The 288358-nt window shown below is 41.8% G+C and overlaps 6 protein-coding genes and 2 long non-coding RNA genes across 13 annotated transcripts; 2 read left to right on the top strand and 6 right to left on the bottom strand.

The window, feature by feature from the left end:
- Nucleotides 1–64790: 64790 nt before the first annotated feature.
- On the bottom strand, nt 64791–88518 carry LOC104359164 (transmembrane protein 182-like). Its single transcript, XM_033001421.1, has 6 exons — nt 88416–88518; nt 80360–80579; nt 77617–77755; nt 75413–75511; nt 72640–72777; nt 64791–65091 (listed from the first exon to the last, which is right to left on the bottom strand). Exons 1-6 carry the CDS (start codon nt 88508–88510, stop codon nt 64862–64864), a joined length of 921 nt encoding a protein of 306 aa, XP_032857312.1. The 5' UTR covers nt 88511–88518; the 3' UTR covers nt 64791–64861.
- Nucleotides 88519–88595: 77 nt separating this feature from the next.
- LOC104359167 (sodium/hydrogen exchanger 2) lies at nt 88596–119181 on the bottom strand. 2 transcript variants are annotated; one of them, XM_033001403.2, is made up of 12 exons: nt 118724–119181; nt 116925–117388; nt 116250–116500; nt 111607–111824; nt 107516–107712; nt 102745–102834; nt 100616–100686; nt 99261–99425; nt 98460–98574; nt 97006–97140; nt 92476–92542; nt 88596–90447 (listed from the first exon to the last, which is right to left on the bottom strand). In XM_033001403.2, exons 1-12 carry the CDS (start codon nt 118998–119000, stop codon nt 90311–90313), a joined length of 2187 nt encoding a protein of 728 aa, XP_032857294.1. In that variant the 5' UTR covers nt 119001–119181; the 3' UTR covers nt 88596–90310. The 2 variants fall into 2 exon arrangements, 1 of the variants encoding a protein (XP_032857294.1); XR_004408379.2 differs by lacking the exons at nt 88596–90447; nt 92476–92542 and adding exons at nt 97973–98063; nt 98156–98271 and having other exon boundaries at nt 97031–97140.
- A 13016-nt stretch (nt 119182–132197) lies between these two features.
- Nucleotides 132198–138376, bottom strand: LOC104359165 (TLR adapter interacting with SLC15A4 on the lysosome). Of its 2 annotated transcripts, none has more exons than XM_033001690.2 (3): nt 137900–138376; nt 135864–135925; nt 132198–133912 (listed from the first exon to the last, which is right to left on the bottom strand). In XM_033001690.2, the coding sequence occupies exons 1-3, from the start codon at nt 138091–138093 to the stop codon at nt 132942–132944; spliced, it is 1227 nt and encodes a 408-aa protein (XP_032857581.1). In that variant the 5' UTR covers nt 138094–138376; the 3' UTR covers nt 132198–132941. The 2 variants fall into 2 exon arrangements, with proteins under 2 accessions (XP_032857581.1, XP_032857620.1); XM_033001729.2 differs by having other exon boundaries at nt 135864–136041; nt 137873–137918.
- A 3188-nt stretch (nt 138377–141564) lies between these two features.
- SH3BGRL (SH3 domain binding glutamate rich protein like) lies at nt 141565–177874 on the bottom strand. The gene is made up of 4 exons (XM_042807285.1): nt 177735–177874; nt 151902–152087; nt 148548–148628; nt 141565–144404 (listed from the first exon to the last, which is right to left on the bottom strand). The coding sequence occupies exons 1-4, from the start codon at nt 177777–177779 to the stop codon at nt 144372–144374; spliced, it is 345 nt and encodes a 114-aa protein (XP_042663219.1). The 5' UTR covers nt 177780–177874; the 3' UTR covers nt 141565–144371.
- Nucleotides 177875–180201: 2327 nt separating this feature from the next.
- Nucleotides 180202–181410, bottom strand: LOC116963737. The gene is made up of 2 exons (XR_004408370.2): nt 181330–181410; nt 180202–180718 (listed from the first exon to the last, which is right to left on the bottom strand). It is a non-coding gene; the product is annotated as an uncharacterized LOC116963737 (long non-coding RNA).
- Nucleotides 181411–190560: 9150 nt separating this feature from the next.
- Nucleotides 190561–199656, top strand: HMGN5 (high mobility group nucleosome binding domain 5). Its single transcript, XM_033001553.2, has 6 exons — nt 190561–190851; nt 192006–192035; nt 192507–192536; nt 193475–193525; nt 197531–197674; nt 198973–199656. Exons 1-6 carry the CDS (start codon nt 190837–190839, stop codon nt 199018–199020), a joined length of 318 nt encoding a protein of 105 aa, XP_032857444.1. The 5' UTR covers nt 190561–190836; the 3' UTR covers nt 199021–199656.
- Nucleotides 199657–222895: 23239 nt separating this feature from the next.
- On the bottom strand, nt 222896–228291 carry LOC116963709. Its single transcript, XR_004408361.2, has 2 exons — nt 223629–228291; nt 222896–223230 (listed from the first exon to the last, which is right to left on the bottom strand). It is a non-coding gene; the product is annotated as an uncharacterized LOC116963709 (long non-coding RNA).
- A 115-nt stretch (nt 228292–228406) lies between these two features.
- BRWD3 (bromodomain and WD repeat domain containing 3) lies at nt 228407–287090 on the top strand. 4 transcript variants are annotated; one of them, XM_042807089.1, is made up of 40 exons: nt 228407–228697; nt 228822–228880; nt 229034–229063; nt 229370–229429; nt 237956–238106; nt 240543–240641; nt 247692–247852; nt 249663–249884; nt 251532–251632; nt 252340–252410; nt 253564–253664; nt 255492–255532; nt 259697–259801; nt 260739–260892; nt 261368–261502; nt 262316–262444; nt 262851–263076; nt 263756–263926; nt 265754–265937; nt 266455–266548; nt 267175–267324; nt 268158–268234; nt 269224–269401; nt 270008–270124; nt 270586–270693; nt 272224–272348; nt 272602–272684; nt 273107–273218; nt 273584–273645; nt 273734–273889; nt 274616–274736; nt 275500–275625; nt 275714–275795; nt 277362–277418; nt 277955–278095; nt 278358–278510; nt 281216–281379; nt 281937–282034; nt 282525–282683; nt 283901–287090. In XM_042807089.1, the coding sequence occupies exons 1-40, from the start codon at nt 228661–228663 to the stop codon at nt 284683–284685; spliced, it is 5385 nt and encodes a 1794-aa protein (XP_042663023.1). In that variant the 5' UTR covers nt 228407–228660; the 3' UTR covers nt 284686–287090. The 4 variants fall into 4 exon arrangements, with proteins under 4 accessions (XP_042663023.1, XP_042663021.1, XP_042663022.1 ...); XM_042807087.1 differs by having other exon boundaries at nt 229034–229429; XM_042807088.1 differs by having other exon boundaries at nt 228822–229063.
- The last annotated feature ends 1268 nt before the right edge of the window (nt 287091–288358 follow it).

Genomic DNA, 288358 nt, shown 5'->3' with positions numbered 1-288358 from the left:
TTGGTGTGGTTTTCAAAAGAGATTTGTACGTCCTCATTGTAAAATCTTGTTAACATATTAAAGTAACAAAAGGATAAAACTTAAATTAGTTCATTATTAAGAGATCTCATCTGTCACCAGAAGCAGTACTAAGATGACCAGTTCATAGTTTAGGAGTTTATGCTTCTCCAGTTACATAGTTCCTCTGGTTTGTGAGATTGCTTAAAGATTGTGTCATTTGTGAATGATTTAGATTTATTTACAACAAACTTGCTTTCAAACAAACAGAAACAAAGTAAATAAGTACTTTAAATGAGAGAAAAAATAATGTCTGCTTTAAATGATGGCAGGATGCTAAGACAGAGTTGGAAAAGTTGCACACTCACATTGAAATCAAAGGCTCCAGGGATATATCCAGATCCTTGTATCATTGTTACTTTTGCTCCCACAGCTGTCTAAACCATACAGCAATGCTAGTAATCATGGCAGAAATCACCCAAGAACCATGAATGTTCTTTACTTCAAACAACAAACTCTCTTCTAAGTCACCTGGTGGCTTAGAAAAATTAGATTAGAAGCAGAATTTCCAGGAAGCCCAAAGAAATTGCAGACCTGATCTGAGCTACTCCAAAAATTGCTGACCTCTTGGTGGAGGAAGGCTGAGGGAAGGTCAGTGCTGCAGTCTGAGAACACGACCAACGAGCGGGAGGAAATGACCTGGTCTGCTGTGTCAGAGCAGCTTTCAGACCTTACTTTGTAGCTTTGGTGACCCAAAATTATAGCACAACAATGGAGCCTTTTTGGTGGTTGTAGCATTTCTTGATTTTAATATAATAAATCTGGATCTAGCACACCCTATTTAAAAAGCTTTGAGACACTAGAGTATACTGTGGTTGTTCATAGGTTAGAAAATAAGACTATTAGGGCTGTTTCCAGATTTGATGATCAACTTTCAGTACTCACAGAACAGTATTTTCATGTTTCTTAAAGGATAGGTTACATCTTCAGTCTCATAGCAGTAATGTGAATTCACATTTCTTGATGTTTGAAGCATTTCTAGCTCTTTAAGTGATGTTCTGTGGAAAACAAATTATTGGCAAGGTTTGCAGTTATGCTGCTTCTACTGTCAATGAATAATGTTACAATGCTGTGAGCTTTCTGACCTGAGTCTGTCTTCTCTTAATCTGGAGCCTGTTTCATAAGTTTGCAAATATGAGTGGAGACACCACTTTTGTGTTATTATTGATCTCCTGTTTGATATTGGCTAGGTTTAACTGAGTTGTATAAAACTGACCTATTCAGAGCAAAATCCAATGCACACATAAAAAACTTGACTGCTTCCCCATGTGCTGCTGAGGCATCTTACCCCTTTATTTCTGTAGTTTGATTTTGGGGTTTTTTTGGTCTTAGCAATGCGACTGAATCTTAGGATGGGCTTGACACTGTCCCGAGCAATGCTTCTCCTGGCCTATAGGGTAACAAAAAATAGAAATTTAAGAACCTGATAGAAAAGCCACAGAAGAAAATTTGGGTCATTTCATTGATTTTATGGGGCCTTGGAATAGGTCTGATATATTCCTGCAGCAGAATTCTTTAAGATGTCTCATCAGACCTTTGGAAAGGTCATTATACTCTATCAAATAATCTGCAGCAGATCCTCCGTGACAGGGACTTCGGTATGCTGAAATGAACTCAAATCACCAAATAGTTCCATAAAGAACAGCCTTCAGAAAATAATAGCTTTTTATTCCTTTTGTAACAGGCCTTGAGCCAAAGCAGCAGCCCTGGTCTGGGGTTTTGGCTGATACAATTTTATTGACTTCAGTAAAAGGGCAAGCTTGTGTGACCTCTGCTGTGTCATCTTCTTCTCTAAGTCTTCAGCCTTTAAGACAGCAAACAATACATTTTTTTAACCCACTTATGCCATTTTATAAACATTATTTATCTTTTTTCCTCTTCCCACTATATCAATTATGCAGTGTTAGATCTCTTGAAACATAAATACCCCAACTGCCAAAATTAGAGCACAGTAGTGAGAATGCTGTAAGAGTGTTTTTTTGGAAGGGAAATAATAGAGTTTCACAAATGCTTATTGACCTTCTAGAAACTCCATTCTGGTACTTTTCAGCATGCTTTGATGTGCAGCAAACACTTTGCTATTTGACCACCTCCTGGTAGGGTTTCCATCTTCAGCACTTGGTGGAGCAGGAGACCCTATACACAGAGCTGCGTACTCCAGTACATCACTTTAAACCAAGCCTTTACCATCTGTTTCAACCTCTAATTACAAATGCAAAATAACACAATTCACAATTGCATCATAAAAAAGTAAAATATAAGTGATTTAAATGCATGTGTGTGTTCCTTATGCAAGGCAACATTCATCTGTTATGTTTTACCGTCTTTTAGAAACAACTCCAGGGTGAAATCCCTCTTTGTGGAGGGAAGAAAAATAATTTCATTGTAAGAAAGCATTTTTTTAAGGTATTTTTCCAAGTTATTATTGCACTTTATATATTTATCTCCTTATGGATTCTCTTTCTTCTGCCAAAATAGCAGTATTTATGTCATAGTGGGATGGATGGTTTGTCCAGAGCAGTCTGCTGTCCTCAAATGCACAGGCTGGTGGCTCTTCCAGCCAACCATGCTCTCTTCTGGCTTCCCACATCAGCCATGTGCCACTGCTGCTTTTCTTCCTCTTATAGATCTATATTTGTTTGTACCATTGTGTTTATATAGGTTTTTTTAACTCATAGATGGAAATATCTATTAGCTCCAGCCAGTTCATGGCAAAGGCATTAGTTGTTTTAAAAGCAGCCTTTAGTCATCCCCTATCTTGGAATTTTTCTTGGGTTTGCCATCCTGGGAGATGGTGCTCTGAAGCTGTGGTAACGTACCCAGCTAATACTCGGCTCTTTAAAAAATTGCATTAATTGTGGGGTTTTTTTGTTTACTATATTTGTGATATTCCATTATCATTGTAACACATGTGTGCTTAACTTCTAATTTCCATCAGAATTCCAATTTCAGTTACCAGGCCCATTTCTTGGTGTTGAATAAGCATCTTATGATTTCCCAAAACCTTTTGTCGGAACTGAGATACCCCAAACCAAAGCTTGCATGCTCTCTAGACCTCCCACTTTTCTCCAGCCACATCTCTGCTTTGAATAGAGATGACACCTTTATCTGGGAGAATAGTAAACTGAAAAATTAGTTTCCTGGGGAGAAACAAATTAATCACAGTAAGCAGCTATTGAGGAGCATGAGTGGCTTTCTGAGCTCAGGTCTGCTGGTAAGCAATGAGTATTTTAAATGTGGCATACTGTGAACTTCTGAACCCTGCAACATTTGGAGCTTTTCTGGATAATAAAATCCAAGCCATGCGGCATATCAAGCCTTACCGCATGGTCTGTATAGCATGCATACTTGCAGCCTACGCACAGCCCTCTGTCCTGGGTTTTGTCCTCTCCTTCCCCTCATCTCCTCATCAGCATACTTAAAATAAGGGTCCAATATATCAAGGGATTGAACTTCATGGATTTAAAATGAAAGCCGAAGAATTTGTTTTCAATCTAATGTGAAAGGAACAATTAGCAAGGGCACACACCCCTTCCCATCAATGGGAGACTTTTCAATTACTTCGAAAGGCTTTGGATCATGATCTAAAAGAGCAAAGACTTACTCCTAACAAAGATACTTGAATAGGGATGGAAAGCTGTTAATCAGACACTCCTGGCACATTAGATGCTAAAAAAAATGATCAGTGCACTTGGTGCCTTCACTTAAACTGTGCTATAGGCAAAGTGAGGCTTTTGTAACTAAGGAATCCTGGAGGATAACTAGTGGTTATTATAATTCTCACTACTTATTTCTAATGCATGTTAAAGGATTACAAATGCAACTTGTTTATGAAATCTTATGGCAAACACCTGGGGCAATCCTTATTTCAGCTGCAGTCAGCTGGGGGAATGGGGAGAGGAAAATATATGTAGCTGGGGAGCAAGAGGAGATGGGTTCAGAGCGCTATACTGAGCACAGTCTAGGTGAGTGTGGGGCCACTGGGCTGTGCTGGCCCCTATCTAGGGGTTAGGGAGGGCAGTGAGGTTGTGGATGCTCGATGTCATCTGACAATATGCTATCTAACAGGGATGCTCTCACCGTCCCTGTTCCTCATCTTGGAATTTTGTTTAGCATGAATGGGATCGAAAATAATTATTGTGCTATTCAATTGCAACTATGATTTGAATTCTGGTGAGGCTATGAGATAGCAAGAAGGGGATAAGGAGTTGCATTCTGGGAAATGTTTTACAGATTTTCATGTTGCCTGCCATAACAGTTAACAGCATTTGGCCACCTGGCTATTCAGAAATGTTTTAGAGTTGTCTATTTTTGTTTCCCTTTTTTCTAGTCAGATGTAGTTTTATTTTACTTAACAAGCCATTCTGTACTATTATGGCTTTGTGGATTTTTAAAAAGCTTTATAACTGAACTATTTTTCCTCTATGTAATTTGGTTTTGAAGTTGTTAGGGATCATTTTTGTTAGGAAAAACAACAAACCCACCTATATTATGAATTAGTTTTATTTGAAGTAAATATAGGTCAAGGTGTACCAAGATTAAGTTATTTGATAATAGGAGGTTTTGGGTCCATTCCCTCCAGAATGACATAGTCCTGATGAAGCAATTACTAAAAGGAATTTATTTTAAAATAACATCACGTGTGCTTAGCAGAAATTGGCATTAGATAGTTCAATAAGTTGCTTTTTCCCAGGCTAGCTTATCATTTTATTTAAAAGCTCATTCAGGATCGACCTATTAACTAGTCATATTCGCTAATTGTGAGCTTGTCTTTTCTTTGACTTATAAGGGCTTTGGATAGAGGTCAAAAAGAAATGGGATGTAGTAGGCAATTTTAAATTGCCAAATTTTCTCATTTTAATATCATTTTTGTTTGGCTGGTTTACATTATGCAGATGAAGCTGTGTTACCAGAGCCTAAAACCCTGATGGTGTCCACACATCACTTTGAGCTGCTGAGATCCCAGTATCCAGCCCAGAAATTTCTCTTGTGGGTTGGGGGAAAGACTTTGAAGTTTGTTCTTTGTTTCATTCCTTATCTGTTACTCTAGTTTTCCTGTGAGACCATGACCTCCTGTATGCTAGTGATGCTGCTTTATTTTGTGCAATAGACAAATGTCATCAGTGTTTTCTTACTTTTTCACACCACATTAATGCAAATACCAACAGGAGTTGTTTTCCGTGAGTCCCCTTCCAGATGGGTATTTTTAAAATGTTTTTTTCATTGGACCTAAATGGAACTTAAAAAAATAGTTATTTTTTTCCTAAAGGAACACTTCTGGAAACTGTGAGGATCTTTATTGCTATTTATTTTTCAGGGTTATAGATTTTCTTGTGAGGAAAAAAACCCAACAAAATAATTGACAGTGTCTTTCAGTTACAAACATTAGTCTTGAACCTCTAAAAGTGTTGTGTATTATAAATTAAGCTGTAATTTGAACTCTCCTTGGTTATGTATCTCTACACAGGTTTATGATAGCACATTTAGACGTTACAAGTTTCATTTTAATATACAAGATTTAAGAATAGCACTTTACCAGGCAAGTTTCTATCCAAATATGCTGCACAACTTTGGCTTGGGTAAACCAGCTGAGGTAGGTGAGATAATGTATTGATAAGGAAACAGTTAATGATTGTAGCATAATTTGAGGCAGATTTTAAAACAAACTTTGGTGTAGCTTCATGGTTTTTCTGAAGCAAGGCAGGCAAAACCATAGGCAGCTGTACAGAAGAAATTACCTTTATGAAAGCTTATAAATATTTTTTTTAATAGCTGGGTAATCTGGTCTTAATTAATATAACTAAAATATATTTGTCATATCACTTCTAAATGTTCACATGTGTTACATCTGTAATGCAGAACTAGACTTGTGGCTTACCCTCATGCTGGAGAGAAGCCATTTTTATTATGAATTTTTAAAATATTCTGTGTTTATTAAGGAGGCTTAACGGTCAGGGTATTTTCTTGGAATTTGATCTAAGTGTATTGAGATGCTCTCTCTGGTATGACTTTGTGGGACAGAAATATATTCTTCTAAAAGAAAGAGCATTGTGGTAAAAGCTTTAAGACGATCAAAAAATATATCAGTACTCCATCAACGAAAAGAGGACTATATATACTATCTCTACTCTCAGCAGTTCACAGATGTCTTGTGTCAGATTCAGTGGTTCTGACATTTTGGGGAAATCTGTATCCGTGACGTGAGGCAAGATGGTCCCTGCCTTGTGTGGGTATGGGCTCTGCCTCAAGCCACAGCCCGCTCCTTGGGCCCATGAGATCAACGCAATAACATTTACTCAAGACAGTTTGCTCTCTTTTTAAAAGGTTAAACTGTAATGTTGTAGTTGCTAATCTGATAAAACAATTTTTATATTGGCTGCAGACTTCAGCTACCATTTTTTTATTTTTGAGGTGTACTGAAAATATTTTTTTTTCTGAACCCCATATATTTTTGGACCAATCATTATGTTAAATATCTTTTAGCATTACATCCTTGTTATTTTTACTTCTTAAAAGCACCATTTAGGTTAGTTGGAGAATACAACTGCCTACCAGAATGTGAAAATAGGTTTCATTCAATTAATGAACTGGAAACAGGAAGACATTACATAGTAAATGAGGTTTACATATGATAATGTTGGATTTGTCATGTAAAAGATTGCTTCCTTTCAGCTCTAAGAAAGAACTAAATTTTGCTTTGGTACAGATTCTACAATGCTGATAGAAAGAGAAGGTTCTATGGAAAGTATAACAATAAACTAAATCTATAATTCTAATGAGCAGGAAAAAAGACAGTGATATTTTAATACAAATACACATGAGATCAGAGTTAGTTAGTAGCGTCAAAAGCTAAAGGCTTAATAGCAGCTTTGCAACAGACCCCATACGTAGAGCAGCATATCTCTCGGATGCCATGGATGATGCACGTTGGCTGGGATGAGTGTGGAGGAGGAGCTGAGGCTTTACCCACTCCTTGTCCTTTTGCCCTCATTTCAGAGGAAATAAATAATATCCAGCAACCAGAAACCAATGAGCCCCTACCCAAAACTACCTGAAAGCTGTTTTCTCTCACAGGTTGCACCAGGTTGGGCAAGAATGTTGCCTTGTCCAAGGCAAGAAGAGGTGGAGTAGTGGGGGCTTTATTTATTATGACTCTCTTCATTAATATATTGCATCTTTTTTAATCAAGCCAATTAAAGTAACAAAAAATAAATGTTCTCAAATTAGTACAATGTTAACACCTGACATGTTCTAAATGTAAGCCTTGTGTAATTTGATTATTTTTCTTAAAGTAGATATAATAAAAAAGGGGATTACAGAATCTTGGTACTTTTTAATATGGAAGCAGAAGAAATATTGAAAATGTGATTTGAAGATGAAAATATTAGTGAAATAAAAATCTGAGAAGAAAATCTTAAAAGGTGTCATGAGTTGCAGATAAATCTCATTGTTCTGTACACTTTGACCTACCCTTTCTAAATGGGTATTGACAATATTTCTAGGGTTTTCCTGATGTGTGTTTTAGCCAGCACGGTAGCTAGATGAGTTTAGTTTAACATTCACCTCTTGCTCCACAGGGGCTATGGGGATTTTTTGTCTTTATCATTAGTAATTCTCCTTTGGTAGCTCCCATCTCTGAATTTATTGCTCCTCCCACCGACCAGGAGCAAGGGAAGCTCCATAGCCCCCAGCACTGGGGCTGTGCTGAATTCTGCCCTCCTTTCTCTAGAGGGAAAGAAGCTTGTGCAAGTCATCTCCTGTATGTGTCATGGAAATTGTCTTCAGGTCTCAAAACAACTGTGCTAAATTTCTTTGCCAATAAAAAAGTCCTCTTCTGGAGAACATCAAATGCAGTTAATGAGCATGATTGTAACAGTAGCCTTTCACCAACTGGAAAACTCTTAATTATATCTCTCCCTAATTTTCTCTTTATTAAACTAAAGAGCATCATCCTAATTCCCATGAGTCATACTACTTCATCCCTGACCATTCTTGCTGTTCTCAGTTGGACTTGGTTTAATTCTTTCTGGTTTCTTTGTACCTGGCTTAAAAATATGAGCTCAAGACGGGACACAGCATTCTAGCTGAGGCTTCATCTTAATGAGGGTAGGATAATTACCACAATGGTCTCATGTAAGATGCTCTTGTTAACAAATCCCTGAAATTACCTTTTCTGGAGAAGTTTCATTCCTTTGTTTGATACTGAGCTCATAGGCCACTATAGCTTTGAAATTCTTCTCTGTAATACAGCTCCCTTACTGGCAGTTTCCCATTTGCATTTGATTTCTCCTCTGTAAGTGTAATACTTTACACTTGGCTTTATTGAATTTCATCTTAATTTCAGACCATCACTCCAAACTGTTAATATCTTCTTGGATTTTGATCCAGACCTCCCAAGGGTTCCCACCATCCCAGCTCCTCAACATTGCAAATTTTATAAATGTAATCTCTTTTCCCTTTAACTGAGTCATTATGAAAATATTGAATACAGCTGGAGCAAGGACAGATCCCTAAGGAATCTTACCTGAAATTTCTTCCTGGTTTGACAGTGAGCCATTGATAACTACTTCTTGAGAGCAGCTTTTCAGCCAATTGTTCCCTCCACCTTATGGTAATTTTATCTAGTTCTAGACCATATTTTCTTAGTTTTATTATAAGAACGTCATGTGAAACAGTATCAGAAAGCTTACTAATAACAAGATGTATCACATCAACTGCATCTCCCTTATCCACAAGGCCAGTTATTCTGTCAAAGAGGGAAATTAAATTGGAGAGCTCTGTCTCTGAGACCTCTTTAATCAAGCTGTTTGAGTTATGACTCCTGCAATATTAGATAAATTTTTCAGAACTAACAAACATGTTTTTTTCTGGGCTACTGCTGTAAGACAGTTTGCTTGTTTGTTAGTTTTTTGGGGGGGTGTTGTTGTTTTTTGGTTTATGTGGTTCTGGTTTTTTTTTGTTTTGTTTTTTTTTGTTTGTTTGTTTTGTGTTTTTTTTGTTTTTTTTTTTTTTTTTTTTTTTTTTAAATAATCTGATGATTTGAGATTAAGAATAATGCTTTGAAAGCCAAAAGCCATTATCTGACTGTTACCAAAGACAAAAATTAGGGTGGGAGCCACAAGCCTTCCTCCATAATAGTGTTTTCTCCATTTCAAGCTGATCAGTAAGAAGTGGATTTAGAAGTGCTTTAAATTATTTCACATCATTTACTGGTAATCTAACCAGTATGTACTGCATGTACCCTAAGTGCTGATTTTTTTTTTTTTTTTTCAAGCGTAAGAGGAAGAGCAAAAGAACTTTTTATTCTAAGTCATTCTGCAATTTACACATTTTTGTATCAACCCACTTACTAGTGCCATACATAAGTGTTTCCTCTGAACAGATTTAATTTTTAATTTTCCTGAATCAGTGTTAACCAGGAAAAAGGTAATTGTTGTCAAGAGTATTCAAACTGTCAGAATATCATTCAATCTAAAAGCTGTTAGAATCTGTGCAAAAGTAATTACTGAAACTCTATTCAACTGTAATAATAACCTGCCACTGATGACAGCAATTACTGGGGAAAGTGTAATAGAAATCAAAGGCGCATTTTTCTCTGACAAGTACGTTTCTAACTAAGGTTTACATTGGTTGAATAGTGTTGACAATGATGATGTGCTGTATCACTCTTAATCACGGTTGGCATGATGTTACAGTTTGAACTGCTCACTGTTAGAGGAGGACTAATTGCGTGTTTCATTTGACACTGTCCATGCTTTCTGTACATAGGAATATATATTATAGATGAGCAGAGTTTAAGTGTTGTGCCTCATTGCCTGACTTGCATCCTTTTTAAGTGTAGGTTATAAGTACCTTTGCATTTAACATAAAGGCTCCGATTAGAACTGGGATGAACCAGTTAGGTCAACTTCTAGTATGTACAAAACACAGAGGGATGGGAAGGAGCATGATGGCAAAAGTCAGCCCACCTTTTGCTTCCTGGCTAACGAAGGTCATGCAGAGTCCTGCTCCTGGATTAACCTCTCTAGGAGGTATAGCTACCTGATCAAATAGCCTAGAGGAGATGGTACTTTGGTGCTTCGAGTTAGTAAGAAGTCACTGAAGCAAGGAGTCTGCCGTTGTTATTGCCAGATCTATGTGTCCATGCTTCCCTTCAGCTCAAAAAAAACCTAAGACATATGTTAGCACACACAAGGTGCCAGTAGGAATAATTGCCTTGGCTTTGGTGGACTTGTGTTAGCAGATCTACTTGTATGCACTAATTGGAGAGGAAGGAAGACAGACATCCTTCTTGACAACATTTATTCCCCTGTTGATGAATTTTGCCCACTTTTTCAGCAAGAGAGGAGAAGTTTTTTCCAGAATTTTCCCCTGTACCAGGAACTCCCTAGGTATAGCTCACTTTCAGAATAATCAGTTCACAAATTTCTGTTTCATCATCCATCATGTGTGCCCCCCACAACAACTCCTGTTTCTGGGAACAAGCTTAGGAGAACTGTCCTTTGGGAGTAATACTGGGGCAGGTGTCCAGAGTGCCACGTGTGCTGGCCCTCCCCAGTTGTTCTCAAAATAGTTCCCAAAACATGTAAAAGCATCTCAGAGGGAGCTAATTTTAGCAGGCATATTTGCTGCTTTTGGGTTCATCAAAGTAACTTTAAAGACTGAACATTTGTAGGAGATGATGTAAAGGATGATGCAAAGATAATGAGAGCAGTTCCAGAACACACCGATGGTCACGTTTTCATGCAAGAAATTAGCTCTGATTTTTATACAGTGGAAGAAATGAAGATAACTGGGTGACATTGTATAGTTAATCATATTTCTCTTTTGAGGGCTGTTTTGTCCTTCATATATTTCCACAGACCATAAGCCCACATTCACTAAAAAGGCTGAAACTCATTATTATTTCATGACAGAGCCAGATATCTCCACCAGAAAGACTCAGTACGAAAATGCAGTGTGGAATTCAAGTGGAGAGTAGGGAGAGACAGAGGTAAATAGCCTTTCTGAGGGCACCAAATAGGCTATATCCATTAAAGTTAATCTAAACTGCACACAGGACTTTTTTATGTCTCCAGAAGGCTTTCTGAAATGGCTTTTAGGTGATTCCACATCACAATGAAATCATTGACCATCCCTGCAATCCTGTTTCTCCAAGATATTTCTGAGTTTTTACAAACCACTTTCACACACTTTAATGTGTGAGTACTCCGAGCAGCCTCCTAGGATGATCTTGTGGACTTAGACATGCCTAGCTGTTCATTGAATTGGGGCGTTGCTTGGCTCCAGATAGGAGACTGCCAGGAGGAGTTCATTGTATCGTTCTACTTATTGCACTAATTGCCTGTTTATGTTTTCTGACAGCCAACACTACCCACTAATTTTTATAAACAGAGGCTCTTTCACAAATCTACTAAATAAAACTCACAGCTCTTGAAAACCAAAATAATTTTAAAGGAAACTTGATATTTCCCCTCTGATTTTCCTATTGATGTTTAACAGTTGCATCAGATTGGGTCCCTGGTGTTCTGTTAACATGTGGCTCTCTTTTATTATAACATAACAATAATGCAATTCAACTGAAAACATGTGTTAAAACACTCTTAGATTTTGTGCACACCTTATTAATTATACTAACTGCAAAATGATGGGGTCTTTGACAATCGTTTCTATAAACTCTTTGGGTTTCTAAAATGATGGACTACCTGAATGAAGGTAGTGTTTTTCTAGTTTATTGAATGGCTGCAGGCACACATTTGCGTAACTAAGTGATATATATATTTATGTACACTGTTCTGATGAGAGGTTGCACTTCGTTCCTTAGTTGAAATAAGACATGAGAGTGACTAAAACTAGAAACATGCCAGGACCTCCTCCCTGATCAGAGTTTTCTACCTAAGAATAACATGAGCTATATCTAAATGACACAGGGAAACAGCCTGTGCAAATTCTGTGCTCAGCGTTGCTCTTGGCTAATTACAATGCTGGAATTTTTTCTTAGATGGGTTGTAACCACAGCAAGGTGACACAGGCACTCTGCCATGTGCAGGATTTCCATATGGTTCTTTCCATAAAATGAAAGCAGCCAGGGCAGAGCTCTGCTTCCATGACAGTTACTCCACTGGTGACAGTGTTGGTTTGGCTGTCATGCATTTTACAAGGTAATAGAAGACAACAGAGTTTGATAACCTTATTCCTTACAGAGCTCATGCAAACTCTGTTGAGTTTGTGTGCTTGTGCAGTTTGCAATTCCATGCTCAGGTGGAGAGATTAGACAGGTACCTGTGTAACTTGCAGGCACAAATGTGTGAACTATATGTATAATAAATCATACAAAAGGGTTGCGACCACTCTCACTATACCCATGCAAATTTGTTTGGGAATTTAGAGACATTATTACTACTGATGGTTTTCCCTTTACCCATTTGTCTTTTCAATGCTACACTTACTGATAGGATGTAAGAAATCCCCATCATCAAGTTCTTAGAAATGGTTAGTCAAGTCTCCCCCAGATTAGGAATATGACGTAAAAAGAAAAAGCTGGTTACTTGCTTTCTCTTTTTCCATGACTTTAAAGGTTCAAAATTTAAAGCTTTTCTTTGAAAGCCTGAGGGCCATATTTTATTTTATTTTTTTAAAAGCAAGAGAGCTGAGATTAATGGAGATCATATAGATAACATAAATCCATTGTCTCAAGGGAGCTGAGGCTTTAAGAAAAATACTAACGATCAAAACTTTCTGATAAAATTACCATGTCTGACAATCCAGTGTGCTTGCTAGAAAATTGTGAAGTGTAAATTATAACTCTCTTTTGAAAATGCCAGATGCAAGAGACCACATTTTAACCCCAAATCTCTTTCACTCCTTCCATCCATTTCCCCTCTGTCTCCCTTTGTTCTGTGGTCTTTTTGTTGTGTTTCATCATTACCTTCTCTACCTGCTTTAGCAGCAAACAAAGGAACTCGTAATTGCGAAAAAAAAGGATGGGAACAAAATTTGAGATAAGTCAGAGGAAGGTGGGCAGTGACAGCACAACAGCAGTTGTTCCTCCAGCTCAGCTACAGCCACCATGGACCAACAATGCTGCTGGGGTGGGCTGCAGACATGAGCTCTTGGCCAGGTGGTCTTCTCCAGTCATGCCACCTGGGCACCAGTTCACCATGACTGGATCACAGCTGTACCCTGCCTGGAGTTGGCACCACTCCTGGTTTTGTACAGCAGGGAAAAAAACAGGAAAACAGAGGAGCTACTTTGGGGGCCACCTCTTTCAGTGTGATTAGTGTATGTACACTTGTGGACTTAAATGTCTCTTCAGTTTCCATCACTTACGTCTCCAACCTTTTTCAGTGTCTTAAATTCCTTTCTCAAGGTATTTGTTGCTTGGTTTTGTGAGGGTTTTTTTAAATATTTATTTCATCTCATGACTAATATGAGATTTCACTCTTATGGCCAAGGGCTGCTTCTTGTTGAATTCATTAACATTGGACGAAGGTGCACAACTGACTCTTGTTCCAGGTGTGTCAAATGGAACCATATTTACTATCTGTTACTGAAATTTCTTATCTGAGCTGAGGCCCAAAGCTGTTATCAACTGGGGTTTTTTTGTCCACTGGTGTCTAATCATGCTATTGTTAGTTTGCTCAAGCTGAAAATTTGCTCAGAATAAGAAAACAGGGGTGGGGATTTGTTATTGGAAGTTGTCTTCTCCAGAGGCTTCTCTCCCTACAGGAAGAAACAGGAATGAAAAAATCCCCCCAAAAATCGAAACAGTGAAATGGCGTGACAGTGCCTATTATATGATTAGGCTTCTGGAGAACTAGACCTGACTATATCCAATGGAAATGAGATAAAATAGCCTTTGATTGTAGATCAGAATAATAGCAACCACCCATTCTCTCCTCTTAAACATTTCCATCACTCTGCAGAGCTGAGATGGCCCTAGAGCTTTAGTTTTTCTTTCTGCAGGGATATTCCATCACTGGTATTTTTGCTTTTATATCAATCTTACATTTAGTCAAACTGGACATCTAATAAACAGGAGTACCTGACTTAAAAATGCATCATTACCATCTTACCCTGACATGACCACCTCAAAGGGACAATCAAAGAAAAGAGTGTGTCCAGGCCAGTGATGAGACTTCAGTGTGTGGCATTAAGAACAACACCTGCCTTGCATATTTCTACTTGCCTAGATAATCATGCATAGCTTTCTATTGTTCCAGGAGTTACTCAAGCATATAATAGAGTTTCAATGAGTTCAAACCTCCTGTTTTAGATGGTGTTTTAGTGAGTTGTTTTTCTGCCTCAGCATGGATTAGATTTATTTTTTTACCAGCCCTGTCAGATCTAGGGAAGCACATGGAGAGAGTGTGAAGGAAATCATGGATTGTAAATGCTGACTACACAGCTGTATCACAAATCTTAAAACGTAGGAAGCAAAAAGATTACTTGAAATATACTCATGACACCTGCTCAGTAACCCTCTGTCTGTTAGTGAGCAATAACCTTCTTGCCCCAGATGCCTCTTTTGCTGTGCACAGATTCTACATCTGTAGGTGGAATTTCAGCCTGGTACCAATGAACTCACATGGCAGAGCCAGGTCTTCACCCAGGGAATGACAAGCCCAGACAGGATTTGTACTCAGGAGTTTTACCTAGTAATTTGATTTGCAGTTTCATAATGATGGTTCAAGGAATCTTCAGTTTTGCTGGAGTCGCATAATGAGTCATGGGTAGTGATGCTGGATCTAAAGGATCCTGTCTCCTGAGCCCTGGGCAGTCTCTCCTGGATCTTGTGTAATTTTTGTCATAATAATGAGGAGAAAATATAAAAAATATTATATTAAGTGTTTCTGGGCCTATGTTGGAGTACATACTTTACATGTGAAATAGAAGTGGGAACATGGTGCATGTGCCAGCTGAGGCAATAGCCGCTTGATCTAGTCAATGCTGTCCTCCTTGCCAGCCTCTGTTATCCTGCTAATCAAGTAGTGTGTGCTCATGCTCCTCATTTCTCTCAGCCAGGTTGATTTAAACTGTTTGAATTACTAGTCCCAGCTATCCCAGATGATTTTTTTTTTTTTTTTTGCCTGAAGAGAATTAAAATGCTCATTTGAACTGCTTTGCCAACAGATCAGTTCAAAACCTCCAGCAAGCGGGTTTTAATGAGCAGCTGGGGGAGTAAGTTCTTCCTGACACAGGCTGCTCCTAAAGAGGCTATCTGTGCATATCCTTAAGACATTTTAAGAGACTGAACATTTTTATATCTTTAAAACATATTAAAAGTGTCTTCAGGTGTTGCATTGCTTTAAGTCATTTGATTCCTTAAGACTGCATGGTGCCCACATCTGCCATTAGTGCATCCCTTTAATGATCAAGGCTGGACTGTTCAAACGAGTTTAAGCAAGTTAGCACTCAAATCCCTTGGGTAGCCAGAAGGACAGATTTGAACACATCATCCCTGCTTCTTAATTAGATCCCAAAATCTCAAAGTAAAAAAATCAAGTGATGTTTTAAACAATTCCTGTATAATTGCTATTTTAGTTAATTTTTCCTGAGGATTTGTCAACTTTGATTTAGAAGATTGCATCAATTGTGCACTTAACATTAAGCACGTCCACAGCAATAATTTAAACAGCTGTTAAGTCATATGAACACCTTTGGAAGTTAGGTGAATGCTTACATGTTTTGCTCAATAGATGTCTAATGTTAAACAGGTATTTATGTGCTTTGCTCCACCAGAGACTTAAAGATGTAATTTAAATAGATGGGTGTCTTCTCCTAATGACTATAATAAAAGATCAGTGAGGGAAGGTGGTGGGAATGTGTGTCAGATGCAGTGGTGGATCTACAGAGTGCAGGAATGGATTATAAAATTTTCTATCTCTCTTACTTTCATTTTTCAAGCACATAAAAAAGGAATCTCATCCATTTCTTCAGGTGAGTAAATGAAAGGACTACTTTCAAAACAGCTGCATGTAAATTTTCAATTTCTTTCTGTGCGTTTGGTTGCTTGAAGAAAAAAAGATCTGTCTGGCAGGCAGATGTGCTTTGAGAGACTTCTCTGTGCTTCTCAGGGAAAAGGTTTAAAAATAAACTCACTAAGGGCCGTACAGTGCATGGTGGTTTATTAGCCATTGTTCTATTATATGACCCATCATTCTGCCGTAATACATGTATAGCAGCAAGTACCTGTGTTTTAGAAATCGCAAACCTGTGCTGTTTGTCTTGTATTTTCTCCAGTGGACAGCATGCCATTGTTGTCACACTCTCTGGTTATATTTAATGCAAGGAGGATACAAGTCCTTTAAAAAAATGTCACTTCAGTGGTACTCTATGCATTTTTATTCCTGAATATTAAGTCCCAATTTTTATAGCCTTAGCTCAATCTGTGGCTTCATAAAACATCATAAATTGGAGCTTAGCTTTACAGGCAAGCAAGATGATTTGATAAGCATGGGATCGCCCCTACTACATCAAATAACGTTACCTCTCTTAGTACCCAGAAGCACTGAGTTATGGCACTGGTTCAGTAGCCAGCCAAGAGATATAAGAAACCCTATGCAATTAACTTCTTGCATCTTGCCTTTTTTTCTTTTTTCTTTTTTTTTTTTTTTTTTTTTTTCCAAGGGGAAAAAAATGAGAAAACTTCTTTTAACCAGGTATTTTTCTTCCAATTTTACCTCATAGCAGAGTCAGCTAAGTGCAACCTCTTCTCAGCACAATCATTATCTATAATTTACATGCAAGAAGCAACAGAAACTTTTAGGGTGAAATGAATGTAAAACCAGGAACCTCTGCCTGTTCCATCATCCAGTCTTGCAAGTACAGTAGCTATGTCAGTGACTGTATTAAGAGCTATTAAAATGGCTTTGATGTATTGCTGGGTTTTGGTATGATTTTCTAGGTTTTATTATTCCTCTGACTATCATTTGCTATTTTTAAATGGAATCTACTATTATGGGATACGAGCGGTCTGTCCTTCAGAGGAGACTCTGTACCAATAGCCCTTCTGCTCATCATCAGTGGTGTGTACAGGGGGACGCTAACGATCCCCTGGTAGTTCAGTGTCCTAGCCACCATTTATACTATTTATCATCAAAGAAGATTCTGATATTCAAGGTTGTGTGCAGGCACAGGAGCTGCATACATAATAGCTCTGCAGTTTGGTGCTGCCGCCTGAGATCTGCGTGGGTTTAACTCGGTGCAGATCTCCATCGGGGCTTACAAACCACCGCCAGTCCCTTTGGCTCTGCCCCCACCAACAAGCGGTATGGCCCAATGGCAGCTGATGGGAGGAATCGGTGTTGGTCTCCCCAAATTCTTTTCCTTGGACCAATTTTATTCTCTTTAGATAAACCACCTTTCTCCATCCATGGTCAGGTAGAGCTTGCTCAGCCACAGCTGCTTCATGGGTCTGCTGCGTGGGGGTTTGGCAATGTTTTTCCACAAAGACCTGCACAGTGTTTTAAGGCTAATTCAATACCTGGGTGGCAAGTAGTGGTGAGAAAAACAATGCAATTGTTGAGAAAAGAATACCATTTAATGAACACTAAAATGTGTTATTCCCTTTTTAACAGGACTGCCTAAAAACTATTGATTTTGCTGCCCACAGATTTCTAATAATAAAAAATTTAAACCCTTGCTATCATTCTCCCAAATCAGGTTTATTTCCAGCATGACTGAACTCATAAATTCACCAATTGGAATCTGAGTCACTGTGGGACTCAGATCCTTCAAATTAACAAATTCCTCTTCAAGTCTAACAAAACGCGTCGTTCATCTGCACCCGCATCTTGGGAGTCAGCATTGCTTAGTGAGAAAATCAAACCAAAACTGGTTTGTCTTGTTTGCCTTTAGCTGCTCTTCTTTTTCTATCCGGATCAGCCATCTTTATGAACCCCTCCCCATGCATACTTATTTTCATAATTCTATTTACAAATATTCTTATGTCACAGCTTTGACCAAAATTAATGATAATAGGTTGTTTTGCTTTTGCCTATCACTCTAGTTAACCTCCCATTAAACTTCTTATGTCAAATCTGGAATGACAAGGCTCTAGTAGCAATATCAAGGTACCTCACCTGGCTCTTGAGCCACTCTGTTGCAGCTACATCTACATTAATTTTTACTATTAATGTGTCTTTTTTTTTTTTTTTCCTTCTTTTCACCACTGATAAGATGCCACAAAGACTTTCAGCCAAGCTGTTGGCTTTCCTTGCCGAGCGGTTATCCAGTGTATTGCTGGAAGTGCCTTTAGGGGGAAATACATAAGTTGGAAATCAAGCTTCCAAAAAAACAAACAGCACTTCTGATTAGTATCTCATATTGTTATCCTTCCTGCTTCATTTGTTTTCCAGATGGGCGAAATAAAGGTCAACAACCCTAGGGCAATGATCTGATTTGAAAGAAATGTGATTTCTGAAAGGGAAATTTGCAAAAATAGCCATAACCAAGAAATGAGAAACATTTTAAGAAATTGGCAGTTCAGATTAATCTTCCATGTAGTTTATCTTCATGAATTGGTGATATTTTATTGTCCATGCAAATACACTGATAATCTAGTCATGTCCTTTTTCTGATTTTCAAAATACTTCTTCTCTATTCAAATTTAGATATTCCTATCATCGTGAACAAGGAGATAAAGGGGACCATCATGCACTTAGTTTAAAAAGAGACATGTTGTAGTTTATTATAGCCATAGTTTCCCTGGAGGGAGAAGTTGGAGCTGCCACGTCTCCAGGTTGGCTGGGAAATACTCTTCCCACTCTCCATCCCCTCCCACAGCCATGTGTGCCTCCCTGTATGCTTTATCCAATACGTTGTGGGATGTGCTGCATCGCGGGCTCCTCCTGCATGCTTCGCAGCTACTCATAGATCAGGCCAGTAACACTCATCACTTCTTCGGGAGGTCTTTGGGTACCATGCATCCATTGCACGGTGAGGAGGGCACGCGGCAGGGCTGGGACAGGGAGCATCCCTCGGCTGTGGATCACCCACTCGGTCATGCATGGGAGCCTGGACCCTGGGAGCTGCTGCCTGGCTCCTGTGTGTGCCTCCTCCTAAAATCTGGGTCATGTCTCCCTCTAGGGGCTCACAAGGAGGATGAAACACCCCCCCACCCACCCCCCCTTCCCCTGGCACAGGAGGGGTTGAACCTGCTGCGAGTCTCCCCCCAGCAGCCAGCCTGTGTCAGAGAAAAAAGGTGCTTAAGCTGGTAGAGGCTGTTATGTAATACAGAGCATGTACCCGTGGAAAATACAGGTTAAAAGTTTTATATTAATAAAGTTTTCTGGTAGAAATTAAATTCCTGCCACCTATCTAGGCTATGAGGAGGCTAAACTGTAGGCCAAAGCATTCTGCTATATGGATGAAGGTCCAAGCAGTCTTGTCCTTGTTCTGGGCCGTGTCCCTATCCTGGGCAGTGGTGACACTGTTTCTGCACCCCAGACCTACGCCGGGTGCCCCTCACCCTCCTCTGCAGCATCCTTAGGCATTTTGGAGGTGAATGTTGCTGTCTGATGAGGGCAGATGTTCTTCTGGAGGGTGCTGCTGGGTGCTTTGCTGATCACCTATGCAGTCTTAGCATAGGGACAGGGGAGAGGGTGGGAACACAGACACGGCCCCCCAGAGCAGAGAGTGAAGAAGAAAATAGGGTGGAAAATCAGGATTTTATTTCAATGTTTTTTTGAAATGGAAAACCAGAAGCATCTAATTGATGTGATACAGTATTTGAACATAATTCATCAAATGAATTTTGAGTTTGCAGTTTAATTTGACACTTTTGTGGACTTTCTGGATAGTCTGTGTTTTCTGTTTTCACAGTAACAAGAGCAGTGGGAATTTTCCCCTGTTTAGTGGCCAGGCAGCCGTGATAATCGTTCTGTGCCACCATTGACCTCATATTGATCTGAAACTCTGGGAAGAAAAGAGGTCTAATAAATAAATATAAATCAATAAATTCAATCAAAATATAAAGGGCAGTCTTCCTAGAGGCACAAGTGGGAATTGCAGAAATTGAAAGGCAGCCCATGCAATTTGAATGACTCTGCCGATCTTGTATGAGAAATCAAGTACAGCTCTTGAAGACCTCATTTTAATTAGGACACACAGATTCATTTCACTAACTTTAATAATCTAAAATTTAGACTAAGGTTTCCTCAACAGTCAACTGAGAGATGGGATGAGTCATCTTCTGGGGTTCATTAGCTGTGGTACATGATCATCTGGGCAGTAGGTGCCTAATTTTTAGATGGCCAAAGTTAAATGCAGTTCATCTCATCCCTCTTGACAATTGCTTTGTTGGCCTTTACAGCCATCAGCCATTCCCGGAGGAGTAGCAAAGAATCCTGTTTACCACAGCAATTATTTACATTGAGATGATTTTCCATTGCCTGAAAGTAATTCATCTTTTTTAAATTATGGTTGTTCAGTCAGCAAAACTAAAGATTTCTATAAAGATGTAGTGGCAGTGTTGCTGATAAATAATCTAACAAATTTTTGAAAAAGCCAAAAACAATTTGGGTACAATTATTTTTTCATCGACTGCAGTGTAAATCAGGAATAGCTCCTGAACACCCAGCTTGCATACCAAAGACTTTGCAAACAGCTCATATAATACTTACAAGCCTTTGGATCTTGTAGGATAACTTCATTGATGCTATGAAACCAGGACACATCAGATAGATACAACCCCTATATAATAATTACTACTTGCTCGTTTATCCTAACTCTAATTGAAGAATATAGTTATACTCAAAATGAAGCTGAAGGATTTTGCTGATTTGGGAGCCTGAGCATATTATGTACATGTCTGTGTTACAAAATGAAAGACTTTGCTTCAATACAAGCTCTTGTAGCCTAATGGGAAAGACAGGCAACTGTCTGTAAAAGCCTTGTATTGGGGCTAGAATAATGAAAAAATACTCCACGATTACCAGGAAGTCAATCCTTATTTGGTGTTTTTGCTGAATATGCATTATTGCTATAAAAAATAGCAATCTCCCCTTCTCACAAGCCCTGCAAGATGCTCTGGCTTTTCCTTGAAATGCTATGTTTAGGTAATCACTCCCAGGAAAACAGGGACCTGGATGGTGGGGCAGGGTTTGTGATGCAGGTGCTGCAGGAATCATCCTCATCCCATCCCAGGTGCCACCTTCACTAGATCCACACCAGGGGAAGCAAAGTGTAGATGTAGGAGATGTTTTACCTGGTCACATGTTTCTCTTCTGCCTGTCCCAAAGAGAAGAGCTGAGGGTGAGTTTAGCCATCAAATTTTCCTTTCTTTCATTTTGATTCTTCTGCCTGTGGTTGTTTTGGCTGAGGGTCCCCTCTCTGGGTGGTGGGACCAGTCCTGACTGTGTGGTCTCAACCTGGAGGTCCCCCATGGCTCCTGGCTGTGTCCTGACAGTTGAAAGAGAAGTATTAGAATTAATCATGTTCTCCTTGTATATCAGCTGAGGAACATATTCGAAGGACATGGAAACGGCTAATGACACAGAATGGTGGGCAGGTGGTCCGTACAGAGGGAATGCTCGTCAGGGTAGTGACAGTGTGCTGCAGGTGAGGCATGGGCAGACAAAGCTGCCTTGAACCCAACCCTGCCGAGCAGCACGGTTCTGCCAGCGCGTTAAGAAAAACCTAAGCGCGCCTCTAGCACTGAGCAGAAAGGAGCCAGGCACTCACATGGTCAGGCTTGGGGATGTATAAATAAGAGGTGATAAATATAAGCCAGGGAGAAAGATGCTGTCGTTGTGTTAGGAATGGAAAGTGACTTTTTAAAATTTTTTACTTACAGAAATTCAGAGCCAGATCTAATAAAAGGCTTAGTGTCTAAACTGGGTTTAGTATCTAAACTGGGCTGTCATGCTCAGCAGTGATGTTAGCATTCAGACCAGGCAAGGACAATGCTGGGGCTCAGCAGGGTGAGGGGACGACCCTCGTGGTCCCTCTGACCTGTTGGGGTGACAATAAGCCTCTAATTTCAGTGGAAGCATAGTCCGTGTGACTTCAAGAAGGTGGCCTGAGTCCAAGTGTCTGTGACGGTGTTTTGTGGCTGCAGTGGGTGCTTTCTCAGATTTTCTGCTGATTATGCTAGAGCAATATTGCAAGGAATTTATGCATAATGGACATAAATCTTGCTATATGAGCCACCTGAGAGGCAAGAAAAATGGTCTCTGTCAAGGATCTACATACAGAAATACATTAAACAACAGCTCTCTGTAGAGCAGGAGATTCAGTTTCAAATGTAGGTTTGGGGGAATAATGAAGAATAAAATTAGTGCTTTGGTAATGCATTAAGCCTTTTGGGGGGTTTCCACTGGTAGATTTTTATAGCCTTAAAGGATAAATGGTGATGATAATAAATTTTTCTAACTTTTAAACCGATCTTCCAAAGGAAAATGCAGAAAGCTTTTCCTGCATGGTTGTAGAGCTGGAAGAGCTGTTCAGCTGGGACTTCAGACCACCGCTGTAACTTCCAATTAGCAAAACATACATTAAAAGCAGCTGCCTACTAGGATGGGAGGGCTTCTGATGGCTGTGATGGATGGCTGCGCACCCTGCACTATCGCTCACATTTCTGCACAGGGTCTTAACAGGGTTGTTTGTGAATCATCCACACAAACTTCGTCAAGCTCCGGTTATCCATCAGAGGGGTGATGCCTTTTAGCGTGGGACTGTGCCTGTTAATTATGCTGCATCTTCTCTTCAACCAGGACGGACGCAATATTTTTTCAGTGACTGAGAGCTGCCAAATGGCATGGATAAAAGGAGTTTAAAAACAAAATCATAAAATGAAAGCACGCTCATTTCTTTCAATGTGTTAGTTATTACAAAGGGAAGCGTGATGTTATTAAAGTGTGTACAAGCCTTTTCCCATCACGTTTCTGTGGCTCTGGCTTTGTTATACATATTCTCATAAATTATTTTGTTGCTATAGCAATACTTTTCTGTGGGCCTAATCCTTTCTCATTTACAGTGAAACCTTTTACTTTGCTCTCTCAGTGCAACAAGGCCTTTACTTTGGCAAATTACCTTTCAAATTACATCTTGAGGTTATGTTTGCTTTTGCTTTTCAGTGTTAATCTGGATTAGGCAATTCTTAATTTGGGTTAAAACGGATTTGGAAATGCTTAGTAAAATAAATGCCAAGAGATCATATCTGTAGAACTGTAATATATTGTGTATGTGTGTGTCTGTATCTTTGCAGTCAGAATGGATCTTCTCATCCTATAATGTTTCCTGAGAGGAAAGTGGTGGGGAAAACAGAAACATGTGACAAGAAACTCTGAATGCTCGACATTTACAGATTTCTGAATTGAATTGTCTCTAAGTCAAAAAATTTTTCCTGGCCATGCAGCAGGGAGGATCGCAGGATGGCACAAGGTAGACACAGTGAGCTCTGATAGGTCCCAGCATTGGTGGCTTTATTCTAATCCATAATTTTTCTTCTTTTTTTTTTTTTTTTTTTTTTTTTTGTGTGTGTGTGTATATATATATGTATATCTCTTTGCGTATGTTTTATACAGTGCTTATGGACCAAGTATCTGCTGTCCCACATCATGGTGGGTCATTGCAACTCTCAGCAATCCTTTGCTGTGTGGTTCATGGATCAGCAACAGGGGTGAAAAGATTTAAATGACAAAATAGATATTTATGATTGTCTATGTGTATGAAAGGTTCAAGGCAAAAGAGGATTGTTTGCTTTGTATTAAGTAATATTTATTATATAATGCTCTATTATATTAATTTTTAAATGGACAAATTTAGGAATAAGACCAGACTCTGTGTGATCTTTCCTTAATACCCTAAAAGAGTAATTATAATACTAGCTATGTTGCCACAAACTTACAAAATTAGTAATCATGAAAAGTGAATAAATATCTCTTAAGTTGTTGAGCAGCAGAAAGCTGCTGTTGAAGGGCAACAACAGGCTGGATTTTGACACTATTACTTTAAATAAAAGCATTTAAAGTCCAGCACTGAATTCATTGCAAAGGTCTGAAATTCAGCCAGAGGGTCTTGGGTTAGTGGTGAGTGGTGACTATCAGCCACAACTGCCTTGTTGTGTCCTCAAAGATTGGCACACATTTGAATTCAGATGCATCAACTCTTTCAACTATTCCCATTTAGGTAAAAGCTTCCAGCTCCTCCAGCCCTTCCTAGCTGACAGATGCAGGTGTCTCTGTTTCTGCTGTACTGCTTTAATGCCCTCATGTTCTCCTTCCTTTATGAATAAGGTCCTTCCTACAGTGAAATCAAACCCTGATGTCTCCCTGTTTGCATGCTCATGGTGACAGTGGGGTAAAATGGAAGAGGTGAGCATATCACAGATGAGTGAGAGCCATAGACATAACGAAGAATAATGAATTTCTAGGTTTAAGAAAGAGAAAATACAAAGTGGGGTCCATGAGTTTTACAGAGTTTTTTCCCTTAAGTCTGTTGTTTGTAATATCCTTGACTTTAAAGAAAAATACCAGTATTTATGGATAGAGAAACAGACTCCCATAGTGGCTGCTGAGTCCACACCAGCCTGACTCAGTAGAGCTGGGTCTGAGATTCAGTGCAATTGATGAGTTTTCTGCCTTTAAATGCTATTATTAATATGCCTGGATATTTCACAGACTTTTAAATTTTTTTTTTTTCAGGATCTAACATTTCTTTTTCCTGCCCTTTAGAGTGACCCAGATGGCATTATCCTGTCCTTATTTTCTGTGCCTTTGTTTTTGTTCACATTCCATAACAATGCTAGATTATAAAATGTACTTCAGGTTAATATATGGTTGTCCATCATTTTTCACTGAGATGGCTTTCAGTAAGTCACTTCTCTGTTACTCATAGTGGAGAGTTCTGTTCTTCCAAAACTGAGCTATTCACATGGTAGTCCCACATATAGTGTCCTTGGGTCCTTCAGTAAGGCATGAACTCCTCTGGAGTCACCATGGCTTTCTCTGGAGATCTTAAATTTCCTTGGCTTCAAAACTCTATTTGTTATTTAAGGACATAGGATGTTCCCACTATGTATACAGATACAGTTTTGACATACTGTCTTAAGTATAGATGGAGGGAGCTGCCTTTGACATTTGTTGTAATGGTTTCCTCTAAGGGTTGCATGACTGGCATAGACTTTGACCAAGTTCTGGATATTCATCTTTTTTTCTCCTCAAATGATGTCTGGTTTTATTTCTTAAAATCTTAAACTGTGAACATTTTATGTAAGATTTAAGAAGGGAAAAAAAAAAATGTCTAAGCAGGTATATTAATATTCCAGAGGAATTATTTTATTTGAATTAATTTCTCTCATTTTACCATGATGGTTTATCTGGCTTTATCTTCTTGGTGTTATATATACACACTGAGTGGAAGAGCTGCGGAGACCAAATTGCTTATGAGGGTTGGAGAACAGAATGGAAGACGAGTCTGTACCATGTGTGTCAGATCCTGGATCTGAAATATCATAATGACCCAAAGCCCTTTCTGAAACCATACAAACACATTAAGCAAAAGCAGTAGTGTGCTGAGTTCATACCTAAAGTTGTTTTGTTAAATTTCTACCCAACGTTTGCTCAGACTTCAGTGCTACATGATCTCATATTCATCTCCATCGAGTACCTTAGTAACACCTTAGTGAACGTAGTGCTGTGAATTGTCTTTCTAGAAGATTTCCAAATGTACATTTTTGGAAGATGTTTTATCAGTCTTTTTTTTCATACTGAGTGTTACATGTTTTGAATACTAATTTTTGGTGACCAATAAATTTTTATCATGGCCATATAACCAAACTAAGATTAGCATCATTTTTTGTTGTTTATTTCCCAATGCAACAAATCAATTTTACATTTTGAGTGGGAGGAAAACTGAAACTAGGAGGAATATAGATAACTATGTAAGTTTGTCAGACCACAAAAATAAAGATATCTCACAGCTTTTTAATCATGGATTCTCAAGGTCTATCTGGGATTTAACATAAATAGTTTCAGAGCAGAGTTTATCATCAAATTTAATAATTTTCATCAGAATTCAGGAGATCAATTGTTCTGGATAAATAATCATCTGTCTATGTCATTGTTGAGAGAACAGACCTAAGTTGGGCTTTGGGGCATTGGGAGTCTTCCTTCATCCAGACTTTTTAGATGGAGGTACTGGTACCCAGCACCCATCCCTGCTGCCACCTTACACATCTCTGGTTGCTCCAGGTGCAGGTAATCTCACACCTCACGGACAGTGGGATGACTTCCAACAAACAGGAGAAAGCCACCCAAAATAGTTGAAGTCCTTGCAGAATGGCGTTTCTGATCTTGTTACCTCTGAGCAAGAATACGTATGTACGTTGCATTATTTACTCTACCATCAAATATAGCCCTGCTTTGAAATGCAAATAAGTTTCCTCATCTATCAGGCAAAGCATGCAGTGAGCTGACTCTACCGAAATGTGCCAGTTTGTTGTTCAGACAGTTTCATTATCATTGACAAGCCAAGCTCGCTGAGACATGGCTCTTTTCTTTGGGACTTCCAATGGAAAACAATCTCTGCTTTTCATTTGTTCTCCTCCTTCTGAAGTTTCAGGTTTCCTCCAGGTACCCTTTGCTGGTCTCCCTTTATCATGAAATGGATATATGTTTTCACAGGGAATCCCAGTCATGTGCTGCATCTGCTCCCTCAAGCCTCATACCACAACGTGCTCTCAAACACTAACAATTTTCAGGTGGTGTGGCAATGTGTTCTGCACATGGTCTAAACTGGGGCTCTTCACACAGCCATCACATTTGCTTAGGAAGAAAGTTCCTTTCCAAAGCAGAAACACAACATCGTCCTTTCTAGTGACATCTGGTAAGAATTAATATTGCAGCAGAGTAAATCTGTTGTCCTTATATGTCCAGGTAGAAGTTCCCACCTTAATGCACCTGAAAACTTGTCTCCTGTAATGGCCATCAGATAGATTTCCAACATGTGCAGACAAGCCAGTAGGTGTTATTTTGATTCCGTGGTAACTTGAGCAGTGTAAGGGCATCTGACAATGAGGGAAGATGGTCTTGCTAACAACATGAGTATTGGAAAAGAGGGAAAATATATCCAGTAGAGCACATGAACATAAATATGAAAACTCTAGACTTGAATTGCATGCACAGCTTTCCAGCATTATGGTTAAGCTAAAAAATTAGCTCTTCCTACAAATTTCTTACTTCCAAAATAAAATTGTTTCTCAGTATTATTGCATCAAAAATAGTTGTGTCATACTCCTATCCTCACATTCTTAACATTGGAGTCCCAAATTTTTGGTTATATGTTTTTGAATAAAGTATAGACATCTTTCTCAAGAAAATCAATTTTTAAAGCCCCGTTCCCTTACCATCCTTCATCCTCAGTTGTATTCTTGGCTGAAATTCCTAAGGAATGTCAGAATTTAGTTGTATTTACATTTGACAGTCCTAATTTTCAATCTGCAAGAGCCCAGCTCTGATGCTAGATCTCCCACAGGTGAGTGCTGCTGGTGGCAGCAGAGTTGTCCCTCCAGCCAGGTCTGCAGGGCAGGGTACCTGCAAAACACTGACAAGAAATACATCCTTTCCTTGCTGGTGACATGCAGCCAAAGTGGGGTGCAGAGAAGCAAACTGGGTAATGTTGCACCACTATACTGCACGGCAGTTTAGTTCTAGAAATGAAAAATGCTTGGCAGTTAAAGCTAGAGAGGAATTAAAGAATGCAAATTTATTAATCCCAGTTGTTCAAACTAAATTCCAGCTCAGATAACATCTCTTTTCCCATGAGCTAAGATTTTTATGCTAAAACTCCTCTTTTGGAACTGTCTGGAATATTTTTCTATTACTTAGTTTTTCATGCTGAGCTATTGATTTTTTTTCCTGGCTCTAATCAGATGTTATTGCTTTCTCTTAATTTGGTTTTATAGATGTTTAATGAATGCTGTTCCTAAATGGAAGAAAAAAATCCAGAGGATTTAAGGAGCTAGAAAAACCCTTGGAATCTGATTTGTGCTGTATTTCAGGTAGGAGGGGTAACTACTGCTAGCTCTCTGTCATCACTAAGCTTACACAGCACCACAGATGAGATCATTTAGTCAGTTAAAAATCATTCTGAAGCAAAAATAACTTCCAGATGTTTCTCTAATTTTGCAGGACATTGAACTGTGAACAGTCGTTAAACTTTATCCCTTTTGCTTCCTGAGTTTTCAGAGAGGAAAACAGATAAAAGAGGGGAGGGTGGAGAACCAAACCATACCACTGCTGAGTGATAATTGTGTAAGGGAGAACTCTGGACTAAATATGTTTATTGTGGGTATAGCCAAAGAGAAAAGGAGGCAAGGTGCAAGAGGAAGGCCTGGGAGTACAGTCATCACACTGGAGAATGAGATTAATCACATCTTGCAGAAGCTCAGTGTTGGTAAAGTCAAGCATTGGAAACCTCCCTGCAGAGAGAGGTTTGTTTAATAGTTATCACTTTCCCTATTAGCTGGCTCTGACTGGGACTGTGAGATTGAGATCTGTTGGAAAAAAGGTTTTTGCTTTTAAAATTAATTTTTACTTGCTGAAGAACAAGCTCCTGATTTGCAGTCCTTCCTAATCCTAGGAATCAAGTATATTTTCTCAAAAAAAAAATGCTGTTTTCAGGATTATGAATCAAATCCTCCATAAAATTTTGTTGAAGATCTTGAAGCTTCACCTTTAGAAAGCATGTAGTTATTGAAACTCCTCTTAATAGATGTTTAATACAATATTGACATCCAGTAATTAGTTTATCCATGATAGCCTTCTATTCTTTTCTGCCAATTAGTGCTGCAGTATTCATATTTGCCTGTCATTGAAATAAACAGAGAAGATACCATGAGATTTTTTTTTTTTTTTATATGTGGTTTCCCCATTTCTTTTTCATCCATTTAATGCTGGAAGCTGTACTGAGATGTGGAAATTTGCCAATCGTCCTGACATACACCCTGCAACACCTTTTTTGGGGGGAGAAACAGTTTAGCTCTAATCTACCCAGAGGGTTCTGGCGTAAATTAACGCATGCTCAATTTGAGTGAGTTGCTGTTGCTGCTGCTTTAATTTCTCACATGACTTGAATGGAAAACCAAGTGGATTTTTAGCATCTCTAATTTGTATTTACAAGTTAAGAACCAATAAGATCCATTCATGTGGTTGCAACACTGTTTGGAAAAGACCCAATACAGCCTTCTCTCTATTTTCCCTGTAAATGGTGTCATTTTACATTAATATCATGTCTGGTTTTGTTGAAGTAGCTCCTGTGGTTTTTTGTTGGTTCTTTGGATTAGACTGGCTGTTATGAATTTGACAACAGTTATCAAATCTCCCCTGCAGCGGGCTGACTGTCAAGGATATGATGGTCAAATGTTTCACATATTGCAATCAAACCATTTGTGTTTGGTTTGAAGAATTCCAAAAGAAAGCTGTCAGCTAAGAAATGAAGTTGAAGTAGCCTGAAGCTTTTGGAGCATGTTGATCCAATTATGATGATCCACTCATATCCTTCAGCTTTTTTTCAAAATCAATTTTCATTTTAGCTTAGGGGACGGGTTTTTTGGTAATGCAGAGAAACATCTGTAAGGGTATTTCAGATGTGTTGTTTCAGGAAATTTCTTTTTTGTGCAAGAGAGCATTGAACTTTACATGTATTTTGCAAGTGTCTTTTGTCTCCAGTACACACATACACATACATTTATATCTTGCCTGCCTGTACATATATGCATACACATGCAAGCAATATATACTAATGTGAATATGAATTTTAAATTAGTTTACATGTATTCAATCCAGCTGCTTGAACCTGAGGGAAAAAAACTACTGCAAAACCGCAAGGAGTTAAATGGCCAGCATGTAGAGGTGGATGTAAAGAAACCTAAATCACGAATGTTTTGCACCAGATTCTTAGCTGGCATTTAACAGCAAAGCTGCTTGTTACCAGCAAGGCTGTTTCCTGGAGAGACAATGCTGAGTGTGACATGTTGACATAACAGGTCAGTGGTCAGCTATCTCCTTTCATTCCTTTAGCTGGAAAAATATAAACAACAACAACAAAAACAAAACAGACAAAAAAAAACCCCACCCACAAAAAAACCCACCTCACTTGAAACTGTTTAGTTTATTATTCTGCTGCCAGGGTGTATTTGCTGGTGTGCCTACTGCTGACTGAGAGTGGTGTTGCAGTGTGACTGATGTGATGATGAGTACCAAAGCCAGGCTCACCCACATTACCTGCCTGCCATGACATCAAGCCATAGGTACACAACATTCCCGAGGTAGGACAACAGAACTGGTCCACTATTGCTGTGCTATTCAAATCCTAGATAACTTGCTGTCATCATATTATTTTCACACTATAAGCAACTAGTTAATAAATGTAATTAAATAAGGAGATATTCCAAGCTTTTGGCCACGGTAATGAGAACTAGGTCTGGGCACTGTCTGTGGGATGTTGGACATTGCCTTTGGGATGACAGACTCTCCAGTGTCCAGCAGAGAAGCACGAAATCCCTGCTGCTGGGAGGGGAGCAAGGTGCAAAGCAGGAGCTCTATCCCTTTGGTCAGCTTTCCAGTTGTGCTGATGGTTCCTTACAGCCATATCTAACCATCATCACCCACAACCTCATTCTCTGCTTGTGCAAGAGCTCTATAAATTCTTCAAACTGGCAACTATTTTGTAAACAATCTATATGCGCAGCAAGCTGTGAGTCTCATGACCTTTCAGAGATCCATAAATGCTGTTCAGAAACCACCTGTATAAAATCTCGATCATTTAACCCAACAGTAAGAAATATATAAGTCCTCCAAATCTCCAAGAAGTGAAATTTGACCTTTTCTTTGTGATTCATCTTTGAGCTTCATTTAATGATGATTCTGCTATGAGAACACGCTACTGTGAGATAAGGAAAGGGAACCTGTCTATAATAGCAAGAAATGTTTCCAAGTCTAGCATTCATGTTCCCAGAGAGAAAACCTCTCAGATTTAGTAAAGACCTGCTAGGACCAAAGGCTGTTTAATGGGAACAGGTGCCCAACCACCATGAAAGTGCTGTGGTCAGCAAAAGCTGAAAAAAAAAAAAAAAAACCTGATACAACTGCATCAGATGAAGATAGTAGATGTTGCAGTTCTTATCTGGCACCTGATTCCTTGAGCCATCTCACTGTGGTGGCAGAAAGTCTTTTATACTGTTTATCATCAATGCCATGGGGCATCCTTCTCATTCACTCAGCATAATATGTTCAGGACCCATTATATTGGCTCTTTTGGCTCATGATTTACTGAAGATCACAGGAAGCTCTTCAGTATTATTAGATTTATGAAGAATTTTAAGATATTAATTGAGATGTTTATAGAGAATTTAATCTTCTTGATTTTTATGCAAACATACCTAGAGCTGAAGGGCAAATTTAACCACTCTTTCAACAGTATGTTTGGTTAAATCAAGATATTAATATCAGTTGGATTGCTTATATTTTCTGTGGTATACTGTGAGTCAGGGCATAGCTGATGGTACTTAAATATCTTTGCACCTTGCATTACTGGGTTTTAAGAATGATTTTGACAAATGCTGGCTTTCAGCAGAAACTAGATTTATTTTCTTTTAGTTCTGAAGTCCTGGAATTTCTCAAGGAAATTAAGAGTTTATTTGATAAACCCAAATACCCAGGAACAGACTCCAAATGCTGACTTTAACAGAATGATGCTGATTTATACCAGTTGAAACTTTCAGGCCTTTTTCTCCCCCTTCATAAACAATATTTGCAGTAAGGCAGCGTCAGATTCCCTTATGATTTTACTAGGAACTGGGTCAGGCCTACAAAAGCAGTTATCTGGAAAGAAACAGACCAACAGATACTGAATACCTTGCCAAGTATTTTTATTAATTGATGATGGATAACTATGTTAAGATCAGAGATCACCTTTCAAACCTTTTGGCCTAAATGTATTTTATCTTGGATTTAGAGTATATCCATCAAACTTTGAAGTTAAAAAATAAACCAGTTTTTTGGAGTCCTTTCACACTGTACAGTAGCACTGCTGTTCAAAATAATTATTCAGAATCATTTACGGTTTTATTTAACTGTAAATATTTATTTTTCGTCAAAGGAAGGAAGTCTCAGGGGTGGGCTAGGCATCCAGCTGGCGGGTTTTCAACAACATATTAATTTTTGTACACTTTTTTCCAAGCTGTCCAGTCAGCAAGAGTTGGTAGCTGTGGAAGACAGGGTCTCCTGCAAAGGCCAGGAATAAGGGCAGGTTTCTCACAAATAAACATGATAGGCCACATTCAGCTCCAGAAAGGATTTATCCTGATTTTCTTTTCCCCCAAACAAAAGGTTTGATTTCATTATAAGGCAAAGCAAAACATTTTGTAGGATCCTGAATATTTCATTATAAGATCTTTCCCTAATTTAGGTAATTTTAAAAATATTTTATTTTTACTGTAGGATAGGAATGGAAGCTAGAGTTTGATGCTCCTCCAGGAGACACTAAACCTCTGTGTTTGCAAACATGATAGCAGTGCACGGCAAGGATGTTTCAGACAAGCATGGACATAAACACAGAAAAAGAACCTCTCCAATCTCTCTAGATACTAAATTGTACAAGGAGTAAAGCATGCAAATTAATACAGCTCATGATACTGAAATAAGGAAAATGCCCATCAAAGTCTCTGATACAAAGTGTCCCAGAAACACAGGATTTGGAGCAGAACCTATGTCAGCAGTTAATGACCCACTTACAAAATTGTGTGAATAGGTACTTTTCACTATTATTGCACATGGATGCTCTAGCTATGGCCTGGGACAGATCTGTGTTAGTGCTGCATGCAAGCAAACTTCAAGGCGGGATGAAACACAGGGATGCAATTAGAGTTGTACAAGAAAATATCAAGGAAAATATTAATTGTGGGCACATCATAAATCTGACCTGTATCACTTTTTCTGTAGCCATTCCAAGAAAGGAAAATTTTGCAGAATTAAAGAAGAATCCAGTCACTCTTTCTACATGTGTGGGGTTGTTTGGATGAATGTATAAAATTGCTTTTTTGAAACTACTAGCCTCCCAACATTGAACTGGGTGAGATGAAAAAATTCAGAGCTTGACTGGACCAATTCCTCAGCAACCTGCTCTGGCTGGACCTGCTGTGAGCAGGAGGCTGGCATGGATGGTTTCTGGAGGTCCATAGAGGTCCTATGAATACACAAAATGCTAACAGTTTGCTGTATGGATGAACAGAGAAGGCCACTTATTATCAGTATCATGCAGGAAAAAAAAAATAATCTGAGACTTAAGTGTAGCCTGATGGCTTACATACAGGAAGATTTGCAAGTGAATATGAAGTCAGTATTACATAAATACAAGCTAAAGGATCAAAAGGTAGATAATGTGGTGGTGGTTTCCACAATAGTTAGGTACTCGTATGTCTGGTCAGGCTTGGGAAGAAAGATTAATAATTCCATTTAAATCATACCAGAATAAGTGGCTCAAGATCTACATGAGGACTAGAAAGTCAAGGAGAGAACCAAGACAAGCAGAAGGATGGTGTGAGGTTCAGGCAAACCCACCCTAATCCACATTGGCTGAAGCTCAGCCCTGAGACACGTGCTTTGCACCACAGCACAAAGTGTCTGAGCAAAAATTTTGGGGCTACTATATTGCTGTTATCTTCTTAAAGGGAGGGAAGATCCTTTCTCCCATCTGTATCCTTGACCCTTTGTGCTTTCTGTTTTAAGCATAAACCCCTTCTCAAATTCATACATAAATATTGTACAATTTTTAGACTTGTGTTTAGCTTCTTAAATTTAAAACCCGAGTAAATGGAATAATTCTTTTTTTTTTTTTTTTTTTTTTTACTCTGAGCTGGTGCTCAGGGGCAAATACATAAAGATGATGCATTTCAAAATCGAAGCTTTTGACTCAAAGTTTAGCAGAGTCTATTAGTCATGTCACACATGTCAAGTCTGGTGGAATTTGGCATAGCTGTTTAAACTTTAACAAGGAGTAAATTAAATGAACCTTTATCTAAGATATACTGCTGAGGACAGAATGCCTATGGTTACAATATGGATGGAATTTATCAAGAACTGTTGAGTACTGAGCTTCATATTAAAATACCAGCGTCAGCCAGGATCAATCCCTACAAGTCTGCCAAGAAAGATACAACTTGGATCAAACAATAACATTTTTACTCAGGCTGCACAAACAGAGTTTGGCTCTGATGTGTTTTCCTGGGTGAGTTACAAAAGCAGGATTTGGATATTCTTCTGTCTCGGGAATTAAATGCTCAGAACTATTGGCTGTCAACTTGAAAAATGTTCGATCTGCATCTCTCCACAATTGTCTTAAGTTTCCTGGAATTGAGCCCAGCTATTAGCAGGGGGTAAATAAGACAAAAATTGACAACAATATGCATTATAGGGTGAAGTGTTGAAGGATGTTTTAGATGTGAATAGTTAATGGATTTCTTAGAAGTGCAGTATTTGATTTGAAGCTTACCATGTTTTTGAAGCAGGTTCATCTCAGCTGCTCTCTAAAATTAAAAAAATTATATATTTTATTCCTTTTGAAGGACTGCAAAAATGTGGGGTATTATTTACTAAAAATGTGTTTTAAATGTGCATCATTATGAGGTTAGCCAGATTCAGTTTGGCTGTTGGTTTAGCCCAACACAGTAAAATGGGAATTGCTTAGTGAAATAAGAGTTAAATATCTTTTATTCCCAAGTGTATTCACATTATTTCCAAACCCCTCCCTTTCTTTTCATAATATACCCTGCCCATATGAGTACAAGGTTGTATGGTCAGACTGGGATTGATTCTGTCTTTTCGGTTAAATTTTTTTTGGTTTATTATTTCTGCTGACTTGTGTGCTTGGACAGTAAGAATCCTTCTCCTTTTCCATGTGATGAGCCAGGCTTTCTCTCCTACATCATCTTTACTAGGGTAGAAAATTTCCAATAAATAAATGATAATTTTACCACAGATCCAATGAGTGAATAGTACAGTTTAAATAGGGTAAACTTGTAAAACATCCCATTTCAGCAGGCTCATTCAGTTGCATGCGATGAGCACAAATATGAATTCCTTGTCACAAGCCCCGAGCAGCATGAAGAAACCTAAATACATATTAAAGCTCAGTTCAGCAGGGTACTTCAGCCTGAGGTTATTTAAACATGTAGGTAGTCCTATTAAAGTCAATAGGTATATTTACATCCATGCACAGTTACGTGTCTACCAAAACACTTTGCCAAGCTGAGGGCTGGCAAGAAAAGCAAAGCCTTTATTCCCTTCTCTTTATTTTACTGCTGAAGCAAATGAGAGGTTTTTCTGCTTCTCTCAACTTCCTTTCTTAGGAAAATATTTTCTGTGGTATTTTTCCTTAGGTTCTGGATGTGTTTCTGGAACAGCAGCGAGTTCCCCCACCCTTTCCCATGGTAGTGCTTCCTGAGCACCTGACAGCACCTCTAAGCACCTGACAGAGGCTTTGGGTAGAGCCTGGCTGCGTTTACATCAACTTCAATTCTTTCTCATTTGTCAACAGCGAGTTTCACTTTGGAGCTTGAGATAGGCTTCTACCCACAACTCAGATAAACCTGTAGACAATAATGATGAATTTGGGCACACAGATTCTAAAACCAGTGTGCACATAATGCCTTTAAAAATTTACTTTACTCAGTTGAGAAGCATCACCCACTGCCCTGTTCTGCCTTTAGTAAACAGTTGTTATATCCCAGTAGTCACATTTTATATCTGGAAGTTTGCTGGGTATTTTCCATATATACAAATGTCCTGGATTCAGCTGGGATAAAGCTAATTGGTTGGATTGTTTGTTTTTTTCCCTTCCTTCTTAGTAGCTAGAATAGCGCTGTGTTTTGGATTCAGTATGGGATTTGATATGAGAAGAATTTTGATAATATATTGCTGGTTTTAGCTCTTGCTAAGAAATCAAGGATTTTTCAACTTCTTATGTCCTGCTATGTGCAGGTGCACAAGAAGCTGCAGGGGGAGCACAGCCAGAGCAATGGACCCAAATTGGCCAATGGAGTATTCCATATCATCTAATATCATGCTCAGTACATAGATGAGGGTTGATCGAGAAGCTCCACTTGGGTTTTTGAGATGGTAGTTTCAGGATTCTCTCTTCTCTGGAATCACTAGCTGGAAACAGGCTGGGTATTGGTCAGTGGGTTGTGAGCAATCAGATTGTACATTACCTGTTTGTATTTTCTGTAATTACTGTTATTGTTATTATTTTTATTTTATTTTATTACAATTATTAAATAGTTTTTATTTCAATGTACAAGACTCTCTACCCTTACCCCTCCAACTCTCTCCCCCATTCCTTAGGGTTAGGGGAGGGTGAGCAAGTGGTTGAGTTGTGTTTGGCTGCTGGCTGGGTTTAAACCACGACCACAAACAACTCTTGACTTTCTCAAGAATGAAAGGAGAATTTTTTTAAGCATTGTATTTCCATGATTACATGTATGCATTATGGCATTTGAAAGGAAACAACTTGCACATATATTTGGTTCATGGAGACCATTCAGGGGTGATGATGTGCAACAGAGAAACTTCCAAACTTTTTGTCAAGGTACAACTTTAGGAAGAAACATAGTCCTGAGCCTGAACATAAGTATCTGGGTTGTTCCATTTGATGAGACCATATAGCCAACAGGAGATGGGCTGGACCAGAGTGACTTTGTGTCTTCTGTTTTTACCAAAATATCACTCACTTGGGACCAAGATCCTGTAGCAGTATAAACTAATACCTTAGATTAAGTAGCTGCACTATCATTGGGTCACTGGATTAGCAAAAATGTTAAATGAAAACTATTCAGAGTACACCAGCAAGTCTCAGCAAAGTACAGGAGCAGACAGGTTAGGTGAAGCTTCACCAGGGTTCTCGTAAACAAGGAGTTTACAAGCTCCCATTGATCATTCCTCTTTGCAACATGTGTATAAAATAGCAATTTGAAGTCTCAGGAGTGTCATGTCTGGATGATGAGTCCATCAATTTTCTTTGGCTGCAGGTTTCCCTTCAGTGGCTGGAACGTAAATTATGAGAAGCTGAAGGAGAAAGCTGTAAATTATTGGGCTCTGCCAACTTTAATATCCTCAGCCTGATGGATCCTCGATTTGACAACAATCTGCTTGTCAGTCACTCTTGCAAAATATTAACACGCTCAATTATCAAATGTGTTAGCCAACTGTTAAATCTAACAGATAAAGCAGTCAGAAAGTCCAGAGATGCAAAAGCTCGGTCAGACTCGGCTTCCGTTCCTGCTGCAAAGCATCTGTTGAAGTTCAGGGACTGCTCATTGTTGCCTTGTGACAGCAGAGTTTCTTTAGAGTTTACAGTATTTTTTAGGAAATTCTTGCTCTTTCTATGAGAAAACTGGAAAGAAGAGCACAAACATTGTTGTTCAATTTCCCTGGGTGAGGTCTGAGTTTCTGTTCATGGTTAATGGCAACATGGTGTGCCCAGTGCTCCCAAAACCCAGCCTTTTTGAAGATGCAGAAAACAGATTATGTGCCTAAATTAAGTCCCCAAGTTTGGGAGGAAAAGCCACCTTACCTTCACTGAACAGTATTTTATAACTAGTCAATCAGGTGTTACGGTGTCTCCTAATAGCCAGTACAAAAAGCTCATCTTCATCTGAAAGACCTTTGGGAAAATCGTGCCTCTTCACCATGATTTTATCTGTCCTTCTGTATTTTTCCTGTCTGGTTTGTGAGCAGCCATGGCAGCAATGTCTCTTACTGCCCACTTTTACAGCACCTGGTGCTGCGATTTGGACCTAAACCAGTCTGGGAGATGGCAGAGAGCGTGGGGAGCTGAGCATCAGGTTTTCTCAAAGATTAAATGAGCAGAACAGAAAACTTTTCTCTCTTCAGAAAAGCAGCAGCCAAAGCTGCATGTGTGAGAGCTGTGGGAGTGTGGGCTAGCAGGAGGGGAAGGAGATGGGACCACAGGGAAAGAGCCACTGGTCACTAGATACATCCCTTACCCCTTGGAGATAGGGAACAGGCACTAGGGGTTGGAGAGAAATCCGCAATGCAGTAGAAGTAGGTTGCCCATTCCCCCTCCCAAAAAAAAAAAAAAAAAAAAAAGAATTTTAAGAATATTTTACTTACAATAACAGAAGGAATCCCCCCTAGCATTACAGCACAAAATGAAAAAGGTACGTGTTGACAGCCTCCAGCACATCTGCACGTGGAGCTGCAGTAGCAATGTGGCTTGGAAGTACCTACTAACAGGAGTGCCCATCCTTAATAAGCACTGTTAGTTTAATTGCCCCCATTACAGATGTTATCAGCAGCAGGAAGAAGAAAGGAATTGCCTGTCAAGTGGATCAGGAATGCCAGGACAGTCGGCAATGCGGACTGCTGCGCTCTGCTGAATGCATAATGAAACTGCCAACCAGCACAAGTGAGGAATTGTGCATTTAAGATGTAAGGCCTCTCCTCAAAAATTCCTGCAGCTTATATTTTTTGGCATGACCATATATAAGTCCTCCTAAAATAGTGTGCCTGGAGAGCTGGTTAAATAAGGGCTGACCATTGGCTTAGAAACCGCTGAGACACCACCCACCAATTCATGTTGGCAAGCTTTTTATAGATGACGCATTGATCAGTTATTACATTTAATTGCTTGTGTGGAAATTAAAAAAAAAGTCATACCTTTAAGCATACTAGTCTGCCTCAGGAAATGATGATGAGCATTATTCTGTCTCCTCATGCTGTAAATTATGATGGGCCATTGTAGATGTGGGTGTTGTGCTAAACATTAAAAACAGTCACCTGGAAACAAATAAAAGTATGAGTAATAACCAAATGCAAATTTATCCCTCATTTACAATGTGTTAGTAAATGCTGACATTCAGAGAGAGGGAATGTGGTGCAGGAGGAGGATGTTCAGTTTTGCAATTACAGTCCCAATCCATTCTCAAAAGATTAAAGTTTTACACAGTGGTTGTTCTCAGGAAATTTGCTGAATCCTAATATTTAAGATGAAAGCATAATAAAGGATAATTTTTTTAAAATAATTGCCTGATAGGTTTGATTTGCCAGTTCTCACTGAAGCAAAACTTTCCGCTGACTTCAATTATCAGTAAATTGGGTTGACCTCAATAAGGGTTTTTGTAGAACTGGACACGTAGTATGAATAGGCTGTTCTGCACAGAAAAGTGACTGCATGAAAATGGCATCTTCTTACTCATCAGTTCTGCTTCCCGAGGGCACACCAAGCTGCTGCATCTGACTGTAATGACAAAAACGAGGTTTTGCTGCTCTTTCATCCTGCAAGACCTTCAGAGCTGGTGGAACCAGGCTGTGAGTTTGCTCGACAGCAGCAGGGTTTGGGTGAGCACCACCTTGCAGAGTGGTCACATTCCCCTGGTCCTACATACCCCGAGGGGTGTGAGCCCCAAGGTTGTCCCCAGACCCCACTCTCCATGTGACAATGAATCAGCCCTAGCATTTTCCCAGTGGGCTACTCCAGTCCAGGAGCTTTAAATGCTCTCTGTTTGACATCCTCCTGATTTATTGCATTTGTAAAGGTGACCTTAAATATTTTAATGGTAATAATTCTTTCAAGGGCTTGAATCAGTAAATGTGCTATGTTCATATTTTGGCATTATATACTGTAGGTAATTTAATCCATATAAGCAGTTTCAGTGATATTAACACTGTAGGCAAACTGATACTAAAGTTTAAATGTCAGAGAGAGTTTTCATATTAGATCTAGTGCAAACAAAGCATTTTTTCTCCAAGTACTGAGGCATAAAATACCAGGAGATAGTAAAGACAGAGAGTGCCAATGAATCTGAAATAAACGGGAGGTGAAATTTATGGTATTTTCAAATATGTGCCCTATCCAAGGACTGCTGCAGCTACACAGATCTATAAAATTAGAGATAAGAGAAAAACCTTGTAGCACTCCACAATAAATGCACATCCACCGGGGTATCTATCTGGATTTCTGTAACTCCTTGAAGATTTACTATTTCACCTTGGATTTATTACCCCACTGTGCATACTGTGGATGGCATTTTATATTTCCTCCATCACCCTTCTTATTATATAATGGCAGGTCCCAGTTGTAATCACTGTGCAGGGATGTGCTGCCAAACCATCACCCATCCCTTGCAGATGGGTGCAAACAAAGAAATGTTGAGATGATCCCACCAGCATTTAACCAGTGATGTTTTGGAAGCTGTGGGATCGGGCAGATTTCCATCTTGTGGCCCTGAAGATCTGGATGCCGCCTTGCACTCAGTGGGCAGACAAGATTCTGACTTATTGGGGAAAAAAACATGGACTCGATAAAAAGAGGTGTCTTTCATAGTTTCCAGCTTGCAGTGAGGTGTGAGGTGCTGCCCATGTTGGGGCAGTTGGTGCCCATGGGTCTGCAGAACCACTGGCTCTGGTTAGGTGCACCCTGTGTGGACGACTGAGCACTTGGCGGCACCGGCTCATAAAACCTCTGACAAATGGTCAAAAAGTTTATTGCCCATGTACTGCTGCTTATGATCCCATAAACCACCAAGGATAACATGTGTGGAAACACATGTTGTTTGTTAGGACGTTTTCTTATTAAATAACCTGAACTCTGAAGTCTCCTGCTGGTGTCCCCAGGCAAAAAAGGGGTGGCTGTAGGGAGCAGCCTACTAAAAAAATAAGTAAAGCAGCCCACATGCATGCTCAATGGGATATATAAATAATACATCCTCAGTCCCATAGAAACACTTAACTTGACTTCAACTCCCGTTTTTCATACAGGTAAATAATAGAGGTTGAAATCAAGATAACTGCCTGTTCTATATTTCAGACATCTTCCTGCTAACATCCTCCTTGAATCATGGACATCTCACTTTCTCTGTTTCCATGGCTATGCCTGATGGCTGTTTCTGCTGTGTCTGCCTCCTCTGCCCAGCCAGCCCTGGGTCGTTCACCATTGTTGCTTCAGCCTTGGAGGGGAACTAAACTTTAAGCTTTCCCCTTCCTTTTCCCACAGAATTGTGCATATAAGCACAAGGTAAATGATGATGGACACGAGAAGAAACCTATTCCTACAAGACTGCTAATGTCAGTATAGCCACCATTTGTTTCACTCCACTAATGCAAAGGATATGGACCCCTCCAAACCAGATTTCCACTCAAGGAAGAGAACATGAACACGGAAACAACCTCTACATCTTTACAAAGATTTATCATATTTCAATACAATGTCATAGTTTCCCAAACTGTAGTAAAATAGGAGTCCTTGAACTTGGATGGGCATGAGCAGTGAGATTGTGGCTGGATAATGAAGTTTGGTGGTGTTGATGTTTCTTTATAATCAGCCTGCATTGTGCAGCACGTATTTTTCTCCTTTCTTCGAGACTTTGCCAATTACCATTATGACACTCAACACAATTGTTAATCTGATTTTTTAGGATTGGGATGAAGCTGGCAAGCTGTCTCAAGTGCACAAAATAGTGTGGAGTAAACGTCAGCTTTATGGCAGAACAACTCGAGGACTTGGAAGTGACAATTTTTGAACGATTTCTCTGAGCTATCCCAGTGAATGATGGGTACGAAATGACAGGAGGAGAAAACACAAGTGCTGTCTTGTGGGAGATGAGAGCACGAGAGGAATGACTACTGAGAATCAAAATGATCTAATGATGTTCCTTTCTGTAAGGATTTCGTCCTTTCTGTCAAACACAGAAGGTTTAAACCCTTTGAATGTTTGGCACAGCTGTGGTGACCATGGCTCCTGGGTATGTTCATCACTATCACTTAGATACATGGGACCATGGTACTGGACTTGGCAGTACCCCTTTACCCAAAGGTATTTTGAAGGTGCCTCAGGCAACTTTAAGCATCTGTATTTAAGGGGACAAATTTGATCCACGCTGAGCTGGTGAAAAAGGTCCTCAGCCTCCACCCTTCCCTGGATCCCGGGCTTCCCAAGACAAGCCCTGCTAGACCCTGCTATGATGTCCCAGACCAAAAAAGAAAAGAGTTTAAGACCCTCGAGACCCCACAAGTGGGAAGGAAGAGACAGCCTCTGCAAGGAGCAGTTTCTTTCACTTTTCAGAAAACTCAAACATAAATAAAATATTTCCAGCAGTCTAATTGCATCAAGGTGAATTTTTTTTGTTCCAGGCTGAAGGACTCATCTGAAACAACACTTTCTTCAGGAGCCCCTGACAGCAGATGCAACCATCACCTTTTCTGGTCACAACACTTGGTTGAGCAAGCGACCCATGCACAGTGTGCAAACTGTAAGCCCCCTAAAATTGATGAGAAAATGAATGTGCTCAAATGCTAGTTACAAACCTCAGTCTTCTGCTGAAACAGAGCCAAGGTCTTTAATTAATATTCAGATCTCTAATCAATATTTCAAGAAAATCAAAGTGTAAAGATCAACTTGTATATTCGTGTTTCTCTCTTCATCCTTATTGCACTTCATTTCATCAGGATCGCACTGAGAAGCTCAAGCTTGTTTAATTTTAAGCTCCAATGACAATCAGAGGAACCCAATTTTAGTTGCCTCTCTGCAAGATTTTTTTTAGTCAAAAGAAATTCTTTAGCTTTATTTAGCCTCCTTAAATTGACAAAATGTAAATAAGGTGTTATCATGGCTTGTTTCTCCATAGAAGATGCTATCATCATACTTAAAAACATATATAGAATGACTTGTGATAACTGCTACTACATAATAGATGATAAACCAATAAATTAAAGTAACGGTGCATAAAATGCTGAATTCTGATAACTTAAGGCAATATAAAATAATTGGAGACTTTATTGCTATTTCCATTTTTAATGGGGTACTATCACACTACATTCTTGCAACAGGGCTGGAAAGGTAAATTAATCTTTATGAATCATCATCAAGCAGTGTAAACATGGCCAAACTTAATTATGATATAATAGATTGTTAAGAGCCTGCCCCACAGAGGTGTGATTGCTCTCAGGCAAGTGATTACAGCAGAGAGGACTAGCAGACAAGGTCTTCTTTAAAAGGCTGGTGGTAGCTTTTTCATGCCTCTAACAATAAATGCGATGCAAAAGCTGTGCCAGAGAGGCAGCTTTCCACAGTCTCAGCTCCAACAGAACTGTATTCGAGGGATGAACACAAACTTAAGGTGGAGCGTTAATGAAATGTGGCCTGAAATTGCAGTAAAAACTCTTGTTTCTCTGCAAAAACATAATGGGAGTCATTGAAACTGCAGCCTGGGAGCAGGATGGAGGTGCTGGGCCCTCCAGCTCATCTTCCTGCATTCATTGGTACCCTGTCCTGCTGGGCTGGGGTCCCGCAGGGAGAAAAACCCATGGAGGGGGTGACAGGGCTGAAGTAATTGTACAAAAAAAGCCGAAATCTTACTTGATATACTGACTTTTAGAAAGTATGGCACATTAAGGAGAGAAATGCAATACAACATGTATTTTCCACTTCTGTCTCCAATGTTGTTTTCTGTCAATAGAAGCTCTGTTCCTGGCACAGATATGTGATTTTATGAACCCCTTGTACTATTATCTCTCTTTCTATGGTAGCAATTTAATTTCTACTTACATATAGAAGTATATATTTATATTTACTAGACATACTCTGCAGTGATCTTGTTTCTTTAATGGACTAAGTTCACTAAAGAAACACAAGGCAATAATTTATATTTCAAATGTAGCTGCAAAACATGGTTCAGAACTGTCACATTACAGGTTTTTTGTGACAAATTTAGAGCAACTAATTCTGAGAAGAGAATATGTTTTATTGAGTAGTTTCAATCAGTCTAGATTTGATGTCTGTACAGTGTGGGCAGCAGAAAATTCAGGCCAAAGAATATATTTGGTCTCAAGGAAAGTTTAGTTATGTCTGTTTTAAAACTCATATTATAGTATATTTTTTATGTTTCAATGTCATAATGCTGGCAATGGTATGAACTGGTCACATATGGAGTGGTAGATCTTTTTCACACTGTCAAATAATGAAAGATATCTTAATAACTGTAAATGAAACAACAGCACAATCTTGAATTCCTTGATTACTCTGAGCCACTTTTTGGAGTTCAACATACTTGTGTTTATTTCCTGATAATTGTGCTAAGAGTTTTCTGCTGCTAAATCGCCTAAGGAATTAGGATATACTTTTGAGAGCAGTGGAAGGACTCCCCTGCTAGCACACCTTGCCAGAGCAGAAAACATCTCTCATTATGGAAATATCATAGATGGTGTGTGAAAAGGGCAAAACCAAAATAATTTTAGAGCTATGGCAATGATCCACCCCAGATCACTGAAGATGCCACTTGGGCCCATCTCGATAATCAGAATTAAACAGCAGAGAAGACACAAAATTTTAAGATCCCAACTTTATGACATCACTAAGGTGCCTTCCAGAGGGGTTCTCTTTTAAATTCCAACTTTGTTCATTTATGACACCACTTTGCTCATTGTTTATACCACCTAAAACTAAACTGGTTTAATCCATGTACATCTCAAAGTCAGACTGCATCTCTGCATCGTGCTTTTACATTTCCACTCTTTGATAATAGCTCTTACTGGCAGCCCAGTGTAAATTCTTAATTTTATCTAATTCCTCTAAATGCACAATGATTCTTCAACTGGAAAGGAAAGAGAGTAGCTCTGAATGATCCATATGTTGAAGTACTGTATTTTCATCATTTAAATGATAAACTTCCCATCAAATATCCACAAATGTACATTCATGAGTCCCATCCAATGATCTATTGGCCAGAGGCACATACATTGTTTTAATTTATTTTGGAGTAAAGGTGCTTTCCTGCCGAGTTTGAATAAGCTTGCTATGTACCAAACAGATGTTCAATAAAAGAGAGACTTTACTGAATATGACATATAAACACAGGGAAAGAGGATGAAGGAAGGAAAATTACAGGATGTATGGATTCCTGGTTCATCAAACAACAGGCCACAGTTTTAATCAGGGCCCTTTTATGGATGGAGCAGTAATGAAACAGAAGGACTGGGGATGTCTAGGGAGAAGGTAACATCTATGTGTTGCTTGTGGTGGAATTAACTTCAGTGAACCCACTGTGACAGCACACAGTTTCCCTGCCCGCTGCAGTAGTATGATAGCTTCTGTGATTGCTGAACTGTTCTTCCCATCATGGGGAAAAAAAAAAAAAAAAAAATTGAATTTCATAGTCTGGGAGAATTAAAGGATCTGGAGGTGAGCACATGAGGGTTTCTTCGTACCACGTAAAATACCCAGTTTTTCTCTTGCCAGGGAAAAGTGTTTCTTAAAAAAAACAAGTCTTGCGTCTATTCAGGATTTTCCTATTTGGAGAGAGTTGCTAGTTAAGGAGGCACTGAGGAGAGCAAAGCTGGCCTGATTCATCGGGAGATCAAAGAGGGAATGCTGCCTTTGAGATAAAGGTGTCTTTGCTTTGAAAGGTTTCTCCTTTGTGCAGGAGTGTTGCAGCAGGATGTCCACACACCAGGAATGTCTCTCTGAGTGGGACACCTCCTCCTAAGAGAGACACAAGAGGAGAAAAGTGCCTACTCTGCCTGCTCCCGGTCAGCTTAACCTTGGGGGTGAAGTTAAATTTTTGGATGTTTCCAACAAAGTGCCTGACCTTCCCCAGACCCACCCCAGCTTTGCAGCCAGATGCAAGCAGGTCAGCATGACTGTGTCTATGATATGTCTCGACCTTCTTGACAGATAATTAGACTCAAATCTGTATCATTTAAAATTGAAAAATTTCAGAACCCCACTGGAAACTTTCTTATGTGAATCCCAATGCTGATTTGTTAAGAAAGAGTTATTGACATTTTTAGCCTAGCAATTTGCCATGCTTGGCCAGGACACTGCACTGTGCCTCAATCTACCTTCCAGAATTGACATGTCAAAGTGGTGAAAACTTAAAGTATTTAGATACTTTTGTGAGCATTTTGGTAAATTTTGATGATACAGAAGGCAGACTGGCTCATGCAGATGCTTCCATCAGCGTTCTCCATCCGCATTACTTGGTACTTTCAAAAATACCCTGGCATGCAGTGTGAGACAACCTACATAAACATCGTTAAGCTGCTGAGGTTTCCCAGAGAAGCAACAGAATCAGTTTATGCTGAAGACTAATAAGACTGCACGTTCTGCCTTCATTTGTGTTTGCATGCAAATTTACTTCAGTTTTACAGTTGGTAAAGCCTGGCATAATAATCTGGAAACTGCAGTATTCTCAGCCCCATGGCATTGGTGAGAACCTGGAAGGGGTCCTGCTCTGAGGGACTCCCAACTTGCAGATGCTCGTTGTTGGGGTGTCAGGAGAGCTTGGGATTTTTCACTGAAAAATGGGGTGGAGACAAAAAATAATCAGCAGCTACTGGCAAAGAGATTTTTTATCTTTGAATTGTATATTCAAAATGGGGTCAGCATTCTCCAAGACCAATGTTTTGGTCATTCTGGAAATATCTGACTGCTTCAAGCTCAGGTGATTTTTCCTGGGGTTGTGTTCTGCAGTGGGAGCTGAGTGTCACAGGATGAGATCCAAAAATTTACAAACAGGAGCAACAGCTTATTAGGAAACTGGGATCCATCACACTATGGTCTGTCTGGCTTGAATCATCAGGTATGGAGACTCTGGCATCTTGATTTCTATCTATCCATTCGTTTATTTTAAATCACCACGTCCATCTGCAGGTGTTCAAAACTCTTGGAGTTACCCTAACCCTATGTTTACAGCATCCCTAAGCCAAAAGGAAGTCTGTGATGAGGTGGGTTTTTTCAGTATAGTCTTTTTGAGTCTCATTAGTATGCTTAAGCTAGAGAATATATTCAGTTTTATCTTAAATGCACAAATGAACTTAACTGCTCACTCAGTGGGAGCGACATCTAAATGGTGGAGGCTGTTTTGGTGGGCAAAGGGAATTGCATTTGGGAGCAGAAGATTCAAACAGAAAATTGTAATGATGAAGCCAATCAACTTCATTAAAGCTGTTATTTTAATTCCATTTTACATGACTGAGTATAGTTAAAACTTCTATTCTGTATGTGAATGAAGACTCTTCTGAGAAGCCTTTTAATTCTGAAGGGGAAAAAGTAACTCAGCACTTTCTGAGCTTGTCAGTGATACTGTTGAAGGCTTGCTGCTGCTTCTTCTTCCCAAAGGTCAGGCTCCTATCCTGACTCAGAGTGAAAACATTATCAATAGTTATTGAAGGTAAATCCTAGCATGTGGTATTTGGATAGGAACATGCAGGCACTTGCAATGACAAATTTTCTTTCAGCAATTTCTCATCTTTTCTTATCTCTCCTACATTCAGGTTTTTTAGGAGGAACTTCCTTTCTACAATCTACAAAATGTGTGATTTCATTTAGACACGTGAAAAACAGTGATCATATAGTGATACCTGCACTTCTGAGTTTTTCATGTACAGGTGCAAAAATCCATATGCATAGTTTGCATAGATTAATTCAGCTTTAAAAACTTCCTTTTAGAAGTCCTAAATACATTTGGGTTTTTTCCCTCTAAATCACATGCCACTGTAGGGCCAGGAAGAAAAAGAAAGATCTTGGGCAAGTTGGTGCTGCATGTGCAGAAATCGGCCCCAGCCAGCATCACGTAGGACTCTGGGCCAGGCACTACACTGCATGAATGCCTGCTGTCATAATATAGCTGGGTAAAATAGTGGGAAATGGGGATAGCAGCTTTTGTCATCAGCATCCAACAGAAACTTCAAGTTCAGCCATTGTAAAATGTGGTTTCTTTTCCCTCCCACTCTTTTCTTTTCACTTCCAAAACCTCCTGAGTAATTTATCATGATGCTTAAATAATAGTTTAGGTGTGAATTTAGGACGCAAAATAGCTCAAGTTGAAAAATACTTAATGCTTTGTTTGCTGGGGAGCTGAGCCAAGCCACTGCACTCAGCAAGCTGCCCTTCCATCTCAGGCCTGATGCTTGCTGTCCCCGAGCCACAGGTGATGAGCAGGTAAGGGACAGCACCAATCCTGACCAGATCTGTGGGCAGGCTGTGGTGCTCAGGGTGGTGAACAGGCAATGTCACAGCAAGGAAAATGCATGAGAGCTCTCTGAGGTCAGAGGCAACACTTACTGTCAGGCCTGCTTTATGCTACAGATAAAATGTGCCACAAAACTATATAGAAACTGAAAATGGAAGGGTCAACTCTTTCATTCTTCATTGAGCATGTTGGATGAAAAATAGGAACTCTGATAAAAAAAAAAATAATTTTAAAAGTCTTTGAGTGATGACAAGAGGTTAAGAAACAAGGGCTTGGGTTACTGTGATGATCAGAGGTTCAAGAAAGGCATTAATCAGTCAAAATCTCAATAAACACCATCTCTGAAAAAAAGTCATGCCATTGTGAGCAGTAGCTGAGAATATTTACATATGACCAAGATAATAAACATGCTGCTGAGAAAAATTAGTAGGATATATGGGGAAAGAAGACAACAAAAATTAATGGCAAAAGAAGAGCTGAAGAAAATAAAAGTTCTAAGTGATAACTGGCATCAGACATGCCTACCTTTTTGTAAAGAAGCTGCTGAGATGCTAATCTGGAGATTTATAAAGCTCTTCCTTAGAGCAACATGCAAGTTACCTTTCAGTTGAGATGAGAAAGTAACTCAGCTGTGGAACTGTGATTGGTTTCTCCAAAATACACAGCAAGATTTGTTAATTTGCAACAGAGAAGCACTATTGTTCCTTTAATAATAGATTATTTTATATCCCAGTCCTCAGTGTGAGCCACCAGCCATTCAGACCCAAGCAGTAAATAAATAGGAGTTTGCAATGTGAAGTATGATATCATGGAAATAAAAGCCCATGTAGACTTATTGCATCGTTACTATGTGTAAGTACCTACAACCAGGAGCACCAAGTTTCCTATGCCAGCTGATGAATTCAAGCATGATGCTGAAATTTCAACACACTGAAGCCTGGGTACTATTTTTAACAAGATGGATTGGCAGTTTTAATAATTCCCAGATCCCAAACACATATGAAATGAGCCCTTGATGAGAAAGGTCTGATTACAAATAACCTGCAGAGAGATGAAAGTTCGTTTTTAATATCTGTTTTTTTAAGTCTGCTTTAGACTTTCAAGAGGCTTCAAAAGAAGGCAAAGACTAGAAAACAGTTTGATTTAATCCTGTTAGATGTGTGAAATAAAATGCTGGACAATAAGAGATGTAAAACAAGCAACAAGTGCAAATGACTTAAATGAAATTAAAGAGCTAATTGAAAATAATGGAATTAAAACCTTTTTTGGTTGTTTTTATTCATCTGGTTTTCATCACTGTTTGCAACAGCATTTTTTTTATCTTCTTTACTTTGAAGAACAAACTTTCTCTGCCATAAAAGACAATGATTTTAATCAGTGTCTGAAATGTCATTCTATGGGGATGTAGATGCTAAATGCCAGTTAGAAAGAGAAGCACCATCAACATAAACCAGCAGGACAGGCAGAGAGCTATATGTCCTTTGTCTATAGAGCTTTCTGATACAAAATCATGATACTGAGTCACTTTATGTCTCATTATAGTGATCCTCACTGACATGTCTTTGCTTTCATTCTCCATACTCTCTAAAGGAAATAGTTTTTTCTTCATTGTAGCGTACATGCTCTTATACCTTCAGCTGTGCAAACCTCTGCCTCCAGTGAGTAACTACAGGGTAAGGGCAAACTGAAATCTGAAATCTGTTTGTTTTGAGAACAGTTTTTGCTCAGATCACCCTATATGAAATTACATTTTTTTTTTTTTTAAAAAAAGTGACTTTGGTGTCTGTTTAAACAACTGAAGAGAAATCAGGTTCACATTAGACTATTTATTTGTTTTTCTTTCCATAATGGCAAAGGAGTGATTCCTCTGCAGTGAGGCGGGTGTGAATGCAAACCTGCCTGTGCTATAGGGTCATGCTCTTCTGTGTTCCCTGTGCAATGCCACCGTTGTGTGGGAGACCAAGTGCCCCAGCAGGAACACAACTATCCTTATGCCTCTTCATCATCCCACTTCTCCTACCCCCTACAGTGCCATTGTCCTTCCAGGTTGACACTTCCCTGCTCTCCTCTCCCCCCTCCCAAGCCCAGCACACCTCCTTCTTGTTCCCCCAGGCGGTTTTGAGCTCCAGGGCAGGAATGGCTAAGAAAACAAACATTTGTCCAAAGGGTCTAAAAAGGCCAGAAGTTTGTAATGCTTGGAAAAACATAGTTGAGTAGCACATGATTGCAGAGTCCATCTGCATGGGGATATTATCTACAGCCTCTGAATGAGGCTTTGCTTTGCAGAGCAAAACACAACCTCAGCCCACCAACCTCTTAGGTGCACTTTGTTACAGAAAACTCTGCCACAAACCCCTGTCACCAGTGTTCAGAAAGTTGCCTCTGTCTTTTTGAATGGAAGCTCAGAGAAATAGCTTCCCCGTGGGCATCAGGGCCAGGCCGAGCAGCATCCCAGTGCTAGAAAGAACTGCTCCATCGGGGCTGCCCCAGTGGGTTCAGGTGTCCCATGGCTTCAGGAGTTACTTGTGCTTTACTCCATCCTGCACATGAGTGAGCAAACTCTGCTGTCTTTCTCATGGGCAGCTTCGTTTTAAACCTTCAAGAAGAACGAGGCAAAAACCAACTGAGAAAACAGGAGGACAATTCCCCAGCTTGTGGGAACAGTAATTTTTAAATTAAATTATTTCCCCTGTGTACTGCTACACTGCCTCTTCATTAGAGGGAGAGGAGAAGCCTGTGCGCTTGCCCAGTGCTGAGTGCTGATGGTATGCAGAGACCACATAAAGAAATAATTTCTGATGCTAAAAACCAAACCGTCACTGCTCCTTAAGTTTGGTGAAATATCCAATCAGTCTCAGTGGGGTTTTGCAGGAAAAGGAATTAACAAAAAAAAAAAAAAAAAAAAAGGAAGAGAGAAAACCTACCAACCCCAGTACGTTCCCATAATGAAGGGTCTAAAACTGCTCCACTCATTGATGCAAAATTACAGTTATTGTTTATCCTCCTTCTACTTCACACAGCTTTATACAATATGCACCACGAAAAATACAAGCAAACAACCGACACATTAGTTAAGAGACCTTCCATTTTACTTTGGCAGTTCACGATAATGGAATTTAATTGTGGAAAAAGCTGAATAATTTTAGCTGAATGTCATTTGGTTCATTCAAACTGGGAATCAGGGACATTTTTAACAAAGGTTTTCAAACTTCTTTTGAAATCAGGAAGCTGCTGTGCACAGATAAGGGGAGAGGTTTGAGGATTCTCTATCAGAAATTTCAAGGTTTTTTCCATCTGCTTTTTCACATTAACTGGTAATTATCCAGAAAGGCACATAATAGTGCAGAAATGACAGAAGCTGACAAAGGTTTTCCTAAGATATGTAAATTGTCAGCGATAGGCAAGGTGCAACAGAAAGGCTTTCTACAGCACAATTATTTATGCCAGTTTCATTTGCTTTTAGGTAGCACTGATGGCATACCACACTACTGCGTTTATCACAGGCACTGCACATTCCCTTCACCACCAGCATGCAAGGAAGATGGCAAAAACCAAGCTTGAAGGTTGGTGGTCTCCTCCGACTCTGCTATTTTATGTTAAATACCTGTGTGTGTGTGTGTGTGTATAGATATTTCTGAGGACTCTCTTGTTTATTGCAACATTCCCCTTCGTTTCTCACGCTGTATAAATAAATAAGTGGGACCCTTCCCATAGAAACAGCTTCCACATATGGTTACAGTTGGTCTATGAGTCCATCTTCCTGGCAGCAGCGTTATGTGAGGGAGGATGCGTTAAAAGAGCCACCCAGCTGGTTGCATCTGACGTTCTTTAGCCCTTTCCACTGACTGCATATTTTCAGCAAATAGGTGAGCCCATTAAAGATGCTCAGATAAACTCCCTGCTCCAGCTGAAGAGCCCAGCTATTGCTGTGCAGTGCTTCTCTGGCTGGGGTTGAAAAGGCAGGTGGTGGGACAGTGACTCCATCTACTTTTAAAAATTCAGTGCTGGGATGGCCAGATTTGGATACTCTTAGTATCTCCTTAAGGGAGAGAAGACCTCCTCTCCCTAAATTGGCCAGTTAGTCTCAGGAATTATTACACGTAGGATTGCAAAAGTGCCACCCTCCATGACATGTTCCTGCAGGTCACCAGGGCGGGCTCCAGTTCTGGAACAGGGTTTTACACAGGTATTTTAGGACTCTGTCAAACAAGCACAGGGCTGGAGGGTGGAGACTTAATAAACACCCCTTTTCAAAAGGAGAGGTAGGGCTTCTGAGTCCTTCTGGGAAGTTAAGTTTTATTTTAGTAAAGTTTAAGGGTCTGAGCACAGCAGAAATTCCTGCTTGACGCCTGCCACATTTGGCTCATACTGGAATTATGGGCTTTAATTAAACTTTTCTGGGAATAGAACTTCATACGTAACTACATATGTAATGAAAGGTTATAAGATCTTTAATGGATGAAAGGACTTTACCTATCAGTCCCTGATGTAGTGATACCAGAGGTATTATGGTGGTTTAATTACTTTACATTAGCACATGAGTGATGTTAAGTTACTCTGATGGGAGGTGTTTCCATGTATGTGGGAGTGGAATTAATTTCCTTTATGGTAATAATAACTTAAGTTAATGGGGGTTGTGAGAAAGTAAACAAGGATGCAACACAATAGGTTTATATAGAAAAAAAAACCCTAAGATTGCATTTGAAAGTCAATGGGCTTAGCTATTAGCTATAAGGACCCTTTCTCCTATCAAGTTTTGTTTTCCCAAATCAGGAGGCTGGAGATCAAACCCATGTAAAAGGCTTCAGGATAGAGGGGAAGGATTTGACCCACCAGAGCTGGTGGGGCTGCAGGCTGCTGCCCAAGGGTGTCTATCTCTGCAGGAACCAGACTGGGTGATTACTTGTTTTCTTTATTTTTTTATTTTCTTTTTTTTTTTTTTTTTTAAGACAGATTTTCTTTCAGATCTTTTCCTGACATAAAGAATAAACAAAAACTTTCAAGAGCTGCTTTCCTTGGTCAGTGCCTAACTTCATCAGGAGGTGCAGGCTCGGAGGCTTTGGCTGTAACTTCCCAGCTGCTGAGGAAATCACAGCTGATTTATGGGGGGGCTGCAGCCCAAAGATGGCTCCTGTTCTTGTGCCCCCTTTAGTCCCCCCTCCTGTTAATTCTCAGGACTCCTTCCTCTCCCACCTGCAGCTGCCTTTCTCTGTGCAGCTCCCGGTAGTGTTGGAGGGACAAAACCACCAGCTCCAGCTGCTGACACTGGGCTGTAGCTTCGCTGCATGCAGGTGAAGACCCTAACCCTCTCCTTTGCCTCTGGGCTTCTCCCCTTTGTTGCATGTTTGGGCTAAGTAGTCACACCAATATGAATCAAACATAACTCTGTTTTTTTTTTTAAGTAGAAACTGATATATCATTAATTGTAAGGGGAAGAAATCCCCACAGAAGATCCCAGCTCAGCTGCAGGGGAGACCACTGGACAATACAAGGTGGGGGACCAGACCCCAAGCCCAGCTGGGAAATGGATTTTGGGAACATGGAGGTTAGTTAAACTTGGTGTCTGAATAAGCAGTGTAGTTCTGGTATTTTTACAGAGTACCGAGGATATTAAAAAAATGCCGGAGTGTTAATTATTTCCTTAAACAATCTGGATTTGCTTTGGTTTTACTTTTTTTTTTTTTTTAATAAAGTTTAAATTAGATCAAAAACTGTCAGGCCTGTGAAGAGGGTCTGTGCATGGCAGAGCTGAGGACTTTTCCTATTGTTATGCACAGATATCAGGTTAGAGCTGGCAAAAAGACTTTGAAAAAGCATGAAGGCACTTAAGGACAGAAATCTCTTTTACTGGGTAACAGATAGAGCTGGGCAAAACCCTAAGGATGATCAATATACAGTCACGGGAACAGTGGAATGAAGGCAGCTTTGCTACTGTTAGACAGTTCTGCATTTGCTTGCAGTGACACTGTGGCCACCATGTCACCGGCAGGCACGCTCCTGAACAGAGGGAGACTGCTGCCAGCACCCAGCCCTGGGTCCTGTCCTGAAAGCAAGTCCTGAGTGAAGTTTATAAGCCTCAGACTACTAGAAATAAACCTGGGAAAAAAAAAAAAAAAAAAACAGAGGACCATCTGCCTGAGTCTGCTGACAGCCAATGCTACACATCTGCTTAGAGAGCAGAATAGGGAAAAAGCATCAAGCCTACTCATGTGAACAGTTTACCCAGCACAGTCTAAATTTTGACAATTAAATAATTACGGCAAAATAGTCACCATCCATCTGTAGCCAGGGAATTATTTACTAAAGTTATTCAGCAAATAATTGGAAATAATGAATCCATCAAAGGAAATTGTGGACATGAAAAAGAGGTGAAGTTCACTGGAGGAATTGTTCGCTTCAACTTACTCACTCAGCCCTGCTAGTAAAGTTGAAATACAGGCTTCAAGGAAACTGCACAGGCATGGGGGACAGTATGCAATGGAAAGAGAGAAGGGTAAGAAAAAAACACTGAGGCTGAAAAAAAGCACCGCACCAAAACATACTTATTCCCATGGATCTTGCTGTCCCCTAAAGACCCTCATGATGCTCAACAGCTGCTCTGGCAGTGCCAGTCTTCTGGCAAAGCAAGGCATGGCATTAAGCCCCCAGATATATCTTCTGGTGTTTGACTTCAAGGTCGACTATAATACAGTAGAGAGGAGAGCATATGTCAGGGTCCAAGCTCACAGCAGCATCTCGCTGTAGCCATGTTACATACCCCGGCTGAGATCTGTAATGATATAGGAGAGTTTAACTCGCCTGCACCAACTTTCTCTGTAATAAGATGTGCGTGGCGGGTCAGTTTGCCTGTTATGGGATTTCACTCTTGCAGACCTTTAGTTTCATATAGCCAATGAGCTTCATGTCAAAAGAGTAGGAGTTTAAACTGCACTTAAAGTTTTGATTAAGTAATATGCTAGAAAAACAGCTCCTCTTTTTAAAAACAATGTCTCTGTGCCCAAGAACTGTCTCATGTAAAATATCCCGCTCAGTTTTCCTTGTTCTGTTTTAATCAGAGACTCTGAATTTCAGAAGTGTTTCTGATTTACCCAGCATGGCAGTGAAAGGTTCAGCATCAGAAGGGATTTCTGGAGTTGATGTGTTTTGCCTACATCCCTTGCTGTAAAATTTCGGACATGCTTTGAGCAAGCAGTGCCCCTCCTGAGATGTTTTTCCCAGGGATGCTGAAAATTATAAAGTAAATGGTCATTGGGGATGACAGGAGCTCTACATCTTTCTAGGTCATAAAAGGATGGTAAACAAAGGAGTGTAGAAAAAAAAAAAAAAAAAAAAAAAAGATTTAAAATATTCTGTTTCATTGACCAGCTTCTGTGTTGCCAGAGTTCCCAAACATCATGTCCAGTGTTCTGGAGGAAAAAGGGTGGAAATCAGAGTGGACAAACATGGGGGTCTAAATACACAGAAATTACCAGAATGCATCTTTTGGATTATCTGTATTTTTATTTTACTGCTGCCTCTTGCTAGAATTTGAAAGAAAATAAAAAAAAAAAAAATTAAACATATTTCAGAGTAATTGAACTGTGCTCATATTAACTTACACTAAAATTATTTTTAATTAAATGAACTTCCCCTGTTTGTAGCTGGAAGGTACTTATGTGAGATAAAAACTCCATTCTAATAACGCTGAGACTCAACACCACTTAATTAGCATCACAACTCAAGGCAGACTGAGCAGGAAGGCAAGTGGGGAGGTGGGCTTGTGCTGCTTCGTGGGGTTCTGGGGAGACACGCTCCCTCTTACAGCAGCCCCCATCCCAGAGCCCACCCAGTGCCATGAGGCATGCCGGGAGTGGAAATCACACCTAGTATTTGACACAGTTTGTGGCAAAAGCAATTATAATTAACATTATATTAAATATTAAGTCAAGATCATAAAATGTTGATTGGTACTGATTAGCTGTATAATCCATAATTAGAAATCACTGCACCCTTCACCAGGTACTGTAGTGCTTCGCTTATGATTTCACCACTAAATTATGCGAGTGATTCATCTTTTGCCCTGAGTTTTACTTTTGCATTTAATTTAGGACAGAACCACATTCAGACAAAGAAAGGCACAAGACCTGTTCCCACTGAGACTGTTCCCAAACTCTCCATCCTGAAGGCAACTCCCCATCACCTCTGCGCCTGTGGGAAGACGATGGTCAAACTGCCCTTGACCGGCCCCATCACTGCTTCAGTTGTGTGTGCAAGACATAGGAAGATGAAAGCTCCTTGTGTCTTTACTCTCCCTCAAAACAGCAAATGCAAAAGGTTGAGCCAAAGCCATACATGCCTCAAGCCAAGGCAGATAAGCCAACTTTAGGCAGCTCCAAGATAATTATTTATTGCTAGCATAAACTAGGACTACGGTGATACCTCAGCAAGGAAGGAGCAAGAGAAGACTCTTCTGTCTGATTTATTTTAGAAGACCAAACCCATCTGTGCATCACTCAATGGGATGGGAGCACCGACCCATTGGTAAAACAGTTTGGAGAGGACGGTGGCTCTGGGCTGGAGAGCTGCTGCAGGAGGGTGTTATTTGAGGTGTTTAGGAAGGCTTGTTGCAACAGCCCTGTCTCCCTGAACAAGGCCTTCCCCAGAATTTATGGGTCCATTTGTAATAGACAGTGTCATCACTGCACACTAGGAAGTGCTTAAGTTTTGTTTAAGTGAAAAACAAAGTCCACTAACCATATTTTATGTCTGCTACTGTTTTTCAGTGACTGCCTTGGCCGGAGAACCATCTGTGATTTTCCATAGCATTTATGGATAAAAATAATAAAATTCGGCAGATAGAATCCCAGACCTATGGTAACCTGGCCATCAGGAGGAAACCAATTGTACCTGCTTGAACTCTGGCAGCCTCCTCACAGCGCTGCAGGTGAGCTGGTCCAGAGGGACCTTCACAGGCTGAGCTTGGCACCCGCTGGCAAACCCAGGACTAGAAAGACAAAATACACTGTCATAGTTTTTCTTTTCCAAGGGCACTCTTCAGAGTCCTAGGGAAGAAATCTTTTTCTTCCTTCTGCTACTAGAACATGTGCTGTTATCTTTTGCACCGATTAATATTGCCTGGGAGTGGAGATGAGATGCTGGGCAGAGCCTGACGCTCTCAATCAATTAAATCAATGCAGTCGTGACGCTCCAGCGATTTTCCCTAACCAAGGGTTTGGCCTAAAAAGCAGCGTACAGAGTGTTATGGAGGACACATGGAATCACAGATAACATGGCTGCTGGACAGGCTGAGAGAAACAGGAAAGCCGTGCTCCGGGTCTGCATTTCCCTGCGGTGGGCACCACAGGGTGCAGCCCTGGACCAGGTCAGGGAGGCACTACACCCCGTGATGCTCACACACTTGTTCTCACAATTTTTTCATTATTCTTCTTATTATAGTGATGGCTATATTTTTATTTAAATGATAGCTTTAAGATTGCATAGCTTAACTCCTTTTAAGAGCTGCTTTTGGCCAGTCAAGGGAAACTGATGTGGCCTCTCCTTCTCAGGAACGGCTCTGGTTGAGCTCCCTGAGAAACCATGTGTCCTAGGGAGATCTTTATCTGTCCCACTACAACTCATCCAAAACCCAAGGTCATTCACATCCTTCCCCTGGGCATCTGGCAACCTGAAAAAAGAACAAAAGAGAACACCAGAAAACACTCCAAACCTTGTGTATTATTTGCTGAACAGTTTATAGTGTAGAGGTTAACCTCTGAGTCAGCAGCTATATAGGCAGACATTTAAGAAGACTTCTATGCTATGACCATCAAAACCAAGGTATTTCTACTCTTTCAGAAAAAAATAAAAAAGACGTTTAAAAAAAAAAAAAAAAAGTGCAGAATTTCCTCCCTGCATATCACCCTTACGTGGGCAGCATCAAGTGCAGGAGGCTGCTGCACTGCTGGGCACAGGGTGCTGTGTCCTAGTATAAATCTGCATTTGCATCAGCCCTCATCTCCTATCTGTGATGTACAACAAAGCCATCCATCCAGCAGACAGCTTTTTTGGCTTGTGTAATACTAAAAATGTCTATTCTTTACCTGCAGAACCAATGCATTAACTCAGAGAAGGGGCACAAGAATGAAAGCCTGGAGCCGTTGCCCACCCTGGAGCTGAAATGCCACTCAAGTAACAGTGGTGATATTGCTGCAAAAGAAAGAAAAAATGCTTCTTCAAAATGGCTGCAAAGAGTAGGTCTCTGCAGTCCCTTCTTAAACACTGAACACATTTTCATTTAAAAATATCTACTTAAAGGCAAGTTTAATCTCAAGATGGAATATTCTAGTTTAAAAAAACAAACAAACAAAAAAAAACCAACCAACCAAACAAACAAAAAAACAACCCACCTTAAAAATGTCTTATTTTTCCTTCATTTTTTCTTCCAATTAAATTAATTGAAAATGAGTGGAAAATGTTTCATGCCCTAAGATCCTGAAACCTCCAGTGTCAGCTGAAACCGGCACTTCTGCTCTCAGCTTCAACCCTTGCTGCAGGCACCTCTGCTTTGAAGCCTTTGAAGTGTTTGTGGCACAGGCAGAGCCTCTCTGCAGAGAAAGCCAGTCATTTTATAGATATTTCATGTGTAAAGTGCGCGTGCGTGTGTTTGTGTTAGTATAACATGGATTTTTCACAGCGCATATGTAAAGATGTATAAGAGTTCTTGTCTTGCAGAACAAAATTGCAGGAAAAAATCACCGTCCTCCTTGCTGAGAGCATCCATAAGGTGCTTTCTGCCCAAGCCTAGGTCACTTCAGCATCATCCTGAAGGTACAACTGAAATGATCTCTTGACCTTCAGAGATACCAAAACAGTTCATTTAGTTGTGCCTATAGGACTTACTCGCTCTCAACTTTTCCCTCATCAGGATTCATTCTTTTAAAGCTTAGAGGAAATAATGCCACCAAGAAAGCACAAAAACACCAGGAGCAAAATGGCTGTGGATGCCCATCCCGGCTGGGAGCTACAAAACAGCCGATATAACTGCTCTGTATTTATTTTGGGGATGTGATGCAATAGCAATACAATAAATCTGATAAGGTTGGGGTTTGGAGCTAATTATTTGACTCATGATCCAACGACCTTGAGTCTGGAAGCGAGGTGTGTGGTTTGAGAGGCAGCATCTCTACCTGTGTATGAAATGATCTGCTGTGAGGACCCCACCTCGGCAACCAGTAGGACTAATTCCGTGGCTGATTTGTCTAAATTGTTAAATTTCCCTACTTTTTTGGCAGGGACAGATTCTAAATTGATGCCTCTATTTCAGTATGAGTCACATTTATTTACCATATACTGCAATTATTCCAGCCTGTAACCAATGAGGTTTCATCAGTAATAAAAACTTCAGCCAGTTCAGCCTATGTTATTTGAGCAGCATTTCTGAATGATTTGGTGAACAACTTCTCCCACGTACTGGTTTTTAAATAGAAGAAAACTGGGAAAGATTTCTTACATCTGAAATGGAAAAATATTCTGTGACTCTACAAAAATATTTCTGAGGATACGTAATACATTTTGCCAGAGTAATATCACTATTTTAGGAGTGGTTCTTTCTGATCAGTGTTTGTTCCTATTTTTAGTGTAAGCCACACAGGAAAATATTGGAAAATGGATAGGGGAAATAGAATCAAGCCTGTATTTTACACACAATTGCCCTTTGTGCCGCTTTATTTTTATTTTTTCTAGCTTTTATGAAGCCATCATTAATCTAGTCAGTCAAGGTCAGGTGACACTGTGTTCTTCTTCTTTGAAGGCCCTGAAGCTTATAAAGCCTCAATCTACTCTTCCATAACCAAATGTTTAGTACCTACTAGTTGGGTTAATTAGAGTGCAGTCTTTACAGCTCTGATAATAATCACTACTACACCATCATAGCAGTGGCTGCAGACTATTTTTTCATTTGTTATTTCTTTTTAACAGTAAGCATTCACATAGTCACACTGTTTAAACCACTTGTTCTTTTGGGTTCAGCCAAGGGTTCATGCAATCATACCTACAAATATCACGTTCCAGAAGATCATCACCTGCACTCCTGACAATTCCCAAACTAAATACAGCACAGCATCTTGGATATACCTCAAAAATAGGTCACTTTTTTTTTTTTTTTTTTTTTTTTTTTTTTTTTTTAAGAGGAGGAGAGAATATTCATAGCAGAAAAAAAGAAAAGTGAGAGGAGAGATTGCTGAATGTCCAGCACTGATTTAGAAACAGGCTTTTCCAAGCAGGGTAAAAAGGAGCTCTCCCCCAATCCATTCAGTGTATGGTTATTAGTATTGATAACAGGGATTTGGCTCCCAAGAGAAAGAGTGGGAGATGAATTAGGAAACAAATACACTTCTGTAAATAAATTTTTTCCAATTCAGATGTTTTTTAGGAAGGGGGGGCGGGGAGGGAAATCTGTTTCTCAAATGTCAAGAACTTGAAAGACTAAAAATAGATCACCGGAATAAATAAATTAACCCAGAAGACAGGACTGATGCTCTGCAGGCATCAAGGATTAAATAAATTCACTAAATTCAAAGTGGTATTCCAGATAAGAGCTCTTTGTGCTGCAGCATGTACAGCTTATTGATTATAGGATTGAGGTGCTGTGCACTCTTGTAAAATGTACTCTGGCTGATATGACTTAATCCTGCAGTAATGTACAGCCCGGTGCACAAAGCATGGAGCTAGCTTATATTTTCTTATTTATTTTAATTTTGTTTGTCTTCATTTCCTGGACTGCATCTGTGCCCTCTCCCACCAGCGTTTCCCCAGGCACTGTCTGTTCAGGGTGAGTGACAAGAGGCACTTCAGAAGGTGCTGACTCAGCAGGATGAGTGTTGGGCTGCCCAGTGGGGCCATGGGAATCTTCCTTGATTATCTTCCATAGGGATGTAAAGCCTGAGCAGTTCACTTTTCCTTTGCATTGCATGGGCTGACTGGAAGGACAAGTGTCCCCTGAGTGCTGGTGATGCCTGGTTGATGTAGAGAGCCATGGGAAGCAGCTCAGGTAGAGATACTTGTTCTGCAGACATATAACATTCTGCCCTATGAGCCCACTAAGGAGGCAGAAGTGTGTCTAACCAAGGTGAAAACACTACCTGTCCAGACAAGGTGAATTTCTCTGGATGAAAGTAGAAAGTTTTGTAAGTCCTGCTGGGTCAAAGCAAGCAATCCCAGAGGGGCTGTTATACACCTAGACAGAATGAATTTAGGTTGTTCCAATTAACCTGATTTCCATCGTAGAGGGTGCTTTCACCTTTCTGGTCAGATGCTGAACTGCCGAGGTCACTTCACACTAATACAGAATGACATTTCTTTCCTCCTTTGGAAGCCCTCTTGCCTCTGGTGCTCAGCCCAGCTCTCTGCAGGTTGATCTCAAGAGCCAGCAGACCTCTCCAAACATGGAATTTTACCATATAATTTATCAAGCAAGAGAAAAACCTCCAGGCAGCCAGGCAAAACAGTGATGCTCTCACTGTGTGCCTGTCTCCTGGTCCATCTCTCCTTGGGGTTGCTGCCCATCACCCAGAATCTTCCCAGGCTCAATGAATCCTTGGGTGCTAGTTTTCTGAATCAAAGGTAAGAAAGTTGATCTGAGCAAGGGGAAAAACTTTTATCATTAATTGTTGTCTCCCTGAGACAACAACGAAGGAGCTGTAGGGGCTTGGCTTTGGGGTAACGTCCTCAAATCCCCGTATCTCCTACAGGTTTAGCAAATCTCCCAACATCTTACTTCACCAAAATCAAGCCTTTTAATCTGAAGACATATAACCTCTACTAGGTAACACTGCTTCCTGAGCATGATCCACAGGACCTGTATTTTAACACCCAAGATTCATTAATATTTCCTGCAGAGTGTTCAGTAAGTAGCAAATAAAGCAGGAAGTGTCCCAGATGTTGGAAAGAAAAAATGGAATTATTCATTGCTTACTAACGTCAAATGCTAATGTGAGAAAAGCATCCTTGAAGAAATCCTTGACTAAAATTCATCAGTGATGTGAAATCACTGTTTTAATTATGCATTTTTGAATGTATTTATTAGTCCCGGTTCTGATCTGACTTACAGATGTTTAACAGTGATAAGGGTCTACTGCAGTCTTTGGAATTACTCATGATTTATGATGACAAAACTTGGATCAGAATTAGGTCCTTGTCACTACTCTATAATATCCTTTCATCAAACTTCTGCACATTCAACAGATGAAAGAGACCGTGGTTTCTGCAATTTCAAACCCTGTCACTGAGTCCATTAGCTTGTTTTTTGAAATTTTTCCTCCAAGAAATGATGATTCTCACAGAAAATTTTGTCTGCTTGAATTATATTTGCCACAAGAAACTTGAGAGCAAAGAAATTAGACTCTTTAGTCCACCAAAATGGTGTGTTTGGTTAACACTTGTGCTGGCTACAAACAATGCATTTTACTAGAGGAGCTAGTTACTTTAGTTATGCTAGTCTATAATCTTTTTCTCTGCATTGTTATTGTTGTGACTATTTGAATATGATCAATACTAAATGACTATTAGAGAGAGTGTGATCAATACCATAGATTTTTTTTTTTGTTAAAAAACCCCCTCTCTTTGAGAATGATTCAAAGTCATGTGTTTTTCAAAAGAATGATGGAGTTTTAAACTATTGCTTGTTCTAGAGCTAATCCAGAATGAAGAAGTCTCCAGGGATGGTTTACTCCCTAAGGCATGAATGCATGATTAAGCTAAATGTATTCCATAAATGCCTTGATGACATTAAACTAAATTTTTTAAAGAACAGATGGAGAAAGTTAATAAATATTTCATTCTATAATATAAAACTCACTTCTATATTCAAAACTTCAGGGATCCTCAGCTTCACAGATATCAATGTCTGATGGATTTCTTGCTGCATTCTCATTCTTCTGCCCTGGTGTCTCTTATGGGATCATCATTTCTACATGCTTGGATTGTTTTATGGGATCAGTGAAAGGCAAGTGACTGTAAATCTTGACCTCTTCTGCCCCTGGATTATATACTTTTATTCTTTGTGACCATAAGTGTTCATCTCTACACTGAATAGATAATTAAATGACAAAAAATATTCAAAGGGAATTTATAGTGAGAAATTATCACTTGAAGAACTGATGGGGCACAGGCATAACCCAAGGAGATATGAAAAAAACAGTTTAGAATGGCCAAATAAAACACTGAAATATCGGTGTATTTGTAAATGTCATGAAACATCTCTTCACTGGGAAAGAATATGATTTTTACCTATATATACCAATTCTATTCAAACAAAATTTCTATTACTGGAAAACAGTGTGGATTTTACTTAAGAACTGTAGACCAAGCCTGTTATTCATATGAAAGAACTAATCTTTACATGTGGAAATTACAATTTCTCACTACATGTATGCCATGAATCTTGTAAAAGAATAATTAGAACTTGCTCCAAAAGAAAAGAAATGCCAGATGAATAATATTTTACGAAGAGCATTAACAAACATTTTTATACTGCCAAGAATCTTCACTGCTTTCTAGAGGAGATTTACATTACATTATTAACTACACGGTCAATAGTATGACATAAAGCTTGGGAGATACATGTTTAGCACAAAGTATAACATCCATGAGAACAGCGTGAATTTTTAGGAAGTTTGATTTCAAATTTATGTAAATGAGTTCAGCAAGCAAAGGCCCAACAAACTACTTCAAAGCATCAAGATGCAGCCTTAAAAACATGATGAGATCAAGTCTTTGTCATTTCTCAAGTGTCTTTACAAACCTCCACATCTACAGTATAAATTATTTCACCTTCAGCACCTTGTTTGGTGTAGAATTAGCATGCATTACTCTTCGTAGGACCACTGCAATCTGTCAGACAACATACACCTAAGCAAGTGCAAGAATTTAAGACTATCTAAATGGTATATAATTTGTCTTTTTGGAGCTGACTCTTGTGCTGTGCCTGTAGAATACAGCAAGGTCCCATGCTGAGCTGGCTGACAGGGTCTATCATAACAAACAAAATAAAAAATAACAATGTGATTGCTCCCACTCCATTTCCCCCAACTCTGACCATCTTTCACTTTTTGGGTTATGAATCCCCACAACACTGCAACCAGGGAAAATATTATACTCACAGTAATGTGGTGCTGTAAAGAAATTCTAATGAATTCATGTTAGGTTTCATGACACAGAAATTGGTTTATTCACTTATTGAAAGTTAGGTTAGGTCCAGGTACATTTGTATCTTCAAAATCAGGGCTTTTAAGGAAAAAAAAAAAGGGTTTCTCATGTTTCCCGACATCCCATTAAAATGGCTGTCCTTTGACATCAATTAGAGCCAGCTAAAAAAAGAAATCATCCTTAATTGCTTTTTAGAAATAGACATTATAGTGTACACTGCCACAGCCAGATTTGATTACCTTTTACAAGAAACAAGGATGCTGGGAATGCTATAAAACTCCAGCTCTGCTGAATATGGATGTGGGGCTCTGCTGACAGCAAGGGGAGCTGGGGGAGCTGCTTTTCACAGCGGCAGCACTTCCTTGAGCTGCAGAGAAAACAGATGCCAAAACCATAGACATGTCTAAATTTCTCCAAAGTGTAAAAATGCTGAAGCTGGACATTCAGCTGGGGCTGGTTTTGGATGGACAGTGCTCAGTGCTCCATCCCTGCCTCCATGTAAGCGTGAGTGTAATCATGCACCTATACTGACAATTACAGCTACAAAAATGATCTAGTCCTCGAGACTTGTGAACGTTTCATTACAAGGAGCATCACGAACTTTCTCAAAGGCTTTCTCAGTGTGGCAAGTTTGTCTTACTCCAGGGACTTCATAATGTCTCTGCCGATCAGGTAAAAGAGGAGTCCAGAAAGTAAAACCAGGGGCACACCAGCTGCAGCGAACATAAATGACCACCCGTAGTACACATGCACAGGTACAATGTCCATGCACTTCTCACTTCTCTCCAGAAGGATGTACTTCTGAAAATCAGCAGCAAACTCCTTCCAGATCACAAAGAGAAATATGAGCAGGAGAAATAAGCCTCCTGGGAAGAGAGACAAAGATGAGTTATTCTCTGCATATGAAACACAGAAATGAAATCAAGAAAAGATCTCAACAGATTTCCATTTATTCTTGCAGGTCGTTTGCATCAAAGCCTAGTGTTGCATCATTATTATTCATGACGCAGCTCTGCAGGTTCCTGTGAGTGCCAAGCCCACTTGCCGTGGGACACCCCACCCCAGCGCTCCCAGCTCCTGCCCAGTCGCAGGCACACCGACACCTCACGCTTTAACCGCTGCTGGGGGCTCCGTTACAGCTGGATACAGCCATGGACAAACCATCATGAACACGGCTGATGTTCACAGCAGGGATCATGAACAGGGCTGATGTTCACAGCTAGGATGAGACTAGCTCTGCATTCCTGTCCTAAAGGTGGGTCATTTTGCCTTTTTTATTTTTACTTTGTCAGAGATGAGTGAGAAGGTGAGGCTAAGACTTACTTTTTCTTTTTTTTTACCTACCCTTCTAAGCAGTGTCAGATCCAAACTCCACCGGAAATGCAAGGATATGGAAATCAGTCCTGCTTATGGCAAGGGTTATCCAACACTGAACCTGATACCCCTGGCACCGGCACAAGCAGAGCCCATGCAGATGCTGAGCGGCTGCTGCAGCTCATGGCAGCTCCCTTTCACGTCTGGTGTTACCCTTCCTTAAACTGAGCTTTGCAACAAGTATTAAAACACATGGCCACGAGTACAGCTGATCCTATTTTGCAGAAAAATATCACATAATAGAGTGCAAAAGGCACGTAGCCATGAGATATTAGACTCAGATTGACTACTAAATAACAGAATAATAAAAAGAATGATAAATAGTTTATACCATGAGTCTAGAAATTCTTTTTATTGGCAAGTGAGACCTTCTTTGACCTCCCCTGGAGCCAGACGGGAGGAGGGCTGAGGCCACACTCCAGCCTGAACAGTGAGTGCAAGGTCAGCATCTTGCTTAGTGAGGGTCCGCTCTCCTCGAAGCCTCCCAAGCCTTGCAGGATGCCTGTGACCCAAATAGCAGATCTCCCCTGAGACCTCGCCATCTCTTATTTCCAGATGCATACCCATCAAAGGTCAGCATCTGCAGGAAGAGCTCGGTCACATCTGAAAAGCACGTGGCAAACAGGCACCTCACGGACCTGGCACAGCTCCCAGTGGGTTTGGGGGCTTCGGTGTCTTAATAGGAACCTCCCTTCCCCATAATTCAAAGTGATGGAGGTCGGAGGCTGCAGGTCTAGTTCCCCCATATGAAGCAGATGACAAAAAAACTAGTGTGGCCCCAATATTATTTACTGTGTTGCATTAAAGAATATATACAGTGTACTTTAAAGTCAACATATAATAAAACTAAATAGTGATGGTGGGATGACAGATCTGAAAGCACTTCAGTAATATCTGATCTTGCTACTTCACAGCTAGAAGCTTCCTTTTTTTAAATGCTGCCATATAACATATAGATATACGCACATACACACACATATATGAAAGAAATACATCACAGATTACAATATTTTTATAGTAGAAGTAAACAGTTTGAAATTAATTTAGTTGACAAGTTACCACACAGTTCTGTGGATGTGTTGTGGCTTTAATTTCTCCCCTTGCAATTTTTAAATCAAAGCTAGCTTGTACTATATTTAATTATTCTTCTTGGCAGCTTATACACTACAAAATTCAACTCCCATACTAAGTAAAGGAAGCGGGTAAAGCTTGACATTGATATATCTGCTTAGCAATGGTGGTTACTGAAACCTCAGTCAGAGAAAACACATCAGTGTTTAACTGTGTTTCTGCTTATAGTGGGTATAAGCACATCTGCTGCTACAAACCTCTGCTTCACATCCTGTAGTCAAAAATAAGCCTTATGCGAAGGTATAGAAGCTTCAAAGTCCTCATTACATGTTATATAGAAGTTGAAGCTACCCAGACTAAGCTGTCGTGTCTCCTATACCCTAAGAGTGCAAACTGAATCTTAATAATCAAAACTTGGTGCAACCACATGAATATAGTTTACATCACCACACACTGTTATTTCAAGCCATCCTCCCTTACATGGAAAAGTCCTTATGCTTGCTGGAGAGGCAGGCTAGGAGTTAAACAGCAGCTGTTGTAACATTTGCATGTTCATTGAGATTTTGATACCACTTGAAATTAAGTGCACAAATAAATATTTTACACTTAATATGAGAGTTGTATGGTTAAAATACCAATTATTCTACTATAAGAAAACAATTGCATGTTTAAATAGTCACATGTCCTTTACAAAATACAATATATTGATAAGAAGGCAATTAAGTCTTTATTACTGATGTAATTTAAAATTAAATTAATTAGATAGCAAGTGAACCTTGAAAAGTGCTCTTATAAAGATCAATTTCTATTTCATTAACTTATAATACCTACCGTAAGAGATGCAAATGAAAACGTATCCCCGGTGGGACAGAGGACATGGGTATAGTAGTATACTTCTGAATTCTACTTTTCTTTAAATAATCAGGGGGTTTGTGTTGAATTGTCCCAGCCTCATTTGTTGAAGAAATCAGATTAAAACCTACCAGTTCTTACTGAGGAGGGTGTAGGGAAGCCCCGTGAGCGGGCGGCACCATCCCCGAGCTCACCAGGAGCTAAGGATGGGGAAACAGTCCCTCCCCGTGTCCCAGGAGAAGCGCCAGGTCTCGGTATGGAAGGATTTATTATTAAACAGGTACTGGAGGTGATGGCATGGCCACAGCATCTAAATTAAGAACATTTTCACACTCTGGGAAAATGACAAGAAAATGTAAAGTAAGCAGCCTTCTTCCCTGGAATAATTACAGCTGAGTGGTGAGGAGTCCCTGGGATTTACACCATCTCCTTGGCGAGAAAAGAAAATCAAAAGGGCAGGTGCAGATGAAGAAGGACGGTGGAAGCGCAGAAAGGGCAGCTTACTGGAAACTGTTCAGCCAAAATATGCTTACTTGGAACAATCACAAGTATTCATGAAACTGCCCAAAATTTGTCATGTTTTTAAACATTAGTAGACTCTTCACAATGATAAAATTAGGATGTTTCACTCCCACATGACCAAAGGAATTGTTTGTCATTTTTGTTTTAAAATGCTATTTTATTTTGGATTTTTCATCTTATGAACAGGTCTTACTTTACCACCTCCTTTTTGGGGCTTTTAGTCTCAGCCACAGCAGAAAGTCATCTTTGTTTTCTGCCAGCCCCAAACAGCTTCTTATTTACAGAGACTCACTTCTTCCTGCCCTGGCCGGCAAAATGAAAAAAAACCCTAGTTAGCCCATGAAGTTAGCCTGGCATTGGCATATGCACCTGAAACACAGGATGTGTGTTGTGTCTGGGTAAGTGAGGACCTCATCAAACAAGACCATCCCCACACTCCTCTCAGCATCCCTGTGGTTTCTATCACTGGAAAATTAGCTAAGTGATCTCTTTCTTTCTCTTCCTTTCCCTCCTTGCCTCTGTTCATTAGGATGGTATGGAAAAAAATTAACTGCGAAACTCCATCTCAATGCTGATGAGGTCAATGGCATCTTCTGGGGAGGGACTAATTGCAAGAAAATTGAAGTGAGGTATTAAATCTTTCTCCTTCATACACTGCTAACTGCAGGACAACAAACCCCAGCACTCCACCTCCCCCTCCCAGGGGGGCTGCACCTTCATTGTGAGTAAATTAGAGTCGGGATTTTTCTTTCTCTCACTTTATATCCCTGTGACACCTTTATAGCTGTTAATTGTAGGGACAGGTGAGTGAACTCAATCTTTAACTCTTACTCTGTGGAAGCTACTGAACTTTCATGTAATCTGCTAATTACGAGAATAGTGAACTTTGACTCATTTGCCTTTCTCACTGGTTGCCTCTTAAGGATGTTAATAACGAGGAAATGGAGGGGTGACCTTCAGCTGCCCTTCCATAACTGTCAGCCTTTACTGCACGTGGGGAACCTGAGATTGCCAAAATGGAGATGCTTGATTTGGGAAGAGGAATCTGAGCACAAAACTCAGCACTAACTCACAAGACTGGCAAAGCTGTCTTATTTAATGCAGTTGGCTCTCGCTGAAGAACAGACTGGTCGGGGCACATGCGGTGCACCTCTCGCAGAACTACGACACGGCTCTGAAAGCGCAGGAGAGGCTTCGTGCTGCCTTTGCCCACTGGAAACGGCCCATGGCTGCAGCGATCCTGCTGGGGCTGCAGGACGGTGTGAGCATCCCATACGTGCCACGCAAGTGGGGATGCCGGAGAAACAGCACTGGGACCACAGCAGCTGAAGAAGTGTAGAGTGTACATGGTTCCTCATATATCTGTGCTTTCCAGTGTAAGGCAAGCTGATAACAAGCTCCTCTTTAGGTTGCTTAACATTACCTGGGACATTCATCCTCATTGCTTGCTTTGAAAACTCACCGTTTCGCCTGTCCGCTCCCTCATCCCTGATCAAGACACCAGGTAGAGCTCAGGTCATTTTTTCACTTAAGCCTACAGCTGGTCCAAATGTATTAGGACAGTGCTGGAAGCTCAGTAATTGCCCCAGGTCTGGATGAAGCGTGTGCTCACTTCTAAGCTTGGTCTCTAAAATGCCCAAAGGAAATGAAAACCAAGGAGCACAGGCACAGAAAACTGAAGAGCACGAGCAAAGTTGTCTTGGCAATTCAGTTTCCAGAAGCTATGGTGCAGCATTCACCCGGCCCTCTCAGTGACATTGTAGTGATAATTAATCATATTGTCATCTGACTATTGAAACAAGGGGACGATTAGTCACCAGGCAGTATCTGCCTCCCCCTTGAAAGCACTGAAGCTAAGTCTGAGATGGCAAACATTAGCAGGAAAGCAGCACGGTGGCTATTTGCTCATGCAATTGGGGTGCTTTTGGGAGCAGGCTGGCAAGGATTACTGCTCAGCTGGGGTGGTAGATGTGCAAATGCAAGCAGCAGCAAATGTCAGATGGGCACTGGCTGTATTTCCCGAGTTGCCTTGCAGAGGAAATCAAGGGGGGTGGCTCCCGTCCTTTGAAAGGGCTGTCAGAAACACCACCCACAGAGCACTACATTTGTTACGGTAGCTGGCAGACAGTCAGATTTGTCCTCTTGAAAGTACAGTAAATAAAAGGCATCTCAGAGTGGAAACCCAAAGAGATCTAATTGAGCGATAACAATCTTCACCCCTAGGCGTTGAATTTCCTTCTCCACACTGCAACAGAGGAACACACATAACTCCTCCAGATCATGCCAGGCTGGTTATCCACACAAATGCACTCAGGAGTGCACTTGCACCGGTAATACCTTCAGATCCTTTCAGTAGCAAATGTTGCATCATTTTGCAATGATTAACCAGGGCTGTGATTTCATGACCTCAGCATTGGCTGCTACCAAAAAGGGCAGAGAGAGTTTATGGACAGACTAAAGTTGCACATAAAGGATGCCCTGGGAGGCCAGGGCATCTTACAGCTGTGGTGCCCCATCTCATCATCTGACTGCCAGACCACATTCCCACTCTACAAATTGCCAGCATTTTCACACTTCCTCAAGGAGAGATCATTTCTGCAAGGAAGGTTAATTAACACTGACCCGCAGGCCATGATTAGAAGACAAGATGCGCTTTCTCCTGCGTTGTCTTTCCACATCCAGCTATCTGAAGGAAAGGGATGGCTAGGGAGTTGAAGCTGTGTTAAATCTATTGTTCCTACCGCTTAGTACAATTATGCTAAATATTTTTAGAAGGGATAGTGAGAAAATAACCACGGAGGCATGCATCTCAAATCCATCAGGAAGCCAGTGTCAAGCAGGATCCAGAGGTCTGAGTTCAGGACACCCCCATCCCTCAGAAAAAATGATCAGATGAAACTCTAAGCAAACTTTGCTGAAAATGCTGAAATGCTATTGCCATCTCCTAGCTATCATTTAGATTGAAAATATAGCAGGAAGTCTCTTTTAGCTGAACTCATTCCTCCTAATGACAGTTAATAACAATGATTGCTGTTCAGATTGAAACTGCTTTAATACAAACTTCAATTTAAACAGGAGCATCTTTGTCTAATGCCAAGAGGTTTATGTGATGCATAATCAGCTCTTCTAAAAAGTGTCACATTCTATGCCCCAGATTTTTAATCAAGAAGTAGTCAAATAAAGTGCAAAAACAATGAAAAAAAAAATGGAATACAGTGATCCAATATTACTCAACACCCTTTTCTGGGTGATATTTTGTTTATCTGGCCAGTGTCAAAAGGTGATTGATTTCAGTTTTTCCATTTGGGCTGAAAGTTGAGTGTTTTGAAGAAATAGGGCTTTAACTGAGGTAGCCAGTGTCACATCTGAGAGGATTCAAACATTCATTCCTAGTCTCACAAGAGGAGATGACTTCAATGCACACACATGTCATGTGGCCAACACTATTCAGTAGCAGGCATTGATTTAGTGCCTTCCAGATTTTTTAGACAAATAGATAGATGTCATCTTCCTTAATTCTGGAGGAGATAGAAATTAGGAAAGGAGCTATAAAATGGATAGGGAGCTAAATAATGGGGGAAAAGAGTAAAAGGTTATAATAACAGGGCATGGTGAGATTGGAAGGAGCTTAGGTTGAGTTCCTCCAAGGTCGATGTTGGGACTTTTGTTGTTAAATATTTTCATGAATATTTTCATCCCCAAAAAACTTGGGCACACTCAAAGCCCAAACTGAGAGGAAGGACACCGGCTCATGTTTGATTCATGCCCTGTATGAGGAAGCAGGACCTGGTGCATGGTCTGTAATTACGCAGTGGTTTTTCAGGGAAAGACCTGAGTTCATTATGAAGTTCTTCACTTGTCATGGCTCAGCTTAGCTCCAATCTTTAGCTTTTTGAGTCACAAAAAAATCTTTTTTTTTCTGAGTTTGAGTCACTGCTATAAGTCAACTATTTCTACTAAAGCCAGTTATTCCTTCTCAAATACAGAAAAGGAAAAAGCCCATGTGATAATTCAGTGGAATCATTTGTAATGGCAATGGGAATAATGAATAAATGCCTATTTTTAATGCATTTTCCTGCTGTGTCACTGCTTTATCTTTTCAGGTTTTATTAAGCCAGCCCTCCCATTTTGAATCGCTGGGTATGCCTTTCATCACTCAGTGGGTTTCCAGCTCTACCAGATGTTAGCAGCAGAGACAGGAGAGGCCCAAATGCAAAGACTGACTTAGGGGAGCAGAGTGTGGCTGATTGCTGTTCAGGGTTACCGCAGCTACAGACTTGACTAAAATAAAAGACTCTGCTCCTCTAGGTTGCATGAAAGAGTGGGAGGGGGACAGGGGGAGAAAAGCATTTTTCCCAAATCCCAGGCTCCCTATGACTAAGGACTACCTTGCTAAATCTTGACTGAGCATAGAGTTTTAATTTCAGTGGGAGGAAAGGGAAATTATTTAGTCCAAGTCAGTGCAGCTCCCACCAGAGCCCCCCTCTCCCCGCAGCAGTGCCTCATCCCCAGCTGCCTCCCCGTCCCCCGCATGCACCAAGCGGAGCGTGGCCGCTGCATTCCCACCCCGGCCACGTCCCGGTGCTGCCACTTACCCGAGGCGAGGAGGAATCCGCCTCCCACTTTGTAGGACCGGGGGCTGACGAAGGGCACGCCGCACACCAGCAGCAGCCCTCCCACCAGCCCAGAAGCGACAGCCAGCATGATGAACGCCGTCCAGAAGCCTCTGTACACTGCACGGTCAAAAAGAGTAAAGTCAGGGGAAAAGAAAGAAAAGCAGTTTTCTTCAGTCCATGCTTAACTCCACCTTCAGCAACAGTAAAAGTAATAACCTGTAAAGCTGCTGATGTTAGGCAGAGCTGGAGGTCCTGCTTTGCTAACTCCCTGCCGCGGCATGGGTGCAATGTGGCTGGAACCGGTGCAAGTTCAGGTTGAATGTCATGCCCTACATAATGGGATTGAAATGAGTACAAGGGGTTGGAAGGATTTGTCAGGGAAGCACTCCACAAAAGGGGGTGAGAGCAAAGGACTCTGTGCTTAGCTGTGCCTGTGGGGGATGGAAGAGCTTGGCAAGAAAGGAAAGAAAATAGCAACATCTGGAGAGATAGAATCACACCACATCTTTGTTCCATTTTAATTAACGCTTACGGAAGGTGCCAGGTTCCTCATTTAAAACAAAGGTGGTTTTTGTTAGCAGGACTGCAGGGAAAACAGGAGCTCATGGTTTCCCCCATTAACAGCCTTGCTTTACTCCAAGTAAGAGAACAGGGCAAGAGAACAGCTGCTTCTTTATCCACTGAATTTGGGGGTTTTGCTGTGACTTCATGCAACCACACCAGCCAGAGCTGAGCAAGTTTGCATCCATCACATCCCACAGGATGAGATATAGCCCACTAATTTCAGTTCTCCCAGTAGCCAAGTCTCTTCCAGTCACTGCCATAAACCTCGGCCAAAGGTGGCGGTGTCCAGGCAGAAACCCTCCAATACCCTGCTCCCTGTTCCTCTGATTTATCTGATCCCCTTGGATCACTACATCTCGTTCTGCCTATTGTTTTTCAGAAGTGCTAGTTAGAGAGATTTAAATCGAGCACAAGCAAGTGGGCAATGCTGAAATGATTCACACTTGAAAGAAAAATGATACAGAAAAGATGCGTTTTACTCATTTTAAACCATTTTGTCAGGAGAGCCACTTAGGAAGAGATAAGTATCTTGAACTCTCCAAAACCACAGAATTCATTTTCATGTTTAACCTCCCATCACCCGTTTCTCTCAGGGAGCCTAAGAGGATGCAGATAAGGCAGAATTATCTCTGGAGCAGGTAATAGCTGGAGGAACCCTCTTCTTGGACAGCCTCCTGTTTTGTCATCATTTGCATATGAGGATGGACTGGTTTGAAATAAAATGAATGTTAACGACAGAAGCGTCTGCTCTCTGCAGATGTCCAAGTGCTTTGCAATGGGGTTGGTGCAGCAGAGGAGCCCAACGCTCCTGCTGGCCTGAACATGGGTGCTGAGATGTCCTCATCTCCCCGGGGATCATCCCACCAAGGTGATTTGGCAGAGCCCCGCAGCACCCCTTGGGTGCAGCCCCTGCACAAAGCCCAGCCCCAGCACCTTCCCAGGACCCAGCCCAGTGGGCATTTCTGGGAGGCCGCTGAATTGGGTTTCATAGCAAGGGCTGACAGGCAGGGACAGATGCCTCCAGGGCCCTTTATTTAGTACAGTATATATAGTGTGTTTATCAGCGGGATCATTCAGAAACTAGACATCATGCCTGCCTCTCCTAAGCTGAAAAAATCCCATCGCTTAACCCACGTTTGCCACACACAGCCTGCAACGGGCTCCTCCTCCTACTGTCGACAGGTCCCTTGCATCCATTTGACACTATGGCGTGTTCCCTGAGGCAGGAATCCTGCACAGCACAGAAAAAGAAGCTAGCTGCTCTCCCTCACATGCTCCTACTGACAAATCTTGAGGGTTTTTTAATTAATTCCTCATAAAAAAAAAAATAAAAAATAAAAATAAAAATAAAAAAAAAGGTACTGCTAAAGGCTAAGGAAAAGGTCAAGATGTTTGTTTGTGCAGTATGCCTGCCCTGGATCCCCAGAGGCAATGCAGAGTGATGCACACTATTTAAAGAAATCAATTCATTTCAAAAAAGATCATGGAATTAATTCTAGCTGCTGCCATCAATTTAGTAAATTAAAATTCCTAACAGCAGCTGATTCATTAAAGAACTCTGAAAATATAGAGAAACATAAATAAAAAGGGAACCAGTTGAAAGGAGAGCTCTCCAACTGTGTTATATTCAGTGTGTTAAAAATAAGACAGTCACCTACATGGATCTTCTAACAATTTGGTCTTTAACTCATTTTCCAGTGTTTGTTTATTTTATCTTGCAAGAAATCAACACCAGAGCTCTCCCAGGAAGCCAGACTCTGGAAACAAGTCAGCACTGGCCTGCCACAAACCTGCAGCCCAGGAGAAATTACTGTTCTTGCTTTCCCATGGGGTCTGGATTTGACCATGGGGCTGAAGCCCTTTGCCTCCAGCTCCTCCCAGCAAGAAAGGAGATGGGAAAGTGTGTATTTAGCATCCCCCCCTTGCTCACAGAAGTAGGTGCTGAGCACCCAGCAGGAGGGTGCACAGCTCATGGCCAAGCATGGCTGGCTCTGGAGGAGAGAAGAAGTGGGAGAACACCTAGATGTGCTCACAGCTTGGGGCAGTCAACTAAGCAAGAACGTTTTGTAAAGGAGCTTTCCAAAAGTCTTGGTCATGCTTGGCCACATGCATTTACAATGGGAGAACAGCAAATCTCTGCCCAATTGCTTGGGAAAGGAGCTGCTGGGGGAGGAGGCAAGAAACCCACCTGCAGTTGTGTCGTAGGAAGGATGGGGGAAAGGTCCAAGAGCAATGGGCATGGGAAAGAGGTGGCCATGCATGCAGAACTTGGGGTGTGCTTGACTGGCTGAAAAAGAACAACAAAAAAATCCCTGTTTGCTTTTATTTTCTGCAAAATCATAGTTATAGTTTTCAAATGACAGTGTACTATTCTGGAAAACCTATAAAACCCTCACTGAAATCAGAAAGCTGGGGAGTAAAGAAGCACAGTAAATCCTGGTTAGAAAAAAAAAAAAAAAAATAAAAAGAAGACTGATGAGAGAGGGGAGATATTAGAGGATCTGAGACTGCTACCCGTACGTGTTTTCATCTTCATAACCTGAGTCTGAGGTGGACATAAATTGTGAAAGATGGAGCAACTGAAGTCAGTGTAAATATTCTCGTTGCTGTTTTCCTCCAGAAAATATGTCAGATGGCCGGGAAGGGGCAAAGGTATTTGGGTACCAGACCAAACTCCCCCACAAGACCTTCAGTTTGTGAGAAGGGAAAGCACAATTAGAATGGAAGTGCCCCATCAATATTAATACCACTGAGGCTTATCATGATTAACGGTAATAGAATGAATGTTAAATGAATTAATTAATGGTTGGCCACTTATTTAAATATGTTCCCCAGCTCAAAGGAACACTCTATAATAGGTGGACATTAGTTCATGCTAAATTGACTATGGAATACCTATTGAATTAATTATTACATTCATGAGAGCAGCAAATTAATTTTCTATGATCAATCCTATTATAATAAATACCTTAAAGAAGTAGTACAAATTTGCCAGTAATCAGAACGAGTCATTTTACTTCAGGTAACGTTATATTGTATCATGTATTTCCATATAATGTAATTAGATAGCAAACTCCCTTTCTCAAGCCTGTCCTTTATTATCAAAAATTTTCTGTGTGAAAAATCTCACTTTGTTCAGTTGAATGGTGGCAGTAACTGTTCCTGCAAGATTTTACAAGAAATACAGGCCAGGGACTGGGGAGACAGAAAAGTCTTCTGAAGTTTTAATCACTACAGAACAAATTTATTGTGGGAACCTGCATTATTTGCAGACAAATGTCCTATGAGGTGATTACACTGCTCTACAGGCATCTAAGCATCTTTGAGCAGACCAAAGCCCCAGCAAGCACAGGGTCAAGGCTTTTGCAGTGCTTAAAACCTTTGTAGAACCTATTTAAAAGCTATTTTTTTTTTTTTTTTTTTTTTTTTTTTTTTAATCCCAGATACTTCTCTAGGGTTGATGCATCCCAGGGAAAGGCTGTCCTTTAATTACCCACTGCACACTAACACAGGGGAGCTGGTTGCTGGTTCAGCCACTGGTGGGGCTGGTGCCGGGCATGTTGTGGGATGGGGTCACTCCTTTGCTCTTTCTGGTGGGAGCACTTGGATTCACTGGGCCAAGACCCCACACTTCACTGCACGTGGGCCACCAGTCAGCACCAACTGGTGTCTCAGAGCAGGCTTCACCTTCTCCTTCAATTGTTTTTGAAGAGTGAATGCGCTTTCAGAAAAAAAAAAAAATATTATTTTGCATCCATCTTTGTTTATTCACATGTGTAATTTCAATGACGTTAAAAAGCAAAATAGGCAAGATCTTAAAATAAAGGTCTTGTATGCTTAAGAGCACAAACATATGTGGTTACATCTTTCCATGGTCCACCACTGCCCACTGCTAGAGGTCCTGACCACCCAGAGAGAGCACATATATGCGCACCCAGCCTATCTCATGCTGAAATCAGTGGGAGGTGGGAGTGCGCAGCACCTCAGTGGCTGAAAACTCTGACAGAAGAGTGATGCTGACAGCCAGGAAAGTCATGGGCTCAAATTTAGCAGACCTTATATGAACACAAACATCAAGAGGTAATAGGGGGGAGAGTTGTCCTTGCTGGTGGAAGCCACCACTTCATAAGACTTTTCAGGTGATATATTAAATGGCATAAAGAGATTCCTACATTTCTGTGAACAACCCTCTGAGAGCAAAATCCAAGTCAAAAAAAGAGCACAGAAAGGGTAAGCCACGTTTGCTTTTGACAGAGAGACAATGAGAATGAAAAAAAAAAAAGAGTGGAAAAAAGGGCAACTGTCTCCTTATCCCTGGGAGCCTTTCTTGTGCTTTTTTGCAATTCAAACTGAGTGAATGTTGTGGATGTGGTGCGGTGGCATAGTACTCACTGTACCAGAAGGTCCAGATGGTCTCTGGGTGGCCCTCGCCAAAGAACCAGCACCGCCAGAAGAAGCCCTCATGATGGAAAGTGAGGATCTCCTTCCTGATCTCTGTCGGCTCCTTCCTGATCTCTGTCAGCATTTCACCCTGCAGAGGAATGAAAGCTCAAGCTGAAACAGGGATGATAATGGTGGAAAAGTGGAAAGTGTGTAATTTTTGCTTAGACAGTTGTTCCTTTCATTTTTTGTTGTGGTTTTCATTTGGTTTTGTTTGAGTTGGTTTTGGAGGGGTTGAGGAACACAGAGGAAGCTGAAGTCCTTGACTTTCTGCCATATCACAGCTACAAAATGTTCTGATAACATCATCCTGCAGACCTTCACAAAACAGTTTCTTCCTTCTCCAATATCTTTTAACCACCTATTGTCAGAGCTAGATGGGCATGTCAGGGAGCAGAGCATCCTGGGTGTATTCTACTTCTTAAATATTTTCCTTAAGTAAGTATTACTGCTGTTGTGACCAGTAGGAAATAGGTCGATTACCAGGTAAACAATTCTAGGTGTGACCCAATGTAACAGTTCAGATGTCCTTGCTACTCTGCAGGATCCATGTAAGGTCTGGAATAACCCCAAAAGACAGTTCAGCTCTAACACTCCCAGTGAGCCTCTTCCAGTCACCACCCTAAAGGTTTCCTTCTTTTTCTCCCTCTGCGGAGCCCAGTAGAAGTTATGCTAAACTTAGGTGAAAGACAAATTATTCTGCCCACACCAGTCTACTCATAGATTACAATAGGGAAGTTGACAATTTTTCCTTTTTTATGAGTATACTTCAACCCCCAGACCAAACCTATGAGCACAAGGTTTAGGTCTTTTCAGAAGGGAGGATATTACAAAGTTGAGTCATGGACTATTTACCAAAAAACTTATTAAAACTATAGCCAAAATCAATTTTATCTTTACTGCATACAGTTTGGGAAAGGAGACATGACTGCTACAAAATTACACTTTTGGGGGGATGGAGAAACGCCATACAGTATTGGACCCTGTGAACTAGTGAAAGGAGACAAGGCTCAACAGGGAGGTGCTGGAAGATACAACCCTCACCTTGAGGGTTTTATGCATCATTATGACCACTTCCAGAGCTCTGACCTGATTCTCCTTTTACTTGCAGGAGAAAATACCAACTATGACAATGGTAACATGCAGCCCTCAAACTTCATCAGCTGGATGGCTGCTGACTTAGTGCATCTACAGCACATTTAATTGCTCTCTGGCAGATACTCAAGACCATTCTTATCTGTAAGGGACAGGATTTGCTAGTTTAAGAAAGGGCAGAGAAGGTAAAAACACAGCCTGCTGTACACAACTGGTAACTGAAATAGAAATAATAGAAACAGTGTCTGAAATAGAAATAAAATAGCTCAGAGGAAGAGTAAGAACAGTTCCTATTTCTGCCTGGTGCTTTTGAAGTTACTCTGCCTTAGTGACAGGCACACTAACACTTGGCCAAGAGTGTATCTTAAATGTTTGAGATGCTTATTCATGTCGTGCAGTGCAATGTCTCTAGTTTCTCCACTTTAAAAGACAACAGCACAAACAAAAATCTGAAACAATTAACATTGTCATTTCCCAAGTGCACAAAAACTGAGTGGCACTCCTCTGTTCATGACTCTCTGCCATCTCCAAGGCTTTACTGCGCTGCTTTAAACAGTAAAGATAGTGTCTTCTGATAGGCAGTTTTTCTCTCTCTCTCTCTCTCTTTTTTTTTTTTTTTTTTTTTTTTTCAGAGTAGAGAAAGTCATTTGGAAACATGACTCAAGCAAACAGTGTCCTACATTTCATTATGGGACTCTGAAATGAAACAAAGTATTTCTTGCTGGCATCATGAGGCTTACCCAATGTGACTCACCACACCAGAAAAAAATCAAGCCTAATTGGATTGAACTTTGAAGTAACAAAAAGTCTGCACACAACAAGGATCTTCCTGTCATTTTGTAATTGAAACCACACATTGATCGGCACAAAAATGTTTCTGAAGAGTGGGTGGCTCAAGGAACCGATCAGGTTGTTATTTCATTGAAAAGTTAGACAATAGCAAGTTCAGCTGAAAATCAAACTTTCAAAATGATCTATTAATGCATGATACCAGCAGTTAGCACTAAAATACCAAATTGTCCTTCGACAATTACACTTCCTCCTAACTAAAATCCTATATAAATCTTAATTTTAAAATATATAGGCCTCTTCTTGTTAGACGGGCAGGAACTCTTGTCTAGTCTGTTCTGCATCTGATACTTGCTTTTGTTTTCTGCCTGTGCTGTAGTCATATCACTTCAAATGTAAATGATTGCCAAGTCCTACACTTTAAAATATGAACTATTTTTAAATGAAGAAACTACAGAGGGAGAAATCTTTTAATGGCAAATATCAGGAGATATCTTTTGTCTTTAGAGGCAAATGCTGTCAACAAGTAAAGCTTTTACATTTTTACCTTTCATTCCCTAATGTTCATATCTGCCAGATTACGGAGGTGCTGTCTTAATGTTTCCTAGACACACTTTACTTCAGTCAAAATGCTAGATACTGTGCAAAAGCTGGTTTGGACTTTAAAGGTAGCTCAATCTGACATTTTATGTTAGCAGGTCACTTTCAATGAGCATAAATATTATCACAAGTTTAAAACTTTAAAATATAAGATTTAGAATTATTTAAATAATTCAATTTTTCAGAAGTAAGACAAGATTTCAGAGTTTACCTCCCTGGTCCAGAGAGTGCTATTCTCATGCTCGAAGACACCGCAGGTCTCTGTAGCTAGAAGCCAGTAATCCGTCCCAAAAGCAATGAGAAAAAGCAACACGCCGGTGCCGCCGAGGATCCCGGCTGTGAGGGCAGCTACTCCAGCCTTCATGGGGCAGCAGGTAGGCAGCAGAGTTGAAAATCGGAAAAGAAGAAAAACACTGAAGTTTCCAGGGTCACTGGAAGAGGGGGACAAGACAAGTGCTATTTTTGGACACAGATAATAATATTCTCCTGGCTGGTGTGAGTTTCAGTGGGAGGTGGGAACAGGACTAATAAAAGCAGATGACCTGGTGTAACCAAACAGCTGTGGCATTAAGGAACATGACAAATAGCTATTGATACAGAGCAGGAAGATTTCCAAATAAACACATGGCTGTTCGTTTCAGAAGAGCAGTGCAGAGAGGCCCCCGCCTTGGCCAGTCGGGCATCGTCTGTAGTTCACAAGTGGTTACCATGCAGAACTGCCCAGGACAGCGGAGAGTTTTTAAAATCCCATTTGTGCATGAGATTAGCAGAAAGGCTGTGCACAGCTCGGGCAGATCTGAACTCGAAGATCTTTGCCATGTCATGGGGTCTGCAGCTTCCGCAGCTGTTGCTGTGAGATACCTTCAGCCACGTCCTCGCAAGTGCAGTATAGAGGTGGCACTTCTGGAATACGTGTCTCCTTCAGCTCCTGCTTCCTCTGAACAAAATGCTAATGCAGCTTTCACACAAAGTAACTCCAGAGATCCAAGCAACAGCATTAAAACATGGTGATATCTTAAATACCTTGATGCTCTCAGAAATGATGCAATCAACCCATACAAACACATTTAAATCTGGCAGGTCCACATCTAGTTAGACAAGGAGAATTAAAATCAGTCGTACATACCAATAAACCTAAAGTGCCTTGCTCTGCAGCTGTAGAAAAATGTTCTCTCTCCTGCCATAGAAGAGTGGACTATATAGCATCCATACCCCTCCCACTGCCCAAGCCTTCCGTGGAAGAAGTGTCTTGGGGGGATGAGGACATTCCTGCATGGAATTTCATTGCCATTTGGTTCCTAATGTTTTTGTCTTCTGCTGAAGCATCTGCTGTAGATCACTGCCAGGAATGGGATGCCAGACTAGGAAAATTATAATTTCTGTAGGGCAATAACTATATTCCTGTAACATGCCAGGAAACTGGAGGAGGAAATTTAAATTACAGTGAAAAATTCAAGTTCTGATTTTCTGACCTTAGACTAAGTCATGACCTTTTCTAGAAAGGAAGATAGATGAAGACGTTGACTTCCTTGTCCTATGGGATTTTGTGTTGCCAAATTAATTTCCAAATCAATTTAATAGTTAAAGTTAACTGTGAACATATGGGTATCTCAGAGAAACTGCACACTGGTTAGGGAAACTGGAGAGAGTTGGGTAAAATTTTGACTACACTTCTAGCCAACTGTTGAGGCATATGGACTGATGAATATGCTCGTTCTTCTTCTATGAGCACAATAGACTTTAAATTATAATAATTTATTCTATCCTCTGCATTGTTCTTTCTTAAATATTGCAGGGATAGCTTTTAAATAATACATTAGACCTCTCTTCCTCACTGTCACAGTAGCAAAGCTGCTGACTGCTTAACTTAACTGTGAGCACATGAGGCATCCCATAGGATCCAGGAAAGAGGTCCCTGCCCGGAGGAGTCCCTGCACTGATGCATGGAGAAAGGAAAGGCGGGACAGGTTGCAGACTTACCATCATGCAAGGTCTAAACTCAGCCACGGTCCCCACAGCCCTGTTAGAGCTACAGCAGGACTGCAAGAGGCAAGAGTGTAAGGAGGGCAGAAGATGTCATTGCATCTGGCACGGTGGGGCAGACAGTGGGTGGGCAAGGCAACAGGGAGCTGCAGGACAAGGCCAGCAGGTTATCTCAAAGGTTAGGTTTGCATCTTGGTTGGTCGCTGAAATGGAAAAATGCCTTCTGATGTTAGTATGATGAGAAGAAAGTCCCCACGGCGGGGCTGAACACTGCTCTCAACAGGTAGAGACATCGTTGTGCAGCCTTCAAACAGGGAGCAGTGGACATGCATCTGGCGGGAGAGCTGTGGTACAAAGGCCATTTTCAAGTAAGTGAAAATATACATCATGTCTCTGGCCTGCTTAACCATCCCTTTTCTTCCAAGCAAATTATTTAGTCAGCTAAAGGAGAGGAGAAATCATTCTGACATAATACAGCCTCCCACCAAAAACCCTTGGCATGCCTGTGGGGGAGCCACGGGTGGCTCCCCTCCTCCCGCGCTCTCTCAGCAGTGCCACCTGGGAAACGAGCCCTCCCCAGCCCTGTAATTCTGCGTCAGTAAACACACAGAGACCCTCCTCAGCCACTGACTCGTCTTCCCACATTTAGCTGCTGTCTCTGCTGGAAGCAATCCCTGCCACTGCGATGGGTTTGCACCTAGGTGTTTGGGGCCAACCCTCCCTACACCATCACTCATCCTGTTCCTACGTGTATTAACCCACTCCCAGCCCATCCCTGGGCAGCCCAGCATATCTACTCTTTTTCCATAGTTTTGAACTACAATAACATACCTATCTCACAGCCATCCTGTTACTTCACAAGCAACAATTACTGCCATGAGATGACCTCTTTGTACTGAACATTAAATGGTTAATTAAATACAAAGTGCAATATATCTATCACCTAAATAATCTTCAATAAGTGAAATTTCAATCAGTTGCCATTTAGCTAACATGTAATACTGGTTAAACCTGTCTGAAGTGACAAGGAAAATCGGTTGTCATCTATTCTTGTGATCTGTATCTCAAAGCTGAACACGACTGACGGCGGAGCTTTGGCAATGCCTGAAGGAGCTCAGTAAAGACAAGGGTTTGCACACCAGAAGTGAGGACTTTTTTTGCAGATTGCACTGCAACTGCATAAAATTAAAATGCAAAGTGGGCACTTGTGTATTTTTTAAAAAGGGATTAATGCACACTTCCACATCTACGTGTGTGCTTTTTAGTCAGCTGTATTTGGCATTGCTGTATTTATGCTAATGTGTATTCACAAGTGAGCGCTGTTTGCCATTTGGAAGGTGTCCTCAGCAATTCTCAGTCCCATTGGCAGAAAAAAACCCTGCGTGGCTGAGGTAGAGCATTGCTGGTGCCCAGCCTTGGCTCCTCACAGGCTGTTATGTGCCCAACCAAACATTTTCCAAATTCTTAGGCTGTAGAATAGGAATTGAGTTTGCAAGGTCAAAACGTCTCTCCACGAAACAAGCTTTCCCTTTTCCTTGGCACACCCCAATGCACACGCTCATCACTGTTAGTATCTGAAAAATTCCTGGACACGATGGACAATGAGACCGTGCCTGGGGCACCGGCAGCTGCAGGGACGGGGCAGCTGCTCCAGCAGCACGTGGTGGGAGCACCCAGGCTTGCTGGGGACAGCTAATGCCTGTGATGGAGCTACAGCACACTTATGCTTCCTTCCATTCAGCTTGATTATTTGTTTTTAATTAGATGTCAACCCCACTGCATCCAGCCAGTCCAGAAGGTGCTGGCTCCTCACACCGGCAGGCTCTGAGGGCTACCAGAGGAGCAAATTCCTTCAGCCCTGCTCAGCCGGGGTTCACCTAACCTCTGCAACCCCCCTTGCTTCTCTATTTCCCCAGTGCTTGGGGGGAAAAAATAGATAAAACTAAAATTCTTATACTAGGAATGTTTTTTTCATAAGACTAATAAAAAAAATAGTTCCTTTACTCATCAGAAAAAAACATCTTTATAAATTATAAGATTCAGACCCATTCTGTTTTTGAATTGTAAATTAGTTTTTTGTTTTTCTTTTGTGCAAGCATTTTATTCGTATAGATTTTATACAATGCAATAGACAGCCTTGTTAATAGACAGGACACACATATACTAGAAGAAAAGAAAAGGAAAAAAGAAAGAAGAAACAGCAAGGAAGCCACCAATAAATCATTCCAGCCCCCCTCTCTTCCTCTGCAGTTAGAAAGGGCTGGGGATTTTCTGATGAACTAATCAGAAAATGTGAGGTTTAAAAAACTAATCATTTTTGAGGAAGGGCTGGGGTAAGTGAGTACCTCTGGAAAAATTTTAAGAAAGACATTTCTTAATTTTGAACGTTTTATTTCAACATTTTCAAATAAAAAAATCCATTCGAAGGGGAAAAACACCTTTTGATAGCTATCAAAGAATGAAAACAATTATTGAAAATGTAAATTGATGCAAAATTTTTAATAAAATATTTTTTTACATTATGGTCGACTCATCCATATTTTTTCCTAGGCTGCTTCATGATGTTGCCTTTGCACCTGAACTCTGTGTGGAAATGCTGCCCCTGTGAAAAACATGTAGAGTATTGGGGTTCAGGCTGCAGACCTGGGGCCACATGATTAACATCCAACAGCCAGCACTTGTTATTGGGAAGCCACAAAAAAAATCACAGTGGGGCCATAAGGATGGCTCAGTATCTGCCCATCCTGAGCTCCACATCCCTTTTATTATACAAAAATACTGTAAAACAAATCCTGAAATTGATAAATTTTCAATTTCCCTAACATAATGGGATTTCACTCTTCATCTCTCAGCATCACCAAGGGCTTGAGAACCCCTGATTTTACTCTTCCAGCAGAGATGATCTTTAATTTAGAGAAGGAAAGAAAATTTCCCAGCCGGGACCAGCAAGCCCTGGTACCGTTGGCCCCAGGTCCCGCAGATGTTCTGCCTGGTCCATCCCACCACGCAGCACGCTGTTCGCTGTTCGAGAGGCACTTCCAGAAGGTGATGCAGCTCTTGGTTGGCCTGAATGACCATGAGAACCACACTTGTTTCCTCCTACAAAGTAAGCATCTGCATGTCAAACAGGCTACCTTGTGCACAGGCGCCGGGCAGGCCCAAAGGCAGGTGTTTGTGTGGGGGAGCAGGGGAGGGGAAGCAATGATCCCAAACTAGTCTACAGCCTCCTCTCATCACTAGCTGGTGCCTGAGTTAATATAACACCCCTGAAGCACTGTAGCTACAGGCTTAGGACCCCCATGCTAAAAAAAAAAAAAAAAAAAAAAATCCAAACAACTAAACAAAAAAGTAACATCCTGCCACCCTTTCTCAGCTTGTAGAAATTTATAATGATGTTGATTGTCCCTTGTAGCTTACATTGGATCTCTGGAGTGCTACACCAAAGCTAGGTAGATGTATTAACTGATCATCACCATGATCCGTACAAAAATCAGACACAAATACCATTTATTTACCAAGGAAAATGACCCTCCCTTTCCTCTTCTGGTGCCAGCAGGGAGCTGCACTCTTATCCAGAGGAGTTGAACAAAGGTGCCACCACAGACAGCACTAGGACCTAGGTGTAAGGAAATGGAAGTCGTCTCCTGGGCATTTCAGTGCCCCTTATTTCCTAATTCACCCTGATGCTTTTTTTTTTAACCTTAAGCTTTTAAACTGAAACTGTGACTCTCCAAAACACATGTACTCTAGCAAAGAGCTGAGGCTAGTCAATTCAGATTTTTCACAGAATCAGTGTTTTACCTTTCAATTGATCAAAGACTCCGTCAGCACAGTCAAAGTTACCATTATTTTTTGTTTTGATCCATGCTTGCAGAAAAATTATATATTATGTAGATAGATCAACATATTTTCACTCTCTCATGATGAAAGCAGAGGATTTCTTGAAATTTTATAAACAGATGTGATTTCAGAGCTACCTTCAGAGACTTCCTCGAGTCCCCTTGGAGAGCTGCGTACCTTTCTGCATTGGAGCTTACCCTGACAATCTGTCATGCCCTGAAAGACATTCCATGTAGTGCTTCCTTAGGTAGGTGGGGTGAAGCTCTCTTGTGGGTTTCTGCCTTTACTGTTGGCTCCACAAACCTCAGAAAAAATAAACCACCAAAGAGAGAAAAGCCATCCAGACCACAACAAGTACTACCCAAGTGCTACCAACTTTGCCTTAGAAATGCCACCAACATCCCTGGATGGTTTTGCAAAGAGCAACCCCCCCAGTATAAACTGCACAGTAAGGGAGAGGAATAGATATCCACACATTGGTATTTGCCCCTTTAATTCTGCATTAAAATTATAATCACTGGTTCATCTCTGCCACATGATCCTTCTTCATCTCTCCCGTCTACATGTCTCTTGGAAGAAGCACATAAGCCTGGATGTTGAAAGATCCTTAATGTTTCTTATGAGTTTGAATATCTCCCAGTACTTGATGTCAGAAAAGAAAAAAGCTCAAATTTGCCTCACCTGCTTCTTAAGTGTTGCCAGTACTTTCCAGGATCAAACCATTATGATCTCCTTAAGCAGTCATGAAATAAAATAAACACAAGTGTGATTTTCTGGTCAAAATGAAAATTTTAAAAGTCCACGTGCTGAATGCACATGCTTTTTGGAGTTGCAAGTGCAAGGGAGATTTACAGCCTGGTTTCTAAATGCGGCTGCTTGATCTATGCACCCAGACTTTTCTGATGTAGCTTTTGGGCTCTCACTTTGCCATTGAGCTACTTCCCATCATTAGCAACTTTTGCCTATTTTAACCTTAACTTTCAAAAGACTCCTGTAAACTTCCAGAGTAAGCACAGAGCAATAACTCTCTGAACTACTAAAGGAATCAAACTGATGCAATTTATTTCCACAGAACCATGCAATATTCAATGATACACTGAATCCATGTTTTTAACACTTTTTAAAGGACTAAAACCCTGGAAAGAATTAATTAGGCATGCTCTCAAGCCTGAGCATTTAACAGTTTTCCACTCGGTTGTAGAATTTTAAGACCATCAACACTGGATACTGGCAAAGATTATCAAAGGTATTCTGGGCTGAAATACATACTAGTCAGAGAGCTTGGCCACTAAGCAACTGGAAAATACTTCAGGAAAGCTTTAGCTGTGCTATTATATTTTGTAAAGAAACTTTAAGAAAAAATCCATAGTATCTAGAAGGTTAAATTGGGGGCAGAGTGACTCATTGGGAAAGTATGTACTGCACAGAATATTGTCTTCCCTGCAGATCAAGCAAATTGTTAATACATCAGAGAGGTATTTATGGTCCCAGCACTGCAAAGCAGGGTTGAAAGGGATTAAAGGGCTGAGATCTGCACAGAATCCGGCCAGTGCATGTGCACAGGGATGCAGGGCTGGCTGGAGCAGCCTCTGCAGCCACAAGCCACCCAGCTGCACACCTGGAGCTGAGCAACATCTGGAATTGCTAGCAACTGGGAGATCCTAGCATCAAAATGTCTCTTGTTGTGCTAAAACAAGTTGAAAATATACAATTTTGAAAAAATGCAAGCAAAAATCTTTTTTTGGTTTTTCTACATCAGATAACGTTTCAGTTCCATTTTCTGGAAGTGTCTGGATTTTTCCAACCATTTCCATTTCCTACTACAGTATTACAAAGAAATCTACACATGCCAGAACAGCTACCATTAGATAAGGCCCTTGGTAGCCCATAACAATATTGCAGAGAACTCATTTTACATGATGAGAAACTTAAATGGCAAAAGATCATTATTTAACTACCCAACCCCCAGAATCATGATGGATGCAGTACAAGACAAGGATGCTACAGGCATCCAGATATTTCAGACAAAATCAAGACAGATCAGAAGCCAAAAGAAAAACAAAATAAAACACAAAAAAACCCCCCCACCACCAAACAAACCACCAAGCAAAAATTGGCCAAAGTATTTCCAAAGTTGATTAATTGTTGATTTAAAAAAAAATTGATTACAAATTCCTTGGCAAGTAACTTGATTTATTTTCCTTTTTGCTCTCCAGCTATAGAATAAAAAGGACCCATCTTAGTAAATCTTTCTACAGCTATTTACTATGCAGAACTTAAGGAGAAATTTTAAACACTGTGGACATTAAACTGCAGGTAAACGGCAGACATTCCAACCCCAGATAGCCAAAGACCTTCAGACTCGGTATTTTTTCCCTCTTGCTTGTATGCAATTGCTTCTGCCAACAGACAGACCGTTTTTCTCTCTCATTACAATCGCTTACCCGGCTCGTGGTCCTGTGATCACTGACCCAGGGCTGCTGAATGCGCCGCTGTTCGAAGCGGATCTGCTGGGCTTGCTGTGCCGGACCGATGACATCCAGCGAGACACCCCCACGTGTCACCAGCTACCGCTGACGTCATCGTGAGCGAGTTGTGGGTGCAAGGAGGTAATGACTCTTAGATGATCTCATAACACAGCGTATTTAATTGAAATAGAAATGTAGTACATTACAACGTATCCGTGTGTTGCATATTACAACGTATTCAAAGATGGGCAGGTTTCTAAACAAAGTGTAGGCGAATCCACAACTCTCATGCAAGATGGGTTAAACTAGGAAACAAACCAAAACCTTAATACAGTAACTGAAGACAATGGACTTATACTAAAATCACTGAGTATGTATATATATGTATAAATGCACACAAAATACACATATAAGGCTAAAAGGTCCAGTCTTGATTTGCAATGAGTGATGGGGCAGTGAAGAATGGCCTTCAAGTCAAAATGAACTATATCAACTTACGTCAGGACACTGTAAAGGTGTTTGTTCGAATGACAATGAGACCCTCATGTTACTGCAAAGCAAATACACCTGATTTTGTGACTTTAATGTAAAATTAAAGCCCCAGTGTACCAGACAGTGGTATCCTACTGGAGTATTTCTGCGCACAGGCAATTAGCTCTGGTAGTACAAAAATATCATGGAAGGGAGTATGCAAATTCCTATGGTTTCTTTTATTTTTATTTCAGAAAGAGACACTCGTTCTGATTAAATACTCTCAGATCCTTCAATGAAAAGGAAGGGGAAGATAAAGAAAAGTGTCGATATTTGTGATGATAAAACTTACCCTAACGGGTTCAGCTAAGGACATGAATTCAAATCCTTGAACACTTACCTGAAGCTTCAAAGAAAATTACTCAAATGTGGAGATACCCGCCTTCCTCAATGATCACACCTTTCCTGGCAGAAGCACTCCACAGCAGTGACGTTTCGGGTCCCTCTCTCTGCCACGTTTTCTAAGGAGATGCGTTCAAACCTCCTCCGACCCCGCAGTGCTCGGCCACGGCAGCAGAGAGCATCGGGGAGGCTCTGCAGGCCCGCTGCACCCAACTGACCCCACACGAGGCTCGCCCATCTGTTTAAGGGCTGGCACGCTCACCTCCTGCTATCGCCACTGGATTTGGAGCTTCCCTGTTTTATTTTTTTGAGGTGAACCACTCCCTAAATAAATTTTTAAAAAATCAGTAGGAATACATTTTCCCCCTTTACACAGTTGTAATAGGTTTTCATTAAAAGAACTGTGTCTAGGTGTAGGACAGTCCATCTGGTAAGACACAATGCCTTATTTGACTATATGATTTAACTTTGGACTTCACGTAATTAATATTCATAGTCAAGACCCATCAGTTCCTAAGGAGCAGAAGGGATTTCTCACTGTTTCTGCTGTCTTTCCTGGTGGCATGCTCCATCGCCTAATAAAACCCTCCTTGAGATTATAAAGTTTTTCCTAACATATACTCTAAATGCTTCCTGCTGTTTAGTCTATCCCTGCTGACTAATGAGAAGATTTGATATCTCACCTTGTTAAAACATCCTTTCTTGCAGTTGTATAAAGTTTCAGCAATTTTCCCAGATTGAACAGACCAATTTTTCCTAGACATTTCTTAGAAATTCTCTCTCAGCCATTACCTTGCATTGCTAGTGCTCAGCTGTGCATCTTTCCCCTTGGTTCCCGTTAAGAACCCAGCATTGTGCAGTAACTGCTCAGGATATTTTGCCCTGTCCACGCTGTTCTTTTCCATATGCATCTTATTTACATTATCTACATGTATAGTAGCCATCCATGAAACAGAGCCAGATTCCCCCATGGGAATCCAACAGCATCACTTGTGCTTTTACATCTCCAAAGTCAGCTCTTTTTCCATTTCTTTCTTCTCACCCCAGGCTGTACTGCTGGGCTGCTGCTGTGGGATGACACACACCGACTTTGACCGGTTCTGTCTCACTTCCCGAACCTTTTCTGCATTTCCCACTGTGGGAAGAAAAAAACACCAACTTGTATGAGAAATGTTCTCCTTTGTGGGTCAACAGGAATGAAGAAATACCAAGAACTACTGAGGTTGCCATTTGCTCATTGGGGATGAGTTATTACACTGCAAGGATCACTTCAATTATAAAACAGAAGACAAAGATCAGTGTTTCAATGGAAGAAAAAATAAAAGACAATTTAAACCCTATTTTTTATTTTGAAATATGTTATGTATCTGGATCAATATCATCATTCTTTTGTCAGTCCCCACCAGCAACTGTGCAGAACAAAAATTCTATCAGTGACTACCTTAAAGTAGCTTCTCAAGATGCAGGTGTCTTATTGGAGCACCTATAATTTCACATTGCCACGTTAAGTGACTGGAGAGGGGGGGATGTACCTGCGATCATGATGGAAGGGTTACAGTCTCCTTCATCCCTGTTGCCAGCGTATGTCAGAAGCCATTGTGCTCACACTTCCCATGGGGCAAAAAAAACCCACCCAGAAACACTGCTTTTTATCACTTTGTTCTGCTTACACTCATGTTTTTCTTCAGGAAGAACACAGTTTAAACATTTACATTAACCTGTGGATTAAAATAGCTACATCCTCAGCAGGTGTCCATGTTATGAACACATGAATGCCACACAATTGTGTTCCTTCCATCTACTCTTGCAAACCTGTAGCAAGATACCTCTGTGTAGACAAAGTGCCAGCTATTCTACAGCTCTTCATTTTGCAAGTTTTTTAGTTATTTGTTTAAAGAAAATCCCAAAGGAAGAAAACATTAGAAAGAGGACACAAAAAGATTGAAAGGACAAACTTTCTTGCTGAAGTATTTCTCCAGTATATATGTAATAAAAAAATATTCTATATGTTTATGTTAAACCCAGCCCCTTAACCTATCTCAGCCCATATTGGGAGGCAACATTATTTTTTTTGTTATTTTCAACACTGAATCTTTTCCGTCATCACTTTTACAGATACGATTGTGCTAAAAGGTGTTGTGCCAAGTATTGTAAAAATCCAATGCTCAGTTTCCCACTGAACATCTCATTGTGGTTCAGAGGCTAAAATGACTCTGTCTACAGTTTTGACTGGCTATACTTTATGTGAGGCTTCACTGATAGTAAGCCTTTTATTTTTTTTTTTTTTTATGTGTAAAAACTAAGCTTTCAGTTATCTGAAAACTGAGCTTGGCCTTATGAAAACATGAGGTCTTGAGCCACTGATCTTTCTGTAACAGATATTCAAAACAGACAGTGCTGCTAATGGAACACTTGAAATGGATTTTAATAATACTTAGAAAACGAAAAAAGTAGATCTTAATCTTTGGAAAGCATTTGGGCACAAACTGCATGTTTTGAAGTATCAATCAATTTTATAAAGTTTTAGTTTATGCATTAGCATCACCATAGGCAGAATGATCTGTAATTACTGCCAAACATCCAGCGCTTGGGGGAATATGAAGAATGGCACCAGTTTCAAATGTTTGCCTGGCTGAACATAGGAGACAAGAAAAACTGTAAATTCAGACAACCCCTGCAGCAGACAGGGAGTAAGGAGGTCAGACACCTGGGCCGGGACGCACTACTCACTGCTGTGGTTCCCAGCACCCCTGCCTGCCCCCGTGTAGTTGCCTGAGCACCTTCCCTGCCAGCTGTGCCCCCCAGCACACACCAAATCTCGTCTCAGGTCAGGCTAAGATGGGGCATTGGGGCTGGGAAGGCTCTTGGTTCTGCTTGCTTGCTCACAGTGCTCATTTAAGGAGCCCCACTCTGTCCCCTGGGCTGGAACAATGCCCCCACCAGCACCACACAGCCCAGGGCTCCCGCTGCTGCCGGCAGCAAGGCAGGCAGGGAGGGCAGGAGGCTTTGCCTTGGCTGTCTCCCAAATCCCAGCACTGCAACAAACATGCCATGGACCTCAGCACATCCTCCCCGTCACCTGCTGGGCCATCCCTGGGGACAGGGCAGGGCAAGCAGGGGAGGTGGGAAACCACCACCGGCACCCACCAGCTCCCCAGCTTACCAGTGAGTGAGCGGCACAATTTGGGCTGCGTGCTGGAGTCACCCTGCACAGAGTAGGAGTCGTCTTTCTGTGATTAAGAAAGAAAAGTACTTTAATGCATTTATGAAGATTGCTAGCAAGTCTGTTAATGACACTCCTGCTTCATAAACAAGCCATTTGCAATCCCCAAGGACTCCGTTTCCATTTGTTTTACTTTTGCCAAGAAAAACAAAAAGAGCTATTGCTAAAAATAGACCGAATAGATGGCAGAAAATATTTACAGACACTGATTTGTTTCGGGTTGGTGGAAGAGGTCTGAGCTCTCCAGGAGTGATTCGGCAGATAGGATGGGAAGGAGCAGCCCTGGAGCGGGGAAGACAGGGCAAGCGAGTGTGGGAGGCAAAGCCCATCCCAGAGACATGGATGTTTCTCACCTTGGCTGTTCCCCACCTTGGCTGCAGACCAAGGAGGCAGGTAACGAGCTTGCACTAACGAGCTCCCTGTCCTTTCACTCCAGTGCTAATCTCCACCCTTCAGCAAAAAAAAAAAAAAAAAAAAAAAAAAAAAAAAATCAGGTAGCATAATGCTGTCTGAATTGTTTAGTGCTTCTGTAAACTGGGAATAAGTCTCTTATGCAGCTGTGATTTGGCACCTCAGTCCACAGAAACCCAGGCTGCCAAAATAACTCTGGACACCTCCCAGCCTGGTTTTGTTTTGTTTCGGTTCATTCTCCTCCCTCCCCTAACGAGGACCGATGCCCTCCATCCCTTGTTCACACTTTTATTGACCATTTTAATAACAATGCCTGCCCGGCTCCAGCAGCAGCGCCGGGCTCCCTGGAAAGCCATTCCCAGGGGCGTTTAACGATTCTCAGAGCATGCTCCATGAAAGGGCTCCAACATAATTACCAAAGGCAGTATGTCATTTACGCACATGGCTTACAGGCAGCTCCAAATAAGCTCCTTCTGGGGGAGTGTACTCGTGTTTTGGCAGAAGAAAAGAGGACAAAGTTGCCTGGCTACAGGTGCAAGGATTTTCTGGGTGCTCGGTGGTAAATAAAAGCTATCCTGGGTCTCAGAAACCGCCCTACAAGCATTCTCTGTGTTGGATCCTTGCCTAAAATAAGGCAAGCCCAAAATCCGGACAGCGTTCAGAGCCAGCGTGATGCACAGCTCCAGGAAGCAGCAGCCTTCATCAGGAATTTTGTCCTTAGGCAGAGGAAGGCGAACTTTCTGCTGGAAATAGTCTTGGAGTTAATCCTCTGGGCTACGATTCAGATCTGAAGTCACCTCATAGTCTTGCCAAGGGTTTTCTGCCTGTTGTAAATCATTTGACCTGCTCCGTTGGCTTGGGAAGGATGAGGATTGTTCTTTTCTTACTGCTCGCTGCCTTCCCTATTCTCTCTCCAACCTCTCCTTGGCAGGGGCTTCTAACGCAGCCTAAGAGTCATCTCTCACTCCTGTAAAAGCAAGGGTAGACACCTAAACTGCAGCAGACCCCTAAGGCACCTAAACTACCCAGGTCAGAGAGAAGAGGTGATTCCTCCTGGCTGAAGCCTGGCATTGGCCATGGACCGGTGGCTGTCCTGGCAAGGGCACCCATTTCTCCACACTGACTGCTGAAGGAGATGGGTTGTCCATCAGGCAAGATGAACTTCACTTTTGGCTCTTCTCCAGTCTGTCAGAGCCACAGACCTGTAGAAAGATGCTCTTCCATACCTACCTTATTTTTGTGGTGACTGATACAGCGGGAAAAGACCAACCAGCAGCTAATAAATTATGAGATTAATTTAACTGAGATACAACAGCTTCATATTTTAATAGCAAAGGACTAACCAACTTCACTGGAAAAGAATACATGGAGACAGCCAGCAAGCAGAAAAAGCAGTGTTTCTACTGAACCAAAGGGATTTTTAAATTATTCAATCAGCTCATAACACCTAACTGATTGAATGCATCACCAAAGGTTTTTTCAAATAGACTGGCAGTGGAAGACATGCAGGCATTTCACCAGCACTACAGGGTTTTCTGTGGCCCTTTGCTTGAAGTTTGTTTCACAGTTCCTTGATTTCCAGTTGGATTTGCAAACACAGTTGTAACACTTCCATCTCGTGGTGAAATGCAGAATAGAAAAATGTGTGGCATGAGAGCAACTAGTTTTTTATTGCTGACTCAAAACCTGTAAGGCCAAACCCTTTTCCCTTTGGGACTACAAAAGATGGAGTATCTGACAATTAGAAAAACACTAACTAGCTATATTTTTCATTCATCTATTTTTTAAACAGGAAAATGCCATTTGCTTGTCAACTTGGCATGAAACTAAATCTGAGTGGCTTAATTTTTTTCCCAAAAATTTTAAATATTGAGCTGCTTTTCATGGGCTGAAATCTACTTTTTAGCAGGGTGTTCCTTTTTTCTGCTGACAAATTCTGAAATCTGTCCTCCTACAGTGTGAAATAACAGCATTCACCCACCCTCCCACCTCGTGTTAATATTCCAGGGCTCTTTTAGAACATTATCCCATCCCTTTTGGGTATTGCCTCATTTCTATCTGCAATAAAATGAGGCAGCTATTCTAAAACATTAGCAGATAAGCTGATGATCACAGAAAACACGCCTGACTCTTCCTTTTGGGTGCAGAGGGATGCTTCTTGGGCTTAGAGTCACCCTTACAGATGTCACTGGAATCAGCTCTCTGTATTTACATCTGCTACACTTAGGCTGGCTCAAAGCAAAGGTAGCTGCTGTAAAGAGGTGTGATTAGCACCAACAAATGCTCCTATGAGACAGCAGTATTAGGCATCAAATTGGCATTTTGCATAATCCATAGGAGCATTTGCCACCCAGACAGGTTATTAGCCACCATTCTTGAGTCGGTATAGAGACAGAGTGAATTCTACTGCTTTTGCAATTCCCCCCAAAATACTCTGTTCTCTGAAAGGCCAGCTTGTAATCATTCAAAGTAACAGAAGAAACAGTCGTCCCTAAGGTGCTAAATTTCCTACCAAATGTGCCGCAGTACCAAATTGGAGCAGCAGTGGAGGGGAAAGCAGGAGCACAAGGGTTAACAATCAAATGTCCTGAAAGTATGTAACATCGTGCTCAAAATCAGCCCGAGTTTGATGTTGTTCTTTTGAAGTTTATTTATACCAAATGTTCTACAGGAACATGCCATGTTCTTGCCTATCTATTTTGAATTGTAAGTACCAATCAGCATGTAAATGATCAAATTAAATCTTTTAAGTTGTCTGCAAGAGCCGGAACACCTTTCTGTGAATGAAGGGCTGAGAAGCAGCGGCATTTGGTGTGTTACTGCCGTTCTCAGTGGGCTCTTCAATGACTGGCATTTGAACAAAGAAATCAGAGTGGAAGAAAGCCTGAGGCAGTCCCGAGTTCTTATGCTGTCGTGGAAAATTACTATCTAAATAGAGAAAGATAAATTATTTCTTTTTAAAAGGTCATTCTGTTCTCCTCAGTGATGGAGTCTTGCTGCCCTGATTACAGACCGCAGTTTGCAACTGGACAGTGCTCTAGCTCAAGCCACTGAAACCTAAGATTCGAAGTGGGTGAAATTTAGGGATGGCTCAGAAATCACTGCTGCTGACCTGCGGGAGTTGGGAGAAAAATATGGGGGTGAAGGGAGTGGGGGTAATTGCTTTTTCTCTAGAGCAAGAGTTACGGAGGATAGGAGGAATTGAGAAGACCAAGCCCATTCCTCATACACCATTCCTGGACTATTTTGTCTTTTCATGGGGAAATGTTGACCCACCTTCTCTCACTGATTTCCAAAGAGGTCAGCAAAAGTCTTCACCAGCCACAGACGCTGTAGTTACCTTGTTTCCCCTCTTATTCAGAACATGAAATGACATGGGGCTGTGCCAGCATTAAATCTGGACTCAAAGTAGTTCTCCCAGGAATCCAGTATGCAACACTTCCCTCTATTTTACTTCCTTCAAGTCTGCCCAGAACCATAGTTGCTTTCAAAAACAAAAAACTCACCTCCAGAATAAATAAGAAAGTTCACAATAATGCTTCTGTCCTTTCAAAAGGGGGGGGGGTGGGGGGGGGGGGGGTGGGGCGGGGAAACACTGAACAGTTTCAAATATTTACAGTCCATCTGGACCGCTGACAATGGGTGAACCAAATTCCTGCCTTTGACAAAATCTCCCAGAAAAGAAAACATGGGAGAAACAGACCTCTGAATCTACCAACTGAAGCCCTATTAATAACATTTGCTTAGTAAATAACTTTCCTAACATGGATGGAAGCCTGTGTTCACAAAGCACTGAACAGCGTTGCACGCAAGATGGCTCATTTGTTTGTCAGGAGTTGGGTTGTGCTGTTCCTTTTCCTCAGTATTTCCTACTCACTGGAATAAGATTTAGGGTTGAGACACACTTTCTGGTTTTTAACTTAAGGCAACAGTATTTGTCTTTAAAAGGAAATACCACCAGCAGTAAAGAGCACTATTCCTAGTGCTTGGTATATCTGCTCAGGGAAAGCAGCCCATGCATGGTCTCTTCCAGTCTAAGCCTTCCCCAAGCCCTCCTACCTCCTTCCTGGAGCTGGCCGTGTCACCTCCACTCAGTTCCACCCGCAGGCTCTTGTGCCGGAGGATCAGGATCTCCTTGGCATGCTCCATGGGCTCGGTCTCTCCGGGAAGGGTGTGCCTGTTGTACGCTGGCCCCTGCACGTTGCGCCAGAGAGAACAGTATTGGGGGTGGGACCACCTCACCCCTCCACTAGTGCCTGCATCTTCCTTCACCCCCCTATGACCCTCCTGCCTAGTTATGGGGATAAACTGATCCACCCAAGTGTGAGAGGTGGGGATGGAAGGAAAGAGCCAAAGGAGGAGGGTGGGACTCCCAAACTCTGCTTCTTTATGCAAAATTGCCCAAGCAAACACCGAATGACAAGATTGAGACTCATCTCTATTAGTCCAGGTGACACACCAACCTAGCACAACTACACTGTTCAAAGTGTCTTCAGCCCCAGTGCCTCTGCCCAGCCCTCCAATATTTCATATCAGCCCACCTTCATATATAAATCATGCAGTCAACAGAAACCATAAATCCTGTTTCCAAAGCCATAAACCAACCAAAGTTAAATCCCCCACTAACATCAGTGGGAGTTGGGATAACTTTGTCGCTACAAGGGTTGAGGCTAGATTTAGGCAGGAGTAAGCATAAACAGGAGGTATGCCTTCATCCTCATCCCATTCATCATTTCTGTAAGTTTCCTCCCAGCCTTATCTAGTTGCTTATCTCAGCTCAGCAAGGGGACAGGAGGGGGTGGTTGATCCCTCTGTGCTGAGCTGCCCACACCAGCTGCATCCCCAAGGACTCAGTATTTCGTGCGTAATCCATAAAACAAAGGTTTAGGTGGATTTTAAGGATAAGTCTCTGTGTATCACCATGTGAACAGCAATTACAATGCAGAGTCCTAGGTGCTGTGTAAAACCTCAGACAGATTATTCATGAGTTATTCTGTAAACAGCAAGTGGTTTCTATGCTATTTACCAGTTGTACCAGTTTCATGGCAAAACTGCCAAGCAGCTTTAAAACCTCTGCAGATTAATTCTCACTCACAGCTCACTCACTGTGCTCTCTTCTGTGGGAAAAAAAAAGCAACGTGAAGATAACCCCATCCCTGCTCTGCCCTGTAGGTAACCAGGAGCTGTTGCAACTGCTGGATCTGCTAACCTGATGCCTGAAGATCCATGTGCTCCTCCTTTCTCCTTTCTGGTTCTGGGTACTGATGCCTAAAATACTTCATGAAATTATAGGCTGACTGGGTGAACCTTTCAAAAGCTGTCATGCTGCAAACAGAAATGTGCCACTGACTTGGAAACTGGATCTGGCTTCACACAGCCAACTATTCTCTGCTCACAAAGAGACATCATTAGTAATTATGTAAATATTCATAACATCTGCTCAGGCTGTTAGGATAACTGAGATAACTTTTGTTATTGGACATCTAAAATATAGATTGAGGGAAGAGATATACCGTTCTCCTTATTCGGTACAGGTTCCTTGCCAATATTTCCTGTATATTTTCCAGGACATCCGGATTCAGAGTAACCTCCAATTTTTTGTCTGTTATGACAGTCCTGTCGCTGTTGCTGCAATGAAAACCAGAATGCCTTATTTTGGAAGATACACAGCAGCACCACCAGTGCATCCCCAAAGCCCAGTGCTCCCAGCAGACCTTTCGGATCCCACCACCAGCAGGCATGGCCAACAGCTAATCCTTGCAGAGGGAGCTCACTGCAGAAGGGGCATTTGGAATTTGCATCAGAGCTGTGCCACCCATGTGTTCCTGGGAGATACAAGAGCTGTGGAGAGCTGTGGCAGAGCAGAACCGTCTGTGACAGATGAGATGGCCATTCCGACATGCAAATATTTGACCCTGCTGTCTCAGCTGATGCTCATTCTTGTGTTGGGTGCTTCAGTGCATGTAACGGTGCAAACCCAATAAAAAATGGTGCAAGAACCTCTTCCTCAGAGCACCATTTCTGTGAAACTCAGGGGGGATACAGGTGAGCCTCTATGTACAAAATCAGAAACTGTGTCCATCAATGACAGCAGATTGCTCATCCACCTGATGATTTTCAAATACCCACCTACTAAATCTTTAACTAGTGCTTACTTTGCATTTGTCCAAGCTATGTTGCTCCTTCCCATGGGATAGCCCAGCAGGGAAGAACAGAGGAGGCAGAATAGTTTGCAAAAGCTTTTTATAACTGTTCCCTCCGGTGGGAGGGTTGGGAGGAGTGACAGAAAGGGGACGACAGAGGGGAGCACTTACAGCAAGGATGGGTGAGACGGGGCATGACCCAGCTGCCCGGCTTCTGCCAGCTCGATGGCATGTTTCCGCTCCAGCTTTTCATAGAGAAGCACGATACTTGATTTTGGCTGGTCGTATTCTCGAAGCAGGATCTTCTGCAGGTATTTGCTGTTGAAATATTCTAATCTGTTTGAGAACAAAACAAGATGTGCTTAGCTTCCTCCCATGACTCTCCCTCTAAATGGACTTGAGCAAGCCAGAAGGTTCATAGTCCACAATTGCTTCACATTCCTTTATATTCCATTACCTTCTTTCCAGAAACCAATGGTACCACAGGTCAGTCCCTAATTATTTCTGCAATACAGTATACATGCGCTAAGATATTAAAACTTTGCCAAATACAATAAAAACTAAAAATGCCAGATTTATCAAGAACTCCACTATAAGTGCTACAAGTACATGCAGTAGCCCCAAGGGATGCAACAGATTTAAATGCTTCCAGATTCCCTCTTGAGCCATTTCCTCTCGCTTTCCGCTCAAATGCAGCGCAACCCTTGGGAAAGATATAGCCAGTGTCAAATACTGACACTCAAGTTTGGCTGTTGTTTGTTGTACAGAAGCCTGCTTGCAAAGAGCCTGGACACTGCAGCAGCAGCAATTCCCATACCCTCTAGTGGCACTTCAAGCACTGGCATCCCTCAGAAAATCCCTGCCAGCTGCAGTAATCAGAGTCCTTACCACCAAGTTAGCTGCATCTGTGTCTGAACAGCCAAGGAATTAAACCTGGTAGACTGCTATTAGTATATTTTATATTATTTCTATTTCTTAAATAAAAAAAATCTCCTATGTGTACAATCTACTGGAACTTAATGAAACTTGAGCAGTTTGCTACAAGAATCTGTAGAGATTCTCTACAATTTGTCAGTCCTCAACAAGCAGTCACCCGTCCAAGTGCTTCAAGTTCCTATTTGTACTGTTAATTATGCACACATCGGGTTGGAATCCTCAGCTCCCGCACGGCCAGACGGGCTGGATGGCACAGGCAGTGACAGGCTGAAGCCACACAAGCTGTGTGTTATGCTGGCATCGCCCTTTGATTTCCAGCAGATTTCTTTGGACAAAAAGGGACAAACACAATAGGAGAGGAGAAAGGAGTCTTCTTAGGTTGAAGTACAATATGTGACCTGCTAGCAGGAGCAGGGAAGCACCCTGAGAACCTGGTCTCACCTTGGACAAGGAAAAGCTGCCCCTCTGTCACCTGCTTTGTGCCACAAGGATCAACAAGGCTCAGCTGCCCACAGTGGAAACTTAGGGAATAGAAACCAGTCTAATTTTTTTCTACACATGTACATAGTTGCACTTTGGCAAATCCTTACTTGTCTTTCCAGTAATACTGTCCCCAGTGTCCAGATATATCTTCTATGCCAGCCAGCAAATGATCCAAGAACTAAACAGAAGAGAGGATTTTGCTATACACTGGTTGCATGTATTGCATACGTGATGAACTCAGTCAGCAAACATCAAACGCCAGCAGACAAAATGGGAGATACTTTCAGCTCAGTACACAGTGCCGGCAAACAAGAAGAGGGGCTGTTGGGCTGATTCCCCATCCAGGCATCCACACATATCCCTCAGTTTTGGAGTACAATAAGTGATTTGGCTGCTTGCTTTCTGGTCTGTGCAAGCAAAGAATAATCACTGAGGGACACGGATCCGCCCTTTATGATACATACTGGATGGCTGATGGCTTGCATGTCCTGCACTTTGGGCCCTGATAAGCAGGAAATGCTCATATTGAGGTTTCTGAGGACAATTTGTCTCCAGAAATCAGTATCTTCAGGATATAGATGTAGATAAGGTACAAACGGTGCTTTGACTTGAATAATGAATACCGCCGTCCCCCAGACACTTCCCACTAAATTAAATCACTGGCCATATCATGCCTTATACAAAAACATTATTATTGTTTAAAATGATATTAAAAATCCCAGGCAGGTTGATTTTTCCACCTAGAAGTAAAATATCTGTAATTTCCAAAATTCTTTTCCCTCTTACTGGCATCCCTAAACTGGGAGAGGGCTCTGCTCTACTGTGGGTCAATGCCCCTCCACACTCAGGTACCGATACCCCTGGAGCTTCTTCCAGCTCTAACTTTTTTAAAAAATATTTTTTTTGTGGGGTCAGAGACAGAAAGATTTCAGAGCAATTCCCTCAGTGCTGCTGTTTGGTACAGGTTTAGAGTCCTCACTTTGCTACTAGCAGCTGTATGGTCCAAAGACCAGCAAATGAACCCCACACACACTGATTACCACTCTTGCAATCAAGAATGTCCCAACTATCCAGACAGGTAAATACATTTGAGAAACAAAGCTGCTTCTGGCTTCTGCATCTCTGATTTCCAACCATCCGCATTGTTACCTTCTCAACTTAATTGGTACATAGCCATTTTCAGCTCCCATTTCCTAATAAACACGTTTCCAGAGATGATTTACTATTCACATACTAACAAAAGAAAGTATTCTCGGTTCATGATAGGAAAAGCCTCTTCAGCCTATTGAACTCTTCTGTTAACCTCAGACAAAGCCATGTAATACAACCTAATTGTGAGGATGCCAAACAGTTTTTATAAATGTCCTCAGACTTAATGTCTTTATTTCTAGCTGCCCAACAAGAAGACAAAAATATTCCTGAAGGAGCCATACCCACAGAAATGTGACTGGGCATAAAGAATTAGATTCAGAAATCTAATTTTACATTGGATGCAGACACAAATGCAAATCCTCAGCTAGGTGTACAGAATACCCTGCATTCTAAGGTAGTTCACCCACTCTCTGAAGAGATCTTCTATAACTAGAAAGGCCAACGTTTGGACGGTGAGAGCAAGGTGAACTAAAAATTCCACCTTTGGGTTAAGGACTTAGAATCACAGAATGGTTTAGGTTGGAAGAGAAGTTAAAGATCATCCTTGCCATGTGCAGGGACACCTTCCACTAGACCAGGCTGCTCAAAGCCCCGTCCAACCTGGCCTTGAACCCTCCCAGGGAGGGGGCACTTCAGTGGTTCCCTCCAATATAGTGCTAACTTTAAACTCCCTTTTCTAAACTTTTTTGCAAAAATATCCAAACTGGTGGTGGTGATGTGACTGGTGAACACATGGAAGATCCCAAAACTGAGAGCAACCAATTTTCATTTTCTTTCTTTCTTTCCAGAGAAGCAAAGAAGTTAGAGTTAGTTTAGAGTATGAACTTTTGGGCAAGTGATTATCTTTTTCTATCATGTTTGTGCACCACCTAATGCAACACCAGCCTGATTGAGTCAGTAGCTGCTACTGCAATGCAAATAATAACCCACAGTTAGAAAGCTGCATAGGACTTCAAACCTGGAAAGGGACTGACCTGCAGAGGATTCCAGTAAAATTGCAGGGCTGTAGAGTCCTTAGAGACACATCACATTGTCAAAGCATATTGGAAAGCTCTGGCTATGTGTTGATAGATGCATCACTTACCCGAATATGGATCTGTTCTCCCACTGTGGGAGCAGTCTCTCTTTTCCTCTTGACAGCCAACAAGTCAACAAGAGGACGGATGGTCATTCCCTGCAGCATAACCACAAAGACAAAAAAATCAACCTTCCTTCACATCAAATGTTCTCAGTGATATCTGCACTGGAACAAAAATCACCAGCATGGGTATGAGCCACAGCTACCTTGTTCTTTGCTAAAACAAGACCTGCTGTTTGAGCTAGCCCCCTCTCATCTGTTCAGTTTTATTAGCAAAATAAAATTTGCAAAGCTTTGACAACGCTAGAAACTCTGTTCTCCCAACTATAAGCCATACAATTTGTTTGCTCGTGGTAGTAGCCTGTCAACAGGACCTCACATGCAGGCTTTAGGATGGGGGTAGGCAGAGAGGGAAAATGCTCTGATATCCTCATCTGGCATCTCAAAGACCAAAAGAAGTCAACCAATAATTTCAAGGTCAAGCCTGTGACTTGCTGTTGCTTGTAGCCTACCAGATGGAAAAGGGCTTGAAATGTTCAAAGTTTAAATGCCTGAAACAATAATAGTCCTCGAGACTTCATAGCACACAGCCTCTGCCAGCATTTGTCTGCTAACTTTTTGAGTATTATATGTCACAGATCATTACTCCAATGATCTTTGATGGCCAGTCAGTAGCTGAGTTTACTAATCAAAGTATCCACCTGGTGGAAAGGGCCAAGGGAAGAGTTTTAATGTCCTTTAAGCCTCATGAGAGAACTTCCAAAATGCTGTTTTGTTGCATTTCTTAGTCTGGCTTTAGTATGAAATTACTTTTCTAGGACATGTTTACAGCAAAAATGATGGAGTAGTTGATGTTTATGACTTCTGAATGTCACAAATGCTGGCACGGAGGAGAGTTGAACACATTTTTAATTGCAGAAACAATTAATGTGTCATTTTAATAGCTAATAGCAATAAAGAATTCAGAGTAAATAACATAAAACTCACAAAATCAGAAATAACAGATATTACAAAATTAAGTAGAGACTATGCAATTTGGTGTCTTGACTTCAGCAGATAATCAGCTGCAATTTTTTTCATTTTAAAGTGTCACTTTGGAGTTTTGGACCAGGACTACATAATTTAGAAACACCTGAATTCTTTTGATCCTTTCTAACCTTAAGAGCACTATGAGAACCCCACATGTCATTTCCAAGCCACATGTCATTTCACAACACACCTGTAGGTCCCCTGTGATGTTCTTCCACCCACCAAGGATAGCTCATCTGACAGTGCATTGCCCGATGCTGACAGTTCTATCATGGCTCACACAAATTTTTTCTACCACCAGCAATCCACTAGCTAATGGGTCAGTATAGGCAGCAGACAAAAAACAAAACAAAACAAAACAAAACAAACCTCTTCGCAGTTATTATATTTGCTAACAATTTCATGGAAGAGGTCAGAGGCCAATAGGCTCAGAGAGTGAACTTCAAAGGGAGAATGTGGTATTTAATTTTTAAACCACATTGAAAGGCAGAACAATGAGGGCTTTTAGTGACATTCCAGACAAGCCCACAGTTCCTTGGAGGACTTTCTGGACTACATGGTGCATACCCAGGCCTGCTTAGAAGCACTGAGGACTTGACAATTGCTCAGTCAACCTTCTCAAAACTATTAACCAGTCTTGTGGGAAGAGCCTTATGCAGCTGAGTTACACCAAAACAAATGAGCTGCCTGGGTTGTGTAATGCACTGATGGACCTGTGTATGGACAAGCCCAACTGCTTACACGTTGGTCATTAGTCTGTGTAGCAGGAGGCTTTCAGACAGAATGGTCAGGTTTTCCAGGAAAATTAGGTGGGTTTATGCTTCGACAAGATGCCTTGCTGGCCTTCACCAGCTTAAAAGGGCCCAAATCATCTCTCCTCTCATTTCTATCCTATTGTAACAAAGACACTCCCTGCCAATATTTCACTTGTCCTTTCCATCCACAGTGACATGCACCATGAAAGATGCTGGGATATTAAAGAATTCACTCTTCCATCCTGCATCCACCGATGTAGCTGGCAGCAGTGCCACAGACTTCAGAAGCTATAGGACTCATTTGAAAACCCAGGTTTCTGAAGGTTCATCTTAATACCTGCTTCTGTTATATTTACTTATGTTTTCTGTGCTGAGCTACAGCAGTACCATTCTGGTTCAGCTTACAAGCAAGTTTACTTTTCCCCACCCCATTCTCATGGTGGCCTCAGCTACACAATACTGCAGGTATCTGGAGCCTGAGCAAAGTCTGTCTTTATGGATGCAATGTTCCTGCTGAATGGCTGAAGGTCAAGGGGTCGCCCCGCCAACACGTACCCACAGGGGACCCTGTTTAACTCTCACCCTTTTGCATAGAGATGACATCATCAGTTGAGCTCTGAGTTTACACAAAAGCCCTTTTCCCAGTCCTGGGAAGGATTTTCCGAAGCCTTGTCAGAATGGAGCTGCTGCCTTAGAACAACCTTTGTCTGAGACTCAAGAGTGTCTCTGCATGAGCGGACGTGCCTAGTGACCCTATCTTTTCAATTTCTGACCCACATTTGCATCTTAAAACTTGTCAACCTCTACCTAAGTACACTCCCCCCACCCTTGGCCCCTGCTCTCTCCTTTCAGTCTGAAAATTGTGCCTGGTCCAGCTGCCCTGCAGGTCTCAGCTCCAAGCCCATCAGCACGTCACACTTGTTGACCATTTTTTCAGTTCATGATGTGGATTAGGCAGATGTGGGGAAGAGTCAACCCCAACCTTCCACATTGTCCAAGTGCCCAACATCCACACCTGAGGGGTTCAAGGAGGCCAACTGGAAGGAATTTGCTCTCTTGGGGTGATGATCAGCCATGGGGCCACTTGGCAGCTGTCACTGTCACCCACCATCTCCCAGTGGCCCAGCAGCTGCTCTGCTCCCTCCGAGTGCAGGAGGTGGGCAGCCCCAGAGCAGCAGCCCTGCATGGACCTCACACCCTGGAGCAGGAGCTCCTGGGGAGCTTTTCTGCACAGCATTTTTCCCAGACCCCCATCCCACTTGCGTCAGCCCTGTGGAGACCCACTCTCAACTTTTTGGGATAAAGCACACCAGGTGGACATCTGCCTTGCTCACTTCGGGACCAGATGACCCCAGTTTTTCCACCATATCCTCCTTCAAATGTGACAGCATTTCCCAGGCGAACTAAAAGGTGTATTTCGGAGAAACCCTGAAAGGAGTGGAGCCTCACCCTTAGAGACTTGCTGCTGGGCAGAGAGAAGCAGGGAGACACATCCAAAACCTTCATTCCACAGAAGGCTGCAGGAATGCTTTTACCACTAGATGTCACAGCAATGCCGGGAGCTGCTGCCTGCCTGCTCCTCCCGAGCAGGGCTTTGCTGCGCCCTGAAGCACAGTAACTCCTTACAACCTCAGCCTGGGCCTAAGGGAGAGAAAGACCTTTCTTCACCATACACCTGGAGGGGTGCTAATTAAGCATGCGTGAAAAATAAAAGCATATTAGTAAGGAGAGTGGTAGCAGCACCAAGTTCTGCCCCAACTGCAGGCAGACCAGCCCAGGTCCTTGCCCGCTATGCAACTGCAGGCAGGGGACAGATGTGGCACCTCTCATACACTCCCCAGAAACAGCCCAAGCTGCAGATCCTCCTACAGACTTTCTATAGGATTGGGCTTTGGGAAAAAAAAAAAAAAAAAAAAAAAAAAAAAAAGGAAACCAAAAAAAACCCCACAAAACCACCCACAGCAGAAATCAGTCCTTAAAAATAAAAATAAAGAGAGAAAAAGAGTACATTCATGGTTTAAACAATAAACCCAATTTCCTACAGCAACCAGTGCTGTGAGGGTCCACCCCCCTCCTCTCCTGCTTTGGCAGTGGGGGGCGAACACATCCACAGCCACCTCGCAATGTGGGCAGGTTGCACTCTCTTGCAGAAGCTTTCCCACTGAGTGGGAAACAACCTAAGAATCTCTAGGGCAGAAAGAAAAAGAAGGTAGCAACAGGGCTTAGGCATCAATTACAAAAGAAAAATTAGAGGCAAATAAATCAAATGTACTATGCCTTTTTTATTTGCTTCTGATATTCCTTGCTTTTATAACAAGTAACACACCCAATTTCTTTTCCTGGGGAAAAGTTAAAGCAATCCCCTTCCTGCTGCATCATCATAAAATAACTGCAGCTGCTTTGCTGTATGAACATGAAAACAGACATATATACAAAATATTTTCATCATTAATGACTGTTGTTGATTCAGCTGTTGGATGGACCAATAATATGGAACTCATTCTCAGAAAATGTTAAGTCAATCCTTCAAAATTAGGTCACTTTAAATTGTCCCACTTGTGAACTGTCAAAACTGAGACAACCAAACCATAAACCTCTTTTTGAAATCTTGTTGCCCATGTTCACATGGTTTGGAGTATCTCCGGTATCTCCCATCAGCTTACCTCTGGGATCAGAAAAACTGACCTTCATTACTGCATGGCTTAGGCAGCATTTCATTTCATGACAAGGCCTACAATAACAAGTGGTTATTGCTCAAACAGCAAACTAGGTGTAGAGGTTGATTTATGTTGGCTTTGCTCTCGCATAAAACATGTAAAAGCACTACTTCAGAGAGGAAACCTATGCCAGCATCATTCTTCAACAATTTTCACTGCTACTAACCTGGTACAGATGGACCAGAACAAAGATGGGACAAGCTATCATGGAAAATGCTACAGCACATGTTGTAAATCAACAACTGCTAGCTGACATCACAAAAAGATTGTTTTTACCTGTACGAACACAGTGAAGAGGATGACAACAGTTGTTGCTGCAATGAAGAGCTTCTTTCTGTGAAAGTCGGGAAGCAAGAAAACCAGAGAGAAACAAATGGCTCCTCGGAGACCCCCATATGCTATAATGAATTGGTCTTTGGTGGTGATGGTGTTCACATGAAATCTGTTCACAAAGAAAGTCAGCACAAGAACACCTGGAAAGCAGGAAAGATGATGGGAGCACATCAAACAAAAAGAGCAATTAGATAAAACTCACAATCTTCTTATATATTTTACCATAAAACAACTCTGAACACCAATCACAAGAAACTGGCCAGGGCCCAAGGTGATATATTCCCAATATGGCACTGAAGAAGGGCTTTTCTTCCAGCCTCGTCCAACACGTTGGCATTTGATTTGTCCAGATAAAAACTAAGCCCCAGCACATTTCTGATTTGGGGAATTGCAAACAGCATCAACTGGCCACAGCTCTGGAGGTTTGTACGACTGTAAAATTTTAGGAAGCTCATCTTGTAACAAATTCTCTTGTATTTTAACTCAGATTTGTGCTTATCACAGTCCAGCTGGGAAACCAGAGTTTCCTTCAGGAGGACTCTGAACTCTGCGGGGCAGTTTTAATGTCATCCTGCTCCCATGGCTGCCGATCCCTAGTACATATCATTTACCTGGGGACTCCGTGTTAAGCGTCAGCTAAATACTGAACAATAACCATTGGCAACATAGGATGCATTAGGACATTTATTTTGATGGTAGTTAATTAAAGGTGTTAGGGCAATTCTGTGGTCATGTGCCAGCTGAAATTTTACATCAGCTGGTTTAACAATACAGAGCTAGATGCTGAGAACTGAAATACTAATTGATTTATTCTAATTGGTGATAACAAATCATCAAAGTGCTTGGGTTATAGATGCTCTCTAGGCAAACCATCAGCAATAATATAGCCACAAGTTACCCTCCAATTTCCAAAAGTTTCCAAGCAGTAGTCAAGGCACTCTAAATATTTGATGTATATTCTGCCAGCATTAATGTTGTTTCTTCACAAATCTTTCACTCAAAGATTTATACTGTATGAATTCAGGAATACATCAGGTGATGCAGCAATTGATGTAATTTATAGCCATTTTCAAATACATAAACAGATGCAGAAAGGTACAAAAAGTCAGGCCTTAGATCACTAAGCTGTGATTTTAATACCAACAGATATGATAAACATTTTATTTCCTGAAGATTAATGGCCATTTTGAGAACTGATGACATAGACTGTCATTTTGCTAGGAATTAGCAGGACCCACATCACTATTGGTGTTCTAAAGGATGTTTGTAAAGCATCATTGAAGAACTAAACTTCAAAAATAGTACACATGTAATGTACATATCTTCCTGCATATGTACAACTAAAAATACCTGAACTTTGATTGCAGATCAGATTGGTTTGAAGAAAACAAGAAGGTGAGGATGTTCAGAAATAGGGAACTCAATTAACTGAACCTTGCAATACCTTTCCCATCCCCAAAGCACCATGTATCTGGTGCCCAGACCAGCAGATATGAAGTACTTTGGTTTCAAGGTTCTTTGTAATGTAATGTAATAAAATTAAATTAAATTAAAAAAAAAAAAAAAAAGATAAAAGCATACCTGGGGTCTTGTCTGCAGCTACCGTAAGTGCAGGCAGTGCCAATGATTTAAATGAACAAAATTTACTTGAGCTGATATCGTGGCCTTTGTCTTAATTTAATCCTTTGTCATAAATTATTATTAGCATTCCCTAAACTAATTCAAGGCCAGTTTGCTCTGAGAGATGACATACAATTAATCATTTTGAGCAGAATATATTTTCTTCTGGAGATATACTTTGAGAAAGAGCAGAAGGAAATCTCCCCAGTGCTCAGCTAACAGTAGACTACTAGCACTGTCACGCAATTAATGCATTTTGCTTTTTAGATGACCTCTCTTATATCAAAGTAATTCCAGCCCCCAGGCTTCAGCAGAACCATTTCTCATTTAAGAGCACTGGGACTAGAGTACAACTTGCATATTAACCCCAGCACTGTCAACCCAAAAGTCCCCAGTTCCTGCAAACAGACTCCATAGGTGCCGCCCCTTTCTGGATCAGTGCCTTGAGCACGTCCAGAGCTGCTGGACGGGTCTGAGCCAGCCAGGGTCTGATCTCAGCCACCATCTCCACAGCTGGAGATTCCCAGCCCAGCTTGGTGCAGCACCCTGCCATGCCTGCATCCTCCCAGCACGCCTACGGCTCTCCAGCAAGATGCTGCGGAAGAGGGCCAACACCCCATTCAGGAGCAGATGTGGAAGATTATTTTCAGCCATGTCTGTGTGTTATTTAATTCAAGAAAGATTTTTAATATAAAGAGGGTTTTATTTCTTGGCTGCAGTGCTGAATCCTTCTCTAATAATGTGCTGCATAATTTGAGAATGCAATCAGAAGAGCTGTGTTTAGAGAGCCAGAAGATTTTCAGCGTGCTTTTATAATGTTACTATGTTCCTTATGTCTTGCAATGAAGAATTTTTGAACTAAAAAAAAGTCAGACTCACTCAGAACTTTTAATTTGAGCAAATAATTTAAGAGAAAACCGCTTAATTGTAATAAAGCATCTGAATGTACACACAACTAACAAGCACATTTCCAAGTGCATTTATGGTGCACAGTTATTAAAACAAATCTTAGCATGTATTAACAGCTAATAAAACCCATTCTGCTACGTCTTGCTAATCATGGCCTATCCTATTTAAGCAATTTCTTAAAGTGTCTATCAAATTTAAGTTCACTCTGTTTGACTCCATGGTTTATAAACATAAATCCTGTTGAATGTTTTTAGCTTTCAAATTCTTTTCCAAAATGTGTGCTCTGTTATATTTGCAAATACAGTTAGTATATAAAAACATCTATAAATGAGAAGGTAGGCACTCTGCACTCACTTAGGTGACAGTAACTGCACAGTATAAGAGGCAATGGAGAATCAGCCTCTGAACACCAAATCAGCACAAGATACAACTGGGGACAATCTATTGTCATAGTGCATCTATTTTTCTGGTCAATTACAATGCAAGAAAATGGGATCTCAGAATACTCTGGGACCAGGACTTAGGTTTTCATCATAACAGATCTCAGGGAGGTTATTTTTAACCACAATTATCAGGAGAGTATTTTCATGTATTTTCATTCCTCTTGTTATCATTAAGTCTTGGTCACTTTCGTACTGTGAAGTTGGTCAAACACTGCAGTAGGTTTCCCAGGGAGGTTGAAGAGTCCCGGTCCATGGAGATAATCAAAAGCCATCTGGACACAGTCCTGCCTAGATGACCCTGCTTAAGTAGGGGGTTGGACCAGATGATCTCAAGAGGTCCCTGCCAACCCCAGCAATTCCCTGACTGTGCAACTCTGACTTTCTCAGTTCTTATCTGAACATCTTAAGTAGGAGCAGAAGTGTCCTCACATTTTAGGTCCCAATTGTCATCTGCCCAGCAGTAAGCAGGGTAGATGTTCTATAAAGCAGAACAGCAACTCCAGGGACAGCTGTTTGAAGGTTCCTCCAGTTTCCCATTTAAGGATGTTGCTGTACACAGTGTTGTTATGAATTAAATCCCTTAAATCTCTGCAATTCAGAACATGCAGTCAAGAGGCCCCATGGTTTTAAACAGTTCTCTGATCCCAAGCTATGTACTTACAATCTCCCTCCTACTGTGAAGATATGAAGTGACTAACATACACTGAAATGGAAGAGGAGATCATGGCAGTCAGAGAGTCTAAGACAGAGATATCGATAGAATAGATGACACAAGAATTTCTATTTACCATCAGTGCTGTCTGCAGTGAGCGCACAAACTAGGAAATTGCTGTAAAATGAAAGACTTGCTATTGAGCAAGTGATGAAGGATAAGGGAAGCATCAGCAGGGGTGTCCAGCTTCAGCCCTTGCATTCACATCTGGGATAAGCGCACACACAGACTGAGCAGGAAAGGATGATGGTGGGGGCAGGAGCATTCTGTCATTTAACGGAATCATGTTTTTCACTTCCACAAATAATACTATACATATATAAAAAATAAAATCTATAATTTCAACATACCTAGTGCTCTCCAAATGAGACAGAAAATGACAGTGAAGAAAATGTATGGCCAGTTCCATTCATGATTTTCTCCAATGGTAGAAACTCCAAGAAAGATGAAGATGAGGGTATCACTAACACTGCTCCACATCTTCATGAAGTATTTGACTGTGGTATGAGACTTCAGAGAGATGTTGGCCTCCACATAACGTTTCATGCCCATGGCACAAGAAATAATGCTGAGAAAATGAAAACAAAACAATAAACTTTTCTACTTAAGCACACAAAATCAACACATTGTCATTTATAAAAAAACAGGCTTCATCAAGTCTTAGATGTTTGTAGACATCTCACTGGGTAGTGATACACTTCCTACATCAGTTCAATAATATCAAGAGGACCACCAGGACAATAAGGTACTATATAGGTTGACCAGACTGTCTGAATCTGTTTTTTAACAGATAAACAACTCACCATCTGTTGCCTTTATTACAGTCACACAGCAATACCTACAGTTAACTACACCCAACTCTTTACATCACAATATACTGTCTCCTGTTCTTTAACTTTGCCAAACTCTAACCACCTGGGCTGAAAAGTTCCATGCTTAGGAGCCCATATTACCTATTTTGCCTGGATGAGAGAAAGACATTTGAGGAAACGGGAGACTTTTTTCTCAGCATGAGAAACGTGTAAATAGGACTCGGGTGAGTTTGGCTGATACCTGGTCACTACAGACGATTCTTGTAAGACTCAGAATCAGTGTAGTTTAAAAGCAGTGTGAATGCTGCACTCCTTCACCCAGGGGACCAAAGCTAATCTAAAATTGGAGAAATTCAAGCATATGACATACCTCACACTATCTATTTCTAAGCCTGACCAGACTTGCACTGTATATTATTTGGGCACAGCTAAGAAGCCACTGACTCCATGCAACCAAGAGACACTAAAATGCTCAAGCACACTGCACAATGAGCCAAGAAATGCTGTTGCTATAGTCAGAACATCTGACCTCCTCAGGTATCGCATATCCAAGGTCACTTCAGAAGTGTGCAGCACCAACTAAAACTTCTGTCTTGCAATTTTTCATGGATAATTGGTTCTTCAAGTTACAGGGTACGTGTGGTTAGCCTAATTCATTCAGCTTTTCAAATCAATACATGTCCAGGCCAGCAATCTTAGAAGGTCAAAACAATTGAGCGCTCAAATAGTTGAAGCTCCATTTTTTATATTTTAACCTGGACAGAAACATTTTGTTTTAAATGTTGTGCCAGCAATAGCAAAATGGCTTTATATTACTGAGATCTGATTTCCTCTGGTATTTGCTGAGGCCATCCATACAGAGATTTATTGCATTAAAAATTCCTTTCACGGGGCATACTGTGGTAACTCTCTTTACATTATATCACACACAGACAAGCCCACAGAGAAGCAGATCCTCGGCTTGCAGAAGTCCACCTGGGTCTGGCAGACTGACTTCAAACACCAGCTGTGACCAGGACAGGTGAGTGACCCATATAGATGCAAATAGGTGTAAGATAGGTGGTGGCCTTCACAGCACATTATCCATAATGTGTCCTCTCGGTTATGAGCCATTCAGAAAACTGCCATGCAACTACTGCTTTGCAGTGAAAACATCACATTTAACCCCAGAATATCACAAAGGATATTTCTTTGCATTATTTGGTCATTGATGAAAAAAACTCAGGGCTTCCCCGTGGCCCCAGTGAACAGGACAAGTTGCAGATGGGCAGTGCTCTGGTTGTGGTTTTATAAACTGTATGAAACCAAAGACCCCAATTCTCCCCTCCACAGCTATTTATTTATTTCATGAAGACACTGTCATTTCTGCTCCTGCTCTGCACAACTAACAAAAGCAGAGCAAGGGCCACTTTCCTTCTGGCTCACCAGTGAACCACTAACACATCCTCCCTGCCACAACTCAGCATTGATTGTGGGATCAAGACAAAGGAACAGACAACAGCTATATTAATTTCTGCTTTACTAAAGCGCTAAGAAAATCAGCAACACTATTATGGGAAAATATCAGTCAGATATTTGGCTGGAACAACAAGAAATTAGAAGAAACAAAAATACTTTTTCAAATTAATATGCCCTTTTATAAATTCATCTAATGTTGTTTGAGTTCACCTCTTTCACCTCCTAAGAAAATGTACAATGCTTCAAAATATTCTGAAATCAGTCTTTTTGGATTTGTCCTTTTTAGACTGACCTGCTTTGCATAAAACACTGAGCCAGAAAGGGTAACAGGGATTGAACCACAGGCTAAAAAGAAAATAATAAATTCTTCTGTTTCTGCCTCAATAAGTAGCAAGTAAAATAGTTCCAGCTAGGAACTAAGAAATCCAACAAGTATTTACAGGCAAGTGACTTCCAGAGCTGTGGTTTGGGAACACTTATTGGAGAATAGATATAGGTTCACATCAGATTCACAGAGAAGGAATACACTACACTTGTCCTGTCACAGTTTCAAAAATGGACACTGCCACTACAGCAAGGCGGGCAGGAGGGGGGTAAGAAAAAAAAAAAAAATCAACTTAAAAAACATTTGCAGAACTGATTAGTAGATTGAGTTGTACTCACAGATTTTTTTTTTTTAACTATGTAGAATCAATTTTTTTGGCAATCAAATTATTTTTCAAAGAAACAAACTGCCAAGATCTGCTTCTTATAATACAGTATTCCCTAGTCACGAATGAATTGTTTGAAATCAAGATACCTAAAAAAGAGGCATTTATAATTTGGCAATTATAAGACCAGCAGTGCAGGAATCAGCTGCCTTTGCAATTGTTTTGCTTTAGAAACAATGCATTATTCAAAAGTATAGAAAATGGGTTCCATAATGTGTACAGTAGATTGTGATTGATAGAAGTAGACACCATTAGGATTGAATGTTTTCTGCTCCATAATGATTATGCAGCATATTTATTTCACTGTTCATCTTGTGCTCCTATAAATAGGCTTTCTCTTACCTATTCCCAGAGCTAGAATTATTTTCAGTAATGCTAGAATATTGCTCCTATTAACCATTCAAGGAAACAAAATCTGCAAGATACAGGAATGGTTTATATCCAAAGCAGTATCATTAGTTTTAAAATAGATCTCCCAGATACTCCTGTGTCTAGCTGGTACCTGACTTAATTTTTTAATTCTCTTTTTATCTTCATTATTATCAGATTTACAGTTGTTTACACTGTAGCTATCAATGCAGCCTAAGTGCACTTTATGGTCTTTTGGGAAATATTAAATAGTTGGTTATGATCCTCAGCATCAGCTGACTTAGTTTGGATAGGAGAACCAAATGCAACAGATATCAACCCACAGAAACCAGAAGGACCGAATCACTGTTTTTCATCTGTCTCTGCTTTCCGAGGTGAGCTTTCTTTGATCATTAGTATTATTACACCTATTTTTTTCTCAGCACCTGCTCTGCAAGTGAAATGCCCAATAAAGTAAGCATGAATCTCAGTCAGTTACCTCTCCTAAAACTGAAGATCTGGCCCCAAATTACTCTTTTTATTGAAAACCCTACCCAGTAAAAATAAAAATAAATTAACTGTATTATTTATAAATTACAACTCGTGAAAGACTGAACTTACAGAAACAGAGTTTTGCTTTGCTGATCTGAAAAGTTCCATGGCAATACATGAGATAGTACCTGACACAGCGTGGGACGTGGCCACTGGAGACAGGCTGCCCCATCTTGCTATACCCTCATTTTACAAAAACTTCACAGAGAAAATCTGCCAGTGGTCTGAAGTGGTTTTCAGACTGAAGAGTGTATAGGACTGGCTGTGTTGTAGTAAATTGCAAGCAGCTTGGGTTTAGTACCTTTAAAATCTTTGGCTGAAATTGGTCAGTGGATTTCCAACGTTACTGGAGACAGAGAGATGATGGATGGCACCCTCACTCAGGAGACCGAACTCACTCATGAGCTGTGTCTGAACTTCTGGTGGTAAGTCAGAGTCTCCAAAGCAGAGGTTTCCATCTGAGCCCTCCACTCCCAAACAGGAGGAATATTTCCAGGCTTCAGCTCTGTGGGGGATACACCCCTCCCACCCCATTGCTCACTTTGCTCTGTCACCATAAGGTCTGCCACCACCCAAATCTAGCTGGTAGGTAGGGCATGCAGCTCAGGAGGAGGACGCTACAACAGACATCCTGTAAACTGAGACCAAATCTTTTCTGAGGAGTTGATTAAATGCTCTTTGCAGCAGATCAAATGTTGGTTTTGACAAGGCCACACATGGAAAATAACAAAATATGCCAGAAAAGTCTCTTCTGGCTCTGCCAAATCAACTAGGAGTCTTGCTGCTTGAACTTCCAAGGTTTCCAAACAAAAACCATGGAGCTCAAATAAACATGCCTCAATAACCTACATAAACTGATCAGCTGTGGGAAGCTCTCCCAGCAGTAGTCATCGGGATTGCTTGTGACTTGCAGGCGTTACCACTGATGTGTCATTGTGTAATCTGTGAAATGGGGTTACACCCCTCGGTCTTCCACAGGCTTTTATACTCACTGTTTGCTGTCATACACAGATTTCCAACTAAGCGAACTTACTTTAAAACTTTTTCTGATACTTTTCAGTAAATATAGCCAGAAAGCTTTCCTGGACAGACAAGATGCTGGGACATACTTACGCCACAATCCCCGAAAGGTGAAACATTTCAGCTGTGAGGTAGGAAAGATAGCTGTACAGGAAGACAAAGAGTGGTTCGATGACACGGATATCCTTGGTGAATCGCGTGGTAAAGGCCGCAGTCATCCCAAAAATAAGACCTACTAAAACTCCTCCTATCCCAACCACAAAGAATTTTCCAACTCCAGCAAACACATCCATGCTTTTGATGGTTGGCATTTCACAGAAAGACCGAAATAGCTTGTAGAGCACCTGGGTGAGAAAAATGAAAAACAGCCGCTAACAAGGCTTTCACCAGATATAGTCATACATAGCAATGACATTAAAATATGCTGCTAGGATTTCTGCCAGTGCAGGCCCATCTTGTCTAGACTGTGCTTTTGCCAGGAAAGGGACCAGATGATCCTTGAGGTCCCTTCCAACCTGGTAGTCTATGACTCTCTGATTCTCTGGAGGTAGGCTCCTACCAGGGGCATGCTGTGGCATTCGCATGCGTTTCTGTCTCCAGGCATACAAAGAGATTCTTAGGACCTCAGGCCAGAGAAGTGGACAAGGAGCCCTCTGCTAGAAGAGGCTGTTGATGCCTTTTCCCTCCGCAGATCTCATGTCCCACCTCTCAGCACCAGCCCATCCTTCCTCTGAACGTTAAATACTGAAAATAAAGGCTAGTCCTTACCACTGTCACAGCGTCATTCAGGAGCGATTCGCCGAAGACCAAAATGTGCAGCTTTTCATTGACGTGTATCTCTTCAAAGACCGCCAAGACCGCCACGGGATCCACGGCAGCAATCAGGCTGCCGAACAGGAGGTTGTGGAGCAACGACACATCCTGCAAGTGAAAGGCTTTCACCTGGCAGATCCCGTACAGGGAAAAGCCAATCCCAAACACATTCCATATTGTCCCCACGACCGCGTAGAGGAGGATAGTGCCGATGTTCTCAAAAAAGGGTCGGCTGGGCATGAAGTAACCCGCGTCAAGGACGATGGGTGGCAGGAGGTACAGAAAAAAGATGTCGCTGTCCATAACAGGTGGTGACTTGTCATTTAAGCCGTAGATGATTCCCCCCATGATGAGTCCTACAAATATCAATAAGCAGCTTTCGGGAACAACAAAAGGCAGCTTGTTATACAGATGAAACCCTGGAAGGGGGTGAATAGAAAAAAAAAACATTGTATTATCTCATCAGCCCAAACTGGCTGAAGAGCACCAACCAGTTCTTTGTTGGGGTGAGGAAGCTCCCCATGTTCTCACCTCCAGCAGGCTGTGATTTGGAGTAGTACTAATAAATGCACACAATTTAGGTGAAGTAGCCCAATAAGAAATTGGCTAGAAAATCTGAAAGATTACTGAAAATACTAAACTGTCTAAAATTACTATTGGTTCAGACTGCAGTTCATCATAGCATAAGGTTAAAGACATGTTTTCAGGTAATACACAAATAGAAAAACTAAATAATCTACATAAATAAAAAGGTATTTGGAATTATTCATGATGTAATCTATTTAGCATGCCATCTTCAGCACTCACGTAAATAGCAACTGCTAATTTTAAACACAATACAGATTCTATACATTAAAAAAAAAAAATCACAAAAAAGCTTTCTCATTAATTATAACTAGTGCCACTTTTAATATTATTTAATCATTAAAACTTAAAGCTAATGTTAACATTGAAAAAAGTCCAGTCAAGCCAGCCTCGTGCAATACCCAATGTGAGAGAGAAATGCTGACAACAACTGCAAGTACTTTAGGTGAGTTATTAAAAGAAAGAAAGTAATTGAAACAAACCAAACTGGAATAGGTATAATAAAAAAAAAAAAATCTGTGATCATTATCATTTCTTCACGCATGTTAATAGAGTTGAAATCTCATCATATAATATGCAGAATAGCACAACAGAAAGACCATTTCCATCTGAAAAAAGTTCTGATCTAAATGAATCTCAGAGAATTCTCCCTTCTAAGGAAAAATATAAAAGAAAAAATGCTGTAAAATAGCTCTTATAGCAGTAATTTAACAAAAGTGATCGCAATTCCTGGAATTAAAAAAAAAAAAAAAAAAAAGTATCTAATTTCCACATTCCTATACCCAGTTTAAGGAGTCTTCATTTTAAGATGAAGATGTCAGTGGACAATCTGCATGAAGCGTAGCTGGCAAGCTAATGAAGATGAATGCATACTTTGGTGTGTACTGCAGTTAAATAAAATTCCTGGAAACCCTGACGTTTTTTCTACTAACAGCAACACCATGCACAGATATTAACTTCTAGATGGGAAACCATCATTTCCAACCTAAAATGCAACCGGGTAGATATTTCCCATGCGTGCAGTATGCCTGGCACACAATATGTGCATCCTTAGGACTTGGCACATTATCTCAGGTTCCAAGATGAGAAGTGGTGAAGCAAAGGCCACCTCTGCCCACACCATCCCCATGGAGACCCCTGTCCTTCCTCACCCTCTCCAGATGCCTTACCTATTTTGGCCAAGGAAGCAAGCATGATCCAGAGTGTGATTTCAAAGGGGACTTGGACGTGCTGATAATCTGGAGAGAAAAACGCATGCTCTGAGGATTCGTTACCCTGGGCTTCCTCGGCAGCCCAGCTGGTATTCTCCGGGATCACATCCTCCAGCAGCGGCATTGGTGGGGAGCCCCGCGGGGCTCTGACCCTGGTGGCTTGGAGGACGGAGGAGAGCAAGGACCCAGCTAGGACAGCAGCTGCAGCTCTGCACCCTGGCCTCTGCCCCTCCATTTGCCCTGGAAGCCGTCTGCCGCGGGGATTTGGTCACTGGCTGCTCCCGGTCGGTGGGTCCCGCTGCTGGAGACACCGGAGCCCAGCTCGCCCTCCTTGCGTGGGTTGCTGCAGAGAGGAGCAACCGCTCCGCCTCACCCTGACTCTCCTCCCCTGGTCCATTAGTTTCCAGCCAGGAGACCCTGCGGGAGAATCCCGGCCTTTGGCACCACATGCCCAAACAGGCAGAGGCTCCTCCCGCAGATGCTTCCTCAAAGAAATGCCTTGTGCGCCCTTAGAGCAGCTGCACATCTATGCATGCTGGGAGAAAGACAAGTTGCATTTTAGTCCTAACTCTTGACATACTGTTGCTTCCAGTCTCTCAGAAACCCTTCCTGAAGGGGGGAAAAAAAAAAATCTTCACTGCTGCTAGAGCAGCCAGGCTTTGATGGAACAGGTCCCACATAAAACAGCCCCATCCAGAAATGGACCCATCTTACAGCAGACCTCACTGGGTTTCTCCAGTGCCCATAGAGAGAGCACATGGCAGCAACATTACTGATAATCACAGTTTCCATTTGGTAAATCAAGCGAAGAATACAGCTTTATTACACTAAATACAGAGCTGCAGTGTTGTGCTGGAGAGAGGTCACCAGTACAGAACCAATAAGTTCCAACAATTGCTTAAAGCTTCCTATAGTAAGGGCTAACAGGAAAAGCTATTTTAATCAGTCTTCACTACCTGAAAACGGCATCAAAAACTGAGTGAGCTTGCTTAGAAAAGTTGGAGAGACATAAAAAGTTATTTGCAACAGCGTTAGATGCATTAATAATACAGAGGGGAAAAAAACATATCGGGTCATATTCCTCCATTGTGGAGTTTCATTTAAGTTGATGATGTTTCAGCAGCGTTGAATTTGGTCCAAAGAATATATATAATTAAAATGGGGAGGCCCCAGGCTGTTGCTAGACTGATCGATGGTCTATTTGTTTCTCTTCAGCTGCCTAAATGACATCAAAATTGAGCTGCCAATAATAAATTGGTGACCCACTTTACAGCAGAAAAGTCAGAACTCAACCTCATGCAGACACAGACCCTGGGTTTCTCAGTACCATGTGAGCCCCTTGCTTCTGATCTGATTTATAAAGCAGAAGGAGGATAAACTTTGGGAGACAGGAGAAATGCAGTGATACACCCTAGGAGTGACTTCTTTCTACTTTACCATGTTTAATTTGAATTTATAATGTGCTTTTACCACACTTGCTGATTTTAAAGCAAAGCAACACTCCTCTCATTAGAGCAGTCTTACAGAAAACTAAGCTTTTTAAACTTGGTGCCACTTCGCCCTGTGTATATTTAAAAAATAAACAAAGCTGCAGGACGATTAGAAGACAGAAATTCCACATGGTTCTTCTCCATCTTTGTTTCATAGTTCAATTCCATAGGGTCTGGGATGGGATGGGGAGGAGAGGAAGAAGCGAGGAGATGAGATCCCTTGTTACTTTGAAGGGGGGGAGAACACAGTGCTTTTAGCAGCGATTAAGAAATTACTTAGCCAGAGCTAAGAGCAGTGGAAGCACCCCTGAGCCTGAGCTCACATGCCAAGCCATTGTATTTCCTCCTTTACCTGATAAATTTGGAGCTGAATTTAGGAGTCTGAAGATTTTTTTTTCATTTGGTGGCATGTGAAAGGAGTTTTGACAATCTCACACTCCCCTCTACTCCCATACGATACATTTTGATTTTTGCTATTCTCAGGAGAAAAGCAAGAAAGTATTTGCTTACATTTACCTTAAGCCAAAAAAAATAAATATTTGCATCTTGGAAGGGAAAAAAAAAAAAAAAAAAGAAAAAAAAAAGGCCTGCCGCATGGAGCTCAACAGCGCTATCTGGAAAATGTTCTTGTGTGTAGAATCAATATCTATTTGATAATGGAACCAGAAAAAAAACAGAGTTCAGACAGTATCTGAGGAAGGTCAGATAACATTAAATGGATAACATTTAAATGTGCTCCATTTTTCAAATAAAGTTAACTTACAAAATCAGGACTTTAAGGATTAAGCAATAGTTAACAGGTGAAGCAAAAACACATGCTTGCATACTTATTTACCTCAACTGTTCACCAAACCTCTCTGAACAGAGCAAAACACAGCATGGTTCTTAAGAAAAAAGATATAAAATGTTAACAGAATGGAAAAGAGCCTGGGCCAGTACCCTGTGCAGAGTTTTTAATTAACCTATTTCTCTCGTTTTCTTCTCTGCGCTTTTCTTTGACGAGGGTCGTGACCCTGCAACAAGCTCCACGCTGAAGGATCAGCTCAGCCCCTCTCTGCAAACTGGCTTTCATCCTGCAAAGCTTTGAGCATCTCCTTAAAAGCTCCATTTTCCTTCACACTCTAATTACTGGCTCTCTGCACCTAGTCCTGGGCAAGGATAATGAAAGACTCCTTACAAATTTTTTGGACATCATATTTCATTACAGTGAGAACCTTCAAGTTTGCTTTTAGGATTTGGAAACTCCTCATTTTTCTATTTTGCATTGTTTTACCCTGAAGTAAATAAGCTTGATACTTCCCTTAAATTCTTATATGTATCCCTGTTCATTATACTTTAGTTATAAATAAACCAAAAGCCAAAGACAAAATGTTTTTCCAAAGTTCTCTGATAACAGAATAACATGTTGTTCCCCATGTAATGACTATTGATATTATTGAATGACTTTTTAATGAGAGTACCATTTGATCATATGTTTACTGACATGCTTTCATTTTCTCCCAATGCATTGTGCTTTCCCACACTTTTAGGTTTCTGGATTAGCTTCTGATTCCCATAATTGTGTTGATGAGTATCTTGCTCCTGCTGGAATGAAGAGGACCATGAGAAGAACAGAGTATTGTGTGATATGGTAACAGTGACCAGAATTCAGGCTCCTGCAATGAAAATGTTAGCTTAAATTAATTGTTTTAACTCTTTATACTCCTTAACCAATGACAACAAATTATTTTTCTTTACTTAGAGAGCAAAGAAAGAGCAAAAAGATGTGAAATCTTTTCTCTTACCTTCCTGATGTGTAATTACTTCTAAGTATACTCTAACTCCTCTCTTTTTCTATGAATGCATGTATCATTTAACAAAAAAAAAAAATATTGTAAATTAACTTTCATCACCTCTTGAAATTCACATATCAACTACTGAAAATTATAAAAGCTTTGAATAAACTCATGCCTTATATAGGGGGGAAGAAAAATAATTTGTTGTGCAACTTTTAGCTATGGTACTGCAGACTCTACATATTATTTGGGCCTCAAATCAGGAAATCATTTAAGCATTTATTCAAATACAAGCACTCAAAGTTTTACAACTTATGGTTAATAACATGTGAAAAACCTATGATGGACTAGGGCCTCCCAGAAATATCCAGCACAAAGAATCACATAGTATAATGACTCAAAAAATTTGCCCGACGCAAAACTCATCAGTCATCTTCCTCCCACTGGAAAGGAACTGCAGGATTTCCCACCATCAGGACTCCCACTGATTTCCAGTAGTCAGTGAAATTCAGGTAATCCTAGTAGAATTATCTCTTCTTTCACAGAAGAAAATATTTCTTATTTCATAGAAAACACCAGATCTGCAGCACCCCAGGAAAGCACGAACCCCAGGGCCAGCTGCTGCCAGCCGGGACAGAGCTACTTTTGGCCACAGCAGTTCTACCTGTGCTTTCATGATCTGTGACAAGAATAAAGAGATTTTCAAATAAATATTAGTGGTGTTTACTGACCTCAGAAAGGCTAAGGTTTCTTTTTCTATACTACAAAGGTTCAATATTTCCAGAAATTATTTAAATGCAGAGACACTGTGTCCATTCTAAATATGATTTTTGTTTTCTCTTAACAGATAATGCCAATCACTCATACAGTGTTTGGGATCACCCAGATGATGCTTTAGTGTTATCATATTTTGGTTTTGCCCCCCGCTTTTTTCAAAGAAATATTTTTCCCCAGCTTACCCTAAAACCCCTTCCTTTTTGCACAAAGCAGCCAATAGGTTTCATTAAAAGCATCCTGCTCCACAAGCAAATTAATAAACCGGAGCCTCTCCTGAAAAGCTAAACCAGGATGGCAGTTTCGTTCCCTCTCTACCTGCCACCCCAAGCAAAAATTCAGATATACATCCTCATTTGAGCTGGTTTTGTGCTGTAACAGTAACAGCTCTCTGACATGAGCTGTGGGACACACACATAGAGAAGCTCCTAAAAAAATTTACATGTACACTCCATCTAATCAGCTCATTGTGAAAGATAAAATATAAGTGTTAACGATATCTACATTTGGTATGTAAATATGATTTTTCCCACTAACATCAGAATGGCCATTTATTTACATGCATTGTCTAAAACCTGAAGGAGAAAGCCATTCTCATTTACGAATGTGCAAAATCACTTCCCCCCCCCATCAGAATGCAAACTGCTCATATTTTCACATATAATCACCTTATTTTTCAGCTTCTCCTCCTCACTGCCTGCATTTTCCATTACATTTTAATATGCACAGTGAAGACTGCACATAAAATACTGATCTTCTTTCTGAAGAAGCCAGAACAGAAGATTACTTATTTCTATCCATATGCAAGCCTGCGAGCAAACACAGAAAACACATAAGCAGACAGGCAGTTTAGCAAGATTTAATCGGAACGGAAATTAAGACCAAGTCCCTCATTGCATTTCCCTTGCTGAGAAGGATCACACTCATAGCTATTCTGGACAGCAAGAATGGAAAACCCCTAATATTCAAAGCCATGGCATGGGTTTTTTCAGTATATCACAGGCCATGAATATATTGAGAAAATAACTTTGCATTGCAGTGAGCTGGATGAATTGATGTGCTGCTGAACTCATGTGCACCCCACAGAGCCCAGGCAAGAATGTATATTTAATTTAACATCAGTGACTTCATTCAAAATCTGGTTTTAACAATAATTTGAACAAAATTACATTGAGCAAATGCAATATTAATAAGAAACAAGTAAAGAAGAACAAACCAAAAGAATAAGACATTCTCTTTGCCCACATTTTCTCTCATCAGGAAGCCGCAGAGGACATATACAATGCTAGATGCAAATTTTGTGGCTCATTGCTTAACATTTTGCCAACTTGAAAAACACAGATTTATCACTGCTGGTTTTACCTTGCCTACATGGAAAGAGTTTGATAAACAGTCCCTCCTGTATCAACATTAGGAAAATCCAAAAGATCCATATTCTCCTTGCTTTGTACCTACTCTTTTTCCATACAGCTCCCATATAGTTTCCATACTGCTCTCATTACAAACACAGCAACCTGGTTACACTCCCCACCACACAGCACATCAGGCAGCACACTTGCAAACTGACTGCATTGCAGCTTTACATTTAACACCTGCTTAATTAACATGGTCTTAAAGAACTCCTATAGGGCAATTCCAGGCTGAGTACCACTTTAATAATTTTGGCACTGACTTCTGTTTGAGTTCTGCTTTTCCTTAAGCACTTTGAGCAATTGCTTAAATGACTTGTAAGATGGCCTTTAATAATTTTCTCCAGCACAACAACCATAGAATACTGTTAATTGTGGCCTCAATAAAACAACTAATACTTGTTGGTTTTGGTAATCTAAGAACTATTTTTATGATTTCAACTGCAAACTTTTAACTCCCAGAGACACATCCAGTACCCACACAACTGCAAATCACATTCATATTCAAGCGGTGGTATGAGATTTCTTCCATTAAATAATACTTTTAATACACTCATTACTTTTTACATGATCAAACTAAGGTCTTTAAATCTGTGCAAAAAATCTCTGGGTCATGGTGCTGTACAGTGGGTCAGACTAAGAGACCCAGAGGCTGAGTCCAATCACAGGAGTCAACCATGGCATGGAAGTTGTTTCTCATTAATTAGGAGCCCAAACCAATACGACTCCCAAGGATCCTTCCAGCCCTCCTCATGAGAGCACAGCTGAAGATTTTTTCCTGCTCTGCCCTTGGGCATTACACAGAACAAGACTGGAAGGTATTTCATGGTGCAAGGAACAAACTCCTGCAGGAACCTGCCCTGGTAGGAGGCGCACGGGTCACACTCGTGGGTCACATCAACATCTTTGCAAACCTCCACCCTTCCCTCAGCTGTGGTCTGGCTGCTGGGAAGAGCGAGGGATATCAACTGCTTCTTCTCCATTGCTGCTCTTGGTGCTTTCTCTCTCACACAGCCTCAGCTGGGGGGAAGGACAAAAGAAATTCTTCTTATTCACTATTTTCTGTGTTTACTCAACTCCTCCTGTCCTGACTAAACTGCTAACCACCCACTGGAAAAACACACAAGCCTGGACAAACCAAACACTGAATATTACTGTTGTCATGGTGCATGGTTATGACAGTTCTGTAATACCAAAATAAAACAAGAGCCAAAGAGGTAAATAAAACCTGGGAATCGGCATAAGTGACTACAGCAGGCAAGTGCCACCTGCATTAAACCTGTGACTGTAAATGACTTGTAAAAAAGTTGTAGTAGATCCCATATACATGAATACGATAATTTTTTACCTCAGACAGAGGTGTGAGCACGTTATGCTTCCTGAAGATTGTATATTTATTAGATGGATATTTTAATTCACAGACTCCAACTTGGTGTGGAGCTCAGTCCCCATTTAGTGGCTCACTGAGCACCACGCTGCTCTCTGGACACCCACATGCCGGTCCCACATACTGCAACGTACCCCAAGGTAGGCTGGAGATGCACTCTTAGATGTCTACTTTCTCTGAAGTCCTTTATCTGCCAAATGCAACCTTTGTTTTTTTTTTGTGAAACAAACATAAGCAGGTGGCTACTTCCTAGGATGTATTTGTTATATAAAAATATTCAATAAATCTGTCTGAAAGCCATTTCACTGCAATGGCATTGCCTATGATCAGTGACCTGTACTTTAATAGCTGGGCTCGAGTGGTGAATGGTTAGAGCAAAGGGAATCAGGGTTACGCCAGATTCCTTTCTGAACATTCAAACACCATCTGTGTGAATATCCAGGTATATTATTTTACAGTCTAACTTGCATAGTTTTTGCATATGGAACACTGAAGTTTTCATTTTCTGTTCCAGGAAAGGTTTTTTGTAATTCAACTCACAGGAAAGAGGAAGAATGAGCAGAATCTGTTAATTTAAAACTGCAAGCCAACATTTTTTGGAAATTAGTTTGCAGTTATGTTCCCTGTTCCATTAGGTTCACAAATGTTATTTACTTGAAACAACGCAATAATATAGTTTATGTACAGAGAAAGAGTGAGAGCAGGTGTGAGTCTGGGTTTTCTCTCACTCTTCTTTTTTAACTTTTGTTGCATCTCAGAGTAGTAATTAATTATTGGAACATCAACTTTATATGGTTGAGCAATGGACAGAGCAAGTAAATGGTCAGCACGTCTTCCAACTGCAAAGCAGAAGTGTGTAGTCACTATAGATGGGGAACAAGAACAAAAAACAGCAACATAGCATATTAAGAAATTACATTATTGCACAAAACAATAAATTTTTTAGGTTCATCAAGGACCCCTAAATAGTAAGTCAGACTTTACACATCAGCAATATTCTGTGGGTGCATTTCTATCACAGGGAAGTCTAAGCATATGCCACACCTTAGATCTCAGGAAACCTATATGAGGCTTCCTCTGGCTGCATACAGTACGACCTGAGAGTTTGCAGAAAAGCCTAATACAAAAGCATGAGAAATGAACCAGAGCCATACTGTGTGCTTAATATAAAGTGAAGAATTTAATCTTCAATAAATAAAACTTCACATTCACAGCAAAGCCAGTGTTTCAAGTCCCACGCAAACAGCAGAGGGAAATTAAAGCTAGCAGCCCCGAGGTTTGGGGTTAATTCAACTGCAGTGACACTACCAAAATAAACACGTGAGCCAGCATCGGCTAACTTGCCAGCGCTGCTGACGGACGGAGGAGAGTTTCACCGAGTTCAGAGGCACATACTTCAATTTTACATAACTAGAGCTATATTTAGGAAAGATGCTGTTTCCACTTACCCTCAAGGAGAGGCAGTGTTCATGAGACATGAAAATCCCCTGCCAGTCTTAGTGCTTTTCCTGCGGTTGGTTTTAGACACAGCTCTTCTGGTCTCCAGCAGTTATCAGTCACCAGGTGAAGTTCCTCAGCCTCTTGCTTATCTGTCTTTCAGCACTTAAACAAACATCAACAAATAAAGCCCCAGGAAAAGTAACAAGATACCAGATTGTTTCCAAGAAACAGCAACTTAACAAGATTGTCACAAGAGTGCCTAACATTCTCCCTGAAAAAGCCTCAAGCTAGCATCCCAAGTAAAATAACGTTCTGGTAGACGTAGTCCACAAAAAAAGCCCCAACCCCTTTTGTGCAAATTTCAGTAATTCAGCTCTAGACAATCCTGCTGCCAAATGATGCACAAATCCCCCCTCCCAGCTTGCTCCACTGCATCAACTAGTCCTCCAAACTTTTTGCCTTCCCCAGAGCAGAGCCCTCAAGTGAAGGGGGAATATCTGCAATCTCTACATAGAGCAGGACGGAAGAAGGAAGGTCTTTGGCCTCTTAGGATTCACAGGTCAACACTAAACACTTTTATTTCCACTTAGAAGCCCATGGGCAGCCAGGAGGTAGTACGTGCCAGTGGCAGTTTGTTAGCAGCTGGGCACTCATCTACTGAGTAGCTGCTGACCCACACAGGTGATTTATATTTCCAATAGATTATAGGGTTATCACAAACAAATTAACTCAAAGGAGATGCAGGCAGGAATTAAGTGGTGAGGTGGTTCTGGTAAAGAAAAATAAAATTAGGTTAATTACAATCAAATAGGTAAATTTTGAAATTATGTAAAACAGGAAAAAAAAATCAGTATTGCAATTTCATGTGTAACTAGTGGAGAGAAAGCTGGATTACCATCTTTCTAGATTTCAACCTGTAGAATATAAGAACATCAGTTGATGGATGCTGTTATTCTGCACACCTGGGAATCCTTTTTGTGGGAAATAATCCTCCCTCCAAAAAGAGGTGAACTTTGAGATTTATTTGCAAAATAGTTGTAAACCTCTGGAAATCCTGAACTGGAAGGTATTAAAGGAAACCACCACTAAGTATCATCATTTGATTATTTAATAGAGATCGGAAAAATTGTTCTGGCATGTAAAAATCCCTATTACACACCCAGGTAGATTAAGTCACCTTCTATAGAGGCTCATATCCCACAGCAGATAACAGGCTGGGGAATGACATCTGAATTGGGCAGATTTAACTCAAATGGTCTAGTTTAATCCAGGGTCCTGGCTCCAGTACCTGATGAACATTTCTCTGTGGGAACATGGAATGCAAACTGGAAAAACCCTACTGCTATTTCTCCTTGAATTTCAGACTTTCATGGCACATGGATAAACATAACTGCCAGCCAGAATTTGGCTTTATATGTATGACCTGTAAAATAGGGAGCTTTCATTTGTAATGAAACACATCTGCTGTCCTTCAGCAGTGTGGAAGAGCACACCTTTTAATTGATTTTCCCTACATAGTTTGAGTTCACTGAGCCATTTTTCTTGATGGTGAAAATGGGCTCAGATCCAGCGCAACTTATGGAGTTTTACTCACTTAAATTCAGAATATGACTTGGTATCTTTCAAATATAAATAAATCCAAATATGTCACAGATTGAAACATGTAAATCAAAATGAAATTGAACTAAAAATAGTATCTACGTGAATAATAAATGTATTTGTCTCATCTTCCCAGAAATTACTGATTTTGCTCCTAAAATGTATTCTGCAGCAACACCACAGATATCTTTCTTCCTATGAAGTTAATTTTGAGAAGTTATTTCGATTTTAGATTAAACCAGAGTAACAAATACGGGGGGGGGGGAAGTACATAGATGATACTTTTCCACAGGCAAAACTGCATAGCATCAGTAATAAAATATGGTCTGTGGTACTATACATTAACAATGTGCATTTATCTACATCATTTACACTGCTAAAACATGCAATAGTGTGCTAAGTAGCTCCATAAATTAGCTGAAAATTCATTTTCCCTTTTCCCTCCTCCAAACTGTTAATCTAGTAAAATTCTAAAAACAAAGTCATCTTATGCTTTTCTATTAGAAAAACAAAGCCCAAAAATATGCCTTCAGTAAAGTCATGCGTTATCCTTACAGGTGCTAGACATAGCCTTGCTTCATCTGCATCCGTAATACAGTTGGTTTCCGTATAGCTGCTATCGTGAATTACGTAACACACTCCTCACCTCCATCAGGCTGTAATACAGGCTGTAATTGTAATAAAGGCTACAAATAACAAGCTTTTCTCATAGCGCTGCTTGTTGTGTTGTGGTTTTTTTTCATGCTAGCTAAAATCGTCCGCATATTTAATAAAACCAATTCAAAAACAGGTTCTGAAACCAGTCCTGAAAAGGCATGGGATGGGCACAGCTTCACAGTAACCTCAGATTCTGCCAAATAACATTCATTTCCATATTCTCTTCTGCCATTCCATTTCTTTCATGGCGATGGGAGAAGCAGGTGTATCAGAGTTTCTCCCACCGTAGCCACTGACAATGCTCAGCAGCTTCTGCCGCTGAACACCAATGTTGAAACAGCAGTTGGCTTTAATATCTAGGGCCAGGGTTCTGAGCCTGGCAGGAGGAGCACTGCTCTCCTCTAACGCGTATCTCAGGACTGGGAAGGACAGAAAAATGACCAGATTCTGGACCTCAGCTTTAAACTCTGATTTCCACCTTTCCTCAGGAAGAACCTTGTGCAATTAACTTCTTTCAAGATGTTGGTTTGAACTATAAATACATCCCAAGGGAAATCAAAGGCTAGGGCAAGGTAGCACAAATGCCACAGAGCGCTTTTTTCTACAGTTAATTGCAAACTCTTTTGGTTACTGATGCCCTTTGGAATTTTTTTGCTCTCACCCCCAGTTAACTCATTTTCTGCACCTCTACCAAGGAAGACTTTAGAGAGCTGCCCACTCTGAACTCCTCCAGAATTTAATGAAGTCATCTGGCCTCTTCCAAAGGACTGACTTGATTTTGAATGCTGAGAAGGGGATTAATGAGACATATGTGGAATTAGGGCAATGAATAGTAAAAGCAAAGCATCCTTTCCTATCACCCTCTTAGAAAACAGGGACTAGTTTCAGTATTACTTACACTCCTTGCACCACTAAGGTCAATGGAATTTCTGATCAGGCAAGGAGTGTTCACCTAGGTCTTGAACATGTACAAGTCTGATTTTATATAATTATTTGCTTCATACTTGGCAAATCAGGATGGAGAGGTTCTTTCTTTGGTCATCCCAATCACTTTTCCCACAGGAGCAGATTCTTCTCAATCCTGCCAGTCAAACTACAGCAATCTCTCTCTTCTTTCATCTGTGTGAAAATACCTATCCTACTACAATGCTATCACGGAATAGTCTACCTCAGATTGAGGACTGCCTGCAAAAATAACATAAAAGATTGAAAATGGGCATTCAAGATGAGAAACAAATAACAGGAATAGGATTTTGAAAGGCAGCTGAGGGAAATTAATACTGAGTTTTCAAGGCAATTCAAGAGAAGCGGCATGCCCTTCTTCCTACAGCTCCAAGAACAAATTGTATAAAAAGCTGGGAAACACCTCAAAACCAGAGGTATCCACTCTGCTCAGATGCTAAATTGGCTTGATGTTTAGATAGGCCCATTCAGACAATCTACCTGATTGAGTAACCTTATTGGCCAGCTACTTATTTTATTTTGGACCGTTGAGGTTTGATCTCAAATTTCAATATACAAACCATATTAAACCCATGTGCTGGCATCTGAATGTGCTGGACATTACCTACATAGAGTCACTGAGCCATGCACTTTCGTTAAGGTCCACCACTCCCAAACGACCTTGCAAGGCATCAGAAAAGGTTAAAAATCTTAAGATACACAAAAGTTGTGTAGTTCCCTTTCCATTATGCATGCTGCTATATTTAGCAGACTGACACCCCATACAATGACGCACACAGTGGCAGCTGAGTCCTCTTTCTTCTCCAAAAGAAGCCCCATGCCACAAAAGTGCAGACTTTACATATGTAAATATGTAAGAGTCCAGTACACCTTTTTCTGGAAATGTCTTTCTCTGTATAGGCCAAAACATGCACAATTTTAACTCAAAGCCCCATCATGCAGTTTCTATTACAGTAAATGCAACTAATTAATAAGCTAAATTACTTGAATTAAGAGCTTCAGGGTGAATCCCTCGTAAACTCAGACCTTCTTGGTGTTCTGAGGCAATCTTTCAAGCCTACTGATATTTTAATTGACAATGCCAGCTCAGAGATGATTTTTTAAAAAGCTCAATAATTAAAGATGCTGGATTTAAAAAACAAAAACATCCCAGTGAAACTCACCAAACAACTCTGATCTCTTCAAAAGACTGATCAGATGTCAAGGGCCTTGACTGACAAACACAAATATATTTGCATTTGATGTATTATTACCTTGAGATCACAAGATCCTTCATACTCTCTTAGAGGGTTGACAAAGATATTAAAAAATGCACATTATGCATTGAAGTTTGAGATGTGTCTCAAAGACAAGGTTTTGGTTTATGTTAGCTGTCTCACAGCAAGTTTCACTGAGAAGCTCTATTTTATAACTCTTCTTATCCCTATGCATTGAGCAGCAACAGAACAGGATAAAATGATTTGTAAGCATGCATTACACAGCTTACAATTATAGTTTTGTTGTTCATTTTTGGATTTCATGATTGCAAACCCAGAACTGCAGGTGTGTCAAATCGTATTCAGTCATAGTGCAAGTAAAGAGGTTTCTTTACTAGAGGAAAACTTCTGCAGACCAGGTAACAGTCCAATTCATTTATCATTTCACAATGGTGACACAGTGATTAATTTCCAGTTGAAGTCTGTACTGAGAAGAATTAACAGAAAAGGAAGAATGTGGGTTTAAAAGCTAAGTAATAAAATTTCTGTATCAGAATCTACATTTAGATTTCCAAACAAAGATGAAGAAAGCTTGCACTACATTTTCAGGAACATTACAGTCATTTCAGCTTGCTAAGGCTGCAGGTGCTTCATTTCCAAGGAAATAAAAGCAGAGTCAATTCACTAAAAACACAAATGGAACATAAAATAACAACATACTGACAGAAAACTGAGTGGATTTCATCAGAGGTAAGGATTTATTTAAAAGAAAAACATGTTTTACAGAAAATCAAATACTTTTACAATCTTGATCAACTATTTCACCTAGATTTTCACTATAACGTACCCCACCTAGGCAGTACATACATATGCAATAATATTCATCTTTATTCATATATCACGTCAATATATTTCCTGTGTATGACAATACATACAAAATAATCCAGAGTCCAGAACACCTCCAGCTGCTGACAAGATTTTCAAGCCAAAGAAATATTTTCTCAGCCACTGTGATCAAACTTTGTAGGAGCAAAATTTGAACCTGAATGTCCAAAACTTGGGCTTCCACTATACAGCCCAATCCAAAGTCCAGCAAAGACAGTTTGATTCTCTTACTGGCTGGGTGGATCCATCTCTTAAGTCAAAGTTTTATCAGTACACATCTTGACTAATTTTTCTTGCAGGAGTAAATCCAACGGTACATGACAACAATTACTCATACAGTCAGAGTCTTCGAAGGAGGACATGTACATTGTAAAAATATGGTTGACTAGTATTTTAGAGAGAAATTAATTTTGAATTCTGTATTAGAAAAAAAAAAAGTGACCTTTACTTCCTCTGTTAATGAAGACAAAGTATGGTTTAAGCCTTAGAATACTTATTTGAAAAAGTGCATAATGTGTAAATGTTTTCATTTGCCAAAATAATCCTTGGAGTGAAATATTCATATCCGAATCGTATTCATCTCTCCAGCTAAGTAGATCAATCACGATGTAAACTGCATCCTCCAGCTCTTTTTCATGCATGCCGGGTTTGAGATTTGCAAGTTTGGAGTACTAAATTCAGAACTATTTCTATTGGTAGCATTGCACAAACTAAACAAAGCTAAAGAGTGCAAAAGCACTTCTCTTGCTTTTGACGTTTCTATGTTCTGCTCCTGTGATATCTGAAAGCTTATCTGATTCAGGTTATTTCTTAGCAAACTGCAAGTGAGGAGGTTTGTTACAGAACCACACCTGGTCAAGTTTTCTTCAAAAAACTGTTTATAGAGCTCTGCCACTTTTGTTTCCATGTACTTGTTGAGCATGGAGTTTGACAGAGGCTCCTTGCAGAGCATGATACTCCTTTCTCCAGCTTCATCTCCAGACAGGGACTTTGTACTTGGCTTTTGGGGATACTCAGAGAGAGGGGACTGACCTAGGGGAATATCTATGGACAGCAGAACGGGGCCATTGGGAAGTTCATCACACACTTGGTCCAAAACACAACCTGAATCACACATATGGTCCCCCACATGATCTCCCCCAATATGTAAGTCAGGGTAGTTTTGATAAATGCTGTTGCATGACCAGGATCTATACAAATCCACCTGTTCAGTATTTTGCTCTCTTTTGGGGATATATAAAGCTGGTGATACGATTCCTTTAACAAGTATTTTCTGATCTTTTGCAGGTACCTCTTTTACAGATCTCCACTGAGCACTGCTTCTGTGTTCCATTTTACTATGTCTAGAAGACACCTCATCCTGCTTTTTATGTCCATCAGCAAAGCCTTTAATTTTTGGGTCGTCTAAAAGTTTCTGTCTCCAGATTTCCACTTTATCCTTTTTGGATGCATGAGATTTGAGAGGCTTATCTTGATGACAGCTTTCGTTATAGATGAGTCTAGTTAAGATGCCTTCTGCCAACATGACGACAAGTGTGAGTAACAGTCTAATCACCAGAGTTCCATGTACTCCTGTGAGTGAAAGACAAGACAGGCAGAGTACCTCAAACTTATTTGGACAAAGAAAAATAGTAATAAAAAAAATGAACAATGCACTTTTCATAAAGACTGATTTTTCTTTTTCCCTACAATATTTCTTTTTAGTAAACAATAAACTGCATGCTTTTTTACAATTTTAACCTCTATACCACATCAACAAAAATCATTCTGAAGATATAGGAAGGGCATTAACTGGGTTCTCCACCTGTAATAGCACTTCTGTTCCTAGGTATCTCTTCTGCACCATGTCTAGTTGAGACAGATCATACTTATGAGCTGTAAAAAAATGGCAAAATTATTCTACTTGTCTACATCACTACCACCAGCTGCAAATCAACATTCTCCATTGAAAGACAACAATGTTTAACAGCTAAAGAGGTGACATAGGAAGGAAAACAAGGTCAAACTCACTTAGAGGTATATTCTGAATTGGTCTGAGCCCTCCCTGTAAGGTGCCAAGGAGCTTCAATAGATGCTAATAGTTCTTCAATACAATTAAACTGCATCCAAAATGCAGTTCGCATACACAAATGTTTTTAGAGTCCCTCTTCATGATTATTTTAAAAGATATAGTTACTTTGTCTTCCCCAACAGTGAAGTGATGAGTAGTATGTTTATTTATCTACAGGGTCCACAGTTTTACTAAATGCACAGGAATAATTAAAAGCCAGCCAATACGTCTCAAAATAATCTACTACATTTAATGGTTCCTTATCATTCCCTTTCAATTTACCTACTGTTAAAACCAATGGAAATCTTTCAATTTTGAGCCACGTCTAACCTAAACTCACTAAGGAAAAGATCATCACCACTCCTCTCATGGAGGAATGAGAGAGATGAACACAAGAAAATCCCTCTGTTCTTCAAACGCTTTTTCAATCTCTGCATAATCCAAGTATCTTCACAAACCTCTACTGTGCTCATTGTTTGAAACAGGGGGGAGAAGAAAGGGATAAGGCAGTTTTACTGAAGACTACACAGCAAGTCTCCCAAAGAACATGACATACTGGCATGCTGACTGAAATACACCACAACCTCTACCTATACCACAGACAATTAAGGCTCAATACTTCTCATGATGCTGGCAATTTACATCAGTAGTAATGTCATGCAAGTCACTAGATAGCTCTCTACACAAATGAAACCGCTGCAAATTTGATATTTGATATATAACCAGAAAGATCCTCCTCACTACTTATTTGCTTCTAACCATCAGCAACCAAACCATATACTCTGGCTTATTTGTTCTGCAATGAAACTCAATACAATGGGTGACCCTTTTTTCATTCCAATACTCCTTCCAGAAAGCTAGTCTAAAACTCCAATTACTTGAGAGAGAAATTTTCAACTTCCCTCCTAAATTTACACATCGCCACTGTACAGCCATTTGCTTTTTTCTTTTTTTCAGGGTTCTTTTTTAGTTTGAATGGCACTGTTCCCTCCCTGAAGCTGAAGGTAACACTGGAATTACGATATGCCTGCAAGTGAGACCAAAGCAGACAAGAAGGGCAGTACACCAAGCTTTCTTCTGGTTACATTAGCATAACTGTTTACTTTATCTACAGAATCATTTACATATGCAAAAAGCAGGACAACATTTTCTTAAGCACTTAAGAGAAACCAAGTGCCATTTTCAAAAGAGACAGGAGTACTTGGCAGTCTAAATCTTGCTAAATGTCAGCAGAATTCGGAATGCTGCATGCCTCATTTGCTTCTGAAAAACAGGACACAGGTACCCAGATCCTTACATGCTAAAAGATTTTGCTGTATTGCTTTGAAAATGCTCATAGTGCTAATACAGAACTGAAATACGGTGATCTTAGCAAAATTGCTCTCTTTCAAAATAAAGTAAATGGTCCCTGCATTCTGGAACAAAGCATAAAGCCAAAAAAAAGAAAAAAAAAGCACAAAAGGCCAGACTTACCAATCCTAGTCGGGTAAGAGAGGCGGATAATCACACAGTCCAGAACTCTCCCACTACAGCTGCTGTAAGAGAATAGATTCTTACATACTCTTTCTTCACTGCAGTTTGCGTGGAAAAAAACCTGACGTACACATGCTTTAGTTCCCCATTTTTTCTTTTTAAAACAGAAGTGATCCCACTGGAAAAACACATGTTTTTTGAGTATAAAGTGACAGTACGTCTGAAAAAGGATGTGGAAAAAAAAAAATGAGACGTTTCTGACTGTGGTGCAATGCTGATGAGTTGCTAACTGTCTTAATACCTCATTTTAAAACAAATCACTACTAAAAGAGCAGAGTGCCTGTACCTCACCAGGCTGTTCAAAATTGAAACTGAATTCCACCAAACACTTCCATCTACACAAGTTCAGTTTTCTTCCATCATCTGCCCAACTTTGAGGTGATGTTATTTACAGCATTTCCCCTTTTGAAACAAACTGCTAAATTTATAGTCCTCTGACCTTCTTCTAATGGGGAAGACATTGACAACCTCGTTTCATCAAGGTTTTGATGAAATATCATTTGTCTATAAAAATGCAAATATGAGAATCTGCCTCCCTAAAAGCAGTAGCCATCAGGCAGCTGTGAACAATTGTGTCACTGACCAAAGCCACTTTCTCTGGGCTCAAAAATGACCTGTCTCAATGGCACATCAAAGGTGCTACCATGCTGTTTTTAGCATGTCCTCACACAGACTGAAACCAAGTTCACGCACTGAGCCACACCACTCCCGCAGCACTAGATCCAGTCCATAGACAGTTTGAAGGGGTTTCTGTTGATGCCTTTTCTAAATTTCCTTTTTCTCAGAAAAAAAACAAAAAACAAAAAAAAAAAATCAGAAGCTGGATCTCATCCAAGTAGTAGACAAAAACATCTTGAAAAGAAACTGTTTGGTGTAATGATAGGAGCAAGACACAAATGTAATGTAAAACTAGAGTGTAAAGCAACATTACAGCAACATATTGATTGCAACCCATCATACAACATGTTTTGGCAGTAAAATAATGATGTGCTTTAGAAATTAATTAATTTGAAGTCTTAAGTAACTATGACCATATCAGGTCTAATGGAGTACCTTTAAAATTATTCCTCTTCCCTCCTTATCACCTATATTTCACAAGACTTCAGTTTTTATGAAGGCAGAATGAAAGCTATCTTTATTCTCACTGAATCTATGTAAAACTCATTTCATATTTAAAAGCTGTTTAAAATTATTTTTTATCACCTTGTGACTTCAACAGAGCACTCCTGGCCCCAGTCTCGAAGGGCAGGAAACAGGATGGTTCAAATTCCATGTACTTTTAAAGCTTGCCTCCTTCACTGAACTTGTAATTAGTGCCAGCTGCAGCTGTATTTTTTGTGTGGCAGTTTCAACAAAACACAAGAGTCACAGAGAGAGAGGGAGAGGATCAAGTTAGGTGATTAGTCTTGAGTGATTAAAAACAACTCACCCTTCATTTCAGCTGTACTCAGGTGTCAAATGAATCGACATCCAAGGAAAAGAATGTATTTCTATCAGTATGATTTTACCAAAAAAACCCATTATATTTACAAAAATAAAATCATAACGTGACAGAAGCAAAGTTATTTCACAAGCTGAAAACAGACTGCACTTAGAAGAAACAGTCAGCAAGACAAGCATGCCTGAATACTGAGGCTAAACTCAGAGCTGAATGTATAAACAAAACCAAATTTTACTATATGATTAATATACGGAAAAAATACAGCATTGTGCATTACCATACATAATTATCATGTTACATGAACTACAGTAGCATGTAAACAAAGTTGCTTATTTCAGCTCAGAAATAATATGTATTTTACGTGCATATAAACGTGAAACAGAACTTGGCTACTTTAACTGTTTGGTGGGGTTTTTTTTTCCAAGCATAGCTGTTGCAAGTCTTTTGCTTTTCATTTCAACCAGCAATACTTCATTTTACAACCCCAGCTTCTGAGTTCTCCCAATACCTTCTCGCACAACAGCTCCCCGTTTACCGGAGCAGACGTCCCGGCTCTCTGGTGCCGCCTCCTCTGATCGGCTTCCTAAACCCCCGCCCAGAAGCACGGGCGCCTCTCCGCTGCCACCTCCCGGCTCCAGAGCGACCCACACTAGCCCGGGCCCACGCTCCTACGTGGGTCTTTCTACCGCGGGAAGCGCCTGGGATGCCAAAGCACTTTTTAAACATCATGGAAGCAAGTTTTGCTGCCCTGCAGCGGTGCGGAGGCCCAGGCGAGCAGAGGCAGGCAGTGAGGCTGGAGCAGGGAAGAGCTCGCCCCGCCGCCCAGAACGGCCGGCCGGAGCCCCGGGCCCAGAGCTGCCGGGCGGGGCCGCTGCAGCGGGCTCGGGCGACGCGGAGGCGAGAGCAGCGGCCTGGGCTCGGCCGGGCCGTTCCCGGCAGACGGCTGCGGCGGGGCCGGGCTGGCCTACCGGCTGCTGGCTGACCGGCCGCCGCTCCCCTCTGGGCGGAGGGGGCGGGCCTGCGCGCTGACTGACGAGAGGAGCGCCCAATCGGGAGGCTCGCCTGAGTCGCCGTGTGGCGGTTGGTTGCCGCAGCAACGGCTGGTGCGGGCAGGCGGGCGCCATTGGGGCCGGGGAGGTAACGGGGGCTCGGGGTGAGCCCCCGTCCCGGGCGGCGGCGCCTCGGCCGCCTCTCGCCTTCCCGGTGAGGCGGAGTCGGGCTGCAGGCACTTGGGCCTGGGCGTTAACCGACTGCGGGCCGAGATACTCGGCCTGTCGGTCAGCGAGGCCCGGGGCAGGCGGGCGGTGCCGCCCGCAAGGCCGGTGGCGGAGGAAGGGCCCCACCGCAGCCCGCCCCCGGCCTCCTCCTGGCGCCGCGGGGCTCGGGACCGAGCTGTGCTCGGGGCCGCGGAGAGGGGCGTGTTACCGTCCGTGGGCTCGGCCCTAGGGCGTCACGGAAGTGGATTCGGAGTTAATGCCACGTTTGTGGTTACGAGCCCTAGTTCTGTTTGCATCAACAAAAAACTTGCCCTGCGTGCTGGGAAAGGGCTCAAAAAGGAATTTAAGTCAGGTGGGAACTACATCTCAGTTGACATTGTATTAATGATGATTTATTTTTTAAGGATTTTGAGACGTTATTCCAAGCAACTGCAAATGAAGTCGCCAAGTTCCTGTGAGAGAAGGTAGTACTCTATATAATAGGATCAGTTTTGATACTTCATGAATGCAACACATATTTTGCATACTTAGAGCACTCAGTTACGAAAATGCTCGCCTCCTGTTGTAAGAGCGATTTCTACTTCATCACCTTAAGTTGACGTTTCGAATCCCTTTGCATTTCTCTGAGTTTTTCCAAAAGTTTACCACTACAGTTCAAAATTACTACTAATAAACTTTTAAATCGAAAACATTCTACCAAGATCACTTAATGGGACAAATCACAGAATACTTCTGCAGGAAACTCATTAAAAGATAATTACTTGGTAATTAGTTACCTTGTAGAGTAGGGTTTTGTGTAGGTAATGCTACCTGATCTATTCAGATGGGCTTTACAGACCATTTTTTTTCTATGCCAAGCGTAATCCATTTCCAGAACAAGCACAGATGCTATCATGAACTCTGTGAGAGAGGCGGGGAAAAAAAGGAATGTGGAAGAAATGCAGTGCCAGTACTCAGAACTGGAATGGGCTGTATGGATAATGAGCAATAAGTAAATGCGTTTGTTTTTCCCCCTTACACCTTGCATCAGCTTGACATCGGAGGCTGGGGATGAGGTGGGGAAATGATTACAGATTACCACTCTAGGCAGTCACACAACTTTCCCACTCTGGTATTTACATCACAAAAACTGAAAAAGCAAGACTGGCAAAAGAGGAAAACATTTAAGCCAGGAAAACTTCATGGCTTGTTCCCAGGTAATGAGTTCTCAGTTTCTTTTTAAATTGGCTATTAAATTTCTCTTGCCACAATGGGGAAAACACAGGAGAGATGAGGTCTGATAAGGTTCTTAACACAGGTTACTGATCAGTCTGAATCTATTATGTTAATAGCTTTAAATTAGTCCTTTGAAAAAAACTTAATTACTTTCTTGGTAAGTCTTGTATCTTGCATTTCTCAAATTGTGGGCCTCTGCGCACAAGACTAGCTAATACCTTTTTCTCATGTTAAAAAAATTCCAAAAGCCAGAAAACCAAGACACAGAACAGATCTTCGTATACAGTGTGTGTGTATATACATATATATACACACACATACACACAGAGTCTCTGACCAGTAATTGAGTGGCTCAGGAGCCACTCACTGGCTGACTGAACTGCACCTCACGTCAACCCACGCTGGGCTTTGACTTTGTGAGGTTAACCTGACTGACACAAGACCTGTCAGTAAGGGACTAGCAGGCGCCTACTGCCACCCTACACACCACAAATTTGTATTGTAAAACATTTCTGGTATTTTAAATACATGCAACACGAGCTGAAGGATATAATCAGACTTTACAGAATTTTCTGTGACATACAGATTAAGAATATTAAATGAGAAATTAATAAAATCCCACATGAATTGGTAGAAAAGTTTATTAGTACAGTGCACACCATTGTAACCTGAAACAGCAAATAAACATTATATGTACGCATGCAGTTTTGTTTTTTAAACAGATTTTTGAAAACTGTTTGTATTGAGCTTTGCATTAATGAATAACAACTTGTTTTTTTAAGACTTTTTATAAACAAGAAAACCAGGGATTTTTCCATTACACAAGTGAAGGGGAAAGTAAATGGGATTCATTGTCATTTAGAAATGGCATCAAAAGCCCTTTTCCCTATTTTACATAATGGACCATGTTTTAAAACACTAAAGGAGGGCAGGTAAGTGAGAGACAAGCAATAAACACCATTAAAAGACATCAGTGTAACTGACAGATCTCTGTTGTGCTTTAGTTGTTCGGACAGAACAAAGCTGATCCTATAAATGGCAAGCAAGCAAGCTACTCGCAAACCACGCTTTAAAGAATTAAGTTCTTAGTTTCCTTCAGAGGATGCACATTGAAGTCTGGGATCTGGGCAAATCCTTGTGCAGTTTAGGGGCTGAGAATGCAGCTTCTGTAGCTCTACGGAAGATCTCCTAGGTGGTGCAAAACTTCAGCATGTAAAGCTTAAAACAATGTACCTGGTGGATCTAGCAGGCAAATTGAGAAGGTAAAAATGAATCGTTTTAGTTTAAAAATGTATTGTACACCACCCTCTGGCAACACAAATATTAACTAATGTCATTCCCCTGCTGTGAGCAGGGTAAAGCTAATTAATTACACATTGCAAAAAAAAGCAATTGAGACTGTTTGGCAAGCTCTACAGGCATGGGGTGAAGCTGATCTGCCCTGTCCGCTTTCGATTGGTAACTGCCTTGGGCAAAGAGTGGGAAATCAAGTTAATTAGGAAGTGTATTCAGTGCTCACCTAAAACCCGAAAAACCTCCAAAGGCTATTTTGGGTAGGTGTATCCTAAGTAATTAAAACCCATTAGTTGGAACAGTAGAGAGATCCAACCCAACAGACTCAACATGCAGCAGCAGTGGATGCATTATGTTCACTTTGTTGTATAGATCCTGTACTTTTAAAGAGCAGTATTTTCATTTGAAAACTCCACTTCTTTCAACTTATGGGACCACTTCAAACTGTGAACAAAACATGCAAACAAGTCAATGGTGTGAGAAAGCATTCTAAAACGATTTTATTGGAATGATACAGGAATGGTTAATACACAGGTTAAATCCTCAATGCCTGCCCTCTACGTAGGAAAAAAATAAAGAACAAATTCAGTTCTTGCTCCCATCATTAACCTAACACAGGTATGGGAAACAGAAAAACAGCATATAGGCAACAGATTCCTAGCACTCCTACATTCAAGCAAGATATCTGCATCAAAATGAATGGAAGTTTTACACGCAGTCCCACAACAAAGAGATATTTTCGGTATTTTTCAGTTTGTGTTGGTGCCTTGTTCCCCAGACAAAGAAATAATTCACTCTGTCTCAACAGAGCTTTCTTAGGAATGCTGATACAGTTTGAACGCTACCATATGGCAAGGGTGGGGGACCAGACGAGGGAAGTGACTTTGCTTTCTTAAACTTGGCAATTTTCTTGACCGTCAGAAACAGAGATTGACCTCGTTTCAGAATGTTTTGGGGTCACTGAACTGACAGAATTTGGCAGCAACTTTGAATTACAGCTTCTCCAAAATAATGACCGTAATTCACAAAACTTATACTATACTTTCCTTACACAGGAAACACAGCAAACTGATGTGAGTATAGTGGCTTGTGTGTCAAATTATACTTTCTTCACACTACTTGACTTCGTATTCTTCCATATTTCTCTAAAACTTGACCATTAGTTTAGACACAGAGAAAAGTTATACCAATATTAAGAAAGAAAAATCACCGTGGTTCAGAAAGATGAAATTACAGTGAACAACAAAAATCAGACACTGGATTTAAAACATAACCTAACTTCCATCCCCAGAAGACCTTGAAAATAAATTTCACAAAATTTCAGTAATTACTGATAAAGCCTGTTAATGAAAAAGCACAAATGTGTGTGTTAATCTTGAAGGTAAGGCAACATTAATCCATCCCTATGCATTTTGATACTGTGCTTGCTTTTGTAAGCACAAGATTCAAGCTGACTCCCAGGCTCCCAAATCAGAAAAGATAAAACATGAATTAACTGTCATTTTAACTAACTTGGCTCCATGCTAGATCCTGCTCACTCAGACATCTGTGGAAGTTTCATCACGAGCTGTCTAGAAGCAGAATTGCTCTCCAATAGCTGCATTTCTCTTTTAACGGATGTTGACAAAATCATCAGTTGCAGTGAACGGAAGCACTACTAAAGCCCCAAGAAGTGTTGGTGCGGGAAGTATTTAATTACTGCACTTTAGAAGATCTTTGTAAATGTAAGTTTCTATTGTCATCCTGTTCCTAATTTTAGACTTCAAAACTACGAACTGTAATCCATTTCAGAAGGTATTTAAAAAGCACTGCATACATTTTACAGCATCAGTGTAAAGTAACTGCATAGTGATGGTATGCTGCAGCCTTTTGCTGATCTGCACCACCTGTTTCTCTGTCTTCATAAAGCAAAGAAAATCAAAATGTGCATGTGCAGAGCTATGAGAATGATCCTCTAACCACAGCAAGGACTAATTATCTTTCCTAGTGTCTTTTGATGCTTCTGGGGAATAAGTACATTATGTGGTACAAAATGCAGTTTAAATTACCCTCACACTTTTTAAACCCATTTCTTATCCTCCAGGGCACTTGTAATTATTTGTTTTTTTGCAGAATATGGCCAAGAAACACAGACTATCTCATGAGCACTGGGAGAACAGACAGGTTAATATTGCACACGGTGAATTCACCAATACAAGACACTTTTAATAGATTTGCAATTCCTGTAATAGCTTCATGATATGGCAATAACAATGGAAAAAAGTTTTTAAACCTTTATAAAAAAAAATCTTGCTTAATTACAATAGTTCTTGCTATTCAAACATTTATTTCCTCGTTTGAAAAAATAGTATATGAATCTAATGGCTATTTGAACATGCACTAAGATGCCTAATGCTATAAGCAGTGTGAACTGGTATTTTTGTAGAGAAATATATTAAAGGCTTTCACCCTTACATAGGTAAGGAAATGCCATTTCTGGCTGTTTTGGCTTATTTGCAACATTGCCTGGGAATTAGCGCATATTTCACTGAAGTGCACTGAATCTTGTACACAGACATGTAATCGAGTCATGCTTAGGCAGCTGTGTGATGAACTTGCCAATGGAAAGGCTGTCTGTTGCCTAAATCCCTTTGTCTTTGTCGAAAGAGCCCACACGGATCACTTAAATGAGAAATACATGGCATTTTTTTTAGTCATCTGTACAGCGTGTTACAATACAAATCTTAAATAACCATCCTACAAAAGAACAAACACAACTTTCAAAAGTGACTACAATGGCTATACTACACGATACCACCTAGAAGTTCATCTGAAACCAGAAAAGACACTGAAAAATTACTGTAATTCAGTAACATTTTTGAGGCAACTCAGGCATTAAAGTTAGTATCTGATAAGGTTTTAGATGCTGTTGCTTGTTTTCCATATTTTAAATAGTTGGATCTCTAGGTATAACCCCCACCTGTATTATTAGTACTAAAATAGTTTCTTGAAGTTTACACAAAATGGACAAATTGCCAAGACAGTTTAAACTATGTGAAAATCATTCATGTCTAATCGCTTCAGCTTCCTATACTTCCAACTTTGTAATAATACACTCTGTGCTCTCTACCTTTAAGTTCACATTTTCATCTTGTGTTCAAATTTGTATTATGTATGGTGAATGCTGCAAGCACCAATCAAATGTTAGAAATCACATCTATATTTCTTGAAGCAGAGACAGTTGTACTATTTTATAAAAAGCTGTGGAAATTCCCTTTACAGAATATTTAAGGCAGTTGAAATTCATGCTTGCTGCTTTGCCAGTGCTTCAGCTTCCTGAAACAGCAAAAGAGAATTACACATATTAGTACTTTATGAAAGGTAACAACTTGCACATACCTGTGTTAGCATATGACATAACAAAAACTGCAGCAATATGTGATTGTGAAGTGAGCAGCACTGAACCCAACTCAAGAAGAGTCCCCACTGCCTACAGTGATGTTACAAAGAAGTCCTATACAGTGCTGCCTTTAACTCCAGTTCTGAGCTACCTCAAATAGGACTTGCAGGAAAATTCCAACCTGTGCCTGTGGCCAGTTTTGACCGTAGAAGTTTAAAACAAAAGAAGATCAGATATAATGAGTTATCCCTCATTTCATGTTAGGGCACAAGAACTATTTAGAGATTAAAGATTATTTGAAGAACTATGGTTAAATGGAAAATGAATTTCTAATTAATAAAAGCGTCCGCATAAAAAAAAAAAAAAGGCAGAAAAATAAAAAAAAAAGACATCTTAGCAGAGACACAGTTTACTTTGAACTAAACCCTACCAAACGACCAAAAGCCAGCATTTAACTTGCCGTCCAGAGGGGTGATCGGAGCAGCCTGCGAGTCCTTAGTCGGACGCAGCTCGGAGCTGCTCCAGCACGAGCCCTGCGCGGGCTCCGGCCAGGCTGGCAGCACGTCTGTCCTGGCACAGCTCTGCTGGGGAGCCCCAGCGCCCCGCTGCCGAGGGGAGCGAGCCCGCAGGGACCAGATCCCTGATCTACCTCCTGCTCTCCGCCCAGGGCTCCCAACCCACACCTCTTCCGTGACATGAAAACATTCCTATGAAGCTTCTCAGATGAAGCAACAGCTGAAGCAGTTTAGCGTATGTTCCAGCTAACCTCTAAATGTTCAGTATGTTTCAGAAGGAACATTAGAAAACAAAAGCCTACATTTTTCAGTCTTCTTTCAGCCTTTGTAAAGTGGTCACAAGTGGGAACAGAATAACAATAGAAGAAATGCAAAAGGGATTTTTTTCAGAAGAATGTTTCTACAAGTGTATCTTTGACTGAAGATTAATTACCTGCTAGCAGCAACATGGCCTACAATATGAACAGAGTCACAGTGCTCTCACTGCAGCACTTAAGGGTGTACAGCACGGTTCATTTTAAAGCAAAAAGTTTGTCATCTGCTAAACTCACCTTTTATGTAATGGTGTCGTTTGCTTTTATGAATGCATAGAAGACTCAACAGTGTCACTGTTAACATGAACCAGTATAAACAAATATAAAACAAGACGACTAAGAAGGGCATTTCCGAGAAGCCTGTAAGACTTGTAAGAGAGGGGACAGAGTGGGTGAGCACAGCCTGCACAGCAGGAAGTACCACACATATCTCCCTTATCCTGGACGTGGTGGATCCCTCTGGTTTTCCTGGCTACCTGCCCAAGCACCTCACATCGTGCTGCCTTTTAAATCAGGGGCGTGGGAACGGCCTTGCTCGGACCGCTGGCCCAGGTCCGCCGCGCTCCCGGACTGCGCTCTGCTCCTCCGGCCGCACGCCACGGGTCAAAGAGCGCAGCCAGGACGTCACCACGCACCCACGCTGCTCGTGCGAGGGCATCCTATCCGTTGGTGGCAGAAAAGGCAGGTGAAGAACAAAGGAAAGATTAAAAAGAACTATAAAGCCTGGGAAAAAACAAGGATGTTCGGTATCCTCTAGAAGACAAGTGGCTCTTTGAATGGTAACAAAGAGGAGATGGTTCCTTTGGCTCTGGAGCAACTCCATTAACCAGTCATGGGCACTACAGAAGTGACAAAGTGACATCTAGCACTTTTTTTTTCTTTCCCCCCCCCCCCCAAAATGCAAGACAAAGTAGTTATCTTCAAAACAGGCAGTGGCAAGCTGGAGAGGATTCCTGGTATTTTCTTCATCCCCTGGAAAGGGGATACATGTAACTCAGCGAACATGCTAACTTACTTGTCTTGAAGGTCAAACTCCATTTCCTGGGACACAGTCTTGCAATTTACCTGAGAAAGGCTCTGCTTTTCAGACTTGACAGGATCCCTCTTTCCTACTGTCCCTTATTTCACCCTTGAGGCCCCTCACTAAGTATGCCCTCAGTCCTTAAATAACTATTGACAGCCTTTAATTCACTAAATCCTCTCCCCTTAAACCCCACCCATATTGCCTGAAGTAGGGATACTTAAGATAAATTGAATGCCAACCTTTCCCAGGGTTTGTAGGTCCAATTGTGCCCTCAGTGCCCAAAGCACAAACCAAAGCACCAGAGCTCAGTAAATGGTTACTTGCATTTCCCATGCTTGCTTCTGAGCCTTTCTTGTTTAGCATTAATATTGCACCTTTGTGTTCAGAGTCAACTAACTTTTCAAATCTCTCATAACACACGTTTGCTGTCAAGGTCCTCTTGTGCAATCACACACAGGTTGATCCCAGACTTCTTCCATTTTATGTAGCAACATACGCAGATGCAATGTCACTAACTACAGTATTCTATCCAAGCTGCATGTCACTATGCTGTAAATGCCAATTTCACCATCTACAAATCCGTTTCTCCACCTCAGCAGCAGGCAATCAGCTTGATTTGACATCACGTAATTGTGGGATGGATACCAAAAGTCCAAGCAGAGCAGAATGCACTGGGTACAAGGTCACTTATGCAGAGGTTATCTTCATCAGTTCAAAGGCACCTCCCCAGGCTGTAGCAAGCAGTATGAAAATTCAGCAGAGTACAACTGCATTATATTTCTCCTTTTTAAAACTCACCTTTTCCTTAGGTAAGGACAGAATCAGAGCATCCCTTAAGACAGAATCAGAGCAACTAATAGCCATGCAGACTGCTTCTGCAATCTGGCAGGTTAAGTAAGCAGCGATGATCACAAACGTTACAGAGACAGATGACCTGATTCGTTATGGCAGCAACTGCTCTCCAGTACCACTGCGCTTCCCAGACCTTGGCCGTGAGGGGAAACGCCCAGACTTCCCTGCATCCTGTGCTCTCGGGGCTGCTTTCTCACTCCATGGCTCCTTCCTGCACAGTCTTTTGTGCAGATGTTCCAAGAAACTTAAATAAGATTTACATGACTATCGCCCTGTGTGCAGCTGGCCTTCTGACGCTGACAAGGCATGATGCTAAGGCACGTATTGCAGGTTTTGCTCTCAGCAAGTCTACAAGGTAGAGTTTTTCCTCGCTTACACCATTCACTTTAGTGAATGTGTTTCTAGCTACTGCTAGAAATTGGTTTGGCTCCCAAAACTGCTTCAGTCTGATCCACAACTTATAATGCTGAATACTGATGAATCATCATCCACCTTTAAAATTAGGTCTGTGATGTGCACAGCATGACCTTCAACTCTTACATGAATAAAGTTGAAAGGAAACGACGTGTTTATCCCTTGGAACACGAAAGCTGGAAGTGACCTGGAGGATCCTGCTGCTGTCAAGTGAAACGTATAAAGCAGGCTTGTCCTATCCTATCAAAATCAAAAGGAGAATTCCAGCCCATTGCATCCGCAAATCAGCAACCCAGTTTGTAATTGGCAAAGGAAAACAAGGCTTCAGATCACAAACTGGAGGAAAAAATGACTCTGAAGCAAGACCACATTATTTCAAAAACAGTGACTCTGGTTTCAAGGTATTTTCTGGTATAAAAATCTCATCAAAACTTTCACATTAAGTTTTTTCACTGAACTGAAATAATTATTTGGTTTTGTGATGATTTTTTTCATTCTTGTGCATTCTTCAGCACAATTATTAACTACTCTTTCACTTGTTCCCAGCGTGTACTACAACAACAACAAAAAAAAAAATCCGGTCATACAGACAATTATTACTAGTGAAGAACCTGACCCAGCTCTTCTTTCCAAAGCAACAAAAGCTTTTCCATTAACTTAAAAAACAGCAGGGTGGCTCTGCAGTGAGGATACCAAAAGAGCATCTGTACCCAACACTGAGTTTTGCTGGTAGAAGGAGGGGGAGGAAGACGTCTCCAGGGAGCACAGCATCCTCCAAATAAACCAGCACATAACAACAGCGTGTTGCTGTGATGTTGAAGCCTGAACGTTAGTCACAGGAGACTATCAGGTAGATTGACTGGGGCAGCCACAGAACATACAGAATATCTTACTATGAGCAGAGAAGAACGAGGTGTAAAATCCAGGTTGTGGTTTACTGTGAGAAACATGCACACCTACCTTTGAACCAGGTGGTGCAGTCAAGCCTAAAAACGCATATACTGCATTGTTCTCTCGTGCTTCAAAGAAAGCTTCGTAGTCCTTCACCATGGGAGTTGGGGAGCGGGATGGAAACAGAAGACAGAAGTATGAATCATCAGAAATAATCGCAGCTCAATTCAGTGCGTTAACAAACCTCAACAGAGCAAACTGATTCCTACGGCCGAACGCAACGTGCAGAGTGTCACCTCAGATATTTATCATTAGCACTAATACCCTATACACTGTACTGTCTGAGAAGTGACAAGCTGGGACTTTCACTATCTGTTGCAACAAGATGCTGCTGTGAGAGGAGCTTCCACCCTGCCCAGAGGACAGCCTCCATAGCAAGGTAGCTGTTGTCACAGGTCTGGCGTGGCCGTCCCTCCTGCAGGACTGGGCTGAGCCTGCACCTTGTCATCAGAAACACTGATGTCCCCAGATGTCATTGCTAATTACTGATTAGTAATGGCGACTGTGCAACTCATTAACTCTTAAACCTGTTAGAAGTTAAACTTAAACCTGTAAATTGAGAGTACACCTTTTCCTATCACTTTTTGCATTAATGATTAGTCTGCACAAAAGAAGGAAATCAGGCAGCACTGTTCACTGTGTTCACTGCAGTACAGTTGCTCTGTATAGGCCACACAGCCACCTCCCAGCAAAATTCAGGTAAAAACAATGAAATACCAATGCTTCCTTGTCTGCCCCTTTTCACATTTGAGGCAGAATGCAGTGCTGTATGGAGTATAAATGACACAGCTTAGTTGTCTGCTAAGTTAGGAAAGAGCAAGCAAAAAGCCCACAGTGTGGCTCAGCAACAGCAGTTGCCAAACACCGACCAAACGAACCCAGGTTTGTGCAAGTCTGCCATTGTCTAAGTTACCACATACTTCCCTCACTCTGATTTCCAAACTCAGCACCTATCTGTCTTATGACTTCTCTCCCTTTTTAACTGAAGCAACAGTACCAGCCTCCTCCAGCTTTACTGGGGAATGTTTTGATGCAGGAGTCCTGGCTGAGAAACCCAAGACGAGGCAGCAGCTCAGAGCAGGCTCAGTCTCAGAGCTGAAGTCAGGGAAAGAGCTGCCATTAAGGGCACGCTGCTTCGCATGCCTGTCTGTCTGGTAGGCAAAAGCCTAAGAAATAGCAAATGTTGTTTGAAAAATAGCAGTGTGTTCAGAGCAGGGGTTGCTATAAGCAGAGGCTGTTGCAACTGAACAGAATAAAGTGCAGGCAACAGGGGATTCAAGCTGCTTAGAGATCAGGGATGTCAAATTATTGTTTGATTTGTACATGCAGCATTTGGGTGCTAGTTTGATAAAAATGTGTATGATTATGTTAAATCCTCCCTGAAGCCCTTCTGTTGACAGTACTGGAGCTGCTTGATAACAAAGGGGTTGTTTATCTTGCTAGTGCATAGTCCAGCAGTCTGCTTCATAGCATCTACCAGGAAAGGAATGCCTGTGACTAAGGAGCAGGGCTCATGCCAACTTGCACAGCATCTACAGTTACAGCCTTTCTGCTGTGCACAGGCCAATAAAAGTCAATTTGCTCATTCCTCTGCCAGTTATGCTGCATCAGATGAAACAAGCAGGGAAGTTTGTGCTTGAGGTGGATCAGATAAAGACATGAAGAGGTTCAAGCACGTGGGCACAGAATTAACTTTTACTTTCCTGAAAGCTAAACCATAGTAATTTGAATCCAGCTACACAAATTGACCAACTCCAAAAGTTCAAAGTGACATCAACTGAAATTTTGGGGATGAAATAAACCCACAGCAGGAACTGGTCTGAAGCATCTATACTTCTCAAAGTTCCTGTATTCAGAACTGCTGTGGGTTGCATTTGGGGATACATTAGACGTATCTCTGATAAGCAAGCATCCAGATCTAGGTGCATACAGCTTTTTCTCTTCCTGTCCCACTCCACTGCATAGCAAAACCCTGTTCTGCTGCACAGCTGCAGCAATGCAGCAGAAATCTGGCAACATTTCACTCATAAAGGACAACTGCCCGGTGACCTGCTTCCATCCCTAAAGCTCCCGTACACCAAGGGAGAAAGGTGATACTCTTGCAATTAGACTTCCTACTGGTACAGAAATATTTGCCTTTTTGTTTGTTTGTTTGTTTTTAAATAGAGATAACTGAACAGAATTTTCAATGCTTTGTGACTAGCCCCTTCTCAGCTTTCAGCTGCAGACAACTATTGATCATTACCTTTGTTGCTCCAAACCAACTTTTTTCCATGTTACAACCACAGTCAGTAAAATTTTGGGAGCAAAGTGGTACACTAGCTCTCTGTGGATATTGTTTCAAGTTCTGCTTTTATTGCAAGCAAAAAAAATTCCTGGCACATTAAGAATCATTTCTTTCAGTAGCCACAGAATCGCCTCACAAAGGTCCAGAACTGGAAGGTTCTGACTTAACAGACTTTGCAGGTCAGACTCAGACAGCAAAACAACTTAAAACCAACACACAGCACCAGAGGAATGCATACTGTGAGCTCTTTTCAGAAAATATTAAGTTTTAAAAATAAAATTAACAGTTAATCTAGTAATCATTCAAACACAGCCTGCTGAGTGGAAGTGCTGCAGGGCAACTTACTTTTGATCAAGCATTAAAATAATTACAAGTAGGAACTGTATTTGCAACATGAGTTTTAATCTCTTCAAGGCACTGGAGTAAGTGGACAGCAACAGCCTTCATTTTGCAAGCAGTACACAAAAACTGATCCCAAGAAGGATCAGAAAACTGATTTATGATCGTGGCAGACATCACTGCACACAAGCACTTGTTTTGGAAGTTGAACAGACTACAAAGTGATCTGGGATGCACGTGTATCAGCAAACCCCACATACAGAACAGCACTCTGAACTTGCTACAGAAGATAAGGTTGGTGCAACAGTGCCAGATTTCTGTGAAGTGTTAGTTCACAATCATGGTGAGCATGAGAATTAAAACACTTTGTAAGCTTTCAGAGCCATAAGAAGGGGAAAATACCCATAGGGGAAGAAAAAAAAATATATATATATACACACACACTGCAAGGTGGTGGTAGGCTCATTCCAGTAAGTAGCACAATGATTTGAGAATCAAGAGGTCCAAATTCTAATCTCTCCTCTATGGCTGCACTGGAATATTCAAGAATCAATTATTATTAAAATCCCAAGAGGAGGGGTAAATGTCTGACACCTTCCACACCCTGCACAGTTTGAACGCTTGAACCTACAGCTGGCCAAGTCCTTTCTTGCTGATCACAACGGCAAAACACAGACTATGGCAGTGAGTAAAAGGACTGGGACGAGAAGAGACGGAGACCTGGCGCCATTCCTTACCCCGAGGTACCGGCTGTCGTTGAAGAGCCGGGGCGGCAGAGGGTTCCCGCTCGCTGGCCGGCTGTCCTCAGGGACATTCTCGCGCATCCATTTCCGATTCTCCTCATTGGCGGCAATATCCTTTTCCTCAAATTCAATTTTGTTGGCTTCCAAGAAACCTAATACATCTTGTTGCTGTTTTTTAATCTGTCATAAAAGAGGGAGGGGAACAGAGAAAGCAAACAAAATCAGTCAAACAATTTTTTCTGCTGCTGATTATGCAAATCCAGGGTTCAATTCAGAAACAAGGTGCAAAATAGGTTGAAAATGGAAGTGGTAAAAAAATGCTCAGAATAAAAAAGTATCTTCTAAAGACTCATATCTGAGCTTTGACTTGGCTCCTATATAATTCAACAGGCTGAAGTCTAAAGACACTGTCCCTGTACACATGTGAGTGTTGTGAACCTTAAAGGTCTCCACCCAAAAGCAAAGGTGTGAGCAGTCCCATTGCAGAGACTGTGTTGGCCGGGCTTTACAATTAACTCAGGGAAACGTTGTTTTTTCAGGTGCAGCGAAGTTGGCTGGAGGCACATTTGAGGTACAGCCCACTTCCTTCATGCCCCTGGAAGCACAGGCTGAACCCACCCTTCTCGGAGTCCAGGTTTTTGTCCTCCTCATGTAGGCCATGCACCTCGCTGCGGGGACTTCCTGACAGAGATCTCATCAAGTCGTCATTAACAGTAAGATCTCAAAGCAGTTTTGGCTCATGGTTCTTTGGACAAAAACACGTTCCTCTGCTGTGCTCTGGGTTTCAGCAGTGGCAGGTATGGTCTCTGGAGAGCCGTGACCCCGCATCTCCCATCCTTGGTCATCTCAAGGAGATGTCTCGGGGGGCTGACTGCACAGGCTGGATGAGACCCCACACCTGATGCAGCCTGTCGTCTGCATAGTCACACAGCACCCAAGTGAAAAGCAGGCTCCGTGTGGCAAAAACTGTGCTTTTTACAGGAAAGGTGGTTTTTATTACTGTCATATATGAATTATTGACTTCTTGATAGAGAGATGTTCTGTTTATGCTCTGTTCTTCCTCTGCATGACTTCACCACCATAAGGGAAATTATAACCATACGCATCCTGGCAAACAATAAAAAATGGGATTTAATGGGAAATTTGTTCTCATCAAATTTTTCCCATCACTACAAAACCAATCCGAGGCCTGGCTTTAGCCTAATTAGCTCAGTGCAACAAAAGCAGTGCTTCATACAGATGTTGCACTGCTTCTAATTCAGGCCAGCCACCAGCTCCCCCGAGCAGCCTCTCCATATACGGCAAAGGGAAACCAGGCAGCTCCCGGCGAGCAGCGGAGCCAAATAGGGTGCCTGTGCCCCTGGCTCACACAGCCCCACACCCCCGGGGCCCGGAGCCAGAGTGGGAGCCGGAGGGAGGGCGCAAGGTTTTAGGAGAAGTGCTGCCCTGGAAGGATGCGGCTGGGAGGAGCAGAGCCTGGTGTCTCGGAAGAGGAGACGGCCATGCCTTGGCAGACTTGAAGCATCCACTGACGGGTTCTTTGCCAGCTCCTTTGGAGCCATCGCTGCTGGCTGCGCAGGCCATGACAGGAACCAGTCCAGGTTAAACTAGATCTTGGGCAGTGTGGTTTGTTTTTAATAAACCTAGATAGATAGATCTTCCTCTGCATCTAGCTCGGTGTAGTGCAAAGGGACCAGCCCTGCCCTCCCGACAGAGGAAGGAAGTGCTCCCAGCCTCAGCGAGGAGGCCACCTGCCCAGGGCTGCGAGAGCCAACGTCACCCCTCCTAACACCTCAGCAGAGGAGCTGCTGGACTCGCTGAACGAGTACCCTTGTACCCTTAAACAGAAGGATATTGCTGAGCATTAGCTAATGTTCATCATGGCTAAAAAGAAATAAAAATGGACAAGTTAATACCACTCTGAGGAAATAATTCACCTTACAGGCCGTACAGAAAAATATTTCTCAGCAAACTCAGATCTACTGGTAAGAGATGTCTTTGCTTGCCTTTAACAACCAGGGTCACAACAAAAGGGAGCAGTCTGGGGAAGTTTTTCTCCATTGTGCCATACAGCTCAGAGGAAAAAAAAAAAAAAAAAAAAAAAAGAGTGAGCACTTCCTTCATGAACTATTCTGTAGGATAAAATAAAGGAAAGGTCTTTCTAATTATAAACTCCTCTGCCAGTGGTCAGTATCTAAGGCAACATACTGACCTGGCAATAAATGGAATTTTTTTTCCCTCAGACTAGTTATATTTTAATTAACCATTTCCCACCATTTGTAAATTACAGATCCAGCTAGTTTTCATTAGTCTCGGGTCCTTAATTTGTTCAAAATCTGCTGCTTAGCAAGAACACACTTTGAGATATCCCTGAGTTCTTAAGAAAAAAAAAAAATTTTCCCCCAGTCTACTATTAAACTATACACTCTGCCATGTAAAACAAGAGCTCTAAGTTTTACAATAATTAGCATTTTGATCTCCTGAGAAGTCTCTTTATTTGTTATATCATTTTCACTGTTAGACTGCCTCCTAGCCATACACACATCTGCACACTCCCTACAGCATCTCAGCTCCGTCTCACAGTGCAGACTCTACATACCCAGTCCTTTCATGCAGCACCCAGCCTGAGAGGGCCTGACTACCACAGCCATTAAGATGCTTCTTCAACATGAAGAAAATGCCTCTGGCTACCCTATATTACCATTATTCCATATGATTAATTTTATAAATAAAGCTTTACCCTTAGACATATGTATGCAAAACATCTCTCTCTACGCTGCCACACTGAGCAAAAATAGAGCAAAACAGGCATTCTCCAGGCTTAATGGGCAAGGACAGTCTCTGGGTCATTTTTTCACCTACAGGTAGCAATCCCAAGTTCACGACTGTGGCTCCAAAGGGCTATCGCAGCAGACAACCCTCTCTGCTTTTTTATGAAGAGCTAGCAAAGCTGGAAATGTATTTTTTCTGCTAGAAAAGGCACTGTGTGGGAAGCAAACATGGCAGTTTGGTCTCTGCCTCTCTGTCTGTGGTCAAAGGAGGTTATTCTCTAAAGAACTGTAAAGAAAAGCAAGGAGCTGGTGTTGATGCATGAACAGTATTAGTTTGAAATCCCAGTTTTCTGGCCAAAAATAAAAAAACAAGTTGGAAGATTAAGAGGTGATGTCTTTCTCCCAGCTCCTCACACATGTCCGCCGACCATGGTGACAAGCACTTACACAAGAACATTAAATGCTCCAGAGAAACATGGCACCAACTGCTGGGTAGAACAGACACCGAGCTGCCAGATCACATTATTTTATGGGATTTTATTTAGAAAACTTCTATTAATCTCAGGCACTGGAATTCCACTGGGAAGCAAGTGCCTAAAATAGAGCAAGAGATGCTGCTGCTGCTGCTTCACGGTATTTTGTCTTACTCAAAAGGGCATATACTCTCTTCAGGACAAGAGCCTGGAAGATGGTTCCTGCTGCCCATGTTTGGGAAGAAGCGACAAGCTTTTCTTCAGGATGCATTTGTCAACACGCAGCACTCACTTCCCAAAAAAACCCTCTCCCAGTTGCCTAACTGCACCCTTCCAGATACCGCACCTCGACCCACGCAAACAACTGTCATGTCAAAAGCTATTCTGGCCTCTGAGCTGCAGCTAACTGCAGTTTGCAAACACAAAAATCCTTGTTTATGCTGAGTGCTCCTGACACATTTTGCAGGGCAGAGAGCGCCAGTGGAGAGCTGGGAATGTGTGTACGGCCAGTGCAGGAGCTGGGGAGCCGAGTCACACCGCTGAGGCCGAGGGACCAGCGCTGGAGAGGCACGAGGACTTGTGGGCAGACACAAAAGCACGAGAACAACAGAAGCATCGTGGACAGGGACAAATAGACAACTGCAAGGAAGGTAAGAGGCTGTGGGCAGGAGAGGATGGGAATGAGCAAAATGGATGGATGGAGATGGGGTAAAATCCCAGGGTGGAGGTGGGATGGAGGCAGAAGGATGGAAGGAGAAGGGTTGGGGCGAGGAGCAGAAGTCAGTACCGCATCCCGCTGGAGCTCACCACAGCCCTGCTGGAGGAAATCATACCCTTGTGAAAGCCAGCTTTGACCAAAAATGCCTTTATCCCCAGCCCCCACAAAAACACACCTGAACACACTGACTCATGCCTCTCTGGGCATTCTTGGCGGAAAAACATCTAAAATTACTCAGGTGAGTCGAAATGTTATACTTTTTGCTGATGCTCCTAAGATAATGTTGAAAGGAAACATGTAGCCAAATGAATCTATTTTCACTTTGTTTTGTCTCTCAATGTCTGTTCCACAGACAGAAATAACTTTATGGCAAGTTACCGGCGGTTAAGCGAAGTCTCACCACCAAGCTGTGATCTTCTGCATACAGAATCCTCACAAGCAACATTAGAAGCTGATGCTTCCAGACGACTTCTTTTTTTTTTTAAGATACCCTTGTGTATCAAGATTCTCTTCCTTTCCAGTTACAAGCCAATCATGACATACTAAGCTTTCAACAGAGCACGTGCACAGAATAACATTATGAAAATTAGTAGTTTAAGATTATGAACAAATATTGTTCCTCACTTGAATACACATCAGTAGTTAAATTCACTGTTCTAACTCTCATCAGTGGATGGCATCAGTAATGCAAGAGAAACCATGTCAAAGCTGCCTAGAGTAGAGATGGGTGATGTTCTCCAGCAAATTGCAGTCCATCGAAAACGGAGCTTTAACCCCAAACTGAGCAGAAAACTTTCCAGAAAATGCTGCAACATTTCAGACTCAGTATTTTTTTTCTCCTCCAACTCCAAATCTCTACTCAGTGGGAATTAAACAAAACAAAACAAAACACCTCAACTAAAAGATAATAAACAAAGAGGAAGGGTGGGGCGATGCTGCAGGAGCCTGGTCCAGAGAGCAGGCGATACTCCAGCTCCAGCCAGGACTGTAAACTGGCTGTCCAACAGCCAGCCTCTCTTAGCACTACTCCACTGCAAGGCAACAGTTGTTCTAAATACTTTACTGAAATTAACTTCAAAGAAGTTTCTATCTTATTTGGTACACACAGGCATATACATACAAAAGAATAGCCTAGGTTGCACTGCTGGCAAAGAGGGGGTTTTAGGTTTTAAGTCTTGTTATTTTTTCAGTTTATAAATAAATTTCTTGTTGGACAATAGACATGTTTTGGAAATCTATTTATAGACCACTGGAACCCTAAGTAAGTTTACAGTTCGAGCGCTGCTGTTTTGATCATACAACAAACTTTCCCATGCCAAGGAAGTGGCTGCTGCTGTGCTGTTCCGGCACACGGCATTCTCCACCATTTCTGTGGGTCCTTGTGTCCTGTCCTCCACGCAGGGAAAAAACACAGATTTCCACCCCCTGCCCCCCAAATATGCGATTAAATGGCTCATACATTGTTGAAACGATTTAAAAGAACTTTAAAGAGCTTCCCTATAAAGTTCCCAGCCATGGTTATAGCATCACTTCTAGCATCCAGCTCGGGCTGGACACGTGGCCTGAGCTGTCTCTCCCAACCTCAGAGCCAAGAGCCAGCACCAGGACAGCAGAGAAGCAACATTTTACAGCGGATCTAGATCTTGCTCACTTCTCAACTGAGTTTAAAGACAAAACTAGCTTTAAAAGGGTATTTTTACCATTTCCAACTCCAGCCTTCTAGGTTCTAGATAAGGAAAAGCAACTACACCTTTAAAGTCATTGCATTTTAAGCCACTTACGATTTTAAACATGCTGTTTCATCATTAGGGGGCAATTCCTTAAATCACAAGGGATATCTGCTTTGTGCAGAAAGGTGAAAAAGTTCAAATCCCCAGATGATGCTACCACTTGCAGCCAGACTGGTAGCCAGCAGTTCAAACAGTTCAGTACCTTTGGAGGGTTGATAAGCTCAAATTTAAACAGCGAATGGGAAAAGTGCAGCCTAAGAAATCTTCAGCAAACTCCAGTGGCAGCCAGCAGTGCCGTCCTTTCGCTCACTGCAGCTGAGGTGAAAATATCCAGAAAGTGCTTTTCTTTGGAGAGAGCAGGGCAGCACGAGGAATGCTGCACTGCTGCCAAGACAAATTAACTTGCCGCAGGGTGTCCTGCAGGCTGAGCTGCACACCGTGACTTTAGGACTTCACCACCTCTGCTGCTGTGGCTGGCTAACACTATAGCTATTCACAGCCACTTTTTTGGAGTTAAAAAAAAGTTTGATTTTGTTTTTTTTTTTTACATTTCTCATCTGTTTTCTAAGATGATAATGCCTTCCTCATGTGAGTTGCTAACGCAGAGGCTAATACTTGAAAATTAGCTGCAAAACGCTTATAATTTCACCTCCCAGTAAAACATAATTTGTAGGAGTTATGCAGCACAGCAGGCTCAGCTATGCATTTAAATGTCACAGATTCCTGACGGCCCCTCTAAGCTTGTTCTCCACCCCCTGGATACTACAGCCAGACTCCCTTCAGAGACAAAATATCTCTGAGCTGGCTTGCTCCTAGCCCCCATCAGAGTTTTCTCTGTTTTTACTGTAATATTCAAGGAGCCATTTTTTTGTATAAAGTGGTTTTGTTGGTTTTATTTGAATGAATAAGTCAGATTCCCCCCCCCCTCCCATATTAGCTTAAAATTCAGAGGTGCCAGTTCTGGTGGCCAACACCCACTGTAAATAGTGGTCAAAGGGTGGGAAACTTGTAGGCACCTACAGCAATGACCTGCCTGATCAGAGCATTGCAGGCTGTCTCTGAGGTCTCTCCCAGCGATTCATGTCTCACTCTTATTTCTCTGTGCCTGGTAGAACATCTACCTATTTTTAGGTCTGGGCAATTAGCATTACAGAACTCAAACCACTTCTTTTTTTCTGGCTATTTTAAGCAGAGCATTACATGTAGCAAAGTCATCATTCTCGCTCAATGCTTGGTTTCTGGTCTGTAAGGAATGAGATTGAGGACAAACATAGCAAAACCACCATGAACTTATGTGACCTAAATCAAATGCAGGAGGCTGGAAAAGCTCATGCTGTACTTGTGCTGCCTTTTTTTTTTTTTTTTTTTTTTTTCTTCAGAAATCAGGCAGTGTCCAGATGGGCTCCATATGTACTTACTGTCTCCCTCCAGGGCCCTTTGGGAAAGCCCATGGCATATCAACATGTATCCTGCATAGCTGCTACAGCAGCCCTCTCTTGATGTGGTTTGCCCCAGCAGCTTAAAAGTTGTTTACTTGGACATGGCTCTCTCCACCTGGCATCCACTGACCCCGGGCTGTATTAGCACCACGTGCTAGCCCAAGACCCAGGGCAGGAGAGAATGGGCTCCAGCTCGCCGCGAGAGCAGCAACCAGATTCCCATTTCTCATGTGTGGTTCTGGAAGACACTTTTTAAAAGCAGGACAAAGTCCTGGGGTGAAAGGACACAAAATGACCACCACTCAAGAGCAAGGCTGAGGAAGATAATCTAAGCTCCTGAAAGGTTTCTGCAAACCTAACCTGGAGGTTGCATCACATCTGGAAGCAAACGGTCTGCCTACAATGGGGCATTATCCAGGCATAAGGTACCACACCACAGATCAGATTTTGCAGCACAAGCCATGAGTATAGCTAGAACAAAGGACAAAGTCTGTACTTCCCGAAACAAGACTGCAACTTGCTCCAGAAACCACAGAAAGTTGCATAAATGGAAAAGCTGATTCATGAGAACAAAAATAAAAGCTTCTCTTATGGATTATAATGCCATTATAAGTGCACTCATTCAATAACCCAAAGCCTAAAAAGTTGTTAAATCCCACATCAACAAAACCCAAGTCAAAAGATCCTAGTGCATTCAACAAGTTTTCTCCTACCAGAAGAACCAAACACGAAAGTTAATGTCACTTCCACGTACTAAAGTCCTTGGGAACAAGATTCTTCATGAAGCACAAGGCCCTTATGGACCCAACTCCCACTCACTTTTATTTACCCTTTGACACAGACTGCAAAGAGAATAAAATCCCCAGTGGGAGTTTGGCTTTTAGCCACCCGAGCCTGCTCTGGACAGTTCAGCCAGTAACACAGGCCTGGCTCCCCTGTTTGGTACAGCCCAGTAAAGCAGGTCCCCAGTTGCCATGTCACTGACTTGCTACTGAATTTCAAGGAATCGTTGCCTTTGCACTCTGTACGTGTGTACATGCACTGTGCATGTGCATATACGCCGGAACGGCGGGACAGCACACACTGCCTATGCTCAAGGCAAGGACTTTTGCACCTCAAAGTATGGTATACATTTAGGACAGGTAATGGTGTAAGTACCACTAATGCCTGGTTTCCATCACCACAGGATGCACACGGGACAGCGCGTTACTTCCCACCCAGGGCAGATCCAGGTGAGTACTCAGTGCCACACCACTGCAGGCAGAGGTGTAAATACAGTGCTGTGAACAGCGTGCAACACTGGTGCAATGGTTGTGGAAAGCAACTGCTCAGAAATAGGTTCCAAAGGCTCTTTACAGCTACACCGTATGATGACTTGGGGTATTTGGGATATTTGTCTACAAAAGTAGACATCTGCTAGCAAAACTTGAGGCTGGAGCACATTAAGCAACGCCCTTAACCATGTTGTGGGTATAATGACATGAGCAGTTGACAGAAGCAAATCTGTAAATTCACCTTTGTTAGTGTTGCATGATATGAACAGTCAAAAATATATGGCCTCAAATGGTATGAATTCCTTCATTTAAATGTACACAGGATTCGAGTTTAATGTCGCAGCAGGAGTTTTGAATGTCGCTAGTTTTGCATCAGACATGCAATGCAGCCAATTCTACTAAAGCTCTATTACAATCAAATTCTAATAAGAAAGCTACTAAAAGGCCATAAATAGGTCAGAACTGACTTGCTGCATTGCATCAAATGTCTGTTTAGCTACTTTCCTCCAGCAGTGGCCAAGAGCAGATTCCTTTACCCATTAGTCAAGTATGAAGACAAGTAACATTTCCTTATTTATATCTATATCTTCTCAGCTTCTGGCAAACAGCAGTAGCCACACCGCCTAATGAAGCCTTAATTACTTTTTAATGTGTTTTAAGTTTACTTTCTATGAAGGCACCTTAAGGATCAATGTATTATCACATCTTAAGTCAAATTCTGCTCTGAACTTATAAGCGGAGGGGGGTGAATCATTCATCCTTTTATACCTGCTTGTCAAGGACTATTGTGGTGTTACCAGGTTTCGAACACAGAACACCTCATCATCAGCAATGCTTGAGGACAATGTATAAAAGTACCATTTAATAAACTTCAGATTTTGTTTCAGTACATAAAACTGGTTCTTTGCCAGCTGAAAACCCACCTCTTTTCCTACCAAAGCCACCAAATTCAGAAGCAAACCTTTCTCTCTTTAGGCTGCAAGAAAAAGGAGGGTGACATTGTGCATTCCCCTTTAACTCTCCTCCTTACTGACTGCTCCCCAATATGTTTTTTTCAGTCACCCATTTAGCATTTCCTGGCCTGCTAAGGCTCAGGTACCACACTGACAGCATCCAACTTGTTTTGCCCAAGAGTGCAGCCCAGCCACAAGCCTCCTCGGCAGATATACAAAACTCACAAAAGTGTTCTGGATGGCTGTGCAGATCAGATGCAACATGCCTTTAGACAGGATATCTGTGTCCTCACCAGAAAAATAAATTAAGCATCCCTCTGTCTGCTTTAGATGCTTCTATTAATTCTGTGAAGTGCTTAAAAAGAGTCACTATTGCCAAATCAAAGTTATGCAGAAGTCAGTATGCCGGTGCTCTTCTCCATAGCCATCATGGCCTGTTAAAAGACTAGAAGCATAGAAGTAATACAAAATATTACCTCAAGGTTTTATCGCAAATATGGATTAACTCATTGTACTACAATAAACATGCATGTCTCGTGTTTCACTTTTCTTAAGTACAGGTTCTCCCTAGTTAGCTCAGCTCCTCAGCTGGAAACACATTTGAGATCATCCTGGAGGAAGGAGCTACATGGTTAAAACTGAGAACTGCAATACAAAGGAATTAATTTACTGTTATGATTGGGTTCAAATAACTGAAGATACTCACTCCATGTGTGGACATCTTTGCTTTACGCATATAAGCACTGGGCCCAACACACCAACTTATACTGACAATCAGGTTATTAATTGCTGTGGGAGAAAGAACCACTATACATTACACGACTCCAAGGTGATCTGTTTCTAAATCCAAGGGGAAAAAATAAGGATCTCTGTGTAGTTCACATCACGGTCCTTGGTAACATGGATTTACTAAATCCTGTGTAATGCTACTTTTCAATTGGCAGGTAAGTGGTGTTCCACCAGAAAGCTTTCCATCTGGCTAATGATGGATACAGTGACTGAAGTGCCACAACTAAAAAACCTTGGCTGTGCCACATGTCTGAATAACTCCCACCCCCCACCATGTGATTCAAAGAAAGATGTACATACAATATGAACAGTTGTCATATATTGTCTCGGTTTTTAAACTGTGATGGTTTTTGCATGCCGATACCTCTGAGCACATTACTGCACTGGCTGATGTACAACGCCTCTGGGGACCACCAGTCACCTCTCTAAATACAGATCCCTTTCGTGCATCAAGAGATTAGCTTTTTGTTTGTTTGGGGGCTGGGGGGGGGGGTGTGGTTATTTGTAACTTCAAAAAAAAGCCCGCAAAAAACAAACATGAAAAGTGACAGCAATGCCTAATAGGATTATTTGTCTGGATTTCAAAAACAATCCCCACACAGCCAAAACTTCAATTTTCAGGGGTTTTAATGCAAGATTTTAAACATTTAAAATCTCTTTCCATCATCAGCCAAAAGATAGAACCATTTCCTCATGGGATGGCAGCAAGCCTTTTTACATGTTATATTTCCACACACGTGAAACACAAGATCCCCAGCAGTTGGGAAAGGAAGGAGTTAAAACTCAGTGAGTCACAAGAGGGGCTGGCAGCACCAGACCTGTTACTAGAAGAGGCATCAAACCTCAATAAATGCAGGAACACAGAAAAACAGTGAGTGCAAATGAAGCTTCCAACTGCTGAACACCGGGCAAGGTGTTTAAGGTCCAGAGAGATGTCAGTCTTACACTTACCCTCTCTCAACAGAAAGGATCTGCGCTTGATTTAGACCCGGGGGCATGCCTGACTACTGCTTACCTCTCTGCCCATGCTGGGCTTCAGCCCCAAGAGGTGAGAGGAGCAGCTCAATTCTCCTCTCCTTTCAGGTCATTTCTGCAAACGGCTCCACCTGGAGCCCTGTTTAATTAAGGATGAACTTTGCACTTGAAGCATCCTGGTGTCTCTGGGCTCTGTCTGGCAGCAGCTTGAAACTCATGTGCCCAGACCTCTCCAGCAGGAAAAGCCTGCCCATCCCCACACAGAGGCTCCGTCGAGGCTGCTCCCAAACCTCACCTCCTCCCAAACCTCACCTCCTCCAGCACCAAGTCCAGGTCTGGTTATCCGGGAGATACGATCAAGGGAGCACGGCTTGTCACTGGGACTGTATACACTCAACCTGCATAAATCAGGGTTACAGAAAGAGGCCTCTCTTTGAACTCCTAAAGTTTGTCTCTGAGCATGTATTTGCCCCTTCTTGCACCAGCATGTGCCTTGGCAGGGAGGGATACGTGGAGGTCTGAACTGGAGAAGCTCTTCCAGTCACACAGCAGTACTGTTTAGGGGGGTCTCAACCCACCTCAGCATGCTGACATGGATTCTTGTGCCATCACAAGGAAAGGCACAGGGCAGGGAAGGGAAGGGAAGGAGCCAGGGGATGCAGGACTCCCTCTCCCAGAGCAATGCTGTCTGAAAATATACATCAAAAGGTGGCCTCAGGCCATTCCTGTCTCAGGCCTTTGCTTCATTCAGCAACAGGAAGGATTTGTAAGTGCAAATACTCACATATCAGGACTTATTTTAGTTTCTTTTGTGACTAGACTACTGAAGCTAGCCAAAATAAATTTATCTTGCAAAATCAAGTTTCCAGACCTAAGCCTCCCCTTACCTTGTTTTAGATGAGAACATAAAGAAATGTTGATGTATTGCAAAGCCATAGTTTGAACCACGTGCACTGACACCATCCATGAACCACTGCAGCACCCACAATTGTCAGAATCAAAAGGAAAACAGCACCATTAAAATACAAAATAAATTGACCCTTGGCAATTTTCTAAGTCAATTTTGTGGCATTTGACTTTCATAAGCCTGAAGACTGCTCGTCTGGTCCAAAACCAACAGAGAGACAGCTTCCTACTGCGGGAATACAGGCTCCATTATCTCAGTTATCCGTTAACAAAGCATAAGCAGCAGCAGAATATGAACTCCTCATTTATTACGCACAGTTGTCTGCAGCAGACTTGGAGCTTGGCAGGCTGTATTCCCCGGACATCTAACGTGCGCCTAGCCGCAGCATCCAAACTCTGCGCAGGGTTAAATAAAAACAAACAGATCAGCTCCTCCCTAAAACCAGTATAAAACTAACACAACTGAACATCACAAACATGAGAGTGGCAGGAAAAGCAGACAAAGGAACCAAATGCACATTGCATTATCCTGCAGCAAACACCAAGCTTCCAAGACTATCTGGGAGAAGGAAGTGCAAACCCCAGCACCTGCTTAACAAAAACTGCCCCTGGGTCTGGAACGAACTCATGATGCACCAGCCAGAACATCTCCAACAACTCCACTCGCCTGAGCAAAGTTTAAGGTTAGCAGGAAAGCAGAAATCTAACAACCAACCTGGTGTCACAGCTTCTGAATTTTCCCCCATTAATCACTACTGACGTTTGCAGCATTAGTTGTCTGGCACAACTCAGGCAGAACAGCAGAGAACTGCAAGCTTCGAGAAACCTTGTGTACTCGTACACCAGTGATGCCATCTGGGTTAGTGCCAGTACTAAGCGCCCGCACCTGGTCCATCCCCAGAGGGAGATGTTGTCCCACCACAGCTGGACCACCGCAGCCACCCAGCCAGCACATGGGCTCTGTCACCACTTCATGTCCCCTTTTCCAGGCAGTGCCAGCTGGGTTAGCCATGACAGAAGGTGAAGTTGTCTGTGCTCACCCCCTCCTTTGGCCCTGGGATGGCTCAGTGGGCAACTCAGGGAGGACCTGAGCAGAGAGCAGCCTCCAGCAACAGCCTCTTCTCCTGGCACGACTGTTCAGTGTACTGCTGGTGTCTCTACAGCCTCAGCATCCCACTGTACTCTCTTATCTGAGGCACAAAACAGCCTTGGGAAACGGGAGCTTTTGCTATATGGAAGAAAAAGAAAAGTTCTCAAGTCTAAGCTACTTCTGTTACAGACTCCTTGAACAATTTTGAGTGCACATTTTGCCTCTCACAGCTTCCTCTCCTAAGCTCTTAGTTGGCAGGAATAATTATTTTTTCAAATCATTGCTGTTTACATTGTTATTTGGGTTAGGGATCATTTGTGACTGTTTCTAAAAACAGTATCAAATACACTGCAGCCCAGCCTCATACACAGGCTTTATGCACTGACTATAAGGCAATTTAACACACAGAAGACTGATCTCCAACAAGATAATCAGGCTCAGTATCACACAAGATGCAGAAAACTCTCTGGAACATGACATATACCTAGATATTCAAAAATTCTCAATGCAGCTGAGAAAAACAGGGGGAAGGGCACTGTGGGTGCTACTGAAAACCAGACTACTTGCTCTAAAACCTTTAAAAAGGGCTGTAGTCCTGAAAGTCTGGACCTCACCGCCGTTGTGTGGTTCTGAGTCTGTTTTTTTCAGCCAGTCTCTCTCTGAAAAGTTAGAATTATTATTCCTCCTTTATCTTAATTTTCATAGAGGGCTCCAGGACAGGTCTCAGTAGTCCATGCAATGTTGGCAGCAGCTACACCCTATGAGACGTGGAGGCTGTCGTGTTACAGCAGTTAAAACAAACCAGCACAGGTCCCACCTTGTTCCACCCTGGAACTCCAATCTCCACAGCCTGCACTGCACTTGGCTAATATTTACTGGGGAAGCAGCCTGAGAAGACAGCCTTAGATCAACACACACCTCAAACAGTGGAGGGCTACAGTTTGGGGTGTTTATTGAAACAGCTGCTAATCTAATTATTTTTGAGAATCTGGATTTATGCTGGCCATGAGGAACCCTGCATGGCAAAGACAGAAGAGAGGAAAAACGCTTTTATTTTGTTTGACGAGAGATGAAGTCTGGTTAGGAAAGGAGTTAAACGCACAGACAAGTATTACACAAGGCTCCTGTGGTTCGCAATAAAAAGAAGGTTTATTTCCTATATGGTTTATCACACAGAGAGACTAAATTAACTGACAAGACTAAAAGTTTACAGCATTAATTGTTGTTTCACTGCCTTTATATTGCCAAGCATTTATTATCTTTAAATAAAAATCTACTTTAAGAAGAAATATAATATGACCTCAGGGATCCTATACTAAATCTGGGTGCTTCTGATCTGCCTTACTTTCTACCTTTGAAGAACTCATATACCACAGATATTATTTACCAAAAGAGTCTCTCTGATGACTGCTATTCTAAAACAAAACCAAATAAATTTTTCAAGCGAAGAAAGCTTTTTCTCCTGAACTGCAATACCTAAATGTCATCATACAAAGGAAGAGGGGATTAAGAGAAAAGCTACGGATTAAATACAAGTTTTCTTCATCTTTCCAAAAGAGTCAGGCTGCATTGAGACACAACAGCAGGTCAGCAGAGCCACACCAAACCATCCTGGAGATGAAATATTCAGCAGACAATAGTCTGTATCAGCACCAGCTTTTTGACTGATTCATTTGCCCAGGTAACATTTCAAGTGCATATCATCCTGGGGGCCCCAGTTCCCCTCTTTATTTTAGTGCTGATTTGGACAAAATACTGTAACTTCAGAAACTGTGTCTTTAAGGGGAGGAGAGAGGGAGATAAATAGAAAGCTCACAAAAATTGGCCACATTGCAGATTCAAATACTTTCGGTAGCTGAAGCAGAACAGCAGCTGGCCAACTTCTCCTTGCAAGTAGCCAGGAAGGCCACGGCCTGGCAGTTTGCTCTCAAGGGGACTTCTCAGGAGACATCCTGAAGTCAGTCTTTACAGGAATTTTTAAAAATGAAGCATTTTCTAACACAGTAAGGACCTTCTCACCAACAAGCGATTCTCACCCACCGCATCCCGAAGGGAAGTGCCACCTTCCAGCTCAGACCAAGAGCACTGATCTGGATGCTGCCCACACCTCAGTGGCAGGCCCAGCCACCAACACAGCCATGACCTGGAGGCTACTCTGCAACCCTTTGCTGTCTTTATTTTTTTTAAGATCATTCTTGTCACCACGGTATCTGGTTTTTTTTTTTTATTATTTTGGTTGGGTTTGGGTTTTGGGTTTTTTTGTTTTGTTTTTTTGTTTGTTTGTTTGTTTGTTTTGTTGTTGTTGTTTTTTTTTTTTTCCAAACCACAAGCTTCCTTCTGGCTCTGTGCAAGCTAGCGTCTGCTTACCATGATCAGAAACTAAGGCAAATACACACTACATTTTATTTTTTAAAATATTAAGTCCCCCAGCTGTTTATTTGCTGTAGGATTGAGTTCTCCAGGCCTGGGCAAGCAGCCAAAATAGCTTAATTCCCCTGATGTTCTTCAGTCTCAGCCTAATGCTTGACAGCTGGCAGTGTGAGGTGATGGCTATCCTAACGCCTTCCAACCTGCTAATTTTGGTCCCAAATCATTATATGGAAGACATAGCTGTCTGTCCAGCTGCTCCTCAGTTTATACAGGTGTAAATTCCTGGAAGGAACATGCCCAAAGATAGTTTCATGGACCTACTTTGATCTTTTCACAGCATGCACAACTCAAACCTCAGTCCTCTGCAGGTGAAACAGAGGCTCTCATGGCTACCTCCCAGTACATTTTAATATAATTAAAGGAAACGGAAATTTAGAGAAAGATTGCTCAAGTACAAAAGTCTCATGGATTTGGCCACCAGAACCACGAGACTTGCCTATCTGCATTACAGGGTAGAAAGGAATTTCCAGTTCTTAATCAGGATTATCAGGTCACTAACAAGTAAGTTTGCAAACCTGCCCCTTTTTATCTTTTTATTTCTACTCACATATATTTTATTTTCTGCCTAGGGGAAAAAACAAACCTAGATCTATTATCCATAAATCAGCTTCACTTGAACTTCATTTCTATCCATGTCCAGTGAGAACATTCTAGGATATATTTTTAATTCATTCTCAAGAGTTATCCTGCTCTTCTCCCATTCTGCCAGTTGCTCTGCAGCTGCTGCTCTGGCTGAGTACATTTGCAACATGTGCACAGGAGTGTTCTTGGATAAGCGGCATTAAGTATTTCCTAAGGAGTAAGATCTTGTCCTCCTGTAGTCCGTGGCAAAACTCCCAGTAACATTAGCATAGCCAAAGGTTGATCCCATGAGGTGAATACAGATGTGCTGTTTAAACCTGCCTGGAAACCACTACTCTCATAAAAATGTGGGTTTATGTGAAAACTATTATTATTTGCCCCAGAGGCTGCCTCTTTTTTGTTTACATTGGGCTTTGCCAGTTTATTGTGACCTATGCCTAAGGCAGGAGGGGTTTCCAATACACCTACGTTATTACCTAGGTCTAAACATGATGTATGTCAGCATCTGCTGTTCATGCTGCAAAACCACATTGTTTTTGGAATCACCTGCTGTCTGTATCACCAAATACTTATGTTTCGTATGTAAGAAATGCTGAGATTGTGACTGGTGATGAGATGCATGAAGAACCTCCATGTTCACTTCTACAAGCTCTGGTTCACGTCTCCCTGTCTGCTTAAGAGCCCAGGAAAACAGAGTGGCATTTCAGCTTTGGTTAATGGAAACCTTTCCCCTGTCACACCTGAGCACAAGGTCCAACTCAAACCTCACACAGAGAGGCTGTGTATCACCTGGCAGAGATTGCTTCATGCTCACTCCCCCAGTTACTAACATCCCAATCCCAATCTGGATCCCATAGCAGGTTGCATTACATAGGCATAGGCAAGTCTTCCGTATGCAAAGTCTTATTCAATGTCCAGACTTCAAGATTTCAGTGTTTATCTCTCAACAGAAAGTTTTGAGCCTGCCAGCAGCTACTGAGTATCACATGGCTTCGCACAACATTTCTTACAGCCTTGCCCTCAGCTCCTGAACTGAACAGCACTTGTTCAGAAGGAAACAAAAAGGAGAATTATTATTAACTTCTGCTTCCCCCCCCAACCTCCTCAGGTTTCTAAGATACAGGAGACAAATATAGTTAAAAGTCCCTCTCATATCTACAGTCTCTCACAGCAACTCAGAGTTTGCAAAGCCGAGAGGGGTTAGTATTTCAGTCACATTGGTACGTCTGAACATAAAACAGATACAGAACCTGTTTACATTTCACAGGAGATTTCTAGTTACACCTAAATGTCCAGAGCCTCCTAATACTTTTACAATTGCAGGCATTTATAATAACCACCAACTTGAAAACAAACCAACACATCCCAAACACACACATATATTCTTTTCCATCAAACATTTTTCCTGGACATTTTCTTACATTTTTAAATGCAAACTGCCAATATAGTTTTGGGAGCAGAGCCAATTTCATCCAGGAACAGAGAACAGCTTTACTGGGTTAGATCCAACACTTGTCTACCCCAGTGTCCCATCTCCACCGGCCACAGATCCCAGGGAAGAATACGCCAACAGATTGAGCTCAGAGGGCTACATCACATTCTATCTTTCCAGACTCCAATAATCCACAGTTTTGAGTCAGAGGTGTAGTAATTATGTTTAATAGCCCTTAATAGACTTTCCCCTGTTAATTTGTCTCACTGCTTCCTGAGCCCATGCAATTTTTGCCATACATGATGTTCTCTGGCAGCGAGTTTCTCCATTAAACTATGTGTTATCAAACGAAGTACTTCATTTATTCTGAACCTACTGCCTGCTAGTCTCACTTGCTCTCTCCCAGTTGTTATATTAGGAAAAGTTCCGAATAATTGCTTCCTTTTTGTTCTCCCGTGCCTGACGTGGTTTTATCACTTTTCATACTTCTTCAGCAATTTCTCACCTGCAGAATTCTACCTATTTGGCTGCTCCTCCTACACTGATCACCTCACCCTACTTAATATCTTTTCTCACTTCTTCACGTCGTTTAAAGACAACAATTCCAGTCTATCAAAGATACAGACTTACCACAGTTTTATACAGCAGTATTGTTTGGTTTTTTCCTTTGAACTCTCTCATCCTAAAAATTCCTGACATTTTGTTTGTTTTTTATGACCACTGATAAAATATTTTTGTCGAATTACCTATTACGGCTCCAAGACCTCTTCTGATAAACAGTATTGGTTAGTTGAAACCTCACCCTTGCACAGGATGATGATTGTTTCTTCCCACTTTCCCACCCTGGTCAGGTGCAGGAGGCTGTGCAACCTCAGTTCACCAACAGCCTTGTCACCTCCAGATCACTTAGGGTACAGTGCAGATCTCTGCAGGATCTCCTTGTATCTTCCACATATTGCAAAAGCTGTCTATATATTCTAAAGTCTCGACTGTTATCTGGTTTATATAACTGGTGTGCAATCAATTATCTAAGCCAAAAAGAAAAAAAAAAAAAAAAAAAGCATTTCCTCTTATCCCATAGAAGCTTAGTTTCTTCATGAAAAAAATATTTTTAACCTAGCCAAAGCTTGTCCAAAACCTTCTGGAAGTCCAGGGATTCCATATTAAGGGATCAGCTTTATTCATATGCTCAGTGGCTACTCCAGGTAACTCAGCTGTGAGGCACTGCTTTCTTCTCTGACAGTGTATTGATTCTTCCCTCCGGTCTGTCCACAATCTGCTGGGAAAAAGTCTTAACAAAGAATAACATCAATTTGTCTAGCACAGGAAGATAGCTTGTAGCTTCCGGATTTCCCCAAGATCCTTTTTTAAACCACTGCTGCCTTTGGCTCCTTTCTTCACTCCAAGACCATAGCAATTCAAACAATAGGTCTCTCAACAGGTCATAGTTAAAATTTAAAGCAAGGCAGCATTCATGCATGGAAAAAGAGCCCACTAAAACTAAACTTTAGATAACTAATTAAAGAAATCGAATCACCACATCCAATTCTCACAGGGGAAACTAAGCCCAACAGGAAGAAGTTGTAAGTCAGGATGCCAAGACTACTTCAGCTGTATCCAGATAGCATTAACTTTAAACAGCCCACAGTTTGACATTAACCCATTTTCTTCTGGCAGCTTAAACCTCCCTCTCACTTTGCTACCTTCTGAATTTCAGAAAACATGCCTTAATGGTCAGCTGGATGTACTGTCCTGGAAAGGACCTGCTGTGGACAGAGGCTTTTTCCTGGGACAAATAATAGTAGACAAGCATTACCATTAAAACTCTTTCAGGCTTGATGAAACGTCCGACCAACAAAAGTACTTTAAATTTTATCATAAACTGAAGGTCTCTCCTGAATATGGCCAGGGTCAAACAAATGTCATTAACACTGTATTTTCATGTTTGAGTAGAAACATTCTTTGAATAGCATAACATTGATATAAATCATGGATTTGGTTCAGGTTTCCAGATCACTGATTAGTGCCAGGAACTAAGATCAGTGGTTCCAGGGCAGCAGCTCACGGGCTGGGGAGCACAAAGAACAGCTATGTAAGACAGAGCTCATCTGTCTCTGGCTATGACAACGTCACATCCTTAGCTCATCTTTTTATCATACAGGGGAATATGTTAGTTCTGTTTTGAGCTTGAACAGCTGATATCTGTCAATGTTTGTTTAGTTCCGTTTGTTTCCTCTTTCCACAATTCCTCCTCTTCTGGGAGGAACAAGAATAACCTTGCAGAGACTCTTGTTTTTGGCATCCTCTGCTTGTTACATGCATGCCAATTCCCTGACTTCTAGAGGAATTTTCTGAGTGTAACTTTAATGCCTCAGGACAAGAAAAGCTTCTTGTTCAACGTAACAAATATTTATTTAAAAAGCACAAGTGCTTAGCACTAATGTGACACTGTGTGGATCATATCTCAGAAAGTGCTGCGGTTCAGGGTTCAAGCAAAGCCAGTCCAAGCTGGCAGCATTTAGCTTCTTCCCAAAGGCAGCCTTTTCTCCCCAAGCAGCGCATAAGAAAGACATAGTCCTGATGCACCATCTCAAAATAAACACTGTCATACCTGCATATACAATCTACAGATATTCTCAGCAAAAAGCCTTTCCTGTCCTTAACTGTGGAGTATGAGTTCCCATCTTTCCCATGCTGTCAGAAAGCCGGTTTTATTTAAGCACAGTAGAATGTTTTTTATTTTGATATATTAAAATTATTGCAACAACTGCAGCCAATTTAATCTCTGGCTTTATTAAAAATTTTACTGTAATAGTTTAAGAAAAATATTTGACTTATCTAGAGTTTAGAACATTGACTTAAAAAAACAACCCATGAGGCAGATGGAACACATCCTAGCTAACTGCCTCACTAGATTTGCGTTATGTATTTTGTCTTCTACCCTGAGAGCTCTAATTCAGAACAATCCATACCATTTTACTGAGAGAAATTACATTTGGTTAACACTGGCTATCCAAAAAAGTACTTCATGCATGTTATGTTTACACAAGAGACAGGTTTAAAAATCAGTACCAAGCCTAACAAGTCAGTTTTCACCCACAGTATATAAACTGCATGAGCTAAGTATCACAGAAATTTATATACACTCATGATATTGTTTTTAAAACTACAGAACCAGTTTATTTTTCCTATACTACATGGTTTTACCTAAACTTGCACCATATTACAAGACTACTTATAAAAGATTCATATCAGTGTTTTCTTCTCATAGCAACTGCACTGACAGGCAGCACCACTCAGACCAAAGGAAGTTCATTAGCAGCTCCAGAACGTCTGCTGCCACTGCTCGGGGCGTCCAGGATGACAAATGTGACCACATGCATCCGGGCTTTGACAACACATCTGCAACCTTGCACACAACTGCAGAACAAGGCACACTTACTGTACACACTGATAAAAATACTGGATGCAAAGAGCCACCCTGCTGTCGCTGCGTTTGCCCTCAGCAAGGCTCAGCACAGAGCTGCCTCCTGCACCCTTGGGCTGCTCACGCAGCAAAGCACCAGCCGCTCAGCAACCTCAAAGCAGCCAAATAACACAGAAACAGAAAGCACACAGACTTTATTCACTCTATCTTAAGCTGGCAATATTTGCATTTATTGTGATAAGCAGAGGAAAAAGGCCCTAGAGAGACTGAAATGCAAAATATACTTTTTTTTTTTTGTACAATCTCTCTCTCCCTGTATTACTTCACTGGGATTGCTTCAGAAGGCTGAAGCAGCTTCACCAGCTTTCCCAAAGCCTGGAGTGGTTGAACAGGGACAAAAGCTGGTGCCTACACACAACTCTGCTCGTTTCCAGTCACTCTTCTCCAAAACTGTTCTCCCTCAGGTGCAATCCGTAACGCCCTAGAAAGCACTTGCCACTGGCTATGTATCTCCATCAGCACCAGAAAGTGCTCCTGTACCTTACTGGGTTATATGGGGGAAAAGAAAAGTCACTGCAAGCAAATGTTTGTTCTCCAGACCACAGGCCACTTTCCTCTTTGTTTCCTTGTGGGTGGGGAGGAGAAGACCCAGATCATTTCCCAAGCAAGAAAACCATACAAGAAAAACAGGAAAGCCCCCACATCCCTAACTTTGTGAATGAAAAAATAAAACTAAAATTTCCTTTCCTCTCTCAAAATATCCCTACTCAGCAGCGAGTCTGATGTGTAACATGAACTCCAATTCTGGAGTTCATCTCTTATTTTTGCCATGTCTGCAGACGCTGTAGGAGGCGAGGAAGGAAAACCACCCACGCAGCCATCAAAACAAGTGAGGGGGGAGAGCCTGGAGAGATGGAAGCGCGGGCTGTAGACCACAAACACGAAGTGCCTGACTCCGAGGAGCGGTCTGGACACCAGAGGTTTGATGCAGCAGTTTCCACAGCCCACAGCGCTGGCAGCGGCACACGGGAGAGCTCATCCCACTGTCTCCAGTGCTGGCACTTCACTTCCATAGCCACAGCCTCCAGGTTTCATCCATACTCCTGGAGCTTGCAAGGGGACGTTGGATGAACCAACATGGTTCTCGTGGACAAAGTCTGTAGTCAAGACCGGTGCAGTTGTTGGCAACAAATGCACACTTGTAAGACTGAGAAGAATTTAAACAGCTGGCTGCTTTCCACATGAGATCAATAAAACTGGTAATCCAGCTGCCTTCAGGAAGATGCACATGAGTGCTTCTGGCACTGCCGGAAAGCCAGGGCAAGCTCTTACCCAAAAACCAACAAAGTATTTGAATGCTAATGGAAAAAATCATAGGCTGGGCTTCAGCTTTTTCCCTCCTCAGCTTCTTCCAGAAGCAAGAGTCTAATTACTCTTTGGCCTCTCCTCCTTTCGTCTCTTGAAGGATTTGAAAAGAAGTCTACAGTCAAATCACTCTCACAGCCTGCACAGTCCCTGCTCGAGCCAACGCTTGGGTGATTCTGAATGTGGCATTTGTGTCTGTCATTTTATGTTTGTAGCCTCCAACACTGTCTCATATTAAGTAACACTGTTCACTTCAACTGTACATCACACAGAAGGACTCCTGGACAGAAGCTACACATGCATATTCCCATGTTCAGTATCTACAGCTCATTTTCATAATTACAATCCCCCGTGCGTCCTTGCCCTAGTCCATGACTCACCAGTACAACATTCACACCGAGAAAGATTAAAGAGAAAGGGCAACTTTCTGTAAAAGACTTCCAAATACAGCAGGAAACTGGTGCTGTAACTATTACATTATGATTTCTGGGGTGAAATTGAATACAAGGTCAGACCAAGACTGCAATAATCATATTTTGTCCAAGTCCTTAATTATAAATCTACAATGTATTCAGTTATCTCTGCTTATGAGAACCACCTCAAACCACAGTCACCTTTACCAGCGTATAAAGCAAACCCCACGACCAAGTACAAACACAGAACTTTGCAATCAATGAAATACCAAAGATAACTGAGCACTAACTCCTCAAGCTGAAAAGCCTGTCAGGGGGCAGCTGGGCAATCACACTTTCTGCTGTAACGCCCATGCCCTGACTCTGAATGACATGTACACAGGAGTTAAGTGAACTTCACCAGAAATACCTTTAAACATACTTGTAAAATGCCTTTGCTTAGACATGAGCTTCATATGATATTTTCTTCCTCACAGATACATACTACTGAATATAAACTTCATGAAGAACAGTGCCTTGGGGAAACATTTTATCTACTATGATGTGGCAAATTATACTGCATAACAAAGTATGACTTTGTCAATAAAAGACCACAAAATTTGGGCACCCTCCAAGACTTATAGCCCCAGGCTGAGAGGTGTGAAACAATCTCAACCCCTTTTCCCTTCACAAAAGCTACACCAACTTACAGAAATGAGTCAGTTGTTTTCTAGGATGGAGGAGATTTTATACTTATTTCTGTTTTGCTTCTACTCAAGCAAATTAGCCTTTTGAAAATCAAAATAGCACAGTGCCAGGCATCACTGACAGTACAAAGCCAACTTAGCAGGAATGAGAGCCCTTACAGGGCTGATGTTAGCCAGTTCAGTTACTTTCCTGGAAACAGCTTTGACCCTGTTCCATCTCTCTGTAGCAACCTTCTCTGGTGTGAATTTTCCATTCCCAGAGTGGGTTATTTCAAATTCAGCACCTAGAAAGGCTTCTCTGGTCCTCCAAGCAAAGCCTGTCTCACCAATGCCCTAAGACCCATGAAAACGACTCATTCCCATCAAGCACATTTCCCTCTGGATAGGTGCCTCTCTGTCTTACTTTAGGTTGAAACCTCAATTAAAATTCTTATATTAGAAAGAAAACAGCCACCCGGTGAGATACTCGGTTGATCCCTGCCAACAGAAACACCCTCGGTGTACTCAGTAAACTGAGAACGTGCAAGTCCTGCTCATTACCACAAGATTACTTGAGCTGCACTAGCTTTAGACACAGGCATGAGTATATATACATATATATACATGCCATAAAACTGGCAATTATGTGCATGTTACGCTCAAATTCCACAAAAACAGACTACGCCAACGCTATATTCAAATTCCACAGGCAAGGATGCACAAACGAGCCTAAAAGGCAGCAGTAAGTCAGAATCAAGCCTTGTAACGTGTACAATCCACACAAAGACAAGACAGCATTGTAGAAGCCACTAAGCTAATAATTACAAACCTAATTTAAAACCCGGAACACATGGTCAGGATTGAGATCAGCGGGCGCACCCCTGGACCTTGGTATCACCACACTGACAGAAATCAATAGCTGCCATTTAGAGGTCACTGATAACAATCTATAGCAACTGAGTCAGTCAACTTGAAACCTATTAACAGCTGTCGTAGAAAGAATTACTTTTTCAATTTGCTAATGACCGCTTCTTTCCTTCCAGATGACCATTTTGTACAAACACAGCAGAAATCCCTTTGGACTCCCCCTTATGAATGAACTGTTCAGGATTTCAAGACACTCTCCAGATCAGCATCAGATAATCATCTGCTTTCACAGTCAGCATCAGGATGTCGATGTTGACACTGACATCAAGATTAACGAAAGTGACATGGGAAGAGGGTGACAGCAGGGACACCCAAGGCACACACTCCGGTGCCATCTGCACTCCACCACTACAGGGCTCAGCCTCTGTCATTAGAGCTAAATGAGGGGTTACAGCACCACAGCCATCAAAGGCAAAGCTTACCAACGTGGTATTTTATCTGCTGAAGATCACACATTCATGACTGCACTCAACTGGAGAATGAGAATTCAGTGAGGGCTTTTTCTACCTTCTGCACTTCACTGTCCTCTACAGGTTTGGGAACCCACAGCTGAAGTACACAGCCTAACAGTGACATGACAGGTCATCACACAGACACAGCTTAGCCTCTTTAACTACTTGCAGTAAAAGTCACTGATCATTAACTGCAACATCTGGCATTTTGTAAATCTCTGGCATTTTGTAGGTCTCCAGCACATTCATACTAAGTCCAGCAAAACCCCCTGGATTTTAGACTCAGAGCATTTTTCACACAGATCAAACAGAAATTGGACAATCTTGAGGACACTACTGCTCTAAGCTACAACTGAACCTTGGTAAAAGCTCCCAGGTTTTTTGTTTGATTGATTATTTTGCTTTGGGAAAATACAGTGTTCTGACCGAGCTCTGCCTACAATGAACTAGGGCCATAAGAAGCAAACCCAGTATTCCTACATGGCAAGAAACTGCAGTTACTCGGACAGTAGCCACACATGCCTGCCACAATTAATTGTCTGAAATAAGAGGAATAAACTAATCAAAACCGAATATTGACATGATGAGTGACACCACTTAGAAATAAACTTCAAGGACAATAACAACAAAAAAAACAAAACAAAACAAAAATAAATAAATAAATAAAAAAGAAAACCACAACACCACGAACATTGTTGGCTTTGCCCTCCCAGCGCAGGACGAGCGGTGCGAAAGCGTGACACCCACTCGGACCTGCCAAAGCCAGCCCGGCCGCGGCTGTGGGAGCGGCACACACAACTCACAGAACAAGCTGCGAAATCACGAAGGAAATGACATTTTATTCTCGACGGCCAGCTGCGGCACACACACCTCCCCACGAGCGCCGGCTGCTCCCCTCGGCCGGCCGGGGCGGGCGAACCCGGCTGCCCCAGCCTCGCCTCACGCTGCCCGGCCCCCCGCGTCCCCATCCCCGCGCCGCCGCCCGCCCGCTACAACTTTCCCGGGGCACCCCTTACCGCCGTGGAGCCGGAGGAGGAGGCGATGTAGACCTTGATGACCATGCTGGGAGGCGGCGGCGGCGGCGGCGGGATGCGGAGCCGGGCGGGTGGGTGTGAGCGGGCGGCGCGGCGAGGAGCGGGCTGGGGCTGGGGCTGAGGGAGGGCGGGCGGGAGGCGGTGGGAAGCCCCGCCCCGCCTCGCCGCGCTCACTGGGCTGCCAGCCCAGCAGTCACCGCCACCCAGCCCGGAAGAGGGAAAATGCCTTTTTTTTTTTTAAAAGAAAAAAAAAAAAAAAAGGAAGAAAGGGGCGAGGCGAGTTCTCGACGAACCACGCGAGAGGTGCGGGGGAGGGGGCGCACGGCGGGGGCTCGGGCGGGGCCGCTGCCTCAGGCACGGGGGTGAGGAGCGGGGCGGGGGGAGCCGCAGAGCCGGGAAGGACCGACCCGTCCCTGGGCTCCGCCGTTACCGCTCGCCGCCCTTCGGCAGCTTCCCCTCCGCCCTGGAGACACGCCATCTCCTCTCGTTCCGGCGTGCCCGCGGCCGTGCCTCGCCGGGCAGCACCTCGCTACCCCCGGGAGGCCGGAGCCAGCCGGCGGCTCCCTGCCCGCCGGCCCCCTTACCGTGGCCTGTCACTTGGAGGGGTGACGGACGAAGTTTGGGTTGTGTAGATGTTACTGGGCAATGAGAATTAAGAGTTTCCACTTAAAATTTATTCCAGCGTGAAAGCTGCTGTCCAAGTGACGCGTCAACCCACGCCGAAAGACAGGCTGGGCATCCAGTCGAGTTCTTTGCCTTCCCGCAATTCATGGTGAAGCATCTTCCACACAAACAATAAAAGCATCAAAAGCCACAAAGCGGCACCGCCACCGCGGGTCTGCCCCTGGCTGCGACAGCCCCGCGAGGCTCTGGCCGGGTGCTGGAGCTGTGCACGGGGCCCAAAGGGCCGCTGCCCACCACCGCGCGCTGCCCTTCCACCGCAGGCCATGGCATCGCCTGTATTCACTAGGGCCCCCGGACGAGACCTCCAAGAGTGCTTAACTGTTACGGTGACACGTTATTTAGGGAAATTTACATTCAGCACCTGCCCCTTTCCTCTGGTATTCCACATAATACCTTCTATATATTTTATTGTACATTCTGATAGCAACTTCACGGAAAGTGGAAAATAATTGTGGTGATAAACATAGCAAGCTGAAATGGTAACACCTACCAACTAAGATGAAAGAAAGATACTTGTTCTGCTCTTGGCAAAAAGGAAGGAGGTATTTCTGAAATTATCTTTTCTGAACAAATTAAGCGATCCTGTTTCAAATTACCAGCTGTTCTTTCTAACCACAGACAAGATTTTTAAAAAAATGAATTAAAAAGCCTATTAAGTGATTTATATTAATTTTATTATTTTGCCAATAGTAAGAGGAAAGAAATATTTTGAGGATGACATGCCTAATTTTGATACTACTTACGATATGTATCCGACTCTGAGACTGTCGTGAGATTTATGTATGTTTTGAAAAAGCAGTAAACCAAAATGTATTTAGGATGATGGCACACAATAAAAATTCCCTGGTTCAGGGAATTTCAAGCTTCAATAAAAACAAATGGTGTACTTTTTAATATCTTTAAAACAAACCAAGTTAAGTCCAGGAGATTAAAATTCCGCAAAAAGTGGTTTTTTGGATGTGTTTGTAGAGCTTCCTTCACAACTGCTTCAGAAATGCACTGATAATTCCCATTTCCTCCAAGGCACCACTCTATGTACCAGTCTGTAACCTGATTCATGACAAGGAACACGAGAGGTAGAAACCACAGCTTATCAGAAAGAATGAAAAAATGCAGGTGGAAAGCAGGATATATAGGTTTATTTGAACTTTTGGCTCACTTGTCATTCTGCTGGCTGGCCGCCTGGTCTCTGGCCAGCCTTCCTCTCCTCGTCACACACTTAGCTCCTCAGAGTTGAAATTCTACAGGAATGAGCTGCACCTTGTCTTTCTGCCTACTAAAAAAACTGGTATAATCATTACTCTCAAAAGTGCACTTTAGGAGGCATTTTATCTTCATGAAAGAAGATTTATGAAGTTAAGAACAATACATGAACTGGGTATTATTGAAATGACTAGGTTTTCTTGACTCATAATAGTAAATTTTCTATTCTATTGGCAGAAAAGCATTGTTTTCTACTCCCAGACTACTCGTGTAAAATCCATGGTATTATTTTTGTTTTTACTATTAAACAGTTGTGAAGTGTTTAATTATCCCTCTCAAGGTAGACCAAAACCTCAGACAAAATGAACGAATTGATATTATGCCTCTAAGAGGAAAACCTCCTGCTCTTGTGCAGCCAACAAAACAGTATGTATATAATATTCAGGGGTGACTGTCATCTCCTCAGTTCCTTTGTACACTTGCTGTAGCGTGTGTTTGTACAAGCCATCTTGTCAGGCTGCATCTTTTATTACTGTTGCTAGAAGGAAAACAAAATAGCCGATTTTTGGTTTATATTATTTTATATATTATAAAGCAGCAATATATTGTCTAAGTGGCAGCACTGGCACTGACTTCAGTGGCAGCAGGAGTGTAAGTGCTCCCCAGTGGGGAGCCCAGTGGATTGGCCACCTCAGAGTCATCCAGAGATTTCAGATAAAAATGTTGCTGGTAATGTTAAAGATCTACTCATTTTTTTTCTTAAATAACAGAGAAGGATGGGGGCTTCTCAGCACTGGCAAATTAAGCTATTAAAAAAAAAAAAAAAAAAAGAAGAAAAATGTAGTAGAATCACACAATGAAAGATATTACAGTAATCAACTGCAAAATCCCTCTTGTATAAAAGGTCAGGAAGCACATGTGCTTCAAATGCTCCACTGCTTCTCTGTAACCACGGAGAGAAATACATCCAGAATTCAAACAGCAAATATTTGTCTAGTAACGTGAGGCTGCGCCAGGTTTCGTTCCGTGATTGTGCCCGTACTATTGCTAGAGGAGGTGATCTGGACCCGTCCGAACTTCTGAAATGGAGGGACGTGTTATCGGTAAGACATGTCACCCCAACGCTCTCAACAGGAAATAATAAATCTATTTTTCATGCCCAATCCCAGCCTACCAAGCTTGCCAATAATGGGAGCCAGAAGGCAAACTGTGGCTCAGAGCACCTCTGGCTTCACCCCGCAAGAGCCACGTCCCGCTGCCGCCTGTGCCAGCACACCGCCGCTTTGCGGGGGGTGGAAACTCCGCTCCCCTGCGCCCGCAGGTTTGTGGAAGAGGGTGGAGAAGTCCCGGCCTGCTTCTCCTCCTCCCTCTCATTTGGAATCAGAGCAAGGCCGGAGTTTCTTTGTTTTGGTCTATAATTGTGCAAGACACACGGCAGCTGGCTGCACGAGGAAGTAAACCCCACTGCCCCGAACATGGCGCTCGGTCTTCCCGCCGTCCGCCTGCCGCGTACCGCTGCGGCGGGACTAACGGGGTGACGCTGAACCCCTCAGCACGCAGAGAAGCGATCCTGTGTGCCACAGCCCGCCACGCGAACCACCTCCCCGCCCCGGGATTAACGCCTGCACCCGCTGCCGCTTCGCGCGGGGTGCTCGCCGCACCCCCTCGGAGCCGTCCCCAAGAGTATTACCGGCACGAGAAGGGCCAGACCAGGCTGCAGGCTCCGTCCCTGCCCGGGACCCCCCCGGTGCCGCTGTGCCGGCCCCCCCCGGCCCCCCCGCCAGCGGCCCCGCCCGCGCCCGCCACTGCCTGCCGGGACCGCGCCCCCTGCTGGCGCAGGGCGGCGCCGCGGCCCCCCCCCCCCCCCGCCTGCTCGGGCCTGGCCCGGGGACACACACACAGACACACACACAGACACACAGACACCCCCGCACCGCCGGGTAACGGGGACACCCGCGGGGCCTGCAGGTTGCAGGAGCACCCAGCGGTTTTCCCTGCGTTTGGCGACCCCGTTGTCACGGCTGGGTTTTGCTTGGGGCGAACGGGAGCGCGGCTCGCGCCGGAGGAGCGGCCTGCATGCAGGGGATGCGGGCTGTAACCTTCGCTCCTGGGTCTCCGCTTGCAAACACAGGCGGGATGGGTGGCTTGACAGTTGCCTGGAGCTCTGTAAATGCGAATTAAAACTCCACTTTGGGGGCCTGGGAGCACCTGCCTGGGCGCTTGGGCTGAAGCGAAGCTCCCAGCCCTGGGCACTGTGCTGTGACGGGCCGGCAGCGTGGAGCGTCCTTGTGCAGGCTCGTTGGATGGCACTGGGATGGAACCAAGCTGGAGGATGACCCCACGTACACACACACTGCACTGCAGCAGCTGCCAAGTGTATGTCGTGTAGATCACGGAAAGGTTTGGGTTGGAAGGGACCATCCAGTCCCAACCCCCCTGCCCCAGGCAGGGACCCCTTCCCCCAGCCCAGGGTGCTCCCAGCCCCGTCCAACCTGGCCTTGAACCCTTCCAGGGAGGGGGCAGCCACAGCTGCTCTGGGCACCCTGGGCCAGCACCTCACCCTCCACTCAGGGAAGAATTTCTTACTTATACCTAATCTAAATCTTCCCTCTTTCAGTTTAAAACTGTTACCCCTCGTCCTATCCCCACAGCCCCTGATAAAGAGTCCCTCCCCACCTTTCTTCTACCCCCATTAAGTACTGGGAGGCTGCTCTAAGGTCTCCCCGAAGCCTTCTCTTCTCCAGGCTGAACACCCCAACTCTTTCACCAGGGTCTTCTACACCACCTGTTCCACTTTACTAGTTTGTTCCCTTTGTACCCCTCTACCTGCCAGAATTGATCTGGGCAGTTTTGCCAAGCCTTATACAAGTCTAAGGCCGGGCAGCCCTTTAAAATATTTTTGGCAATGTACATCTTATGCTTAAAAAAAAACCCAAGCAAAAATCTAAACCGAAGCCAGAGGTGCCAACTAGTCCAAAGGCTGGAGGTTCTGCATTCCTGCCCAGCAATACGTCTGCAGTGGCAGCAAGGCCGCAGCAGGAGCTGTGCTCTTGCCAGGGTCGCCTGCTTGGCCAGTGCTGGCCATCAGCAGCCAGACCCCAACTCCTGCCCCAGCTCCCTGCTGCGGCTCACACAGCTGCCCGGGCTGCAACACCGGTACTGACAGCACCATTACAGGGCTCAGCTACAGCAGCTGTTATGGGGATTGTCACCGTTCCCTGCCCCTGGCACCCTCCTGTCCCTCTGCTGACTTCTGCCCAGGGAGGGACTGGCCACACACAACAACCTGCTGCAAGTTTAATCCTTCCTTTTCCTTGTGCTCCGGAGTGGCCATCCATCCTACAGGCTCTGAGCCACCAGCCGGCCCCGTCTCTGACAAGCCCTGTGCATGCTCCTGTAGTGTTTAGCAACTCTCAAGTACCTGAGGGAAGTACATGGAAGGGGATACTACAGATAGCTGGATTTCAGCCAGAATAATAGGAATAGTTACCCTTTTAATGCCATTTTAGGCCAGTTTGTTCAACTGGACATTCACATTGAGCTGCTGCCCCAAAAGGCAGAAAATACACTGCAGAAGGCTGCCAACAGCCTTGCCTGGTCCCTGGATCCCACTAACTCAGGACCAGGGCTGGACAGAACACATTTTTGTGCTCTGAACACTAAATCCTGCCTTCCCTGAGCCTGTCCAGTGACAAAACGGCAGTTCCTGATTGCTGTGAGCTCAAAACAGCTGAAAGAAGGGGAAGTGGGGCTACAAATCAGTACATGATGCCTGCCATGCCATCGTTTCAAGATAAATTTTTACATACTTGCAAGATAATCAGTACATTCACAGTTGAAGAGGGCTTGGGGTTTCCCAGGACCAAGACAGTTTTGGTCAAAGGACTGGCACACAGGCTTGCTCTGCCCCCTTCCCTCTCCTTGCACTCTGGACATCTTCAAACGGCTGTTGGAAAGACTTGTTAAAAAAAAAGTGCTATAAGTAGCATGGCTTTGTAAAGCTTCACTGTGCTTACTTGGTCACAACCCTCTCACGTGCTGAGTCTCCCTGGGAATGGATTTGAAAACCTGGTGGCATCAACCATCTCCCAAGGCTGTGTGTGGAAGCAGTTTTAAAGACAGGCTCACACACTTCTGCAGTGCAGTGAGGACCATCTGGCAATGGTTAGTTTGTTATTATTTGCTTAGTCGATTTATTCTAACCCTTTCCGATGCTTCAGCACAAGACAGATCCTCAGGCGGGCTTGTGAGTTCCTGTCTGGGAACTTCCCCAGCCTCCTCCACAATAAACGCAGATGCAAAACACTCATTTGGGTTTTCTGTTCCAATATTGTCTTTTCTACATACTGCTTTTATATCTCAATAGCCGATTCGTTCTAGAAAATGTCTTTCAGGCTTCCTGCTCCTGACAAGACTGAAAAATGATTTATTATGCTTTTTAAGTCTTTTTGCTAGTTGTGTGTCCAACTCTGTTATTTACATAACTATTTTTACTGTTCACTTATTTAGAGTATTTTCTGTTTTCTTCATTAAAACACAAACCCAACATTTTGAAGGATGCCTTGTTTCCAATAGCTTCACATGTCCATCCATTTAGCCATGTTTGACTTTTTTTAGCCATTTTTTTAGCCATGCTTGATCTTCCTACATGCTTTTTTGACAGGTGATATGCATTTGATCAGAGCTTCCAATGTGATGTCTTTCAGTAGTCTCCATGCTGCATAAAACCCTTTTATTCTTTTAGCCACTCCTTTCAGCTTTTTTTCAAGAAGCTTTCTCACTGTTACAGAGTCCCCCTTTCCAAAATTAAGAACAACAGGGCATTTATTTGGCTTTTCTTGCTTTGATCAGAGTGGTGACTCCTAAGTACGTAATGGTCACTGATTCAAAGACCAATTGGTTAGGTCCTGTTCTCTTCCCTCAACCAAATTGAGAGTTGCTTCTCCTTTCTTGGCTTTCCTGACCAGCTGCTCTGTAAAAGGTCATTAGTAGTGTCTAACCATTCACCCTCACACATAAATCCTACGTGGTCTACATTGAGACGTTAGGCATTTCCCATTGCAGTTGTGTTTTCTGCCCTTGCCACCTCCTTTTTTTTTCATCATCTCTGTTAAGTGAGCCGGTGGAGTTAATCCCATGTTGTAAGGGTAGTAGACATTTCCACTTATTTCTATGTTGAGAAGTCACCAAAACTTTTAATAATCTCCCTTGTGTTAGGTGAGGAAATACATTTTCTGGTTTATAATGCCAGTTTGCAGATCTGTCCTAGAATGGAGTGTACCAGACTCCAAAGGTGCCTGCTTTTCTCTGCTGACTACAGAAGTCCAGACAACTAACCCACATGTAAGCATCTGCTTTTGTATAGATGAATCCTGCCTGTAGCTCTCTGGAAGTTGTTCTTGTTTTGCAGATTGTATTTATGCATCCCAGTATGGCATTTGCATTTTTTGCCATCATGCGACCTCGCAATAAGGGTGTATCCCAGTTCTGGGGACAGGACTCCACACGGTGCTTCATGCAAGGCCAGGAACTCGCATCACTTCGCCCACACATGTGAGTCCTGACGCTCTTCAGACTTGCCTTTCTCTTCTCACATGTACTACCATAACCTCATATTTTTGAGAGAACTGTTACTGTAATAGCAGTCATCATACGTTTGAGACCTGTACAGCAGTGCATACCATGCTATCATTGTGGAGGAAAAGGCAAACAAATTACAGCGTTAGCAACTGATCTGCTGATGAAACTACTAATTTTTCTTTTGTGCTTTTTCTAGCTTCATTTTAGCAGTAGTCTTAGTTTTGACTGCTTTTCCAAATTACATCTTCTTTTAAAGAACCAAAACTGGAGGAAAGAAATAACTAAAAGACAAACTTGTTGCTGATAGTCAGCTTGTCTGACTGCAGCAGATTGAAATGTCTTCTTACCTGTATTTCGTGTTTAATGAAAGTCTGCATTTACGTCGGTGCTTGCAGTCATCCCCTTTACTGATGGGGACTAGGTAGAAAGATGTAGCTAAGCCAGAAGTTTTACTGACATAAAGATGAACAAATAAACCCAATGTGAATCCTAAACCAACCAACAGTTATACCCTCATGTTCCCAAATTAATAAGTACTAAATGTTTCATCGCAATCAATACTAAATTTGACACATAAATCAATTTTTACCCAGGACAAACCATAAAATTAACCAAGCACAAACTTCTATGAATCTGTAATTCACTCATCCCACAAGTTATACAGAACAAGGCCAACAGACACTTTAAATGCCAGGTACATAACATGAAAACATGTTTTATAGTATTTTTCCACCAAGTAATGTACGTATTAATTGTCATATGTCCCATGACTACGAACACATACAGAATCCTAATTTCCTTGCCTCTAAACTGGTGATTAAGGGGCTGTTGCACAGTTAGATGAACCAGGCTGAGTTGAATGTGTCCAGAGCCCACGCCACGCTTGCTGCTGGTTTAGCCCCAGCCGTCAGCAGGGCAGTGAGGGCAGCCTCGCCGCGCCATCAGCACCTGCGGGTGCGTCTCATCCACCCTTCTGATTCCAGAGATATTGAAGATATTGATTCCAGAGGTCTTGAACAGCATAATCACTGTACCTTCAGTAAGACCAGGTCTTTACGCATTAGAGCCAAATGAATTGGGGAATAAAATGCCTGGGGTCTGAACATGACCTCAGCGAGAGCTACGGGAATACTGAGATCCCATGGTGGAAAGGAATCCCCTGATGTTCAAAACTCACATGAATTTTAGCACAAAGGAACGAGAAAGCAACATATATCTAACCGCCTATTTGGGAAAGGCTAGAAGTCAATCACCAAAGAGTGACTTTGGTATATTTTGCCTTTATTCAGGAGTATCTTGATCTCCTTCAGTTCAGGAAGGTGATCTAGGAAAACATTTGTCAAGTGCTACAGATCTCCTCTGACATCAGGAACAGGCTCTCCTCCTCTGCAGGACATTCCTGCCTTGGGCAACAGCAGGAATATCTACTTGTGGACCAGCAAACATCTTGAAAACCATCCAACATTCCAGATGTGGTTAACCGCACCTTGGAAGATGTCAGAGAGATGCAGATCCCTGAGATGACTGGTTAATAGACACAGAGCAACCAGGAGTCAGACCACTAGGGTATCAAAATCGAGTTGACTCGACTCTTGCTCTATTTTGCAAATAAGGGGCAAAACCTAAACTGAGGTGTGTTAGTTTCAGCCTGAATGTACTTTCTTGCACTTAGGTTGTCAGCCATTTCCCAATTTGCTAATAAATTCTCGATATTTGAGCATTGCTCTGTAAGTTTCGTGTAGGCCGTTCACATCGACTATTCAGAGTGCAGGCTGTGTCGGTGTTTTGTTTTGACATAGTCATAAGTTTCTGTTTATAGACTGGATGGTTTTACCTCTGCAGTTAATAACCTAGTTATAGAAGTAGCATTTAAAGTTTAGCATGAAGTCATCTCATGGAAACAGTAGCACAAAAAAGATTTTCTAGTTTGTTGCTTTGATTTACTCTTGACATAGCCTGGCAATATGGTATCATAAATTCAGGTTTAGGTCTTTTTGTACTGAGTTAAAAGCGCCAGTTTGGGCAAAAATGCCAAAAAAGGTCACATGGTACAAACTAATGATCCAGAATAAACTTGCTCTCCTAGGCCTTATTTATCAAAAAGGTTTAACTGATTAGTTTTGCACTGGCAGTCTGTGTGCCTGATTAGGTGTATCAGTCCATGCCATTCCAACATGTCATCAAATCCTTTTTGTCTTTCCACACCCAATGTAAAGCTACCGTACAGTCATAAAGCCACTGTAAGCTCCATACCGTGTGCGGTGACTAATGTCGTAGTGAGCCTGCTCCCTGGCTGGATCACATTTGTGCCGCTGTATTAATGATGGTGGAACCACGGTCTCCTTTGCTTTAACACCGAAGGTGAACAGCAAGGACGGAAGGTCTTCATCACATGGACATGCACGTCAGTGCTTCTTTTACCTGCTGCCTGGTTTTGGTCACAAACATACAGCAACTTCAGTGATTTCGAAGACAATTCAACCAGCCGTGGCCACCCCCACCCTCCCCCCCTCACTGATTTGATAGGTGACTTCCTAGTCTTTCCAGTTATTATTGCATAAGGGAATATTTAACCACTCCTTCCACTTGGCCTGAAGGAAGGGTGTTTAGAATATCCATAGGCTAGAACCAGGTCTGCAATTTTCTACAGGTCTGCACAGTAACAGCCATTTGTATTTTCAGCATAACAGCATCTCACAGCAGTTTATCCCATCTATTCAGAGGGAAGTGATCTTTTAACTAATGATTATTTAAGTCAGTTTGTGGTTCAATGAACATTTTTAGAAAAGTCAAAATGTTTGAAAAAATATAAAAGTGAAAAAGAAGGAATAGCAAATAGAATTCAAAAATTAGTAGTGAATTTTAAATCCATGCTTGATTTGCAGTGCACATTTTGATCCAAGCTTTCAACAAAACCGCTTGTCATGAAAGTTGTTCAGATGTTGACAGACTCTTCAAACAAATTCCTGTTCCTTTTCCACAAATGTACAAAGACTTCTTGCAGAATATAGAAAGAGCAAAACAATAACTGCAGAGACAGATGAAACCTTTCAAGTCAACTGACAAAAGCATCTGAAGCACAAACCTTGTTGGCAATGGAGAACTTCTGCTATCGGACACAGGCTCTTGAAAGAAGACCAAGAGCTCCTGAAATGTGTTTCAGACAATTTTTAGTTCAGAAGATGGAGAATACTATTGGAAACACTATTTAAAATATTACTACAGGAGAACTTCAAAGTGGCATGATTAACAGGTAATGAGAAAGAAACCCATTAACATAGGAACATGTTCTATTTATACACATTGGAAGTAAGAGCAAAACAAAAGAGAATCTTATTACTGACAGAAAAGGAGAACAAATAAAGGAAGGCACAAAATAAAACAAAAAAAAGTACCTTCTTTCCTTCAGCCTTCAAATAAAGTGAATCACCACTAGTTACTAAACACCTTTTTAGATGACAGCAACAGGTAGCAGCAGGAATGAACAGACTAAATTGCATTTTGTTGCATGGTTACACCAAGGTCAGCAGCACCTGGAAAATGCACTCCCCAGTATTTAGGATGCCAGTCATAGACATTTGTGAGTAACTGATGAGTATCAACAAAAAAAAATGTGGCTTTTGATGGTTCTACACTGACTGGAGGAAAGGGGAAGAACAGTGGATGTAAAACCGCTAAGCTTAACTCCAAAGTCAAGGAATATTAACTATATAGAACTATTAACATATAAGCACTTTGAGGCAACATAAAAAGTGACAAATCAAAAAGTCACCATGAATTTGACAAGAATAGGGGAAACAGCTGTTCAGAGAGCAGCACTGAAAAGGGATCCAGGGATTACAGGGGATCAGAAGAATCTGAACCAACACAGTGATGCTATTGCAAAGTCAGCAAATGCCATGCTGAGATAGGCTACTTCATTAACCTGATTATTGGATATAGATATAAGGAAGAATGCAAAGTTGAGAGTCTGGAGTGGCCTAAGAATGATAAAAGGTTTGGAAAATATGGCCTGTGAGGTCATGAGACCTGGAAGAACTTGTTTAGTCTAAAAAAATTAAGGGAGACTATGATAATATTATGTGAAATGGTATTGTATCAAAACTGCTAGTGTAAATTGATGATTAACTGTTTCTTGTATCTGCTAGACACTGGGCAAAGAAACTTAAATTCACAACCAAAGTACAGTTTAGATGCTGGGGAAAACTGTGGTTTTAAGGACAGCTGAGTGCTGAAACTGGCTATCCAGGAAGACTGCATAATTTCCTTTATTGTAGATTTTTAGAAAGAGATTAGACTGGCTTTTACAGGAACAATGACACCTCAGAGCAGCAGCTCCCGATTGTTAAGTTGAACAGTGCTTTGGTCCTAAAGGTGGTATTTACAGGCCTTGAGCTTTCCCCAAACAGAACAGATGGCGAAAAACCCTGACAGAAATTGCAGTTAGGTATGATGGAAACGAGCAAATTTTCCTTAATCCGTGCAGAAGACTGAGACTTCACCTTACGGCCCACATCAAACTCACAGGCCCGACTGAAGCCAAGGTCTCGCACACTTCGGCCAAAATGCAACAGACTGAAACCCAACTTCAGAGCCACAACTGGTCCCAACACCCCTGGACCGGCCGTCGCCCAGCCCCGGAGCCAGTTACACCCTACGGTCACCCCATTTTCACCCCGCGGGGCCGGGGCGGACAAAGGCCGCTGGCCCCCAACCGGGCCGGCTGAGGTGACCCGGGGGGGGGCCGGCGGCCCTTTCCAACAGGTACCGCAAAGACGGAACGCGGCGAGCGCCGGCCGGCCCAGCTCCCCCCGCCCGCGGCGCCCCGGGCCGCGCCGCCGCCGGCCCTCGGCTGCCAGGCCGCAACGCCCCGCGGCCTGGCGACCCCCGCAGCCCGGCGCGGCGGGAGGGCCGGACCCGCTGCCGAGGCGGCCATGTTGTCGTCCTGCGGCCTGTGGTAACTTTCGGGGAAGTTTCTTTCCCGGCCTCTGGGGGAAACGCGGGGAAGGAGGCGGGGGAAGAGAGGCGGGGGGGGGGGGGGGGAGGGAGGAATCTGCGGCCGCCGGGGCAGGAGGCGGCGTGCGCGAAGGCGCTCGGCGGGGCGGCGGCCCGAGGCTGCCCCCGCTCCAGCCTCGCCTCCCGGCCCGCCGCGCTCGGGCTGCGGGCGGCGGCGGTGGCGCCGTATTCACCGCGCGCTTTAGGCCGGCTCCGCTGCGCAGACAGCGTAAAGCCGCCGTCCCTCCGTCTGCGAGCGTCTCTCGCGCTACGGCCGCCGCCCCGCCTCCCCGACCACGCCCCGCCTCTCGGGCCGCTGCCCGCGCGCCCATTGGCCGCCGCGGCCGTCACTCGGCGGCTGGGCCCATCTCGCGCTCCCCATTCATGCAGTTTGGTTGCGTGTTGGTGTATTTTACTGTTTGCAATAAAGAGGGGGGGATTTTTTTTTGTTCAGTTTCTGCTGCAATTAACTCTTGGTCCCTTATACATCTTTCTTTTTTTTTTTTTTTTTTTTTTTTTTTCAATTTTTGCAGAACGGTTGAAACAGTTTTTTGGTGGTTACATTTATTTTTTATATATATCTATATCTATATATTTTGCAATCAACTATTAAGGTGCAACTATGCCCAAAAGAAAGGTAAGTACAAAAAAAAAATAGGGGAGACAGATGGGGAACGAAGGGGAGAGATTAAAGCAGCATTTGCAAAATTATCTGTAAATTTTTGCGCGCGCGCGTGTGTGTGTTATGTGGAGTTTTTGCATTTTTAATTTTTTCTGTATGTCCTAAAGTGGAGCTGGGACCGGAGGGAGAGGGCTAGGGCGTGTGTTGGGGGCTGCTCGGCGCGGGCAGGGGAGCCTGTGAGTTCACTTTGGGCTGTTTTGTTTGCAAGGAGAAGGCTGAGCAGTGTCTCCATGCTGGATTACAAACAGCCATAGTGCTGCTGCTGCCCCTATGGAGAACACAGGCAGGCAGCGCCAGGCACGGAGGGCTCTGCCGCTCGCCCAGCGCCCAAAACCCCGCGGCCGAACGGCCCCAGCTCCTCCCGGAGCATTTTAGGGCAGATCGGAGCCATTCCCCGGGAGGATTTGGGTTTAAACGGTGCTTCTTTCTCCTGCGTTTGCCTTTGTTCTCCTTTTTTTTTTTTTTTTTTTTTTTTTTTTTTTTTCTCCTCTCCCACTTCTTGTCATACCAGATGGTTGTGCAATGGTAATTTGGAGCCATTAGGCGGCGCAGAATTTGAAACTGTCCTTGAAGGAAAACGGGGAAGGGATTCACCACCATAATTAGTAACTTTGGCTCAGCGGGCCCCACCGCCCCGATTTCCACCCCCCCCCCCCCCCCCCCGCCCCCGCTCCTCTGCCCGCGGGCACTGGGGCCGCCCCCCACCCACCGGGAACATCACCCGCCCGGGGGGCTTCGGCTCGGCCTCGCCGCCCCCGGCCCCGCCGGCGGGGCCGGGGGCGGCGGGGCCAAGCCGAAACCCCCCGGTCGGGCGCGATCGCGGCGGGGCCGGGTGGCCGACATTGTCCTTGGCGCGGAACCGGCGACGACCTTGTTGTGGCAGGTAATTTGGCGGGAACTTTTTAAACGCGGGGACGTCTCGGCGTGGTGACGTCGCCTCGGTGGCCCCGAGGCATTGTGGGAGTTGTAGTCCGAGAACGGGGGGGTGTCTGCCGCCATCGCTATCCTCCCCCCACCCCAATCTCCCTTCTCGCTCCTGACCCCGGGGGGTGTTGCCCGCCCCGGGGTCCTGCCACCTTCTCACCTCCCGTCTCTCGCTTTCCTTGCAGGCTCCAGCTGAAGGCGAGGCAAAGGAGGAGGTAGGAGCTGCTTCTTTGGTGCCTCCAAGTACTTGTGTGGTGCTCCACGTAAATCGGGGGGTCCCCACGCCTCGCGTGGGTCGGGTTCGCGGTGCCCAGGCCCATCTCGTGGGCTTGAGGTGGGCGCAGGGCAGCCTGGCTTCCACCGGGCCGAGACTGGAGGCCATTGGGTCCGGTGGGAACGTGTCCCCTTCATCCTTACGGGCAACATCTCGGTGACAGAGCCTCAACGGCACAGCTCCTGGAAGTCAAAAAAACTTTTGTCACTTACCAACTCAGCGGGTGTAGAAGGGCAGCGGCATAGTGCAAGAACTATTGAACCAAGCCGCACTTCTGGGAAGTCATTGCCATAATGCCCATAATTTCATAAATCCTAGAGTTCGTGTGGGGTTTCATGATGCAGTGCATGTGCAATGTTATGCTGGGTTGCAGTTCTCTCTGAATTTTAGTGACACATCTTTCTTTACACAGCCAAAGAGAAGGTCGGCTAGACTATCCGCTGTAAGTATCTTTATTTACTCTTTGAATATGACATCACATGGGATGCTAAGTTCTAGGGGAAAGTTACAGAGAAACTATTTGTTTTTTTTTTTTTTCCCACCAGTATTGTGAAAGGCAAAGTATTGCAATATTTAAAAGTAAAACTCCTATGTTTCCTGTCCTCAAATATCAACACATTGCAGACCTGTAGATATTTCACGTGAGATACAACATGTGTGTTAGGTAACATTCCATCTGGACACGTGAGTATCCAGAGTTAAGGAATATTGATTTCAAGATACGTTTGTTCTCTGTAGGTGTTCTCCATACAAATACCTGCTCATAGCTGTATAAATTACCAGCTCTCTCCTTGTACTTGTAATTTGCCTGTTTTGAGGGGCAAATTTTGAGGGCCCAACTGCTGGGTAAACTGAGGCCTAGACAGTGTGAATCTGTGTCATGCAGTAGGGTCCAGCCCAAAGTCACAGCCTTAGACAGGTTCTTGGCATCCTTTTCTACAGACGCACTCGGCCCTTTTTTAAGCCATCTTAGAAATGCCGAGTGGGTAACGGTTGCTATTTAAAAAACAAAATATGTAATTTTAGTGAAAGCAGAGATGTGTGTTCATGTGTAGAGTTATGTCCAAATGTTAATGCCTTTAATTTTTGATATACGCTTACCTTCACAGCAGACAGTAACACCTAGACTCTTAACGATTCACTTACTACTACTGTCAGCATCTGTACCAGAACTGCCCTAACATACATGAGGAAACGTGGGTTTGGATAACGAAACATACTGATCTGTCTCTGCCCTTTACTCCTTTATGCTACACAGTGAAGCAAACAGCTCTGAACTATTTTTTGTTTCAATAGTTTTCAAAAGTTACCAACGTATTGTTATTGTTAGAATATTTATAGCATTCATCTGACTCTGTTTCTTATGTATGTTTTGTACAGAAACCTGCTCCGCCTAAGCCGGAGCCAAAGCCCAAAAAGGCAGCACCCAAGGTAAGTGTTTCAGATCTCTTGAACTCAAGTTATGCTTTTCTTTCTCAAGGTGTTTATAGGAGGGAAAAAACATCCACAACTAACCATTCGGGGCTTTTGAAATTTTCTTTAAAGATTTAAGATTGAATTATGTGAGTTAAAAGAACGTGAAAGATGTAAAGACAATTTTATCTAATTCCTAGTGAAAAAACGTGGTAAACTGAACAGATTTTAAATCGGTTGTGGTGAGGCTTTACTGCTTGCCTTGCAATGCTGTTCTGAAGCTTCATATAATTCCTTGTTGGGAGAATGATGCTTTGAATAGAGATCAGAGACTCAATTAGAGAAGGCATTGAAAATCATGCTTTTGATTACAGTTTCTTATTATGTTTTCATTCAAAGGCACTCTTTTCAGTTAGTTATCAGTTTATCAAACTTTAATCACTGGAGATGAAGTTGTACATACCGTTTTCCTTAAGCTGGATAGTTTTTTGAAATGTCAAAAATACTGACTTATCTGACAGTATAGTCAGTTAGCTATTTAAAGCTCCTTTTTGCTTTGGAGCAACAGTTTGAAATTTAAAAGGGGACAGTTCTGCAATCCATGAAGTATTTCTTTATACCCCCTTCCTGTCACAGAATTCCCCAGTGGTCACAGTTGCAGTGATTTTTTTAGATCTATCTGTAAATATTCAGATTGTATTGGGATTTTGTATCCGGGGTAAAAAAAAAAAAAAAAAATAGAAAAACCCAACCAAAACTTTAGTGTTCTCTTTTAACCTGTTCCTATCATACATTTTCTCTTGTGGTTTTGGATGGTCATATGGGCAAAGCGCAGGTGTGGGAGGTGCTTTAGTTACAAAAGGGGATGATGGGCTGGGAACCAGGACCTTTTTTCTGTACATTAAAAGGCCTTGCAATTGCATATGGCACAGCAGACTTCCAGATCTTGAAAACTTTTCTATCTCTAAGTCCTGCTATATGGAGCAGCAGAGACGTCATGAGAAATGGAGAAGAAGGAGAACCCCGCTTGTCATTTTGGGGACCCGCATCTCAGCTCTGTAATCACAGTGGTGTGCAGAGCAAGTTTTTCACATCTGTGTCTTGGTGGTGCAGCCGGATTTCGAGATCCCATTCCGGAGCGGCAGGGGAACCTAGGGACCCCGCTGCTCCGCATTCCTGTGGCGCGGGCGGCTGGCACACTCTGGATTGCATCTAGTGGCTGGTCCCTGGGAAGAGGAGAGCCTGCTGCTGGTGGCTGCTCTTCCAGCCTAAGTGGCAGAGAGCTGGCTTGGGGATCTAGAAGGCCTGGGTTCAGCCTCTGCTGATGGCCCATGCAGAGGTCTGTGCAGTTGCATATGATGCGCCTTGTTGGTATTTTCTTTTTGTCAAATTTGCTTCTTCATTTTTGTGGAAACATCTGAGCGTCTATACACAAAATCTTCATTAACTGTATCTTAAAAGTTGTGAAAACAGGCATTCAGAAGTTAAGAACTGTTGAAACTTAACGTTTGGTCTCTCACTGCACAAGCTGTATGGTGCGGTCACCCTCTGGGATCATACACAGTTTAGTTCTGCTGGGAGTGGTGCCTTGGTCATTCCCTGCACATTGCCTCCCAGTTGGACTGGGAAAGCATTGGTCCTCTTGCTTCTGAGGTGCTGGTTTGAAGTCAGGATACTTGAACTGCGTTTTTGGTTCTCTAGAGCTCCTAATACTGGATTGGTATCTGTGCAAAGGGGAATGTAATAAGACTTGTGCAGACATCTTTAATTTTTGTTTCCCTCAAAATACTTACCTTTACAATCTTCAGGTTCTTTGAATGTTTTTTTGTGTGTCAGAATAGATTTCACCTTTTAAATTTAGCCATATTGAAAAACAGCTGGGAAAAAAGTTTTATCACTATAAAACATGTGCCCTTATTACTGACTTGATGTTGCCATCTGTATTGGAAAATTAATACTATGATAGTAGCTCAGAACTAGCTGAGAGGAGGGAAGAAGCTTAGAAATTGAAAAATAACTTTGTCTCCTTGGATTTTTTTTTTTCTTGGACTCACTCAGTTGTGGAAAGGTGCTTGATCTCTTACAGACTAGCTGTTAGCTTGTCCTCAGAAGCTGCGGATCTTGCAGAACAGAGCAGAGATCCAGGGTCCTCACTCACAGTTGTGTGCTGCGGGATACTTTCTCCCTGGTCAGTCCAGCCATGGAAACCAGTTTCTGTGGATTCTTCTCAAATGCTTTTTTAAGAGGGGATTTACCAGCAAAGAGTGGGCTACAGAGAATGACAGTTTTAGCTCTGTTAATACTTTGTTGTCTTTTTTTAATGGGGTAAGGGATAAGATACCCTTCTTCAAACAACCCAAATCTTTAAAATCCTTTACGGCTGACTTTGGAAGAGCAAGTGACTAAAATGTCTGTGCTCGTGAGTTTGGAGCGTACTAGTGCAGCTGGAGGAACCTTTCACAGTGGACTAGTTACGTGTGCTTCAAGTCCATTCAAGTGACAGAGGGCAAACCAATACCATGGTGGTATTGCAATTCTAAATCTTACTGCCAAACAGTACCAGAATGCTTGGGTGCTGATATTACCATGATATTTATCTTTTCTCTGCCTCTCTTGAAAGCTGGAGGACTGTTCAGCCAATGGAGGGGAAAAAGAGTGAGTGGAGGCATACTCTTCTCTTTGCTCCTCTGGTGACTCTCGTCCGTCTTTAGGAAAGAGCCACTCCATATTGCTGATAAGTCAGTGTCCCCCCAGAGAGGAGGAGAGGCTTGCTGATAGTGGGCACAGCCTGGGAGAAGGGAGCTCCTAACACCGTATTGTAGTAGAGTGTCCCAGGTGGGCTGAAATCCCTCAGCAAGGTCAGACTGGGGAGTGTGAGGTTAGAGAGGAAAGAGACTCAACCATTTGAGTGCTACCAACCTCCTGTCTTAAATCTTCTGCATTATTATAGGAGTTAATTTTGGTGAGTTTTTAATCATCAGTATCATTGAAGAATAATAAGGTGCCTTTGCCCATTATACACTGGGTATGAGTTTACCCTTAGCAGGCAGCTCATTTTTAACGTGAATTAATTTTGTACACTAGTAAGTGGGGTGTTGAAATAAGAAAGTATACTTTTTATAACTTCTAGTCACTAAGACAACTCCATCTTCTGAGAAGATATATATATATATTTTTTTTTCAGTAATTACCTGTTTATCTTCACTTACCTGTGAGTAGTAAGTTTGCAGATATTTATGGTTCCTTTGGTGGAACTAGGTTAATCAAGCAAGGAACTAAGGTAGTTTGCTTACTGCAGTTACTTACTGGCAGCGAGAGGTAGATCCTCAGAAGTGAAACTCAGGAGGGTCGTGCTTGTTGCGGTATTGGGGTCGGGACCTGACCTTGCCATATAGAGAACAATTACTGCAGAAGTTGTAGCATCAATTTTTGTTTTGATTTAGCCTGGTCCACATATAAGAAACTGCACTTAAATAATAAATGCAGAGTTCTCGTTGTTATTGAAGTGATTGCTGTTGAGCCCCCAACTTGTCTTATTGCACAAATGGTTTATTATAGTAAGGAATATTTCTGGCAGGGAAGGGGGAAAGTCCTTTGACTACAGCTTTGTTATAGTTTTCTAAATAGGCATTAATAGCACATCTGAAGTATTCTGGTATTTCCACTAGTTGTACATGTTCTTTTTGTTCTGTGGTATGCCTTTCAGCAGCACAGCAGAAATACAGGCCAGTTCAACTCCAACATTTTTTAGCTAATTTAATTGAATGCCTATTTAAAATAGGAATTCTTTTAACCCCAGCCATGGCTGCTTTTATATTATGCACTTCCCAGTAGCACATTCAGGACAGAATAGAAGGAAAGCACTAGCACTGCTCCTTAGAAACTTTCATCTCATCTTTGTCCATAGGAAGTTCAGTGTGTAGAAGCAGGTTGTGTAGATGGTTTTAGAGTTGAGAATGTGTGTATGCAGATGTACAACGTGGAAATTAGCATTTACTGTATCACGGTCTATTTTCTTAACAGAAAGAAAAGGCGGCAAATGATAAAAAGGAGGACAAAAAGGCAGCAACAAAAGGGAAGAAAGGAGCCAAAGGCAAAGATGAGACTAAACAAGAGGATGCTAAAGAAGAAAATCACTCTGAAAATGGAGATACCAAAACTAATGAGGTACTTTAGCTACAGTAAACATGGGAATAAACATTACATATTTGTAATACATCTGCAGGAGCTAAAGACTGGGCCTCCTTGTCAGAAGGTGGTGTGTTTCACTGCCATCCTGTAAAGACAGACCAGCAGCAGTATCTGCACAGGGCAGCTCCCAGGGAGAGCCTGAAAGAATAGATTTCTCCTTCAAACTCATTCCTGCTATGCGATAGAGCCCTTCCACAGGTGGTCTGTGCTGTCATAGTGTCCCTCTCAGGGTTGGCACAAGAGAAGTGCAGAATAGGGGAACAATAGGGCTCAGTAAGATTGCTATCCAACCCCGAGCTGACTTTGCATATCCTCGCCGGACTGCTGGATTGCCTCTTCTGCTCAGCACGGGTTGGTACTGTGCCAGAAATCTGGTTTTAAGTTTTACACAATTCTTTAAAACAATTCTTCGCCTCAGAACAATTCAACAAGAGATCTGCAAAATAAACTTGGTCTTGTCTCTTGATCTGCAAGCCTCTTTCTTACAGGTTCTTACTGCATCAGCTACTTACCTAAGAGCTGCCATTTGCTAGGACTAGCTGCAAGCTTCAGTCAGCTCCTGATGGCCTTTTCCTAGCAGATTTCTTGCTGATAGTAGAAGTGCAACATTTGCTACGGGCTCCCTTTGCCCCTGTAGACCCAGACTAGCCTGTTGTGTTCCCTGTTGCTTTTGATTTACAGTGATCTCTCTTCATGTGTTGAGTATCATTATCCAGTTAATGGGTCGTTTATTCTTTCATTTTTGAAACTAATTCAGGAGCTTCTTTGCTAAAAATTAATACAGGGCTAATGTACTTCACGGGTTCTTTGGTAGGAGCTTTGCAATTTTTGTGTGTTCATTTAAAAAGTAATAGCAGACATTTTTATAGAAACCAGGTGAGAACCAATTTTCCCAAAGTCTGGACAATAGACAAGTATTGTGGTTTTATGTGTAATTCTTACACTTCCCTGTGACTTACAGAGATGAGAACTTGAACTTTCCCTAGCATTGATCCTAATCTAAAATACGTTCTAAACTTCTGCCTCTTTGGAGGTACTTAACATACCAGAATCAACTTGATAATTAATTAATACTCATCTGTGTTAATTTTTAGAATTATCAGCCAATATGTTGTTGTGTTGATATTTTCTGTAGTAGCTGTGCGTTCTTGTCTATCTACACAAAATGTTGTCCATGTGTGTGCTAACAAACTAGTCTCTCTTTGATGCTTGTTAGAGTGGAACCCCGTTAGCATTACGAATAATATTTCTATTCTTCCCAAACACTTTTATAGGCACCAGCTGCTGAAGCATCTGATGATAAGGAAGCCAAGTCCGAGTAATGTTAACCCTGCCCTATATCTCCATCATTTGGTATCCGTACCTCCATGCTGTATTGTTAACAGAGAGGAATATTTTTATCAACTATTTTATAAATGCAGGTTTTTTTAGCATGAATTTAATTATGGAACATCTTCATCTCGGTTACTTGGGAATTAAATCCCTAACAAACAAAACAAAACAAAAAAAAAATCATTGTTTTTAAATTTTGTGATTGTAATAGTTTGTATGGTACATGGAAAGAATAAGTGGTGGTAGCTTTTGACTTCTGTCAGTGTGTCCCTTTTTGTGTAAGTCATGCTTACAGACTTCAGATTTTAATTTTTCCCTTGTATGTGTTGTATGGTTTCTTAAAGTGGGGAGGTCTCAAAACAAATAACCGTGTTAAACATTCCAGTGGTTCTGTGGGTTGCTTTTATAAAGAAGGTGAGCTATTTTCATGAAAAACCTAAGAGCTGGAAATCTGTTGTTTCCCAAATGTAATTTTATTTTGTCAGTTTTGAAAAAATAAATAAATAAAAGTGTAATCATGTTTTTAAATGAAATACAAACATTTCTTTTAAAAGGGCAGGTTGGTTGTATGTACCCACTGTTAGGAATTTTGCTGGATTTATCTTAATAAAAAAGACTCCTCAAAAGCTGATTGTGGTTTGTTGCTTGTGCTGCAAACGTAGTGCTGGAAGAGGCTACCACATTCCAGGAGAGTTGCAGTAGTGCAGGGCTTCAGGCTGAGAGAACCTGTGCAGCTAGAAGGCTTTGGGCCGTAGTGTGATGGGGGTTTGAGCCCCTTGTCTTCTTCAGTTGTCTGAACAACAGTGATGTTGTGGGCCAGCCTCTCGGCAGCCAGTCTGGGAGTAGAGGAATTCAGAGGAAATGTGCCCATTTACACCAGCCAGCGCTTTCAGATGAAGGCTGACCTTGGCAACTCTTCTTAACTTCCTCAGGTAAAGGTGGGGTACTTAGTGTTGTCCAGTGTTGTCCAACATGCCTTAAGCATTATGGATGTTGGTATAAATTCTGGAGGGTATTGTCTGGTTTTCTTTTGTGTGCCTATTAATCGATGATTTAGAGAGGGGTTCTCTCCTCTTAAAAATATTGCAGAAGCTTAGAGATTACCATGTTTGTATCAAACCCTTACTAGTATTAAATAGTTTTCCGTTGATGTAGGAGTGTTTGTAGTCCTGGTTAAAGTGCATACGTCCATAACTGTTGTTTTTAGTTTTCTTCTTTAAACATGTATTACTCACAAAATGTTTTCTTGGACTCACTTAGCTTCTCCCTAGCATGATGACGTGTATGTGTGCAGAAGTGCTTTCCCTTAATGCAAGTTTCATTAGTGTGGGAAATGACGGATAGACTAGACAGTAGTTAAATTGGAGTTTAGCACTGGTTTTTACCTGGCCTCATTTTTGTTGCTACAGCTATTCTATGCAACTTGTTCAAGGACACTTCATATTTTCCTCTTAAAGCTTCCTTTTATATAAAGTCTCTTCACATTGATGACCAAATATATAATATATTTAATAAGAAGAAAAATGTCTGCAATGCAGAAACCTTATCTTTGGCATTAAATTGTTTCGCAGCCCAAAAATGTGAAATTCTAAGAGCTTGCATATTTTATCTCATATCCAAAACCTAACTCAGCATCTCAGCGCAGAGTGTCTTGTATTAAATGTGTATTTCAGGATCAGTACCCCAGGGCACTGGCTACCAGATGATGTTTAATGTGGATTTAATTTTCAAGGCCTAAAGCACCAGAGATTTTTATTCCTGCTGCACCACCTTTCATTCTGCAGAGCTGCTTTATAAAAGCACCAGGGTTAACCGAGCTAGATCTTCCTCAGTGGTAAAGGTGAGAGAGTATTTAGGGGCCTTGTCCTTTGCAGTATATTCCCTTAATCCAGGGCAGCCTAGATGCGGTGGCTTTCGGGCACACTCTGTAGTCTCTCCTGCCGTGAAAACTGATGGTGAGAAGTAGCTGGAATCCCCTGCTTGGAAGTGTGGTGAGGTGTGGGTGTTTTACATGCTGCTAGGATTTTTTTTTTTTCTCTATGTCCTGGACTTCTTTCTGTGGGCTTTTGCCATGAGTATGATCAGAACAGTATCACAGGGCAGCTGGGCTAAGTTGCGCATGTTCAGCTGACATTTCTGCTTCCTGGGATTGTTTGCTGTGGGATGCACAGAGCGGTGCCTGAAAAAATTAGGGTAACTTACTAAAACCAGGGAGATTCTGAATGTCCCAGTTTGAAGGAGATCCAACAATAGTTCAGATATCATCCTGATACTTTTACATGTAAAAATCATTTACTGAATTTAGCCTGCTTTGGAATAGTAACAGATCACTAACAGGCACAGCAGCGTGCTTTGGACACATGGTACAATCGTTTCTAGGGTCTGACTGAATGCTGCTTGAAGTAGATGAGAAATACCAGTGGGCCTGTACTGCTTCAGGGAGAAAATGCATATTGGAATGGAATGTTTTATACTTGCATATTCCCCCTGCCCCCAGTGGTTTTTCTGAAAGGGCTTAAAATAGCAAATCCGGTTCTGCAAGGAAGGTGAGCTCCTTCTCCAAATCTTGGTACCATTGGACCATTTCTCTTTGGCATTAGCTTCTTGTCACTGAGTGTTTCAATAATTGTTATTCAAATAACAGCAGATGCAATGAATATGGTTGATATTTTCTTCTTAGGAAAGGGCTCATCCATATGCCAAGGTATAATCAGCCCGTCATACACTAATTGAGGACATTCTGTATGTCAAGTCGTGTTTCTCTATTTTAACAGGGAGGTTGTTCTACAGAAACATACAATTGAGTGTGTGGTTTTGTTTATTTCTTCCTTTCTTAGTGCCAGGGCGAGAGTTGTTCTTAATTCTATAACTATTGTTACAATCAGATTCCTGTTTCAAATAAGTACAGAAAATTGCTTAAGAACTTTTCAGACAAACCTCCTTGCTCAAATTCATAACTTTTCTGAGCAATGGGGTATTGAGTGAATTGCACAACTAAATAGATTGCCTGCTTTCTGCCAAATCCTCATCTGTTGGTCCTGATGTCTAGACACTGAATCAAAAGCTAGCTCCACATCAGCTCACAAGCTTTGCTTAGTTTATGGTTGTCCAAAAAGTAGAGCTTTCTAAGGGTAAAAACTTTTTGACTGGCCAGTCAATTGGGTGTAGCTGCCTTTGGGTTTAGTTGGACTGTGTGGAGAAACTACCTTCATCGAGATCCTTGGCTGGCTGTTCAGCAGGGCTTGGGGTGCAAGCAGTACGTGTTTGCCTGTTCTGCTGGTGGTTATGAAAGATTCATAGAATTGCTAGGCAGGCAAAATCAGCTGCAGGAGTTTGATCATTATTAATCATGACAATTACGGACCTTAGAAGATGCGATGTGGTGAGCGGACTTCGTAAGTCTAAAGATAGTGGTGGTTCTGAGGCAGCATAGTGATATTTTTAGCTAGGGGAAGAGATTTAAAGTGAGGTTGCCAACAACTTGCAACGGTAAGTTGCCCATATAGCTCATCAGTTACTGGACAAGACACATGTACAGCTGTTGACTTGGATTTTGCAGTGAAACCTGGTGAAAGAAGGCAATATTGCTGGTCATAAAGTTTTAGATACTCATTGTCGTTTGAGGTAGTTTCACGAGCCTTACATCCTGTTTAACAAGCAAACAGCAAGCACTACTGATACTGTTACCTGCTAAGCAGGAACCCTGCAAATCACTAAATCTTTTGTGCAGAGAAGACCTGTGAGTCAAGGTGAGTATGGTGCTGTGCTAAGTAGTGTCGGGCATTTGAGTGACCAGGCCCAGAAGGTGGTGTGATGTCGAGAGGATAGCAGAGTGGTTTGGGTGGGAATTGGTGCCTGGGGCCATGTTATCCTGTCCAAATAGAAACACTGACGGTGTCCAGCTATGGAGTCAGGGTTAATATGGTGAGATGGCAGTGAGTAACGACCCAATTCTAGTGCGGCATTGGAAGAATCACGTTGATGCTTCAGACCCGTCTTATCGCTAAGGAGGTTCATAATGATTTATTTAACAGCAATCATTGGACAAAGCACAGGAGTTTTGTCAGTCTTGCCAGGTTTGGTGCATTGATAGGACTCATGATGTAACTTTTGGTGCAGGCTCCTAGCACAGCATGGGGCTGAGGTAACTTCAGGGTGCCTTTACAGTTCAAGAGAAAGTACTGAGACTTCCCATTCCTCACAATAATGCACAGGATCTTCAACAGAACTTGGGCAAGCATTTGCTTATTGTTTTGTCAGAACAATAAACAGCTTAGAGAAACACTGCTCACCATCCTAGAAAGTGAGGTTTGAAATAAGAGGAAGCACCTCTGCGTTTCTTCCTGGTGTCCTTCAGCAGTGTGCTGGCACAGGGGGAGGAACGGGAGAGAAAAAGCCTGGCTGCCATCAGCAAGAAGAAAATGAAAATCACAATGAGGTCCTTGGGATTTGAAAAAAAGGGTAAAAGAGGGAAAAGATTTAAAAAAAAAAACAACACAAACACAAAACAAGCACACCCAGCGACATACAAGGAAGGCTTTTGTAGGTGCATCCTACATCCACCTTCGCTCCTTTGAATGAAGTGACTGCATGCAAAAGCCAGAAAATCCGACAGGTCTGATTTTCAGATCAACTTCCCTGGTAGTTAATGGAGTTACATTGGTGTTAATCTGATAAAGTAGAAAGAAAATTGAATCCCCTGAATAGAAACGGATGGCTCTTCTTTCTAATTGTCCCAGTGGTGATGTTCCTTCTCCATGCAGCTGGCGTGGGAGCCCCTGCTCTGAAACCTGATGCCTTGGACAGGCTCCAGAGAGCCGAAAACACCCCTCGGGCCCTGCCGCTGCGTGGCTTTCCAGGAGCCTCTCTCATTTTGAGAGAACAATGTTAACATGGCTTCTGGCCAGAGACATCCCAGTGCCCGAAAGAGGGGAGCTGGTCAAAAGCGAGCGTGGAGGTGGGTGGCAGAAGTCACGGGTGTCTCGTTTGGCCACCGTCCCCTGCTTTTGAAGGAGTATGATTAGGACTGGGCTTGGGGTGACTCAAGGGGACGGGGAGAGGACCAGTGTGCTGCTCCCACACCCTTCACCTGCACCAATTTAGTTACCTCTGCCAACAGTGCTGAAAGGGGACGGGGGCGGCAGCAGGAGAGGATCTTGGGGAAATGAAACTGTCATCTTCCTCCTGTGGCACCGGCGAGGGAATTGCTCGAAACGCGTCAAATGGAAATATGTAAGTGATGTCCAAATGCATTAGCGCGAACTTCAGATTGATGTAACACCTGAAAGCAGTGAAATGAAGTAGGTGCTTGTGTGATATAAAAGGAATAAAATCACAAATTAGAAAGCTCTGTTTCTAAAAGAGTGGTAATCAAATTGACACCATAAAGCTCTCAAAGGCATGTTAATACAATTGGACACATCTTAAACATTTCCAGACGTTCTTAAAAAAGGAGAGGATGGGGGGGCATAAATAACACAGGCAGAAATGCTGTACTGAAACCTAAAAATCGAGTGGTAAAGATGGCTTCTCCCTCACAGTGTCGGCGTCCCCAGCACGCAGCCGGTCAGTGCCAGTACCCACGCGCAGTCCCAGGGCACGGCTTTTTGCTTTGCCCTTTGGAAATGCCTCCCTCCCGCCCAAGCGAGATGCGTTGCTTTCGTTAGGGATGGAGGGTAGCACAAGCCTGGAATTCACAAAGCTGCTCGTATGTTATCTGAGAGCCAAAACCCAGAAAAATTGCCGGGGTTTTGTTTGTTTAACAATTCGGGGAGGGGGTGGAAGTACATTTCTTGGAGCTAAAACCAGATGTGAGACATCTTGGCCACAAAGCTTTCTGGTTCTCTTCTGTTTGTTTTTCCCCCAGTAAGATAAAAGAAACTGCAGAGAAGGTTTAGGTTGCGGCAACTCTCGGATTTCATCCTGGCTACAAGGGTGCTGGCAGATGCTGCTCTGCAAGACCACAAATGATCTCTTTTTGTTTCACTGATATGGGGGACCGCCATTCCCCTAGGCGCACATCTTGTAGTTAGAGGTATGCTGTCACTAAGCCTAGGACTGAGCCTCAGCTTTCCAGCTGGGCTGAAAGTTTGCTTGCTTTGATTTCTTCTTTCATACAACCATATCTACAGTCACAGAGGTGCTGGACATAACTACATCACCAAATCGTGGTTCCAGACGAAAGCATTGTCTCTGCTAAGGAGGGAAAGGCTGGAGTTGCCTCTCCAAGCCCCGACAGCCCAGTCCAAGGGAAATCCGGCAGGATCTGCCTTCCCCTAAGGCTGCCTCCTATAAATCTTTCCATGCTGCAAACAGAAATTTGCAAATCTAGGCCAAGCTTTCCCTGCTCCGGTTTCACCACCCATGCTGTTACAGACCAGTTACATCAACGTAGCTCTTTGGAGTAAACACTGACTTTTCTGCTCTGTGTTTATACCTACGTAGCCCAGTGGGGTCCTTCTCTGTACCTGGAGCATTACCCTGGGAGTAATTAAAATAATTAACAAGTGTAATTAACTGTTGGAGGGTAAAGGAGAGTTTTAGCACATTATATCAGCAACAATTAAATAAATTACCCTTTTTGTCTTGCAAATAATTGACAGACAGGGGAAAAAAGGAGGAGGGAGATGTATAGACTCATGCAGTGGCACGGAGAAAGTGAATAGGGGTCGATGGCTCTTGTGTTGGAAGACAAAGCAAACAAAGAGGCACCAAATGAAATTACCAAGTGGCAGATGCAAAACGAACATATTTCGCACAATGTGTAATTAAGCTGCGGAACGCATTGCCCAAATGGATCCCAAAAATCGTAATGGTTTAGTAAGTGATTAGACAAATTCTTGGAAGACGACCCAGTGGGGCTGTCGAACACAAAGACGCGTCCCCAGTGCAGGACGAGCCGAAGTCGCAAACCGTGGGAGGCTGAGAGAGGGCCTGGAGCCGCCCCCTGGCTCTGCCCTGCCCCGTCACCTCTGGCTGGAGCTGGAGGCAAGAACACACAGGCTTGTACACACCTTTGGTGTGAGCCCCTCTGGCTGTGCGCCTGGCACCTCGAAAGGAGAAAAAAACTTGCCCACTGTCAAACTGCGCGTCTCTCTGGCAGTTGGTGGGGACAGACACACAGTGTGGATGTAACCGAGGTGCTGGCGAGCCGCTGTGTGTGTCCCTGCCAAGCCCTGTGCTGCTGAACCTTGGCTTCTCAGCCCCCGAAACCGAGGAGTGCAGCTGCTCCGTGCATCCCCCAGGTGCCCAGGAATCATTCTCCATAGGAGCTGAACCACGGGCTGCTCCTTAACCCCCCTCATGAAGGGGAGGAAGCACGGGAGGGAAAGGGCACCGCATGCTTCTGCTCTTTGCAAAACTCCTTCCCTCGGTGCGTACCCCCAGGGTGGTGGGTTTGCTTGGTGCTGCTGTGGCGTAGGCTGAAGATGAGGTGAGGGAAGGTGGTCCAGATACCCAGCTCTCACTGTTGCTCGATTTAGGCTCATGAAGTATTTCCAATCCCCTTTTTGGCCCATCTTGACTATAAATCTTTCTAGCTTCATTTAGTGCTCTAGCCTCTAGGTGGTGGTCATGTCTGAGTATTCCTGTATAACTGCACTGCAAACATAACTTGATAATCAGGAAGGACCCTGAGAGTTTGAGGTTAATCAGCTGGTTGGGGGGGGTGATGGCACTGGGAGCAGGAGCATGTCCCACAGCTCCTCCGGGGTGATGGGCGCTCCTCCCTGCTTGCCCTGCAGCCTCTTTGGCGCCGAAACTTGGGGTCTGCATGTCCCCAGCCTCTGGTCCCCACTGGCAGGGACCAGAGGCCGAGCTTTGGGCAGGCAGCCCTTTTTCCCTCGGGATGCAGCAGAACCTGCAGGCACTGGCCAGTGGGTACCCAGTGGCATGCCCACGCTTTCCTGCTGCCCCGGTGACAGGGACAGTGGCTTGTGCCAGTCCTGTGGTGGATAAGAAGCGAGCGAGTACTCTTGTTTCATTTTACACATCCTACTTACTGAAGGATGTAGGAGGAAAAGAAACAGCAGTTTGTAGAAATCCAAGTGGATACGAAGATGAGGTCATCGCTCTGTTGCAGTCAACAGAAGTTTCTTCATTAGGCTTAATAAGGTAGGGATTTAATTCTCTACATCTTTGCATAAATTTAATGTGCTGGATAAATGGTGATAGTTACAATCTGTAACAAGAACTATGGAAACCCAGGACAGCTGAACAGTGAAGTGGCAAGGTCATCCATGGAGGTTATGGAAGTTAAAATATAGCAAAGCCCTCCTGGTGCATTGCTCTTCTTCCAGAGATTTTCCACTCAGCACTTATAACTTGCTATATGTTGAAATCTAGGCAGGATCATATGGCATCATCCCAGATCTACTGGTTCTACCTCAAGTGTGGCAGTTTGGCTCTGCTGCCTTTTGGGATTGAAATCTAGTACCTCCCATATGGTCCATGTCTCATCAATAGATGTGTTTTCTTTTAATTTCTTCCTTGGACTTTTCAGTCAATGGGCAGCTGGAACTGACCATGTCAAAGCAGAAAACTCGGTCCTGCCTGGGCTGGTTAAACTTTGGATGCACTGTATCCGCTGCCATCGCCAGGGCTCTGACTGTAGAGCTGTGGACCCACTTGTTATAACACTACCATTATAGCATTCACTGATTTATTTTTATTTAGTATACCTCATATTTATCTTCTAGGATTTGTATAAAAGAGACTTCTTTAATAGAACAGAGTGACCATACAGGAGCTGGAAGAGAAAAATGTAAGAAAAAAGGCTGTTGTAGAAAAGTCTCTTACATGTCCATCCCCACCGCCTCACGTGTCACAGGAAATTTGGCTGTCTGACATGAAAACAGGGTCAGATTTATTCAAAGGAGAGACTATAGCTCATCTTTCGTTAGAAATTTATTTTAAAGATTCTTATCTTGGCCTCAAATGAACTGCAGGTGCCAACTTGCTGAGCTGTCCTTTGATCTTGGGAGTCAACTTTGTCCCATTTTCTGGAGAAGTAGCCTCTTATTTTCATGTCCACAGTGAAGAGTCGGGACACACACGAGTATGTGGGCACTCAGCTCTGTAACTAGAGATCACTGTCTGGTATCTGAGTGTTCAAAGCTGTAATTAATGGGTTTTCTTGCACCAAGAAGAGTCTGACCTTATGTAAACCGGGCTGGAATTGATCTGCGCTGAAATACCACGAGAACACGGTCCTGCAAGAACAGCCTAATGAAACCCAGAGCAGTAAGCGCTGGGAGTCCTAGTGCTGTTAGCTACGAACAACCGAAACAAAACAACCATCTTTCTTTCATAACTCTCTCTCGGCGTGCAGCTGCGAGCCCGGCGGTGAATTCAGGGCAGATGGTGTCTTGCCGGCGCTGGGCTGCCACGAGCTGGGTCCGATCTGCCGCTGCCGTCCGTACCAACGTGGTATAGAAACATTATGCAGAAACAACTGGTTTTACGGTGTTGGGAGACGCGTGCTGATGACTGGAGGCTGTCGTTTGGTGTCTGCAGACAGGGCCGTGGTTTGCGCAGAGGTCGGTGGTGGTTGCTCATGTGTCATGGTCAGCTCCTGGGGACATCGGCAATGGCCATGGTGCCAGCTGATAAATTCAAATGGGTCTATGAAGTCATTTCACCAGTACATTTTCTAAAGCCAAATATATTTTATGGAATGGATAATAATTGTTCCATATATCTTTTATAAGCTGTGGGGTAGGCTATGCACATTTTAAAAATGATCCAAATGCATGTTTGCACAGCCAGCAGCGTGAATTGGTGTCAAGCTATCGCAGGACATCAGATGAGGAATATGTGCTGTAGAAGCTCCCCAACTAGTGCACGTGTTGGTTAGAACGAGTGGTTGCAATCTATGGGGCCAATATGCCTCATTTCCATCAGCTCCAGCTTTGCAGCAGGGCTTATGGTGGGGATGGAGCCATGCCTTCAGCCTGGAGAGCCTCGCGTGGCCTCACACACCCCTCAGTCAGGTAGACTGGCAGTGCTTCGCCTTTTATCCATATAAAGCTCCAGTCATAACTTAAAATTACTTTATAAACATGATTGAGTGCTACCACCCCTGGATTTGACTCAGGAGGAGTCGGGAGCTGCCTCAGCTGCGTGTGTGAGCCGGCCAAGAGGGATGTGCCTGTTCCTGGGGATTTGCAGGACCGAGCTGTGCCCACACACCATCCCGGGGAGTGCCTGACTTCGGCACTCGCTGACCATTTTCCATCAAACTTATTTAGTCAGACTGTTTGTTGGGGCAAAACAAATTGCCTTTTCAATTTCTCCTCCCGTGTTGCAGAGCATCATGTTTCCATGTTCCCTGCTTGTCCTTGGGTCATCCCAACAGAAGCATCAGCACTGTGGGTACAGCAAACCCCCCGAAAGCCACGGGGGTTCCCAGCCCTGGTTCTCCCTCCCAGCCCTGTCCCTAACACCCTGCTGTGACTCCCTCCCCGTGGCTGGCACCCGTCCCCTCCCTGGCTGGGACCCAAGCTGAGCCAGGGCGCCCAGCACCACCTCCAACATCTCCCGACCTCAGCATCCTGGGATGTCCCTGGGAGAGCACTAATGCACCCATTGGTACAGCAGAAATGGCTGTTAGTTACCATATTTCATTTATAGTTTATTTATGTATAAAATATATATAATATTTTATATATATACGATACTAAGCATACACACACACACATATATATACAAAATGTGGTTGTAGGTCACATTTTTTAAAACAGGAGTGACTCCACAGTGAATGCTGAAAGCCCTGTGTGATATCCCAGCACCCGGCTGCCCCCAGAGACTGTGCACCCCCTCAGCAGGTGCTCCCGAATGTCCCCACAACTGCTGCAGCCTCCACATCTCCCCCGTGCCAGTTCTCCTCTCCCTCGGCGAGGCCAGTGGGTGCAAAACCCCACAGTTTTGATTACTGCCTGGTTGGAACCCTCAGCTCTCTGGCTCGCTTCGGTCAAGATCTGCATGACAAAACCACCAGCTCGAGCTCATTTTGGTGATCGCTTGCACCAGGAACCTTACGAGTTTCATCAAAAGCTTGGATGATTTTAGGGTCTAGGTTTTTATTCATTACAGCATTGGCTGACAAAGCCCATTACATCATCCATTTGGAAGAGAAATTCTCTGCAGCTGCTTGTGTGGTGCGGGGGGTTTTGTTTAAAAAATAAGACAGATTTTTGTTTCTTTCTTTCAGGGCAATTTTCCTCCCAATTGCTGGAAAACTGTATGCTAAAAAGCTTAAAAAGTGGAAAGGAAAAGGGCAGTGCGCAGCAGTTTGAACCATTCTTTTTTTATTATTATTATTTCCTTTCCAAAGACCGGGGGGTGGGGGGGGTGTGGGGGGGAAATAGCCCCATTACCCTGCGCATCCAGCATGCCCAGCCAGGCGTGAAAAGCAAAGCCAGTGTCATGGCAATGGCAGATGGCACGAAGCGGGAGGGAGGGCTCCGTCCCCGACCTCCGGACGGACCGCGCTCCTAATTAGCTCTGGAGCAGAGAGTAATTAAACCCGGAGGTAAGGCAAGTGATTACTTTTCCTCGGCGGGTGCTTGCAGGGGAGAGCGGGCAGGGGCGGGCAGGGATGGGGTGCGGGAGTGGGGCTGCCCCGGGTGCCGGCCAGAGCCAGAGCCGGAGCCGGCCCCACATCAGTGCTGAGAAATCATTTTAATCTCGGCTCAGCCCTCCTGCATGGCCGGGGAGCAGGAAATCTACGCCAGCTACTCCTTCTTATTCTCCAAATGACCACAGACTGCATAAAATGAAATAAAATGTGGCGTTGCAAGGAAATACCGATGGAATGGAGAGAGGCAGCGTCTGGACTCTGTGCCGATGACATCAAAACGTGACATACTCAATTATTTAGCACCTAACTATTCAGTGCACCTACTTGAACTAGCCCAATGTCAGAGCTGTACTGTTTCTTTCCTCCTCCTCAGTTGTTATGGAGTATTTTGTTATGCTAGATAACCTCATTTCTTTTAATCCACTTTCTTTGGTTTGCTCTGAAAGAAGCACTTGGAAGTAAATTATTTTTGTTGCTGTCAAAATGGGTGCAAAGCTCCCACAAAGTGAGATTTATAGAGTGAAATGCACACAGAGCACTATGAAAAAAATATTTAAGTTCAACACTCACTGTAATCAAAAGAGCACTGAAGGAATAATCCATAACCTGATAGCTGTGTGTCGCTGGATACTACCACTGCTTTTAGACTTCACCTCGAAAAATGCAGTCAACGATGGCAGGACCTCCCTCCTGGTGAGAAGCACCAGCCGGGAGCTCCAGCCTGGTGCTGGGGGTCCCCCACCCGCAGTTTGACCACTCCAGCCCCCGTTTTGCTCAGTGCAGAGCCCGGAGCCAGTGAGTGGCAGCACCATCACGCGCGTTCCCCCCGAGCTGGCAGCGAGGTGGGGTCTGAGCTTGTCCCTGCTCATCCCTCCTGGGTGCCCACATCCCAGCAGCTCTCACCTCACCGCTCGTCCCTCCTGCAGTCCCTCCTCGGGACCCACAGCATCCCTTCATCCCAGGGGGGTCGCGTGGATGTGCCCCCACATCCCTGGGGGCCAGGCAGAGCCGCTGCCCCCCATCAGGGTGACCCCAGAGTGAGGTGGACAAGTGACACCGTCCCACCTCCAGCCCCTGCCAGGCCCAACAAAGTATTTTCTCCACCGTCATCCTTAGGAAGAGCCTTTTTTTTGTTGTTGTTTTCACAGCAGAGCACGCTGCAGCTGTGCAGCCCCTGGGCTTTGGAAGCCCTGGATGGAGCGGGGGCTCCGTGCAGCCCTGAGGACGCGGCGTGGGCGAGGAGGGTGGCCGGGGTGGGTGGCAGCGGGGACGCAGGTACAGCAGCACCCAGGCAGGGACAGGGTGTCAGCGCTGCAAAGGACCTGGCTGCAGCTCCCTCGCCCCCCGGGTCCGCACAACTTGCCAAAGCTCAGAGAGGTTCTTGCTTAAGTATTTCTGGTTCTGTTTGAAAAAGAAAACATGATCAGAGTTGTGATCAGAGTTGCTTTCAGGGGAAACTCTGACAGTGAAGTACACCCAAAGCTCAGAAAACAAATATAAAAGGCATGAAAGGGAATTTGACTTTTTTTCCTTTTTTTTTTCTTCCAAAGTATGGCTTAAAATCCACGATTGGAGGGAGCTCACAATTTGGCTCTGAATGCAGGGGCCTGTCTGGCAGAGGGGCAAGTTCCCCATGGGGCCAGAGCTGCTGCTGGACACAGCCCTAGGATCCTGAACGGAGCTGTGCTCCACGGCCACATCCTGCTGGGACCACTGCAGCCTGCCTTCTACTGGGCACCCCATGGTCTGGGGGGGGAAAAGGGCTTTTCTACAGAAATTATTGCTGTGCTTTGAAAGCAGGATAGGTGCTGGGGAATAGAGTAATTTTTATTCTAGAATAAAAGTATGAGTTGTGGTACAGGAGTCAAAGGAGAAGAGTTTTTCTGCAGCCTCAGCACACCAAGCTCTAACTTGAGGCAAGTCAGCTGGGAGAAATCCCAAGAAATCAAATCAGCTCCTTTGGAAAAATCTCTTTCCAAAAGTGCTTGGAGTTTGGCGGGGGAAGCTGGGTGTCCCGGAGTGGCCGTGGGGCTGCCGGCACCAACCCTCACTGCTGCTCGGGGGGCTGCAGCGTGCGGGGGCTCACTCACGCGGCTGCGGTGGCCGCCTTGGAAGCACAGAAACACTGCAGCAGCCCCTCCGTCCCCAGCACCCTCCCACAAGCCTTGGGGCTGAACCAAACAGATGGGAAAAAAAAAGGAAGGACTTGTTTGAGAGACCTAGACGCCAGCTGGGAAAAAGCCTAACGCTCCGATTTCCCACTTTGGGTTGGTCCTGGTTCCCCCACCACCGCGGCCCAACCTTGGGAGATGCTCCTGCCTGTAGTTCTCACTGAGCATCCCAAAGCCAGGAGCTAGGCTGCTCCAGTGAGCACCTGCGGGGATGGAAAGTCCCGGGTGTTCAGGGCGGTGGGACACATCCTGCACCTGCCCAGCCACGCTCGTGCATGGGGAGCTGCAAGGAGAGAGGCCACCGAGGCAGGACGGAGGGGTGATGGAGGGGCTGTGATGAAGGAGGAGGATCACAGGGAGCTCTGCAAAAGGAGCTGGATTTACCTTGGGAGGGGGACAGGAAAGCGGGGCACAGCAATGGCTCTTTGGGGAGGGAAAGATGGCAGTAGGAGTCTCCTTATTCTCCCCTGGGAGGAGCCAAGCGAAGCAGCAGAGCACCGAGGAAGTGCTTTATTATTTTAAATGTATTTATTTTTGCAGCAGCTCATCACTGCAAAAACTACAAGTCCAGACTTGCTTATGCAGCCGCATCTGCTGGCGATTCCTGCCAGGGTGTGCTGGGGTTTCCTCGTTTTTTTATGAACGGGCTGAACTTTCCCAAACAAATGAGAAAAATCATGGCTCTGTGGAGCCTTCAGCACTTATTTACGCATTTACAGTCAGATGCTCTGTACCCAAGACACACAGAATGGTTGCGTTTTGCATAATGCCGGCTGCCTTTTTGCTTGGCTTAAAATAGCTCCGGCGCTGGATCTCCCATCACCCGCTGCAGCACCAGGTACATCTCTCCATCTGAATCATTATCGAAGTCCCTGGGGATAAGTGTGATTTTCAGAATAACGTCTACCTCTTCCAGTGTATCATCCAGATGATCTCAAAATCAAATGTCACCAGATTTCTGCTTCCTAGCTGAAACGCTGGACAGTTTTTCTTTATTTTTTGTACTGGATTAGTCAAGGATTGCTGCTGGGCCGAAACAGGGGTGCTGTGCTTTCCCATAGCCCTGCGTTTTACCCCATAAAAGCCTTTGACAAACAGGAGAGGAGCCCAGCGGGGCAACTCCTGCTTGCTGCCAGAGTTTGACCCATGAAGGAGTTGTCAGTGCTTCTCCAGCTTGGCATGGCATGCAGCTTTGCCCGCACCACAGCGTGTTTCCCATCAAGGTTTCCCTGACACAGAGATGGTCAAAATTATTCGCTCCAGTTTAAAAAGCGGCCAGGATTATGAGAAAACTTGGGAACATTTCACCAGTAAAGCTGTGGCTAAACCACTGTGGTCCCAACCCAGCTGGGATGCTCGTGGGATGAAAAGAGCCTGGCAGAGTTTGGCATTACCACATAAACCACTGAATTTCCACCCATTGCTCCTATTTAATGCGGAAACCATGGCAAACCAAACCTGGCTGGAGGGAACAAACACAGAAATGGTGTTTGGGACTGTTTGAAAGAGATTAACACCCTGTCCATTAAAAATATTTAGCAATAATTAGTCCCTGCTCACTGCCTTGAGCTTCAGATATTAATACTCGGGATCTCACATTGGTCAGAATAACTTTTAGTTATCAGCAACTAAAGGGTTTTCCTTCTCCCTAGCAAATGCATATTATCTTCTCTCTTAAATGTTGTTTGTGACTTTTTAATACAAGAGAAGAAAGACGGAGCTGATGGGCAGCAGCACCAAGGGCCAGGGCTGAGTGTGGTACAGCAGATGGGGGGAGCCAGTGGCAGCCCCTTCTACCCCTAAAGCAGCCTACATCTGCTCCTAATGGCGGTTTTAATAGCCCGATTTATTTCAGTTACTAGAGTAGGGAATCTTAGTAAATTATGTCAGATGAGTGGGCTCTTTCTTTTTCTGAAAAATGCACCCTGCCTCCCCCCCACACCAAAAAAAGGAGGGGGGCAGGCAGGCTGATTGGCACCACTGCACTAAGCCTATTTATTATACAAAGGGGATTTAACTCCAAATTTCAAGCGTAATTTAAGGCTAATGTTAAACATGAAAATGGTGCTAGCATCACCCTATTAAGAAATGGGTATAAAATGCATTGGAAGTTTAAGTCACTGATTTCTTTTTCCTCCTTACATTGAAAAAACCTGCCCTGTAATTTTAATGTGCATAAGGTTATTTTTTTTTAAATCCAAACAAATAAGAAAAGACCCAGAAAACTGAGGCAGAGCTCAGCTGCTAGCCTTGCCCTTGGAGTCACATCAGGTGCGCTCCACGATGAACATGGGCAGCATCGACCACAGAAATGACCATTAAAGAGAAAAAACCTTCAGTGGGGGCAGATGGGGATGCCGCTGGCTGGGAAGGACCCATGACTCGTTCCTGGCTCTCCTGGTTTCTTGCAGTTGCATCAGCAAATCCAGGACAGCAAATAGCTTAATCATCCTCTTTTTGGATTTAGAGATCAGAGGCAGTTCCCCACTAAATTGCTAACAATTATGTTAATTTTTTGTTGAACATGATGCCTCTGCCTCTCACCTTTCTTTTAGGAAAGGCATAAAATAGCAATTGGGCTTCTCTATGGGACTGGCTTGCAAGGAGGTCAGGCTTGGCTCAAATCGAGCTGAGCGTGGCCTGAAGACCCCCTCTGCTTCTCGGGGAAGTTGCAGAAGAAAGGCAGAGCCATGGAAAGACAAGCAGAAATGCTTGTGATAAGGTGTGGCCTTGAAAATTGATGCTTAGCAGAGATGCTTCTCGAGGGAGTTGGAGTCCGGGTGTGGGACCTCATGCAGCCCATGCAGCATCTGTGCTGTTTTCTTCCCCTGATGGAAGAAACTCCCAGGACTTGATTGCTCACACAAAAAGGGACACAGCTGGTGACAGCAAGGGTATCCCGTCTGCAGGGGGACCGGCCGAGCGAGCCGCCCGATGGCAGCAAACCGGAGCACGGCGGGCAAGCGCTGCCGACGCACGGGTGGTCTGAAGGACGGGGGAGATACAGGGAAACACGTGCCAGCTACTTTCCAGGAGGAATGCCAAGCTGGGATGGGAGATGTCCCAGGTGGGATATTAAAATCTCAGCTGGACACAGTGCCTGTCTTCAAAGACGAGAAGCGGGGAATTACAGAGCAATCATCCTAACTGTGATACCTGGGAAGGTAGTGGCAAAAAACCATATTAAACAGTCAATTTACAGAGATCCTGGAGATCAATAAAATGATAAAAAAGCAGACGGTGTAGGTTTGTCAAGAACAAATACTGTCAAAGCAATCTAATTTACTTTTTGACAAGATAGTTTGCCCAGTAGTGAAGGGAAAAGCGGCGAGTGTATTGTATCTTTTGAACGGTTTCTGACAGCATCTTATACAGCATTCTGATAAGCAAAGTAAAGACAGAGCACATATTTATATATAAATATAGGGGGCATATCTTATAAATACACAGAGCATATGTTTATAAAGAGGTGACGGGTCAAGAAGGAGAAGATCTCTGGGGTCGGTGCAATGTGCTCCTCTGAGGGGGAAGGAACACAAAGGGCATGGACTGAGCTGCTGCAGGGACACCGCGGTGACGTTGCGGTGACGTTGCGGTGACGCCACAGTGATGTTGCAGTGATGCTGAGGTGACATTGAGGTGACGCTGTGGGGATGCTGCAATGATGCTGAGGTGGTGGAGCACAACGTGCAGGACTCGGGAGGGCAACGTTTGGGCAAATGTTTCCAGCAGATGACGATGTCTGTTCTGGGCGTCCAACCAACCCAGGGTGTAAATGACCGCAGAGCAGAGGAGCGTGCCTCTCGGTTGTACTCTGGGCTGGAAACTGTGTTTGCAATGAGCTCACAAGAACCCTTACATCTGCTCTTTTTCATTCCCTGGCTTATCAGGTACCTTTCACAACTTGGCTTTGTACAACATGCTCTACACAAGTAAGATCAGCCTCTTCTGAGGCATAAATACACCAAATAGCCACCATGTATTGAACACCAAAATGCATGGGCACAAAGCTAGGGTTGAACTAGATGCCAAGATGGGAATTTAGGGAGGTTCTTTTGGGTTTGGAAGAGTTATGTGATGTCATATGAAGTGTAGACCCGGTATTTTTGAAACAATCAAGGCCTGCTCTGTCATACAAGTCGAATTTAATACAACATGGGATGCTCAGTGGCCCTTGATGAGCAGGACATTAGCCTCCATCAGCTGTGTGTCCTCAGCATCATCTGCATTAGCACCACCCTGGTGGGGACACATCTCTCTCCCCAGGGGGGTCACGATTTCACCCTCAGAAATAGCCCTTTCCACTTCAGAGTTAAGATAACATAATGAGGCAATGCAGCTAGGATGGCCATGAGTTTGTGCACCCACTAAACACAGGAAAATGCTATTTCTTTCATGACGAATGTCTGTCTCCCACTCTCATCTTCCTTGTTAACTGTGACTCTCACCAGGAGTGCTCAGATACTCATATTTTGGGTTGCCACAATAACTGTGGCTGTTGCATTGGCACAAATGTCCCTACTCCCTCTCTGTCATTAAAAAGAACTGTACTGATGAGCCTTCATACCGTATCAGTTTCCCAGAGAGTTTTTGAAACATTTCCCCTCTATCCAAGAAAACATGGGTAATCAGATTGTTTCATGAATTTCCATGTGTTGTGTTTAATCTATTGAAATTAAATATGAAGTGATAAAAACTTCATTTGATTTTGGCTTTCCTCCTAACTGGCAAAGTTCACTGGAGAATGCAAGTTTGCTTTGTCTATCTGCTGCTCATCAAAGACAAACACCTTCTGCCCATTATCTGTGGGAGACTATGGTTTGGTCCACAGCACCGGCACAGGGTGCATCCAGGGATGGGCTGGTGGCTCTCCCACCCATGGTGGGACCCTGGGGCTCAGCTCAGCATGGGACATGCAAGGAGACCACTCTCTATCCTGCGTGGGAGAGTCCTTCCCCTCCTGCTCTGACACTGTCACCCCTTCCATTGCCTCCTTAAAACGTCAGGTGAGGAAAGAAGCAAAAAGAAAGATCCATGTCCAACATCGCTAGGTGGAAGTAGATGTTATCCTTCCCTATATGCAAGGAAACTTCATTTAAAGCAAAAAAGAAAGTGCTCTGATACACTCTTCTGTCCATTTATTGTAAAAAAAAAAAATAAAAAAAAATTTCCTTAATTTCATCTGAATTGAAATCACCCACATCAGCAAGCAAGGGGATCTTCTACCCCAGCCTGGGAAGAAAAGGAAAGTGAAAAGGCTTGCACAGATCGTGAGTGGGTTTGCTCTCATTCTGGCTTTATTTCAGCCCAGAACAACATGCTATTCCTGTTAATTGTACAGTGATGACCTCAGGCCATCAATCATATCCCACAGTAATATGCTCAGAGGTGCTCTGTCAGAAGATCCCACCAGGGCAATACTTTGTTCCTTCAGCGGTGCCCAGGTCTTGTGCCCAGCCCCGCTCCATGATGGAGCCGAGCTGAGGTGGGACCCCGCTCACCCCCATAACGTAAAGCTGAAGGACAGTTCAGGCATCAGGATGTTATAAACTAACCCAGTTTATAACACTGTAAACGTCCCTCATGGAGTTTCTTGGGAAGTACATCCCTTGGGGACCAGTGCTGGAGATCTGTTTGTGTTCAGCTTCATTTCATTGCTGATAAAAATTGAAATTATTTTTTTATCTGCATCAACGTCTGGTCAAGAGTTCAGGAAGCTAAAAAGAAATATCAAAAAATATAGGATCTCTCTTTATCTGTTCCCTGTGCTTGTAAGGTTGCTTTCCAAAGCACATTTTATTTTAAGGTGAGTTATTTTGTTGCCATAGTAATATCATTCATGTTTTGAACCGCTACCATTTTGTTTTTCTTCTGGGCTAGATTTGTCACAAATGGTCAGCATCCCAAGCCCCTTCTCAAACAGCAGCTTCTCACTCTGGTGCAAAATACCTTGAAATTTCAGCTCCAATCTGCACGACGAAGCATCACTGCTCTCTGCTCGGGCACGGGACCCTGGGCAGTCAGAGGGGAGAGCTGCACGGGGCAAGGGTGGCCAGGGCCAGGACAAAGCTCGGACTAAAAAAATATTCCTCTGCTCACTTCTTATATCTTTCTCTCCCAGCCCTTGCAATAAGACTTTGAGAAGGTCAAAGATAACCTGGTGGCTTTACTAATTAGCACTTATTAACACCACTCATCTGGCTGTGGTGCTGCTGTGCTCAGAGGTCCTCTTCCAGGCTCTGACGGGGGCAAGAACAAACTCCTGTTTGCCCCAAAGACCTTAAAATCTCTGTAAATCCTATTTGTTGCTACACAGATATCTCATTTCTTTACCCCAAGCCTAATGAATTTATTTCATTACTAAGAGAACTGTACTAAAATAAAGACTTTATGTACGAGGGCCTGTAGTGACATTAAGCAAGATGCAAAGAAAAGGTATTTCCTGGTAAGGAAACATTGCTGTGGTCATTTGGGGGAAACAAGTTCTGTAACTGTATTGGAAGTTAATATTTAATTTTATATATTTATATATTAAATATTTAAACAAATTGTGTCACTAAGATATTAAAGTATTTACATTTAAATTGGAAATGTTTTTTTTCCTATAATTCATCTAATTAAAGCAGGCACAGAGTGCCACATATTAGCTTAAAACCTATTACATGGGTGCCAGACAATATACATGACTGAGAGCCTGGGCGCTTGTTCCACTGCACAGTCAAAAGCAGTTCAAGCAAAGCAGTTTTACAGGGTTTCTTTTCTCCTTTTTCAAAATTTTAAATAAACCGTTTCCAGATTAACAAAGCAAGGCTGTGTGCACGTAGAAGACCCACGTAAGCCTTCCAGAGATTGATGCATCTGGATAAATCCAGCACAGATTAAAGCAAAGCCTTCATTGCACAGACTCTCCCCGAGACGAGCAGGAAGCTCGTGATGCTGCTGTCCCCGGGAAAAGGACGGAGACGGGAATCGCGGGCAGTAAATGGGGAGTGCCAGAGCCGGGCAGGATTCGGTGGCGGAGGCATGAGGCAGCAGTCCTGCGCTGTGCGTGGTTATGTTGCATTTCTCTTTCGCAGGGGGAATTACCGAGGCAGAGCCATTCCAGGAGCATTAGAGCCGCCGCAGTTTCTCTGGTTCCTAAGATTACCCACTGCTCTGCCGCTCCCTGATAGAAAACCCTCCGAAACACAACGCTGTGCCTAAACACAATAGCAGTCTAGAATAAAGCAACAGCCTTAACAATGAGTTCCTTTGCTTTTATAGGTTTTAACGAAGCCCATTGTGTTGTTTAACACCCTTTTTTGTATTTAGATTTCTAATGTCTTTGACTGGGGGAAGGGTGGAAGGGGCAACCAATTTAATTCGATAATCCCCCTAAGCCTTGCTTAATGCAGTCACTCTGGTTTGCGTCTGTGAATTTTATAGTGGTATTTTGGGTGGTTGCAGCATTGCACTGGAAAATGTCCCATCATTTATTTTGCAGCTATTTGAGGGAAATGGTTCCCAGTGCTGGGCAGCCTGTTCATTAAACCCATATTGTCAAATGAAACAAACTCTGTCACCCCAGATTGGGCAGGACCTCAGTGCTGCCATACTGATTCCTGGAAAAGGTAGCTCAGAGTCTGGCTGCAAACTGCCAAAATTAATATCAAACCACAAGCAGGAGACTTTCACAGTTGGTGAAAAATCTCATTTTTGGCTGAGGCGGCGGGTGGGGCTGCAGGGAACAAAGCAAAGTCCCCAGCTCGGGGCTGCTTGCGTCCCCCCGGGACGGAGCCGATGCAGGACGGGTCCTCCTGGCTCCCCAGCACCACCGCGGCTCACGCCGCTTGTCCTCGGGGTGGCCGGGATGGAAGTGCCGCAGGGGGAAAGTTCCAGCTAGAGTTTGTGTCCTGTTGCTTTCTTCTTCTGACAGGGAGGGTGTGCTGCAGAGTGGGCTGTTTTTCCACATGCTCATAAGAAAGATAACACGAGACTCTTTAAAGAACATTGATGCATCTCATGAGCCTCTGTTCTCCTTAAATTCCTCCGCTGGTGCTCAGCTCCCAGAATTTCTCTGATGTCTGCTCCAACCTGATGCATTCAGCCAGCAGCGAATATAAACCTGTGCCAAGAAGGTTAGCATCGCTCCTGATGGGCTTTTTTGATGTCACATTTAAGGGTACACTGTATCTCCCAAAGAAATGCTCCTTGACTGTTCTAGAAGCATCTTGGAAAGAGCTGCAGAAAAGACAAAAAGCACAAATACAAGGGCATGGGGGGCTGGTATGGTTGATAGGCAGTGGCAACACAGTCAAGGTGGGAAGAACAGTTTGGAAGAAAGGTCAAGATCTGAAAGAGGTTACCTGCAGTCAACTAAGTTACCCAAACAGGAGAAATGAGCAAGGAAGGGAAAAAAAAAAAAAAAAATAAAAAGTTAAGAGGCTGAGATCTATTAGACTGCCAAAGAAGCAGTAAAGAGAAAGGTGTCCAGAGAGACACCAGAAAACACATGGAGAGAAGAGGATCCTCAACAGGAAAATGGCAGGATCCTTTAGACTTAATGGAGAATGCAGAGAATAAACAGGAGATGCTTTTTTTTCACCTCTACACTCTGTGCAATTGCCTTCCATGCTTATCTCATTATAATCCAGCGATAAGAATGAAACACCTCGGGAAAATAAAGACTGATAAGAGCATTCTGTCTTTATGGCCATCATTTTCCTTCACAGCTTCACCTCACATCTACTGGCTCTGCGTGTTATTTTCCATGAGATACCAGCTCAGCCCGCAGCCACACAGAACTTGGGGATTTCACAAACTCTAAAGAAAAACTCTTTTATTGGTGTATAAGAAATGAAAGGGAACAGCCAAAAGGTGTTGAAAAACACTTTACCAGAGATCAAATTAAATTAGTCCTTCTATCAAGAAAAGCTTTAATGGACCTTCTAAATGGAGATGACAGAAAAAACATATTCTAGCTGGCTATATCTCAAGCCCTAATAAGTTAAGGCCCAAAAATTTAAAAAACGGGAGATTCTGAAAACTGAACTCTTGAGGATATCAGAGGGCTTTTCCCAAAGATAAGAAGCTGAAAGGCTACAGGAGAATGTATACGTCCACTAAATGATGTCAGTATGAGAACTAAATATGTGGGTTACTGTTTACTGCAGAGGAATTTATGGAGGTTTCCACATTCAAGCCTTTATTTATGAAGTATAAGACGTAGAAGGCATATCAAACTGAAGATCACTAGAAGAGGCTTTAAACTGAATAAATGAAAATAACAGGAACAAAATTCCTATATGAGACAGCATCTTGAAAGAGAAGTGCTCAAATATGAAATTGTCAGACTACTTAACCCTGGTTTGAAACCCCTTGTCTAGGTTAGGCCTGAGATTTAAGGACTGGAATGACAAATAAAACTAAACTTTGAGGGGTGCAAAATCATGCAAATCACTACAAACACATAGGAAATGGCTCTGACCCTGAGGAGATCTCAGCATCACTGTGCTGACATTTTCATAGAGCTAGGATCAGTGCTCAGAGGCAGTTGGAAGGTGAACAGACCATAAGGAATTATTAGGGAGGACATGGAGATCAAATAAAAACAAACGTTGTTCTGTTATTGTATGAGCCCGTGGAGTGCCCATGTGTTTCAGTCTTCTCTTCACAAGATATATGATGCCCAGAAAAGGTGGAAAAACACAAGGGGAGGGAGTAGTGGTCTGCAAAAATCACCTTGTGGGGTTAAATAGAGTAGGGCTTTCTTATTTGGAAGAGTCGCCCGAAAGACAATATGACGGGAGTACATAAAGAGCATGGTGAAGGGGGATGGCTGCTCCTTGATTTGGTTTTCGTCTTGTCATCTTGGTATTACTGTGTGACTCTCAGAGCCCATTTCTTTTTCCTCATCATCAAACTGGAGCATTAGTTTTATTAGCAACTTAGAAAGTTCATTATAATCTCACACTCCTGTGGGGAAACTTAGACAAGACAGTTTTCTAATCCATCACCCCATGCAGTAATTCATATTTAATTACTATTTTTTATAAGACTGTATTTAAAAAGTATTAATGAGCCTATTTACAATGCCTACATGTTATGGGTAATAATAAATACACAAAATACCTCACACCATTTTTAAACATTTTTATTTCAATAAAAACAGCATTTTTAAATACTGTGAACCCTGCATGCTCCTCCACAAAAATAGCTAATGTTTTTGTAAAACTGACAAACAGAAATTAAACATACAAAAATCCTCACAACTTAACAGAGAAAGAGTATGGGATACAAGGGGACATAATTCTATTTAAATGATGTATTTAGCTGAAGGAGTTCCAGTAAAATTAGCATGTCCAGCTACGAGGGTAGAGAGGTGATGAACTCCCAGTAGCAGTCGAACAATGTGTGTCCATCCTGTGAGGCTCCCAGGTGCTTCCAGAATTCCAAAAATGGAGGATTGGGCCCTAAAACCCCCCCAGATCACAAACCAAACATCAAAGGATTACTTTCAAAAATTTAGCAAGATTCAAACGGTGAAAATACGGTGGTATTTCTGGGGCAAGAGCCCCCTTGTGCATTGTGACCCCCCCCGACTGGCATGGCCGGGGCCATCTCGTGAGAAGGGCTGTGCCAGGCAGCTGGAGATGTTGGGGACAGGGGGCTCCTGGGGACACAGGGTCAGAATTGGGCCCTTAGACAGGGATGTAGCCAACCGCAATTGTAGCACCATGAACAAAAACTACCTTGTCACAACTAATTGTAATTTTCCTGCTTGTAAAACTCACAGGGTTACAAGCACCGTCAGGTATAATGTTGAAATTCAGTGATGCTGAGTATATACTGGAATGCTGACATTATTTACCTGGTCCTTCCCCTTACAGAGCTGTGAGCACACAGGTACACAGATCACTGTTGTGCATCTGCACATGCATTTCATCCGTATTTGAAATTTTGCATTTCTATGTAAATAGAGACACAGACAAATGTTTATATAATATTCAGAGAGAATTCATTTATTTGAAAACTAGGCAAATAATAAGCTCCCACAATTGCAGCAGTGATGTACATACCGTCTAGCCGACCAACAGCTAACACCAGTTAATGGCTGCCATAAGTAATATGAGATATGGATCGGTCCACGGAGTAACAGATGATACTGTTCCAGGCAGGTGGCATTTTAGGCTCTAGTGAATGGATTTTAAGATTCTCAAGAGGAAGAAACACCTTATTTATATCATGCAGAACAAGTAATCTATCAACTTAGATGAACTATTATAAGACAGAATTTAGAAACAAAGGAGAGTGGCGTCCTGACTATTTCTCAATAGCCTTTCATATGGGATAGTATTACACCCAACTCTTGGGTATCGGGCACCATCTAGAGGAAAGATTGGTATGATGCAGCATGGAAATGAAATAATAAATTTTTAAAAATAGCAAAAAACCTAGAGCCGATCTTGTATAATATCTAACAGCTATTTAATTATTATTATTTAAGAGCTCTTATCAAAGGAGAAAACTTTATGAGGGAGTGGAAATTTTGAGACTTGTCCCGCGAGACAGGATGTTGATTTGCATGCAGGACCTCTGCACTCATGCAAAACCTGCAACTGCAATTGCTGCTAATTATTTTGCACCTCATTTTTTTTTTTTTGAATAAATAAGCTACTATACCAAAATTTAATTTTGAGGTTGCTGCATTTAGAGATCATCTTGAAGTAAGCCTTGACTTCTCAATACCCATATTTGCTTACAACTGCATAGTACAAGGCACCAATTCCCAAGTTCTTCCTAAATAGCACTTGGTTTTGTACCAGTTAAACCTTGGATACAATTTCTGCAAGTATTACTATCCTTGTTTACCATTTAGCTGCATGTGGAAGGCCCAAGATAAGCAGGACGTACATAGAAATGTGCATGGAAAATACTGAAAAAAAAAAAAAAAAAAAAAAAAGCTGAAAATGGTTAATGTGCTCTAGCATTTAAATCCAAATGGATCCAGAAACACACATTCCCATCTACATTCACCGGAAGGTACAATCCAAGTACAATCCAGCACACCTGCACAATTCCACTCTAAACCTTTTTTTTTTTTTTTTTTTTAATTTGCAACTGTGCATTTCAGTCTGGTTGTACAAAATTGCAATCATGTTTTCACATTATGTTAAAGCAAAGTCAGAATTTCACTCATCAGGACACTATAGTGATAAATAAAATAAGAGAGAGACACATTTACCTAGTGTTACAAGCTGACTGTGGGGACACTCATTTAATTTTGTAGTCAAATTAAACAGGAGTAAACTCTGCTGGCTTGCATTTACTCTCAACTACAGTGATAGGATGTGATGGACCATTTTGCAGAGGAGGTACAGGCTGTCAGTGACCAAGGTATGAAAAGTGTCCTGAGTGCAAGCACTAGTGCAGCCCTCGCGTGACCAGAAAGAGGCAAAAAGCTGAAAAATGGCTGAAAAATGGCTTACTGTTAAGTGCTCAGAGGTCTCTACAATATCAAACCAGTGGAAGTGATAGGTATTTGAATATTACTGGTTTCTACTACTAAAATCCTTTATAGGCTCTCATTTTTATTTATTTTTTAAAAAGCAGTATCCAAAGAAACTGTTACAATCTAGCAACTTCCTTAAAACATCTCTGCTTCTGAATACCTCTGCTGTTCATTAGGGAAGATTACCACGCCAGTTAGTACGTTCTTCACTACTCAGTGCCCCTGCTTCTGTTGGCATGTACAAGATAGAGCTCTGCTTTGGAGAATGATGAATAAGCACAACCATAAAATCTTGCTTTCACTAGGAGATTTACTATCATCCCCCAGCATGCTGCTTCTTGGATGCAGAGGATCCAGAAAGAGATGAGTCACGGAGCTGCAAGATCCGCGTGTGGCTGCAGCATGCTGTGAAAGGGGAGTGCCCAGGGAAGGAAAGCTACGCTTGAGGACGGGCATTACTCACCAGACAGATGACTCCTTAAGGGGAAAACCCGGGAGAAGTGGGAAGAGGTATCGATCAGTCCTTGCAGCAGCCCTAGGAAATAATAAAGCAACTGGGAAAATGTTAGCGCTAGGAAGCTGAGGTGCCAGGGAACCAGCAGCATGGGAAGAGGCTTGGGAGTCGCTGCAGAGCAGTAAACCACAGCCAGGATCGCGTCGGCGGAGCCTGGCCAAGGGAAGAGTTACACAACGGCTGTTTGGGGCATGACTAATGCTCTGTTTGTTCTCGACCCGAACGCAGGACGCTGCAGCCAGAGTACCTGCCCTCTGCAACACACACGTAACAAATAGCTGGGTCATTACTAACACGCTCCTTTCTTGTCGACGCCTGAATCCACCTGATCCGCGATGAGGGTGCAACAGGGAGCCCTCCCGAGCGTGGAGCTGCGAGGTGGTGTATTTATAAGCACTGAGGCAAACAGCGGGTAGTAAGGCTTCCAGCTGGAATGGTGGAAGGAACACAGGAATGGAATGGGAAGGACACAAGCCAGGGATGGATGAGCCTACTTTGGGAGCATTTTCTAACCCAGGCTTTCCATTTGAGACTCCATTTTAGTGACTGTAGAAATTCCCATCGGCTCTAGATAGGCCCTAAAATAATACTCCCGCCTATTGTGGTGGTGCAGCTTCACGTGTTGCCACCCCCAAGCTCAAATAAAAACAAATCATGAGTAGATTCAGTAAGGCACCAACCAAAAGGTGCCAAGGAAACACACCATATTAATAAGGAACTGTATTAGGTAACCGTTAGCACTGGAACACACCAGGACATAGTGCTATACAATATTTACGGTGCTGTATTTTCTCTTGACATAGAATTCTATTTAGCTCAGAAAGACTGAGATGTACTTTCAGGGCATATTAGAAAAGATCTGTGTTTTTTTCTTTGCATTCCCATCATGCATAAAACGATGAGCTTGCAATTCTCAGTTCTGAAGACAGGTGGGAGAAACATTACCTCTAAGGATAGTGAATCTCTGCATGCTCTTTTCCTAGCTGGTAATTTATTTTGAGAACTGCAGCTTTACACTGTATCTCTCACAGGAAGCACCCGTGTTGTAACTTCAGAGACTCCAGTGCAAGGCTGGAAAGGTGGGAGAGTTGTTACTATCGAAAAGCCACTAGAACTGGAGTTTGCAGCTTGGTACGGTGGCACCTCGCGTCTCTGCTAGGGATGAGCTGATCAATGAACCTGCCTTGAGAAAGGATTCCAAGAGCTACCAAGTGAGTGATTTTTTTAGTATTTAAACTCTCATTGAGAACTTCAGAGGATGAAGACTAGAGGTCTACACATCATTCAGTTAATCTGAGCTCCTGGCACAAAGTAAACAACTGCCACGGCCGTATGAAGGTGTAGGTGAATACAGGGGAGTTGTGGGGAGCAGCTGAATGTCAAGTCCCTGACTCCTTCTCCAGAGAAGCTACTGGCACTTGGTCCGGTACCTTGAAGCATCCCGAGAAGAGGCTGCCAGCAGGAAGGACCGCATCCTGATGGTAACTGCAGGAACTCAAAAACAGCACTTCGCAGAAAGCCGAGTCATGAGTAGATGCTATAAATATATGCTAAAAACTAATTTATTCTTAATGCTCCAACGGCATCGATTTACGATGATTCAGCTCTTGGTATTCAAAGCATGAAGATGAGTTGTCTTTTTATTTTCCAGTTATGACAGCAATTGTTACACTGCCAAGGCTCAGGGATTTCTAATACCAATTGTCAGGTATTTATGGTGGCAAAACACAATTTTACACAAGAGAATGCTGTCAATTCACTTAATATGTTTTAGTAACTTATTGCTAAAGTGACATAAATTTCTGGAGCTTTGACAGGATGCTTCCCATGGAAAAAAATACTCAGTTTCCCTCGAGTATCTGCAGTGACTGATACTGAACCCTTTTTTTTGTTGTTGTTGAATGGGTGCTGTATTGATCATATTTTCATTTCCAGGACACTGAGGTCGAACAATTTTACTCTGGCTCCTGAAGCCACCAGACGCCCAGGCCCAGGCCCAGGCCCAAGCCCCTCGGGGTGAGGACGGACCCACACCACCTCTCCAAACGTCGAGGCACTTCTCGAGCTGCCCAACGCCAGGTTTCCCAGCTCTTTAGTCCAGAGCACCTTTGTTTTCGGTGGGCTAAACGGCTCCGTGAGCACAGCCGAATAAAAATGTACTTTTCTGTGTCCGCTGAGCCTCACCAGGCAGCGGTCCCACCCCCGCAACGCCTCCTCAGGCCTCTTCCCACACTCGGCCCGTTCTCGCCGGCTGCGTGGCGGCTGCCAGCTCTCCGCCTTCACCTTCCCCCCTCAAACACGCGTGGGCTCCGTGCCACCGCCCGCCTGACACGAAGCGAAAGCCTCCCGGTGCCCTGCGTTTTCTCTGAAAAACTGATCATCTCCCGGGGCCTCCGCGGGCCCCCGCGCCGGTGCCGCTGGCGGGCAGGAGGCGGGAGGGCAGCCGGGCTCGCCCCGTTCCGTCTCGGCGGGGCGGCGGCCGGGCCCCACCGCCGCCACCGGCGCCGCCCGGAAGTGCCGCCTGCCGCGCGAGCACCGCCCCCGGCACGTCACCGTTCCCCCCCCCCCCCCCCTTTTCCGGCCCGGCGCTTCCGCCCCGCCGCCGCCGCCGCCCGGCGCCGCTTCCCCTCGCGCGAAGCCGCGCACCGCCCCCGTGCGGCCGGCGGCGCGCGCTGCACCCCGCTCGGCGGCTGCCGCTCGGGCCGGGATATCCATGGGGCGAACGGCGAGGCGATGAGCCCCGGCGGGAGCCGGACGGCGGCCAGCGCCGCGCACGGGCAGCGGGGCTCCTCCATGGGGGCTCGGCCGCAGTAGGAGCGGCGTCTCCCCGGGGCGCGATCCGCCACCTCCCCCTCCCCCTCGGGCCTCCTGAGGAGGATGGCGACGGCGGCCGCCCCGACCCAGCTCGAAGCCGGTGGGTATCGCTGGCGGCGGGGGCTGCCCTCCGCCCCGCCGGACTTTCCCCCCCCCGCCTCCCCCTCCTCGCTGTAACCGTGTCCCCTTCTCCTTCCCCCCCCTCCCCTTCTGCCCCTCCGCAGAGCTCTACTACCTGATCGCCCGGTTCCTGCAGTCCGGACCCTGCAAGAAATCCGCCCAGGTGAGCGGGGAGCCGGGGGCTCCGGCCGCGCCGGGGCGGGCGGGGACGGGACGGGGACGGGCCGGGGCAGGAGGGCGGCGGAGCCGCCGCGCTGCGGGCGCCGGACTCACGTCCTTTGTGTGTGTGTGTGTCCGTCTGTCCGTCTGTCCCCAGGTGCTGGTGGAGGAGCTGGAGGAGCACCAGGTAAGGCGCCTGCCCCGGCAGGACGGGGGAAGCCCTCGGGACGGGGACGGGCGGGGGGTCGGGGGTTGCCCTGCCCCGTCTAACCCAGCCCACCTCCTCCCGGGGATCCGGAGACCCTACGGGAGGCGGCGGGTGCCCCCACTGCGGGGACAGCGGCGGAGGGGGCTCCTCCCCGGGGCGGGCTGGCACCGGCGGGGGCTCCCCTCGCTCGCCCGGGGAGGGGTCGCTCCGCGCGGGGCCGGCCGGGGTCTGACGGCCGCCTTCGTCCCCGTCCCTCCTCCCCCTCCCCGTCTCTCCCTTCCGCAGCTGATCCCCCGGCGCCTGGACTGGCAGGGCAAGGAGCACCGCCGGAGCTTCGAGGACCTGGTGAGCCAAGTTTCACTCCCGACTTCCCCGACAAGTTCCCCCCCCCGCCGCCGCCGCCTTCCCGGGCGCCGCTCCCCGTCCTGTGTGGCCCCCCCACCCCCGGGGCTGCGCCCCGCTGAGGCCGCGGCTGCCGCCGGGCCGCGGGGGGTACGGAGGGAAGGGGAGGCGCGGCCGGGCCGGGCCGGGGGAGACACCGGGGCGGCGGCGGGGGCTGCTTGGTGCTGACTGACTGCGACGCGCTATTGTGGGGCCGGGAGGGTTATCTGAGGGCACGTACCGGGGCCCAGCCCGGCGAATGGCGCCGCGTATTACAAGCCGGAGAACGGCGAGAGGCGATAGAAGGCGGCAGCTGATTGGCTGCGGGGCCGCGGAGGAACTGGCAGGGAGGGCGGGCCGGGGCGGGGGTCGCGGGTGGCGTGTGTGTCCCCCTCGGCCGCCCTGCCCGCCGCTCGCCGGCCGCCGCTTCTCGGCACCTCGGGGGCGGCTCCCCCGCGGGCCGCCGGGCCTCCCCCGCTCGGCATGCTTCGGCCGGGTTCTGGCAGCCCGGCGGCAGGGCGCCCCGGTGCCCCCGCCGGTTTAACAGACTCCCCCCCCCCCCCGACCCTCCACCCCCCCACCCCCCCCCTCCCCGCGCTGCCGGCGAGCGGGGCTGGCAGGGCCGCGGGGCTGGCAGGGCCTCGTCCCCCCCCCCCGCGCCGGGGGGAAGTGTCAGCGTGGCCAAAACACAGCGGCCCGTGGGCTGGGGGGGTCGGGGGGCGGCGGGGGGTGATCTGTGGACGTGCCGCCGGGCCCGTCGCCGGGCAGAGCTCAGGGATTCCCGGCCTGCGGCGGCAGCCGGTGCTGCAGCCCTGCGCCGCACCGGGGCGGCTGGGCCTGCTGGGGGGGGGGGGGGGGGGGCGGAATAATGGGATTTTTAGGAAGTGTAATGTTGAAGCTATGAAATGCCTATGAAATATACGGAGTGGCTACTTTTGCTGGGTACAAGCCATACGAGTATCTGTCATTGAGGAAGGTCAGCTCCCCTCTGCGCTGCCGAGGGGCCGGCTGTAGGTACGTGGTGGTACTGGCCTCTGCGTGAAAGCAGCAAAGCTGAAAAGACATTTCAGTTTGTTTCCGAAGGGTGCAAATGGCCTTTTTTTTTTTTTTCCTGGAGCTCTGGGTAATAATGTGTGGTGCTGATTTCGCACTTTGCAGTTGGAATGCTGTAAACTTACAGCTTTTATAATATTGATAGACTGCATATGTGTGATCATCACTGTCTCCTCACCTGGAAGGAATTGAAAGTGCATTCTTGCTTTTCCCATCTTGCACAGTGCAATGGTGTTGTGAGGTTTTGGCATGACTGTTGCTCAAACTGCCTTGTAACTTGCTCAAGAGTTAGTTTTCCACTTTAGAAATATTGAGGAAGCTCAGATGCAAATGGGAGAGCTCCTTGCATTGAGATGAGATGTTTGTATCTGCCGGCTTTCCCTTTCCAAAGTCTATTAAGAATTTAAGATTAATTTTATGCTTCATCATACCTCTTGTGGATAATTCTGGGACTGTATATTGAGTGAACAGACACGGAATAAGTACTGCATTCAATACATTTTAATGCTGTATGGTCTTCCTAGAGAACCTGAAATCTAACTATACGCTGTTTCAGGTGTAGCTTGTGACTGCACCAGGTACCTGAGAGGAATGTTAACAGTGGCAGGATGAAGTCTGATTTCAGACATACTGGTTTTGCTTAATCAGTTACATTAATGTATACATTTTTTCCTTTCATTCTATGGGCCACAAATTAAAATGCCTTAAAACCTTTTTGTGTATTAGATGGCATTGTTGAAGCCATGACCTTTTTAAAATTTCAGAATCGGGAAACAAACCAGTGTAAAGTGAGGCTTGGAATTAATGGGAAATTGCTTCTTGCTTTATAAAATTATAATAAATAAGTATATTTTTTTCCCCCTATCTTAAACTAATCAACAGTAATCAATGCTTTCAGTTTGCCTTTTTATCTAGTATTACTTAACTGTTTATCATGATTTACGCTAAGGAACAGGACTATAAATGGATCATTACAGCGAGACAGGTTGATGCTTGGTAGGATGAACTGAGCTTCTCTCTACTAATCCTCAGGCTGAAGCTTTCACTGTTGAGGATGTTGAAGAAAGGCCTTTTTTCCCCTCATTGCTTAGGGTCTCTGAGGTATTTGGAATTTGGACCTTGGGTTGCATATGATTGTATATTAACCTGAACTACTTGACTTCAGGGCTAACTGGATGTCTGAATGTCACATTCAGAACAAAGCCAGGGTTGAGAAGAACCCAAATAATTCTGACCTTCATGTTAATTATCTCAGTCACATAATGGACTAAAAATAAATTAGAGATGCTCTCAGTTGGAGGAAAGTTTTTTCTACCAGTTTCTCCTTTTTGAACACTTACCGACAGAAAACCAAATTCAGTGACAATCTCTGCTTCATGTTGCAATTACACTGGTCAGGCAGGCCTGAGATAATCGAACCCGATGAGAGTTTGCAAATGCAGAGAAGTCTGATTTTTTTTGTTTGCTTGCCCAATATTCTGCTTTGGCAAATCTGACAAGGTATTTACTGTTTTGGTTGCTGATGTTTCAACTTTGTTTTCCATTCTCAGTTTGACTGTTCAGGTTAGCGTTGGTATTTTTCAGAAAATATGCCGATACTCTTGCCATTGAGTATGTTGTTGTTGCTCTTTGGGCTTGTGGAAACAATAAAGGTATAACAGCCAAATCACCTACTAGGTGATTTATCTAGAGAATGTTTACTTCTAATTCACTCGAGCTTTTAGTCAAGATCTGAAAACTCTCTGTTGAGATTTCTTTTTCATTTCAACTGGGTCGTTTACTTTAAATGCCAAGTACCACAAGGCAGAAGAGTAATTTAAGACACACTAATAAGAATTGTACATAGAGAGCAAAACCACACAGAGAATACTAGCTTGCGTGCATTTGTTTTCCCTTTGTCTTTTCTGCTTGTTTCCACTTTGGAGTACTTTTTATGTGCAACATGTGTCTGACTGTCTAGGTAATCATCCAGGTGTTATTTGCTGCTGGTGGACTTGAGACAGGAAACGTGTTTGTAAAGGGGAGGGTCCTTGCTCTCTTTATGAAGGCCAGAAGTATGTAAAATTTGTATGCAATTAGTATTCCTATTTTAAATTAGCCATAGCAGTTCAGTGTGGAGTCAGCTATTCTACAGACGAGTCAAGCTGAACCGACTCAGATTATCTGAAGTCTCCTGTGGACTGCTGTTTGAAATTATCTTTGTTTATTCCTGATAAAGATGACTAGCTCTGGTCTGGTTTTCAACAACTTTCTGATGGGCTGTCTCTTCTGGCTCAGCCCATTTTGGTCTTTGTGATGAAGGTATGTATAGTTTCAGGAAAAACAGAAAATCAGCTATTGCTGCACAGTGGAGAATTTGCATCCATGAACGGCTGTGCTGGTATGGAACAGCTTATGGGATTTGGCTTTGAGTTTCTGCCTCGCCCATCTGCATTGACTTAAAACTGGCTATGAGTCTGAGGTGCTGCTATTTATAGATACTGCCAATCCCAGCATTAGCATCTGAGAGATGTTATGGTTTTGTCACCTCAGGAAAATGTCATCTGGTAGTGTGGTACTTCCAGCCCCATTCTCTCTGAGGAAAGCGAGTGGATAATGGCTTTTAAAATTAATGTGTATTTGCATACTGTTGGCATCTTGTGCAAGTCCAGTATCTGAGCTTCCTTTTGCTGAGATTCCATATTTGAGGTCTTGAGTAATTTCCTGCTTGCTCAGCTGCCTTGGTCCTCTTGGTCTCCTCTGCTGTTTTTTGATACAGTTGACAATTGATTCTTGATTGATTGTTATTTTGGCAAATGAGAGAAGTGTCATACAAGTGCCTAGTGGTTAGAATTCTGCTGTTGATGCACAACTGCCTGCCCACAGGGGACTGGGTATGAGGGAGCCTCCAAAGGTCTGCGTTGCTGCCTGCGTTGCTTCCCTTATGCGGCCCTTGTGTCAAATGTAGTCTGTGCTTTGAAGCAATGTTTCACTGGGCTCCCCAAAAGACATGTTTCAGAGCTATCTCGTTCTGATCCCTGGGAAGACAGACATCTTATTATAAGTAGTAATCACAAAGAGTCTTTTTTTGTTTGTTTGTTTCCTGTTTATTGAAGCCTTCCTTGGAGGAGAAATTGTCAGCAGTCATGCCAGGGGATTTTGTTTATTTGTTTCAGGGATCAACAAGCTTCTTGCCTGTCTTCTTAGCTGTCCAGTGAGGGCCCTTTGCTCAGTCAACTTTGAGATTACAGGGTAATGCTTCCAACAACAGAAGCATTTTCTCGTACCCCTGGTGTGACTTCACTAATAGTTCTTTACTTGCAGCTGCTTATCTCTATAGCCACTTATATTTGTATACTGGTTCAAGCAGTCATGACTGTGTTACATTCACATGTGGTTGTTTACGTAGATTTTTTTTTTTTTTTTTTTTCAAGAATGGATTCACTTTACCCAATTCTTGAAAGTTTTTAGATCCATAAGACCTGTATGGTTACTGCGTCAGAGAACTCTTTTGTGGTCCTGTGGTATTCTTGTGCTCTTACATTTTAACCTTTATGGGTTCTTACATATCTTATGGCAACAAAACATTTTTCTCTTTATAATTTACCCCAGCGTGCAGAACTTGCTCCCACTTAGAACGTTTTCAGCTCTTCTGCATTGTTTTAACATGCTCTTTTAAAAGCTGTTCTTAAGCGTGATTTTGGCCTGTATTACTCGTCTTTATTTTTTTCCCCTCATTTTCTAATTATTTTCTAAAATATTTTCTAATATATTTGACGAGGTGATAATATCATTGCTGTTGCTTAATTTTGCCGTATGGGGTTTGGACTAGCGTACACTAAGAGGTGTGGCTGTAAGTGATGCTAAGCTTTGCCTTTTTCCATCCTTTGTTTAATGAAAATCAGGTTTGGGAGACTTTGTTTTTCTCAGCTGTGTGTTTGCAGCTTCATGTTTTGGAAAGATATGTAAAATCCATTTACAGCTATCTCATGCAGAGGTGAAAGGAAGGATTTTTGTTTCAAGTTGTTTTGGGAACCTGAAAATAGAATCACTTGTTTTTCTCTGGGCTGTGGTTTAAGCATTTTATCTGGAAGTTGTTATGGAAAAAAAAATCACCAAGAGAATTTGCTGCTATTGCTGCCTGGCTATGTAGCTGTTTGGTAATAACAACAGTGATAATATTCAGATTAAGGGCCACTTATTTGGGCTGTTCTCACTTGCAGAAACATGAAAATATTCAGCAAAAGGTGTGCAGTACAGCCTTTCTTCTGTAGTATGGCATGGTTCTGATTACAGGTGGCAAATCTGATGAGCAGGGCGTTCACTTAATAAAGTGAACGGTCACTTTGGTATGTGCCTTATCTGTGCAGTATGCTCCACATTAAATGCCGCTTAGAAAAGTTTACAGTCAAATAAAAATGTACACTAAAATCTAGATGCTTCAGCAGCTCGCTTGTGCTGATTTAACTCTGGCTCCATGATGGATTTGCCAACTTTTCTGGTCTGGGCAGTGATCAAGCAGATGTCTGGTATCCTGAGCTGCTTAACGTCTGGATGTCCCAGGCAAATTACCGCCAGGCGTGTGCAGATAACTGCCACATGCTCCGTGAGTCTGGCACATCCATCTTTCATCTTTGAGTGTTGGCCGGTGCGCACATGTGTTGGTGTTCGCTCTCTTTACTATTCTTTATAAAACTGTGGCTTAATCTGTGGATCTTTAAGCAGCAAAGTCCCATTCCATTTCCGAGTAGATGTACGGAGTTAATCAGGATTGCTTGTTGAATAACTTGTGCTGTCTCCATAGAAGGATATTTGCTGTCAGGCTTAATTCAACACCTCTCTCTAGACATAGAATAGTGGCCATACTTCAAGACCATCAAGCTCCTGAGCGAAAAGGGAAGCATTTTGCTGTATTACACTAGGAGAATGGTTTGGACTCTGTGCAATTTTATATTTCCAGAGAGAGTGGTATGATTTTTTTTTTTTTTTTTTTTTTTTCTGCCCTAGAATTAAAATGTAAAATTCCACAGCTTCTGGATTGGTTACTCTTTTTCTTTTTAATCTTTTAATCTTAAAATTGATAAATTGCTAGAATTGGCAGTTGTTGACTGAGAAACATGTTACTGATTATCAGAGATGTAAAAAAGAATTTCATACTCAGGCTTTATTAAACTGCTTTTGTTTCAGGTCCTTTCAGATCCCTTACATACTGAAGGGAGGCTAGTGCAGGATAATGAAATATTTTGTAGCATTAACACATTTATAATACTTCAGGAATGAGTAAGAATGATAGGCAAATACAAAAGTTCAGATAATCCTTTTATCTCAGTTTGACTTCTGTTGTATCATGCAATTTACAATGAAAGACAATTCATGCTTATACATTAAACCTCACTGGCTGTACAATTGGGAAGGCACCAGTTCAATTTTGCAACTCCATGATTTGGGGAAAAAAAAAAGTTAGAATGGCTGGAGAAACTAGTCAATGTAAAAGAGCATTCATGGGGTAATTGCTTGATGCTCAGTGTGAAAAGTCATGGAATGGGACCATGTCAATGCAGTCAGCAGGTTTATCTTTCCTTCAGAGATACAATTCTTCATTTTCCATCAAAAGGTCAGAGCTGTAACTTTAACACTCAGTGACTGAAAGGGTGTGTGGAGAAGCCGGTGTCTCTTCAGTAAGAGTTTCCATTCAGATAGGAAGAGTTTTTGGTTGGGTTTAGTTAAATGATAATTTGTATATATCATTAATATCATTAGGAAAGCCTTTTTTTTGTTTGTTTGTTTAAAATCGTATTTGTAGGATGGTGTTGATCCTGCTTGTGATGCAGGTGATTACATTATACTACACATGACTCATTGTGCTGAGCCCCATAGCGCCACTGCAGATGCCCCGTGGGAGAGAAGAGTTTCCCAATGACATGCGGTAATAATCTGTTTGATGACATAGTTCAGTGAACAATGTTTTGGCAGCAGGTCTGAGTGTAGTACTTACCCTTTCCTCCTTCCTGATGCGTGCCGCTCCCTCCCCGGTGTGCTTGGGCAGGAGCTGAGCATATCCCTGGGGTCTGGGTAGGCATGATACCTGGGCCTATCTGATGATGCTTTGCTGTTGAAAGAAGTGGTCCTGTTCCTTGCTTTCCACCAACTCTGACACTTCTCTGAATCCCAATCAGCTTTGCTAAACCTGGCAGCAAACCTTTTCTTTCCTTTGTTGGATGAATGTTCCTAGCCAGGGAAGCTGAAACGACTCCCTCTGCAGTAGGTGAGCACCGGAGCTGATGCAGAGGGGAGCTTGGTCATGGTTTTAGCCAGACTGGGGAATCGTTCTGGCTCACTGCAGCTGCACAACAACTTGTCCTACCCCATCGGGAGGGAACTGCCCTGTCACTGGTATTGGCCTCTGACTGGATGCGTTTGAAGCGGTCATGTAGGAAAGAGGGGTGTGCACAGGCACATGCCTGCTATTATTTCTTTACAATGAGCACTGTTCTGGCCCTTTCAAGTCAGCTTTAGTGTTATTTGGCATTAGTTTGTGGCTCGGTAAAACAAAAAACCTGGTTTATAATGATCTTTTTCTTTATAATATTGCAACAGATACAAAAGTTGTAAATAGTTCTAATACAACAATTTTTCCATCTTCAATCACAGGTATGTAAGAGCTGAGTGACCTGTCACTGTTGATTTTTAAAAAGGAGATGGATGTAGCTGTGTGTCCTGTGTGTTGAAGGAGCTAAATAAGCTCTGATGCTGGAGTTTGTGCTGCCAGCTAGTAAATACAGTAGAAGTCAGGCAAGTGCGGGATGTTCTGGATAATGAGGCAGAATTTATTTGCTATTTGAACAGACTGTCGGAAAAACTATTGTCTCTGCATAGAAAACGGTCTCTGTCAAGAGGAGAAAAAAAAAGAATGTTTTCTTGAGATGACAGATTAGGAGTGGAGCCTACACATATGGGTCTTAAAGATACTTACTCCCAGTAGCTAAAAACCAGAGACTGCGTATTGCTTTTAAGATTCAGGGGTTTTAGGCTTTAGCACGTATGCTTCTTACAGTAATATGAGTGTCTGGCAAGGATGTTTCAGCTAAGCAAGAAATACTGTATGTGAAAAGAATGAACTGAAGGGTAAAAAAGGCTTAAAAAAAGCCCCCAGGCAATGCTTTGTTTGATCAGAGTACTGCATTAGGAACTCTTGAGTTTCAGGGATTTTTGTTTGTTATTAAGGGATATTCTAAATTACAACTGTAGCTACTATCACCTGGAATTTTTGGTCTGACGTTTTCAACATTCCATGTCACTTTAAAAAACATCTTTGGTATAATTAATTTTTGGGGGATTTTCAGGGGCTTTAGACTTGATTTCAGTAACTTTAACACTTGAATATGAGCCGAAGAAAGAAATACCAGTAGAAGCAAGAATAAAACAATTTTCAAATATCTGCATTATTTATATGTTTAGGTGGCTGTCAATGCACACATCCCTCCGGATTATCTTCTTAGGATCTGTGAGAGACTTGGACCTCTTTTAGACAAGGAGATCCCACAGAGTGTCCTAGGTGTGCAGACCTTGCTAGGTGTTGGGCGCCAGTCTCTATTAAGAGCAGCAAAAGGTAAGATCCTCAGTTTATGTGTGATTGGATTTTCCCCTTTTTGTTTCAATTCATATTGTGGTATCTGTGTGTGTTTTGCATGAACCCTAGTTTGTCTCCTGTGCTTGTCAGCTTTTTTGTTGCAGTCTAGCTAAAATGCAGTTATTGCTGGCTATGTTTCTTTGGTTGAAAATACCGTTTTAGGCAGCACTTGCCTACAGTTGCCTGATCTTGTTACTTGCTTCCTCTACCTGCCCTCCCCAGTGTGTTGGACTGATGTTTGTGTAAATGATGTGATGAACTGGATTAGAGATCCGTCTGAAAAATAGCCCTTTTTCTTCATATATGTATAGACATGCCTGTGTCTAAAATAACACAGCAGTCTATATATTTTGCAGGGGTATTTTTTCAGGTTGATTTGTTCCATTATTTAATTCCCTGGCTGTGCAGGCAGATGTGTCAGCTTGAAGGGCAGGGTGGCATTTGGGGCAGTATTTAGAGGGTGGGAGAAGGTGAGACTGATTCTTCAGTGATAGTTCCTGCTTGTCCTTGCCGAAAGTTAATCTGAATGAAAGCCTCCATTCCTTTCATGAATAGAGCACCAGTCGTATTCCTTTTGAAAAACTGCTCTGTTTGAGATAATGATCCTGAGAGCATAGTTTTGTGTTATAACTAAACAGATCTAAGAGCCATCTGCTATTGAAAAGAGTGGTTCCTCCCTTCCCTCCTCACTCCGTGTCCCTGCCACTTCTTCCCTGTAGGAGCCAGAACTTATTTGATCCTGTGATGTGCTGATTCAGAGAGCTAATATGTTGCAAAATTTGTTATTGCTGTTGTAGTGAATTAACTTAGCTCATGGAAGGATCAGAGTGCTGGAGGTGACATAGGCAGCAGGGGCATGGTTCTGGGTGAGCAGCAGGGATGGGAGAGCAGGACCTTCCTGTTTCAGGGGCAGTTGAGCACTTAATTTACTGCATCCTGTGAAGTCACACTGATGCTAACAAGGACTGTAGCATTCTGCTGATCCACTGGATATCACCTGGAGGGATGTGCCATTTGCAAACACATTTCCTTATGCAAAGTTTTGGGACTGAGTCTTGTTTTGCCTATGCTTTTCTATAGTTGGGTGGAGAATTTCAGGTTTGCAGGGAGGCCTGCAAAGTAGCATTCCTTCATTTCACATTCGGTTTGCATCTTAGAAGAAAACAGCCACAAAATGTAGAGAGAAAATAACCATTTTTATGCAGGGAAACAGAAGTTTCTTAGGTGAGTTAGGGGACAGAGGCTAGATGAATCACTGAAAGGTGAAGTGCTTTCAAGCCATGTGATAAATCTATTGCAAAGAGATTTCTACTAGATTTATGGTGATTTTTTTTTTCCCCTCCAGAAAAAAAGTGCTGTGACATTGTGCCATTTGGTGTGTAAACCACACTCACTAATATGAAACAGCATACCTTTTTCAAAGTTGACATATATGGATTTCCGCTCCCCCTAGTTGTGCATCAGTATGAAGTTTCCATTTACCGTTAGTATCTATAGCTATTTTGATCTATTTTAGAAAGTATGAGTGCTGGTTTTAATGTGTATCATTGTAATACTCTGTGGTACAGTTTGGGTTTTAATCAGAAGGTGCTCTCGGGAGTCTGAGTCATGTAAGCCTGTGCACTTCATATTCAGACATCTAAAGGGTGATACACAGATCCACCAATCTGTGGCACTGTCCTTCTGTATCAGTACTCACTCATCGTGGAAGCTCATTTATCTCCTTCCAGATGGCCAGAAATGGAAGAAGTCCAGGTCTGATTTCTGAGGCACTCTGAACAGCCTCAGAAAAATCACTATTGTTCTAGAGAGAAGGCTCTCTGAGGCCAGTTGGCAGCAGATAGCTGGAGAGTCTTTAAAGAAAACAGTCTTAATTTTAAAAACAATGTTTTTTGGGGGGGTGGGGTACAGAGAAGAATGTGAAAGGAGGGCATATTGCCATCAATTGCAGGAAAACGAATTTATTGAAAAAAAAAAAAAATCTCACTTCTCCCACTTTCACGGAGCAAATGCATGTGTGTATGTGTATTCTTAACTGCACAGTTCATAAGAAGAGGTCCGGTATGTGTTGGGATTGCAGAAGGACTGAAAACATACCAAAATTCAGTCCTGCCTCAATACAAAGAGCACCTACTTTTTTCATTCTTTTTTCTTTCCATTAGTTTAGACTCCCTACTCACCAAAATGAAGCAAAAATTAGCTAAAACCTTTTACAGTCATATTGCTTAGGAACTAGAAATCAGAGTAGCAGTCTCCTTTTAAGTGTTAGATCTCTGACAGAGTATTAAAAAGGACAGATCTTATTTTGGGATACGGGGAGTGGTACTTTATGCTCTTGATTCTAAGAAGAATAGGTCCATTGGACTCGGTTTGGCTGATTGTTTCACTAACCTGCTGTTAATCTTGTTGGTACAGACTTCAGACATACGCTATGGAAAGGATCTGCATTTGCAGCTCTTCACAGAGGCCGGCCTCCCGAATTACCTGTAAATTACGGGAAACCACCAAACGTGGGTGAGTTTTGAAATACACATAAGATGTTTTTTCTTCTCTGCATTTTTATTACTGTTCCAGCTAAAAGTTACTCTTACAGACTGAAACACTGCTATGGATTTGCATTAATGGTCTTTTTGACATTTCACCATGAATTCATTTAAAAAAGGTTTCTCACTGACAATAGAATAACCCTTTTTGTTATTCAGGCTTGGATCTTCCCTAATGAGTGTACACATGTTAAAACAGTGTGGCCACGTTGAAAAGCTTTGCACGTCAGCTTCCTGTTTGGAGGTCAACACACTTGAGTATTTTTTTATGATACACCTACATAATATGTAGATATAACATTGAATAGGCATGGTCACAGGAGCATGTAGACAATCTTTTCATTCAGGAATCTTAGCCAGAACAAAGTGCCTGGCTCCCAGGGTACGTTTTTGACTCAAGAATTCATTTTAGTTCGATTATGACAGAAAAAAAGACTGCTTGCAACATCTCTCTCCAAAAAGGAATTAGTCACTAAACCAACATTCGTGTTACTTCAGCTTCAGTTGTCCACACAGTTAGATACAGAATGTGGATAAAACTCAGGTACATGTAGGCGTTCATCTCATGTATCATCAAAGACCTTCTCTGTTTTGCTTAAACTGAAAAGTGTTTTCCATGCATGGTCTGAACTTTCATTATTTTTATAGCAAACAGATTTGAGTCTTGCAGGCATAAATATAAGTCCTGTCAGCCATGATTTATTTCTTATTAGGATATTTTATCTGTATTTACTGTGTGTTTGTGCAAATGTACAGACTTTTCCTGGTTTGTTAGGGAATCCATTCATACGTGTTTCTCCTATCCCTTTGGAGATGGAAGGATGATGGTGGCAGTCTTCTGTTTCTACCATGTCTGCTCCTCTATTTGTGCTTCTGCACTTTCTCAGTCATTACTAAAAATTAATCTTTGTCAGACACGGAAGTGACAAAGCCTGGGCTGTTTGTGGTTGAAATCGATAGCATGCTTTACATAAGGTCTGTGGTGTTGTGGCAGCAGTGTGACGGAATAGCAAAGTTAATTATGGGTCTTCTGTATGGAAAAGAAATAGCTATTTGCCTGGAACTAGTGCACAGGGAACTATTGCATTAGTACTTTTCCTGCTTTTGCAGATAATTTATGAGTCATACTGTGGACATTTTAAAAAAGAAAACTATTTCCATATATTAGTATGGTTAATTCTGTGCATATCTGTGTATTTATTCTTTTTGGGCTGATGGATTGCTGATAGGCTAGATTATAGATTTATTGCACACACTCAACTTCTGTAGTTGTGATTCTATAAGGACTCTTGGATCAATTCTTTCATAGGAGGAGAATCAGACCATCTGTTTTTTGAATATGTGATATTATTAATGAACCATACTAGCAGATTGGACTTCAGTATTTGTCATGCTTTCATGACAAAGGTCTGTGCTGCTTGGTGACTGTTTAGTGACTTAGAGAACGGAATGATTTTTTTTAGGTTTGGTGTTTTCCTATGAATTGCTTTTTAAGAAATGCGAAGGTGTCATGTGGAAAAAGGTTTTTTTATAGCCAGGAATTAATTTTTATAAGTATTGGTTCTCCGAAGAATACAATCTGCCTTGGTATAGATACATAAGTTACTAGGGAGAGAAGAAAATGTGTAAGAAGATTAAAATAAGAAGTTGACTATACTTAAGCAGTACAGGAGGCAGGAGTTTAGTTTTGGGATTCCCCATGGTTAATCCGGAAGTGGAAGTCACAAAATTCTTCTGTGTATATTTGTGCAAAATGGGTGCTTTTTTTCTGGTGAGTAGTGACAGCCATAGGTGCTGCAGTGTGTCTGTGTGTCTTGTTTTAAAATACAGGGTGAAGAAGTATGCCCAGCCTCTTTAATATTTTGGCATAAGTATGGATTCCCATACTGTGCTGGCTTAGTCAGATTGAGTTTTCTGGAATTACTTGCTGAAGTAGTTGGCTGAAGTAATAGACACCCATGATAATGCGTGTTCATGGGTGAGATGAAATGATTGTGTAATTGCCTGTGTAAACAGGTAAATAAGGTATAGACGTAGCAGCTAAAAGTATTCCTATATTGTTTCCCTTCCAGTGATAAAGATTTAAGCTTGTCACCATAAGTGTGGTTTTTCTGCTGCGAGAATGGGATTGTTTGTGATTGCTCTCCTAGCTGAAAGAGTCGGTAGCTGCAGTGGTTTGCCTTTCCGTCTGGTTGGGGTTGGAATGGGACATTGTGATCTGTACTCCAAAATAAAAGGTCATGTGCAGTGGAACTGCAGCAAGAAATCAGTGTTGTCTTTTCCCAGCTCTGCACAAACATGCTGGAAATCTTCTGGCTGGGGGAGTCTCCGAGGAGGTGCTGGCTTGTGGACGTTGTTCTCGGGAACGTGGTGTTTGTGTGTTGAGTCTTGGAGGCCTGTGGTGATCTGCTGGGGGAGGAGAGGAAGGGAAAATGCTGCCATAGTGTTCTGCTGCTGAAAGGACAACACGGTGAATACAGTGAAGATGGTCTTGTAGACCGTTTCTTCACAGGTTTTGCAGTAGTGGTATGTTTAGGACTCCTTTTGTGTGCTTCCAGTCAGCAAGTTGAAAGACTGGTCATACAGTACCTCAGCAATGGGAGTTATTCACTCCTGTGTTTAAATACTACTTTGATTTTGTCAGGAGGTTTTTTCTTTTGCAGGCAACACAGAGCAGATTAGAAAGAAGGTTGGTTTCCCTCTTTAGTTGATTACTAGAGCTATTCTAACCTGAGTATGAAAATCTTTGTGTGGGTAACTGTTGCTAGTGAAAATAATGCAAAATTTGAGACCAGAAGGTTCATGGCATGGTCTGAATGAACAAACAGTTCAGCTGTATGGAAATTTACAGTCAAGGTGAGCCAGCTACCTTAGGCCTGCCAAACAGCAGTGCTCTGATGAGGTCAGAAATCAATGATGTTTCTCTGCTGTAAATGAGTTCCATGAGGTCAGCAGCTATGAAAGCTGGAACACACTGTTCTTTTGGTGCTTTTACTGGGTCTAGCTGTCTTTGTGGCCACACATCCACGCTCTGAGAAGGTATTTTGCATGTCTGAGCCAACAGTGTTTATTTCCCAGTGTTCTTACGAAATCCAGAGTTGTGTTTCTTCTGCACATTGTGAGTGGTATCTGATCTTCATGCTTGATCAGGCCCTACGGTGAGGTCACAGCCTACTCACCACGCGTCGTGGCTATGTAAAATGTTATGTCCTCATTACGAAGTTACAGTGCTTATTTCAGAGGGTAAAATAATATGATATGAAGTCATCATCCTTAATACTAGAGAAACTATTTTTAAAACAAATGTTTGTATCAGTATTATATTTTTGCTTGCAATAAGTGGAGTGAGGCAAGGATTTATAGGGAGAGGAAGAATTCAAGCAGTTTGAAAAATGCTGCGGCTAGGTGGCTTTGTCCATGCTGAAGTGTTTTAATTCCTTTTGAAGTTGTGACTTAACTTTGAAATTTGTAATCTCTGATGATTGTTTCTTAAATTTTGTTTTCATTGATGGGCTATTGTTGCAGGGTTTTGGTTTTATCTTTCCTAGGTGAGCTTTCTTGCAAGGGTTTTTATGTCTGTGCTGTTATCTCTAGTAAAATGGATTGTGATTTAAGAATGACGGTTGTACAATGTAGGTGACTCCCCTCTGCCCCCTGCAGCTGTGCCCGTACTTGCACTAAGGACTGTAATTTTCCTGAAGGTGTGATCTTCAAGGACTGTTAGAAAGGAACAGCGTTTTACCACGTCACCCTCAGTTAGTACTACAAGTTGGTGGTTCGAGGAGGCACTGGTGTGTGTCTGCAAGCCAGGGCTTTTCCCAGTGTGCCAGGAGCTGGCTGTGGTGGTGCTGAGGTGGGAGTGGGCAAAGGGGGAGCAAGCCCACCTCTCACAGCATCATCAGCGGCTTTGTGCACCTGGGCAGCAGTCATGGCAGCAGAGAGAAGTGAGGAACTTCATCAGAGAACACAGCCCTTCTGTTTGTGGACAAAACTAACTTTTCTTCTTTTCTTAACAAGAAGACTAGATAGGCTCACTTTTTATGTGAAATAACATTGATGCGGTTTTGTAAGTTTTTCACTGCAGGAAATAGTGAGGGGTAGACTTGGCAGCTGTTATACCCAGTATAGCATCAAGTACAGACACTAGTTAGATAGGTTGCTAAAAGTTTTTAGGGCTACTATGTTACTAATTCTCTGTGTGGATTTTTTTTTTTTTGTTTTTAAATGCTTTTAGGCCTTCTGAGTACAATAACTTCATTGTACTGAAGAAAGCAAACTTCACTGGGATTTTTATCATGTGTGGGTAATTCCCTATTTAGGTATTGTGTGTTAATGTTCTACAAAAAATATGAGAACTGGAATCGGGGATGTTTGTTTTGTTTTGTGGGGTTTTTTTACTTTGCAGTTCCTTTGAAGGCAGCTATAGTTTGTGACGTGTGGGAAGACAAAAATCACAATCAGTTTTGTGTGTGTGGCATATATTTCTGGTATGCCCTAAGTATTTTTATAGTGAGGATCAGATACATTGAATAGTTGCTACTTTTTGTTCAAAGATGCTGTTGCTTTGATAAAGGTGGTACTTCTTATGGTACAACAATAGTTCTGTATTTCTGTGAAACTTGTGATTGAAGCATTTCATAAGCAGTGCTTTTTATTTTTTAATTGTTCATGGGAGATTGAGGAGTCCTGTCCCCACTGTGCAAATAGGGAAACAGACACAGAAAAAAGTGAAATTACTTTCACATCCTCTGAAGCTGAACTGGTTGGACGTCTGGGAATTGATGGGAAAAGTTAGGTGCCAATGTTCCAAATGAAAGGCTGTAGGAGTTAGGTGCCTCAATATTTGTTATACATTTTAGTGTTTCCTTCATGTGATTTACAACAAACAGCAGTGGTAAATTTTCAGAAGGTTTGCATGGGAACACTAGTACACAGAAGGTGTTGTGATTATTTGGAATGTTTTGAAATGTGAGTATACCTTTTTGATTCATGCAGTTCTTTGTGTGGTTAAAAAAAATGTTCAAAGGCATTTGAAATTGTTTAAAGGCAGATACACTGTTATTATGTATTTAAATGATTTAAACACTGAAAAGCACAGCAGAATTACCAGATTGCTAAATTACTACATCTCTTTGTTGGCATAACAGTGTCCACAGTGTGGGGGAAAGGGAGGTGTAATATTTTTAAGAACTTAGCTTTTAAGCTAGCATAATTAATAGTAAATAAAATAATGTGTAGGTAAACCTCACAGTACCTTTGTACAGCATTTATCATTACGGTATCTCTATTCTCCCCTGTAAAAGGTGGGGAAAAAGGGTTAAAGATTTCATTTTTACTTTGCTAGGGAGACAGTTTAATTTAATAGTTCCTGTATAGTATGAGGTATCAACTGAGTAGTAGGTAGATAGTAAATTAATTTGGTTTAGTGTGTTTTGCATTTTTAGTACTGCTGAATATGAGTTTTTACATGAAAAAAAATATTGACTGAAGTTGAGGTCACACTGGGAGCCTGATGACTTTTGCAAGCATCACACCTTTTATGCAACTTTTTTTTTTCCTCTCATATGTTTCAGTTCCATTGAGTGACTAAAAATAATCCAAATTTCAGAGCACAGAACTGAGAAACAAAAGTACTTTTTGTAAATATGGAAACAATTTATTTTCCTTGCCCATTTATCTCTCTGCTTGTGTATAAATACTTCAATCTTAAAAATACACAGAAGTGTATTAAGGGTTAGTAACCCTTTGAAATGATGTTTCTTGACTTTGTAGATTTTTTTAAATCATATTTCATAATTTTTTAAAATTTTTTTTTGGTGCAGACACGCAGTGATATGATGATACAATTAAGAAAATGAGTCAAGGTGTTCGCTATACTTTTAAACTAAAGGATTGAAAGGCACTAAAGAACTTCATGCCGCTCCTGTGAAGCCCTGCCTACTTCAGTGTTCAGTAGGCAAGATAAGGAGTTTCTTCAGGGAGCCTGCTATCACAAGGACTCAACAAAGCCCACCAATATAGCAATGTTAGATCTTTAAGTGCCATTGAAATAAAACTCTCAAAACCTTAAAATCAAAAGTTCAAGTGGTATAAATTACGATATGTAAAATTAAATACCCCAAATGATCTCAAATTATACATCAAATCAAAGATAAGAATTAGAATCTTTCTATATTCTACAGCCGTAGTGATCTTCAGTGATGGTGTGTCCCAGCAAAGGCACATACTTGCCTGTTTTCTTCTTTTCTTGTCTAGTGGAAAAATTCATAGTTATTGTCAGTGAAAAAGATACCAGTGCAGTTTTTTTACATGATGTTTTTGTGCATTTAGATTGCAGGCGGTTTTTGTAAGGACTCCTAGGTTTAACAATATGAAATAATTTGTTGTTGTTGCAGTTTTGTCTTGTGCCTGCTATCTTTTTGACTGGAACTTTTTCCACTGGTGCCACATATTTCTTATTTTTCAATTACATTGCCATAGAAATGCAATGATGTTGCTGCTGCTGCTTATAATGAGAGAGGTTCTGTGAGAAACATGTGGAAGACAGTTGACCCTCACATGTGATCTGGATGTAACCCATTCCAAAGACAGATTTTTATCACAGAAAAAAGCACTTGGACTATTACTATACTCCAAAAATTGTAATTTTTTAAAGGAAATTATATGTTACTAATATAAAGTTTTCCACATCCATATAGAATAAATGTATCTGTTGTCTGTTCATGAATTGAACACTTGGAATAACTTCTAGTTGTGATGGGAACTTTTTATTTTGCTTTAATTTTTGTATAAGAAAGCAGGAGCTGTGTGTGGTATGGTAGATATTGAAATGCTTGATCAGGAGTGGACTTTTTTTACAAGACTGTACAGAATGTTCTGATAAGGTGGAAGAGGCTCAGATTTATGGATTATAGTAATAAAGCTGTTACCAAACATTATATTTTATTTAATATTTATTTACTTTGAGTTCTGGACAAAATTCATGTCTTAGTTTTCTTCTTGTCTTGTTTTTCTCTCCCAGTAAATATAATTTCTGCCAGGCAATTAACTGGATGTGGACGTTTCAGCCACTTGTTCCCAACATCCACCTACCAACACATGAAAATGCATAAGAGGATTTTGGGACATCTATCATCTGTTTATTGTATAGCCTTTGATCGCAGTGGAAGAAGAATTTTTACAGTAAGTTCAAAAATTGTACTTTTCTTGGAAGATTGCCTTCTTTCCTGAGTCTTGCAACAACCTCTTAGTCACTGATTGGGGTGCAGACACAGCTTCCAGAAAAAGAAGGGAAGAAAAATCCTGAAATGTGTTGAAAACCCATCTCTTTCTATGTTAATTTTCACTTTCAACTTGACTTGATATTTTAAAATTGCTCACAGCTCCAGTAGACTGAAACTTAGTCAGATATTTTGTTCCCCATGTAGAACCTCACAGCAGGGTTGTTCCGGTTCAGAGCTTGCAACTCACACTAGAAACGTGCTTATTTTTCTTTATTTATCATTTTTCTTGCTGAATGGAACCTGCAGTATTCTGGGATTTGGAGTTAATTTGCATGCTGCCTGCTGGGTTAAATCTTAACACTTTTTTAAAAACTAAATTTTACCTTTTGGTAACCTTGGAAATGCTGACAATCCTTTCCTTACATTTCAGTAAAAATGTGATGATAAATAGAAGACCTCATTACTTAATCTGCAGTTTAATTCTCTACTAAATTTTCTTTCTAGAATTTGTAGTATGCCAGTGAATATATGAATATTACTTTAAGTTTTTCTCCAGAATATATTAACATACATTTCTGTGATACTGCTCTTACTTTTTTGTTGTGCATATGTAAAAATTAACAGATTTTCAAATTAATAATGCATTTTTTAACTGTTAATATTAATCCCTGTCTTGTCTTGTCTTTGCCTTTGTCTCTTAGCAATAGGAGTTTAGAAACAGATTACCTGGCAGGCTAATTGTTGTCTTTGTGTTCTTGCTAGCTTCTCCACTCATTATAAATTGGTCAAATCAAGATGTTGTTAATGATTATTACTCTGAGTCATAGTGAGGGCCTTTCTGTTTTTGTTTATACCATAAAGAAGTCTTTTTCATCTGCAGTTATATGGAGAACTGAACGGGATTTGTGTTCAAATTTAGCTGCAGTTAATAAAATGTAATTTAAAGTCCAATTATGCTGATGTTGCAGTTAGTTTTATTGTGTTGTGTTTCTGAAGACATAGTGGCAATCCTAGCCACTAGTGTTAGTATTCTTTGTAGTACCTGAACAGTGGAAAGATCTGTGAACCGTCTAAAAATTCTTGGCAATATTGGGATTGAGTAACAAATTATATAGCTGCTACTGTAGGTAAAAGTATTTTACGGTGATCTGCGTTGATATGCTTTTGAACTGTGTCCTGTCTGGAACTGAAATCTCACTGAGAGTATTTCAGTTTCACATGTTGCTGCCCAATTTCTCGCTTTGGTCCAGCTTTCTTCTGTTAACAGAAATTGAACCTCATTGTATAGCTGCCTTACAGCTCCAGGGGCATGGCAGAGGCTCTGAGATCCCTCAGATGTTTAAGTGCTCTTTTCCCTTATTGCTTAAGTCTTAGGATCACTTTAATTTTACTGCTGGCTAGATCCGGCTCACACAGATAAGTATGTCTTTTGGTAGTATGTAATGAAACATTTTATCTGCTTAAATTTACCTTAATTATTACTGAACTGTACTGAGAGGAGTTGTATTAGCAGTGGTAATTGTATCTTAGTATGAAACATAAGACAGTGGCTTCTGTTTATAAATATCTAAATCCTTGAGCCCACAAGATGATTCCCAAACTCCAACAGTTGTGCCTCTGTAGAACCCCACTGAAGTTGTTCTTCTGGAAGGTTCACAGGACAGTGGTGTTTTACATACTTGTTCATCTACAGTGCACCTCTGTATTATGTACACATAAACCATGTATGTTATTTTATGTAATTTTTGGAAATTTTTGTGTGGCATTAGGGGTCAGATGATTGTTTGGTCAAAATCTGGGCTACAGATGATGGGCGCCTGCTCTCAACATTGCGAGGACACTCGGCTGAAATTTCTGACATGGCTGTTAACTACGAGAACACGCTGCTTGCTGCAGGCAGTTGTGATAAAGTAGTCCGAGTATGGTGTCTTCGAACTTGTGCCCCAGTCGCAGTGCTGCAGGGCCATTCAGCTTCCATTACTTCCATACAGGTAAGGAATGACATTTTCCTAAACCTTTGAATTAAAATGGTAAATAAGAGATGTGGATTAGCAATCAGGGATAAAACTTCTCTTTTCATCTCTGTTTGGCAGTGTAGATTTGCCCCAACTCGAGAGTGTTGTTTTGGGGCAAACTCAATCCTATGCAGTGTCCAGCTACTGCCTGAGGGGGATGGTCCTGCTTCTTGTAGCTGCCTTTAACTCTCTCGTCCCATTGCTGCTTCCTTAAATCTAGCAAATCTGTGGTCGCTTGGTCACTGGGAGCAGTGTCAGATCAACTAGCTGATCCAGGCAGATGTGGCTGGTCTGTGGTGGTAGTCTTTGCACAGCAACTGACCCAGCAGTCACGTATTCATAGAGAACATGTATTTTTCAGAAGAATACCATCAGCTAAAAATCAATACTCCACATTTCTTACTTGTTCGTTATCTTAGCCTGTACTTCAGGAGCTGTTCTAGACATTGTAACATACGTAGATGCTGCAGCAGCCACAGTACAGCACAGATCAGGCTTTGCACAGAATCTCTGCTTGTGCCCTTGCAGCTTCAGTTGTGTGGCAAGTGCCCAGTGAGCAGTAGTGGAGAAGGAAAAAAAAAAGGCTAAACTGCCAGCACTCAGTTCTTTAGTGGTGGCACAGTCAATAATGGCTAGTAATTTGCAGTTTATTTGCCTTAAAAAAAAACACAACTGCCAGGCAGAAACCTTCAACAAAACAACATTCCAGGATAAAAAAGACAATCTCTGCAATTTAGCAAGGTTATGCACATAGAGGGGAGAGCGAGTGGGGATGTTTGGCTTAGAATCCCTCTCTTCTGGAGTCTTGCTGCCTTTGATTCATCACAGTCTTCTCCAGCATGCCAGTAGTCCTTGGGAGTCTCATTTCTCCCCTCCTTGCCTACACTTCCAATTTTGTCTGATTTGAAGTATGCCACAACCTAGTTACTCTAAGGTGGTTGTTCTGGAGACATTTTACAACCTGTTTTTGTGTATTGTAGATTATTTGTTAATGTACATACGCATCCCTCACAAGCTTTTCGTAAAACTCTGGTAATTTAGAGAATAAAGACAATCAGTCCTGGCTTTTTGATGAAACTGCTTAATTCCTTTATCACATTACCAGATAGCCAGAGGGTTAAAGGTATTGCTGCATTTACGAAATTAAAGTGAGAGACTTCAGGATGAGAAGATTTCCGACTCCTTAGAGAGGCAGAGGAGAGGTTCAGGAAGAGGGAGGGAGTGGGTGTCCTACTGCACTGCTGGTTTTCTTTGGGCATGGATGCAGGAATCATTTTTGTCTTTTTTACTGTATTTGATCCAGTCCTGTGCTAGAAAGAAGTATTTCCTCATCTTGTTGCCCCATTGAAAAGGTTTAGGCTTGTTTAATTTCTCCAATTTACTAACTTTTTTTGTGGTAGAAACAAAGACTTACTAGTCAAAATGTATGTGTTTTCCATTTCCTCAGCTTTATTTGTATGGAGGTTTAGATTCTGTGGTTGTCCATGATACTGCTGTCTGTACTCCCAGGGAGCAAGCTAATATGTTTATGAAAAAGATTATTGTCAATGTCCGCTTACAAGTTTCCAGCATGTAAGGGAAGAAATAAATTAGCTGGTTTAACTGTTATAATTTTATTTCTAGTTCTCTCCAGCAAGGAAAGGAACAACACGATACCTCACTTCTACTGGTGCTGACGGAACAATCTGTTTCTGGCAGTGGCATGCTAACACCATGAAATTTAAGTAAGCCTGTTTAGATAATTATCTTAAATAAAGGACAAATTTATTTTGAGTTTTTAGTGTGGAGAGGAATGCTGAGATAATTAAATAAGGGTGTGTTCTTTCTCAATAAACAAGTAACTTGGAATATATTCTCCCATAGATATGCTGTGCATGAGTGCCATACCAGTGTGTGGGGCAGGGTGTGCTTTCGTATGTGTGTGTTGGGGAGTCTATGGCATTACAACCCAGAGGGGAGGCAGAGATCAGGACTGTTATTTCAGTGTTATGTGCTTTGCAAGCCAGTGTTGTGGAAGAACTTTCAGCTTTTATGTTTAGGACTAAATCCTTGTCCAGAATGTACAGGCAGAAGAATTTACTTGCTTTTAATCAGAACACACATATGTAGATGACATCAAACCCACACTTAATAGGGAGTAAATGCTATTAGACTCGTGGTTTGCCAGGTTTTGTTTTACCTAGATTTGAACTTGTGAGTATCATGATAAATAGTCTTTTCAATTTAGTAAATGGTGCTTTTGTTACTAAACTAAGGAAGAAAATTACTAAAATGAAAAATAAGTTCTAGCAGACTTAGGTGAGAATTCTGAAATAAAGAGATTTAGGATGGGCATATTGGCTGTAATCTGCTGAGCTGCAGTGCACTGTTCTTGTTGAGTGCCATTGGAATACAGTAATAAAAAGTGAAAATGTTTTGTTGTTGCATATAGGGATCGCCCTGTAAAATTTGCAGAGAGGTCCAGACCTGGTGTTCAGATATCTTGTTCTTCTTTCAGTTCCGGTATGTATGCATTGTAAGGGAGCTGAAAGTATTTTATGAACTAGAATTCCTTTCATGATGTGACTGTTACTTCTTTATAGATACAAATATTAAACCCTTTTCCAGTTAATTATAGCACTGTCATATTGTGGTTGTTTGAAATTTTCCATACTAAGCATCTGCCTCAAGCTGCTTTTTCTCTTTTTTTTTTTTCTATAATTTAAGATAAAATATCTTGACCACTTCCAAGAAAGACTGTGCTTTCAGTCTGTTGTTTTGCACATCAGAGATTTTTCTTTGTAACATCCTTTTAAGGTTTTATCTTGTAAAGTTTTTGAGTAAAAAGTTCCTGAAATCTGGCAGACAGGTGGCCTCCATTCAAAGGTTACACTTTTGCTAATCTTCCAAATTTGGGTAAGGTCTAAGAGGATCAATTCAATGTGTTTGAAAATATCAGTTTAACTGACATCCTTTGTTGTAGCTTTGAATTCTCAAAAATACTGATTTTTACAAATAAAATTAGTAATTTCTCATTAATTTTTGCTATTTGAAATTGAGAGCTATTCTAGAGCCATGTGACCTTTGCCCATGTTCCTTTTAAAACCAGAAATCCTGAAATAACTAAAACCATTTCAATGCAGTAAACTATGCAATAGTGCCCCTTATGTACAATATTGTAAATAGAGCAAACATTACAAGAAAATAGCATAATCACTGCCTTCCGATTCGGCAGTAATTTCTCTGATGTGTGTCAAATAGATATTGAAGATGTGCTTAAATATTTTCTTAGATATTTACCTGTGAGAATATGAAACTGTTCCCCATCTAATTTTCCACAGAGGCTGATGGAGAGAGCTATGGTAGTTTCTACAGGAAAGCAAAGTAGTTTATTGGATGGATATTGTAACTTGCAATATTCTCTTCCTTTGGTCAGAAAGGTTTGCAGCTGGAAAATATTGTAGAGCTCATAGTTACGCTAAAGCTGTTATGATTTGAGAAAATACAGATCAAAATAGAAGCTTTGAGTTAACTTCTTTGTTCAGGACATACATTTTGATTACATTTAAATTTTCTGTTTAAAACCATAATTTGCTGCTTTGACAATAAAGCAGTAATTAAAATAAATTGTTCCTAGGATGGCTTTTCTTCTCACAGAAAACACTGTCTTTCTTAGGTGGCATGTTCATTGCAACAGGTAGTACTGACCACGTGATAAGAATTTATTATTTGGGCTCAGAATCTCCAGAGAAAATGGCTGAGTTAGAATCTCATACGGTAAGAGACAAATCAGAAAGCAAATCTTTTTTTCTGCCTCTTTACCTTATTTCAGGAACTTAGGTTTTATACTTCCTATTGGACTTATTTTCAGTCTTTAGAGTTTAGTTGGCTCTCAACACTGTGGTATTTAAATGCCTGGAAATTTGTGGTATGTTTATTTTTAAATTCCTCTGAGGCAGGAGATGTGTCCAAAATACGCTTTATGTGTTTCATTCCCCCAGGAAACTGAGGGATGATGTGATTTTCCCATATTCTTTAAGAAAGTATGCTTTGGAATGAGGAATTAAAACAGTTTTCATGCAGAGTGTCATTTTTCCTATTAAATTTACTGTTGAGTATTTAACTTTAGTTGTGACCACAAATCTGCATAACAAGAAAAAACAAAGTAATTGTGCTTTTAGAGACAAACTTTGGATCATGATGGTAATTTCATTTAGAAAATAAAGCAAGCTTAGAAGCATTCTTTCTCAGGTAATGCAAAAGGGTTCTTGTAAAATTTCAAACTATCTTAAATATCTGTACAATGTCTTTCAATGTTAGTTTTCAAGTTTGAGCCTTGATAGCTTTTATTAAAACCACTGAATGTCTCAGTTTTAATGAAACTCCATAAAGAAGTGTCACTAAAACAGTATCAAATCTTTCTTAATTTCTTAGTTGTTGCTGAGGGCAGGTGATGATTGCATTATTTATTATGTGCATGGTAAACAATATATCAGAAAGGCAAGCTTATAGCAACACTGATAGGGCTGTCACTTTTGAGAAGTTTGGAGCATTTATCATTGAACCTTAATAGCACAGCTGCCCACCTTAACAGTATTTTATGGATCAAAGCTGTGGTCTAAATTGATTCACTGAACTTCAGTGGGAGTCATGAGTCTCATATTTAAGTCTCGGAGCTCCAAGCCAACAAATCTAACAAGTATTTTGTTCACAGAAGAAAAAAATGTTTTCTCTATTCAGCAGTTCACATTTGGAAGAAACTAATTGCTTTGATTTTTTTAAAGTCTACTCTTCTTAATATTACAGACTGCTGTCAGCCCACCCCTGAGAAAAATTCCAAATTGGACACTTGGTTATCAGGAACTAAAGATATCACTGGGAGTAAAGATAGCAAGTGCATGTAGCCAACGCAAGTATTTAGCAAACTGAAAAAAGGCAAAACCATGCCCAAACCAACATTTGATTTGCAACAATTTTAAAGTAGAAATAAAGCCAAGATTTGATTTTTTTTTTTTTTTTTTTTTAAAATGAAATATTTTGATGCACTTTAATGTTAGGTCTAAAAATTGCAAACCTGCTGTGATCATTTACTTGATTAAGTTGTTCTTTCTCCATCTTGTGGAGTGCTGTACCTACCAGGCCTTGTGAGCTCCAGGGATACCTTATTCCTGTTAACTCTGTGGAGTCTAAAAGGTGCAGGGTTTCCCAGGCAGAGCTTACCTGAGGGCGTGTACAGTCCTGGTCCTGTGGCATTGTGCAGGAAGACTGTGCTCGGGCAAGAGTAGAGCTGCTGCAGCTTCTTCCTCCTGAAGGTCTACGTGTCAGGGAGACTGAGTCCGAAATCGTTTCTGTCTGAACTACATCTGGAGTAACACAAAACCATCACCTCTCTGGAGTTTCATATCTCAGTGTCTAACACAATATGTCTGGGGAAGTTTTAACTTCAAACGTGACTTTTCTGTTCTTGAATTTGTAAGATAGTATGTTATAGGAGATGCATTGGAAGATGCAATTTGCTAAATAGACCCATCATTAAGATCTTTTTGGATGAGTGTTTCAGCTTACAAAGTACTTACTACTATATTTTTCCTCCCTCCTATTTAGGACAAAGTGGTTGCAGTCCAGTTCTGTAACAATGGTGACAGGTGAGTGGCTGTCCTAGGATTTGGACATGAGAAGTATGGTATTTAATTTTCCAAATAACATTTCAGAGAAAATTTAATGCAACAGGAAGACTGTATGTGGGCTCTGATTAATCTTAGACAAATTATTTGAAGTATGTTGCACGATGTGTGTCATGTCCTTGAGCTTGGACATGTTGTCCTCTGCTGTAACAACAAAAATGTTCTGTAAATATGCTTTTGCTCGGTACTTTTTTTAAACAGCAAATTGGAAATCAAATGTTATATACTTTCTGTGGAAGACTGTCTTACTTAACAGGTAGCCTTGTTAAGTACAACAGGGGTTACTTCAGGAGTAAGAGCATTATAATAAATGTAATTTTAAGCAAAAGTTAGAACTTTTACACATACACAGATGGTCAGACAAGTAATTCTGCAAGGAGCTGTGGTCTGATCTTCATTAAAGGAGCCTCTCTTGCAAGGTGCTTTTACCTGGTAAGATGGCAATAATATCTGAGTATATTCATTATTTATAATGGAATCAGGGATTTAGTTTCTTAATTACTTTTTTTCTTAACTAAAATATCAGATTAAATGTGGGGAGAAAAAAGTTTGTTGGCTTTATCGTTTCAGTCTTTTTAGAGCCAGATGAAAAATAAGTACATACACATATTTATTTATCCGTGTGGCTCTTGCTTGAGTTAGTGATTTTTTGGGCATCCTTTTTTCTGGAGCTGCGGACAGCAAAGGGGTAGCGTGGCGACCGTACCACATGTCTGTTTGCCAGCCATAGCCAGTGCTGATGGCCAAGTTAGAGGCAAAGGGGAGACCAAGCTACCTATGACAGTAGCACTTTTAGTAGCTCTTGCATTCAAAGGAGAAATATTTGCCTTGTTTCTGTACTGGGGCACAAATGAGAAGGCCACTTTACTTCTTTTTCCACTGCTCTTGCTCTGTCCTCTCTGGGATAAGCAGAGTGGGAGTGTAACACTCTGACTTCTAAAGAAGTATGCTGTCAGATTAACATCTGAGCAATGCTGTCTGCACTGACCGAAAGGATGTACTAACTCAGTGTAGTCATTTATGAACAGAAGATAAACATGAAAGGGAAAACAAGACTTGGTGTCTGATCAGAAGTGAGATGGAAGAAAATCGAGGAAATAATGGCATCTAAATGATGAGCATCATGCATAATGAAAACAAGGAACTGTAGAACTACCTTTTATCTTGTTTTGTTTTGTTTTAATTACTTCACTGTGCTCTTACTTATGAACCGTAGGAGAATCATGTTGAAGCTGATAATATTGTCAATAGATTATCTGTATGTTGGGGTTTTTTGTTAACATATGCAAGAGAAGTAAATTTTATCTGTATCATTTATACCAGCTGGGGATCACAAAGCAGCCAATGATTAGCATAGTTTGAAAACATTTTCCAAATAATGACATTGCTGATATGTTGCTGAAAGAGAAGGCCATCCACCCTTTACTGTCTGTCTCATTTAATTCCTTGGTGAATGATTTCTTCTGCCAGGCCCTCTCCAGGCTCATTGAATAAGCAAGTTGTCTCTTCTTGTGCTCAGAGTTGTGAGAAATACAGGAAGAGTGTTTGTTTTCATAAAAACACTCACAATTCATAAGAGTTTGACTTCTGCGAGGTTCTAGAGAAATAAACATGAGATGATGAATAACCAGGCTTGTATCCCTCATCTTGTATTTTTATAACTCTTAAATTGCCAGAAAAAAAAAAAAAAAAACAACAAAAAAAAAACCAAACAAACAACTCCCAAAAATCTGGCTTATTTTCAAGGGGGAATAATCAAAGAACAGATATTCAGTGGGATATAAAGGTGCAATTGATCCTCACTTCTTAAATTTGGATCTAGTCTACTTAATAGAAATAATTTCCCTGCTTAATTTGTCTTCATTTGAGATTAAAACATTCTTTTACACATGTTCTTTTCATTAAAATTGTTTGGCTTTTCACAAGGATTTGGATGTTTTATGTAATATTTCAGTAGTGTCCTGCCATATTTTTGTGGTGTCTCCTTGCAATCCACTATCATTAGTCTTCACTGAGTCACTGGTATTTCTGGATGGTTTAGCATCACCAAGTGTGATATTAAGTGGACTAATCTTAACATTTCCTGGAGTGAAGACTCTGTGAGTCTGTGTTCGCTTATGTGACTACTGATGAACTACAGCACTAACTTTCACCAGTTGCTGGAACTGAATATATGGGACAGTTACTCTACATCCCCATCACATAGTCTCTGAACTCATGGTCCTTGGTTGCTGCCACCTGTCCAGAACTGGTTACAGAGGTACAGTCTTAAGACCTTTGGCTCTTGATGAGCATTTAATTGGTCTGCTTTACTATTCGTAATAATTTACTTATCTCTGACAACATACCTAGCAAATACGTGAATTTCCAATTAATTAGTTTAGATGATAACAGTAATCCTGTGGTCTTAAAATTTATCAAGTGAACCATTCCAACCTGCAGAGCTTTCAGTTTTTAAAACTGCTAAGTCAGGATGTTACCTCTTATGTAACAATTAAAGTCAGGATGCTCGTGGTAAAATGTATAAAGGTGCCTGTAGGCATGTGTGTGTGTCAAACTTCTGCAGCGCAGCTGTGGTGGAGAGTGGTGTGACAAGCTTTGATGAGTGACCAGCATCTTAACGTAAATGGTTTTATGTCAGCTTTTGCTCTTATTCCTTATTGTGCTTGGCAAGAGGTTTAAGGGATGTGTGCAAGCAGGAGCCTTCCAAGCAAAACTGTAGCTTTGCCAGTGGAACTGCACCTGTACTCAGAGATCTTTGTCATGTAAAATTATGTGGGAATGTGCTGGTATAACTGTACTAACAGTTCCTTCCAAGCAGTGTGAGAGCACAGGTCTCACTGGGGCTATTAGTTCACACGGTCACTGAAAATCACATGCTACAGTGATGCTTTTAATGGAGAAGTGATAGCTTCCTTTTTATTCTAATATTAAGAAGTAAAAATAAAAATAAAATAAATATCACAAGATCATGATGAAAAAATTCAGATCACAGAAACTGAAAAGGGGAAACAATCACTTATTAAAATAAAATTGCATAGGCTTGCCTTTTTGCATGTAATTCTATGATTAAATGGAATATACTTTTAAAGGTGTTGGCTGTCCTGTGAAAATGTATTACTTGAGGAGCTTTTTAAAAAATTCTCAACAAAAATTATTTCTATGACAATGATATCCAAAGCATTATGATGTAGATGAATGCATTTGCTGGATGCTTGAATTTTTTAAACAAAGAGGAACTTAAGAATGAAAACACTCGTGTTCAACTTTACAGGCAGGACTACCTATTTGTGTTCAACTTGGGCATTTCCCTTTTCTGTCTTCACCCTCTCCCTAAGTTAATATATTATAATCTATGCTAGACTCCTGGCATGCAGTTTCTTTTTCTTTCCTGCCACTATGAACTGCTCGAGAGATTTGCTGATGTCATTAAAAAGGGAATGTGCAGCTTGTATGAATTACGACATTGAAGTCATTCCAAGGCCATCTGCTAGCTGTAGCCAAATGTAATTAATGTTGTGGGATATAAACTCTTTTGTACCGTACAATATCTGATATGAAAATTGTAACCTCACTGTCTCTTAATTACATTCTCTAGATCAGAGATGCACAAACAATATAAAGAATAAATGTTGAAAAAAGATTAAATACATTCTAGCTTCTGTGCTGGTGTGAATGGGTGTGCTCTTGGCTTGCCAGCATTTTGTAGCTGCCTGTTTCGTGTGGCAGTAGTTCATGGATATTTTATGAGTTATTAAACATGCTTATGTGTGGGCATATATAGAGTAAGACAAGTATACACACAAGTATACATTTCCAAGTACATATATACTTGTCTGTGTGTGTGTGTGTGCATGTTTGTTGCAGAATAACATAAAAGGAAGTGTTTGTAGCAACCTTTCCTAAGGTGAATGACAGTCCTCTGCCAAGCTCCTAAATATTCTTGCCACAGGACTTAGCAAGCCCACACTGTAGCTGAGGATGGAAAATGCCATAGCAAAGGTACTGAATAGTAGGAAAATAAGATCCTAAGATGGGCATGTGGGTATTAGACTAAAAGCAGAAATGACTTCTACTTACTCAGAATTTCATTACTTTTTTTTTCTTTCTTTTTTTTTTCTATAGCTTAAGATTTGTCAGTGGAAGCAGAGATGGAACAGCAAGAATATGGCACTATCAGCAGCAAGATTGGAAGAGTGTGGTCCTGGATATGGCTACTAAAATGACAGGGTAAACCAAACCAAACCAGAACACACTTCATAGCCCCATTTACACACAAACAAAAATCTTCCATCATACAGAAAACTATTTACTTTAATTTTAAGTTAATTTCAGTGCATGATTTTTTTTGTGTATTGAAAATGCCATGGCCTTATCTGTTAAGTTACACAGTTAATTAGCCCTCAAAAGAAAATACTAATACATTGGTAGTTCTTTAATGTTGGGGAATATTTAGTATTCTACATACGAAGTAAGAATGTCAAATAGAATTCATTTCACGGATAGAGGTTTTAGTAGAACCTCATTGATCATATGCTAATACATATCCAGCATGTCTCTTAACACTGTATTTTTCCTTAAGTTTTCAAGAGGTGAGATACAGTGATTTGTTTCTCAGGTTCGATTAGGGTTTCAAGTTTTTCTTCTTGAGATCCTCAAGTGTCTTCTGTAAATGGCCTTGTAATTGAACATGAGCAATAGCAAAAAGCAGAAATTAGGCATTTTGCTTTGCAGAATTCTTTATATTTCATATGGTTACATTTTTAATAAGATAGCTGTCAAAGTATTATTTGGATTTATTTAGCAGGTTCTTCATCATTATAGAGTTTACTCATTAGTGACTGATAAGAAAATGCCTTGTATGAAAAAACTTAATAGGAATAGTTTGAAAGAAGGAATTGGGGTAGGCAAGGATGATCACTTGAGAGGAACAGAAGAGAAACTTGTTCTTTTTAAGGAAATAAAACTCTGTAAATCTTAGTGGCACTGAATATTTTCTGTATCCAGCTTTTACCACTGCAGAAGCCATCTTTTGTTCTCCTGCATTAGCCAGTAGCCGCACTGGTGGCAGCCATGCTCTCCAGGATTCCATACTGAATTAGCACTGTTAAATGCTTCTGTATGTAGTTACTGATTTATTTCTTCTTTAAATTATTAATTTCTTTAGAAACAATGTAGCATCTGGGGAGGACAAGGTGACTAAACTGAAGGTTACCATGGTGGCTTGGGATAGATACGATGCCACTGTCATCACTGCAGTCAACAATTTCCTTCTCAAAGTGTGGAACTCATCCACAGGGCAGCTTCTTCATAGTTTATCTGTGAGTAAAATTCAAGTGGGTAATCCCAAGTGGTTATAGTTCAACTCTGAAATTGATTTGAGGCTAAATCTTGACATATGCCACCTGTCTTACGCTTATTGGGAGGAGTACGTATCATGGACAAAGGAGCCGATGACCAAAATTCTGCCAGGCCCTGGTGAGTGCTGGCTGACAAGGGAGCCCTGTGAAGGCCACCATTTGTGCCCAGATCAGAGGGTTGCAGATGTCCTTGCTGCTGATTTCTCCTTCCTCTCCATCCCTCTCCATGTTGGCTGTGCTGAGCTGCAGTCTGACACACTTACGAAGTGGGCAGTGATAATGCAAAGCCTTTGACAGAAATGATGACTAAGTACAGTTCTAGTCTAAGATCATGGATGACTACCTGAACTGAGATGTCCTTACACTAAATATTAGCATGTTTGGAGATACTACATGGAGTAATACAGCTTTTTTCTTCATCCTACTTTCATTGCAGGGTCACGATGATGAAGTTTTTGTTCTGGAGGCCCATCCATTTGACCAAAGGATTGTACTTTCAGCAGGTCATGATGGAAATATTTTCGTTTGGGATATAGACAAAGGAACAAAAATTCGCAATTACTTTAACATGGTAAGAATGAGCAGGAATGATGAGGAGTTTTTTCCCACTTGTATAAAGCTGATCTTGATGCAAAGGCAGATTTCATTGTACGCCTATTGTGACCAATGTCACAACAGGATTAGGGCAAAACTTGTGAATATTAAAAAGAAGACTCTACAGTAAGCAATACAAAAGCATGTTTCTGCATATTGTAAATCTAGCAGCAAGTCTTTCATGGAATCTGTTACATCTGAATATTATTCATGTGTATGGGCATGATTATACCATGGAAAAGATTATAGTGACTTGCAGAGTAGAGCAATGCAAACCAGTAAGGCTGTGCGTTGTAGCACAGCGCTGTGGTCTGGGAAATAGTATGGTTGGCTCTGTGCTGCATTTATCTAAATGCACCCAGTGCCAGGTTTGTTGGTTTGGTTCCAGTGCTGAGCAAATGCAGCTGTACTGCTTCAGGATCTGAGCTAGCCTCCTGGCACTTGGGGCTGTGAAACCTGCTTGTGCAGAGCCAATACACGTCTGAGATTTTTGGTGCAGGCTTGCCCTATGTCTGCCATTAACATAAAATGTAGACTTCTAGGTCGTTGTTTCAGAACATACATTAAAAGTTGTACTGAAATTCCAGGACAAAGAGAAAATGCCAGGCTTTACTTCATTGTTCAGTGAGGCTTTAGTGGAAAAAAATATAAGTGTAAATCAATCTTGAACAAGGTGACAAACTACACAGCATTAGGATTAAATATTTGTTGGAGCACAGGTGATATTTCTGTAAAAATGCTCTTACAGAAAATGCATGATTGTGAAAGAATGCTCTGTGCTTGTATACAGATTGAGGGCCAAGGCCATGGAGCTGTTTTTGATTGCAAATTCTCACCAGATGGACAGCATTTTGCCTGCACAGACTCTCATGGACATCTGCTACTATTTGGCTTTGGATGCAATAAATATTATGAAAAGGTGGGTTGAATGAATTTTCAACTCTTCTGTGTCTGACTTGATTTTGTCTTAGAAGTATTTGTGTTATAGTTACTCCCTTGCCCTGCTCCAGACAAAATAGTAATTAAATCATGAAGCGGTTGCTCTTTACCTAAATTAAAAAGATTTAGACAAGAAAATCTCCAGACAGGGGAACAAAGCATTAACTTCTGTTGATTCACCTCTATTGGTATATTTTACTCTTGAATTTTTGCATCAGGCCGTGGTAATAAAACACATTTGTGGTAGGAATCTGTTCTCTGTCATAACATTTCTTCTGCTGATTCTAAGTGTAGGAGTTGTGGTTTATGGATATGGGAGCCATTCCAGAGCAGCAAGACAGCTGCAAATGGCCATTGATTTATTTACTAGATTGCTTTTCTTGCAGATTCCAGATCAGATGTTCTTCCATACGGATTATCGACCACTGATCCGTGATGCAAATAACTATGTGTTGGATGAACAAACTCAACAGGCTCCACATCTTATGCCTCCTCCATTCTTGGTGGATGTTGATGGAAATCCTCATCCCACGAGATTCCAGCGGCTGGTACCAGGGAGGGAAAATTGCAAGGATGAACAACTTATTCCTCAGCTGGGATATGTAGCTAATGGTATGCTGTCTAAAACTCATGCATAATATATGTATTGAGCACCAATTCAGTAGGATGGTACTATAAGGATATGTTTGTTACAGTTGTCTTCTGAAACTAGTGGTTAAAATTCAGTATAAGGGTAGAATAGGAGATGGGACGGCTTTTTGACATCAAGGAAGTGTATGGAATCAACTTGACTGGAGACAAGACGAGGAGACTGCAGTATTCCAAAATCTGTGGGCTTCTTCCAGGTATATGACAGCATGCTTAAAGAATTGTCCCATAAACCTCAGTGTAACTATGTATGTGAGTAAGGAAGAAGGAAGGTAAGAAAGACATTGAAAAAATACCTTTTGGTTTTTTTAAACAGATTTTTTTTTTCTTATAGATAGAAACTTCTGCAAAATGCTGATCTCGAGAAGAGATCTTCCATTATTACCTACTGAAGCATATTTTTTTTCTGCAGTTTCTAAGGGTTTGTGTTTGTTTTATGTGTGGTCTGAATTTTAGGTTTTTATTGTAACTTCTCTTTTAAACTTTGCCTTCATTTATTACATCAGAGCAGAAGGCCGGCTGGTGATCAGATGTTTTGCAGAGCAGAAAAACAATTGTGCACGATTTTAAGTTTATTTCCATGGTGTTTAGTAAAACAGAAATTAATCATTTTATAAGCAGTTTTGGCTTTGTTCTTATCAAGGTGATGGTGAAGTAGTTGAACAAGTCATCGGGCAGCAAACTAACGACCAGGATGAGAGTATCCTTGATGGAATGATCAGAGAGCTACAGAGGGAACAAGATCTGAGACTAATTAATGAAGGAGAAACTCTTCCAAACCCTCCACTCAATAGATCCCATTCTGTTAATGGAGGTAAGTGTCCCTTCTATACCTCCATTATTTATTTTCCTAAAGCATGGTAAGGTACTAATCAAAATGTGTTAATGTAAGTTCTGAGATCATGTCTCTGAGGATGCTTTTCTCTCTTGTTCTTATATACATTGTTAACCTATGTGGAGCAGTTGGATGTTCTGGGGCTAGCAGAAGAATTAGAAGTTTAAGGTACAGCTGAGGGCACACAATGGTCTAACTGGACTGTATCTGATTACATAGAAATATTAGACAGTAATTATTCCTCTTATAAACCTTTTCTAAAAAATAAAGTTCATTGTATTTTCTTGATGGCAGTCACTGCAGGGATGATACTTTGTAACTGCATAATGTCAAGATAACACCATATAATTAGAGAATGTCAATGGAATACAATGTTGTGACAGACTAATGGCTTCCTGTTGCAGCATAAATGCTAAGGTTGAGCATCAGTGTTTATAAAATAAACATGTCTGCTCTGTCTTAGTGTTTCCTTAGAAAGCCTGAGATTATTCTCCTGCTAAGTGTTCTGCTATTGTGATTTTATTTTTAATACACAAAGTGATTAAAATTTTAAAACAAACTCAATCAGATGTGCACAGCTGACTGTGAAGCAGCTGACTGAGTGCAGCTGATGTAAGGGCGCAGATGCTATGGACTTGTGCTGCAAGTCATCCAGAGCTTTTAAAAAATTTACATCCGCTATTAAATTAGTTCTAGGTTAAATGACTGATTGCACATCTTTGAATTAGATTTCCTGGCAAAGCTCATTAGGATTACTAGATTTGGAGTTGCTTGTCTTTTAAATTCAAGAAGGAATAGGAAAAATATTAGTGAAAAATGCTGAAAATACACTTTTGCTTTGATCGAAATTGGTATTGTCAAGAAGGTGGCCTAGAAGCCAGCTTCAACTCACAAGAAGTCTTTCCTGCTTCTTATGATAGGTTGATGCATTGTGCAGTCCTGGTTCTCAGTTTTATTTGTATGTCCCTATAGTTGTGTGAAAGGGATTTACCAGCTATTTATGGTTTAGAAATTTAAAGTAGCTACCTTACAGAACTTCCATTGACTTTGCTACATGAACTATCCATCTGTGTGAGTTAGAGTATGCATAAAATACCTGATATTTTAAAAGCTGAATATTTTTATGGAGGTTTGCACAACTATGAATGCAATTTATTCATGCAGTTAACCATGGAAATTGTGTTGACGCTTTCCCAAACGATGTGATGAATTAAGGCAATGATGGCAGTGATTCTGATATTACCAGACTTTTTGTCTCACTTTGCTACCTAAAGTGTCTGTTTTCTCCTGAGCACGTCACACTGCATTGTGTCACCTGATGAAAAGCCCAGAGCAGGAGCAGTGCCTGTGGCACAGTAGATAAGCGTTACAAGTACAGAACAAATGGAGGTACAACAGAAACCTTTAACCTTGCAGCGGTCTGTTATTTTAGATGTCAGCCTCATCTTTTCTCATACCATAGAATTTAAAAATAATGATTTCAGAGCCTTTAAGCAATTGACAAGACTTCGACTTGAAGGTCACTTAACTGCCTTTAAAACTTTTCTTATAGATTATATTCTTTGCTTGCCTCAGTTATCTCTAAGATATAGCAAGCCACAGTGATATTACAGTAGCATATGCATCTCTAGTAGTCCAAGGCCAATACACAAAAATGTTCATCTGAAGGAAAAGACAAGGCCACTTAGCATAGAATAAGTGTTGTTTATTGCCAAAAAAAAAGAATTGCCACACAGTACTTAAGCTTTAACTTCTAGATTTTATTGTTGGTTTATAGAAGTGCAGAAAAATCTTTTTCTTCCTTAGCTCTTCGAAGTCCAGGCTTGGATGTCACATCTCCACCAAACGTTGGTCTCCGGAGAAGTGGTCAGATTGAAGGGGTCCGGCAAATGCATCACAATGCTCCCCGAAGTCAAATGGCAACCGAGAGAGATCTCATGGCGTGGAGCAGGAGAGTAGTGGTGAATGAGCTTCCTCCAGGCATCAGCAAGTAAGATGCTAAGTGAGACGGGGGAAAAAAATTGAATTGTACGACGTTTAATGATATTTCCATACACCTGTTACAAGTTTTAAAAAATTATTTTTCAGAAATGTGTTGGCTTTTGTTTTGTTTGTTTTCTTTGTTTTGAAATTCAGATATTAGTATTAGAGTGGTAGCCTCTGCTGGAGAGTTGAGAATAGTAATTCCTTTTCACAATTAAATGTTTCTTCAGTAGTTCAAAACCCACATTTTCCTGAAGCTTTATTTAAAAAAAGAAAAAAAAAAAAAAGAAAATAATTTTAATACATTTCAGTTTATTTGAAAATAATTATGCATACTCGGCTAACAAGTTTGCTTCGTCAACTTGTGATTGCAGGAGTGAAGTTTGTGTGGATGCTGCTTGGAGGACTTGTGCACAGATTTCTTATAGCAAGGGAACCAGAAGTATTTTAATGCATATATTAATGAGATTGTCAAGTTATATGATGATTTATTGAATAAAATGGATATTTCTATGTATAATTAGGGTCCAGGAAGAATGTCGAGCAGCCAAAGGTGAAATCGAAATTAATTTATACACTGTTGAAAAGAAGAGAAAGCCATCCCACACCTTACAGCGGGTGAGTTAATTCCCTAGAAGAGAGAGCCTGGGTGTGAAGCAGTTCTGAGCACTGAGGAAAAAAAAAGACAAACAAAGAACCCCAAACTAATTTATTAAACGATTTAGAAGATCAATAGGACTAATTGTCTCTCTGGCTCTGTCTTCCTTCTGTAACTGTAATTTGTCTGTCTGCAAATAGCACTGGTAAATTTCTATCCTTAAGGCTTCAGTAGCGGGAAGATGCTGGGAAATGGAAAGAGCAGAGCCACAGTGGGTGTTCAGTTTGGCTTGTGGAAACTAGGAGAAATATTAGAGGTACCACACTTCAAATGTCTAGCTTTTATCTTATCCAGAGACTGCAGGTATTTTTTAGAAAAAAAAACCCAAACATTTCTCCATAACTTCCTTTCTCAGAACTGATACTTTAAAAAGTAGAATAGATATTGAACCAAAAAAACCACACCTCCAGGTGCACTGAAATGAACGGCAAGTGTGTAAAAGATGTATTTTAATTTAGATTCCCTGTTTGTCATTTGTAAATGGGATCCAACATACAGTCGTTTTAATGAGGCATCTTTTAACTGTGTAATTCATTACGAAATCTCTAATCTTTTTCTTTTTGTCCCTCCTCTCCTGTGATAAAAGAACGATTACCAGCCAGGAAGTGGAAGGTCTTTGAGAAGAAACCAGCGGAAACGCCAGCATGCCTACCAAACACGCTCCACCATAGAGCACAGTCAGCAAGGAGCAAGTCAGAACGCACGTGCACGGGAAGAATCAGACAGCTCCTCAGAGGTCTGATACATCAGGCGATCCGTTCAATAGGTTCCCTTTTCACAAATAGCATGGCTTGACAGCAGATGTGCTTGCTGAGAGCACTGTTAGCATTAAGGCTCCAAGTTTTTCCATGTAGGAAGAAACACTCAGATCACTGAGTCTTTTGGGTTTGTGGTGTGACTGTAGTATGTTGATCTTGGAGAGTGAAGGATCATTTACCTCAATGCCAGTACAGTATTCAAAAGTAGCTTAAAACAAGTTGGGTATTTTTGGAAATCTGAAACGTTTTCAAGTAAATTTAACTGGGTTGTGTTAAGCCACTTGCTATTTTGGGATTTCATACAGCACATATATTCTAGGTCATATTCTCAGTGCTTTGATTTCATCTACATCTGTAGACTGCTGTTGAAAGAGATTGAGTATTGGTATTAATCATTGACATTGGCAAGGGAAGAACTTAAAATATACCAAATTAAATATAACTTGTTCTCATTAAGGAAGTGTGCAAAGTAAAAGAGACTGAACGTTGTCACTTTCTAAATGCATGGAATTTACAGAATAGCTATAAGGCTGGTCAATTGACACTAATGTTTATTAAACAGACACTTAAACAAGAACTCATTCAATGGTTCCAATACTATTAAAATTCACATCTCTTTCTATAGGAGTTATACAAGCATTTAGTATAGTTTAATTAAGGCACAAAAAAAGATTGTGGACTTATTTAAAGATAAACCAGTCCTTAAATACAAAACTTTCCTCAGGGGTGAGAACTCATATAACTTGCTTGCAAACAAAAAGGGTACTTTTTAAACATAGCCCAAAAGTGAAACCTTTTGTTTTTAATACAGGAAGATGAGACTGTTGGCACAAGTGATGCGTCTATGGATGATGCTGTGGCAGCATGGCAAAGTGAAAGTAGTTCCAGGTAGCTTTATTGTTTTCACTCTTAATTGTTAACATTACTTTATTACATCATTTAAGACAGACAGTTGATATTGTGATACTATGACTACAAGTCAGTACAGATTTGTTACACCTTAAGTAGTTTAAAATAGTAGCCAATGAAACTTGTGGAGTCTGTGAACAAACAAATACTGTTACGTATTTGAGTAACTAAGTATTTGTAGATGGTTTTATGACAGTATTTATCAGAAAACCAGTGTGAAAATTTCTAAATTTTGAAGACTGACTTTTTTCCAATTCTTCATGAAGCATTTTGTATTGTATTTTTTGGGGGTTGGTTTGGGGTTTTTTTGTTTGTTTGTTTGTTTTAAAAAATAAGGAACAGTTTTGAAAGACCATTTATAAGAAAATGTTGTATTTAATTAAGAACTGCTTGAAAAAGTCAATGCCAGTTAGTCACATGCAATAGAAATATTGATAGAAGTGCATACATATCTTCTGTTCATACTTCAGTATTTCCTCATTTTTCTGTTAATATGCATTTGCGTATAATTTCTACAGTCTCTTTTCTTATTCTTAATGTTATGCTTTTATGGCTGAAAGGCACATGAGCTAATATAAATACTTTATGTGTGTTATTTGGATATTAAAGAAGTCAGAACTGTATTTTTAGAAGAGTGCTCTAGTTTTCTAAATTTTTCATGCATTTTGTGCAGTAAGTTCTTATGAAGTCAGTCTAGAGTGAAGTCAGTCAGTGAGACAGTATGAAAATAGGTATCAGCCATAACTGTAGTTTTACCATGAGATTGCAACTGATAAAATAATTTGCTGAAATACACAAATTAGAGGGCACTTAGATTTTTTTCAAATTCACATGAGAATGAAATTTTATGCTAATCCCGACATCTGTTCCACATAACCAGAAGATTAGGTTGAATGTTTGGATCTCTCACTCAGTTGTGTGAAAACTGAAGTGCTGTTTTCTTTCTTACAACTTTTTATTATCTACAGTGATTCATCAAGTGAATATTCTGACTGGACAGCAGATGCTGGAATTAATCTTCAGCCTCCAAAGAGACAAACCAGGCAGGCAGCTCGGAAAATCTGTAGTAGTTCTGAAGATGAAAATATGAAGGGAACAAAAGGACTGGAGCCAAAACGAAGGAAACTTAAACAGCCTAGGAAAAAAGTCAGCATTTTTAATTTTTTAGTGTCTTTATAAGTTTATGAATATAAATTGGTTTTGAGTGGTTATTTTGGAAGTAAAATTTTTCACAAACAGGTATATAGTAAGAAAGAACCTATAGACGGCACAGTAATGGTAGTACCAGTGATACCAGAGTAACTTTTTTGTTTGTTTTGCTGTTGTATGACATATCTGTACTTCCAGGTTACGTGCAGGTAGTTCTTCATTACAGGTGGTGTGTTTTCTCCCAGATTCATGCTCTCCACTGCAGTTGGATTTACTCCAAGATGGTTTTGTTGTAAAATCATAGCACATCTGTATTGTATCTACATTGTCAGATTATTTTTCCTATTATTTTTTAAAGAAGACGTTTAGAATCTTTCTGAAGAAATATGTTTATTTATGAATGTTTTAATCTTCTATTATATTTAAAATGAACATGTCTTATTCCTTACTCTCTAGTTGAGGTTTTTTTGGAAGGTTGACATTCCAGCATTTGCTTTGCCCTTATATCTAGTTATCTTCAGTAAGTGCTGTATGATCAGTTTTTCATATGTTCTGCCACAGTAATTACAGCTTGCATTCTAAATTTAATGTAATATATTTAAGAAACCAAGTGGACTGCTTTCGATGGAAGGTGAACCCAGCGAAGAATGGCTTGCCCCTCAGTGGATCTTGGATACTATACCACGCCGCTCACCTTTTGTTCCACAGATGGGAGATGAGGTAATGAGTGTAGCAATTCTGAAATTCCCACCTGGGTTGATGAGCTTGTTTTCGTCAGGACTTTTATCTAGCAATATTTTCAGTGAGTTGTGCTCAAGATAGGCTGAGTTTTGATAACATTTTTATTCTCAGGCAATCAGTTATTTCCAAATAGCTGTTCTATGTCTCTTTTCATGCACATGTAGTTTATGAGTAGCAGAAAGAATTGGTTGTGTTTCTTCAGACAAACCTGCACACTTCTTAGTGATGCCAAATTTGAAAGTGTATAGCAGATGTCACTTTGGGGGCTGATATAAAGCACTCTTCTCCTTAAAAATATTTATAATGAAATAAAGAAGCATGCAGTATGTTCTGAAAGGGATGATGCCTGATGTGTTCCTAGAAATTTTAGAATAAACAGAGATTTTTTTTTTAAGAGATTATTTTACTATTGGTAAATTTTTTTTTTCTTTTCATTTGAGATCATATACTTTAGGCAAGGCCATGAAGCTTATGTGCGGGCAGTAAGGAAAGCAAAAATTTACACCATTAACATGCAAAAACAACCATGGAACAAAATGGAACTCAGGGTAAGTTAAACAAATACTTCAAAGAGCTGAATATCTCTGTAATGTTAAATTGACATTTTAAAAAAGTATAAAAGATAAAGAAAGCATTACTTTAAAATGTTAATATGAAAATTAAAATAGTAAATCTTAAAATTACTGTTTTCATTAACACAAAGCCTTTACATCTGTTCAGTTCCTGATAATATGAAGCCAGAAGGATGTTAAAGAATGTGAAAGTTTATTCTTGCCTGATATAATACAGAAAAGCAGAATATTAAATAAATAAAAAAAAAATTTAGAGTGAGAGTAGTTAAGTAGTGGAACAGGTTGCCCAGAGAGAGCATGGAATCTCCATCTTTGAAGAATTCTCAAAGATCAACTGGGCAAGCTCTGAGTGACTTGATGAAACTTATATGTTAGCTCTGCCATAAGCAGGATTTTGGACCGTCTGATTCTCAGGGGTCACTTTCAACCCAAATTATTCTACAATGTTTTGTTTGTTTTTTTTTTTTCCTCCTTAATACTAATTAATTTAGAACCCACCACTCAAAAGCTGTTTATAGTTCTATCAACACTCTGCAATGACCTGACCATCTAGGTTCTGTTTATTGTTTTTAATGCTGTGGTAAGAAGTAGGACATCATGATGTAAAGACCTCAATACGTGCAAGCTCTGTTAAACAGTTGATCTAGCTAAGCATGTAATTGTGTACGTTCTTAAATTCTTGGAGGGTCAATACAATATCTTACAACATATTTTTACAAAATAAAAGTATTATGGATTGCTTGGGTAGATACTAGGTTTACATAGTTATGCTGATTTTTCTTATCCTTTTGCTTTGAACCACTGAGTCCCTTAATACTTAATATGCAGTGTTGCCATATTTTTTTTCTGCTTTACTCAGATTTCATATCAAGAGAAGAGCATGTATATGTGCTAATATTAATGTATGTGTATGTCAGTGGTTCTATTAATGAAAGTAATTGCTTTACTGGAAAAATATCGGGTTACTAGTCCTAGGTATTCAGTGATTCCAACTGCAATCTTCAAAGACACCGTCAGTGTATAAGGACAAGGAAATAGTGTTTCATTTAGGATAGAGATCTTACCACCAGCGGATCTTTGACAGGATGTGAACATAAAAAGCTATTTTTGAATTTCCACTTTAAGAGGAAGAATTTCCTTTTATTTCCCCTTTATGCAAGGGTGAGAGGCCCTGGCTTTGGTCAGATATAACTTTTGGTGCCATCAGTGTGGTTAAAACCAGAGTGAGAATGTTCCTTATAAATGTATTACAAAAATTAAATAATTTGTGGGTGTCCTGTTCACAAATCTACCAAGGGAATGAGGATTTTGTCTTTCTCATTTTTCTTTTTAAGGTGACTGTGATTGATTTTTAGTATTTGAAAAAGAAAACTTTTATGGGTGAAACTACCTGGGCTGTAGAGTGAAAACATATTTGATTTTTATTATTATGTTTGGTATTTTAACATAGTTGTTTTTATTGTTAGCAAGTTAAAATAATACTGTTGCATGGTTATTGATAAATAGGAACAAGAATTTGTGAAGACTGTAGGAATTAAATATGAAGTTGGGCCTCCTACACTCTGCTGCTTGAAGCTTGCATTCCTAGATCCAATCACAGGCAAAATGACAGGAGAATCATTTTCCATAAAGTAAGTAACTGAAATGCTGATGACATTCTTGAAGAGTTTTTCTTGCAGTTTGGAAGCTTCCCTCTCCTTCCTTTCTGTTTGTTTTTTTTTTTTTTTTTTTTTTTGGCAAGTCATGATGGTGGCATTAATTAGCTACTACTCCAAACTTGAAAACAAAATGCATGAAATTTTGTGTTTGGAGACTGTCTGTATTGTACATGTGGAACTATGGGTAATGGAAGCAATTTTTTTTCTTTTTTTCTATTTCATTAAGGTACCATGATATGCCAGATGTTATTGACTTCCTTGTGCTGCATCAGTTTTATAATGAAGCCAAAGAAAGGAACTGGCAAATAGGTGACTACTTTTTTACCACTTCCATATGTTTTGCAAAATTTCTGCAGCTGTTTAATAGGATACAGTGGCTCTGTTACATGATGTAAAGGAATATGCCACACATGATATTATAGAGATCATTGGAAACTTTATTTGATGTTTGCTGCAATTCCTATAGCAGAAAAAAAAGGGAAGTGAAATAAACTGTTATGAGGCCTGTGTTAGCAGAACAATCTACTGTTATATTGAGATTTGAGGCATGGAGGTGGCTGTGACTTAATAACTAGAGATGTGAAAGTCCTTTCTTTAGGGGAAGGACTTAATTCCTGTAGTGCAAAATGTAAGAATTGAAGTAGTGCATTTATGAAAAATGAAGTTGATTCTCAAGAAATATTTAACAGTTATGTTTTTCTTTTGCTGAATGCAATCCTTTTTCCTCATAGGGGATAGATTTCGCAGTATAATAGATGACGCTTGGTGGTTTGGAACTGTGGAGAGTCAGCAGCCTTTTCAGGCAGAATATCCCGATAGCTCCTTCCAGTGCTACTGTGTTCAGTAAGTATTTACATAGCTATAATGTGTCACACATGTTTTCATGCTCTGGGTCTCCTAGATGTTTACATGCAGCTTTAATACGTACCTCAAGAGCTAGGATCCTTTTTTCCCATTTAAATAAAAAATCAGCCACTTTGGTTTTGTTTATTTAGTTATGAACTTACTCATAAAACAACACTTTTGGTGTAAACAGCAGTGCAGTGAATATATAGGAGATACAAGAGAAAAATAAGGAGTTGAAGTGTAGCTAGTGACATGTCTTGTTTCTAATAGGCATAACCTTTTTGTTTTAAGTCTGGTAGAGAAAAGATGTATCGTTATGTTCAGCTCTAACTTATGAATTTGAATGTATTTTTTTTTAATAGCTGGGACAATAATGAAAGAGAGAGGATGAGTCCATGGGACATGGAACCAATTCCAGAAGGAAGTAAGTGTGTTGAATTCATGTCCGTATGCAAGGTAAATAATTTTTTGCCACTGATAGTACTTACTGTTGTTGAATCCTTCATATTTAGCTGCTTATCCAGAGGAGGTCGGTGCTGGAGTTCCTGTGACTCCAGATGAGCTGACAGCTCTTCTTTACAAACCCCAGGAAGGAGAATGGGGGGCCCATTCCAGAGATGAAGAATGTGAACGAGTAATCCGGGGGATCGAGCAGCTTCTTTCCCTTGGTATGTTTGGAGAGAAAAGGTGAAAGGATTAAGAATGTCAGTTTGGTGTCACATGACTGAAGAGTAGATAGGATGGAGTGTTGGGAGTTGGTGTGGAATGTTTGAAATGTGCTTAACTAAATAATTGAAAAAAGTCTTTTAAATTTCATATGGTGTCCTTTTCAGTTTTATTCCCTTTTTTTCTGGGGCTTGATCTGCTTCCTTTCAAGTTAATGGGGATTCTCAGTGCATCATATCTGAATATGAATGAGCAAAACATTGAATTAAACCTCTCAAAAAACAACCAACAAATCTTCACTAAACATCCTCACTGGCAAATACCCTGTAACTAGTTTTTAGTATAGCTATAGCACACTGTGATTTAAAGTCTGTCCTATATTTATACACAGGACATGTCTATATTCTTAGTTTATGTTGCTTGTTGTAGTATTCCTGTTGTAAGTGCATATGCCACGTTGCTTTTTAGCAATACAGTTGGCTGCTGGCATGCAAATCTCAGATGTGATACTTAAACAAAAAATATTTTTTCAAGAGTATTTAACAGATGGTACGAGAGGAAGAATCCTACCCTTTGGGTAATGGCATATACAGCTGTATATCTGTATTGCTTTTGCTGAATTCTTAGAAAGAAAATGCAGAAACCATTATAAGGAATCTAGTTATCTTATAACTTCCCTTCTGGTACCTTCTGAGGCATCTAATTAATTTTCATCTTTTGTCTTTCAGATATTTCTAATCCCTTTGCTGTTCCGGTGGACCTTAGTGCCTATCCCATGTATTGCACTGTTGTTGCTTATCCAACTGACCTCACCACGATCAGGAGGAGACTTGAAAACAGGTTTTATAGGTCAGTTGGATATTTATTTGTTTGTAATCTACATTTACTATAGCCCCATCAAGGACAGTATATTTAGGTGAATACCATGTATTGCCACTTCAGCAAAATATTTCTTTGATGAGCCAACAGCATAACATCAGATTCTATTTGGCCTTGGGCGAAGTGAGTCTTCCTCAATAATAGTTTCACTTGGCCACACTGTTAAGGCAAAAGCTAGTAGATCTGGATCTGGAGTGTCCTTTTTGTTTAACACACTCAGCCTTACTCTCTGGATGTGTTGTAGGCAGAGCATGTTTGCTTCATCTGTATCTCCACTGCCCTTGAACCCGATGCTTTGCTTGTATTGCAGTTGCCAGAAGTGGGCTAAATAGTGCTATAAACTAGAAATCTCAGTTTTTCCAGTTAACTTGAAGATAGATAATGTCCTGCTCTGTTTTATTCTGCCTGAGGACCACTTTATCTATAAGGCTTTCTCTAAGTGGGAGCAGTCAGCAGTCTTCGGTAGATTTGTTTCCTCTATTCGTTCCCTTCATTGCTGGTTTGAAGAGGGACATGTTTTTTCCACAAAGCTGTCACAGCTTGACACATTGGGGTAGTCAGCAGTATGGGAACAGGGGAACAGAAACCACTTACCTTGGTCTGTAGCAACCTCTTTCTCCTGGATCTGAATTACCTGATTCCTTTTTTTACTGAGGAATCCTATTGAACACAAAAGGAGAATAATGTACACCTTCTCCATCCTGGGTGTTTTTTGTTTTTTTTTTTTTTTTAGGAGAATCTCTGCACTGATGTGGGAGGTGCGATACATTGAACATAATGCCAGGACTTTCAACGAGCCAGACAGTCCTATAGTCAAAGCAGCCAAAATTGTAACAGATGTCTTACTTCGCTTCATTGGGTAGGCATGTTTTTTACTTGATAGACCTGACATCTTGAGTTTCTGAGGTATTTGATTATGCATTTTGGCTTTTGTTATTGTCCTGCAGGGATCAGAGTTGTACTGATATATTAGAAATATATAACAAGGTAAAAGCAGAAGACCTAAGCAGTACTGATGAAGAAGAGGAGGTAAGACCATTAAGTCTGATTGTCAGAACTTCTTGCCTTTTTCAACTCAGCACGTGGAAGAAATTTGAGCAAAGATTTTTGGTTTTATTTTATGGGTACTTACACTGAGTTTTTGAGATGAGCTTATTTAGCCCATTTGTGTTGCTCACCTGGGGCAGTAAGTTCCCTTAAGTAAGTAAAAATTATTCTTGGAACTGCCTATCTTTAATCTCTCAGTACGTGATGCTTTGTTGTGTGAGGGAGTATTAGTAAGTAGAGGAAATATGAACTGGAGCTATTATTCAGTCTGTCTAACCAGGACAACAGCTCTCCTATTGTCAGTGAGGCAGCAGAGCTGGTTTTCTTACATAACTCTGTCATTTTCCGTCAGTTGAACTGTGGAGTGAAATGACAGGTAGAAACTGGGTTAGGTATTACTTCCTTTAACTTCTTCTTTCTCCTTACACCTTCTCTCTTACACCTTCTCTCTTTCAATGCAGTTTGTAAACACTTAGAATTGTGCTATAGTTTCTGTTGCAAAGTGACCTGTTATAACCTAAGTCACGTAGTTCTGTTTCACTTTTTCAGTGTTGCTTTCTAATACATGTGCTAATTTAAGATTTAGTTAGGAGGTTTCTTCCCTCCTCCCTTCCCCAAGACACGCTCCATTGTTGCAGTTTTGAAATATTTAAGTTAACCCTGATGCTGCTTGAGTACCTGTATACTTATGGCTGGTGCTATTGTCTTGGATTTGTATTGAAGCTTCAAATCTATACTACAGTGTAATAATTTACTTTTATAAAACTGGAGATATAATAACAGCATCTATTTTCACAGATGATTTTGAAGAAAATGAGGGATTTCCATGACTTAAATAACAGACCCTCCTTTCCCAACTCAACCTTCTTGTGTCAGTTGTGAATCTCATCCATTCCATGTCAAGCAGTGCTTAGAAGTGTCCAGAATTTCTACTCTATCATGTTCCTTTCTCTGCAGCCTTTCAAAGGGCTGGTTTATAATGTTTTGGTTTATAATATGTTTTAAAATAAGAAAGAAATTACTTTTAGATTCTTTGTATGAACTTTCCCATCCTCTCAAAATTATTTCTTATTAATTACTGATAGAAAGCTGTGTCCACATGAGTTTTTGTTGTAATTTCTCAATCCGGATTCTCAAAAGAATATTACATGTACTTGGTGTGAGGTACTACATGAAACCTGAATAAACTAGATAAAGCTGCTCAGAGCATGAACATTTAGACAGGGGAATACAGCTCTCCAAGACTGGACTTAACTGAGTCTTAAGGACTGTAAATAAGCCATTCATATTTCTCACATGTTTATATATAATTTTTATGTAAGTAAACTTGGAGAAGAGATGAAACGGCATATTCACCTATTATTTTTTTTTATTTTTAACTATGTAAATTGTAGTTTGAAACAAGTTTCTGTTTTGCTTGAACCGTTCATTGCATTTGCATAGTTTAAAATTGTGTTTGTTGTTGTTGGCTGGCTGGTTTTTAACCCTTTTTCATTGCCATGGGTGCATACAAGCAGGCACGTATGTAACCGTTACCTTTGCCTTTAGGTGGCAGAAGTAGATGTAGATTCAGATGCTCCAGGAACTTCCTCTGGAAAAAGACGAGTGAGTAAACGTTTCTGTTTGGTCTAGCTTGTGAAGGGAGGTAGACCAGGTACTGAAACACTTGTTTAGGTCTGTAATGGTTTAAATTTGTCGTGGCCGATAGTCTGTCGGACTAACTCTGTGAATTCAGTTGCATGTGTGTATAAGTGTTGCCAGACTGAGGAAGTTATTGAGCAGGAAAAAGTACTTAATTGCTGAACAATCGTCTTTTTTAATTTGATTTGAAAGATAGCTAGAACAGAATCAGTTTTCAATCAAATTTGGATGAAAGAAGATAAAAATAGCAAGGCTGGATCTGAAATATTGCATACCTCTCATGAATTTGAGTGTCTATATATTACCAGAAAAGGCATATTTCTGCAGTTTGCAGACTGCATATTGTTGTGCCATCAACTATGCTTTAATCTTACTGCAATTCTGTTTTTAACTGTGGAAATCTGCTTTGAGTCAGAACTCTGGTAAATTAATAGGAACTTAAAGTGGAAAATTTGATTATTCTGGAAAATTATGAAATGCATACATCTGTTTCCCTGCAGGTAAGAAGACGAATAAAAAGACAGCCCATGAAAGCAAGTCCTGATGCTTGGAAAGAGCAATGCAATCAGTTATTAAACCTGATTTATGAAAGAGAGGACTCTGAACCTTTTAGACAGCCAGTTGATCTCTTCTCCTATCCTGTAAGTACAACTTCCGTATTCAAAATTTAACAAGCCTGTTGCTCATCCTTTGGCAAAACATCCATTCCAGGCATTTTACTAACCCCTTCCTTTATGAGCTGGAACACACCATGTTCTGTGCACTGATATTTTCAGGGAATTATCTGCAGTAACTCTCAAGTGGAAATAATTGCTTGAGAGCCACTGTTGTGGATGAACACTTACATGTTTTTATTGCTGTAGGATTTGACAGCCTTTATTATTTTCTTGTGTATTCTTACAGGATTATCGAGATATTGTAGACACTCCTATGGACTTCAGCACTGTGAAAGAAACCTTGGAAGCAGGAAACTATACCAGTCCCTTGGAATTCTACAAAGATATTCGTTTAATATTCTGCAACTCTAAAGCTTACACTCCTAATAAAAAGTCTCGAGTAAGTAATAAATTTTAATGCCTTCTTTACAAAGACCCTGGCCCTCCATGAATACAATGCATGAAATAAGGTCTGTATCTGAAGAGCAAAGCACTGCGCTGTGAGCTAAAAATAAGTAGTACATGTCAATTCTAGTATTTATGGTTATAAACTTGATTTGTTCTGCTCATGCAGATCACTTCTGAATTTCATTTTCATCTGAACTTTCTGAACTTAAAGCTTATGAGAAATTTTATGGTTACTTTTGCAACTATTTCTTTGAATGTTTGTAGCAGAAAAGTGATCACCAGTTGCTTTTACTTTTTCAGTAATTTATTCCTGGAAACAAGGCTATCAGCTTGGTAACTGCATATATATATGTATATATACATGAAAGGTTCTTTTAAAAATCTAATGCAAGTATTATGCAATATTTCTACTACTGGAGGAGATGAGAGCATTATGATACCTATTTTTTTTTTTTCTAGTTTACTTAGTATACTTGGCAAGACTTTCACACAGTGTCGCCAGCATTTCTCGGGTGGTAATCTTGCTTTTTTCTGTGTGCAGAAATAGCAATCTATTTAGGCAGAAAAAATGGATTGGATTGGAGCCCTAAACAGAATATGGCAAGGGGGTGAGGGGAGATTGGAATGTTAGAATATAGGTATTTTTATATGAGTTAGGTAAAATGGCTACGAAGTGTATGATTGACCATATAGATATGGCTATGTTCAATATGTGTTCCTGTGCAGTCCATTGCCTGTCAGCTTTTCCTAAGCTGCTAAATGACCAAACAATTCTAAAATTTTCAAATGTTTTAGTGATGTACTGTTTATGCTGAGAAAACCACAAATTGTCACGAGGACACGGGTGCACTTTTTACCATTGTTGATGCAAAATAGAATTTGAGTGGTTGTTGTCTTCATAATATAACAGTAGACACAATTTTGACCATATTTCCAGACATTAAATTGTAATGACCTTATTATAAGGAAAAGCTGTGTATTCAATAAGATGCTTAAGTTGTGACAAAATCACATCTCTTAAACACATCATTTAGCATAGATAAGAGTGCTGGTCACAAAGTTGCCTAATATTTCTTGTGTAGAAACAGGGTCATTTATAAACAATTAAGAAAGACATGCCATTTGGGACTAGACGGACATACTATTACTTAAAGCAGGATAATACATAGAATTTAATATTACTGTAAAATTTTCATGTGGCACCTAACATTGTGTAACACAAGGTTTTGTTACACTAGGCGCTGTGAAGCAGGAGAAGGATCAGTGGGAGGAAAATGGGAGGAAGCAGGAGGTTGTACAACCTTACTCATCACTTCAGGATTAATAAATAGTCTTAGCTCATCAGTGGAATAACAACTACTGTGTTTTGTGTAAGCAGGACGATGAGTGTAAGCTTGGAGTAGGATGATGCTGTGGGAGAGGGAAACTCCAGCCAAGTGTTAGCAAGCGTGAGAGAAAGCACAAAGTTGCTGTCACTGAAGGTAGATTGAACTCTTGGTGTTGAGTAAGGGCTGAAAGGTGGGCTGCAGGTAAGCTCTGAGGTAAAGAGCAGTAATTTTTGCTCACTTTAATAGAAGGGAAGTCAGTAGAGGATTGCAAGACGACAAGTGATTTTGAGGGTGTTTTATGTGTGCTTGACATCAGAGTAATCTTGGTGAGTTATTTACTGCTGCACACTCCCTGGGAACTTCCCTGTGTATTAATAACAGAACAGCTTGTGAGTCAACTCCCAAATTACTTGAATAGAGTGGCCCATCAATATCCATTTGCTTAAATACTGTGAAGTGCCTCAGTGAGGTGATCCTTGCTGGAGGGCTGGGGCACGCAGCTGGGCCTTCTGCCACTGCAGGTTTGTCTGCTGCCAAATGTGTGCTAACAGCCTGAGGTTTTCTAGCTCATTTTGCCATCCTTACAACAACATTCTGAATGGAGGCAAGGAGGGCAGGGTACTACATACCAGATCTAAAGAAAGAGATATTGCTAAAATACAATGGTCTGGGAAAAAGTTACGTTCTGTGAATGTGAAGATAGCTCTATATCGAAGAGATTTTATATTCAGAATGCAATAAATGGGAAGAGATCTGAGTATAAGATGATGATAAAATCTTGATTGTTTTTAGACAATTTTCAGAAGACTAGATGCAGTAGAAGGGTATAAGGAAGGAGTCAAGAACTTTGTTTTATTTATGCTGAGTTTGAACTATTAATTTGACATAATACAAACACATTGAAGGTAAAATCTTGAACAGAAGTCAATACAGTCTGAAATATGGAGCAATAGCCATGAGTGAATTTGGGGATGAGGCTACACAGAGGCAAGGCCTAGAAAGAGGACATGAAAATAGTTTAAGGATTTTGACATCTGATTTGCAGAAATTAGGAATGAAGACATTTTAGTTGACTTCTCTGTGCAGCTCTGGAGGGATGGTGTAGGGACTTATCACTATGGAATTAAAGCAAAAATCAAAGGTGAGGAGGCAGTGAAGTTCAGTTGTTTTTCCCTTGGTACTTCAAGTAATCTTATGGTGTGCTTCCATGCTTTATGGAGATTAAAAAAGGAGTTTATATTTCACTAATCTAGATATCCATTTTCATTTCACTCTGTACATATTTTGTACTGTAAGTAATTAAATCCTTTTATGAAAACACTTCAGTTATTGAGTTTCTAATAAGTATGATGATGCTTTCTCACTCCAGATTTACAGCATGACACTTCGATTATCTGCCTTATTTGAAAATCATATGAAAAATATAATCTCCGAGTACAAGTCAGCAATGCAATGTCAGAAGAGGAGAAGGCCACGGTACCGAAAACGGCTAAGAAGCAGTAGCAGTTCACCCTCAACTAGCAGAGCATCTAGGTAACACAGTGATAGTGAGACTTGCTGTCAGTGTCATTTGGGATAACAGTGGTAGACATGCTTTCGTGAGTATTCAGTCAGTAACAGCATTGCTCATTTCCTGATGCAGTTGCTCTTTTGGGTGATAAAATCAAATTCCATGAGCAATTTGTAGTTTGTGCATGATTCTGGTAAGTGAAGGACTATATGATTAGAAGTATTCCATCTGGAGGAAAGGAAAGACAAAGTTTCTTTCTGTCTTTGTTTAGTAACTGTTGAAAAAAGTGTTGTATAACACTTTTCTGACTTCTGTATGATACATTATCTAAGTAAACCGAGTATTTGTTTTAAAAGGTGAGATAAAATCTTGTTCTTTCAAACTCATATGCCTTTAGCAAACAGAATGATATTGTAACTATTTTTAGTGTTGTTACACCTGTGCAAGCACTGGGAAATAGAGATCACTTGTGTTATGCATTTGCTGCAAAAGACAAGGCACTTTGCAGGGGAAGTTGATTTTGTGTTTGAGTCTTCTGGTACTAACAGTTTTATGTCTTTGGGATATTTTGTGTCTTCAGCCCAAAAGGGAAACAGAAGCAAATGAAGATTCAACCTAAACCCAACCAGAATACCTCACTGCCTTTGACTAGGACTAGTTCTTCAGTTTCATCTCATGGTAAGGACAAATTTTCTAAAATGCGTCCTTTCTCGTGCAGCAACCTGTATGTGTAGATTAAATCTTACATGAGTGAGACACATGCAAAACCCACCTGTTGAAAAAGCAAGTAGCAAGGTCATGGAAATATGTTGTCTGAAGATTGTGTTAGCTGAACTTGGCCCTCCAGCTTTTGATAAGTTATTGGTAAGGGTCAGAGAACAGGGAACCTGGGGCTGTCCTTGGTAAGAATTAATCTATTGACAAGAGCCTGGACTTCCTGTGTATGGGCTTCTCTCATACAGCAATTCCGAATACATTAAGTGTAATTTGGATTACACCCCGGAGGAATCTGTCTCTTCATGACTGCAGAGGCAGCTTGGTGAGATTAACCTCCTGACTTGGGCTGTTAACTCAGGTGATACAAAACCTCCCCAGAATGCCTTGCATTACAACCCTGTAAGTAGAGGATAAAAATTACTCTGTCACATTGGTGGTGTCCTGTTTAAAGTTTCAGATACAGCAGAAGAACCTCTGGGTTCAGCTACTGGTGAAGAGATGGAAGGTCAGCCATCTTCCTCAGGCTCAAATGCACAGAACCGAAGTGGAAATACCATTGATCCAGGGAAAAGTAGACCAATCAGGAGTAAATCTACACCAGTGAAACAAGGTGAGAAATAATAAGTATTCTGTTCTTTGAATGACTGGTTTCACTAGAAATGAAAGATGTTGCTTCTGTCTGATACTTACGATATCCTTGCCCAAGTCTAACGTTATGCTATAGTCCCAAGCCATACTAAAGAATTGAATTTACTTTACTTCTTGCGGTTCTATGATCTCTTGTCTGAAGTGTGGCATGCACAGGATGCCACATGCACTTCAATGAGGTCCTTTGAAATTTCTCCAGATGGAAAATCTTGATTGCACAATAAATTCTTGAGGACTACAATTCCTTCAGGAATTACAAAAAGCAAACCAAATCACAAGAATCACCCCTCTGGAACCCTGTCCTGTTATTAATCAAGGTGAAAGCAAAGATGAAAAAAAAATTTTAAAAAATTAAATATTTTTATCATAATCAAGTCTAAGTAGTTGTGATTAGAAGGGAAACACTGTTTGAAAACTGGTATTTTTTCTCTGGGACATGTTACTCAGACTTTCCACTGAGGTAGGCATTGAATGAGCATTGGCTGAATCCCTGAAGCCTTTGTCAAGGCCATACTACTGTGCTGAGGCAGTGCAGGTGAGCTTTTCGTATCCCATGTTAAAGAAGATACTTAATCTTCATTGTCAGATCCCTAACTCTGAAAACATGTAGTATTTTGGGCCCCAACCCAGCCAGATACTTTAGATATTTTTAAGTTAGGGTGTTCAGCAATCCTAGTGAGCTTTCTTGGGTTATTTACTGTCTTGAAATTGTGCTTGCCACAAGCGTTCCCTGGGCTGAGCCTTTTGAGAATGCATTTGATGGGGAATAAATACTGTTTGCAGAGTGTTATTTTAACGTATGTATGTTTGAAATGGATATTAGACTTTTTTCTGCCTTGGCATCCTAAGTAAGTTTCATCTGACAAAATGTTAGATGTTTGTCTCTAACCTAGTCACTCTGGGCTCCTTTTATTGACTGGATCTTCACTGAACTCTTCATCGAGAGAGTCTGCAGTCCTTGCTTCCTGATAAGATGAACTGTGTTTACTTTGATAAATTTTCCCCCTAGGGTACCTGTTTGTTTCCACAGCACATAAAGGTCATCTGTGGTGAGTAACTCAGAGCTGGATCATCTCCAGAGCGTACCTCAAAGGCAGATGAGGCGAATCCCACTTTTTGTATCCTACTTGGCTCAGGCGTGATGATGATAACCGACAGGGTTATTTTGTGTTTGCTCAGATCACTCTCCTGATGGACCACTCACAAATGGTGATGGCAGAGAACCTCGGACAGGAGTCAAGAGGAAGTTAATAAGTGCATCAGAAGATGAGCATCTGGAGGAGGTGGAGGAAGAGGAAAAGAAGAAGAGAGAATTAAAGGAAAAATCTGGTTTATCTTCATCAGAAAGTGGGGAGTCGGGATCCAGTTCAAGTTCTGAAAGCAGAAGTGGTTCTGATTCAGATTCTGAATCAACATCTAGAACAGACCAGGATTACATTGATGGAGACCATGACTACAGCAAAGTTGTGCAATCCAAAAAACCCAAAAGAAAAATCAAAAGAAAAATCACCGGTGGGAAACGGAATTGGCAGGGCAGAGGGACAGGGAGGAGAGGTAGATGGGGGAGGTGGGGGAGATGGAGTAGAGGGGGAAGAGGTGGTAGAGGTGGAAGAGGCTGTGGCAGAGGAAGAGGTGGCGGCAGGGGAGGAAGAAGAGGCCGAGGAGGCAGAGGAGCCTCACGAGGAGCCACCAGAGCAAAACGTGCCCGAATTACAGATGATGAATTTGAAAATCTGTTTGGAGGACAATTTGGTGAAAATGTGTTCGGAGGGCGATTCAGTAGACCGCCTCGAATCAAAACAAGGAATGAGGGCAGGAGAACTGTCTTGTACAACGATGATTCTGATAATGACAATTTTGTGCACACCGAGGATCCTTTGAACCTTGGTACTTCCAGGTCAGGCAGGGTGCGGAAAATGACAGAAAAAGCCAGGGTCAGCCATCTCATGGGATGGAATTATTGACAGATGAAAAACTTTGGAACAATTTTAAAAGAACTTCAATGGCCTTCTACTGCAGGGATTTTACCAGAAAATCTACCAAGCAAGTTGTGCGGGGACTCCACTCACGTTTCACAGTGGTGCTTTTCCATTATGTCAGTTTGCGTTTCTTTTAAAACTTCAGATCGCCACACTTCATTGGTCAAAACTAGCCTTATTCATTGGGCCTTAAATTACAGAAATTCTCCCCCACACACTACAAGTTCATCACATTAATGAGGCTTCCAGCTTCTCAATAAGAACATGACATTTTGAGTCACGATTATGACTTCTCTCCCTTGTTTTGTTTTTGTATTATAGAAATAGCACCTTCTTACAGAGTTTTTATGTGGTTTCTGCCATAAATCCTTATACACAGTAATAATTATAACTTTTGCACAATACACCAATCCTAAAGGCAGCTATAAAATGTTTACAGTTTCTATATTGTAAGAAGGATCTGGATTATTTTAATCTTCCCAGGCCAAATGTTCATGAATTGTGCTGAACTGAAGTATGTCTATACTACAGTTATGGGGGTCCTGATGTGCTTTCTATCGGTTCTTTATTCATGTAAAAAGTGACAAAGGGTTGGTGCCTTGTAAATATGTAGCAAACCTTTGATGTGGTGTGTCCTATGTGTGCATTAACTTTATTAAAAAGAGAATACTTGAGAAGTATGAATATCTAGACAAAAGGTGCCAAATGCAAAAGTTACTTGCATCTATTTTCTTTTTGTCCGCTCATATTTTTATAGTATTAATAGAGATTGTGCAGCTAAGGGGTAACTTCAACATTTGAAAGGTTCCTCCTCTTCAGAGCATAACGTGATTTTTAATAGTAGCTCAGCTACCTCTATTTACAACTACTGGAAACTTAAAAGAAAATAGATGCTATTACTCAGTATGTGTTGAAGAAGAGGCAAGAAGGAAAGTAGAGGGATGGAATTGCTCGTGAAGTTGTAGAGTAATGGTATCTTCATTATATCGACACAATGAAAACAAATTAAGTAATCATCAGAGTTTTCAGAAGCATAATGTTTTCAGCAGATGGTGATTTGTTTGTGCAGATAGGCCGACGGTCTCCCACACATTTCTGCTGCCACTTGCTTGGTGCAAATCTGTGTTTGGTTTCATTTGCCCCTCGAAGGTGATGGAGCTGGGCAGAGCCCGGGTACCTCTGGTGGCTGGCAGTTCGGACAAGCTCCCGCTCGCGTCCTCCAGACGGACTCTTGTATCTCAAGCTTCCAGAAGAGAATTTGTGTTGCACTGTGCTCTTGTTATCCTGAGAAATGCTAACTTGAAAACAGAAATCGTTTTGGTAGTAATAGTACAGTATGGGACAACATTTGTAGTCTTGCTCCTCGGTGAACAGAAACAGTTGTTTGGCGTGGGCTGAGCTGGAGACGAGCAGCCTCTGACTTCGTAGTGACTTCAATTTTCTCCCATTACCTAAACGAACCTGACAGCTCTAGCTTGGTTAAGAGAGTGCGTTAGATTACACAGAGAGAACAAATGAAAAAAGAGACTACAAACTTTTGGTGGAGTTTTTCAAGACACTTTTTTTTTTTTTTTTTTTTTTTTTTTTAAACTTTCATCCAATATCCTTAAGTTCTTCTGTGCACAGCTTGGTCAATAATTCTGGAAAACCTCAGGCAGCAAAGAGTGACCCATGTATATTCTCAGATGCAGAAGGAATTTAATTTTTGACTTTCTATATTAAGCACTAGCTATTTTATCTCGCTTTCCAAAAATTCTAGTTAGATGCAAAATGACTTGAAGAAATGCAGAGGTTTAGTTTTGTGATGGAGGAGAGTATATCCTAAATTGCTCAGAGCATTAATATGAGTTTATGGTACAGTACAAAAATCACACTTTTAATTTTTTAAGGAATGTTTTGAATCTGCCATAATCCATTTCTGGACTTGATTCAGTTGTGTTTTGGTGGGGAAAAAAAAAAAGGTGCAGAGGCTCTCCTAGTTCTGTATTGGGCTTTAAAATATAAACACCTGTCCTATCATCTCTCTCATATATATGTATATATATACGCACATATATATTTATAAGAAATGTATTATTTCTTTGACTGGTCCTTCTACATATGGTAACCAGAAATAGCATGTATGCATCAGTTCATAGTCAGAATCATACCCCTTCTAGATCAGTCCTGTTGAGCTAATGTAAACACTATGGTTTCTGTTCTAAAGCCTGAAAATCTTGAAATGCAAAAGAAATGTTTTTCCTATATTTCTGACTGGCTGAAGATCCACTTACTTATTTATTTTGTGTAGGGGTTGGGGAGAGAGAAAACGTGGATTCTGGAGAAATCATTTTATAAGTTTGTGTATTTTAGCAGCAATTAGAATAATATTAAATATGTTCTTAAATGTATCTTTTCTATGTAATGAAGTACTGTGAAGATAACAGTGAAGCATCACTTTGCTGTGGCGTAAGTATTAATCAAATGTGTTACATGATTAACAGCTAGACAGCAGGGTGTGCTAGAACAACAGAACTATTGCTTATTGTAAAAAACCAAACAAACAAAAAAAAAAAAACCAGCTTTTTTTTTTTGTGCATGAGAACCTTTTATAAGCATGAAAGAAATAACTTGGTTTTAGAGATGTTATTTTTACTTGCTTTTGTATCTGGATTCTTTCTCTGAGTTAGACAATTGATTTCTCATAGCCTTGTTCTGTGGAATAATTATAATTTTGTAGTAACTTGGACACTCTCAAAACTTAGTATCAACCCAACAGGTGCAGCAGAAGCAGTAAAATGATTTAAACCTTGTACCATCTCGCTCCCTGACCCAAAACCTGGGTGCTCAGCCAGCATCTCCTGAAGTTGCTGAGCTCCTAGCAGGCTGCACTGCCCAGTGGGTTGCAGAGTCAGGACCATAGTCTCTCTCCTTGCACTTTTAACAAGCAACTCCAAAACTCTGCCGAAGAAAAAGATTTGAAGGTCTGATTACGTATCAGATCCCTGAAGGCTAACAAGGCATGCAGTCAGGCCAGGCGTTCCTCTGCTGCTGTAGGATTAATTCTCATGCATCAGTGCTTCCAGTTTTTCTCTAGATGTGCAATCTTGCATGATCCCTCTCCGGAGTTGCCGGGGCACTCGAGGGCATTCTGAGACCCCTGGGAAAACCGGGCTCGTGCCCCAAGGGGCTTTACTCAGCAGAGCATTAGCCCCACGTGCTCCGTCCTCTGGAGATGGGGGTGAAAGTCTTGTGTGCGTCTCTTCTCAGATCTCTCCTGGCCACAGATCTGCTCTCTCTGTAGCGCGCCCATTTCTTCCCGCACCAGGGCATGGTTGGCAAAGCTTATTTGGCAGTAATGAGGTGCTGTTGTTTCAGTTCAGCCCAAACTTTGCCTGGTTTTTATTTTCTCTATCATGTTTTGTTTTGCTCTTTGCCATGCTCCATCTCTCTTCCTTTAGCTTCCCTTTATTGCCCCTGTAGGTTATTTAGGATACTCTCTTGGAAACTTATGATAACTTCATGAATTTTATTTTGTCTAGACTGTAAGATTTAATTCTTTCTATGCATCTTTTTTACCCCAACACTTCCCATATGTTTTATATCTGCCTTACTTTGTTTACTAGTAACGTTCCCAAATTGCTGGAGGTGGATTTGATGAAGGTGGAAAGTTTGCGGG

Source organism: Tyto alba, unplaced genomic scaffold (genome assembly GCF_018691265.1).
Source record: "Tyto alba isolate M040663 unplaced genomic scaffold, T.alba_DEE_v4.0 Super-Scaffold_5, whole genome shotgun sequence".
Lineage (NCBI taxonomy): Eukaryota > Metazoa > Chordata > Aves > Strigiformes > Tytonidae > Tyto > Tyto alba.
This window is presented reverse-complemented; position numbering and strand designations above follow the sequence as displayed.

Coding starts and splice junctions, on each gene's coding strand:
- BRWD3 (XM_042807086.1), top strand. CDS start 228,661: ATGGCGACGGCGGCCGCCCCGACCCAGCTCGAAGCCG. Junction 275,626..275,713: donor GTCTTACTTCGCTTCATTGG/GTAGGCATGTTT, acceptor ATTGTCCTGCAG/GGATCAGAGTTGTACTGATA. Junction 275,796..277,361: donor GTACTGATGAAGAAGAGGAG/GTAAGACCATTA, acceptor CTTTGCCTTTAG/GTGGCAGAAGTAGATGTAGA.
- HMGN5 (XM_033001553.2), top strand. Junction 193,526..197,530: donor CCAAAAAGGCAGCACCCAAG/GTAAGTGTTTCA, acceptor TTTTCTTAACAG/AAAGAAAAGGCGGCAAATGA. Junction 197,675..198,972: donor GAGATACCAAAACTAATGAG/GTACTTTAGCTA, acceptor ACACTTTTATAG/GCACCAGCTGCTGAAGCATC.
- LOC104359164 (XM_033001421.1), bottom strand. CDS start 88,510: ATGTCATCGGTCCGGCACAGCAAGCCCAGCAGATCCGCTTCGAACAGC. Junction 80,580..88,415: donor ATCACAGGACCACGAGCCGG/GTAAGCGATTGT, acceptor CCCCTCTTCCAG/TGACCCTGGAAACTTCAGTG. Junction 65,092..72,639: donor CGGATTCCTCCTCGCCTCGG/GTAAGTGGCAGC, acceptor CTCTCTTCCCAG/GAGGCTTATTTCTCCTGCTC.
- LOC104359167 (XM_033001403.2), bottom strand. CDS start 119,000: ATGGAGGGGCAGAGGCCAGGGTGCAGAGCTGCAGCTGCTGTCCTAGCT. Junction 117,389..118,723: donor TGCTTCCTTGGCCAAAATAG/GTAAGGCATCTG, acceptor ACCCCCTTCCAG/GGTTTCATCTGTATAACAAG. Junction 100,687..102,744: donor GAGAACAGATCCATATTCGG/GTAAGTGATGCA, acceptor TCTTCTGTTTAG/TTCTTGGATCATTTGCTGGC.
- SH3BGRL (XM_042807285.1), bottom strand. CDS start 177,779: ATGGTCATCAAGGTCTACATCGCCTCCTCCTCCGGCTCCACGGCG. Junction 152,088..177,734: donor CCTCCTCCGGCTCCACGGCG/GTAAGGGGTGCC, acceptor CTTTTATGACAG/ATTAAAAAACAGCAACAAGA. Junction 148,629..151,901: donor ACGACAGCCGGTACCTCGGG/GTAAGGAATGGC, acceptor CCCATGGTGAAG/GACTACGAAGCTTTCTTTGA.
- LOC104359165 (XM_033001690.2), bottom strand. CDS start 138,093: ATGATGTTTAAAAAGTGCTTTGGCATCCCAGGCGCTTCCCGCGGTAGA. Junction 135,926..137,899: donor GAGCCGGGACGTCTGCTCCG/GTAAACGGGGAG, acceptor ATTCTCTTACAG/CAGCTGTAGTGGGAGAGTTC. Junction 133,913..135,863: donor CTCTTACCCGACTAGGATTG/GTAAGTCTGGCC, acceptor TTTCACTCACAG/GAGTACATGGAACTCTGGTG.